The 210,624-nt window shown below is 41.2% G+C and overlaps 3 protein-coding genes across 7 annotated transcripts; 2 read left to right on the top strand and 1 right to left on the bottom strand.

Annotated features, from left to right (window-relative positions):
• The first annotated feature begins 3,829 nt into the window (after positions 1-3,829).
• STON1 (stonin 1) lies at positions 3,830-50,194 on the top strand. Of its 4 annotated transcripts, XM_045979829.1 has the most exons (5): positions 3,849-3,920; positions 17,067-17,491; positions 37,320-39,297; positions 45,535-45,737; positions 47,932-50,194. In XM_045979829.1, the coding sequence occupies exons 3-5, from the start codon at positions 37,368-37,370 to the stop codon at positions 48,004-48,006; spliced, it is 2,208 nt and encodes a 735-aa protein (XP_045835785.1). In that variant the 5' UTR covers positions 3,849-3,920; positions 17,067-17,491; positions 37,320-37,367; the 3' UTR covers positions 48,007-50,194. The 4 variants fall into 4 exon arrangements, with proteins under 4 accessions (XP_045835786.1, XP_045835785.1, XP_045835787.1 ...); XM_045979830.1 differs by lacking the exon at positions 17,067-17,491 and having other exon boundaries at positions 3,830-3,920; XM_045979831.1 differs by lacking the exons at positions 3,849-3,920; positions 17,067-17,491 and adding an exon at positions 24,171-24,219.
• A 17,567-nt stretch (positions 50,195-67,761) lies between these two features.
• GTF2A1L (general transcription factor IIA subunit 1 like) lies at positions 67,762-113,830 on the top strand. Of its 2 annotated transcripts, XM_045979833.1 has the most exons (9): positions 67,762-67,782; positions 70,489-70,590; positions 70,768-70,891; positions 79,024-79,079; positions 81,149-81,233; positions 82,290-82,882; positions 105,219-105,476; positions 106,453-106,542; positions 113,723-113,830. In XM_045979833.1, exons 1-9 carry the CDS (start codon positions 67,762-67,764, stop codon positions 113,828-113,830), a joined length of 1,437 nt encoding a protein of 478 aa, XP_045835789.1. The 2 variants fall into 2 exon arrangements, with proteins under 2 accessions (XP_045835789.1, XP_045835790.1); XM_045979834.1 differs by lacking the exon at positions 70,489-70,590.
• Positions 113,831-122,470: 8,640 nt separating this feature from the next.
• LHCGR (luteinizing hormone/choriogonadotropin receptor) lies at positions 122,471-177,686 on the bottom strand. Its single transcript, XM_045979625.1, has 11 exons — positions 177,535-177,686; positions 157,715-157,786; positions 155,487-155,561; positions 151,800-151,874; positions 149,644-149,718; positions 149,478-149,555; positions 140,153-140,221; positions 135,093-135,167; positions 132,822-133,007; positions 129,473-129,553; positions 122,471-123,611 (listed from the first exon to the last, which is right to left on the bottom strand). The coding sequence occupies exons 1-11, from the start codon at positions 177,684-177,686 to the stop codon at positions 122,471-122,473; spliced, it is 2,079 nt and encodes a 692-aa protein (XP_045835581.1).
• Between the last annotated feature and the right edge of the window lie 32,938 nt (positions 177,687-210,624).

The raw sequence follows: 210,624 nt of genomic DNA, 5'->3' as shown, positions 1-210,624 counted from the left end.
GATCAATGGAAAGCTTGTCGGTAGATGGTTGCCTGTGCCTTAAATTTTTAAGCAGTTTAGCAATTAGCTCCAAATTAGGAAATTAACTGGCAATGAAAGCATTAGAACAGGAAAACCCATTATAGCTCTCCCAGATCTTTGAAAGAAAAGGCTATTGAGCTTCAGAATAACTGTTTTCCTAAGGAGAGAGTTAGAAGAATTGACTCCTGGTGGAAACAGACTGGGGGCTGTTGTCTTGTTTGTGGGCACAGGGGTCTCAAAGGCACCCCCCGACTTTGAACCTTTGTTTTACCAGGAGCTTTAACCTGAACTCAACCCCACTGCTCCCTGAACACTAGTGGAATAGCTGAGTGGTGACATATGGTATGTCCAGGAATAGAAACCAGACAGTTCAGTTAACTAACAAAGAACAAAATGTCACTCAGGGCTTGCTCAGATGCTAAGGAAGATTCACCCTCTCTTCAGCTTTCTTTTATTTCTTCAGAACACCTGTTCTGTTAAACTCGCAACATACCTCATGCAGTCATCATATTGTGTGTGGTCTCCCTGAGCAGCTACAGATTCCGTGAGGCACAAGCCATGCTTTCATCCATACATTCCCACAGTGCCTAGCAGCATGTTTTGTAGCAGGTGGCCCATAAATACTAATTGGATACATTTTAGGAAGCAGGCCGAGGGACTGGCCAACTTTATAGCTCAAGCCGCAGCTAAGAGTGTCCCATCCCCAGAATGAAGGATAGCCAGCTTTGGAGCATTCATTCTGACGTAAGTGATTATTCCCGTGACTATCATTGACTTTGATTGATATTCTCAGTGAAGATGTGTTTATCTCTGGAAATTTCTATTCAAAGAGTATTCAGGTTTCCTCATGGAAAAATTTGTTTAAAAATCTTGTGTTCTTCAAACATCAGGTCACAATGCATGATGTATGTAAAATGGTGATTTCCTCCCCACCCATCATTTCATTTTCACTTCCGTTGAGGCCATCCACAGAGTAATATTTTTTTGAATATAATTTTCCAAAAGCCCTCCATCTCTCTTAAATGAATGTTGTAATATAAAGAGATTTGTAAAGGTTTTTTTTGGAGGGGAATGTTTTTATCAAGCTTTTAGGGCTAAGCTTGTTCTAAATCTGAAATCCTGATTTTTCCCAACCATGTCCCCTGCATGCAATTCTGCAAACTGGTTTGAATTTATATTAATGAATCCTGACTGTTTGAGCTGATTTGAGTTTTATGGAATTTCAAGTTAATCTACTGGGTCATATCTGCAGACACTTTGGGGACCCTTTGTTCAACAGCATGGAAGTTTTCAATGATTTCTGTGAAAAGGCTGCCAGGAAAAGAAAAACTGTTGATAAAAAGGAGAATGAGTTACTCTGAGCATCTACTTGTTACAGAGCAAGGAAAAGACCAGGAAGTGGAGTAAAATGGGCTAACAGCTGGTGATGGAGAACTGTGGTGGCTTAGCTAGTGAGGACAGGATGAGCTGTTTACCACCAGATTTGGATACAAAGGGGTAATGCCAGAAAGGAGTCTTTGGAAACAAGTGGTGGAGTTATAAGAAAGAAATCTGCATGTGTGAAAGCGGCCCCCCTTGGGGCAACCGCTGAGTCACACACTAAGGGAAGGGATAGTCCCTTGTGAAAAGATAAGCAGTTTCAACAAACTATATTTGGTCTTTAGAAAATCATGGGCCTGTAATGCATCGAAGTTTCCAAAGAGATTTCTTTCGCCACGTGGGCAACCTACTAATCAAAGCCATACTACACTTACTCACAGGTGGTTGAATTAAAAAGGTGCACTCAGAACTCTGTTTAAATGCAGTGACGAATGCCATTTGTCAAGTGTATTGTTTCCTGTATGAGTCCTTTCTCAAGCTGTTACCTGGGCATTTCCTGAGATGGGCTGACCTCTGCAGAGGGCCTCTTGGCTCGCTCACGGGACAGGAGGTTCAATGTGGAGATTCAGCCAGAATGCTTAAGGTCAAGGCACCTTTTTCTTTCCTTCCTCTGCTTCCCTCTCCCTTTGTTCTGGCTCTGCACCTCTCTCAGCTCCTTACCAGAAGGATGACTTGGGGTCATTACCTGTCTGGTTCCACAGAAGACTCTGAAAAGCTGCCCATCAGTTGACTTCCTGTTAACTCTTTTGCCCTTCTTCAACCTTTGACCATCACTGAGACAGTGTCTGGAGGAACTAGGGAAAAGAGGAGGACCCAGTCCCTTTTTCTGTTCGTTTTAAGCCTAAACACAACTAGAAAATTTGTCTGAGAATAAAAGTATCCTAAATAGAACCTGGTGGTGTGACTTCAGGCACCCTTGGTGCCTTGTCTGAATGTGGCTTCAGGCTGGTGGTTGAAAAGGACACTGAATATCTTTTGGGTCTGACCAAGGAACTCCACCCAAGGTCAAAAACAAGCCTACATGAACACTTACAAGAGAATCCCATTGCTATGCAAAGGCAAGCAGGTGTCATTGGGGTTCCCTCCTACCACCCAGGTGTGGCACTTGAGGTTCACGTGTTCACCAGGACTTTCTAACTTCTCCCCTCTGGTTCTTTCTTCCCAGATACTTCAGTCACTATGCTTCAGTCGCCATTTTGAGTTCACAGGATTTACTGCTACCCACTCTATTCCAAGCTCTGGGAATAAAAAAGTGAATAGGACACCACCTGAATCAAAATATTCCTTTGCTTTAAAATGTTCACAGGTTTCCTATTTTCTGCTGGTTCCACCTTCCCATCTGAACAGTTCCCACCTCCTCTGAGCTTTCCAGTCTTGCCAGTCTCTTAAACACTAGGCCCAGGGCCTGGCATGGCCTCTTTTCTCTCCATCGAGTCTGTTCAAACCCAGTCCAAGCCTCCCATCCTGGGCTTGGACATCCCTCCAGGATAAAAAGCACAGACAGATCTCCTGTCATTCTTACTGGCTCCCAGTGAGTCCCACTTAATGCAAGAGGCTGAGATGCCAAAGGACTTGCTTTGGAGTTAACTCCTAGCAGGTGATGGAGTAGGGACTAAAAGCCACCCTCCAACCTCTCCTGGGAGGATGGCTCCCCTTCTCTTCTGTACTCTGCAGGCAGCACACAGGAGGCATCTATCAGTAGTTACCTCCTGCCCCATCCACTCAGCCTGGCCCTTCACAGGCCATCCAGTGGCCTCCTCCTAGGTACTGACTCACCCAGGAAGCTGAGGTTCTTTCTGTACCTTTCATCTTACCCTGACCAGGGCTGGTCCCACCTGAAGGGAAAAGAGGAGGCACTCAGTAGAGGCTTCAAAATAAGTCTTTGTCCTAATCACAAGAGAAAAACCAAACAAAATGAAGAATCTCTCAATGAAGCAACGTGGAAAGTATGACCAGAGATTCCCCCCGCCCCCCCCATCATCCCACCATACCACCACCCGGAGATGATGGCAAAGGCCCAGAGGGTACAGGTTGGCTTCGGATCTGCCAAGGGTCCCAGACATCTACTTCAAGGGGGGTGTCCTATACTCATCTACTGTATGTAGCTCAAATAAATTCCTCCCCACCAACTTCTGCGGTAGGGAGCATGCTCTCCCTGTCCTGGAGGCCCAAGACTCAGGGGAAGAAATACGCGCCAGAGGGAAGAGAATGTGGAATCAGACACCAGAAAGGCTTTGGGGGGAATCCAGGGCAGAAAAGAGGGAGTGAGGAGAGAAGAGGGACCGGCTGGGAACGGGACGGGGCAGCGACGGGAGTGTCTGCGGAGTGGCCGCCCCCTCCCCGCTCGGCCACTCCTGCTGGCTCCGGGCCCTCCCCCTCCTCCTCCTCCCCGTTTCTCCGCCACCCCTCCCCCTCCTCCTCCCTCTTCACCACCCCCACCGCCTCCCCCTCCTCCTCCTCCCTCTCCTCCTCCGGTGTGGATGGCGGCGGCCAGAGTCGGAGCCCCAGCGGCGCTGCCCGTGAGTGACCAGCCCCAGGGGACAGTCGGGGAGGCATGGGGATCCCCCTTTCTAGGGTGGGGCCACCCCCACTTGGCTGGGAAAGTTTGCGGGCGGGAAGCTCAGGCGCCCCCCGGTCGCGGGCATCTCCCGGGCTCGCTGGGCGCCCTCAGCTGGCGCCCCATCTCCCTCCCTCCGCCCCTGTCGCCCCCAGAGGTGTTCCCCCGCGGGCCCCGGCCGGGCTTCCCCTCCGCACCGCTGCCCTGCGGCCGCTGGGACCTGGGTCCGGCTCTAAAGAGACAGAAAACTCAAACAGCAAAGAAAAGAACCCAGACACGCTTCCGAGGGCGGCGGCCGGGGGCTCGTACAAACCCGCGCGCGGTCCGGCCTCCCCGACCCGAGTCACCCTCCCTCGGGGGCTCTGGATCCCCCCACCTCGGGACTCTCACCTGCCTCGTTCTTGCCTTGGTTCTCCGCGCTGCTGCCCCTCCCCCGCCCCTTCGCTGAGAGGCTCTGGTCCCTCAGCCTCCGGCCACAGCTGGTGTCTCCATCGCGGCTGTCCCTGTAGCTCTAGTAGGCGATGACCCCGGACGAGGGGCCGCAGCCGCGGGGGCCCCCCACGCTTGCCCCAACATTTCCTGCAGGAATTACGTTCCCTGGGATTTGGTGTTGGGTCCCCGGGACTCACAAACTCGACCTTGTGGGTCCAAGAGGAAATTAAAATATATCCCTCCTTAGGATTTTCCTATTTCTGTCGGTTGGACAGTTTCGGGTTTTTCGTTTGTTTGTTTTTTAGCCTTTCCAACTCTCCTTTCTTCCAAGAATAATGTCACTTTATGTACTTAGCCTTTCTAATTCCGAAAAAAATTAAAACCCAGGAAAAAATTAAAAGAGGAGAGATTTTTAGAAAAGGAATGCTGGCTAAAAATAGTGAGCAGAAGCCGATCTTTGGAAAATAAGGACTTCATTCCACACTTAAGTGTTGTGGGAGATGGGAGTTCAGTTCGGCTTGTTTTCAGACTGCCCCGAACAGCCTGTTGGCCTCCCCCAGGCCAGAAGTTATAATTTGCTGACAGAAGCTGCCGTGTTTGTTGGCGTCCCGGCCTGGCGTGGGCGCTCTGCGCGGCTCTCCCGCTCTCCCGCGCTCCCGCAGGCTCCGCTTCTCTCACCTCCCCCACTCCCACTTTCTCAAAACAGTTGCAAAGTCAAGGCAGTGGAAGAGGCTAAAATGAGCGGGACCACAAAGCAAAAAACAACCTCCCTTATTTCATTCCTGAGGCTGTTGCTTTAGCTTGCTTATGATTGGGTGGAAGAATGTTTAGTTCATTTGTGTGGTTTTAGGTCGGTTCTCATTAGGGTTGAATCAGTGTTTCCATGACAGGCTTCGTTCTCTGGGTGTTTAGGAGCTTGTTAATTCTCAGATGGGTCTGGGCAGATCAAGTCTGGAATCTGGAGGGTTTTTGTTTGGTTCTGTTTTCGGAATAGGAATGGGTTGATATGGCAAGCCTCTGCCCACTCCCTCAGAACTGGAGGGAGATGTGAGGGAGAGCCCAGCTGAGGTTTGTGTCCATATGACTAAGAAGTAAGAGTTTTCCTGAGAAGTGAGATGTGTGAGCAGGATCACAAGGGGTATTGAACTTTTATTGTTTTTAGGGAGAAAGCTCTGCTCAGCAGCTTTAGCCATTCCTGTTTTCTGTATGAGCACTAAATGTGCTTGTAACAAATGTGTTAGATCAGGTGCTGAGCAACCTGTCAAAACTGGGCAAGGTATTAAACTATTTGAAAATAAAGTTTCTTTCCTTTCCTTTTCTTTCTTTCTTTCTTTCTTTCTTTCTTTCTTTCTTTTTCAGATTTTTATTTATTTCCTTGAAAGAGAGAACTCTGGCATGGGTCGCAGGGGAGGGGGGGAGCAGAAGGAGAGTGCAAGCCGACTCCCCACTGAGCATGGAACTCTACTGTGGGGTGGTCCATCCCAGGACCTGAGATCCTGACCTGAACTGAAGTCAGCTGCTTACTGAGTCACCCTGAACCCTGGAAATAAAGTTTTCTTTAAAAAAAAAAAAAAAATTTTTTTTTAATTGGAAATAAAGGAGTTTAGTTTAAAAAGGATGTGGGGCGCCTGGGTGGCTCAGTGGATTAAGCCGCTACCTTCGGCTCAGGTCATGATCTCAGGGTCCTGGGATCAAGCCTGGGATCAAGCCCTGCATCGGGCTCTGCTCCGCAGGGAGCCTGCTTTCTCCTCTCTCTCTCTCTCTGCCTGCCTCTCTGCCTACTTGTGATCTCTCTCTCTGTCAAATAAATAAATAAAATCTTTAAAAAAAAAAAAAAAGATGTAATTCATTTTTCTCCACTGATTCAGTTTGACAGTTCTCCATTAGTATGAATTAGTAAGGTTTTGTGATGGTCTCAAAACGTCATTGATAAGAACTGTTGTTGACTTTCATTCCAGTAGAAAGCCTGTATGCTTTGAACTGGATTGGCCCTGTTGCTTAGAAAAACAATGCACTCAGATAAACATCTTTTGTCTCTTCCTCTTCCTGAGATTTTTTAATAGAGCATTTAATGCTCTAGAAGTCAGCGTTATGCTGTGGGGAAAGAAATTGCCTTTCAGCCTCGTTTAGCTTTCGTGCCGCTTCAGGGAATCTTGTTGAACTGGGTGGTGTGCCCTGTAGCTCAGTAGGCTGATCTGCGTGAGGGCTATGATGCAGGCCAGTAAGGGGAAGGCCTAGGAGCAGGTCATCTGCATGGTAAGAAGAAGCTGCATCCCCAGTTAGCCAATAGGAAACAGCCACTTGTCATCTGGAGAGGTAGATGAGTTGCAAATACATGAAGGGTGAGGTCTGCAGAGTGGAAGGAGGGCAGGGTTTGTTAAGAAGTAAAATAACCCAAACGATGTGGCCTTTCAAAATCATATTGTATGAAGTACTGGATTGCATAGAACATGCTTTGGGTATGGTGTTAAGTTTTGAAAGCAGGTTATGAAATAGAAAGCACTGTAATCTCACTCTTTGCAAATACATCCAGAAAATACTGGAATTAGACACATCCAAGTGGATGATAAGATTAGAGGTGCTTTTGAGTTTTTTTTGTGCTTGCCAGTATTTGTCAGATTTTTTGCAGTAGGAATAGCTAACATTTATTGAGTATAAAGCACTTGCCTATGGTGTTTCATTTTAAAACTCTGTGAGGTAATGCTGTTCTTATTCTCATGAAACAATTATTCTTATGCAACTAAAATTAGAGATGTAACTCGCCAGGGTTGTATAGCCACTACATGCTAGAATCCGATCTTGAATTCAGGTCGGTGCCCAAAGTCTACATATCTCAATCACTACTGTTTACCATCTCCCAGCCATGTACTCTTCATAGGATTTTAATTATAAGGAAAAAAAAAACCATATGGAAAAGGGAAGGCAAAGTATTTGTGCTTTAGTAAAAACTGATATTTTGGTTAATTGTAAAATGTCTCTGTCTTCCCTTTTTTCTGTCCTTCATTATCACTTCTCTTTGGAAGTCCTTGGGAATTGCTCCAGACTTAGCCAGCAGTAGCTCACCTGCCCTTGGGAGCCAACTGTACCCACAAAAGCTATCCCAAATTCACTGGAAGCTTCCCAGGCAGCCTGGAGTTCTAGGAACCCCATGGGATTCAGGGCAGTCCTGGTAGAAGGCAGGATTTTTAAAGTAGACCAGGCAAATTATGTCTTCAGAGCTCTGCCAGTATGGGCTTTCATTGTTCTTGGCATTGTCAGGGGAATGTGATGGGTAGGAAGACCCAGGGGAAGTTCCCAGGCTCCCGTTTGCCTATGTGTTACATGAATTTCAGGGTGGATAGGTCGAGGATTTACTGTGGAACAGGAAAGAAAGAGAACAACTATTACCTCTTGATGCTTATTACCTAAGCTATTTTTTTTTTTAAGATTTCATATATTTATTTGACAGAGAGAGAGAGGTAGCGAGTGCACAAGCAGGGGGAGCAGCACAGGGAGAGGGAGAAGCAGGCTCTCCACTGAGCAGGGAGCCTGACTGAGCCTGGGATCAAGACCTGAGCCAAAGGCAGGTGGGTCATGAGCCCCACAATAAACTACTTTTTGGAAGCTTGGCCATGTGGGTGATCTCATGCATTGGCAAAATGAATTGGTTTAGTGGAGGTGGAAATATTCAGTGTAAATGATTCTAGGGGTAGTCTGGGGAAAAATGCCCACATCCTGTAACAGCATGTACCCTCACAGCAGCCAGGCCCCCAGAGGTCATCTTATCCATCCTCCTGGAAAATACCTAAAGAGCCCCAGAAGCTTGGATCTTCTTCTTATTTTTTTTTTTTTTAAACACATAGTCATTCAAAGAACACACCTTAAGTAGGAGGCTTTATTTCTTCTCTTCTTCAAGGAAGAGATTCTAGAAGGCTGATGCTTCTAAATAATTGTTGGGGAAAAAATGGAAGACTCAAGGACTTCTTTCTCAGGTTATCATACTTGGACCGATGTCCCAGATCTTGGATCCACTTCACTACGTGGGGAAGGTCTTTCTGGTCTCAGGGTCAGGAATGGCTCTTGCGAGCAACTTGGCTGTTTCGTCTTGTGGATGCTGTGAGTCCTCTAATTGACCGTTTCTCATTTCCTTTTGGCCCATAGGAAGCACAGAGCCAACTTAGTGGCCTGTTTTTAGCATGTCTATAGGGTATCATTAGACATCTTGTATTTTCTGCCTGTATTCCTGCAGTCCCACTTTTCTCACCTACTTTATAGGCACCCCTCAGAGATACTGCAGATTTGGTCCTGGACCACTGCAGCAAAGTGAATATTGCAGGGGCTTCTGGATGGCTCAGCTGGTTAAGCATCCGACTTTTGGTTTCAGCTTAAGTCATGGTCCCAGCTCAGGTCCTGGGATTGAGCCCTGCCTTGGGCTCTGCACTCCGAGTGGAGTCTGCTTAAGATTCTCTTCTCCCTCTGTCTCTCCCTCCATGCTCTCTCTTTCTCTCTCAAAATAACTAAATATTATCTTAAAAAAAAAGTGGATATGGCAGTAAAGGGAGTCAGATGAATTTTTTGGCTTCCAGTGCATAAAAATATTATGTTTACACTATACTGTACTTTATTGAGATACAATACCATTACTTCTAAAAAAAATGTACAAACCTTAATTAAGAAAATTCTTTATTGCTAAAAAATGCTAACCATCATTTGAGCTTTCAATGAGTAGTAATCATTAATCGCAGATCTCCATAACACACATAATTATAATGAAAAAGTTTGAGGGGCACCTAGGTGGCTCAGTTGGTTGAGCATCCAGCTTGGTTTTGGGTCAGGTCATGATCTCATGGGTTGTGGGACTGAGTCCCACATCTAGTTCCCTGCTTAGCAGGGAGTCTGCTTGAAAACTCTTTTCCTCTGCTCCTCCCCTCACTCTCTGTCTGTCAAATAAATGAATAAATCTTTAAAAAATAATAATGAAAAAGTTTGAAATATTTTGAGAATTACCAAAATGTGACACAAGGACATGTGAGCAAATGCCATTGCAAAAATGGTGCCGACAGACTTGGTGGTTTTTTTTTTTTTAATATTTTATTCATTTATTTGACAGAGAGAGAGAGATCACAAGTAGGCAGAGAGAGAGGGAGAAACAGGCTCCCCACTGAGCAGAGAGCCCGATGTGGGGCTCGATCCCAGGACCCTGAGACCATGACCTGAGCCGAAGGCAGAGGCTTAAACCACTGAGCCACCCAGGCACCCCTTCGACAGACTTGTTTTATGCAGGGTTGCTGCCAACCTTCAATCTGTAAAAATGCAGTATTTGCAAAGTGCAATAAAATGAGGAACGCTGGTGCATTGTTTTGTTTTATTTATTCAGTGCAGTTTGAAGACTTCTACTTTGGACATCCCACTTCTTCCTTCTGAGTTCATTTTTCTTCATGTGAATTTTGAAGTTCTTTCTTGAAAGGGCTTTGGTAAACTTGAAAGTATTGATATTCCTGAAGATGTCTTTATTTTGCTCTTACAAAGGAGAGTTTGAGTGTAGAATTTTTTTAGACTCTCGATGATTTCCCCTGAGTACTTGGAAGATATTACACCATTGTCTTCTTGCATCTGTTGTTACTCCTACAAGTACCAAATAACCTTGGGCAAGGTACCTAATTTCTCTTAGTCTCCTTGTCTCTTAAATAGATAACAGTATCCACTTCAAGGATAGTTGGGAAGAGATAATGTATGAAAATGTTAGAATAGTACCTGGCATGCAAGGAATCACACAGTAATTGCTAGCGCTGACCATTACTTTTATTTTTTTTTCAAAAATTTCTTGGCTTCCTTGGAAGCCAAGTTCATATAAACATTAATTTGTCTGATTGGACACAAAGACAAAATCATGTTGAGATTTTTTAAATTGAAATTGCATTCACATTATATTCCAAGGAACTGATACCTTTACAATATTAGGTCTTCCCATTTTCTCCTTTTATTCAGTTGGATGGTGACTTGTGATTTTCCCCTATAAATGCCTTGAACAACTTGTGCACTTGTTTCCTGTAGGTCTTGTTGATATATATATTTTTAAAGATTTTATTTATTTATTTGACAGAGATCACAAGTAGGCGGAGAGGCAGGCAGAGAGAGAGGGGGAAGCAGGCTTCCCGCTGAGCAGAGAGCCCAACATAGGACTTGATCCCAGGATCCGGGGATCATGACTGGAGTCGAAGGCAGAGGTTCAACCCACTGAGCCACCCAGGTGCCCAGATTTTGTTGATATTTTAGATGGTATCTTTTTTCTTATTATATTTTCAAATTGGCTATTTGCTGGCTCACAGAAACCTTTCTAATTTGGGGATTCTGGTCTTATATCTAGCATCCTAGCTGACTTCTCTCATTAGTTCTAAGAGTCTATTTCTAGATATTACGGAGTTTTCTTGGTAGACAGTCACAAAATGATACTAATTTGTCTTTTCCTTTTCATTCCTTATGATACCTTATGATCTTCTTCTTGTCTTATTGTATTGGGTAGACCCTCCAGTACAATGTTCAATAGTAACATTGATAGCTGACCAGCCAGCATTCTAATTCATATCCGTGTTGAAAGAAAAACTTTGTGGAGAGGTTTCTGTTCCCTTTGATCATGGAGATGGTGTTCTCCCTCTGTTGGGCATGTGTGTTTACTTGTGTCTCTAACAGTGCAGACAGATTTATACTGAATGATTCTTTCTATGTGGCTGGCAGCATCTCCTGGAATGTTGTTTGATATCATCAGAGCCTATTTATAGGAAATGTTTAAGGGAATCTATATAAGCATATCTTTCCCATACCCTCCCAACAAAACCTATTCATTTAAAGAAGCTAAATCAGGGGCGCCCGGGTGGCTCGGTGGGTTAAAGAAACTAAATCAACAAACATCCTTGGCTTTGCCCCTTGGCCCTCTCATCAGCCCTTTGGGATAATGGAAAAGAAGTAGACTCTGGAGTCAGGCAGATCTGGGTTTGAGTTTATGCTTTGCCACTAACTAGATGTGTGGCTATCTTAGTGTGTTTGGGCTGCTATAACAAAAGTTGATTTCTCGGTTCTGGAGATTAGCAGTCCAAGGTGAGGGGGCCCACGTGGTTCTGGTGAAAACCGTTTTCTGGGTGGCAGACAGCCTTCTTCTCACTATGTGCTCACGTGATAGGAGGGATGAGAGAACCCTCTGCAGCCTCTTCTTCTAAGGGCACTGATACCATTCAAGAGGACTCCATCCTCTTGACCCAGTTACCTCCCAAAGGCCTCATCTTTTGATCCTATCACCTTGGGATCAGGATTTCAATATTTGAATTTTGGGAGGGAACACAAACTTTCAGACCCTAGCAGTGGCCTTAGGCACGTTCCTTAACATCTCTGAGGCTGTTTCCTTCTCTATAGAACAGTGATGACAGGAACCGCCTTAAGTTGTTCTGAAAAATAAGTGAGATAACAGGAAATGATAGGGACCAAGTGGTTGCCATAGGTTGAAGCTCACAGGTGGTGGTCTCCTGTCATCTCCCCTTGGCTGCTCTATTTCTTTCAAATTAGGATTGTCCTTCAGACTAATCAGAAAAGCTTCTGGGGAGAGGCCATCCGTATACCTTCTAATAACTTGTGTTTTCTTGGTAATCAATGTAGATTTCTCTTGGGTAAATTTCCTTAATACCTTGAATCACCATTTTGATTTTGCTTCTGTACCAACAGTTGCCCTCCTAGCCTGTTGATGGACCTTACTGTTATTGACTATCCATGTTGTTCCTTTTGAGCCATGCCCTCCTAACCACAAGTATCTCTCTTTGCTTTATTACTGGTGTTCCCGTCCTTCTGAAGATAAAAACTCTTTATTTCCTTATTGAAGATAACATTTATTTTATTAAAGATTTTTATTTATTTATTTGACAGAGAGATAGATCACAATTAGGCAGAGAGGCAGGCACGGAGAGAGAGAGAGGAAAGCAGGCTCCTTGCTGAGCAGAGAGCCTGATGCAGGGCTCGATCCCAGAACCCTGGGATCATGACCTGAGGTGAAGGCAGAGGCTTTAACCCACTGAGCCACCCAGGTGCCCCGAAGATAATATTTTAAACGCAGAAACCCCAGAGAGAGTATATAAGAAGTGAATAACAAAATGCCTTCTGGGACTAGGTTTTCCCAGGAGGGATCATGAAGTTCCTGAGCAATTTAAGGGTCATTGCGGGTGGGGGAATTGATAAGGAAGAGGCAGCCATAGCGGGCAGAAGAACAGAAATACCCTTCAGAGTTCACAAGACCTAAAATCTGCCTGTTTTACCGCAGCATTTCTCTGGGCCCTGTGGAGTCTGTACTTGGCCCAGAGCTTTTCTGCAAGTGTCTTATCAGGAGTAATAAAGATAGCAATGACTGTTCTTAAGTACAGGAAAAGAGCATCATGAAAACAAAACATAACTGGAATTATGGGGATGTGCTTCCATAGAACTATTTGGAGCACAAAAATAACTTTTCCATTGCAGACCTAAGCCAAGAGTTTCATGGAAGCAACACTGAGCATCTGATTTAAAACAGCCATGGCCCAGAAACTCAGACAGGACTGTCACACTGGCCTCTGTGCATCCCTTGGAGAGTGTTTTTCCTTAGCTCAGGGTAACTTATATTCAGGGCCAATTTGGAGGCACTAGAAGACAGTAATTGATGCTACAAACCTTGCTTTTCTTGGCTTCAGCTTCCCGTTAATACCAACACAGAGAAATGTTTCAGTCTTACATCTTTCCAGCTGAGAACCTCTTGTGCAGCTCCAGGCCTGTTGCTTGTTTGTGGCCTGAAGCAAAGCCTCGTAAATTTCGTGAACATACCCCTGGTGGCTGTGGGTTCCTTCAGTGGAAGGTGCCTGGTCATGGTCATTGTAAGTAGCACAGGGGCTACTTCCCAGGTGCTCCTGATTTTCAGAAAGTTATCTTCAGGAACAACAACAACAACAAAATAGGGGTTCAGGCATTCCTGGGAACTGGGCAATAATGTCAGAATCCTCCAGTTTCCAAGAAGGCTCAGACTTGCCTAGATGAGCGTTTTTCCTCCCATAAGGAAAGAACTTGTTATTTTAGGCTTCCAATCTCATCCTCTTTATCATTCTTTTGACTCTAAACTCCCAGCGGCAGTGGCTCTGTAGCGCACGTGATAGGGTTTACCCGGGTTTAAACAGCCCCAGCTTGTCAGGATCTGCCGGCTTCCCACCCACACATTCCCTTCTCCTGCCAGATGTTCTCCGTAACTGCTCACACGTGCCCATTGGCAGGCACACGTGGGCTTCAGCCAGCCTCAGGCGGGGCGCACTGCCGAACACAGCACCGGTGTGGCCTTCCTGTTGCCCGTCTGGCCAGTGGGGGCGCCTTCCCGGAGTCCCAGGAGAGAGCACTGCAGGGGCTCCCCCAACGGCTCTCTGCCTCCTGGAGAATTTCACCGCCTGAGACAGGTGCCGGCTCCTTTATGGGCTTCCTAGCTGGTCTGTGCTCTTTGCCTTCCATTCTTGTGAAGACCTGTTTGGGTTTTTTTGTTGTGTGTTTTTTTTTCTTTTTTTTTAAAGATTTTATTTATTTGACACACAGAGAGAGAGAGAGCTTGTGCACACGCATGAGCACAGGAAGCTGCAGAGGCAGAGGGAGAAGCAGGCTCCCTCCCCTGACTCCAGCAGGGAGCCTGATGCAGGGCTCAATCTCAGGACCCTGGGATCACACCTGAGCTGAAGTCAGACCCTTAACCGACTGAGCCAGGAGGTGCCCCTGTATTGTTGTTGTTGTTTTTTAGAGCTTTTCTGTTCTGTTTCTTACTTGATGCTTGCTTGGACTTGACTCATCTGTGCTTCTGAGCCCCCACCCCCTGCTGATGTACGTGGGGCCGGCAGCCACCACTTAACTGTTTGAGGCTCCTGCACATCAAGACTGGTCACGGAGCTACAGCTCACATCCCTTTTCCGCCAGGCCACGGTGGAGAATGGTGACGATGTCATTCTGCAAAGCTTTGGGCAACTGGCCCTCGTGCCATGAGAGACGGGCATGAAAGGCAGTTTCTTCTCTCCTCTCATGTTTCGGACTTTAAAATTAAGTGTGTGCAGGCAGGATCCATCACGTTCAACCCTGGTTTCTTTTCTGCATTCTGACTATCACTTCCTGTCTGGTTCCCTGCCTCGGATCTCCCTGCCTTCCAGTCTGTCCTCCATGGTCAGAGCTTTCTTTCTAAAATTCTGATCTAAACACTTTTCCTTTCTCTAAAGTCTTTCACTGAATCCTATTGCCTGTAGGATAAAATCAACCCCCTTGGCATATACAGCAGGCCTGTGGCTTCCTCACCTGTCTGCCTCTCTCACAGCAGCTCCCATGGTAAGTCCTGCCTCCAGCCGGGCCCGGCTACCCGCAGCATCAGGCTCTCTGCTCCCCTGTTTTTGAGCACCCACTCACTCATCTCTCTCCGGTCGCTCTGCCTGATTAATTCATATCAGCCTTCAGGATTCAACTGAGAAGCCCGCTCTTCCTGAAGCCTTTCAAGCTGCCAGGACTGGTGGTTCATTCCCTCGCCACGTGGACATACGCATACCATCACACGCACTTACTACCATCACTCTCCCCTGTCTTAAGTAGGCATCAGGCTGTGGGTCCCCATGGTACCCTGCATTAGCAAGATGTGGGAGTTGTCTGTGCAGGACACAGGTGTGCTGGGGTAAGGGACTGTGGCTGTTTTCACTTGTACCAATGTGGTGCACGGTGTTAGGAATGCTCACTGTGGAGAATGAAAGGATTAATTAATCCAAACACACACTGCGTGTTCACACATCAAGAGGTCGGTCCCTAAGGGAAGCTTAATCCAAATCTCACTGAGAGCATTTGCGAAGCACATAGTAGGTCGTTAGTGAATGTCTGTTGAGTCAAAGAAAGAATGAATGCACATACACGCATTCATTCAATTTACCCCAAAATGTACTGAGAAGAGAGCCACAAGAGAACTTCACTTCCTCTTGACTGTAGTGGAAGGAATGTGGGACTGAACAATCAAAGATTAATTACCTGAGTGAATCCTTTTACCCCTTTGGCCCTCTGTTTCCTCCCCTGTCAACTGAGGTGTTAGAATGTTTGTTTATTTATTTATGTAAAGATTTTATTTATTTATTTGACAGAGAACAACAGCAAGAGAGGGAACACAAGCAGGGGGAGAAGGTGAGGGAAAAGCAGGCTTCCCGCTGAGCAGGGAGCCTGATGCAGGGCTCCATCCCAGGACCCTGGGACCATGACCTGAACTGAAGGCAAATGCTTAATGACTGCGCCACCCAGGCGCCCCTAGAACTAATATTTAATGCCTATGAACATTCTAGATTCAGTCTTCTTTAGAAGGCCTAAAGTCAAATGACCAGCTGCTCTCTGTGAAGTGGCATGAATTTGGGACTTATTTTTTTGTCTCATTGTGGAGAATATTCATGACAAGCCCTTAGCAGTGGGCAGAGGGTCAGAGCCAAGACCCTCCTGGACCAGAGTTTGCCCAGATTGGGTAGGAGGAGGCCAAGACCTAGTTGGAAAGCAACCATAGTTAGGGAGTCATGGCCAGGACAAGATGCTCTGAGCAAGGCAGGGGCAGCAGTCATATCCCATGGTAGTCGGAGGTCAGAGCTGGCCAGAGATCACTAGGAATGAAGCCTTGAAGGGGCTCCAGCATATGCTTTCAGGGGTGTGTTGAAAATGCATTCCCCTCTTAAGCAAGTCTGTGGGAAGAGCCCGGGCAGGTCATTAAGAACAGCTGTCTCCAGTTGTCTGAGGAGGGGTGGGCGAAAGAATCTTTAGACTTAGCCTGTGTCCCTGCAGAGCATAAGATGGAAGCTAGGATGAGGTTAATTTGGGGCTAATAGGAGGGAGAAGAGTTTAATATTGTCCAAATGATAACGAGATGAACTAACTTAGGAAGTGATGTGGTCTCCGTTACTGAAAGAGGTCAGGCGGCAGCTGGATAATTCCCCCGCAGAGATGTTGTGTTAGAGATTCTTTACTTGTGAAGGTTGGACCAGACAACATTCAGAGTATTTTTTGATTCTGAGAGAGCCTTTGCTTCTCATGTCCTCCCTGAATCTTGTTTGGGGACACACTTTCAGATTTCATAGCCCATCCTGCTGTGACGTGGTCTCAGCACACCCCACTGTCCTGGTGACCAGCCTCTGGGAACTCTGCAATCTTTGAATGTCCCCCTCAAAGTGGAGCACTCTGGATTGGTCATCATGGGCCAGGATGTGGCCTGACCAGAGCCTCTGGGGCATTACACAATATTTGAGGGTAGTGGGCGTATGAATTGCTCATCTCTCTCCTCACTCGGAGCTGAGCTGTGGAAGCAAACCACAGTGAGCCTCGGCTTCTGGTAGGTCTCATGCCACTTCAGGTGGTAGACAGACCTCACTTCCTTCTGTCCACTCTTCTCTGCCCGAGTTGACTTCACATATCTCTGTGATGGATCTTCTCATCCGGACACGGACTCTCAGGCTTGGGGATTACTTTCTATACTGGGAATTTCCGTGGCATTCCACCCGGGCCTGCTCAAGTGCCTCCCATTTCACCCCAAATGTCTTCTTGCTCTGTTTTTTGTTCCCCGTCCCCCTTCCTGTTCCTTTCCCATCTCTCCTCTCTCAGCTCTCCATGCCCTCTGAATACTACAACATTTCAACTTGTGCAGTGTTTTTCTTTTCAGATTCTTTGCCTTCTTGGCATCCTGGTGAAAAGGAATGCAGATGGCTTGTCAGTTCCATTGTGCATATGAAGACAAATGCCCAGCGAGGTTAAGTGATGCGCTTAATTTCCTGGCAGGAACCAGAGGGGCAGAAACCTGGTCCCCCCCACCCCCATCCTGGAGCTCCTGCTGCATTTGCTCATGGCATTAGAGTCCCAAAGAGCATCATGCTATGCTCTGTGTGTGTGGCCATTGTACCAAAGGAGTTTACCCGGGGAACAATCCCAGGCCTCTAGAGAGTCATAATCGGAGACCACACCGAAGTCAACAAACAAGAGTAAAAAGAATAAAAGAATTTACAGAGTGCTTCATAGTTTTCAAAGACACTTCTGAGTCCTTCCCCTTATGTGATGCTCCCCAAAGCCCTTTGAGGTGGAAGAGCTCAGGTGAGCCTCCTTGTGCAGGGGAGGGTCTTGGGTGGAGTCCAGGCCTGAGGTAGGGGGAGGAGGTCCTGGGCAGACACTGGCTCCTGGTGCACAAATTTTCCCTGTTGTCTTGCTCCACGAAAACCAGGAAAAGGGAATGAGTTTTTCCCCTCTGGTGTCAAAGGCAGTGGAGACCTAGGCTGCAGGGCTAGGGTTCTGGGCTTGGCGGCCGGCCCAAGAAACAGCTTCAGGCCATAACTGGAGGTGGGAGCTGGGCCATGTGGCTGGGGTAGGGGCAGTGGGGCAGACTCTGACCCTGGCAATCAGGCTGGCTCGGGAAATCCCGCAGACTGGAATATAAGGCCGGTGGGAAGGGAGCCTGTTGTTTGGAAAGAAAGGGGTGAGGCGGGCTGCGGAGAGAGACGGCCTTCTCAGATCTGGTAGCTACATCAGTGGGGATTCTGCCATGAGGACAGGCACTGCTCTCATCAAATATTAGTCTTGTTATAATCTTGGGGATATTTGGCCATTTCTTCAGCCCGTACCAGCAAGCACCTACTGAATGTGAGAATCCCTAACATATTTATAGTTTAGTTCTTTTTACGAGGACTTCCTTTGTATAAGTGTGTATTTTTATATCTGCATATCGATAGCTCTATCATCACATATAAGTTACTCTTGTGAAGCGCATAACCAAACCATGGGAGAACCAAGTATTTCCCTTCATTCATCATTATGAAACTGAGACCCGAAGAGGTTAATTAGTTTGCTTAAAGCCCCACAATTACTTAGAAGCTGAGCCAAGTTTAAAATCCATGTTTCTTGAACTCTTTTATGGGTGCTTATAACTGCTTTCCCCATGGTAAGCAGTGTCTGACCTTCAAGGTGTAAGCTTTGAAGAGAAATAAAGAACAACACCTTTATAATTAATGCTTGGGGTTTTGCTTTATCTTTAAAGGCTGGTAAACCAAATGCAGAGTCGAACCATGATGTGAGCCCATTTGGTTTCAATCCCGGGGGGCATGGGTATGGTTGTTATTCACTCTTTAAGTCAACCAGAAACAAGTCATCTTCCTAGATTTGGGATTAATGTCCATGCTCTGGTGCATCCTGACCTGTGGCCTAGTGGAGCAGGCCAGTAGGAAGAGAGCATTGGGCTTCCTTGGCAGAGTGTCTGTGGGTGAGAGGGGAAGGGTCCTGGTTCAGCCAGCCTGGCTTCTCCTGTAGTGAAGGAAGGTCGCTATCCTAAAGCTTCCAGGGTTCCTATCTGTGACTCAGTTCCCCTCCCAGTCCCCCACAGCCTGTTAGGGTGTAGATCTGAGTCCCTCCAAGCCATCCTGCTCCTACAATGGGCACAGGAGGCTCTACGGCCCTGGGCTCTGGGAACTGAGCTTGAGGAACCGAGCCGGGCGGATCCCTGAGATACCTCTTGCTGTTGGCTCAGTGTGATACCCTACACGCCCTTCCCAAAGGCCTTCCCTCCCTCAGGTGGAAGTCCGGGGCGGCCTGGGTCAGGGTGGGGCTTTGATGGAGATCCTGTACTTCCCTGGAAGCCCGGGCCTGGCTGTGGAATTTTCCCCTGTCAGGTCATCCTGCTGCTGCTACCTCCCCCTTCCCGTTCCAGCCAGGAGCAGCCTTTCTGCATTTTCTGGCCCAGTTCGTGGCCTGCAGGGAGCCCGTCAGAAACTCTGATATGGCCCAGAACCTGGCTTCAGTGTCAGGAACATTTTTCACTTATCCACCAAATGTTTATTGGCCTATCAGCCTGTGCTGGGGCATCGGAGGCGGGTGGAGGGTGGGAGGGGGCGTGCCCAGCCTGCTGTGGTGAGTGCTACTGGGAATTGCAGCCTGGATTCCTGGCTGGTCACCTACTCTGGAGGTTAGTGCCCTGGTACTGCGTGTTTGTTTCCAACTTTCCAGCTCCTGACGTCTGCCTTTCAGAGCCTTGCTCTGCTGGGCCATGGCTGCTTGCCCACTGCCCCACGTATGTATTGCTGTAGAAGCACCATTCCAGATCCATGCATTAATGGATGCATGGATACAGCCTGGGTATACGGTTTTCAGCCTTAAGGAGGAAGGAAATTCTGACATATATTTCAACATGGATGAACCTTGAAGACATTGTGTGAAGTGAAATAAACCAGTCACAAACAGGACAAATATTGTACAATTCCCCTTACATGAGGTCCTTAGAGTAGTCAGATTCACAGAGCAGAAGGTCGAATGGTGGCTGCCAGGGGCTGGGGTGGGGGATGCACAGGTCGTGTTTAATGGGGATGGACTCTCAATCTGGGAAGATAGAATGTTCTGGAGATGGGTGGTCATGATGGTTGCACAACCATGAGGTTGACTGTACTTAATACCACAGAACTGCGCTCTTTAAAGTGGTTAGAAGGGTAGCTTTTAGGGGAATGTACATTTTACCACACAAAAAAGTGTAGAGGCTTAGAGTCGCAATTTCATGGTCTCTCTCCTGGTTCTGTGGGTTGACTGGGCTCAGCTGGGTGGTTCTTGCTTAGAGCTTCTCATGTAGTTGTAGTCAGATGGCGACTGAGGCCAGAGTCACTGAAAACTCAAGCTTCCCTGGCTCCATGGCATTCCAGAAAAGCATTAGATAGGGGATATTGTTGTGGCCATCTTTGGAAAACTTCTATCCTGAAAAATGGTTGCAGGAGTCCTAAAGAGTTTGGATAGGAAGGGGTCTTAAGGGAGGTCCATACTTCTCTGCAGACCTCTTTTGTTGGAGAATTCATTTGGTTAGATTGTTAGAGTTTGAATCTTCATAAATGGTTAGGACTTTTAGAAACCACTTGCCAGCAATGACTTGTTTTAACTTACCAAGACGGAACGAAGCGGAACGGCACAAAACCTCCCAAGCACCAGCCTCCTGGCTTCTAGGCTGGGCAGATGGCTGTAGGGACCTCACCCAGAGGAAGTCTCTTGCTGTGACCAGTAGTAGGAGGGGCTGGTGGGAGATGGTATGGTGAGAGACACCGTAGAGGTATCCAGTGGAGGCCTGCCTGCATCTTGGAGCTGGGTGAGCCCCCTGTGCTGGGCTGGACCTGTCAGCTTGTGGACCTCACTGGGCAGCAAAATAAGAGGCACCTGGGGGCTCTGTGAGGACACCGGGTGGTGGTCATTTTAATGGAGACCCAGAGTCGAGATGAAGGAGACCATTCTGCTACATGCTCAAGCACCTAGGCTGATAGGTAGACACAGTTAAGTTGTTTTGTTTTATTTTGTTTTTAGTTTATTTATTAAGTAATCTCTACACCCAACATAGGGCTTGAACTCAGGACCCTGAGATCCAGAGTCTCATGCTCTTCTCACTGAGCCAGCCAGGTGCCCCATGATCTGTAAGTTTAAATATAATCTCCCGCCCCTCGTTGAGAATGTCAGTGGACAGATCTGTTCATTCCCATCTACTTACATGTTTCTAATTAGACTTTGCTGTAAGTGCAGAATTCTTCGTGCAAGCATCTAGTGGCCTCTGAAATGCAGTAAAGTTCACAAATATTTTGCACGCACTCCCCGCAGACTGAGAGACACAAATATTATTTTTGAGAGTGATGTCTCCATGTGAGACTAAGAGCCCAAGTAAATGTTGACCTTCTGTACTTGTTATATAATTAAGACTCATAAGTGATTTTTAAAATCTTAGAATTGCTCCAGGGCGTCTGTGGCTCTGTCAGTTAAGTCTCTGCCTTTGGCTCAAGTCATGATCCCAGGGTCCTGGGATGAGTCTGCTGTCCAGCGCTCTGCTCAGCGGGGAGCCTGCTTCTCCCTCTGCCCCTCCCCCTTGGTCGTGTTCTCTCTTTCTCAAATAAATAAAATCTTGAGAAAAAAAAAAAGAATTGCTTGGGCTTTTACATATGTATACACATGTACATTCGTGGGATTCCTGGGAGTGTGAGGGTTGAGCAGATGTGCTTTGGTTCCGTTGTAAGTCAGTGGTTCCTGCCTGTGTATTTGCAGTGATGTGGACGTTTCCAGGTGAGCTTGCTGGTCAGCAACAGCCCAGGGCAGGCTGTTGATAAACCAAAATGTGTTTGATCTGAGGCTTGCACACAGTGCGGATCACCACTGACGTCTCCTCTGGCTTATGAGGTCCCTGCTGACATCACCCCTGGCTTATGGTCCATTTTGGGGAGACCTGTGCCTAACTGGGTTTCTGTCTGCTCAGCGGGATGGATGAGGCCCGGCCGGAGGCTGTCCCTTAGCTGGTGTTAACCGGCACATGACCAGAATGCACAGAAACATGGGCCGCAGATTTGGTCCCCTGTGCCTCATCTGCTGCCCGGTGGCTCTGCCCTAGCAGATGTCCCCTCCCCAGGGAGTCTCCCTGCCCCCGAGCCAGGGCTGTCCTCTCCCAAAGCCCTAGGGCTCTTTAGCTCAGAAGGGTGAGCACTTTTGTCTTTCATCTGTTTCCTCTGGTCTTTACTACCCCATTACAAGCAACTTAGGAGCAGGAATCTAGTGATAAAGGCCTCTCTTTAGGCACCTGCCATCCTACAGACCTGACTTTACTTAGTGTCATTAGAGGCTCAGTTTGCTCCAGCTGCCATGACAGGAAACCCCAGCCTCTGGGGCTTAAGCAGCAGTGTTTCTCGCAGGTCTGGAGCCTGGAAATCCAAGAGCAAGGTGTTGGCAGGTTTGGTTGCTTTTGAGGCCCCTCTCCTTGCCTGTGTCCTTACGTGGCCTTTTCTCTGTGTCTGCCTCTCTGGTGTCTGTCTGTGTCCTGACTTCTTGCGAGGACAGTGGTCAGGCTGGCTCAGGGCCTCCCCTGGTGGCCTCATTTCCACAGAATCAACTCTTCAGAGGCCCTCCCTCTAACTACAGTCACATTCTTTAGTATGGGGGATTAGGGCTGAATTTGGGGGAAGGCACATGTCAGGCCAAAGCAAACACTAGAAGTTAACTCGTATTATTCCTTTATTCACACCGAAAGAAACAGAAGCTCAGGGAATTCACCACCTGCCCTCTGTCGCACACTGGTCAGTGGTGGGGCTAGGAGTCACACACCATCTCTCTAACTTCCAGACCCTTCTTTCCCCACCACACAAATCAGGTCTTCCTGGTTTCTGCTGTCTGCCTGGTGTTTCACCCAGGACCCATAGAAGACATAGAAGACTATTTGCTGAGTGAATGCGCAGGGGGCTGGGGCCCACACATTTGGCAGAAGGGCCCCAGAGCCAAGGATCAAGGTCCTGGGTCTCTCCCAGCAGGTGATAGTCCTTGACTTGTCAGACAATTTAAGCCGTGGGTCATGATGGGCGTGTGGGAGGGACTCAAATTCTACAGCATTAAATATCCTTTCTGGGCCATTTAGCTACAGCTTCTTCTGAAAACACTAAAAGTAATTGCATGGTAATTAAGATAAATTACTTGACCAATTTTCCTAGCAGAGTGGTTGTATTGGTCCCTCCTCCCCCTTTAAATATTTCAGTCCGAGAGAGATTCTCTTTAGAGTCCTTTAAACTTCCAGGGCTTTCTGCTTATCTTCAGGAGGGCCCCTGGGCCAGCAGAGAAGAGGGGAAGGAGGAGATTTGCATGTTTAAGATGTGCGATCTGAGGCAGGGCCCCCTCAGCTGACTTTATGCCACAACTTTTTCATGGTTTCCTTTGAGAATGCAGAATCAAAATCTGGGAGCCACCCCCTGCAGTCACCACAGGACCCTACACCCCCCGCCCAGCCCTGGGGGCCCCCTCGGGAGATAATGCCCTTTCTCATCTCCTACTCTTGAGTGCCTTGCTCTTCCCACCTAAGAGCCCACAGGAATATAAATACCAGAAGGCAGCCCTGAAAGCAGGCCTTGTTTGCCTGCCCTCGCCTGCACGAAGGCTGGCTTGTCTGCCTCATTCCCCTGGGCCGCGGCGGGCTGGATATTTTGGAGAGTGGGAAGTGCTAGGGCCCTTTAGCGGAGATAGGGTTCAAAGAGGGGGGGCTGTTACTAGGGCTGCCAGGAACCAGTCCGCCTGGGAGACAATGCTACCCCAGAGCTGCAGAAACCCAGGACCTGGGGGCTGGGGGTCTGGGTGGCCAAGACAGGGACCGCTGAGCCCAGCCTCTGCCTGTGGGCCCCAGCATCTGTGTTCCCTTTGCTTCCATACGGTCTGCCTGGCCTCACCCCCACCCACTGCTGAAATTGCACCCACCCCGCCACTGCTGACCTGGTCACTAAACCCAGAGGCCTCTCATCTCGGCTGTCCCTGCCCTCTGTTGCTCTTCAAGGCCCCAGGAGGACATCTTTCCTGCCTTGGGGGTTTCGGTACCTCCTGGTTTTACCTTGGCCTCTTGGATGTGTCTCACTTTCTCCCCTTTTTTTTACGCCTCCTAGAAAGAGACCAGTCCTCAGCTTTGGACATCTTGTGGCCTCCCCTGTTCTCTCCTGCCTTCGGCTCTCACCTAGCCTAGGAAGACACCCAGCTCTTCATGGGTAGCCCCTGGTTTTCTCTCCAAGTGCTGTCTTGTGTTTCTAGCTCCTTGCTAGATATTTCCACTTGGATGCCTCTCAAACCGGACTGATGTGTGTGGCCCTGCCTTCTTCCTGCTTCTCTGGTGGCCCCTTGTTTCTCAGTGCCAGACTCCCCCCTTTTCCTGTGTTTTCTAGATCATGTCCAAGTCCTGTCAAGAAGACTTCTTTCCTGATTCCTGTCCTGGTATCAGTGTGATGCAGTGGAAAGAGCACGAGATTTGGGGCCCAAACAGGGTTCGATTCTGATAGCACCTTTTTCTGGTGCCACCTCAGGTACATTGCCCAACTTAAGCATCCAGTTCATTGTCTACAAAGTAGACACACACACAGAAGGGTGGGACGCCTTGTGTGGCATACGCCACTCAGTGACCTCAACAAGGAGCAGAGTTTCTCAACCCTGGTGCTACTGATCTTTGGGGCCGGCTCAGTCTTCATTGTGGGGGCTCTGCTGTACATGGAGGGGTGTTTAGCAGCAACCCCCCACTAGGTGCCAGGAGTACCCGCTACTGCCCTGTGTGACAACTAAGCGTGTCTGCAGACACTGCCAAGTGTTCCCCTAGGGAGTAAAGTCATTCCCTGTGGGGAGCCAGCTGGACAGAGCCATGCGGAGTCTTGGGTGTGGGTGACGCGCGTGGTTCCAGGTTTTCACCGTACAGTGCTCAGCCCCACGTAAAGAAGGACCACGTCATTTTTTTTTAAAGATTTTATTTATTTATTTGACAGAAAGATCACAAGTAGGCAGAGAGGCAGGCAGAGAGAGAGGGAGAAGCAGGCTCCCCACGGAGCAGAGAGCCCGATGTGGGGCTCGATCCCAGGACCCTGAGATCATGACCTGAGCTGAAGGCAGAGGCTTAACCCACTGAGCCACCCAGGTGCCCCGGACCACGTCATTTTTGAGCAGTCTTTTCCCTGATGACTTTCGACATCTCCAGGTGCTGTGCCGACTTGCTTAAGCAGTTCGTTTCATTTCACAGCTCAGTTTAACACCTTGGTTTTCTCTTGTCAGAAAAGGGGCGATCCTCCGGGCTAGACAGGAAGCCTGGGGCCCTTGCCAGTGTCCCCTGCAGGCCTAATATGGCCTGCTGTTCGGCTGGGGGCTGCTAGCAACGGTCAGTGCTGAGTCAAGAACCCCTCGCTTGTAAGCACTGTGGTACCATCTTTTTGAGTGCCTATGAAGTAGCATTTTACTTACTAACTTAGCATTAACTTATTTGGACCTTAGGAAGTAGGTGTCATTCATTTTCACTTTATAGATGAGGACTTTGAGGATGTTAAGTAACACACCTTGGGGCCAATAAGCAGAGGAAGCGAGCTAAGAGGCCAGGTGACTTTGTACCTGAGAGGCTATGAGCTAGACCTCTGTGCTCTCCTGCCTTTGTGGGTTGGGCCTTTGCTGTGACTAAATAAAGGACAGGAGCCCATGAAGGAGGAGCGTCTTTTAACTGTGGCTCAAGAGGTCCCTGTCGCACCATCTGCAGGTCATCAGGACCGGGAGCAGCCGTTTAGGCCAGGCAGACGGCTGGTTGAGACCAAGTCCCAGCCCTGTGTCTGGCACCAGGAAGACTCTCATTTAGGTGGTTTCCTTCCTTCATATCTTGGACAAGACTTGGCTATGGAATGTGCTGGGTGCTCACTCTTCCCTAAGAGAACAGCCCAAGAATTCAGCGCCACTCACTAAGGTGGCAGATGAGAGGCTGAGCCCAGCCCTGTAGCCCCACACAGTGTGGGGCTGACCCTCTGTAGTGGGAGAGCAGGGTGGGTGGAGGCATGGTCATGTGCCAGACAGAATGGACACCCAGTTCAAGAAAAGGGTTTGTAAGAGGTCTACCTATGTTAAAGCAAACTGCAGAGACTGAGCATTTTCCTTTCTTCCTGACTAGAGAAAGGAAGGTTAGAATGGGGAGACAAAGGAAAGCAAAGGAGGGAGAGAAAGAGAGAAGATGCACCGAGTACTCGTTATGTGGCAATTGATATATGAGGCAAATATTACCATTTTACAGATGAAGAAACTGAGGCTCAGAGACCTCGGCTTAGCAGGTTTCCATAGTATTTATAACATGGACATGAACATGGTGTGCCGACTCCATAACCATGTTAATGGTGAGAGGCATAACATTTGGAAATGAGCATGGCCCACCCAGGCCCAAATCTTTGGGTTCATTCCTGGGACGAGTCCGTTTGGGTTGGTGTCCGTTTATACAACTCTGTACATTTAGAAAATGGAGCAGATATTAAAAGAAGGTTAACAAAAGAGCTGGGACCCAAATTTGTCCTGGAGAACTGAAGGTTAAATCCACAGGGGAGCCGTGGCGCAGGGCGCTGAGCTGGAACCAGCGCAGATAGCATTTGAAGGCACGGATAGGTTGGGCTGCAGTTCAGTATTTTACAAATGGTATTTCCTGTCGCAGAGCTGAACTAAACAGCACACATGGTTGTGATTAAGTAGGACGGGCTGCGGACCGTCTGGTAACCATGCAGGCGCTCCACGTACCGGGGGCTTCTGTGACCCAAGGCGAGGGTGTACACTGCAAGGGTTTTCACCACACCGAAGGCTTTCTGTTGCCTTCGGATCCTTTCGGTTTCAAAAGTTTGGATGCCCCTTTAAAGGGAAAAATTCTATAGGAAAGATATTTTAAACCCTCGTGTAGCAAGCCTTCACTGATACATTCTGCACGCAGGGCCGTCCCTGACTTTGGCTTTGTTTCCCAGACGTATGTCCCAGGATGGCAAGGAGGGTAACTAGATCGCAGACCTCCAACCAAACAAGAGCCACAGGGAGGCTTTGCAAACACGGCCCCCGTCTGGCTCCAGGGGTGCGGTGGAGGAGTCCAGCCCTGGGAGAGTCAGAGAATTCCTTCTTTGGGGGACAGCCAATGGAACCACACAGATACTGGCACAAAGACATTCTTTCTCTAGATTATGCGGCATTGTTGTGTGGCGCAAAAAAGGCACAGGCATAAAAGGACTAAGTCCAGCCCTTTGCAAACACAGGAGCATTGCTGAGGGTCCAGATGTGATCATGAGTCTCGAGTAGGAGTCAGCCTGACGGTGAGAGTTAGGTGGAACTAACAGCAGGAGGTGACTGCTGGGTGCCTGTGATGCTTTCCTGAGCAGGACACCCCTTCCACGTCCATCCTCCCCCAGCATCTGGCAGCTACGGAGAAGCCAGAGCCGACTCTGGGACCATCTGAGACCATCTGAGAGAGTGTTGTTCTCCACAAGTGGGGATGGTCTTCAGCTGCAGATGAGCAGGAATGCTGATTCGACCGCCAGATGCATCTAATTTGATTTGGATCATCTGCAGGAAAAGGTAGAGCTTCACATCCACGCTCTGACTGGTTTCTGAAGAGAAGCGAAGGAGATCTGCAAAGAACAGCAGGAATAGACCCTGGAGAGTAGAGCGGGCAGGGTGGCATGAGAGCACGATGCGAGGCGTTGCATGAAGTTTGGGGAATTCAGCAGTGTACACCAAGACAGCCCTAGTACTGGAAGAGAGGATGGCACCTGAGGGTGTGTGTTGGGCTACAAGGCTGGAAAACCCTTCATCGTTCAGGGTGATGCAGTCGAGAAGGGACAGGAACTAGGACAGACTGAGTTATGAAAGCCACTCTCAGAACTGACCCAAATTGCTGCAGAGCTGTTGTTCTTGAGCAATCATGGGGAAAACTGTCTCCAAGTTTGTCTTTCCCTCAGCCTGATGTCCCCGCGGCAGATAGGTGTGGCGGGCTTTGTGGAGACCTCGCCTCTTTTCAGGTGAGAACAGCCCCTTTGCAGCTTGGAGAGTTCCTGGCTCCAGGAACCCTCCGTAGTGAAAAGGAGAGTGGTGGGAAGTGTTCGGAAATGAGAATTAGGACACCAACACCACAGGTCGCTGGATCTCATAGGATGGGTGGAATCTCATAGGTGGGTGGAATGGGGCATGGGCTCTGGGATCAGACAGATCTGCCTCTGTTAGGCTGGGTGACTTTAGGCAAGTAGCTTAACTTCTCTGAGCCTTATTTTCCTCTTCTACAAAATGATATTATTACCTAATGGGGTTGTGAGGATGAAATGCACACACAGCCCTTAGCATACCAACAGCACATAGCAAGTATTTGATGTTTGTTGGTGTGGTTAATTGAGCAGAATACCTCCAATTTCTGCCTAACTCTGAAATGCAGTGGTTCTTTGAACTGAGGAGGGCAGTATAGAGATTTCCTTTATGGGAAACTGAAAAGACTATTTAAAATTACTCAATTAAACATGCAATGAACTGCCTGGTGATGTCAGACATTTGTAGACTATGTGGAAAATGCCCTAACGAATGAGAGATAGCCCCTCTCTGAAAAAGCTTCACTCTGACTCTCAAAAAACATATGAATTTTTCCTACAACAACTTGATGATTTTCATTCCCAGTTCTTTTTGGCGAGATAATTATTCCATCTAGTGCTGCCTTTTCATAAGGCTTATTGCAAGCAATTTGCAATATTTCTAATAACATTTAAGGTGTTGCTATTTTTGGAAGATTTACTTTTTTAAACAATTTAGAAAAGTTCGTAATCTCCATGATACTCTTATAAAAGGATGAGCTCTTCAGTGAAAGAAAGAGGGGGAATTCCCTGATTGTGTGTAAATGCAGACTTTCTTGTGTTTGCTATGACCCAAGGCCTGCCTTTGCTCATCCATCGTTTTGAAAAGTGGGGATAATTATTTCAGATCTTCTCTCAGTATCCTGGGGGCTTTTAAACTCTGGGTACATCCAAGACAATGTGCCAGGCCCTGAATGCCTCCTGTCGCATGTGTTGAGGTAAAAGGTTGAAAACCAATGTCGACCTGTATCACCCTTATTCCCAGTGTGAGTAGGCATGTGGGCTTATGCTACTTTGAAAATGGGCAGCTCAAAAAGATGTCTAATAGTTTAAAGAGAAGCAAACACTCCTCTAAAAACCTTCAAAACCTGGAGATTGATTTCTAGCAGCTTCCACCATAAAACATTTTTCTTTTCTTTCTGTGCCTCATTGGGTCTCGGTGTCTTGTTCTGTCTCTGAATTTTGTCTGGCATTGTCTTCCAGGAGTTAGCAGGATAAAGCAAACTGACTGAAAACAGACCTCTGGAAGGATTAGGGCATGTGGGGTGCGATGCAATATACAGCGGAGGAAAGAGCCATAAAATCCAACCAGAGGCACCTCTACTTTGGGGGAAGGCCCCTGGGGATGTCGTGCCAGAGGCCCTGGATTCCCAGCTCTGTGCTAAGTGGAACCTGGACTTTGGACAGGGGGCCTGGGTACTGTGTCTACTCTGGATTGTTGTGAATTTAAATGAGATGTTCCCTGTGACAGGGCTCTGTAAACGGTAGGACTTCGGGACCTCGGGAGGCACAGACGCGTATTGAGAATCCCGCCCCATTTGCATGGCGGAAAAAATCCTGAGGCTAAGTGGGTGATGCTGCTTGGAGACTTTGTGTTTGCATGTCTTGAAGGAGGTGGGGTGAAGTTGCAGATGAGTAAGGCAGGACACGTTCTTGACCTCACTCTGGGCTTTTGTATCCCTCCCTGAGACCCAGGGGGCTCGGACAGACTGAGAGGCTCTGGAAAGGATGTGGCCTTCTTTCCGTGCTGAAGGAGGGGGTGAATTAGGAGGGAAGGGAGGGGAGGGAAAGCCTTAGAAGGAATCGATTCTAGTTGTTGACTTTGGGCTTTGAGACTAGGAGAGAAAGATGAGGTCATATGGGAGAAAGAGGCAGCAGAGGTCAGAGAGAAATGAAATGAGTGTGAAAAGGATTGATAAGGAAGGGCAGCAGGAAGGATATAGGGAAACACACCGGCCCTTGACCTCGGGGAGCCAGACTCCTAGGCTCTCATTCCAGGAGCTGCCTTCTAAACAGGGACAAAGATTTGGGCTCCTCTTGGGCATGATACAGAATCCTGTTTGGTTGTATTAAACTCGCATTGCATGTGCTGAGTGCCTCCAGGCTGAGCCCTGCCGAAGGGGGCAGAGTACACTCTGCATAGATTTTGTATTTAACATAGGGGATTTTTTGCAAGGTGTGCTTTTTAAAGTTCAAGGGTCGCTGAAAAAGTCATGAAATTGATTTATCTGGTTTATGGTAATTACTTTTGTTTTTTCACAAGAAGCAAAAACTCTGAAGAAGCCAGTATCCGTGCTCGAAATTCTGAAGCTACCAGTGAAAAAGAGATGAAGGAAAATGTTTGGTATAGGTCAGAATAGGATTCCATCTAAAGCGGGCTGATTCCTTCTCTTGGTTTCTTTTAAATAAAGCTGGCTAATATGTAAATATTTACATGCATTTCTCACCCCATATGAAGAGTGATTTTGGCTGGATTCCTTCTGAAGAGGGTAGGATAGGACGGGTCAAGAAATCCTGCGGTTGATTTCCTGCCTCAGAGCCTGCGGGCTGTGTCCCCTGGAAACAGGGCTCTGCCTGCTTTGAAGGGAAAGTGCTCTGTGCAGATCCGGCCCAAGGGCAGTGACAGTAAAATGCCCTCCAGAGAGAGCCAGCTGGCCTGGACTGCTGCTCCCTGTGTTTGGTGCCCTCAGGAATGTGCGGATTTAGCAAATGACAGCACTGAGCGTGCCCTGTCCCCAGTGGAGCCCCAGGCTTGCTCTCTCTATAGAGGCTGGCTCTTTTCCAAGCTTGAAGGATAGGACTGGTTGAGCCCTCATTATCCACGAGGGGAAACGAGCAGGCCGGCTGGAGGGAGACAGATAGGCCTTTCTCACGGGCTTTATTCCAGCAGGGTTTGAGTTTTCATATCATGGAGTTTTACTCTGTTAGTTTGAGAGTTTGGTCAAAAATCCCAGTGGTAACATAATTACTGCTTTTGAAAGAAATGTCAGTTGGATGTCAGCCACCACAGAAGTATTTCTGAGTGGGAAATGACCCCTAGATGATTCTGCTCTCATCACGAATGTCCGGAGGGGCTTTGCGCACAGCTAATGGGTGACAGACCAGCACCTGGGTGCCCAATTCCCAGCTCCGTGATGTGGCCCATACAGCTCGTTGCCTCCCCTGTTATTAGAATCATCTCAAGAATTCAGGTTGTAGTGTTACAGGATGAAGTGACCTGTGCTCAGATTCTGGTTCTTTCCAAACTCAGGTCTGTATCTGAGAAAAATGATTATGCAGAAACTTATATAAAAACTTGTTATTCATAATAGCCAAAAATTAGAAATAAACCAGATGTCCATCGCCTGATGAATGATGGATAAACAAAATGTGGGCTCTCTTCACAATGAAATATTATTCAGCCACCCAAGGGAATGAAGTACTGATACATGCTATAGAGTGAATGAATGTCCAGACCAGGCCAGTTAAAACCAGGCCGGGAGTAGTTGTCAGGGGCTTGGGCATGGTGGTGAGGAGAATGAGGATTGATTGCTAGTAGCTTTGGACAATGACTCTAAACCCAAGTAATCTCAGTTATGGGGGCACTTGGGTGGCTCAGTCGGTTAAGCCGCTGCCTTCAGCTCAGGTGATGATCCCAGGGTCCTGGGACTGAGTCCTGCTTTGGGCTCCTTGCTCAGTGGGGAGCCTGTTTCTCTCTCTGCCTCTGCCTGCCACTTTGCCTGCTTGTGCTCTCTCTCTCTCTGACAAATAAATAAATAAAATCTTAATTAAAAAATAGCAACAAATTTTTAACAATTTTTTTACACTCAACAATTTTTTTTTTAACTTGGCCTCACTCAAAGGGTGTTTTTTTTTTCCATTTTATTTATTTTTTCATCGTAACAGTATTCATTGTTTTTGCACACACCCAGTGCTCCATGCAAAACGTGCCCTCCCTATTACCCACCACCTGTTCCCCCAACCTCCCACCCCTGACCCTCAAAACCCTCAGGTTGTTTTTCAGAGTCCATAGTCTCTTATGGTTCGCCTCCCCTTCCAAATTTTTTTTTTTTTAATAAACATATAATGTATTTTTATCCCCAGGGGTACAGGTCTGTGAATCGCCAGGTTTACACACTTCACAGCACTCACGATAGCACATACCCTCCCCAATGTCCATAGCCCCCTCCCCCTCTCCCAATCCCACCTCCCCCCAGCAACTCCCAGTTTGTTTTGTGAGATTAAGAGTCATTTATGGTTTGTCTCCCTCCCAATCCCATCTTGTTTCATTTATTCTTCTCCTATCCCCCTAACCCCCCATGTTGCTTCTCCATGTCCTCACATCAGGGAGATCATATGATAGTTGTCTTTCTCCGATTGACTTATTTCACTAAGCATGATACCCTCTAGTTCCATCCACGTCGTCGCAAATGGCAAGATTTCATTTCTTTTGATGGCTGCATAGTATTCCATTGTGTATATATACCACATCTTCTGTATCCATTCATCTGTTGATGGACATCTAGGTTCTTTCCATAGTTTGGCTATTGTAGACATTGCTGCTATAAACATTCGGGTACACGTGCCCCTTCGGATCACTATGTTTGTATCTTTAGGGTAAATACCCAGTAGTGCAATTGCTGGGTCATAGGGTAGTTCTATTTTCAACATTTTGAGGAACCTCCATGCTGTTTTCCAGAGTGGTTGCACCAGCTTGCATTCCCACCAACAGTGGAGGAGGGTTCCCTTTTCTCCGCATCCTCGCCAGCATCTGTCATTTCCTGACTTGTTAATTTTAGCCATTCTGACTGGTGTGAGGTGATATCTCATTGTGGTTTTGATTTGTATTTCCCTGATGCCGTACACTCAACAAATTTTTAAGTGTACAGTACAGTATTGTCAACTATATGCATACTATTTTGCAACAGCTTTCTAGAACTCTCATCTTGCACAGCTAAAACTCTTTACCCACCATCAGTCACACACTTTTCCCCTCCTCTCCCTCCCACCTCCCCCCACTCCAGCTCCATCATTCTCCTTTCTGCTTCTGTGCATTTGACTACTGCAGATACCTCGTGTAAATGGAATTATATAATGCTTGTTTTGGTGACTGCTTATTATTTCACTTAGCATAATGCTTTTAAGATTCACTTATGTTGTAGCCTGTGCCAGAATGTCCTTCCTTTTTAAACACTGAATAAGATTCCCCATATGCCCGTATATCACATTTTCTTCACCCGTTCATTAGACGATGGACATTTGGATTGTTTCCACTTTTTGTCTACTGCGAATAATGCTGAAAGGAAGACGAGAGTGCAGATATGTCTTTGCGATCCTATTTCAATTTTGGGGGGTCCAATTCCTTAAGTGGGATTGCTAGATCATCTACGTGGTAGTTCTATTTAATTCGAGGAAACTCTATACTGTTTTTCATTTTACATTCCCACTTCATTTTACATGACATTGCACAAAGGTTTTGATTTCTTCATATCCTTGTTGACACTTGTTATTTTGTGTTTTTTGCTTTTCTTTCGTTTTGGGTGGTTTTTTTTTTTGTTTTGTTTTGTTTTTGTTTTTGTTATAACTGTCCTAGGTATAAGGTGATACTGTGGTTTTGATTTGCACTTCCCTGCTGATTAGTGATGTTGAACATCGTTTCATATACCTGTTGTCCGTGTATATATCTTCTTTGGAGAAATGTCTATTCAAATCTGTTGCCCATTTTTAATTTTTTTTTTTTTGGTCTGTTTTTTGCTATTGAGCAGGCATTCCTTATGTATTTTGAATATTAAACCCTTATCAGATATATGGTTTGCAAATATTTTCTCCCATTCGGTGGGTGCCCCATCTCTGTTATTTCCTTTGCTGTGTAGATTTTGAGTCTGATGTAGTCCGATTTGTCTGTTTTTGCTTTTGCTGCTTGTGCTTTGGTATCCTATCCAGGAATTCATTGCCAAGACCAATGTCATTGAGCTTTTTTTTTTGAACATAGGGGAAAACTATGTTTTCTTACAGGAGTTTTTTTCAGGTTTTATGTTTAAGTCTTTAATCCATTTATAGTTGATTTTTGTGTATGGTATAAGGGTCCATTGTCTTTTTTTTTTTTTTTTTTTTTTTGGCATATGGATATCCAGTTTTCCCAACACAGCTTGTTGAAGACACTGTACTTTTCCCATTGTATACTCTTGGCATCCTTGTTGAGGATCATTTGACCGTGTGTGTGGGTTTATTTCTAGGCTTAATACTCTGTTCCTCTGGTCTGTATGTCTGCCTTTATGTCAGTACCATACTGTTTTGAGTATCATAGCTTTGTAATATGTTTTAAAGTCAGAAAGTATGAGGCCTTCACCTTTGCTTATCTTTCTCAAGATTATTTTGACTGTTCAAAGACCTTTGAGATTTCATATGACTTTTTGGAGTGTTTTTTCCATTTCTGCAAAAAATGTCATTGGGACTTTGGTAGGGATTGCATTGAATCTGTAGATTGCTTTAGATAGTACAGACATTTAGACGATATTATTTCTTCCAATCTGTGAATGTGGGATATCTTTTTATTTGTGTCTTTTAAAATTTCTTCCAGCAATTACTTTGCAGTGTAAAAGTCTTTTCCCCTTTTGTTAAATTTATTTCTAAGTATTTTATTCTTTTTGATGGTATTGTACATGAGATTGTTTTCTTAATTTCCTTTTTGGATTGTTAATTGTTTATGTATAGAAATGTAATCGATTTTTGTTGATTTTGTATCCTGCGACTTTGCTGAATTTGTGTATTACTTATAACTGTGTGTGTGTGTGTAATTTTCAGGGTTTTCTATAGATAAGATCATATCATTATATGATATGTGTCTATTAAATAGACAAAATATAATTTCTTCCTTTCTGATTTGATGCCTTTTATTTCTTTTTTTTTGCCTAATTGCTCATGTTAGGACTTGTAGGACTGTGTTGAGTAGAAGTGGTAAGAATGAACATCCTTATCTTGTTTCTGATATTAGAGGATAAGCTTTTAGTTTTTCACCATTGAGGATGATGTTAATTATGGGCTTTTCATAGAGGGCCTTTGTTATTATTTTGAGGTAATTTTCTTCTCCCTAGTTGGTTGGCTGCATTCTTATTATGAAAAGGTGTTGAGTTTTGTCAGGTGCTATATCTGGGCCTATTGAGATGATCATGTGATATTTATCCTTTGTTCTGTGGATGTGGTCTATCATTTTGATTGATTTTCATCTGTTAAACTGTCCTTGCATCCCGGGGATAAATGCCACTTGATAATGGTGTATGATCCTTTTAATTTGCTGTCGAAGTTGATGTACTAGTATTTTATTGAGTATTTTTGCATTTGTATTCATCAGGGATATAGTATTTTTCTTTGCTTGTACTATATTTGGTTTAGGTATCAGAGTAAAGCTGGGCTCATGAAATGAGTTTGGAAGTTTTCCCTCCTCTTTAGTTTTTTGGACGAGCTTGGGAAGGATTGGTGTTAATTTTTCTTTAAGTGTTTGGTGGTATTCTCCAATGAAACCATCTGGGCCTGAGCTTTTATTTTTTGAGAGGTTTTGACTACCAATTCAATTTCCTTACTAATTATAGGTCTGTTCAGATTTCCTACTTCTTTATGATTCAGTTGTGGTAGGTTGTATGTTTCTAGGAATTTGTCCATTTCTTCTAGGTTATCCAACTTGCTGGCACGTAATTGTTCATAGTGGTCCCTTATAGTCACTATTTTATTTCTGTGATACAAGTTCAGTGTCACATCTTGCATTTCTGGTTTTGAGTATTTTCTCTTTTTTTCTCAGTCGAGCTAAAGGGTTGTCCGTTTTGCTGATCTTTTACAACAAACCAACTCTTAGTTTCCCTTTTTTTCTACTTTATATTCTCTTTCATTTATTTCTGCCCTAATGTTTATTCTTATTTTCCTTCTCCTAACTTTGGGCTTAGTTTGTTTTTCTTTTTCTAGTTTGTTGAGCTGTAATGTTAGGTTGTTTATTTGAGGCCTTTCTTCTTTTTTAATGTAGATCTTTACCACTATAAACTCTACTCTGTCTGCTGCTTTTGCTACATCCATCAGTTTGGGTATGTTGTGTTTTCATTTTGCTTACCTCGAAATATTTTCTCATTTCCCTTTTGATTTCTCTTTGGCCTATTGGTTGTTCAAGAGTATGGTGTTCAATTTCTACATTTGTGAATTTTCCAGTTTTTTTCATTCTTTCTCCTGTTGATTTCCAGTTTCATTCGGTTGTGGTCAGAAAAGACACTTGCTATAATTTCCGTCTTCTTAAATTTGTTAAGACTTGTTTTGTGACCTAACGTGTGATCTATCCTGGAGGATATTCTGTGTGTGCTTGTGAAGAACAGGTATTCTGCTGCTGTTGTGTGTTGTGTGTTGTCTGTTTGGCCTATCATGTTGTTCATGTGCTCTGTTTCCTTATTCATCTTCTATCTGGATGTTCTATCCATTATTGAAGGTGGGGTATTGAAACTCTGATATTATTGTGTTGCTATTACTTCCTTTGTTTTTTTTTTTTTTTTTTAAAGATTTTATTTTATTTATTTGACAGAGAGAGAGATCACAAGTAAGCAGAGAGGCAGGCAGAGAGAGAGAGGAGGAAGCAGGCTCCCCACGGAGCAGAGAGCCCGATGCGGGGCTCGATCCCAGGACCCTGAGATCATGACCTGAGCCAAAGGCAGCGGCTTAATCCACTGAGCCACCCAGGCGCCCCTCCTTTGTTTTTTTTAATGTTTGCTTCATGTATTTGATTGCTCTGATGTTGGCTTATTTATATATACTTGTAATTGTTATATCTTCCTGGTGAGCTGACCCTTTTATCATTATATAATGTCCTGCTTTGTCTCTTGTGACAGCTTTTGATGTAAAATCTATTTTGTCTGATACAGTATGGCCACCCCTGCCTGCTCTTGTTTCTGTTTGCATAGAATATCTTTTTATATCCTTTCACTTTCAGCCTAAGTGTGTCCTTAAATTTCAAATGAGTCTCTGGTACACAGCATATGGTTAGATCTTGTTTTTGTTGTTGTTGTTGTTAATCCATTTAATCATCAGAAGTGCTACAATTCTTTTTTTTTTTTTTAGATTTTTTTATTTATTTGACAGACAGATCACAAGTAAGCAGAGAGGCAGGCAGAGAGAGAGAGAGAGAGAGAGAGAGGAGGAAGCAGGCTCCCCGCCAAGCAGAGAGCCTGATGCGGGGCTTGATCCCAGGAAGAAGTGTTACAATTCTTAAGCATTTCTTTGTACTCAGTTAATCTGTGAATATGGTTGCTTTTATTTATTTATTTTTTATTTTGAACTTATGTTTGTGACAACACTTTCTTTTATTTTTATTTTTTCAAGTAAGCTCTATGCCCAACATGGGGCTTGAACTCACGACTCCAAGATCAAGGGTTGCATGCTATACCAGCTGAGCTAACCAGGCACCTCCCTGCCCCCAATTTCTCTTAAATCTAAGTATTTCTCAGAACTAAAGTAACTTGGATTTCCTCCGCATTCTCATTTAATATTCTTCTTGTCTCTTTCTCCTCTAACAGACACAGCATATCTGATTTCATAGACGAGACCACAGTCTGATTCCAAAGATGTGTTCTGCAAACCCAGGCAACTGGGTCACATTTGATGAGGATTCTGCCTTTCAGTCTTCTCAAAAGTCAAAGAATTTGCCTCTGGAGAATCAAAGCATCTGTAGGCCCAATGGACTTAAGCTGAACCTTTCTGGTGCTAAGGAATTTCCCAGCGGACCTTCCTCTGCCAACAGTACCCCCCTCTCCTCTCCTATCATAGACTTTTACTTTAGTCCAGGACCTCCAAGTAATTCTCCTCTTTCTACACCTACCAAGGACTTCCCCGGTTTTCCTGGCATCCCCAAAGGAGGGACTCATATGCTTTATCCTATCCCAGAATCATCCTCAAACAGTCCATTTACAGCACCAGGAGCAGGCTCTTCTGTATTGTCTACTAAACCGACCTGTTTATCCCATGCTTCCTTACCCAGTGACCACTCATGTACACATCCAGCTCCCAAAGTGGGTCTTCCAGATGAAGTTGGCCCTCTCCAGGCTGAAAGCCTAGGGTTCCAAAATGATGCCCCCCAGTTTCAGTATTTTCGGGAGGACTGTGCGTTTTCAAGTCCATTTTGGAAAGATGAAGGCAGTGCTTCCCAGTTTGCCTTGGACCCTTCAGGAAGCAGAAAGATGTACCCATCAAGAGAGAAAGAGATGCCTCTCGATCAAAAAAGCTTAAATCAGGGTTCATTTAACTACATCTGTGAGAAACTTGAACATCTCCAATCAGCTGAGGACCGAGACTCATATGGAAATTTGTCTGTGCAGTGTCTGTATGCTGAAGACACCGCCTCTTCCTTTGTCCCCCACACACTTTTCAGGAGTCAGCCCAAACCTGGATGGTCCTTCATGTTGAGAATTCCTGAGAAGAAGAACATGATGTCTTCCCGTCAGTGGGGACCAATTTTTCTAAAAGTCTTACCTGGGGGAATTTTGCAAATGTATTATGAGGAGGGGTTAGAAAAACCATTTAAGGAGTTACAGCTCGATCCACATTGCCGGCTTTCTGAACCCAAAGTTGAGAACTTCAGTGTAGCAGGAAAAATCCATACTGTGAAGATTGAACACGTGTCTTACACAGAAAAAAGGAAATACCACTCTAAGACAGAAGTAGTTCATGAACCAGACATCGACCAGATGCTGAAGTTAGGGTCCACAGAATACCATGATTTCCTTGACTTCCTGACCACCGTGGAGGAGGAGCTAACAAAGTTGCCACCTGTTTCCAAACCAAAAAAGAACTACGAGGAACAAGAAATTTTTCTGGAAATTGTGGACAACTTTTGGGGGAAAATCACTAAAGAAGAAGGAAAATTGGTTGAAAGTGCTGTCATAACTCAAATCTGTTGCCTCTGCTTTGTGAATGGGAACACAGAATGCTTTTTGACCTTGAATGACCTTGAGCTGCAAAAGCGAAATGAACGCTATTTTGAAAAAGACCCAGAAAAGAAGGGGATTGATATTCTTGACCATCATTTTCATAAGTGTGTGAAAGCACAAGAATTTGAGCAATCAAGAATCATTAAGTTTGCACCGCTGGATGCCTGCCGGTTTGAGCTGATGCGTTTTAAGACTTTGTATAATGGGGAAGATCTTCCCTTTTCCCTCAAGTCCATGGTGGTTGTCCAGGGGGCCTATGTGGAGCTTCAGGCCTTTGTCAACATGGCCTCATTGGCTCAGAGACCATCCTGTGCCAGTGCCTTGAGGTCCTGTGACAATATCATGATACACTTTCCTGTCCCGTCACAGTGGATCAAGGCCCTCTGGACCATGAACCTCCAGAGGCAGAAGTCCCTGAAGGCCAAAATGAATCGCCGGGCATGTCTGGGGAATTTACACGAACCCGAATCTGAACCTGTTATACAGGTCACTGTGGGGTCAGCAAAATATGAGAGTGCCTACCGGGCCATCATATGGAAGATAGACCGGCTTCCTGATAAAAATTCAAGTAAATATTCAACACCCTCAGTTGACTTTCTCGGGAAGTAGCTTCAGTGTTTTCAGCCTCCTCCTTGGGTTGAAACCAGGTTGAGAGAAATGATAACTTCAGTCCCCTGGGGCCATGCTCGGGTTGCCTGCTGGGAGGTGCAACATTTAGTCGGGCAGTGGATTTAGTGTGTTTATTTCTAGCAGATAAGTTTAACTTAAGAAAAAAAATTTTTAATACCATAAAAAAATGCTCTGAGCTCAGATTTTCTTGTGGATGGTGTCACTGAGGGAGGATTCCTTGCTGGACTTTGTGACATTAGCCACCAACCTCAAATGTTAAAACTATTGCTCACAGAGCTTTGATTCCCTAATTAACCTTTAAAGATCTCTCATGCGTGAATATACCTGAACGTTTTTGTATTCTCAGCCAGTACCACGTTATCCTTCGATTTTGCTCCCTGCTCTTTGAAATAAGACTGCCTTTCGTTTTTACCCAAATTGATTCCTTTAGCTGGTTTAATTTGGCCATCATGACTAGCTGTTTCAGAAGTAAGTAGACACAACCCAAGTATTAAAAATTCAGTTCATTTGCAAAATGTTTGCAAAGAAAGCAATGAATCTAGAAGTTCAGAACTTTTTTATTAATTTTTTAGAGAACTTTATTTATTGATTTGACAGAGAAAGAGAGCACACAAGTAAGGGGAGTGGCAGGCAGAGGGAGAGGGAGAAGCAGGATCCCCACTGAGCAGGGAGCCCGATGCAGGGCTTGATCCCAAGACTCTGGGATCATCTCCTGAGCTGAAAGCTGACGCTTAACCAACTGAGCGCTAGAAGTCTAGAACTTTAAAAAGACAGTCCTGGCACCACATTCATTTTAGGATAGTAACTTAGTCGTGGTTGTCTATATTAAAGCAAAAAAGGAAATTTTGAAATTAAGGCTGCTCCCTGTTTTAGTTCATTTATTTCTAGTAGAACACTGCGTTATGGGGGGCAGATTTGGGGATCTGAGTTGATGCAGTCACTCATTCAGTCAAACATTTATTGATCATTTACTGTAACCAAGTACCACATCAGGTGCTGGGGCTAAAGATGAATAAGGTTCCATTCCTCCTCCTACATAGTTCACAGCTGGTCCACAAACAGCACTGTTTGTGTAGGTACAGGCTCTGGGCTTGGTGCATGGGAGACACAGATGCAAACCTGCTCCCCGCCCTCCAGGAGCCTAGCATCCCAGCAGGGGAGGCAGATCTGGCAGCAGGCATGTGAATGTGCTGTGGTAGTGTGCTGTGTTGTAGGCAGGAACAAACACACAGAGCGGGGGTTCCGGAGAAAGGAGGGATAAACCGTGGGGGGCATTCGGAAGTCTTTGGGGATGGTTCAGCTTGGAGTGGAAGAATCGGTAGGATTCTACCAGGGGTAGAAACAGCAGAAATAGGCCTGTAGGTCGGGGGATCCTAGTTAAGTGTTGGGACTGAGGGAGTGGAAGGGAAATAAACCAGCTCATGAAGGACCATGTGAGCCATGCTTTGGGGTATGGAGTCTACCAGGCTTCTGAAGTGTTTTCAGGCACCACTGTGACAGAATTACCCTTGTTTTCGGAAGTTAGGTGTACATTGCGAAGACAGACACAGGGAAGCTTGACGGAGAAGCAAGGCCCGTGGCAGTGGGAGCACTAAGAAGGGAGTGAAGGATGGTGAGGAAACTCAGAGGAGGCGCCCTCCAGACAAGGACAGATTATCTGTGGGCACAGGGGACGGGAGGGATGCAAGGAGGTCAGGGACTCTGGCTTTGCTGACTTGGTGGGCCATAGTGTCATGAGCTGAGATAGCTTGGGATCCTCTCACTATTGATTTTGAAATCTGTTTCCCGGTTTAGGCAGCACATTGGAGTCCTTAGAATTCTTAGACCTTTAAAAACATCCCAATGTTTAGGGCCCATCCTGACCATTCAGACTCTGTGGGGTGAGGCCTGTGTATTGGTGCTTGTAAGAGGCCCTCCCACGCAGCCTGGGTTGAGAACTGCTGGCCTGGGAGCTGTGCTGGGAAACCTGTTATGGTCCCCAAGGCACAGGTCATTCCTCCCCGCTCTGTGTATCCTGTGTCTCCTAGAGCTCTTACTGCCTCCCACCCGTATTTACTAGCAGCTGAGCTCACCAAGAACAATTACAAGAGTGGATATTCCCAGAGAGGCTGGCCTTCAGGAATTCTTCTGGAAGACAGTCATAGGACCAGGCCTGCACAGAACAATGTTTTACGAGCATTGCAGTCACTTATTATACGGTGATACTGCATGGAATAATTCCGTTGGGATCCAAGCTGCTTTGTTTGGAGCAGATCTGTGGGCCAAAATGTCGAGGCAGAAGGCAGAGGGCTGTGTCAGGTGGAATCTGGGGACCAAGGACGGGCTGGGCTAGGGCACCTGGGTTCCTGTGGCCTGTCCTGTGGTTTCCCCATTGTGGGTGGGGAGAGTAATGCAAAGAGGGAGAGGGTGCCTAGCAGTTTCCCCCTGGAGGAGAATGTAGAAAGAGTAAGGTCAGGGCAGAGAGGACATCTTTATCCTAAGACAGTGCTTCTGAAACTTGGGAGCGCACTTGAACCACCTTTGAAAATGTAGACTGATGCAGCAGGTGAGGCCCCCCAAACGGCTTCCCACGCTGCTCAGGTGTTGCCAGTGCTGCCGGCTCACAGACCACGCGTGGCGGAGCCGTTTTTTTGAATGCATCTCTGTTTTTCTGTACAGTTCTTCAATCGATTGGGTGTGTAAAGAACGGATTTTTTTTTTTGTTTTTAAGTCTTGAAGACATTACCCTTTTGTGGGGGGGGTGCCAGGTTGGGTCAGTCAGCTCAGTGTGCAACTCTTGGTTTTGGCTCAGGTCATGATCTCAGGGTCCTGATATTGAGCGCTGAGTGGGGCTCTGCCCTCAGTGCGGAATCTGCTGGAGATTCTCTTTTTCCCTCTCCTTTTACACCCCACCCTCTAAATAAAATAAAATAAAATAAAATAAATAAATAAACAAATATATAAAATCTTTTTAAAAATGACCCTTTTCATTCAAGTTTCTGAAAAACCAGTACCGTTAGAAAAAATATTTTAAAAATAGAAACTGAAAGAGAACATATGAAGTACTCTACTATGCACATCATTTTTTAAAGAAATGTTACGCCTTTCCTCCTGTGGATTTTTTTTTTTTTTTTTGTAACTCACGACCTGACAACAACACCTGAGCTCCAGAGTTGATTGCTTAGCTGGCTGAGCCACCCATGCACCCCGCCTCCTGTGGATTTTTGAGATCAGGATTGACTTTTTGTTTTCCACTTCCATGTGATTGTGAAGGAAGTGGGAAGGGCTGCTGACCCCTTATATGTCTCTTTACCAGCATGCCAATGCTTAATATTCCTTTAACAGCGTGGGCAAGTTTTTTATTTTACAGCAAAGGTTGGCCTTGGTCAGGTAGCTCAGATAGCAAATTCGCACTAAAGTGTGAATGACAGCAGAGAAACAGAGGAAACTTACTCCAGGGCCGGAGTAGGGAGGAGGACAGATGAGAACACTGGTTAGCCACAGGAGGTGCAGACACAGCCTAGAATTAGAAAGGGGAGTAGGAGTTGTGTAGGGCCAATTAATAAATATATCTATCTCTACCTACCCATGTTAACAATTTTTAGATAAAGCTTGCTTTTTTCCATTGCTGTCATCAGTGCATTGGTGCCTCTCCCCCTACTTGTGTCATCCTCCTTCCATTCATTCCCTCCAACTCTCAACAATTCACTTTGAAATGTGAAATATTTTGGTTCAAGAGGGACCAGATGTCAACTCCACCAAAGAATTTGTGACTTGCTTTCCCAGTCCCAAGAAAGTTGTGAGAGTGGCAATTACCAAAGCCCAAGAGCGCCCCCACCTGGAAGCCACTGAGATTAAACAAAGTGATTGACATACCATTGGGCCTTAAACGTGCCAGGGGTTTTGCTCAGGACAGACTCAAGACCTCTTTGCAAGGAGGTCAAAATCTAATGGGGAATACGTGTTTAGACATTGTAGAGCACTTCGAGTTTTAATTTTTTTTTAAGATTTTTATTTATTTATTTGACAAACAGAGGTCACAAGTAGGCAGAGAGGCAGGCAGAGAGAAAGGAGCAAGCAGGCTCCCCGCTGAGCAGAGAGCCCGATGCAGGGCTTGATCCCAGGACCCTGAGATCATGACCAGAGCCAAAGGCAGAGACTTAACCCACTAAGCCACCCAGGCACCCCAGCACTTTGAGTTTTTAAAAGCCAGGAAAAATAGAACAGAAAACTTGAAGGTTTTTACCAATTTTTTAGAAAAGCAGATAGAAAAAGTTTTGTTTCTAATGTTTCTAGAATATTACTACCTCTTTACCTTGAGTAAATTAGGTTGCAAAAGTTCCAAAAGAATTCTTTCCTTTAAAATGGGAATATCAACTTAGAGCATCTCCGATACCATTTTCAGCTCAAAGTGTAGATTTCATAGTTCATTATCAAAATTGTAGTAATTAAATAATAATAGTGGATTTATAATCGAATAGCACTTTGCCCAGTAGTCCTATATAGTCTAGCATACTGCGGTCTAGTGCTCTCTGTGGGCCAGCTGGTTTGTTCAGGCCTCACGACAATCCTGTAAGGTTCATGTTAGCATCACCAATATCATCACTCTCATTTTCAGAGGAGGAAACAGAGGCTCAGAGACATCAAGGAGCTTGCCTAGGATCACACAGCCATTACGGAGCAGAGTTGGGATTGGTCTCTGGGCCATGTGGGTCCTGTGTCTATGTTCTTAGCCACTGTGCGATAAAGGATGTAAGAGTGCCCGAGTTTAGTTTAAATAAATTTACTGCCTCCTTGCTGCAGACAGAAGACTAAGAAAGGGTAATAGATTTTGGAACTCCCCTCCCCCCCACCCATATGTGTGTGTGTGAGAGAGAGAGAGAGAGAGAGAGAATAAAGTTATCACTTGCCTGCAGTGATCTGGGTAGCTTAGAGCACCTCAGAGGCCATGGCCATCCTGCCCTCCCTGTAAGTGGTGGAGGTGTCTAATGAGCATCTGTTGGTTAATTGATTGATGACTTCCCAAGGCCTTTTGCAGCCTTAGAATTCTATTAGTCTCTCTACAAGGAACAGGTTGTAAGGAGTGAAAGGCAATTTATCTTTTAAGAATTAAGTGAAATCCTTTAAACTCTTGCTTTTTGTGCCTCAAGCTGTATTCTGATGGAAATGTTCTTTCTCAAGGTGTGGCAGTGGTAAAGTAATTTAATTTGGCTTTTCAAATAGTTGTCATCTCATACATTTATTTAAATAAAGATAGCTGCATTAGATACGTAGATGCTGTGGACAACACAAGAGAATCAGGGAACTTTGTAGACTTACTACAGTGATTGCATTGGAAACATTTTTTACTCCATTGTAACATATGCACGTGTGCACACACAGGTTCCAAGACCCTACTTAAAATCTTTGGGTATATCCAATATCCCTGGGTCTGGCACTGAGCCCGGTCTAGCATAGCGTAGATGCTTAAAGCATGGCAAATTGAATTAAGTGGAAGCAAATATTAGATTAAAACACTGGAAGCAATACGCCCATCTCTCAGTGTGCATTTGTTCTAGGCAAAGCTTTTGGGGGTGGGGCGGTGAGCAAGAATTACAGCAATAAAAAAATCATCTGTTCTACTGAAGAAAGAGTTCTTGGCCTAGAGTAGTTTCTAAAATGTAATAAAACTTGAATTAATTTCACTTAAAAAATTAGAATTTTTAATAATGTGACCCAGTTTGGGCTGAAGTTTACCTTTGCATTACCTATTAAGAAACAGAGTGGTAAGGAAATTAAAAGGTAAGACTTACTGTAACAGCTTTGTAATTTACTTAAGGGAAAGGTTTTTTTTTTTTTGCCAACCTATCCTGTGTACATTATAGCCAATTAGTGATGCTTAATACAAGTATTAGTCATTTAATTAAAGAAACTTAACATACTCTTAATTAAAAACACTTTAGGAGTTAATGTATATATAGTAAGGAACTTGTACTTATTTTAAAGCGGGTATTTTAAAAATGCAGATAGATTTCCACTAGTTGGTGCAAAAATTCACCAGTTGGTGAATTTTGGTAGTATGTTATCTAAACAGAATTTACACTGCCATAGTGCTACTGGAATTGTATATTAAAGAGAGGGACGAGTGCTTCTTATGTTTAAGAGAAATGTTCAATGGCCGTTGACGTACTTGGATCATTTGATTTTTTTCTTCAAGGTCCTGATCATCCCCATTGCTTGTCATACAAACTAGAACTTGGATCAGACCAAGAAATTCCCTGTGATTGGTATCCATTTGCTACTGTTCAATTTGGAATACTGGACACCTGTGCCTCAAGGACAGAGGTCAGGTCTCTGGGGGTGGAGAGTGATGTCCAGCCACAGAAGCATGTTCGTCAACGAGCTTGCTACAACATTCAGGTACATCCTCGTACTTTGGTTCAAATTGAGGCTTCTGGAGCTATGACCTGATTGGCTTGAGATTTCTGTTTTGCCCTTGTCAATGACTATGTATGTGTATATGTATGTGTGTTTATTTGACCTAGAAAAGAGCCCAGTCGTGGAAACTTGATGGTAACCGGTGAGCCAAATTCCTCTCAGTTCTAGAAATCAGGAACCTGAGTACACGGTGCTACTTAATTCTGCTCTCAAGGAAAAATAGGGCATTGAAAGCAAATTCACATTTCAAAAGCATCTGTGTCATAGAATTATGTTAGACTAGCATTTCTCAAGGTGTGTTCTTTGGAATACATATAATGATCCAAGAAAAAAATAAGTTGGGGAATGCCGTGCATTCAGTTTATTCAGTTTATTCAGTTAATGCTGAATAAAGACTCTGAAAAGTTCTGCAATAAAGAAACTTGTTAGACTTAATTTCTCCCAACTCATTGCTTATAGAATCTTGTCTCTATGGGTGTGTATATGTAGAATACCCATCAGTGTCTTCCAGAATAGTGCTCTGTGGTGCACCCTTTGGGAAATGCTGAGTTACTCTGTTACAACAATTTTAAATGTTCACCATTGGCTCGTCTGCAGTTTTATGCCAGATAAGTTAAGGAGTGACATACACTTGCACCTATTTCTAAACTTGTTTTTCCTTCTCATCTTTGAAGTTAGTAGATACAGAGATAACCTCTGCCACAGATTTCCCACAGTATCTTGAAGTGGTGTGATTATGTATGACATCTCTAACACCAACTGGTGGTTTTATAATACAGTAATATAAGTCAGGGGTTTTTTTTTTCCTTTCTTTATTTTGGACCATCTGTTTATATGCCTATGTGTTTGGGTCTGGTGATTTTTTTTTAAACTATATAAAATTATTTATGGGTGAGTGCCCTTGTATGGAGCCCCTTTGGGATGTAGGACTTACCTCTTCCAGCAGCTGGAAATTGCCCTGCTGAAGAAAACTGCCTTGCCTCAGGTCACACCCTCTTTCTGTGGATACAGGTGTATCAAGACCCTTTTGCCTCAGCTTGGGGTAACTCCACACCCCTCCTAGCTCCAGCTCACCTTGGGGGATTGGCTGAAGCCTTTAGGGTGATTGCATTGCAGCCCAACTTCTTCTATCTGCTTCCTTCCCTTCCCTTCCTTCCCCCACAGGTGCCAATCCTGACATCACTCCCCAGTATGCTTTCTACACACCAGTCTCCATCTCAGAGTCTGCTTCTGGGAGACCCTGACTGGTCACACTAGGTCCATAAGTATGGGTCAAGTCCAATGGAGAATTCATTTATACCTCTTTTCGTATGCATGGGCTGTTCCAGTTTCCTATTGTTTTAGAGGACAGCCCAAAACTACAGAACAAAGTCTCTGCTGCTTTAAGAGCATTTACTAATGCTTGTCACTTGGTGACAGTTTCAAAATGTTACCTTCCATTTCATAAGGATTTATTGAGCAATTTCTAAGTGCCAGGTACCACTCTGGATGCTAGAGACACAAACGTGAGCAAGAGACAAGTCCCTGTCCTCACAACACATACCTTCTAGCAGGGAGACAAAACATTATTTGTAAACAGATGAAGAGTTTCCAAGAGGGACAGATTCTAAGAAGAGAATAAAATAGGGGACTAAGTGAGAGAATGATGGAGAGCGCCCTTATTTCATGTGGTCCGGGAGGGCCTCTGTGATGAGGTAACATTTGAGATGAGATGAAGACGATGAGGGGCAGGTAGATGGTTCTGTCCAGCTGGTTTACTAGCTTGTAAACTAGTTCATATTAATGAGAGGATTTGGGGTGGGTTATAAATCCTAAGTGGGCCAAAGGCTACAGATGTGATACTTGGGGGGTATAATTGATTGCATGTCTGGCCAGAATTCTAAAGGTCTTATCAATATGTGTATTCTGTGTCTATTTTATAAACCCTCTGTCTGACTTTGAAGGGGAGGAGAGTTCCAGTCCTCTTCAAGACTTGACCCTAGAGGAAAGGGTTTGGGAGGCTTTGTTGCCCAAGAAGAGAGCAGGCTGGTTCACTAGGTGCTAGCATGAGACAGTGGGGGCGCCATCTGTGTCCAGAGGAGGAGGTGGCTTCAGTCCCCGCGTCAGGCGTGAAATAGGAGCCAGCAGGGTTGGTATTGTGTTGGTTACTGCGGCCATGTTCTGCTTTTGCATACAGGTTGAAATAGAAAAGAAGAGGATTAAAATCGATGGAGAAGACCCAGACAGAGCTGGTGACTGCGTAACTCAGTAGGAGTAGCAAGAGGAAATGACGACCTACTTTTCAAATATGTCATCACAGAAACCACATGCAGATCTGCTTCTGTGTACTGGGAGTGACTTCAGAGTCGTGGGCCTGGGACAGGTCCAGCGGCCATGTTTCGAGAAGTGACGACCTGAAACAGAACAATATTTTATGCTTTTGATAATGTTTGTGTTCTAGGGGTTTCATCTAAAATGTGTCTATCATTTGTATGATGTTTTTGCTTCCCATTAAAACTCTAAGTTTTAATGTGTTACCAGACAGTCAGCTTGGCGAAAGGGTTTTGGATTTTTAATTACTCAGTGGCTAAGTGTTTTGGACTGTGGGTCACCTGGGGGCCGTATTTATCATCTTCTGGTCCCCATCTCTTCTTGCTCTGTTAGCCCCTCTACTGGAGGGTGAGGCCGTCAAAGGAGACATAGTGGAAATACTCCATCTTTCCTCTTGCTTGTCTCTGGAATGTGGCTGGGTGTGGGGTGATGCCAAAACCACAGGTTAAAGTGGTGATGTGGAAGTATCTGTGATTTTGAGTAATTTATCTTCCTGTGCCCGTACTATGCTGGTGAGTAATCATTGACTGTATTTGGTACCTGTCTTCCCCCCATGGTGTTAGCATTTTCAAAATATATTTGTATTCTGGTGTGTGTTGCAAAGAAACTATTTCTGGGGATATACATATTTTAGTACAAGTCAGTAAGACATATTGCCTTTTGCTTGGAGAGATTCCTTTCAGAATGGAATGGCATTGGACACTAGTTAAAATATTTATGTATATTAGAGATGAATTTTTAAAGTTCATGAATATTGTCTCCCAAAAGTACAGACTCTAAGAATGTATTTTTGATAAAAGTATTTGTAATTAACACAAGCCTCTCTTGAGTAGAATTCTAAATCACATTATGATTATTTTATGCTGGTTCTGCTATTCTGCTATGTATGCTAATTCTACTTATTTTAGAGTATTTCTCTTTAAAAGGTAAAGAAAATGAAAGACACTAGATTATTTTACGTGGATTTTTAAGAGGTGACGTTTCTATTCTTCAAAGTCAGGTAAATGCTTGGGGTTTCTTTTTCTTTTTTTTGCTTCGGGTTTCTAATAAAAAGCCAATGGCATTAGCAGTTATAATTCTGTTTATAATTTTCTTTCAGTATTTACAGTGAAAGGTAAGGCTTAGATTTATGAATTCTGTAGTCTACATATTTTTTAGTCTGGAAAAACAAAGTAATCCTTGGGGTATTACTACACCTTCAATTTGTATTAAATCTTAAATATGATTAGGAGGCATGTTTCTCTATTTACCAGATTTGTTTTGAGTCAAAGCTGATGATATAATAATGTTCTTCCAAACAGCATTTATTTGTTGGTGCACAGACTCGATGTCACATGTTTTATTTAATGTTGTATTTACATTCATTTTAATCTGTTCAGGAACAGATTAAAACAAACACTTACGATGGTCTGTATCAATCAGTGGATTTATTGCTCTTCATTATTATACCTTAAAGACAAAAGATGCAAAGGTTGGCTGTTAAAATGAATTGGTCTTGTTCTTCTTAACTTCACTTGATGCATTGATCATAATGTCACATGTTTGAGACTCACTGTGGATGCGTAGGATCCTGAATATGTGTGTGTGTCATTTAAAAAAAAAAAATCCACCATCTTTCCCCATTAGCTGGTGTGGCACATTCTGGAGTGAATTCAGTCATGCTCAGAACAAATATGGAGGCAGGCTAGACCCAGTGCTGCTCCATCCTAAGGAAGTCAGCTGGGCTAACTACTGCCTTTCCTTTTATATCTGTTCTATGGCATCCTGCCCATAAAGAATTCAGGGTCTGATTCAGATGAACTTAATGAATATTTACACCTCCAAATAATTTCAGCAAAGGGTTCAGTGAATCACCCCTCATGTTCCACAGGTTGCCCAGTATTGATGGGTACCCCACTGCTGGGGTCATTTACCCAGCAGCCATCCAGCCTTCAGGAGCATCTCAAGATTCCGTGTTGAAAATATTAGTAACAAAAGGCTGACTGAAGCCCAAATTGAGTTTCTGCAGCAATGTGAAGGTTGATAGCATGAATAGCGGGGTGCTCCAGCATAATTGTTAATTTGCACATCTATTAGAATCCTTAAATATTCATTACTTAGCATTAAATTAACATTCTGTGAAGGGAGGAGAGGCTTTTTATGAGACTGACGTGCTACCTACTGCGCTAACGAGGCACCTGGAGGAGAGGCTTTTTAATACAATTCTTCTGACCTCAGAAATGGCAGAAGGTCAAATGTGACCATGGTGCTCTAAGTGAAAAATCTGGTAAAATTCATTTAGACTTACAAATCAAGAAGTGAAATTGCCTTCATCAGAAAGTAAATGATAATCTTCAAAACAATCACAAAACCCCTGCTTTTAAGATTGGGAAGGGAGGAAGGATGTGAGTGAAGGAGGAGCTACTCCTTTTTAACATTTTAATTTAAGTACTTTAGATCATTCTTCATGAGTTGGAGTGTTTGGGGATCAGTTGTTTGAACACCAGTGAACACACTGGTGGAGTTCCAAGGAGTTGACTAGTCTGAGACGAGTTGTTCTGCCCTCATTGTTCTGATCTGGTTGCCTTATTAGTCGAAGGATCATATTAACCACGTAAATGAATTCATGGCTTGATGGTTACCTGATCAATTGTACAGGTCTGAATTTAAGTACATTTCCTTTTTCTATGGGAAGAAAAATAGTTGATCCATTAAAAATGTATAAAAATAATTACTTCCCAGCACATAAATAAAAGTTGGAATTTTTGACCTGATTTATACATTAGCCAGTTCTAGGGTTTAGCTTCATTCTGGAGCTCTACTTATGAAACAGCCCTTTTTCTTACAAATTCAGTTAGAAGGCCTTCCTTAATAATAACTCAGCATTATTATGTCTTACTCAAAATATGATTTTTATGTCATAGCAATACAAGTAGAGAACAGATTGAGCCTTAATAATCATGTAACAAAGTATTTTGTAGATTGCATATTGATTTTTTTAAATTAAAGGTGTATTTCAAATGCTTCTTGCTGTGTGGTGGACTTATATCTTTTTTGCAAAGTCTGGGACTATTTTTTTTTTTTTTAATTTTTCTTTTTAAGGCATGAATTCCATTTCAAGGATCTTAAATAATTGAGTCTCTGTCAGGCAAATGTATACTGCTTCATTATGAAGGAGTTCAGTGAACGTGACATCTTGGCACATCCTGGAAAAACAACACCATCGAACTATAATCTGTGATGTTAAAGGATGATTTTTTAAAAGAGGGTCTAGTCGTTACCTCGTAAAGAAATAATATGAGTATGTGTCCAAGATTTTAGTTAACTCATTAGCTAATGAGGGAACTGGTAAGATGTTATAGGTGGTTTTGAGGACAATTCAAAGAGTAGAGACATTTAGAAGCAGTTAAGGATTTTGAAATCAATTTACAAACAGATGCAGAGTGGATCTATCCATAGGGCAATAATCAATAATCAGTTTACTCTACCCCCACACAATTTATTTGCATTTGTATGGACAAAGATCATGTGCATTAATATCCGTTCTCTAAAATTTACAGAGTTAGAAAATAACTCAAAGAAAACGAAAGGTGTTGATAACCTGAATAAATAAGCTAATAGGGTACCTGCTGTCGAAAGTCTTTGCCAGTTTTTCCTGATAACTGTGTGCACTTTGTCCACAGGAGAATCCTAAGGAATTCAAACGTTGGCAACTAGTATTATAGAAATCATGTTTATTTAATGCAATTTTTTTCAGTTTAGAAAGTGATTTTTATGCGATTGTACAGAATATGTTTCAGATAAGGTATGTGATGGGGCGGGTTGTGCGGGGCGGGGGAAGGCCATAGAAGTTGGGAAGATGTATTAGTTAAAACCAACTTAACAACTCCTCTACCTGTCCTTTTTGTAAGAAAGCTGCGTTGTGTTGAAATTCAATTTTTATCTAGCTAGAGAAGTTAAATCTTCAAACTGCACCAGGAAATAAACTTCATGGTGGCCAGATCATTGAGCGCTGTGTTAGCCACTACTGGAATGAACAGGGTTTGGCTCTAGTTCTGCAGGAACAACTAAAGAATCAAATGACGTAAACTGATTATATTTGTAGCCAAATTCCTCAAATTCCCATCAATCAATTCTCAATCGCTTTGTCTCAACTCCACCTAGACTACCTTGCCTGTTGTGTGTGTAGACACACCCTGAATCTTCTAGGTTGTGCTGTGTCTTTCTCAGACCCTCTTAGTACTCTTTCTTACCCAGGCTTCCAAAGCACAGGGGCTGGGTATATTTGATGAAGCCATTAGAAGTGGCCAATATTTAACCATTCTTGATGACAATTTCATGGGGCTCAACCTCATTCCCTGCGTATTTTCCCAGTTTACATGAAAAAAAGATCTTTCTGGTTATAATTGTATTAATACATTCCTGCTTAGAACTGGCATCTAAATATGAATTTGGCTGTATATTATTAATTTTTAAAGCAAGACAGGATTGCTAATCAGAAAGCACATAGTTGAGTTACAAAGAGTACCTTACATAAAAGCCACAGGTAGTATTCTGCCTTTAAAATCATGTCTGTAAGGAGAAGGAAAACGGATTAGACTAGTTAGTTGCTCCATCTTTTGAAAGATTAAAGTTCATTTCTCAGAGACTTTCCTGGGGATGAAAAGCAAATCACCATTAACTTCAGGAGTTGCAGCTTTCCCCTCGTCTTCCCCTCCTTCCTGCTCCAGAACAGCCTGACAAACCTCAGGGGGGAGGACAGCATATTTAAATAATACGGTTGTGTATGTTGACATTTTCCTGAAAAGTCCATGTTACACTACCCAGAATTTTTGTGGATTCCGAGATGAAACTTGCGATATACTTTTGAGACAGAAGAGGGCACTCGCAGGCAAGCTGCTGCTACCCAGTTAGAAAAAAAACAGCATTTGAGTTTGATGGTGCTTGTATTATGATTAATAAAAGATCTTGGGGGCATTTTGTAAAGCATTTCAAAGCATTGTGAGTCCAGTGGAGTATAATTAAAATTAATGCAGTAGACAAACACTTTAAGTATTCTTAATGCCCTGTCTAAAATGCTGTTGAATACAATTTTACACATCCCAGAGATTTAAATATCATGCTTCTCTCTAAACATTTCTAAGTACTAAAAAGACAGGAAAATGGTGCCTTCCTTCTCAACAGATTTCAAACAATTTTTGTTTAATGAGAGTTAATAAACTCTAAATCTGCTTACTTTAATATATTTATAAAATATTACAATTAATATATCCTGTTTGACTTCGAGTTTTTAGTTGCTGTGTATCAACTGGCACGTGGTCTGTAAAAAGCTCTAGCCCAGGAGTGTACTTTTAGTCTGAGGTAAGCAAATATGTGCTTTCGGGAGAATATTCCATACCGTCTTGCCTCAGGGGCAAGCCTTCACCCTGTGTAGTCCTCAGAAACCAGTAATGAGCATTGTCCTTTCAAGATGGGCTCTTTCATTAATCTTTCTGGATGGATGTTGTCAGTGTCTTATAAAGCCTGTTAGAACAATGTATTTCCAAAAATCCTACAGGATGAGTAGGTGTATGAATGTGGCTAAACACTTCAGGCTTCCCCAAAGGTGCCTTCTATATTCTGCGGTACAGAAGGCTTGTTTGGCATTGGCTGCCTTAAGTGGTCACATTGAATCACCTCAAAATGCTGTGTGACCATTGTTCCAACTCACTGTCTTGTTGACTTTAATGTTTATTGTGTGCCTACTGTGTGCTTGCCTTTTTCTAGACACTGGGGTTAAGCAATCGCAAAACAGTGAATTCCTGTTCCTGTAGAGGATATTTAATAGTAGGGGAATTTGGACAATAAACAGATATTGTGCTGTGATCATTGCCGTGCAGGGAGGGGGTTGGGGGAAGCAACAGAGTGGTGAAAAATTGAAACCCATTTTGGTTTTCAGAAGTCCTCTGAGGAGATGACATTCTAGCAGAGACCTAAAAGAAGTGAGGAAGCTAGTCACCAAGATCTCCCAGAGAAGGGTGTGTCCAGCAGAGGGAAATGCTAGGGCAGAGGCACTGAAATCAGAGGAGGGCCGACGGCTGCTGGGTGGCGGTAGCAGATGAACAGAGGGCTGGTTGGGGGAGAGATCAGAGAGGTTGTGGGTGGGTGAGGGAAGCAGATCACACAGGGCTCTGTGGTCTTGGGGAAGGATCTGGATTTTGTTCTGTGGGAGACAGGAGCCACTAGAAGGTTTGTGTCGGTGAGTGACAGGAACTGAATTACACATTAAAGATGATTGCATGGACGTAGAAGGGGGGTAGCAACAGAAGCCATGTGTGGTTGGAAGCCTGTTGAAGTAACTCCGGTGAGAGGTGATGGTGGCTAGGAGTGGTGAAGGGGGATGACATGGCTGGACACGTCTGAAATTAGAGCCAGGAGTGTGTGCTGACCGATTGGATTGGGCTCCCAGTGCGGAGGGGAAAGGGAAACAAAACGGACTCCCAGATTTTTGGCCTGAGCAACTTAAAAAAGGGAGCTGTCTTTTATGGAGAAGGGGAAGAATGTTAAGGGAGAAAGTTTGGGGAGAAAGATCAGAAATAAATGCCGGTTTGGTTGTGTTGACTTTGAGATGCCTATTAGACAGACAGCCAAATGGATACACCAGGCAGGAAAGAGGGTCGGGCCAGAGATGGGATGTTTAGAGACACTAGTATTTAAAGCTGCGAGACTGGGTGAGACCAGTTAGGAATGAGCCATGGAGAGCAGCAGCGGTCTGAGCCGTGGGCTTTCAGACTCCAACATTTAGAGGTCAGGAAAGCAAGGATGATCCAGGAAAGGAGATGGAAGAAGAGGAGCTAGCTAGACTATGTGTAATCAGTTGCCTCAGAGCTGAGGAGTAAGAACAGGCCATTGAATTTAGTAACGTGGAAATCATCGGTGATGTTGACAGACAACTCAAGTAGGAGTGGAGATGGTGAGTAGATGACTTTTTTGAGGAGATTTGCTGTAAATAGGAACAACAGGACAGTAGCTGGTGAGGATGAGATCTTTTCAACACCCCTCCCCCCTTAAGACCAAAGTCTTGGTCTCGTTCTTAGTAGGGTCTATAGTCTCCATCTTTTTCATCATTGTTTTCTTAAATCTATTGATGCTGACTTTGCTAAAATTCCCCTTCTCTTCCTCATTGCCAGTATTTCTCGAGAAAAATTCCTTGTCAGCTCTCGGTCCCGTGTCATCTGAATCTGGCTGTTGTTTTAACTAGGCGTTTTGGATGCACTTGCATTCCTCAGAGTTTCCACTAACTGTGCATGTGGTGTTGAAGGCATTACAGATTTAAAAGTAAATTCAGCCATTGCTTTAATCATCTCTTGTTTTGCTTTAGGACTTTTCTTGGTCAGTTTCCACCAGCCAATGTTATTTCATGTTGGTATGGAGATCTCAACTTCAGATTTTGTTATGGAATTAGAACAATTATGAACGAGTTGCTCGTTTCACAGTCTTGTGAACACCCATCAAATTCCTCCAAGTCCCTGCAGGACGAAAACAACACAACTATTTATTCAGTAGTTTTTATATTTACCCAACAGTTCGTACTTGGGTTCTGTGTTACAGTCTGTGGTAATACAATTCTATGTAAATTGTTGTCCAGTAACTAATACATGAATTTTAATAATACAGAAATATCTGCAGTAGGTACAATCTAGGCAACTGCTAATTTAATGTTTTATTTGCTTAATTCCTTCTTCAATTTTAAAATAATTAATGATTAAGATGGAAGAATAAGCTTCAATTTTAAAGGTCCTATTACTCATTTACAATAAATATTTCATGCGTCAAGTAACCAAACAAAAACTTCCTCAGCAAAAATATCACATCTTGCCGTACTCACTGTTTCACTCCTGTATTTTCACTTATTCATTTTGTAAATTTATTTCTTTATTTTTAAGTAATCTCCACACCCCACATGGGGATCAAACTGACAACGCTGAGATCAAGAGTCACATTCTCTTCTGATGGTGGGCTGGCGGGGGGCGGCGGGGGGGTGCCGTGTCTCACTGTTTTACTCTTTTAAATTTAAAGACACAAATAGCAATTCCGAATGGTCACACAGGATGACAAAAAATGAAGTCACTCAAGTTTTATTTCTTCTTCTTTATGATCATTTTGACTGTGAATTGATGGTTTACTCCCAGGAATCTGTAATACCAAAGGGAATGAAGACAGGAACTGCACACATGGCAAGTTTGAATGACTCTGCACCGTTATGAATTCACAAAATGAACATGGGTATCTGAGTCCATGAGTGTCTTGGGTCCAACTGTGTAACTGGAGGGTTTTCAAATTAACTTCTATGTAGACTACAATGTTACATTAAATGCTAAAAAGCTAATATCAGCTGATTTGATGTTTACATATATATTATTAAAACAACAGTAATTGCAGGAATTGTTTAGAATGCTATACCAATATGGAGTTGGGGGGGGGGATGAGTTGTGGGAGTTGTCTTATTTTAGACACGGCTTAGGATTGCCAGCGTGTGGTGATAAGAGCAAGCAGACCAACTTTTAGTTGTTTTCATTCTTGTTTGTAAATTTTCTACGGACAATGCACATGCCATTATCTGCATCCAGGACTGACTGCCCCCTCTCCCACCTTTGGTCTGCTCCTGGGTGGTGGATGTCTGCATGTTGGCAGTGATCCACAAGAAAAAGGAAAATGGGTGATGCCGAAGACAGAGAGAGAGAGAGAGAGAAATTGCTAAGATCATATCCCTGAGTAGACAGTAGGGATGAGCCTAATCTTAGGTGCTAATGAGGGAGGGGCTGGTTTGCGTAAGGGCAGGTGCAGTTCACCCATTGCAATAGGAAGAAAGTCAGAGTTTATAGGTACAGAGATGCAAGCAGGCCTCTTATTTTTTAGTTTCTTTTCCAGAAATGGAATTGCATTCAGAAGCTTTTCACCCTTCCATGGAGGGTGGGTGTCTGTGACTCCCTTTAAGGGCCCTTTAGGAATGACTTTAATTTCATTTTCTTGAAGAACTGGGTTGGATATTTTAATTTATGTGTTCTTTACTGGTAATAATGTTTGGATAGCAACTATACTGTCCCAAATGGGGAAGTTCATGTGATTTTGGGATTGAAGATTATTAATCCCCCTAATGGAACAGATGTTCTGACTGGGGAACCCGGTTGTGCATACTGTAGAATGTATTCTTTTTCTGCTCCCTGTCTCTGAGAGAGATGCCGGAGGTCTGTGAGTGGCTGCCTGGGGGGGAGGGGGGGGGGTGCAGAGCAGCCATGCTTGGCCTTTTGTGGCACTTTATTTTGATATTTTCACACTGTTCAGAGAGAATTCCACCCGAAGGTCCTCAAGTGCCATGAAAAGGACAAGGAAAGAGCATCTTTGAACAGTGGCATTGTTAAATGCCAAGAGCCTGCCTCTCCAGTGGATAATTTTGAGACCTTCTGAAACACTTTTCAAAGGCTTTGCTAAGTACTCATTGTGGAAAAGGACAAATTCTATATTAAACTCACACTGGGACCAGAAGTAGCCTTGGGTAAAATTGTGAACGAGATGCTGTTTGTCGCCCTCTTTTTACTGCCCTTTTCCTGCCAGTGGATCTCCACCCCGTTCCGGTAAAGTTGCTCAAGTCACTTGGGGTCTTCCTCCTTTCTTCCTCTTTGCCTTCTGTGACTGAGCACCAGGAAAGGATACACATCAGTAACTTCGATCTCGTTCTTCCCGTGGACATGGCCTCTGCTGCAGGCTTTCCTTTCTTTCTTTTTTTGTTTTTTAAAGATTTTATTTATTTATTTGACAGAGAGTGGGGGAGAGAGTGAGAGTGAGCACAAGCAGGGGGAGCAGCAGAGGGAAAGGAAGAATCCGGTCCCCATTGAGCAGGGAGCCCGAAGCAGGGCTCAATCCCAGGACTCCAGGATCACATCCTGAGCCAAAGGCAGATGCTTAACTGACTGAGCCACCCAGGCGACCCAATTCTTCCTTCCCCCAGATTTGTAACTGGTCCTCCGATTTTTGTGGCTGTCCTCCAGTCCAGGCTCCATGCTGTAGTCAGTGGGGAGCACCTGACCCGACACCGACCAGCCAGCCTTAGCCTTGCGTAAACTTGTCTTGTTCTCTGTCGTCTGGCCAAACCAACCTGCTCTCATTTCCTCAAACCTAACCATGTCCTCCCTTGCGGCCCAAGCTTTGGCTTGTAAGGCACCTCTCCCTGGGATACTCTTCCTTTATCCCTTTCTTTATCCCTGACTCATTCCACAGTCTAAGTTGAGGGGTCCTACTCCAGGAAGTCTTCTTGATTCTCCCTGTTGAAATTAGGTGCTCCTCATACGTAATTTTAAGTACTAATCTCATGACATTGTAATTGCTTGCATATTTTTCTTTCCTCTCTCCACATTTGGGATTTTCATTGGGTTGACTCTGCCTACAGTAATTTCCCATTCTCTGGGAAGAAGCCTCAGGAATGGTGGTAAGTTATTTCTTGTATCAATGTTAATGCTATGGTGTTGATCCCTTAGCCAGATTTTATCACCTATATGTCAAATAAAAAATATTGAATGAATGAATGGCAATATCATTACTTCTCCTATGGATAGTTTCATTTTTGGTCCCTATTCTCCCCCACCCCCTCAGTAAGATAGAAATTCTGTTTTATAGCAGTATAATGATAACATCAAATCATAACATTTAATGAATGCTTTCTGCAGAGGAGGTATTATGCTAGGAGCTCAAGGGGCATATAAGGATAATAACACACAGCCTCAGTCCTCAAGAAATTTAAAGTCTATCACACTTAGAAATATATTTTTTCATAATAAACACATATATCTTCAAGGGATTGAAAAAAGTAAAGTGTTTGTTTTAAAATTTGATTTAATCTTATTTTTGAAAGCTGCTGAAAATGAAGAGGAAGCACCTTTAGGCTTTTAGCACCTCTTCTGTGCCAGGGGTCGTGTTTTCTCATTTAGTACCCAACATCCAATAAAGTGGTATTTTGGGTTGTGAAATGAGTGTATCTGTCTTTTGTTAAACATATTTTGGAACCATTTGGTAGCTTCAGAAGTTTTTTGTCTTGCATTTGAAATAACATCAGGCACTTAATTTCCTAGGCCTGCCCCATAAGGATAAAATGCAATTCTAAGTTAAAATGAAGAGTTACTCTTTGGTGGGTACAGAGTTTCAGTTTTGCAGGATGAAACGACTTACAGACATGGATGGTGGTGATAGTTGCACAATGGTTGGGAGGGGCTTAATGCTACTGAGCTGTGTACTTAAGAATGGTTGGGGGGGGTTGTGCCTGGTTGGCTCAGTGTCCCACTCTTGGTTTCAACTGAGGTCATGATCTCAGGGTTGTGTGATAGAGCCCCACGCCTGGGCTCTGTGCTCACTGGGGAGTCTACTGCTTGAGATTCTCTCCTTCTGCACCACCCCAACAGATTCACCCACACTTTCTCCTTCTCTAAAGTAAATAAAATCTTTGAAAAAATGGTTAAGATGGCACATTTTATGGTGTGTTTTACCGTAATTTAAAAAAAAATTAGGTCCACCCTAGAGAAGAGAGCCTCCCTGATCCTTTTATTTATTATTTTTTTTAAAGATTTTTTTATTTATTTGACAGAGATCACAAGTAGGCAGAGAGAGGGGAAGGAAGCAGGCTCCCTGCTGAGCAGAGAGCCCAATGCGGGGCTGGATCCCAGGACCCTGAGATCATGACCTGAGTCGAAGGCAGAGGCTTAACCACTAAGCCACCCAGGCGCCCCCTCCCTGATCCTTTTTAACAGCTTTCTTGATGACTAGGTCTCATAATATTCACCTGTTTTAACTGTACAATTCAAAGATTTTTAGTGCATTCACAGCATTGTGTAACTATTACCCACAATCAATTTTTTTTTTCAAAGATTTTTTATTTACTTATTTGACAGAGAGAGATCACAAGTAGGCAGAGAGGCAGGCAGAGAGAGAGGGAAGCAGGCTTGCCGCCGAGCAGAGAGCCCGATGCGGGACCCGATCCCAGGACCCCGAGATCATGACCTGAGCCAAAGGCAGCGGCTTTAACCACTGAGCCACCCAGGCGCCCCCCCACAATCAATTTTACAACACTTCCAAATCCCCCCAAAACTTCCTTGAGTCCATTTTCAGTCACTTCTTTTTATTCTTTTGAAAATATTTTATTTATTTATTTGAAAGAGAGAGAGAGTGCGCGAGTGCACAAGTGGGGGATGCAGTGAGAGGGAGAGGCCAAGTCCCAGCTGAGCTCAGAGCCCCACTCAGGGCACCATCCCAGGACCATGAGATCAGGACCTGAACTGAAGGCAGACCCTTAAACAATTGAGCCACATAAGTGTCCCTTCGGTCACTTCCTATTTTCATCCCAGTCCCAGGCAACCATTAGTCTAATTTCTGTCTCTATATATTTGCCTTTTCTGAACCCTTCACGTAAATAGATTTAAACAATATAAGTTTTTTGTCTCTGGCCTTTTAAACTTAGTATTGCACTTTGGAGGCTGATCAATATTGTGTATCTGTGTTCATCCAGATTCACATCCTTATCAGTGCTTCAATCCTTTTTATTGTCAAACAGTATTTCATTGTATAGTCATACTACATTTGATTTACTTGCTTCTCATTTGATGGTCATTTGGGTTTTCCCCAGTTTTTTTGCTATTATCAACAGTGTTGCAATGAATGTTCATGTATCAGTGTTTGTATGGACATGTTTTCATTTCTCTTGGGTATGAATGGGATGGCTGGGTCGTATGGTAGATTTATTTTTTTTCCCAGAAACTGCTGAACTGTTTTCCAAAATAGCTGCACCGTTTACATGTGTAGTTCTTGTCAACGCTGGTCTGTGCCTGTCTTTTTTTGTTTCTTCCCTCTGTTCTTTATTTCTCTTTGATTTTCCTGCCTTCTTGTTAGTTAGTTGTGCACTTTTTTTTTTTTTAAGAACTCCATTTTGATTTATCTATAGTATTTTCAAGTGTATTTCTTTGTGTAGCTTTCGTTAGTGGTTGTTCTGGGTATTATATTATACATACATGACTTATCCGTCAATGTTTTTCCAGTTCCCGTGATTTGAAGAAAACTTATCTTCCTCTATCTTTCTCCATTGATAATAGAATTTGAGAACTATATAATGCAATGTTACAATTTTCTCCTCAACTGTGAAACACACTTAGAAAGGCAAGACAAGGAAGTCTATTACATTTAATCATTTTTCTTTCCTTTTCTTTTTTCTCTTCTTTCACTCCTTCCTTATATTGTTCCTTTTGTTCTTTTAAAAGAACAAAAACATTTTTGTTTTTTTAAAAAAAATATGTTATTTATTTATTTGACAGAGAGAGAGACAGCGAGAGAGGCAACACAAGCAGGGGAAGTGGGAGAGGAAGAAACAGGCTCCCTGATGACCTGAGTGGAAGGCAGATGCTTAAGGACTGAGACACCCAGGCACCCTATATTCTTCCTTTTATCATTTCCTTTCTATTTCAAGAACTTCCTTTAGCCAGTCTTTTAGGTTAGTTTTGCTGGTGATAAATAATCTTAGTTTGTTTTTTTTTTTTTTCATTTGAGAATATTTTTATTTTCCCTGAATGGTATTACCACTACCTTTCGGATAGTGAGTTAAATGTTCTTTCAGCCCAATTTCTTCCGGCTTTTATGTTTTCTGACTAGAAAGACACTTATATTTCAATTGTCTATTTTTGTCTTCGTTGCTCAAATTGGGCTGTTGTTCTATTTTCAAGTTCACGGATTCTTTGTTTTTCTCTCCATTCTGCTGCTGAGTCTTGTATTCGTTTCCTAGGACTGCCCTAACAGACTACTATGACCTGAGAAACGTATTTCATTCCTGAAATAATAGGAATGAATTGTCTCAATTTGACATTTTGTTAGAAGTTTGAAATCAGGGTGTTGACATAGCCAAACTCCCTCTGAAACCTGTAGGGGAGAATTTCTTCCTTGCTTTTTCCAGCTTCCCAGTGTTTGCCCACAGTCTTTGGTGTTCCTAGTTTATAGGCACATCCCTCCATTATCTGCCTCTGTTGTCACATGACTGCTTTCTTGCTGTGTGTCCTTGTCCTTCTCTTAAAAGGATCTTAACTAATTCCATCTGCAAGGACTCTATTTCCAAATAAGGTCATGTGCTGAGGTACTGGGGTTTGGACTTCCACATACCTTTTTGAGAGAGACAATTAACCCATAACAAACCCATCCATAGAATTTTTTATTTTGGTTATTCTATTTTTTGGTCATAAAATTTCCATTCGATTCTTCTTTGTATCTTCGATTTCTTGATGGAGACCTTCTATGCTTTCATTTTGTGAAACTCATTTCATTTCAAAGTGGTCATTAAATTGCTTGCCTAATTGCTCATCAAAGCAGTTTTAGGAAGACTGCTTTAAAATCCTTGTCAGAAAATTCCAACACCTTAGTCATCTTTATATTGGTGTCTACTGATTTTTTCTCATTCAAGTTGAGATTTTGTTTTGACAGATGATTTTCAATTGTTTGCTAGGCATTTTGGTTACTATGAAACTGGATCTTCTTTAAATCTGTTTTGGCAGGTCTTCTGTGACACCAGGTCAGTGGGGGAAGGTAAGAGTTCCATCTTGCTATTGCCAGGTAGAGGTGAAGGGCCTTTCTCCACTCAGCCTCTGCTGACACTCCAGGAGGGAGGAGCTCTCATTACTGTTGGGTCAGGTAGAAGTTCAGGTTTCCACTGACATCACCCTGGCTGAGACAGGGAATGGTGCCTTGTCTCTCCCTCTCATCTCACATGGCCTCCATTGGCACTGCATGGGACAGGTCCCGCTCTTGCCAGCAGGGCCTTCTCTGACACAGCCCCAGTTGGTGGTAGGGATGATTCATGATAGCTGGGTGGAGTGCAAGTCCCCACATCCCGTGGGGTCTCCAGTGACATTGTGGGAATGGCTGTACCTTGTTACATGTGGGCAAAAGTGGAAGCCTAAACTCCCTACTTTGCCTTCGCTGACAGGTGTGGGATGGAGCCGCTCGTTTCTATGTGTTTGACTGCAGTGGAGCAGTGTTGTTTAAGAATTTTTTCTTACTGCCCCTTTCCTGGTCCTTTGGCTAGAAAGAGAAGGCTTTTGTGCTTTTTCTGGTATGTGACAGTTGGTGTTTTCGGGTTCCCCACTTCAGCAGCACCCAGTTTGGGATATATGAGGCAAAAAGAAAACCAGGGAATTCACTGCTGTGCCATTCTCTGGGTTATAATGTCCCTAACTGGTCTGGGCTCTTCTCTCTACCATTCAGGGACTTCTTATGTTTGTTTGTTTGTTTGTTTGTTTGATTGTTTGTTTTTAAGCTCGATTTAGCAGGAGGAATAGGAAGAAGTGTGTCTACTCCATGTCTTCCCTGCCTCTCCTGGTATTTGAAACACCTAAGGAAACAATATAGAATATTCAAGATGCTGCCATTTACTTCTTACAAAATGAGACAAATTAGATAAGAAGAAAAGTACAGTTATTGTGGGAACAAAGATAGTTTGTTCTCTCCAAATCGTAGCCTTAAGTTCAGTTTCATTTGTCTTTACTTCTGTCTTCTCTAAGTAGAAATTTATGTTGGAGAATTAACTGGACAATGGACATTTTCCTTGCTAACATTTCATGTTCATGTATGATTGTACACATTGTGATTTAAAGAATGAAAATGGAATCATTTGTTAGCTAGGAAATTACTGAATCCTTATCAGACCCTGATGAGACTGAAGAAAAAGTAGCCATGGGGAAAATTGTGTTTGAAGTCATCCTCCACACTCACCGTGAGTTAATTATGATCACTAATTTTCATATGTACACAATGTATACATCTCTTTAATATTAAAATATTTTGAAATAGGCAACAATGTGATCATAAAAAGTTCCACTGTGTGTTACGGTTACCAGTTGGCCATAGCCTAATGGCACAGTCATTTTAACTGAAATCATGTTGGGGTGGGGTGGGGAATTCATCATGGTGAAGCAATATCTGATGTTCACATAATATAAGGTGATTTGGGACTACAAAATGGAAAATGTTACAAAAGTACAGAATGTAAATAAATCAGAACTACCAACATTGTAACCATTTCAAAGTTACAAGGTGAGTTAGAGATTATCTGCATTTTCATTTCCTGGAAGATGTGAAGGATGAGACAATCAGAGGAATACAGTACTGCTGGGTTTAGTGCAGTGGTTGCAAAATGTTCAGAAACTAATTATGAATATTTGCTGTCTTAAGCCATATGCTCATAGACTAACTTGTGTATTTCATTACAGATTAAATATATTATTTAGAATCTATACAGTTACTGAAGTGCCCTGTATTTGGCTGTAGAATTTAATATGTAAAAGATAATGGTCTTTTTCTAAAATACCTTTTGTAAAAAAATATTCTCATTCAGAGAAAGGACTTCACAGATCTGGTTTTTTCTCACAATAAGCAAAGTGAACTTGTTTCTTTACTCTTGTAGTAATATCACTGAGACCTCCAGGCAAAAATAATGAGAATATACAGAATACAAAGAAATTAATCTAATTATTAGATTTGTTTAAATGTTGCAAAACTGGTGTGTGTTATAGATGAAATATTATATATTATAGTCTGTAAACAAAGCAGGGGAAAATGAAAATCTGTTGCTCTGAATTGTGATGAGCTGCTAGGGAAAACCTTTGTGCTTTGCCGTAGGTGTAATTTCAAAGAACTGAGTGCTCAAAGAAGGACCAAAGCTCTCTTTTTTTTTTTTAATCTTCTATTTATTAACATAAAAAATCGTCACTGAAGATTGGCCTCGCTGAAGCTTGGAGATATAGAAATTTCAATTTTAGCATCAAAAGTGTTTTGTGTGTGTGACACACTTCCCTGATGGGTTTGAAAAATTGACAAAAGAAATACAACCATCACGTAACTATAAGAGTTTGCTTGTTTGATGATAACCTGGGGTCAATGCCACCAAATATCAGTCTATAAAGTTTCCTTTACATACATTTCAAATGCTTTTATGATTGACAAGAGTATTCAAAAAATTTAAATGCTGAGATTACAATGAGGGAAAACTAAACCTTTGGTAGTCACAATCCAATCAGACAATGGGTCCTATATTAGTGATCTCATGCTGTGTAACAAATTTATCCCCAAATTTAACTGCTTAAAATGGCATGTATTTATTATCTCACACAGTCTCTCAGGATTGGGAATCATGAAATGCCTAGAGGGTGGTTCTAGTTCAAGGACTCTTGAAGGAATGCAGCCAAACTGTCAGTTGGGGCTACAGTAAATAATCTGACCACCCAAATGGGGAAGGATTGATTTCCAAGCTTACTCATGTGGTTGTCTACAGGCTTCTGCTCTTTGCTGGCTATGGGCAGGAGTCTCAGTTCCTTGTCACCTATGGCTTCTCCATAGGCTACCTGAGTACCTGAATGTCCTCACAACATGACCACTGTTGTCTCCCAAAGTGAGAAATCTGAAGGAATTTCAAGGAGGGAAGCCACAATCATTTTTTTAAAAAGTGATTTTATTTATTTATTTGACAGAGAGAGAACACAAGCAGGCAGAGAGGCAGGCAGAGAGAGAGGAAGCAGGCTCCCTGCTGAGAGCCTGCTGTGGGGCTCCGATCCCAGGACCTTGAGATCATGACCTGAGCCAAAGGCAGAGGCTTAACCCACTGAGCCACGCAGGTGCCCCGCCACAGTCATCTTTAACCTCATTTCAGAAGTGATACAACACCACCTCTGCTTTATTCTATTGGCCATCCCGACAAACCATAGTACAGTGTGGGAGGGAACAACACAAGGCTGTGAATGCCAGGAGGTAGAATCATTGCGGGCCATCGTGGGTGGTGGCGACCACAGGTCCAAAGCAGACTTATGACTTGGATTCACCTAGAATTCACCTAGAGGTTAAAATATACCTCCTCTAAAAGCCATTGTTTATTATCAGGGAAAAATTACATCTGAGTCTACTAGTGACTATCCAGACAGACCACAAGGGGCAACTGGAAAGCTGCTGACATTTCTCTGCCAAAGTCACACAACCTCTCTGTCACCTGAGTCTGCTAAGTATACTAAGCATTAACAATTCAACTCTTAGCCACACTTTTTATGGGGATTAATGGCCAAATTTAATTTCAAAAATTAGTATGATCTATAGTATAGCCTTGAGAAGGGTTAAAAATAAATAAGGGAGTAATATAAAAATATGCTGTCAGATGATTACCAATCACATGCTTGTAAGAATAAGGTCTTAAAACTTGATGATGAAAAGTTAGAAAACAAGAGACCTTTCAGGTTTCTTCTCAGTTTGAATAATTTAATTGGATTTTATAATATCAGTAGGAATCAGTGACTGCTTTTAGCTTTTCTATTTTAGGTGGTAGATAAGTCACTCTGAATACTTCTGGTAGTAAATTGCCAGGTAGAGATACAATCATTAAAAATTACTATAGAAAATTCTCAGCTTTTTTGTAAAAGAGATTTCAGATACTTTTTAATTTCAGAAAGTCTTCTAAGAGGCTTCATATAAATCAGCTGCTTGAAACTCACAAATCATAAGGTACCTAACCCAGGAAAAGCAAATACAGAGCAGTAGGGCATAAATAGCTCTACTGAATTTATACATATAAATAAGTAGCCAATTTTAAACCTACTATGATTTTTTAAATCATTAAATAACCTAGCCATCTGGTTAAGTCAGGACCTATCTGCAGATTAGAAAGGCTATTTAAAAGACAGCAGTGGCAATAAATGAGTTTTTCTTAAGACTTCACATTATCTATGCTTAGATTTACTCTCAGTCCTAGTCAAGATATGCTCCTAGATGCTCTACCTTTCAGGGGAAGGAGGGAATTATTGCAGGTCAGGAAATGGTGATTGCTACCTGAGGAGGAAAAGGAGACTGGGTAGTGCCTGGTGCTGACTTTAGTTTAGCAGTCGTTCTCCACCTAAGCCGCATAATAGAGTCAAAAGTCTCTGCGGTGAGACTCAGGTGCCAAATATTTACTAAACTCTCCAGGTGATTTCACTGGGCAGCCAAAGCTGAGAATTTTTGTCTTGGGACAGTAGATCTGATTTTAGCGACCATCAGAATCATCCGGAGAGCATGCTGAAATTACGGAATGCTGGGCCCCATCCCTAGAGTTTCTGGTAGGTAGGTCTGGGGTGGGCTCAATAATTTGTGTTTTTAACAGGTTCCCAGATGATGCTGATTTGCTGTCCTATGCTTTGAGAATCAATCTTACAAGAGTTTGGCTTTTGTTCTATTTTTACGAGAGTTCAGTTGTGCGCAGGGGTGTGGGGGGAGGGGTGAAAATTGGTAGAAGGAGAGGACAGAAGCCGCTAGTCTCCCCACTTTCCTGGCCCAATCCCCTTCCAAGCTGAATGGGAACTGGAATCCACCACTGCATCGCATCTCCCCTGTTTTCTCAGTCTTTATTTCACAGACTGAGTAACTAAAGGTGCTTCAGGGGTCATTGAAGGGTCCACAGCTGTTTAGATGGCGGTTAACCAGCCCATTTTAGCGGGCTTCTTCGCTCACGCACACCCTCCCTCCGAGGCAGCCTGCTCAAAGCAGCCCACTAGCCTTTCTCTCCTCCCTGCCCCGCCCCCAGAGTCTCTGCGTAGTTGCGCAGACCACGTGCCCGGCGTTCAAAGCGAGCAGCGAGAGGAGTTCGGTGGGGGCACTGCGTGCCGCGCGCAGGCGCGAGGAGAGAGGCGCTGCAGCCGCTGTCATGGCCTGTGTCAACCCCGTGGTAAGGACGACGGGCCTGGCCTCTAGGCCCATGGTCTGTGAGAAGAGAGGGCTGGTCCAGGGGTCACGGCAGCCCAGGCCTGTACACACGCTTTCCCCTTCAGGCCCTTCACAGCCTTTCAGAAACCGTCACTCTATGTGGCCCCGGCTGTTCGCCTCCGCTGTGGAGGAAGCCGGTGAGGGCCAGTAGCAGCGCAGCCGGAAGTTGGAACCCGCCGGCTGAAGGAACCGCCGCCGCCTCCTCCCCTCCTTTCTCACTGGCACTGAGGCTGTCTGGACGAGGTGGTTAGAGCTGGAGCTCGCGGTAACCCTCCAGTTTCCTGTGTCTTGAGGAAATTCCCTAGTTCAGTTGTACTCTTATTCTAATTCTTACTTCCGGTGTGGCCATTGTTGATTCCGAGCTCTATTATGTACCTCAAGTAAGAAGTGATGTGGTATTTCTTGTGACCCAGGCATATTTTTGGAGTTCTCTCCTACCCCGCGTTTCCCCATCCTGAATGCTTAAGTACGCCATCGGAATTAAACACAACCTTGATCTCCTGCCCTTACAGTGAGAATTGACCGGCTAAATGGCACTTGTGAAACGCTCCATCAATTTTTAAAAAGCTGAATTAAAGAGAAAAACCAGGATTCCCCTTTATTTTCAGTTCACCTGAACAAGCTTGGTATTTGGTGAAAGGCAGTGTGCTTGTCCCGGTCTGTTATTTTATGGGTTCCATGTACATACATGCAGCGTAAAAGGGTCCATTTTCAGAGACCCATTATTTCATCGTGTCTCCATTTTTTGATGCTAACGTATTTTAAGAGACGTAAAATACTCGGGCTTGAATATAAGTTTACCATGTGTACCCTTTTATCTGATGGTGAACTCTGCGGAGGGCGTGTGAGTTTTAAATAGAGAAGAAGTTAAGATGGATTTCCGGACTATACATTGTTCTGATAAAGATATTAGGGAAAGGGGGCGCCTGGGTGGCTCAGTGGATTAAGCCGCTGCCTTCGGCTCAGGTCATGATCTCGGGGTCCTGGGATCGAGCCCCGCATCGGGCTCTCTGCTCCGCAGGGAGCCTGCTTCCTCCTCTCTCTCTGCCTACTTGTGATCTCTCTCTCTCTGTCAAATAAATAAATAAAATCTTTAAAAAAAAAAAAAAAGATATTAGGGAAAGAATATAAAGGCTAACCTTAGTTTCAGAAGAGAAAGTATGTTCAATGCTTATTTTGCTTTTTAAAAATTGTGTTCTAATGGTTTATTTTTGACAGCTGCTCTTATACTCTGAGGGTGGGTTTTTTTTTTTTTTTTTAAGATTTAATTTATTTATCTGAGAGAGGAAGCATGAGAGAGGAGAAGATGGAGGGAGAAGCAGACTCGCCCTGGAGCTGGGGGACGGATGTGGGACTCAAGCCCAGGACTCAGGACTCTGGGATGGTGACCTGAGCTAAAGACAGGCACCCTCTGAGGGTAGATCTTAAGGAAGTTTTTAACCCTAGGACTGTTTTCTTGCGGTAAAAGTGATCAAACTAGCTGGGATGAACACCGAAGTATCACTTTAGTATGCCTTTATCGGGGTAAACTGTTTGAGAAGAAGCAACTAATCTAGGGCACTTAATCTTAATGGATATGCCTGTGAATAACGTGGTACTGGTTGGCCTATTTATAAGTTTACCTGGGATCTTTATAGGGATTAATTTTAAACCTAACTGTTCTTGATGTGAGTGGGAGTATTTAGAGAGTATTTACCGGGTAGTGTGAAAAAGCAGTCCTAGAATGCCACAATTTTTATTGCCAAATCTTATGGAAAGGTATAGTTCATTCATGTTTTGGTTAGGTTCTGTTAGGAATCCATTTTGGTGCACTTGTACTTTCACTTGACAGTGGTTCAGAATATTTTTTTGGACTACAGGTATTTTGGAAGTAGGATAGTCTTTGGTTACTCTATTGTAAGTGCTTGTCTCAGTCTTACGGCTTGCAATTTATTCATATATGTGAAAGTAATGTACTGAACTCTAAAAACTCCTTTGGCCGCTTTGAGAAAATAAGTTGAAGACAGTAGGTTCGTTTCCAGCTGCCTTAAATGAATTTATGTTAAGTGAAATAAATCAGTCAGAGAATTATCATATGATCTCACTCATGTGGAATTTAAGAAACAAAACAGGATATAGCAGAAGAGAGGAAAAAAATAAAACAAGATGAAGTCAGAAAGGTGACAAACCGGAAGAGACTCTTAATCGCAGGAAACAAAATGAGCATTGCTGGAAGGGAGAGGTGGGGGATGGGGTAACTTGATGATGGACATTAAGGAGGGCACGTGATGTAATGAGTGCTGGGTATTAGATAAGACTGATGAATCACTGACTTCTCCCTCTAAAACTAATAATACATTATATGTTAACTAATTGAATTTAAATAAAAAAAAATAAAAGGGAGAAGGTTAAATTCTAACAAAAGCCAAGGGACGTAATTGTAACCTACCATCTTGATGAATTATTAGCTCATATTTGATTGTAGTTCTTTAAGTCAGCCTTGTAGATAGCCTGAGACTATGGGTCAAAGCTAACACAATTTATGGACAGCTAAGATTATACTGGAAGTAGATCACATTTAGTAAATATCTTTATGGTGGTTTTTCTTTAAACCATAAGAAAGAATACACTGCATGTACACTGAATACCTTCTTGATAGTTTAAAATGTTAACAATTGCTTTTTTGTAGCCTAAACTCTACAGATCTATAATTGAAGATGTAATTGAAGGAGTGCGGGATCTATTCGCTGAAGAAGGTATAGAGGAACAAGTTCTAAAAGACTTGAAGCAGGTTTGTAGACAATGCAAGTTACCCTTTTCGTTCTTTCTTCTTAAAAAATTTATAAATTTTAGTTTTAACCCCTCAGTATAGTTGAATGCTTACCCATTCATTGTGCCATCAGCTGACATTAAAAAATTAAAGACCTAAATACCCTTTTTTTTTTTTTTAACATTTTCTTCTCTGCAGCTCTGGGAAACAAAGATTTTGCAGTCTAAAGCAACGGAAGACTTCTTCAGAAATAGTGCCCATTCACCTGTGTTCACCCTTCCGTTGCCAAACAGCTTGCACCAAACATTGCAGTCATCAACAGGTTGGATACAGTTAGTAAATTAGTACTATTTTGGTCTTCAGAACACATTCTCATTGGTGGTGGTTTTATATTAGGGTAATGTTCTTAAGGTGAGGGGGCTTGGGCCTCAAAACCATTACTATTAAATGAACACAATAAACCATCATCTTGTAATTATGGGTAACAAAATTAGGTTATTCAAGCCAGCTTTTGAAAATACTGAAGTCCACAAATATGACCAACTGTTAATTCAGAGGAACAAGTTACATCATTTGTGGGCTATTGGGAATACCCACAGTTACTTCAGAGAATTTGATTGGGTTGTGTCAAGGAGTAACTGAGCCACCATTGCTGGAAAAAGCAGTGGGAAAGATGGGTGGTTGCATGCTTGTGCATTCTTTATCTTTCTCTTGCTTGTTGTATATATTATAAATCTGCTGTTGTACTGGAAGCAAAATAGAGAGTTAACAAGAATATGGAGATTATTCAGGCTACTTCACTGTTTTGGGTATTATATAATCATGGCCAGAAATTAACCCTGTGTACTTTTCTTCATTTCTTGGACTTGAAACCTTTGCTTTTGAGGGAAATAATTTTCCATATTATGTGTATCAATTTAAACTGGAAAAAAGTGGCTAAGATAAATGATACTGTTTTATCTTTCTAGCCTTTATTCCTTTTCTGATTCTTAAAATTTTTATACTATCCTAATGTATGCATGTGTGTTGTCTGTATGTCTGCATGCAACACACACACACACACACACGTTTTATTTTGTTTAGTTGAATTAGATTGATGTCTGCCAGAAGTGAGGGTAGATTTTGGATTGGATTGTCAGTAATAACTAGGTTGTTCATTGCACACTTGGGAAAATTCAAAGGAAAATCACATGGGACAAAGTGAAGAGAAAATAGTAAGGAGGCTAGTATCTTGTTTATTATAAAACAAGAGAATTTAAGTGTGGCAGCAATTATAACTTGAAAATGAAATAAGTTAACAATGAATATTGAATTCCCAGATGTAACTTTTATCTAATGTTATGCTTCTAAAGTATAACTTTACTCTGTTAGCCACAGAAGTTTTAATTACTAAGTTAGCACTTTGAAACATTTTACCTCAGTTTCTATAGTTTTGATTATGCTTTTGTTTTTGAGTTTTTAATTAGGTCATCCCTTTTATTTCTCTATTTAAATAACATTATTTTCCTTATTGAAAGTTTTCCTCCTTTTTTTTTTTTTATTTTATTTTAACCTAGGAGTGACTTGGAGGGTGGCCAGTGTGGAGGAATGAAAGATTAGATTGTTTTTTATCAAAAGCAGTTAACACTTCTCAGGTTCTTTGTCATTCAAAATTGCAATACCTGTATTTGCCGCAAGATGGTAATATTACCAGTGATTTAAATCACAAAATAGTCTTGCAACTAATATGTCTGGCTGGCTTTCATTCCTCACTGTATTGCTATTCTCTTTCTTGGAAGTTAGAGTAATAGAAATAATTACATTTGAACAAGACAGTTTTTATTCTTTTCTACATCATTTATAATGAAAAGGCTTAGGAGAAAGTACACGTCCTTTAAAAATGCATTACAAGCCTTGTTTTTAATCCCTCTTCATTTCTAGGTTCCCTAGAATAAGATTCTTGAAGTAAATAGCCTCATAAAATTGAAGTACTTCTTAATTATGTCTTCTCATTGTAGGCTTTTAAAAGCCTGATTAAAATAATCTAAACTAACTTACTTCTACAACCTTTTTATCTCTTGATAACAAGTTCAAATTAAATCTACAATGGAGTAAGTCATTTGCCTTTGTTCCATCTTTAAAGCTTTTTGCTCTGTCATATTTTCTTTGACTCTGTTATCCATTTGCTTAATAATTTCCTGTATTTTCAGTTGTCAACTCTTTTTTTGGTCTCAGGACCCCTTTACACTCCTAAAAATGGAGGACCTTGAAGAGCTTTCTTTATGTGGGTTGTTAAGTATCAATTTACCATATAAAAGCTTAACACTGAGAAACTTAAGGTTTTATAAATTCCAAAAATTGATGATATGTTAACATAATAACATATATTTGTTAAAAGTAACTTTTCCAGAACAAAAAGTATTTAATGAGAGGAGTGGCGTTGTTTTACTTTTCTGCCAATCTCTTCAAATGTCTGGCTTATAATATAAGGTAGCTGGATTCTCATATCTATTTCTAAATTCAGTCTGTTGTGATACGTAGTTTTGGCTAAAGTATATGAAGAAAATCTAGCCTTCCACAGATGTATAATTGGAAAAAGAGTGTTTTTATAGCAATTTCAGGTAACTTGATACTACACTAAAACTCAACAAGTGTTAGTTTCTGAGAGTTTAGCTACAAAGTGGAATCTGAAACTTCATCAGTGGACTTTGTATAATGTTTAAAGATCACTGGTGTGTCTTGCACTTTGAATGACTCCTTAACCTGTGTGTGATTTTGTAACATAAGTTAGTTACTTGGAAAATACTGTTTGAGTTATGTACTTGACACATTGTTCATTATACAAGATTAAAAAATACTATTAATATCACCACACATTTCTTCAGAAAAATTGGAAAGCTATCAGGCTAACTGTGGTGGATATAAAGTTTATAAAATTAAGAAGATTTTTGGTTGAAAGCTTGACTTTTACCATTGCCAAACAAATACTGTCAGTTTGTTTTCCTTGAAGTGACGGGCATATTTGGTTCATTTTCAAACAAAATGACTGCCAAATATCCATGTCTGAATAACCATAGTTTGTGGCACTTATTCTTTCAAGTAAAAATAATGTTTCTTAAAAAGGTGAGGCTAGATCAGCTCTCAACTTAAATAACAGCACCAGTCCTTTTCCATGTACTTCCTTGTGTATCTGAATGCTGCAGAAATGCTTTGTGTTCTTCCCATTTCATCCACAGAATATTAAAGTATCCTCACCGGTTGAAATTTTATAAAAATAGTTCTTTATGGTTACATTTAGGAACTTCTTTAGTGAAACTGTTTTATTGTTGCTGTTGTTTATCTTTTTTACTGTGAGTGGGTGGTGATGGAGAACAAATAAAGGGGCCACTAGCAGGTTTGGTAATACTGCTTTAATTCATGCTAAGATGCCCTCTTTCTCTCTCTCTTTCCCTTTCCTTCCCTCCCTCCCTCCCCTCCTTTCTTCCTCCCTCTTTTCTCCCTCCCTCCTTCCTTCCTTTTTTTTTTTTTTTTTTTTTGATAGAGAGAAATCACAACTAGGCAGAGAGGCAGGCAGAGAGAGAGGAGGAAGCAGGCTCCCTGCGGAGCAGAGAACCTGATGTGGGGCTCGATCCCAGGACCCTGGGATCATGACCTGAGCCGAAGGCAGAGGCTTTAACCCACTGAGCCACCCAGGCACCCCCTTTTTTTTTTTTTTTTTAAATAAAGTAGGCTCTACACCCACCCAGCATGCAGCCCAATGGAGGGCTTGAACTAATGATGCTGAGATCAGGAGTCAGATGCTAAGGGCCCCTGGGTGGATCAGTTGGTTGAGCCTCCGACTCTTGGCTTTGGCTCAGGTCATGATCTTGGGGTCCTGGGATGGAGCCCTGTGTCGGGCTGTGTGCTCAGTGGCCAGTCTGCTTGAGATTGTCTCTCTCTCTCTTCCCCTTCCCCAGCTCGTGCACATGCAGTTTCTCTCCAAAAATAAAATCTTTAAAAAAAGAAGTTGGAGACTTAACCAAATGAGCCACCGAGGCACCCCAAAGTGCCTTCACTTTTACTCATCATTGCTCTTCACTATAAGTGCAAATGTCAAAAAAGAAAAAAATATATAGTGAGAAATGAAAAAAAAAAAGATTTTTATTGTGTTGGTATTATAAAAAATAGTCTGACCTTGTGAACACCCTGAAAGGGTCTCATGGACCCCTGGGGGTTTGCAAAGTACAATTTAAGAACTGCTATTCTATTCTTGGGGTGATTATATATAGTATGTAATCCACTTTTTAAAAAAGACATAATGTTTTTAGGACTTTATATTCACAACAAATTTAAGAGAAGGTACAGAGACTTCTCCTATACCTCTTGTCCCCAGTCATGCATTGTCTCTTCAGTTATTAACATCCCCCCACCAGAGAGTTACATTTGTTAACAATTGATGAACCTATATTGACCTATCATAAACACCCAAAGTCCATAGACCACGTTATTGCTCTTGGTGTTGCATGTACCAGGTGTTTATGCAAATTTATAATGACATGTATCCATCATTACAGTATCTTAGAGTATTTTTATTGTCCTAGAAATCCTCTGTACTACTCCTATTCATCCTTTCCTACCATACCAACGCAGGGCAACCATTGATATTTTTATTGTCTCCATTGTTTTACCTTTTTCAGAATGTCCTGTAGTTGGAATCAATCATGTAGTATCTAGCCTTTTCAGATTGGCTTATTTTACTTAGTAATATGGTATTAGGATTCCCTCATATCTTTTTGTGGCTTATAACTCATTTCAACACTGAATGATATTCCATTGTCTAGATGTGCCAGTTTATTTAATTGTTCACCTATAAAGCACATCTTGGATGCTGCCAAGTTTTGGCAATTAGGAATAAAGCTGCTGTGTGGAGGTTTATGTGTGGATGTAAGTTTTTAACTTCTTTGGGTAAATACCAAGGAGAGTGATTACTGGGTTGTATGCTTACTTTTGTAAGGAACCACCAAATTTTCTTTCAAAGTGACTGTGCCATTTTACATTCGTGAGTGAGGGTCCCTGTTGTTCCACATCCTTGCCAAAGTTGGGTGTTATCAGTATTGTGGATTTTGGCCATTTTAATGGGGATGTAGTGGTATCTCTACATTTATCTCATTGTTTTAATGAGATAAACATATCTCATTGTTTTGATTTGCATTTTCTTGATGACTTACGATATGGAGCATCTTAAATGCTTTTTTGCCATCTATATCTTCTTTGGCAAAGTGTCTCTTAAGGTCTTTGGCCCATTATTGGGTTGTTATGGTTGAGTTTTAAGAGTTCTTTGGGTATTTTGGATAATAGCCCTTTATCGCGTATGTCTTTAATGACATTTTTTTCCAACCTATGTCTTTTCATATCATCTTGATTTTTTTTTTTTCCCAAAGGAGTTTTAAGTTTTTATAAAACCTGGCTTATCATTTATTTCTTTCATGGGTTGTGCCTTTGGTGTTGAATGTAAAAAGTCATTGCCATACTCCTGGTCATCTAGATTTTCTTCTATTTTCTAGGAATTTTGTAGTTTTGCATTTTACATTTAGTTCTGATCTATTTTTAGTCCTTTTTTTTTTGAAGGGTATAAAGTCTGTGTCTAGTTTCATGTTTTTTGCATTGGATAGCCAGTTCAAACATTTGTTGAAGAGACCATCTTTGTGCCATTGTATTGCCTTGCCTTTTGTGTTAAAGATCAAGTGACTATGATATATGGGTCAGTTTCTTGGCTCTCTGTTCTGTTCCATTGATGTGTTTGTCTATTCTTTCACCAGGTAACACTACCTTGATTACTGCAGCTTTCTAGTAAGTCTTGAAGTGGGGCAGTGTCAGTTCTCCAACTTTTTCTCCATGAATATCACATTGACTCTTCTGGGTCTTTTGCCTATAATTCACTTGTGAGAGAGAAATGAGATTGCATTAATAATAACCTCAGAATAATAGGTCTAAACTAGGACTGTCCTGGGTTAATTGAGACGTGGGACTCACTTTGTCCATGATTGCCCTATTTCTAGAGCAATTCAAATCTGTGCTATTTGGTCTTCATGTCATATAGTCTTTTTGATGAAACTATCATTGTACGAGCAAGAAAGGGAAGAATAGGAATTTTGAGAAGTTTGTGATGGCTTTCATCTTTGAGTGTTCAGACTCCTTCAGGTACAAACTACATGTCCAACTGTTGTTGAATTTAGATCTGGTGAAAATTTCAGCAGTGCTGTTGGTTCTTGATGTGATTTGAGGTAGAATATTCAGTTTGGTTATCAGAGATGTGTATATGCTAATGAGTAGTCAAAAAGAATATTGACCAGTCTTTGCACCTCTTGAGTCATGTGACTTGGATATTAAGATTTGGAATGATTTAAAGCAGGACCAAGAATTGTGAAGTTATTAACTGCCTTACTGTATCAAAGACTTCTTGGTATGTAAGAAAGAAATACTCTTGTAGATGTCACAGTGTAGCATCTTTTCTTAATTTACACTTCTTAAATGACATTTGTGGGATTGAATTCTTTCTATATTGTAAAGCCTATTGTTTGTGAAATTTAATATTTCTAGAATATATACATGAGGACCCAAATTCTAACACTTAGTTTAAGTAAAGACACATATTCAGTTAAAACTTAATTGGGGGGGCACCTGGGTGGCTCAGTGGATTAAGCCACTGCCTTCGGCTCAGGTCATGATCTCAGGGTCCTGGGATCGAGCCCCACGTCAGGCTCTCTGCTCTGCAGGGAGCCTGCTTCCTCCTCTCTCTCTGCCTGCCTCTCTGCCTAGTTGTGATTTCTCTCTGTTAAATAAATAAAATATTAAAAAAAAACAAAACAAAACAAAAAAAAAACAAAACTTAATTGGGTATTGAAACCATCTTGAATATTTTAAAAAGCATGTTTCAGGCATATGTAATGGTATATATAATTTGTGGAAGTATGTAAATGGCGCCTTTAGTATCAAAATTAACTAAGAGCTGCATGAAACTTCACTATAAAACTGTTCAATGCTTTTATTCTGATGAGTATAAAGGAACTCTTATACTCTCTTATAGCTCTGTTTGATTTATATAAGATTAGAGAATTATCCTTTAGGATTTATTGCAAGGTATTTAAAAGAGGGGGAATTGTTGCTATTTTTCCTCAAGAAATTCATTTAATTGCTTTAGACAGTGTGTTAACAGATTTTTCTTTCCTCGCAGGCAATGGCTTCAGCTGTACCAGCTTAAGCTTCGCTCACTTCAGCTAATTAAGACTAATACCCTTGTGTTCCTGCCACACCAATTCTTTCTATTTAGCCTTTCTAAAAGAATGCCTGTTAATAAGCAAAGCCATAGATGAACGGAGGATAAAAATAATTTTCTGCTTCATTAATCATCAATCTCTGTAGCTTCACTTCTGTTATTCTAATGTGGGAAGAATGGTTAGTTAAAAAAAATATTTGCTCTTCTGAGTGACTTGCTGTTTATAATGGAGTCATTCTAGTGTCAGAAGCAAATCTTAGGGACACTTTAATGTGGTCTGTGAAGAAACACCATAGTAAACATTACATTTAATATATATGTGCTCCATAAACATGCTGAAACATTCTGTTTTTTATTAAAAGGTGAAATGATAGTGTAACAGTCATGTTCAGCTAGGTAAAATGAACCTTGAGGTAAAGTTTAAGGTTATGTTGATCTCCCGAGGTCTTTCTACTATAGTTACTATTTGTTTTTTACACTTATTTTTTAATGCTTCCATTTTCAACCATTAGGCAAATATTTTAGTTACATTAAAAACAAAGATAGCATAGAAAATTGGTAGATAATAAATAAAAGATATGTGAGATTGCAACTTTAATGCAGGTTGAGGTGGTCTTCCGCTAGGAATTTGTTCTTTTATTTTTCTTAGTAGTCATACTTGTTTCATGTAAGGACTTGGGGAGACATGTTATTCATTTATTCCTAAAACTATGTAGTTGTGCTGGCTAAAGTATTATAAATAACTTTTCCTGAAATGAATGAATGGGAAATTCTTTTGAGCCTATAAAATTTAAAATGGTTTATGTTGGGTTACATTTTTTTTTTTGCTCAATAATACAGTCTTTTGGAAATGTGCTACTTGAATAAATACTACCTTTTCTCCTCTGTGAGAAGTTGTAATGGAGATTTAGTGCTACATTGACTTAATAAAAATAACCTAGGTATTTTCTTGTGGATTTCTATACTATGGTATACTTGATAACAAATATTTTCTTTTGGTACTTAAAACAGGTTAGTTATAAAGTCTTTTTATCTGAAGTTTTTTGGGAAAAAATATAGTTAAATTCGTTTACCTCACTTGCAATTAGGAAGTTTAGAACTCACCATGGTGAGACATGTTAGTGATGGAAAACATTTTTTTGAAACAAGCTATACTTAGCAGTTTTATTAAACTGGTAAATTATAACAAATGTATAATGTTTATTTTGTTTTCTATATAGCGTCATTAGTTATTCCTGCTGGTAGACCTCTTCCCAGTTTTACTACAGCAGAACTGGTATGTAGCCTATTTAGGATATTTTTTTTTTTTAAAGATTTTATTTATTTATTTGGCAGACAGAGATCACAAGTAGGCAGAGAGGCAGGCAGAGAGAGGGACGCATACTCCTCGCTGAGCAGAGAGCCCAATGTGGGCTTGATCCCAGGACCCTGAGATCATGACCTGAACCGAAGGCAGAGGCTAACCCACTGAGCCACCCAGGCGCCCCTAGGATATATTTTTAAAGATACGCCTCACTTTTAGTGAATGGTAGCAGGAGGCTAGGCATAGGTATAATTCATAATACCCCATTTGAATGAGAAAAGATGTAGTAAGGGATGGGGAGATAGGAATAACTTCTAAAATGAACATGTTGCAAAAACTGAGGAGTTTCAGAATTGACATTTTCTTTATCAACTTTTCCTGTCTTCCAGAGCAGTTGTTAGCATCTGCCAGTAGTATATATAAATACTGTTGTTAGTATCTATAAGGTCAGGAAATTTCTGAAGTTAAAATCTATGGAGTTTTAATACACAGTATAATGTTATATACTAGGTAGATCCTAAATAAATGATGTTGATACTTTCTATTTTTTTTTTTTTTTTTTTTTTTTTTGGCAAGTTGAGCTACATAATAGTTCTTCTTTTTATTTGAGTATTTTGGTCATTTTTAATCTTTGTGTTGTAGAGATTTAGAGGGATAGGTTCCCCCTGCCCCCGCCCCTGAAGATTTGGAGCAGAAAATAAATTACAACTTATATGTAGAAAATTGAGTAGTTTTCAGGTGGGGAAAAAAATAGCACTTTTTCTTTTACCTTCCTCCAGTGGTATATAATCCACTGTTTTTCACCTTTCAGCCCACTTTCTGGGCCAAAAGGGTTGGTAGGCTGTTAATTTCCATTTCTTTATTAAATACAAAATCACACCCCCTACCAGGATTTTTGGGAAGAATGGTGCTATTTTTGATAGGAAACCAATGAAAAATATATCTGCCTTTGAAATTCTTGAGACTACTTTTTCTCCTGGTTAAAGAAATAATCCACTAATAGTAAAAACAAACAAATTTGTAAAATAAAAAGCAAAGGAGTCCTGCAGTAGTGTACCTCAAAGATAACTATTTTAACTGTTTGATGTATATCCATCCAGCATTCTTTCATGAAAGTTACCTTAATTTTCAAGGTAAAAGGCACATCTCTGTGCTGGTTCTGTGTTTTTACTTAGTAATATAGATGGATCCTTTTCACTGCCAGTTAAATATTGACTAACCTTAGTCTATGTATCATTTTCATTAACTGATATTTTATTAATGGACATTTATTTTTAGTTTTTTTCTAATATAATTGATAATACTTGTAGATAAGTTTTTGTGTATTGATATGATAGCAGGTAGTGAGGATAAATTCCTAGAGGTGGAATTTCTGGGTCAAAGATTATGCATGTTTTTAATTCGGTTATATATTGTGAAATTGCTCTCCAAAAAGTTGGTACATACATACTCATACAAGCGGTGGTCTGAGAAAACTGTTTGTTTTTTTTGTTTTTTTTTTCAATCACATCCTTACCAATATTGGATGTTTTTAATCAATCTTATACATTTTTGTAGGTCTGGTCAGCAAAAACTTTTGTCTTATGACTTAGCATTTAAAAAAATGGAAAACCCTGAAGTTTATTGATTCTAAAATAAAAATTGTACACTATTGTATTAACTAATTTAAAGTACCATTAATGAACAACCTATGGACTAGAGGACTCTTATTAACAGCTGTGTTTCTTGTATCTGACAATTTGAGGATCAGGGACTCATGCAAAGCTGTGTAGTGGGGAAGTTTTAGGAATCAGTGTTCATACCGTTTACTAAGACTTTACTGGCTTCATTGTGAATAGCCATAGAACAGAATTCTTTTTATCTTTAAATGATCTAAATCAAATATTGAAAAGCTGTTTTGTTCAAAGAACTTAGCCTCAATGTTAAATGTCCAACCATTGTCCTGTTGTCTGAATCAGACTTTTCTTAATCCCTGTGAGATCAGGAAAAAAGATAAAAGGAAAGCCTTTTTCTAACTTTCTAATTAAATTTCTCATATCTAGGGCACCTCAAACTGTAGTGCAAGTTTCAATTTTCCTGGTTATCCTATTCATGTACCAGCAGGTGTGACACTACAGACTGCATCTGGTAAGGATATAGTCCCCATTAAATTTTGTTTTGTTTTGTTTTTTTGTTTTAACACTGGTACTGACTGCTGGATGTTAATTTTCATGATTTTTAATAAACTGTATATTAGAAGTTACTGAGGTTACAGGAACTTTTAAAAATACGACTTATTTTAAGAACAATAATAAGTGGTGGTTATTCATGTTGTAGAGGCAACCTACCATAAAAGACACTGTATGAGATTTGTCCTGTAACTTATTCCTGTTTCTTTTTCCCAGCATTGTAGAAGTTGCTTTTTATGTTTCTTTAATTCAAATCAATTACCTAAATTCTGACAAATGCAAAGGAACACATCTGTGTCCCTCCTAGCTCTAATCAAGGAAAACTAAAGATGACATTGATCAACCTTTGCCTTCTTTGGTACTGGAGATCGTGTAGTAGAATATCCAAAAAGTTAGGAGAGTAACCAAACTTTGCTTTTTCAGAGTACTATGTCTTGATTTGAAAGAGAATCATATCTATTCTTTAGGTTTTTGCAAAGTTTAAAACATCTAACTCAGTGCTCAAAAGAATAAATTTCTTCTTCCTTTTTAGTGTTATTTTAGGATAAAAGGGAGGAGGGGATTTGATAGCTTTTGATATTAACTCTTTTTGGATAGCATTATCTATAGTAGTTACATGGTATCTTAGAGATCTTAAATATGTGAAATACATTCTCCATATTATGTTTGTTAAAATCCCAGTTTGGGTTGGTAACAGTAATTTATCAAACAATGGGATAGGTCTATGGAGTAAATATCAGTGGTCTGTATCTCAAAGTGTGCCATATAAGCAAGCAATAAAAAAGGCTAGAGTTCAAGTGAAATGGCTTTAATTGTTAAAAGTAGAGTAATACATATTTATTGTAGAAAACACAATCTGAAGAATAAAATAAAAACTCAGAGAAAACTACTAACATACTGATGTATTTTTGGACAGTCTGTTGTGTCTGAGGGTTTCTTTCTCTCTCTCTCTTTTTTTTTTTTAGAGGAAATTAGGTTTCTATCATACTTATGGTACTATGTTCTTCTTTTTGAGGTCACCTTTATAAAGTCAATGTACCAGTTATGGTGACACAGACTTCTGGAAGAACAAGTATTCTACATCCAATTCAGCAAGTATTTCAGCAGCTTGGGCAGCCTTCAATAATCCAGACCAGTGTTCCACGCCTGAACCCATGTTCTTTCCATGTGACTGCTGAAAAATCACAGAGAATAGAAACTGTGCTCCAGCAACCCACAGTTGCTGTTCTTCATTCTGGGATGGTGGATAGGAAACATTTAGAAAATGCCGCCAGTGATACACTTGCACCTCCTGGAAATGAGCGTGAAATCATGTCTGAAGCTTTGTCGAGTCAGCCGGAAAGCCCTCAGTATATCCGTCTTCCAGGTGTTGTGTTTCCTCCACAGGTCTCTCAGACAGATGCACACGGGGAGCCAGTGCTTGGTGTTTCAGGCGGCGTGACTCAAAATCTGAATGGTGTGCCCCTCTCCACTGGCCAACAGGGGGCCCAGCACCAACACATGTCTGATATTCAGCTTCATGTTTTTAAAAATAGAATGTTTGGATGTGATTCTATAAAGCAGCCAAGAAATACAGAGGAGCCCAGCAGCCTACCTGTCTCAGAGAAGGTAGTTCTCTGTTGAAGTGAATGGTGTTAGGGGACAGAGAGTGGCCTGTGATTTGATATCCCGAGGGTTTTTTAAAAGCTGTTAAGGTACTCAGAAGTATGAGTGTTCTGTTTTTTCCTTTAGAAGATTATTTATTACTGCTTTTAATATAGCAATCAGTTCTTATAAATGCCCAGCATTTCAAACTTTTAATTTCAGTTAATAAATTAGAATAGTCTTCAAAGAAAATGGATTTGTTTTAAAGTAATCCATATTACCTCTACCTTACATTGTGAGAATATTCATTTGTGTATAAATTTAAAAGACCCAGAAATCAATCCTAATAATTAAATGAAAATAAATGAATATTTTGAGGTAATTCTTAATATACAAAAGAAGTCCAAAGTTTTTTTTTTTTTTTTTAAGAAGCTCTACCACATTTTCCTGAACTCCATAAGAAAGTTTTCCCTTATCTTGCTACTACTTTATTTCTCCCTGTTTGCTGAAATATGAGTTAATGTCTTTTGGAATTCAAACTACTAAAAAATGGCTTCTAATTAACTTTGCACATTGAGAAAAGGTTCAAATTATTAATTTCCAAGGAATTTATGGTGAAGGCAGACAGATTCATGGAGAATTTTGGATGGTAAAATTAAAAAAGAATCTTGCATTCTTTTTACAAATGTGAAATATGTCTTACGCCAACTCTATTTATAAGGTTTAGTCACATAAGACAATTAAAGGTCTGTGTGTCCAGCTAATGGTTTAGTGGTCCCCTAGAACTGCTGTACAAACCTGTAGCAGTGGATAGTAAAGTGTTACTTTAACATTTTCCTAGATGGAAGGGAAAGTTACAGTATACAGTGAAGGGTAATGAACGAAGAAAATGTTTGTAAAACTGTTGGACCTGTTTTAGAAAGTTTCTGTTGTTTGATGAGGCCTGTTCAGAATCTTGTAGCAAATTGAGGTTTGGTATAGAGTATAAAGATTAAAATGTTTTTTGAGTATTATTTCATTATATTTTCCACATAATATATAAAATTTAAGAAATGTAGGCTAAACTCATAATTAGGAAACATTTGGTTTTGAGGTAAAAAGTGCCTGTGAATTTAAAATAAATGTTTTCATTACTTAAGACTTTTGGAGGCATTTTTATCCCAGACTCTATATGAACTTTGGAGAGTTTTGTTGTGAGGGTTCAAGGACTTACTCTGCTGTTACTTATGAGATGTCACCTTGTACTTTGTTCTGAAATGGGAAAATAGATTAGTTAAGGGAGATTAATCAAGAATTGTTTAGGGGATAGTGGTCAAGAACTTAGGTTGAAGCCACAATAGGTTCAAATTCCAGATTCACTGTTTACAAGCAAGCTATGTAATGTTACTTTCTGAAATTCAGTTATAGTCTGTAAACTGGGCATGAGACCAACCTCATAATTTTTAAAATTATCAGAGATGATTTGTATACAGTTTGTAATAGCTTCTGGGACCACAGTAAGCTTTAGGTTAGTATAGGCATGTGATAAATTGTGTAACTTTTCATATAACTCTTGGGTTAGTTTTAAAATAGATCTATATTTAAAACACAAAAATCTAAATAGCCAAAAGTATTTACTTCATAAGGTATTTTTTTAAATTAATATACAGTAATCTAGTATTACTAGATAGATTAGATAGTAGAGTAATCTGGTAAAGTTGATGCTGATAAAATTTTTCAAGAATTATAAATAGGTTTTCTTTCTTTTTTTTTTAAAGTAGCTTTTTAGTGAATCTTATTGCTTAAAGCAAGTTACAATTAAGTATACATGTTTACTTTTCCTGTGTAGACTACCAGAGATCTAGTTTCTATGTAGGTTTAACATTCTTACTGGTACATAAAATGTATTCCTGACAATTTTAGATGTGCTCCTATTTTAAAATGTGTATTAGTATGTTGGATTATTCTTAAGTGTGGGGATTTTGTTTTATAGTCTTAGGAGACTACAGAGAATTAGAAACTTGGGTTTTCACTGAACTCCAAAAAGTAGGAGTAGAGGAGAGAAAGGGGTATGGTAAAGTATCTTCTGTAACTGTTTTTATTTCTTGACTGCACTCCCTATCATCGTCATTGCCCCACCTCCAAATACTGTCATTTCTGCTGCCTCCTCTTTTAATTCTTTACCTGACTGCAACCTGTTACCTTCTTTCTGAATTCCTTTTATGTCTCTCTCCTATTTCCAAAGGTTCTGTCCTCAGACATTCTCTTTTTACTTGTTTTCTTTGGACAATCTCCTGGATTATTACAGTTTTAACTACCGCCTATTTGATGATGACTGTGTTTCTAACCGTATTATTCCCTTGAGCTTCATTCTCCTGTTTGCCTTCTTGCTACCTGAATGTCACAGCAATTCATTGATCCTCATCAGAGGCATGCATGGTACCACTGTCTAGTTGGTCTCCCATGCTAAGGATTTAACAATTAACTTTTGGCTCTTTCCCCCCTCTTATTCTCCTTATATCATGTGCTTTTAAAAAATTATCTTTAAGATTGCTGTAGAGCGTATACAACATACAGTTTACCATTTTAACCATTTTTAGCTATACAGTTTAGTGGCATTAAGTACATTGATGGTTGCACAACCATCACTACTGTCCATCTTTTTTTAACTTTTTCATTGTCCCAAACCAAATCTCTGTACCATTATATAATAATTTCCCATTACCCCCTCCATTTAGCTCCTACTAACTTGTAATTTCTGTCTCTATGAATTTGATGCCTCATAACTGGAATCATAAAATATTTATCCTTCTGTGACTGGCTTATTTCACTTAGCAGGAGATTTTCAAGGTTCATCCATGTCATAATATGTGTCAGAATTTCATTTCTTTTTAAGACTGCATCATGTCATTTGATAACTTTATAACTTCAGAACTAAATATTTCAGGACTCTCTTCCCTCTTTTCCCTCTCTTCTGCTGTTGTCCTCATTGTCTCTCATTTAAGATAATATAATAGTTTCCTAAATAATTTATTAACCTGTAGTCTGCTTTTTTTACTCCACTCCTCCCAGTCCAAAGAGTTTCTTACTTTTTTTAATTTCATGCCTACTACTTGGGTGGGAACACCAAACTGATTGATTCTCTGTTAACCTTGGTGTATCCATCTTTCTGTTGCTTTTGTTATTCCCTCTGCTTGGTGCCTGAATCTTCTCCTCCCATCCTCCCATCCTCCTCTCTGGCTAATTGCTTCTTATGAAGCAATTAATACTTAATATCACTTAATACTTCCTCCAGAAATTTTATTTCAGTGCCTCTCTACTCTCCCCTCATTTTTGGATTGGCTATATCTCTTCTATGTTATCATTGCACCTTAAGCGTGTGTGTGTCATAATGTAGTTAAAAGATGCATTAAAGGGTCCTGTTCGCCTTGACAGGAATGTTGTATTAATCTTTGTAAACATAGCCCCTAAGAATATATATACATTCATGTATACTGGAATATACCTGTGCTCCAGGTGGGACTTGAACTCCTGACTCTGAGATCAAGAGTCACATGCTTTACCACCTGAGCCAGCCAGGCACCTCTAGAATGTAAGCTTTTTAAAAAAATTTTTTAATTTATTTTTATTTTTTTAGAGAATGTAAGCTTTTAAAGAACAAGATCTAGGGGCACCTGGGTGGCTCAGTGGGTTAAGCCTCTGCCTTCGGCTCAGGTCATGATCTTGGGGTCCTGGGATGGAGCCCTGCATCTGGCTCTCTGCACAGTGGGGAGCCTGCTCCCCCCCCACCCAACCTGCCTCTCTGCCTACTTGTGATCTCTGTCGAATAAATAAAGAAAAATCTTAAAAAAAAAACAAAAAACAACAATATCTATGATTAGTTATTTGACTTAGTAGTTCTTAATCCTGGGACATTAGGGAAGCCTGGGTGGCTCAGTCGATTGGGTGTCTATCTTCCACTCAGGCTGTGATCCCGCAGTCCTGTAATTAACTGAGCCCCTCATTGGACTCTGTGCTCAGCAGGGAGTCTGCTTCTCCTGCTTCCTCTGCCCCTACCCCAACTTGTGCTCTCTTTCTCTTTCTCTCTCTCTCAAATAAAATTTTAACAACAACAACAAATCACTGGGGCATTAAAAAAATGTTCAGGTCTACCCCAAGGGATTTAGATTTAATTAGCCTGGAATGGGTTCTGCTCATTCGTGTTAAAAAACTTTCTGAGGTATTTGTAATAATGTAGTTGTGATTAGGAACTATTGACTTAGATCAATGTATGAATGAAATATGGATGGAGTAAGGGGGTAAGAGAATATATAACTTTAAGAGCTTTAATTTTTCTTTCAAATCCATTCTGATACTCCTCCAAAAATCAGTCATATTAATAGTTGAATTCAGAATTTAGTTAACTGAGCACGTATTTTTTGAGTCACTGTGTCACTCCTAAATATTTCTAAATCAAAGATTTTTAAACTAGATGTGATATTTTTCTTTGTAGGAAAAAAGCCAATTTAACAAAATACTTTTTTGTGTTTGTCAAAATAAGGTATATTTCATGCCAGATAAGAGTGGAGTGGCATGGGATGCAATTGTACGTGGTCAGGTAATATATAATCATTACTGCCACTCATTATGTTATGGTAAATATCTGGATTAAATTTCTGTTAGGAATTAAAGAAGATGTATGATGCTGTTTTGAATATAGGCAATTCAATTTTATAATGTAGTTTGAAAATGTAAAAAGAAAGGGTATTTATTATAGCTTAGGTTTCTCTTATGTTTATTCCCACATATAGGTGTGAAGTTCTGTTAGTCCTTATAGCAATTAGAAAAACACTGTACTTTAATTAAAAGAAAGCTTAAATTGAAAGGATTGGAAACTGGATTTGGCCAACAAAGCTTTATCTTGAAGCCTCCTGTGCATTTGTTTATTGTATGACCCAGACACAGAAGCCATATACAATTGAAGAGACCTTGGTGAAGATGAGAATCTTGGAAATTAAGAGCTGCCTTGTTTGAGAACAGAGAAAGAAAATTGAATCAGTGCCTCTGTCAGATGACGTCATCTGCACTAGAATTGCTGACATTTCTTCACATTCAGTGAGAATTCACAGAAGAATCAGCAGTAACTTTAACATTCAACAGGATAAAAATATGAATGCTTCTTAGGGCAGCTAGCATTTGATTTTAATCATCATTTGTATGTTGGCACCATCAAAAAAGTTGCTGTTGTGAAACTTTTTATTATTTTTTCTTAGCAAAACTTCGTACTGTCCATCCTCATGGAGCTTCTGAGATGGTTGGCAACAAATGGTTTTGCCACTTCAGGAAAGAGAGCATTGCTCTCTGTTTCAGCACATGGCATACATTAATGCTAAGACACAGCCAATAATTCTAAAAGAAGTCTCATCTGCTGCCATGAAACTCAGATACATTAGAGCAAAAGTATTGAATTATTGCCCTTTCCAAGACATTTGTCAAAAAATGTGGGCAAAATGTTCTTCATGCAGAATTTTTCTTGCTTTTCAAAGGATGATGGTTGAAGTTCTTAATTGATCCTTGGGGAGACATTGATTCTTTTTGAGAGAGAACAAAAACCCCCTTGTAAGAATTTGACAAAAGTCCATTGCTGAGGTATGTAGTGGATGTTTGGCCATATGAAAGACTTAAATCTTTGTATTCATGATCCTGTGGTATCAGTTTTGGATTTTGCTGCAAACCTGCTGGCTATTCTGGTCAAATTACCGCCTTTGAAGAGGAGATTGGAGTCAGATAAGCATAAGAACTTTTCAGTGCTTGGTGGAAGTGCTTCTGAAGTTGAGAACTACAAAACTCTTGTAGTTACTGATATTAAATTTGTATTTGTAATTTTATTCCTCTCCCAAAGTAAACAGGACCTTACTGATTTAAGTAAGATAGGATGATGCTATATGAATTTAATCAGAAGAGTCCTGAAATCTTGAATATTCCTTAATAAGCTTAAACTTTTTTTGCAAAGTACCATGAGAGTTCTGATTAATTTTGCAACAAAACATCTTGTGGGTTGAGGTTTTCAGTACTTGTCACTATTAGTTATTTTTTAAAGATTTTATTTATTTATGAGAGAGCATGTGTGTAAGCATAACCAGGGAGAGACGCAGATGGAGGGAGAAGGAGGCTCCCTGCTGAGCAAGTAGCCCAACGCAGAACTGGATTCCAGAGCCCAGGGATCATGACCTGAGCTGAAGACAGGTGCTTAACTGACTGAGCCACCTAGGTGTTCCCACTTGTCACTATTAAAACCAAGAGCAAATTCCAACATGTGATTTAGGCCTAGGACCAACCTAATCATAATTTACTTAAACCAGATTTATTGAGGTGGAATTTATATATGATAAAATTAATACTTTTGTAGGTACACAGCTTTTTTTGTTGTTGTTTTTGGGTACACAGTTTTTATGTGTACAGTGTGAATTTTTACAAACACAGTTATATATAACTAGTACCAAGCTGAGCCACAGAACATTTCTGTTACTCCAAAGGGGTTCCTCATGCCCCTTTGTATTCAATATCCTCCCTCTGCCTCCATTCTCTGTCTGTCACTCACTGATCTGTTTTCTTTTGGTTTAGACTTGCCTTTTCCAGAATGTCAAACAACTGGAACCCTACAAAATGTAACTCTAGCATAATATATTTGTGATTCATGCATGTTGTTGCATATATTGGTATTCTGTTGTACCACAGCTTGTGTATTCATTCACCCTGTGGACATGTGGATTCTTCCCAGTTGTTGGCATTTGTGAATAAAGCTCCTAAAAACATTCACGTATAGTTGTTTGTTGTTTTTTGGTGTGGATGGAGATTTTCTTTTCCTTTGAGTAAATACGTAGGAATGGGCTTTCTAGGCCATATGATACATGTATGCTTATAAGAAACCAACACACATTACCAAAGTGATCATATTTCCACCAGCAATGTATGGTAGAATTTTTCATTTCTCCTAGCAGCGTATAAGATTTGTAGCTACTTGACATCCTTGGTCCTTTAATAGTGTTTTCTGGAGAAGAGAAGGTTGTGGTTTTGACGAAGTGTACTTATTTTTTCCTTTTGATTTCTGTTTATATATCTTAGCTAGCCAAAGTTTGCAAAAATGTCATGCATCTAAAAAAATTACAGGTTTTACATTTGGGGCTGTGATCCATGTTGGGTTAATTTTTGTATATAGTGCAAGGTTAGGTTCCTTGTTACTTGCATGTGAATGTTCATTTGTTTTAACATCACTTATGGAAAAGACTAGCCTATCTCCTTTGAGTTGTCTAAGGTTCATTGAGTGTCTGAAACACTTCATCTTCAATGAAAATCAGTTACCATATGTGTGTTGGTTTATTTCTGGACTTTCATGGTTTCATGAATTCATGTGTCTATCTTTTCAGTCATATCACACTGTCTTAATTGTGGTAGCTTTATTGTGTGTCTGGATATCAGAGTATAAATTTCTCAACTTTGTTCTTTTTCAAAGTTGTTTTGGTTATTCTAATTCTTTTGCTTTTCCATATAAATGTGAGATTGAGTTTGTAGATTAAAAAAAACTGCTAGGACATTGATTTGTGTTGTATCTATAGATCAAGGGGAGAACTGACATCACAATAAGGAGTTTTCCAATTCATAGGTAGGACACATTTTCTATTTAGATCTTTGACTTTTCTCGGTAAATCTTGTAGTTCTCAACATACACAGAATGCATGTGTTATTTTTTATCTAAGTATTTTATGGTTTGGGGTATAATTATAAATAGTTCTAAGAGAACTGTAAAGAGTGTCTTAATTCATATTTTATGCTTCATTTGCATTATTTGTAAAAAATATGTATTTTTAAAATATATTTTCAAAAGTAGGGTTATCAAGAAAAAAAATTTCCGTGGTCCTTTACATACATTTCCACAATAATTTCAAAAGGTTGTGTCAGTTTTCCTGCTACAAGCGCTCTTAATCACTGTATTTTATTACATACTTGATGGTTCATTATCACCATTGGTTTTGTTCTATTTTTTGTATTGTAAAAATTTACCGTTTTAACCATTTTTAACTGCACAGTTAGGTGGCAGTAAGTGCATTCACATTGCTGTGAAACTATCACCTCCATCCATCTTCAGAACATTTAGCTTTCCCAAATTGAAACTCTGTGCCGTTTCAGAGTCTCCAGACTCTCCATCCGTCCTTCACCCCATCCTGGGCATCCACCATTCTGTTTTCTATCTCTATGAATTTGACTGTTTCAGATACCTCATAGAAGTAGAGTCAAATGGTGTTTGTTCTTTTGTATCCCTTGTCACTTAGTATAATGTCTTTAGTGTTTATTCATGTTGAGGCATGTCTCAGAACTACCTTCTTTTTTAAGGTTAAAAACTACTCTGTGTTAGGTACATACTATATTTTATTTATTCAGTAATCTGCCCATGTACATTCGGGTTGCTTATATCCTTTGGCAATTTTGACGAATGCTATTGTAAATTTGGGTGTACAAATATGTCAGGGCTCTGCTTTCAATTATTCGGGGGATATAGAGCCAAATGTGGAATTGCTGGATCATATGGTAATTCTGTTTAAAGTTTTTAGGGAACTACTGTACTATTTTCCATAGTAGCTATACCATTTTATATTCCCACCAGTGCACCAGGTTCTGTTTCTCCATATGCTCACTAGCACTTGTTAGTTCCTGTTGTTTTACTCCTTTGATAATTGCCATTTTAATGGGTGTGAGGTGGTATCTTACTGTGGTTTTGATTTGCATTTCACTAATTACTAGTGACACTGAACATTTTTTAACATACTTACTGGTTATCTTCTTTGGAGAAATGTCTATTCAAGTCCTTTGTATGTTTTTAAATCAAGTTGTTTTTTTGTTATAGGATTTCTTACATATTTTGGATATTAACTCCATATATATATATATATATATATATATATATATATATATGGCTTGCAAACATTTTTTTCCATTTTGTGGGTTGTCTTTTCACTCTGTTGATAATGTCCTTTGATACATAAAGATTTTCAAATTTTGGTGAAGGCCATTTTATCTATCCCTCCTGCCTCTTTTATTTTTTTTTTTGCCTGATCTTTTGGTATCCTCTTTAAGGAATAATTCCAAATCCAACATCATGAAGATTTTCCCCTATGATTTTTTCTAAGAGTTTTATAGTTTTAGTTCTTTGGTTTAAATCTTTGATCCATTTTGAGTTAATTTTTTTTTAAGATTTTATTTATTTATTTGACAGACAGATCACAAGTAGACAAAGAGGCAGGCAGAGAGAGAGGAAGGGAAGCAGGCTCCCTGCTGAGCAGAGAGCCCGATGCGGGGCTCGATCCCAGGACCCTGAGATTATGACCTGAGCTGAAGGCAGAGGCTTTAACCCACTGAGCCACCCAGGTGCCCCTTGAGTTAATTTTTGTATATAGTATAAGGTAAGGGTCCAACTTCTTTCTTTTGCTTGTGGATACCCAGTGTTCCCAGTGCCATTTGTTGAAAGGACTGCCCTTTCCTCATTGAATGGGGAATCACGTAAAAATCTTTTGACCATATAATGTGAGGATTTGTTTCTGGGCTCTTTATGCTTTTCCATTGGTTTGCTGTCTGTCTGTATGCCAACACCACACTGTTTTAACTACTCTCTTTTAAGTTTTAATATCAGGATGTTTTAGACTTCCAACTTAAATCTTGTTTTTCAAGACTGTTTTGGTTATTCAGGGTCCCTTAAGATTTCATATGAATTTTAAGATGGGTATTCTATTTCTACAAAAGAAATAGGGAGGGCACCTGGTTGGCACTTGGTTTAAGCGTCTGCCTTCAGCTCAGGTCATGGTCCTGGGACTGAGTCCCACATTGTCTTCCTTGCTCATGGGGAAGCCTGCTTCTTCCTCTGCCTCTGCCTCTGCTACTGCCCCTGCTTGTGCTCTGTCTCCTCTTTCTCTCTCTCTCTCTCTCAAATAAATAAATCTTAAAAAAGAAAGAAATCAGGATTTGGGTTTTGATAGGGATTGTAGTGAATATACCTAGATGGCTTTGGGTGGCATTAGCAATATTGACCCTTTAAAATTCATGTACACTCATTTATTTCTTGCTTCTTTAACTTCTTTCAGGAAAGTTTTACAGTTTTCAGTGAGCAAGTCTTTGGACTCCTTGGTTATGTTTACTTCTAAGTATTTTATTCTACTTGATGATATGTTAAATGGAGTTGTTTTCTGCATTTTTTTTCAGGCTGTTATTTATTCATGTATAGAAATGCAACTGATGGTTGGTATGTTAATTCTTGCCTTTTGCAATTTTGCTGAATTCATTCATTGGTTCTAATATTTTTATGTGTGTGGAATCTTCTGGGTTTTGTATAGGTATGAGATAGTATTATATGCAAATAGATAATATTACTTCTTCCTTTCCAATTTGGTTGCCATTTATTTATTTATCTAGCTTAGTTGCCCTGGTTAGGACTTACAGTACATTGTTGAATAGGAGTGACAAGAGTGGTCACTTTGCCTTGTTCATGATTTAAAGGAAAAGCATTTGAGTTTTTCAACACTGAGTATGCTGTTAGCTGAGGGCTTCTCATAGATGGCCTTTATTATAGTGAAGCAGTTTCCTTCTAGTCCTAGTTAGAGTATTTTTTAAAAATCATGAAATGGCATTGAATTTTGTCAAATGCTTCTCTGCATCAATTCAGGTGATTGTGTGTACCCCCCTTCATTGTGTTAATATGTTGTATTACATTGATTGAATTTTCATATGTTGAATCATCCCAGCTTCCCAGGAATAAATCCCACTTGGTCATGATGTGTGATCTTTTTAGTGTGCTGTTGAATTTTGTTTGTGTTAGTATTTTATTTAGGATATTTGAGGATTGGTGTTAATTCTTCTTTAAATGTTTGTTAGAATTCTCCAGTGGGGCCATCTGGTTCTGGGCATTCCTTTGTTGAGAGATTTTTGATGACTAATTCTATCTTCTTACAGATCTATTCAGATTTTCTTATTCATGATTCATTTTTGGTAAGTTGTGTGTTTTTAGAAATTTGTTTCATTTAGGTCATCCAATTTGTTGATATACAGTTCATAGTATTCTCTCAATTATTTTTATGTAAAAATCGGTAGTAAAGTTTCATTTCAATTTTAGTTATTTGAGTCTTAATTTTTTCTTAATCAGCATAGCCAAAAGCTTATCAATTTTGCAATTTTTTTTGAAGAATGAACTCTTCATTTTGTTGATTTTCTCTATTTTTTTTTCTTCCTATTCTTTATCTCTGCTCTAATTGTTATTATTTCCTTCCTTATACTAGCTTTGGGCTTTGTTCTTATTTTCTGGTTCCTTACAGTGTAAATTTAATTTATTAATTTGAGATCTTTTCTAATGTGAAAATTTATAGCTATAAATCTCATTCTTAGCACTGGTTTTGCTGCATCCCATAAGTTTTGTTATGTTATATTTTCATTTTTATTTGTCTTAAAATACTACCTTTTCATAAAAGATTTTTTGTTTTTGTTTTAAAGTTTTTATTTAAATTCCAGTTAACATAAAATATAATACTAATTTCAGATGTAGAATTTAAGTAATTTGGATCTATTTTTGTGTGTGGTGTGGGAAATGGTCCAGTTTCATTCTTCTGCATGTGGTTGTCCAATTTTCCCAACACCATTTGTTGAAAAGACTGTCTTTTTTCCATTGGATATTCTTTCCTGCTTTGTCAAAGATTAGTTGACCATAGAGCTGAGGGTCTATTTCTGGGCTCTCTTTTCTGTTCCATTGATCTATGTGTCTGTTTTTGTGCCAGTACCATACTGTCTTGATGATGACAGCTTTGTAATAGAGCTTAAAGTCCAGAATTGTGATGCCACCAACTTTGGCTTTCTTTTTCAGCACTCTTCTGGCTACTCGGGGTCTTTTCTGGTTCCATATACATTTTAGGATTATTTGTTCCATTTCTTTGAAAAAAATTGATGGTATTTTGATAGGGATTGCATTAAATGTGTAGATTGCTTTAGGTAGCATAGACATTTTCACAATATTTGTTCTTCTAATCCATGAGCATGGAACATTTTTCCATTTCTTTGTGTCTTCCTCAATTCCTCTTCCTCAATTTCTTTAATGAGTACTTTATAGTTTTCTGAGTACAGATTCTTTGCCTCTTTGGTTAGGTTTATTCCTAGGTATCTTATAGTTTTGGGTGCAATTGTAAATGGGATTGACTCCTTAATTTCTCTTTCTTCTGTCTTACTCTTGGTGTATAGAAATGCAACTGATTTCTGTGCATTGATTTTATATCTTTTACTGAATTCCTGTATGAGTTCTAGCCATTTTGGAGAGGAGTCTTTTGGGTTTTCCACATAAGGTATCATATCATATCTGCAAAGAGTAAGAGTTTGACTTCTTCTTTGCCAATTCGGAAACCCTTTTTTCTTTTTGTTGTCTGATTGCTGAAGCTAGGACTTCTAGTACTTTGTTGAATAGCATTGGTGATAGTGGACATCCCTGCTGTGTTCTTGACCTTAGGGGAAAATCTCTCAGTTTTGCCCCATTGAGAATGATATTCACTGTGGGTTTTTCATAGATGGCTTTGATGATCTTGAGATATGTACCCTCTATGCCTACACTTTGAAGAGTTTTGGTCAAGAAAGGATGCTGTACTTTCCTTTCTTGACCAAAACTCTTCAAAGTGTAGGCATAGAGGGTACATATCTCAAGATCATCAAAGCCATCTATGAAAAACCCACAGTGAATATCATTCTCAATGGGGCAAAACTGATTTTTCAATCATTTTTCAAAATCTATTGAGAGTATCCTATGGTTCTTGTTCTTTCTTTTATTAATGTATCACATTGATTGATTTGCACATGTTGAACCAAACTTGCAGTCCAGGAATAAATCCCACTTGGTCGTGGTGAATAATCCTTTTAATGTACTGTTGGATCCTATTAATAGCTAGTATTCTGGTGAGAATTTTTGCATCTGTGTTCATCAAGGATATTGGTCTGTAATTCTCCTTTTTGATGAGGTCTTTGTCTGATTTTGGGACCAAAGTAATGCTGGCTTCATGAAATGAGTTTGGAAGTTTTCCTTCCATTTCTATTTTTTGGAACAGTTTCAGGAGAAAGGTATTAATTCTTCTTTAAATGTTTAGTTGAATTCTCCTGGGAAACCATCTGATCCTGGGCTCTTGTTTGTTGGGAGATTTTTGATGACTGCTTCAATCTCCTTACTGGTTATAGGTCTGTTAAGGTTTTCTATTTCTTCCTGGTTCAGTTTTGGTAGTTTATGTCTCTAGGAATGCATCCATTTCTTCCAGATTGTCAAATTTGCTAGTGTATAGTTGCTCATAATATGTTCTTATAATTCTGTTTCTTTGGTGTTGGTTGTGATCTCTCCTATTTCATTTGTGATTTTATTAATTTTGATCCTTTCTCTTTTCTTTTTGATAAGTCTGGCCAGGAGTTTATCAATCTTATTAATTCTTTCAAAGAACCAGCTCCTAGTTTTGTGGATGTGTTCTACTGTTCTTATGCTTTCTGTTTCATTGATTTCTGCTCTGATCTTTATTATTTCTCTGCAGGATTTAGGCTTTCTTTGCTGTTCTTTCTCCAGCTCCTTTAGGTGTAGGGTTTGCATACTCCTTTAGGTTTGGTTGTGTACTTGAGACCTGTCTTGTTTCTTGAGAAAGGCTTGTATTGCTATATACTTTTCTCTCAGGACCACCTTTGCTGTGTCCCAAAGATTTTGAACTGTTGTGCTTTCATTTTCATTTGTTTCCATGAATATTTTTTAGTTCTTCTTTAATTTCCTGGCTGACCCATTCATTCTTTAATAGGATGCTCTTTAGCCTCCATGTATTTGAGTTTTTTCCAACTTTCCTCTTGTTATTGAGTTCTAACTTCAGAGCATTGTGGTCTAAAAATATGCATGGAATGATCCCAATCTTTTGGTACCAGTTGAGATCTGATTGGTGACCCAGGATGTGATGTATTCTGGAGAATGTTCCATGCACACTAGAGAAGAATGTGTATTCTGTTGCTTTGGGATGGAATGTTCTAAATATATCTGTGATGTCCATCGGGTCCAGTGTGTCATTTAAAGCCTTTATTTCCTTATTGATCTTTTGCTTAGATGATCTGTCCATTTCAATGAGGGAGGTGTTAAAGTCCTATGCTTTTATTGTATTATTGTTGATGTGTTTCTCTCATTGTGTTATTAATTGGTTTATATAATTGGCTGCTCCCATGTTAGGGGATTAAATTAAATAACTAATAAATTAGATATTTAAAATTGTTAGATTTTGTTGGACAAACCTTTAAAGTATGATAGAAGGTCCTTCCTCATATCTTATTATAGTCTTTGGCTAAAAATCTAATTTATCTGATACAAGAATTGCCACTCCAGCTTTCTTTTGATGTCCATTAACATGGTAAATTGTTTTCCACACCTTCATTTTAAATTCTGAGTTGTCTTTGGGTCTAAAATGAGTCTCTTGCAGACAGCATTTTTATGGGTCTTATTTTTTTGTTTTTTGTTTTTTGTTTTTTTTTTTTAAATCCAGTCTGATACCGTGTGTCTTCTGATTGGGGCATTTTAGCCCATTTACATTCAGGGTAACTATTGAAAGGTATGAATTTGCTGCCATTTTATTGCCTGTAAGGTGACTGTTACTGTATATTGTCTCTGTTCCTTTCAGGTCTGTTACTTTGAGGCTCTCTCTTTGCTTAGAGGACCCCTTTCAATATTTCCTGTAGGGCTGGTTTAGTGTTTGCAAATTCTTTTAATTTTTGTTTGTCCTGGAAGCTTTTTATCTCTCCTTCTATTTTCAATGACAGCCTAGCTGGATATAGTATTCTTGGATGCATATTTTTCTCATTTGGTGCTGTGAATATATCATGCCAGTCCTTTATGGCCTGCCAGGTCTCTGTGGATAGAAATATATGTTACAGACCTCTTGTACGTTATAAACCTCTTGCTCCAAGCTGCTTTCAGGATTTTCTCTTTGTAAAGAGAGACTTGTAAGCTTTACTATTAGATGACAGGGTGTGGACCTATTTTTATTGATTTTGAGGGGGGTTCTCTGTGCCTCCTGGATTTTGATGCTTGTTCCCTTTGCCAAATAGGGAAATTCTCTGCAATAATTTGCTCCAATATATCTTCTGCCCCCTCTCTCTTTCTTCTTCTTCTGGGATCCCAATTATTCTAATATTGTTTCATCTTATGGCATCACTTATCTCTTGAATTCTCTCCTCGTGGTCCAGTAGTTGTCTCTCTTTTTCTCAGCTTCTTTATTCTCCATCATTTGGTCTTCTATATCACTAATTCTCTCTTCTGCCTCATTTATCCTAGCAGTAAGAGCCTCCATTTTTTACTGCATCTCATTAAGAGCTTTTTAAAATTTAACCTGGTTGGATTTTAGTTCTTTTAGTTCTCCAGAAAGGGATTTTATTTCTCCAGAAAGAGATTCTCTAGTATCTTTCATGCTTTTTTTGAGCCCAGCTAGATCCTTGATAATTGTCATTCTGAACTCTAGTTCTGACATATTACTGACATTCTGACATATTGATTAGGCTCATAGCCATTGGTACTGTCTCTTGTTCTTTTTTGGTGGTGAGTTTTTCCACCCTATCATTTTATCCAGATAAGAATAGATGAACAAGAGAACAAAATGCTAAAAGGGTAGCAACAAACCCAGAAAAATATACACTAACCAAATCATAAGAGACCCAAAAGTGGGGGGAGAAGAAAGGAAAAAAGAAAAAAAGATATATATATTAGATTGGTGAATAGAACAGAGCCACACACTTGATTTTGGGTGTATTTTGGTCTGTTAGAAGAAACTAACTCTCAAAATTTTAAAGAAAGAAAAACTTACATTTATACAAAAATAAGGGTAAATATGATGAAGGGATGGAATATGACTGTAAAGATGAAAATTTAATAAGATTCTAAAAAAGGAATTAAGAAGTTGGTTGAAAAAGGGAAAAAAAAGGGGGGAAGGAATGTGATCAGGCTGGAGACTAGAACAATCTAGCCATGTGCTAGATTTAGGGTATATTTTAATCTATTAGAAGAAACTCTATCCCAAAATTTTAAAGAAAGAAAAACCTATATGTATACAAAAAACAAGTTAAATACAATGAGGGGATAAAATATGACTATAAACAATGAAAATTTTAAAAGATTTTTAAAAAGGCATTGATAAATAGTTAAAAAAATTAAAAGGAAAGAGGAAAAATAAATAAGAAGTAAATAAAATTTATAATTAACTTGGGAAGACTAAAGGATCATGGGAAAAAAGCCATGAATTCTATGTGTTGCTTTCCCCTACCTCTGGAATTCTGCAGTTCTCATTGATTCCTGAACTTGGTCTTGGCTGGATGTTCTTGCTGATCTTCTGAGGGAGGGGTCTATTGCAGTGATTCTCAAATGTCTTTGCCCAAGGTGGAATTGCACTGCCCTTGCCAGGGGTCAGGCTAAGTAATCTGCTCGGGTTTGCTCTCGGGACCTTTTGTTCCCTGAATGCTTTACATACAGCTTTGGAGGATGGGAATGAAAATGGAAGCCTCCCAGTTTCAGGCCCGGAGTTGCTGAGAGGTTGGGCCCCACTCCTCAGTGCACCCTCAGAGAAAAGCAGTCAATCATTCCCATCTCTGTGGTCCCTGCTGCACTCCCACTCCGTTCTCACCCAGCCTGTGACCGAGCGTTTCTATCTCCAGGGCATGGACCCGTTTGGAGTCTCCAAACCCAGCAGATTCCTTCTGTGCACTCCACCACTCCTCCCAGAGGAGGAAGGTGAGTCTACCTGGATCTGTTGCTTGTTGGGTCCCTGCTCAAAGAGCCGTGGTCTGACTGTCCCTCGGATCATGGTTTTAGGTAACCCTGAGCTGAGAGCTACTCTGAGGCTCTGTCTCTGTAGCCGGCCTCCCCATCCTGATACCTGGGAGCTCTGCACACTCAGACACTCCTGGTCTTTTTGTGACCCTGTGGGTCTTGAGACCACACTGTCCCCACAGGGATCCACACTCCGCTTAGTCTCTGGAGTGATGTCCCTCAGTGGAGCAGACCTCTGAAAATTCTAATTTTGTGCTCTGCTGCTCTACCACTTGCCAGGAGCTGGCCCCTACTCCCGTGGTCTCTCTTCCCATATATTGCTTCGGATTCACTTCTGGGCACATCCTGCCTTCCAGAAAGCGGTTGATTTTCTGTTCCTAGAATTGCTGCTCTTCTTCTCTTTGATCTCCTGTTGAGTTTGTAGGTGTTCAGAATGGTTTGATAACAATCTGGCTGAACTCCTGGGACCTGATGATATCTAGCTCTCATACTCCTTTGCCATCTTGCTCCTCCCTCCTCTGTTGCATTTCTATACACTAATAATGAAGCAGCAGAAAGAGAAATCAAGGAATCAATTCTATTTACAATTGCACCAAAAATGGTAAGATACCGAGGAATAGACCTAAACAAAGAAGTTCTGAAAACTATAAAAACACTTCTAAAAGAAATTGAAGATGACACAAAGAAATGGAAACACATTCCAAGTAATGAATTGGAAGAACAAATATTGTTAAAATGTATATACTACCCAAAGCAATCTGCACATTTAATATAATCCCTATCAAAAGGCCAACTGCATTTTTCACAGAGCTAGAACAAACCATCCTAAAATTTGCATAGAACCTCCAAAGATCCCAAATAGCTAAAACAGTCTTGGAAAAGAAAAGGAAAACTGGGAGCATCACAATTCCTGACTTCAAGTTATATTAGGAAGCTGTAGTGATCAAGACAGTATGGTGCTGGCACAAAAACAGACATATAGATCAATGGAAAAGAATAGAAAACCTAGAAATAAACCCACAACTATATGATCAAGATTAATTTTTTATTTCTTTTTTATTTCTTCTTTGACCCATTGATTTTTTGAGTCTGTAATTTAATTTCCATATCTTGTGAGTTTTCCTTCTATTATTTCAGTCTTTTTAAATATTAAGATTTGTTTTGTGGTCTAAAATGTGGTCTTTCCTAGAGAATGTTCTGTGTGTATATGAGAATGAGAATAATGTGTATCCTGCTATTGTTGGGTGGCATGTTTTATATGTCTTTTAGGTCCAATTGGCCTGTAATATTCAAGTTCTTTATTTCCTTATTGCTATTTTGTCTGGTTTTATTCATTATTGGAAGTGGGGTATTGAAGTTTCATACTAGTATCATAAAGGTATCTATTTCTCAAATTCTGTCACTGTTACATGTATTTAGGAACTATAATGTTTGGTGCTGATAGGTTTATAATTGTCAAATCTTCTTGGTGAATTGATTCTTTTTTGATTGTATGATGTTTTTCTTTGTTTCTTCTAATAGTGTTTGACTTAAAGTCTATTTTGTCTGATAGTAGCATATCCCAATTCTTTTGGTTGGTATTTCCATGAAGTATCTTTTTCCATGCTTCTGCTTTCAACCTATGTGTGTCCTTAGCTCTAACGTGAGTTTCTTGTAGACAACATATAGTTAGATCCTGTTTTTTATCCATTCTGCCAATTTGTGTCTTTTGATGAGGATCTTAATCCATTTACATTTAAAGTAATTACTGATAGAATAGGACTTCTGCCATTTTGTTACTTGTTTCCTCTGTGTCTTTTAGCTTTTTTGTGCCACGTTTCTTCCCTTACTGCCTTCCTTTGTGTTTAGTTGATTTTCTTGTAGTGACACATTTCGATTCCCTTTTCATTTCCATTTGTGTGTATTCTACAGATATTTTCTTCTTGGTTACCATGGGGATTACTTGTGGTATCTTAAAGTTATTATGGTCTTGAAGTGATACCAACTCAACTTCAGTCTCATAAAAATTCTGCTCCTCTTCAGCTCTGCCTTCTCTTACTTTGTTAATGATATCCCAAATTACATCTTTATATATTGTGTTCCCTTAATATAGATCTATGATAATAAATGCTTTTGTGCTTTTGTCTTTTAAATCTTGTTTAGGAATAAGTAGAATTACAAACAAAATTATAATACTGGTTTTTGTATTTTTTGTATTTTTGCATTTCCTTATGTATTTTTACCAGAAAACTTTTTATTTTTGTATGTTTTGAGTTATTGTCTGGTTTCCTTTCATTTTAATTTAAAGGGTTCCCTTTAGGGAGCCTTGTGGGGCAGGTCCAGTGGTAATAAACTCCTTCAGCTTTTATCTTAGAATCCTTTAATTTTTCATGCATTTTTACAGGACAGTTTTGCCAGATATAGAATTCCCAATTGACATTCTTTTCTTTCAGAACTTTAAATATGTATCATCCCACAGCCTTCTGGTCTTCAAAGTTTCTGCTGAGAAATCTGCGTGTTACCTTATTGAGGATCTCTTGTATGTGATGAGTTTCTTTTCTGTTGCTGCTTTAATTAGTGCTGTTTTTATTTTTATTTTTTAAGATTTTAAAATTTTTTATTATTATTTGTTTTGCTGCAGTGACCATTTATTGAGTGCTTCTGTAAAGTAGGCACTGTGCTAGATATTCACATAGACACAGAACACTCAAAACTGTATGAACTAGGTCTGATTTAAATAGATCACCAACCCAGCCTCTCCTCTACATGTGTACTTTTGGGATAGTCTCGTGCTTATTCTTAAGGAGCATTCTTGCAACGTGTGCCTGGAGTCACAGGGAAGTGAAGGATATTACCTTGTTGGTTTCATGTTGTTAGCTCTAAGACACCTCTTCTCATATATAACCTGGAAATCACACCCCTAACTTAAGCTAGTCTGTCTTTACAGATTTTGTGGGGAAAGAGTCAACTAATTTCCACACTCACCTGATCCTGTTTTCTTTATCACACTTCCTTGCATTTCCTAGTTTCAACTAGGACTGAAAGCAAGGCACCACAATCACATGAGCATAGCTTCTCAGAGTGCTTCACTCTCCACAGAGGAGGCAGCCCTCATCTCTCCAAGGAGGTCAAGAGCTCATTAGACTTCTTCCCACTTAGTAGATGTGCAGACTCTTAAAAACTGGGCAATTTTTTTGTTATGTTGAGCACTGAGTATTATGAGTAAGTGATGAGCACTGGGTATTATGAGTAAGTGATGAATCACTAAATTCTACTCCTGAAACAAATAGCACACTAAATGCTGAGTAGAATTTAAATAAAAACTTTAAAAACCCACAAAACTTAAATCCAATGGGGCAACTTTTGGAAACTTCTCTAAAATTTGAAGTAAATATTTAAATTAATTAGTGCTGTTTAAAATTTCAATTTCTAATCATTTATTGCTACTACAAAATTATTTTTTATTTTTTAATTTATTATTTATTTTTATTTATTTATTTATTTGACAGAGATCACAAGTAGGCAGAGAGTCAGGCAGAGAGAGAGAGAGGGAAGCAGTCTCCCTGCTGAGCAGAGAGCCCGATGCGGGGCTTGATCCCAGAACCCTGGGATCATGACCTGAGCCGAAGGCAGAGGCTTTAACCCACCAAGCCACCCAGGCGCCCCCAAAATTAATTTTTTAAACTGACTTATTTCAGTCTGAATGTTGGTGTTCCTCTTCCCCTCAATTTATTGTTGAAATCCTAACCCCCCAAAGATGGTGGTGGTTAGGAGGTTGGGTGTTTTGGCATGATTAGGTCACAGTGGAGCCCTTACAAGTGGGACAGATTGCCTTACAAAAGAGACCCTATACAGACCTCTCTAGCCTCTCTGCCATGTGAAGACACAGTGAGAAGACACTGCCTGTGAACTAGAAAGTGGGTTTTCACCAGATACTCAATCTATTTGTGCCTTGATCTTGAACTTCCCAGCCTCTAAAACTGTGAGAAATTAATTTCCATTGTTTGTAAGCTACCTAGCCTATGGTATGTTGTTATAGAAGCTCAAGTGGCTGAAGACAATTTCCTTATCCTTTTAGTATCTTCAGAATCTATGGCAAAACCACTTCTTTAATCCCTGATAGTGTTTGTTTTTTCTTTCTCTTTCTCTTTCCTTGTCAGTCTGCCTAAAAGCTTATCAATTTTGTTGATCTTTTTAAAGAATGAACTTTTGGTCTAACTTTCTCAATATTTTTCTATTCTCAATTTTATTTATTTCTCTTTTTATTGTTTTCTTTCTTGCCAGGAGCTTAATTCAGTTTTTTTACTTTCTTATGGTAGAATTTTAGGCCATTGATTTGAAACTTGATTCTTTTTTTTTTTTTAATATTTTATTTATTTGACAGAGAGAAATCACAACTAGGCAGAGAGGCAGGCAGAGAGAGAGGAGGAAGCAGGCTCCCTGCGGAGCAGAGAGCATGATGCGGGGCTCAATCCCAGGACCCTGAGATCATGACCTGAGCCGAAGGCAGAGGCTTTAACCCACTGAGCCACCCAGGCGCCCCGAAACTTGATTCTTTTTTAATATAATCATGTAATGCTGTAAATTTCCCTCTAGGCACTGCTTTAGCTACATTTCATAAGTTTTGAAGTGGTATGTTTTTGTTTATATTCGATTAAAATTATGTTCTGCTTTCCCTCATGACTTTACTCTTTGATCCATGGGTATTTAGAAATGTGTTAATTTTTAAATATTAGAAGATTTTCCAGATCTTTCTGTTACTGATTTCAGTAACAGTTAATTCCTTTGCACTTAGAGAACATTGTGTGTGTTAAATTTGTCAGGATTTATTTTAGCAGAGTATGGTCCATTTTGGTGAACATTATGTATGCTCTTTAAAAAAGTGTGCCTTTTGTTATTTTGGGATGGAGTATTCTATAAATGTCAATTAGGCTAAATTGTTTGATCGTGTTTTTCATGTTTTTTATATCCTTACTAAATTTCAGTCTATTTTTCTATTGTTCACTGCAAATGGAATGTTGAATCTCCAACTATAATTATAGATTTGTCTGTTTCTCTTTTCATTTCTGTCAGTTTTGATTTCTTTTTGTTCTTTTGTGCTTGGCTTATTTCAGCTAGTATAATCCTTTATGTTTTTTATTTATCCATTGAGCATGATATCACTTTACTTTCTACTTCATTGAATTATTGTTTAAATAAAATGAAAGAGTTAAAACCTAACAAGTACTGTATAAATTTAAGGTGGTATATGTAAAAGCCAGCAGTTACTACCTGGAACTAGTAAACTCATTTGTTGTCTATGTATGAATGGGCGTGGGTTTACTTTATTTATGATTTAAACCTTACCCTCATGTTGCATAGAAATGCTGAAATTATTCTAAAGTAAAAAATTAGGGAACATACATAGGAAAGAAAATAAAATTAATATTTTAATTAAATGTTAAATATTTAATTTAAATATTAAATCTTAATATTTAAGATTATTGTGAAATGTTTAACTAGTTTTATGTTTTGTGTGATAAAATATTTTATACACCTTTTTGACTTGAAAAACTTTACTGCATTTCTTTCTCTTTCTAGGATTCTAATTCTCAGATGGACTTAAGCATTCAGGTAACTGATGATATTCATGAAATAATTCAAATAGATGGAACTGGTGATACATCTTCCAATGACGAAATAGGAAGTACAAGAGAAGTAGATGAAAATGAATTTCTAAGGATTATTGATGCAGGAGACCTGAAGGTACTTGAAGAAGAAGCTGACAGTATATCAAATGAAGCTTCAACTGCCAACAGTAGTGATAATGAAGATCCTCAAACAGACATTGTAGAAGAGGTGAGGATCACTTTTGAGCTGAAACTTTTTTTAAATTAAATTTACAGCATTTGTACTTTAGTATACTTTAAATACACTTTATTCTTTAATATATTTTAATCAAGAGGAATCACAATTAAGATTAATCCTGTCTTTAGTCTTTTATAAATGAGACTATTTGTACCCTAGTATTTAAACTTTTTATCTTAAACTGTAATTCAAACTAGTATTAAGTATTTGGGAATTGGCTACTATATTTGTTGGTGTTACCTGGAGATAGTGGGAGGTTTAGAGGACAGGAGTGGAGATACAGAAGGCAGCCAGGTTAGAAGCATATAGTATCTGCTCTGATTCCAATAAATGCAGTAAATTTTTGTGGAATATGGTAAGTAGTACTAACTATTATTTATGGTGGCCTTAGGGATATGCCAGATACCGCACTAAGTCTTACCTGCTTTATGTTATTTAATATTCCCACAGCCCTATGGGTCTTATTACTGCCCTCATTTAACAGATGAGAAAACTGAGATATGAAGAGTTTTAGTACATTGACGAAGGTCACTCTTATAGTTACCAAGTGTCCAAGCTGGGGTTCAAACTCAGGCTATTTGAATTTTTAAGTACAGTACTATTCTCTTTCCAAGTAACTTCCTCCCTCCCTTCCTTCCTCCTTCCGTTCGTTCGTTCTTTCTTTCTCTCTCCCCCTCCCTTTCTCCCTTCCTTCCTAAGATTTTATTTATTTCTTAGAGAGAGAGCATGGACACAGGAGAGAGCACAAGCAGGGAAGAGAGGGAGAAGCGGGTTCCCTGTGAGCAGAAAGCCTGATGTGGGGCCTGATCCCAGGACCCTGAGATCATGACCTGAGCCAAAGGCAGATGCTTAACTGACTGAGCCACCCAGGCACTCCACCAAGTGCCTTTATTTCTATATGTATCTCTGTCTTTAAAAAATTCAGAGCATCATGAAATTCCTTACTGTGACCATCTTTCATCTTTAGGACCCTTTAAATTCTGGAGATGACGTTAGTGAGCAGGATGTGCCAGACCTGTTTGACACGGATAATGTAATCGTCTGCCAGTATGATAAGGTGCTGTATTCACCTTTTGAACTGTGGGTTTATTAATTGCATTTATGGTAGAAAGGTATGTAAAATGATGGACAATATGATGGTGAATTACAATCCATAGTTAATCCTGAAACACTAGTTAATTATATATATTTTGTGTCTTAACATTGTGCTGTGTGGTCTCAGGGATCCAAAAAAAGGTGATAGTTCTTATCTTAAGGAGTTGACTATCTTATTGAAACAAGATGTTTCTATATGTAATGAAAGAATGGCATCCAATAAGATGGTAGGTAAATCAGAAGCTAAAATCTGTGACAGGCAAATCAAATGCTAAAGTACGTGGCATATAAATCAAATGCCAAAATACATGGTATATAAATCAAATAGTAAGATGAGTGGTGCAGGCAGTAAGTCCAAAAAGTAGCTAGGAAATATAAGAAATCATCTGTAGTTGGAGTTCTCCACAAATCCTTCATGGGTGATGTGGAGCTTTGAAATAGGTCTTAAATGATTTGTAAGATATAGATAAGTGTGGAGAGTAGACATTCTGAGTAGAACAGCTTAATACAAGTAGGACAGTGAAATGAATGCATGTAGAATATACAAGGGGGCATTGAAGAGACAGCTCTGCCTTACATGTTCTTTTGGATTTATCAGGAAATGTGGGGTTGGGGACAGAGTTGGCAGCAGATTGGAAAATCCAGAAGTCTGGTAGGAGAAATTCAAACTTGATTTGATGGACGTTGGCGTTTTGAAAATGTTACTGAGAAAATTATAATTGGGCTTAAAACTGGCTGTATTTGCTGATTAGGCAGAGGTAAATGGTTAGAACAGGGATAGTGCAGACATGAAGTAACCAGAGCCTGGACTAGGGGTGGCAATGTAGAACATGAAAGAATCAGAGGTGAAGAATCAATGGGACTTGATTATTTGGACATTAGAGAATGATCAACAAAGAGAGTTGAGGGGCACTTAGGTGTCCAACTCTTGATCTCAGCTCAGGTCAAGAGTTTAAGATCTCAGGGTCATGAGTTCAAGCCCTGCATTGGGTTGAGCCCACTTAAACAACCAAATAGTTGACGGTGTGTCAGTTTTCAAATCTAGAGATTAAGTTAAAAGCAATTCAATTTTGGCAACTAAAAGAGAATACTGCTTTTTCTTCTTTTTAAATACTATATCTGTGATGTTGTGGTAGAAGAGTCAGCTTTTGTCTTTAATTCCTGCACGTTTACTTCTATATTTTTAGCAGCTTTGAGGTATAATTCACATACAATACAACTCATGTTTAAAGTATACAATTCAGTGGTTTTGTATATTCATAAATATGAATATACAAATGCAGCCATTAACATAGTCCATTTTAGAACATTTAATCACCTCAAAAAGAAACACATTTCCCTCTAGTTTTCACTCCCATATCTCCCCATTTCCTCCCATCCCAGGCCTGAGAAACCACTAATTTACTTTTTGTCTCTTTAGATTTTTCTGTTCTGGAGTTCCATATGTAAGGGATCATATAATAAGTGGGTTTGTGTGTGTGCATGTGTGTGCCTGCCTGCTTTTACTTTACAGTGTTTCAAGATGCATCCGTGTCATAGCATATAACGGTTCTTCATTCTTTTTTTGGCTAAATACTAGTCCATTGAATACCACATTTATTTATCCAATCATCTGTTGATGGACATTTGGGTTGTTGCAAGATTTTGGCAATTGCAAAGAATGATGCTTTAAACATTTATTTACAGGTTTTTGTGTGAACATATATTTTCATTTCGCTTGGTGTATACCAAGGAGTGAAATTCCAGGGTTATATGGCAATAGTTTGAGGAACTACCAGACTGTTTACCAAAGTAGTTCTACCATTTTCCATTTCTACCGGGAGTGTATGAGGATTTAGATTGCTCCAAGTTCTCACTAACACTTGTTATCCGATTTTTTGATTCTAGCCATTCCAGTTGGTATGGAGTGGTATCCCATTGTGATTTTGGTTTGCATTTCCCTGATGACTAATGCATATTTACATCTTTGTCTTTTTTTCAGTAACAATTCCAATATACTTGAGAGAAACAGAGGATGGTGTTTTGAATTGCTATAAAAAGAAATCTGTTTCTCTAAAAATAAGATTGTTTTCTCTCCTATAACATTTTATATAGATAGAAAATGGCAATTTAGATGCTGGTAAACATAAGCATAAGAAGGAATAGGTAATAGAAAAGAGACCATTCTTAGTTTGAAACTTATTTTAGTTTCATATAAACAGTATATTGCCTTCTATGAAGAAGACACTGTAAGGCACTAAATGATGTATGTATCCCATAGAGTCACAGAGGATATTCTAGACCATTATGGATATAGTATCCTTTGTTGTATTGCATTGTGGGAAATAGATTATAATTAATTACATAGTGCTTTGTATTTTTCAAAGTGTGTTTTCATACATTGTCTTTGCCTCTTACAGGGGGTAGAAGGAGTGATATTAGGTGTATAGTGTTGACAAATCTAGTTGTCTGAGAGTCCTCTCTAATTGATGAATATTTTAAAAACAATACTAAACATTTTAAACCAAGGCAGTGGGGAGCCACTGAATTGTTTTTAAAAGGGACTGATGAACTTAGAAATAGCTAGCAAAGAAAATGTATCTATAAGGTCAAAGTGGGATGCAAGAGACCACTGCCAGCAGTAGATTTTTATGAGGGAATAATTTCCCAGTTCTGGGCATCAGTTGGCTCATTTCAGATCTTGCTTAATATAATGAATCTCAAGTTTTCGAGTTTTCAGTAGTATTTTAAGAGTTTTACTAGTCAGTGTGTTTTGAAGGCCAGTATCATCAGTTTGCCTGGGAGAGCGTTACAAATGCAGACTTTTGGGTCTTACCCCAGAGTGCGGAATCTGAATGTGCATTTTAACAAGACCCTGGGATGATTTTCATGCTTATTAAACTTTGAGTAGTGTTGTTTTTGTTTTTCTTTTGTTGTTGTTTTTTTTTTTTAGTATATTTAATCTGTTTTTGATTACCGTATGGAATTAACCTTTGAAATTTAAAGTTAACAATTGGGGAAAAACTAAAAATATTGAGATGTGCCATGAAAAAAGGTTAAATGAAGTCATTGGTCACCATGCTGACTGCAGAATTAAAGGATATAATCATGTTATAGAATGTCTTAGAGAATGTCTAAAATTCATATAAAGGTTATGCATAGGGAATAATAATAATAATAAACTAATAAATAAAAAAACACATAAAATAAATATATAAATAAAATAACAAGTATAATAAATATAAATAAACATAAACGTAATAATAAATAAAAATAAAATAATGATATAGGGAAGATTGATGGTGAAATGCAACCTTTTACTGTAGATGGGAGTGTTTTTTTTTACCATAACTGGACACTATAGTGGAGTGTAAAGCTATTTGAATATGTTGCAACTTCATGTAACAAGTTAGCAAACTTTAGCTTATTTATAGTTGGCTTTGTCTGGTAGATGATGGTACAATGAGTAATAGGTAGATATGTAACAGTATCTTTCCCTTTATAAATATATGCTTTGTTTTATAAATAAATACTGCATACATGTCTGATAAAAAGTCAAAACACTATAAAACGTACACCATGAAAAGTCTGATTCTTGCTCCTTCACCGTTTGTGCTTCCTACTAGTAGCTCCCTGTCTCTTCTTTGAGTGTAAAAATGTAACCAGTTATAAGAGTTTCTTAATGTATTTACAGGGCCTTTTTACTCAAGTAGAAACCTAAAAGGTAGCATAGTCAACACTGTATTCTGCATCTCGTCTTTTAAGACAATATATCTTGGAGATCTTTGTCCTAATATTTTTTATAGCTGTGTAATTTTCCATTGCAGAATTATTTCTGATGAATCTTTGAGTTATTTTTCAGTCATTTGCTATTGAATGACCACATCCGTAAGATATTTCATAAGTGTGCAATATATCTATTTAAAAAAAAAAATACCCAGTAGGACCGCTGGTTGGCTCAGTCAGTAGAGCCTGCCTCTCTTAATCTCAGTGTTACTGTAAATTCAAACCCCATGTTGGGTATGGAGATTACTTAAAAATAAAATCTTTAAGAAAAAAAAATCCTCAGAAGTGAGATTACTGGGTACTGCTCTCCTAGACTATATTCCAGTATATACTCCCATTACAATATTTGAGAGAGCTGCTTTTCTTACAATCTTGCCAATGGAATGCAATAAAATATTCGAATCTCTGCTATTATAAAAAGTGGAAAATGATGTCTTGGTGAAATTTTTTAACTTTTCACGTGTTTAAGGACTATTTCTATTTTTATGTGAACTCCTTATTCATATTATTTGTCTTTTTTTTTAATTGGGTTATTATTGTGTTTACTGATTTCTAAGAGCTCTATATTGTTTAGGTGGAGATTAGCCTTTATATACAGAAATAGTTTTCCTCAGTTGTTTGCTCCCAGTGCTTTTTCTTTCTTTCATGCAGATGTTGTATTTGTCAACCTTAATTTTTATGGCTTCTGATTTTGAGTCATGAATAGAAAGCTCTTTCTTAAGATTTTAAAGGGGATTTGCTCATGTGTTCTTATAGTATTTCTCTGGCTTCTTTCATTTTTCTTTTCCAGGTGGTTACCGCATTTTCCTAACATCACTTATTGAAAATCTATTTTGTCCATACTAATAAGAGAATGATTCTTTTATCACTACTACATTTCCCTCTATATTGGTCTGTTTGATTTTCTTTTTTGTCCCATTGGTTTGTCCATTGACCTATACTACATTGATATAATTAAGATTTTTAATATCTGGTAAAGTTAGTACTTCTTCATGAAGCCAAGTGAGGAAGATATCTCAAAGAGGAGAGAGTGTTGAAGGGTGCCAGTAGATCAAGTATTTAAAAATTTACTGCTAGCTATTTTATCTTTTGTTGCCATGGTTAAAGGGCTTTTTCATTGTATCTTCTAACCAGTGCTTATTATATACATGAAGAGTATGAATTTGTGCTTATTAATTTTGTATCAATACTGAATTATTTTTGGTAATATTTTTTAAAGATTTGTTTATTTGAGAGAGAACACGAGTGCTCACAAGTGAGTGTGGGAAGGGGCAGAGGGAATCTCAAGCAGACTCCACGCTGAGTGTGGAGTTGCAGGTGGACTAGAACCCACAACTCGTGAGATCACAACCTGAGCCAAAATCAAGAGCTGGACTTTCAACTGACTGAGCCTCCCAGGTGTCCCTTTATTTAGTAATTTTTTACTTGATTCTCTTAGAGTTTTCCAATGTGCAGTCATTGCAGCTGTAAATATTTATCCTTTCCGACTTCTATACCCCCACTTCTTTCTTCTTGTTTACTTGCATTATCCAGTGCAAGTTGTACTTTCCTCTTCTCTAATTGTATTAGTTAGGATCTCTAGAATAAAAACTTGAATAAGACTTGTTTATGTCTTGATTTTAGTGGGAATACTTTTAGGGTTCCCCACTAACCACTAAGACAGCTTTTAGGCTGAGGTAGGGGTTAGGGGTGTGTGTGTGTGTGTGATGCAGTCTTTGATTCTTATTGAGTTAAACAAAAGTCTTAAATTCTGTATTTAATGCTTTCTCAACATCATTGGAGATTATTATATGGTTTAGCTCCATAGGTCTAGTAATACAGTTCTTATATTAATAAATTCCCAATACTAAACCATTATATAAATAGTGTACTATTTATGCACTATTTCTAGAATAAAGTTAGTAGGATGATTTGCTGTTGTTACTGTTGTTCTCCTCCTAGTTATGGTCAGATTTTTTTTTTAAAGATTTTATTTATTTATTTGACAGAAAGACTGAGAGAGCACAAGCAGGCAGAGAGGCAGAGGGAGAGAGAGAAGCAGGCTCCCCACTGAGCAAGGAGCCCTATGTGGGGCTCGATCCCAGTACCCTGGGATCATGACCCAAGCCAAAGGCAGTTGCCTAACCAACTGAGCCACCCAGGGGCCCCAGTGGTCAGATTTTATCATCTATGCTGAGTTTAGGATCTGAATATTCTCAAGGACTTTTTTTTTTTTTTTTTAATATGTATGTATGTATGTATTTTTCTCAGGGACTTTTAAAGATATGTCCAAGTGTAAATTTAGGAGTCAAATTTAGAAGAAATTTTCCATTATTAGGTCTTCTTTCCCCCTATACAAATAGGGGTTTATCATTTGTATTTTCTTATGCTTCACAAAATGTATATGAATATTGGTCACAGGTTTTGACTGTTTGCAATAAACATCTGGGTTTAATTTTTACCCTTGATTTTAGATCATACATATCTAAGGTTTTTAAATAGTCACTTGTGGTTTACCCAGAGGTAATAATGATTTTATGATTTCTTACCTCTTAGAGTAGTAGGATTTTCTAGTTTTTATTTTGTCTGTATTTAGACTGACTTATTAAGTCCAAGGAACTGCGGGTAGAATCTAGTAGATTATAAACTGTATCTTCTGACCTTGCTCAGTACTTTACTGTAACTTTCTCATTCAAAATGAAATTCCACTTTTTTTCATGCCTGATAATATTAACTATATCCTCTCTGTTTGTTCTATTGTAGACATACTGAACCCTTTGCTGTTCTTGAACATTCTAGGTATCCTCCCTCCTCAGGACTTCGGTGCTTCTGTCCCTTTGCCTGGAATGTTCTCTCTGGTTAATATCTTCCTGGCTTTATCCTTTACCTTCTTTAAGTCTTTGCTCAAATGTTATCTCAAAAGTCAGGCTCACACTGACTTTCTTATTTAAAATTATAACCCACCTCTGTATTTGTGATCTTCCTTTTCCTGCTCTAGTTTTCATAGCACTAATATTCCTTATAATAAGGTTATATTGATTAGGTTTCTATTCCCTCCATCCTTACTAAAATGTAAACTATTCAAAGTCAGGAATTTTTCCAGGTTTTAAAAAGTAAAAAAAAAAAAAAAAATATATATATATATATATATATGTATATATATATATATATGAAATATGACATATATATATTTAAACTGATATATCTACAGTGCTTAAAACAATACCTGACATACAGGAACTCAAATATTTGATGAATGAATGAATAAACTGTGTTGAGGTCTTATTTTTAAAGAACTCCCATTTAGGGTCAGAATAATCCTGTGTGATATGCAAAGAATTATAAATGATCCTTTAACTTATAAAATTAATTAATTTAGACTATTTTTCTCCTTCCAGATTCATCGAAGCAAGAACAAATGGAAATTCTATTTGAAAGATGGTGTTATGTGTTTTGGAGGGAGAGATTATGTATTTGCAAAAGCCATTGGTGATGCAGAGTGGTAAAACTTAAGAGCTCGATACACCATAAACATCAGTAGGACTATATCACGTATTGTGAAACCTATTTTTATTTTATATATAGTTCAGTACAGAGCTGCTCAAATTTTTTAGTTCACTGTGTGGAGTTTAATAAAACTATAATTCAGAGGCAGATACAAATACACAATTTTATATTTCTTTCATTTGTTGTCTTAATGGGGTTTCTTTAAAAAAAAACCCTCTATCTATAGCATTATGAAGCATAAATGAATTAGATGTAATGCAGCATGAAGAAATGTCACCTTTCTTTCATCTTGAAGTAAATTTAAATCAGACTCCAATTCCCTTTCATGATAAAGTTGGTATCAGTTATTAGATTGGGGCTGGTGTCCTCCCATCTCTCCCCAAACCATGTTACAACAGACCCTAGAGAGTTTTGTAATTAGAAGGATATTCAAGAAAGCTTCTCTAGGTCTTCAGTCTACACTGATAACTAATGATATGCTGACTGTGCAAGCCCAAGTGGTCCCTTGGAAGCAGATGTCTGTTGAAACTGTACTATACTTGGACATGGAAATCTGTGCTGAGCCCAGAATCCCTGGAGCTAAGAATCAGCCCCTTTAGGCTTAGCACGGGACTGGGCCATTCTTCTTCATATTCTGCTATCTTCCTGAGAATTGTAAGGAAGTGGTTATGTTTCCATTCTGTTTCTTGAAACTTCAGACTTCTGTCTTCTTTGTCATGGTGGGTTTTTCCTCTATCTGTAGTTTTTTTCTGTCTTTCTTAATAGTGGAAAATCCCTTTGCAGACTCCTTTCCCCTGAAAGACACCATCTCTTTTCATTTGCCTTCACAGGGAATTCCCTCACTGAATTTAGGTTTTCTGAAGCAAAAGTTAAGAAGAGATGTTCTTTTCAGGAACCTTCTGTCTTGGCCAGGCATTCTCATTTTTTGTCACAGGAAGATCCAGATAACTTTCTTAAAATCACGGAGAGAAAACAAAGTGCAAAACACAAGTAGCTCTCATTTTCCTGCAGCAATAAAAACTAATGAATAGGGGCACCTGGGTGGCTCAGTCGTTAAGCAATTGCCTTCAGCTCAGATCCTAATCCCAGGGTCCTTGGATGGAGCCCCACATTGGGCTCCCGGCTCGGTGGGAAGCCTGCTTCTCCCTCTCCCACTTCCCTGCTTGTGTGCCCTCTCTCGCTGTGTCTCTCTCTGTCAGATAAATAAATAAAATCTTTAAAAAAAATTAAAAAATAAAAACTAATGAATATCCCAATGAGCTGTTCTGTAATACTCTTTCCCTTAGTAGATTCAAATTCATGAAGGGAACATTTTCCCCAACATTCTGGTTCTCTTAACGGGTAAAGTATACATGGTCTCTAAGATCCTACTTTCAGCCCTGAATGGTGTTTTCTAGGATGTAACTCTCATAGAAAATCCAGTGCTGATATGAGTGGTTTACGGTCTCAGAAAACTCCCCAAGGATTAGATACGTCGGTTTGACTGGTCACAGGGCAAATTCCTCATTTCTTTTTTTTTTTTTTTTTAATTTAATAGTTTCTTTTTATACAATTAAAAAAATTTTTTTAAGTAGGCTCCATACCCAATGTGGGGCTTGAACTCATGACCCTGAGATCAAGAGTTACATGCTCTACCGACTGAGCCAGCCGGGTTCCCCAAATTCCTCATTTCTTTTTCAGAGGCAACCCCATTTGGAGAATTTTATTTATTCCAGTACTTGTCCTGTCCTACCCAAGGGACTCAGCTACTGGTAAATCTTTTCAAAATCTGGATTAATCTTTTCTGAGTCTTGGACAACATTTGTGGGGTACTGTCTTTGGCCTAAAGTAGGCAGCTGAAAGAGGATTCAGTTAGTACTAGTGAATGTGCTGCTCTCCAAACCAGATTCTCCAGCTATGCCTGCTTTATCCTCAGAGTAATTATTCTTTTCCTTATGACCCCTGCTGTCCCAGATCCTTGTCTGGTTTTTAAGAACTTCCAAATTTCTCTTTAATGAATGTTGTCTTTAATGAATGTTGTCCTTCATGAAAAGTCCATCTTTTCTACCTGGAAGGCAGAAAGACGGCACTTACTTGTTTCGTTTGTTCCTAAAATGTACCCCATCCAGGTTGAAGATTCTAGTGTTGTTCTTGCTTTTTTCCTCCCAGTGTTGTCCAATCATTCTTCATTTGTCCTAAGCAAATTAAGGGCTGAATTTATTGAGAATGTGCATTCACTTGGGAGTTGGGGTTTAATGTATTGATTCAAATATTTGGGAGATGCAATAACAGTTGTTTCTAAAATTCATTTACTCTTTTCCACTGTGGATTTAAAATCTCACTTTGCTTCAGTGATTTTTTAAATGGCATCTCACAAATACTACTATGTTGGTCCTCTTTATTTATGTGGTCCTCCTTATTTTTTATTATCAGAGAAAAAAGTCACACTTGTCCCATTTGTGTCTCTGCATGCCTTCATGCCCCTGATCTTTTAAAACTGCAAAAAATCAATTTAAAAACTAAGCTTACCACAAAAGAAAACAAAGCCAACAATAATCTTGGCATGCTGATGTAAATGATAGTTTTGGCAATGGCTGCAAAGAGAATTAAGAGATTCCCCAAATTATTTTGGACCTGATGCCCTTTTATTAGTTTCAGATAATGCCAGAAAAAAATTCTACTTCCTGAAAAGTTGTCAAAACCAGCAGGTTTGAAAATTTTTTGGCCACAATTTACACTAAGAAATTAACAACCAGTATATGTTTACATGTGCATAGACACACCATAACACAAGTTATATAAAAGTTTTAAAAAATCATGCTTAACTCTAGCACAGATGGCTCCTATATTTCCTATTTGATTCTGTTCTGTTGCATTAAAAATTGATGGTCTTGACCCACTAAATTAATTTCACTACCTACTGATGGGTCATGACTCATAGTCGAAGTATTTTTAATCTTGTGCTAAAGAGCGTGAGACAAATCTTACTAGTGTATTTTAAAAAGAAAAAATTACTTTATAAACCCTATAAGTGGTGTTTGAGACTTGGCTTTGATATGGTATTACTTTCACTTTCAGAAACCCTTCATCATGTCCAAGCTGAGCATTTCTTATTGTATATTATAACAAAATCCTATAAGGTAGGTTGTAAATACAGTACGTTGGCAAATGTCACCCTGTGCCCTTTTATAGTTGGAGAAAGTGTCTCTATTATAGAGGTTACAATTTGCTGTGTTAAATGAAATTTGTGAAAGTCTCATGTATCCTTATTCCTATTTCAAACTTTTTCTCATGCTCGCATCCTACAGTGCTTTATTACATACTTTCCACCTCTCCCTGAAACGGAAAGATCTTGTTGAATTTGCACCGTTTCTTAGGGATTGACCAACTGATCTTGCCTGGCATACCTTCTTTACCTATTTTATTCAATGTGCTATGATATGTGTTACTAATCATCCGTACAGCTCAGACTCCACAGGGCAATGAGGTTCCAAGTCTGGCTGAGGCACTCAGTTTCAGTAATATTAGTTATGTGTGAAAATGAAAATCTTTAGAATGAATACAACAGTTAATTGGGGTGGTAAGCAGGGGAATTTAATGGGGATTTTCTTTTAACTCCTATTATTAGGTTAATATTATGCCGTTTTCATGTAAATATACTGTAATATGCCACATGGGATCTTTGTGATTTATAACTAGAAAGCTAAATTATAAATAGGAAGGCTATGGTAATAACGCTTAGGAAGGAATTCAATATTAATAAAAAATATTGCACATTTTAAAGGAAAGATTATTTTCAATTAGGAACACACTTATTGAAATCTTTGTGACATAAAGATTCTTAATTTACATGTGGACTTAATACATTTTTGAGGAAACTAAAACCAGGCCCTTTAAAGCAAATGTTAGGAATGGAGGACAAAATACCTTTAAAAATATTTTATAAATTTAGATGAGTGATTCTTAACTGATTAACTCTTCTTCGTCATTTTGCAAACTGCCAGTGATAATATTGCACATGGTAAAACAAAAACAAAAACAAACCCACAAGATAGAAATAAAATTTCCTGAGCATTTGATGTTTTTGTCATTTATGTTTGAAGGATTACACAGATAAAGAATGCACGAGACCCTCTCATGAGGAAAATACTTCTTCATAAGGATTTGTCTTATATTTTTGTTAATAAAGTGAATTAGCTGAAAAATTATTAATCACCTACCGTGTATAAGACTCAAGGATAGATACAGTGGGAGAAACAAGTAAAAGAAATGAGTTTATCACGAAATAAATTTATAAAATAGGTGAAATAAGAGGTATATGTGTATGGACAATACCCAGTATGTAGCGTAAAAGACAGATGAATGATAGGGATGCCAAGTGCAGAGAAATTGTTGTGGGCCACATATTTATTACTTATGCCTCACTTTATTTCAGGTAAAGGAAGTGTCTTAAATTCAGTGGCTTAGAGAGGAGGTGGATTAGGAGAGCTTAGTAACAAAATTAGTAACAAAGTTAAACCCGTGGCTGGGGTCTTGCGGGATGCAAGGGGAGGACAGGTAAGGAAGAAGGTATTCTGGACAGTAACAGTGGCACAGGCACCAGAATCCAGATGCATGGGGCATGACTAGGGAAAGGCAAGTGGAAGAGTTTGCTTCTTGGAGAACAGCAGCAGGAGACCAAGCGAGCAGATTTGAAGATGGATTCTGGAGCTCTTTGAATGTTAGTCTAGGAGCTAAAGCTTAAATTTATAGGTACAGATGAGCTGCTTAGGATTTTGGCAGAGATGTAATAGGATATAATAGGATTTTAGGAAGATCAGTCAGTAGTGGGTATGAGAGTGTAGCTATGGCAAAGGTTGGATAGGAATAAAAATGAGGGGGATATGATAAGACGTCTGTGATAAGGGGGAATGGCCTGAAGTGTGGGTGTGGCAGCAGGAATGCAAAATAAAGACTTTATATAGAAGACATTCAAAGACACTCAACAACTGGTAGGTCTTTGTGAATGAGAAAGGATAGTAGGATGAGGGAGATAGTAAACTATACCTCTGTTGAAACTTAAAAAAATCAGTATTTGTGGAAAAGGCCGCAATATTTACTTTGAGAGGATGTATACAAGTACTTTGGCTCAAACAATATTTAAGACATAATTTAAATAGAGTTTTTCTGTAAAGATATACTTTACTTTTTTTTGTTTGACTTTTTGCTTTTTTGCTTACTTAGTTGTTTTGGTTCTGGGAATTTATGAATCATTCAAAAAGCTTATTGTGTATGTGTATAGCAACACGACTAATTAGTATTCTCTCACATCACTGAGACAACTTCTAGAACAGAACAGCTTACTAAAGAGGATTGTATCTGAGTAAAGAGAAATAACTAGTTCTACAGTAGAAAAGTCAGAAATGTGAAAAACATACAGAGAAGAGATAGTTTATAAAGCTTACAGTCTTTTATTTTTTATTTATTTTTTCTTTTTTTAAAGACTTTATTTATTTGACAGAGATCACAAGTAGGCAGAGAGGCAGGCAGAAAGAGAGGAAGGGAAGTAGGCTCCCCGCTGAGTGGAGAGCCCAATGGGGGGCTTGATCCCAGGACCCTGAGATTATGACCTGAGCTGAAGTTAGAGGCTTTAACCCACTGAGCCACCCAGGCGCCCCAAAGCTTACAGTCTTTTAAAGGCTATTTTGAATCACTTTGCACAGTGCCATAAATGTTGAAGGCAGATTAAATACAGAGTTTAGTTGTGACTATACATTTATTTAATAAAATGTCAAAGGAGAGCTAAAAACTGGAAACAGCCCAGACATCCATCAGTAGGAGAATGGAAAAGAGTGTTAAGAGTTCTACAACTCAGCAATGAAATGGAATGAGCTACAACAATGAGTCAAGCAACAGCCTGGATGAATAGCAAAAACATTGTGTTGAATCAGAGAAGCCTTACGCAAGAGTATATACTGTATGATTCCATTTATATGAAGCTCTAGAACAGGCAAAACTAATCTATGGGGGAAAAATCAGAACCATTGTTATCTTTGGCAAGTGGGAGTGAGGGGTTAACTAAGAAGGGGCACGAGGGAATTTTCTGAGAGTGATAGTGTTCTGAGTGATAGAAGTTTGGGGTCCCATGGATGTATGCATTTCTCAAAACTTATTAAAATAGTGTGTTTAGTATTTGTCCATTTTACTTGTCCATATAAGTCTTACCTCAAATGTAAGATACGGAGGCTTGGTTAGTGAAAAGCATGCTAGAAGTATTTACGGCTGATGAATACTGATGTCTGCAACTTGCTTTTTTAATTACTAATTTTTTTTGCTTTCAAAATTTTTAATTTTAATAGATTTTGTCAAAGTAGTTTGAGGTTCACAGCAAGATTAAGTGGAAGGTACAGAGATTTCCCACATGCTTGCTCCCCCTGCCACACCAGACACAGCCTCCTCCATTATCAATATCCCCTACCAGGGTGGCACATACACTATGACTGATGAACCTACATTGACCCATCAAGAGTCTGTAGTTTATGTAAGAGCTCACTCTTGGTGTACATTCTTTGGATTTGGATAACTATATGTATCTACCATTGTAGTATCACCCAGAGTATTTTAATATTTTTAAAGAATTTTAAATTTGTAATTGAAGTATAGTTGACCCTATAACACTACATTAGTTTCAAGCATAAAACAGTGATTGACAATTATGTATATTGCAAAATGCTTACCACAATGAGTTTAGTTACCATCTGTCACCATACAAAGTTATTATAATATTATTGACTAAATTCTCTATGTTGTACTTTCATCCCTGTGACATACTTATTTTATAACTGGAAATTTGTACCTTTTAATCCTCTTTACTTGTTTTGTTTGTCCTCCCATTCTTCTCCCCTCTGGCAACAACCAATTTGTACTTTATATTTATGAGGAAGTTTCTTTTGTTTGTTTGTTTGTTTTTTTTTATTTATTTGACAGAGAGAAATCACAAGTAGGCAGAGAGGCAGGCAGAGAGAGAGGAGGAAGCAGGCTCCCTGCCGAGCAGAGAGCCCGATGCGGGGCTCGATCCCAGGACCCTGGGATCATGACTCGGGCCGAAGGCAGAGGCTTTAACCCACTGAGCCACCCCGGCGCCCCTCTTTTGTTTGTTTTGGTGTTTAGGTTCATGTAAGTGAAATCATGTAGTATTTCTTTCTTTGTCTGACTTATTTCACTTATACCCTCTAGGTCCATCCATTCATGAATGGCAAGATTTCACTTTTCTTTTATGGATGAGTAGTGTTTCTGTGTGTGTGTGTGTGTGTGTGTGTGTGTGTGTGTGTGTGTGTATTTTCCAAATCTTTATCCATTCCTCTGTCTATGGACCCTTGGGTTGCTTCCCATATCTTGGCTCTTGTAAGTAATGCTGCAATAATCATACGGATCATACTGGATAAATAGCCAGAAATGGAATTATTGGGTTGTATAATACTTCTATTTTGATTTTTTTGAGGAAACTCCATACTGTTTTCCATAGTGGCTGCGCTAATTTCCATTCCCATCAATACCTTTTCTATACATCCTTACCAAGACTTGTTTTTTTTTTGTCTTTTCGAGTCCTGCCATTCTCCCAGGCATAAGGTGGTATCCCATTGTGGTTTTCATTTGCATTTTCCTGATGATGAGTGATGTTGAACATCTTTTCATGTGTCTGTTGGTCATTTGTAGGTTTTCTTTGAAAAAAATGTCTATTCTGAGAGTGGATCGAAGGACTCCATCTCTAGAGAAGGAACAACCCCATCTTTGCACATTTTTAAGTCAGATTATTTGATTTTTTTGGTGTTGAGTTGTATGAGTTCTTTATGTATATTTGGATATTAATGCCTTGTCAGATATGTCATTTGCGTATATCTTCTCCTGTTTACCAGGTTGGTTGCCTTTTGTTTTATTGATAGTTCTGTTGATAGTTTTGTTTTGTTGATAGTTTCCTTAGCTGTGCAAAATCTTTTTATTTTGGTACAGTCCCAATAGTTTACTTTTGCTTTTGCCTTCCTTGCCTGAGGAGACTATCTAGAAAGAAAAATGTTGCAAAGGCTGATGTCAAATAAATTACAGCCTGTATTTTCTTCTAGAGGTTTTATGGGAGAACTACATTTTAATTTTAATTTAAATTTTTCCTTAGCTGCATATGGCTAGTGGCTACCAGATTGGACAGTGCATTCCTGGAGGGTGTTTTCAAACTATCTGAGGAAAAGGACCAGTTATTTTAAATTTCAAATCTGTTATGGACTAATATTTTTATAAAATGCAACAAAAATCACTACAAAGATGAAATGAAAAAAATACCAAAAGATATGTAAAATACCACCTCAGTTAAAAAATTTTAGATTCCAAAGACATTAAGTTACTCTGTCAAAATTGCTAGAAATGTTTCTGAACACTCTCAACATCTGTATTTTATGTCATCATGTACCAATGACAAATAATTTTTACACTGGCAATCATGGACAACACTTTGAGTTAGGTAGATATCTCCTTTTTCCCCAGTGTGCCTAAGAATAAATAATTTCCTGAAACCAACTCTTTGTTAAAATTACTAGTACAGAAAAAAAAATTACTAGTACAGATCATTTTTTACATTTTTAAGCACTACTCGATAATGTGGTTACTGATAAAACAGTTAACACTCTTTATTAGCAAGTCTTGTCTGGGACAGTCGTATATTGACACTGCAATGGAGACAACTTCAGGGTGGACTTAGAAGGCTTATTTGATCCAGTGAAGCCATTTTTGCAGTTGGAGGTGTAAGCCACAAAATCCTCCCTTCTATATAATTCAGCCCGACGTTTACAGCAGCCAAATTTGCTCAGCAACAGAAAGAAATCCCTTTGGAATGCCTTTGTGAAAATCGCATACAGAAATGGATTGGCACAAGAATTGACAGGATAAAAAAGAACCAGTAAAACTTTAGAGTTGGTTACTGTGATAAGGGGCACTTTGAAGGCAGCTGAGATGGCAAAAAAAGAGATTGGTGCCATGCAGGTGAAATCAGTGAAGATGAGGACTGCCATTTTCTTGGCAATCTTTGTATCTTTGTTGGTAGTCATCAGCTCTGGGTTTTGAACTGCAAAATAAATTTTAATGTAGCAAGCACAGATGATGGTGAAGGCCACCACATTGAGTATCAGAATGGTTAATATGTAGACTTGTGAGAGAGTGGTTTCCACATCCATGGGGAGGCAAATGCTGACCTTCATGTAATTGCTGACACCCACAAGGGGCAATGTGGCAGTTAGAGTAGAAAAGAGCCATCCTCCAAGCATGATTGGTATGGCATGTCTTAAACGTAGCTTTTGGTCCAGCTGAAGAGCGTAGGTGATGGTGTGCCATCTTTCTAGTGTGATAACTGTGAGGGTGTAGACAGAAAGCTCACTTGAAAATACAGTGAAAAAGCCAGCTGCACTACACCCACTCCCGGTCTGCCAGTCTATGGCATGGTTATAATACTGGCCTTTGGTTTGGGAATCAACTGAGGCAATGAGCAGCAGATAGAACCCCATGCAAAAATCTGCAAAAGATAGATTGCACATGAGAAAACGGGGCACTGTCAGTTTATAGCGACTAGTCAGGAGAACAAAGAGAACAGTCACATTTCCCATGATGGCCAGGATATTAATCAGCCAAATCAGGACCCTAAGGAAGTCATAGCCCATAATATCTTCACAGGGATTAAAAGCATCTGGTTCAGGAGCACATCGGAGTGTCTTGGGTGAGCAGAAACCATAGTCATAATCCCAGTCACTCAGTTCACTCTCAGCAAAGATGGCAGAATAACTGTAAGAAGAATATTTTGTCTCAATGTAAACTCAAGAGATATTCTATGATAATGTATATTAAAGAAATGGAAGAATCCTCCTTAGCGTTTTTTAAATCCTACGAAACAAAAGGAAACAAAGCCACAACAGCCTCATTCTTAGGTTTATTTGTATCTGACAACTCTAAATTGATATAGGACTTCCTTAAGGGAATGAAAAGCAATTTATACATATATATGTCATAGATGCGAAGAGTTAAAGAAGCTGTTCACAGAGGATGATTTAGAGACACAGTAAATGCTTGCTATGTCTAAAAGAATCCTTTCTTGGCATTTTCTTAGGTATTTCCTTTACTTGCCAACCAAACTGATACCAAGCCGAGTGTCTGTGGTAGAACACAAATGGGATTGGAAGGCTCTCCCTGCTGAAGGTGGTCAGCCGCAGGTAGACTAGCTTGCACAGTGGTCTCTAAACAAAAAGCCCCATTGAGAAGTGGAAAGAAGGAATGGACTACCAGAAACCTAGCAGAAAATAAATATAGACATGGACAATAGGGAGAAATGCCTCTCTTGGGGAAATAGGGACAATAGATACTCCTTAGGGATATGAGTCAAATTCAGAAAGTGGATTGAAGAGGAACTCCATCTCTAGTGAAGGAACAGCCCCACTTCTGCCTCTCCCTTCCTCCCAAACCTACTGCTACTAATTGAGTTCAGGTTTTCATCCTCTCTTTCAGGACAGTTACATTAGATTCCCCCCAATATCCTTCCCCAGTTCTAGCCCCCTCCCCATCCATCTGTACCTTCCTTCTGGAATGGTCTTTTAATAAAAATCTTTTCAAACTTTTACTAGGTTCTCATTGGCTATGGGATAAAATCCAGACTCCTTGTGATGACCTCCAAGTCCTAAATGATCTGGGTTCTGCCTCCTCCTCCAGAAGCAGTAGCGCTGCACAATTGAGAACATGGGCTCGGGAGCCAGACTGACTGGGTTCCAGTCTTTACAAGCTGTGTAAATCTGGGTGGGAGAGTTACCATCTCGGTGCCTCAAGCTCTTCATTTGCCAAATAGATCTACGAATCCTACTTCCCTCATTAGGGCTGTGCTAAAGATTAACTCCATTAACACCTATAGAATGTTTAGAATAATGCCTGATACATATTAAGTGCTCAGTGACTGTTAGGGATTCTTAAAATTATCTCTTGTAGATCCCTTGTGCATCTTTCCTTTCAGTTACATGAAATGACTTGGGGCTCTCAGAATCTACTCTTTCATTCCTCTGTCTTTGTATGTGTGGTTTCTCCTTCCCTTCATCTCCTCATCTTTCTGGTGAATTGGTCCTCATCCTTAAAGGTAACCTCCCCTATGAAGCCTTTCTTGATTCTACACCTCCAGGGAGTTTATCACCCCTTCTCCCTGCCATGGCTGCACTTAAGGACTATTGTAATCATCAAACTGCACTGCTGTTGTGTGGTGATTTAATAATCGTGAAGCTATTCTTTAATAGCTTTGAAGGCAGGGGTTACTGTTATGCCCAAATAATGGGTCCATGATTAAAGGAGCGAGACTGATATAAGGCGAAAGTCAAGCAAAGCTTTATTTCCCGCCAAGCATCAAGAATCTAACCGAACGTTCGGGGGCCGCACCCGTTACAAGAGAGGGCGACCCTTCTCTGTTTCACAGACTAGCTTTTAAGGGCAAAGGCCATGCGGTCGGGCCTGGCCACGCAGAGGTGACCAATGAAATTGTAACACACACAGGAAACTCCAGTGATGCTAGGTGACCAATTGAATTACAATTTACCCTAGTAGACATTAGAACCAGCCTATTACACCTTGATTAGGATTGGCGCCAAAAGCTCCCAGAGGGCGCTTTTCCCTACTCCTTGGTAACCAGGGAGACAGTATGCAAACCCCCACTGGTCGGATGTCTCAACCTTGTCTGACCCACCCTGGTATCTGGGCTTTGTTACCTGGAGCTGATTTCCGGAACTTGTATCCAAGTAAATCCCCTGGGGGAAGGGGAGCAGGGACAGTTTCTAAATAGGTCCTTACAGTTACTAGGTCTTACTTATTTCTGAACTCTTGGTGCTTAACACAGTTTTGGCTCAGAATATCCATTCAGTCAGTGCTTGCGGAATGAGTAAACCAGGGTGATCCTGGCTCTGAAAGGAAGTGAAAGGGTACAAGGACAACGCGTGTGTACAGGAGATGCATGTAGGCTCAACAAACTTTCTCTTTGCTCAGTCTGCTTACATAATCTTGGGAGCTGGAGAAATGGCCATAGTTTTGCTGTTCGAGCCATCACTAATATGTATTTTACCTTAGGGTTCCTCACCCATTCAAAGAGTATTTTTCTCTGCTCTTAAAACTTAGCTTCTCAGGTCGCCTGGTGGCTCCCGGGTGGCTCAGTGGGTTAAAGCCTCTGCCTTCGGCCTGAGTCATGATCCCAGGGTCCTGGGATCGAGCCCCGCATCGGGCTCTCTGCTCAGCGGGGAGCCTGCTTCCTCCTCTCTCTCTGCCTGCCTCTCTGCCTAGTTGTGATTTCTCTCTGTCAAATTAATAAAATATTAAAAAAGAAAGAAAGAAAGAAAGAAAACAGCTTCTCATGTTCCAAAAAAGGAAGTGTGAACCTAATTCGGTGCGTAGATGAAAGGATATATTTGAACAATTACTGAAGGGAAATAACACAGATTAAAAAAGGAATTAAAAAAAATTTTAAAAAGTAATTAAAAGAATTAAAAAAATGATCTGGGATTCCAAAATGGTGCTAGACATTCTTAGAAACGATTTTGGAACTTGTGAAGGGTTGCTGCTCTGCGTGGAAGGTTGCACAGGAACCTCCCCTGTTTTATTACTAAATACAGGTACATTTGTTTGTCCTCATCTCATGCCCATTAATAGAATTACCTGTTGTTTTTTTTTTAATCTTTGAAGGGATGTGGTGTTATAAAGAACAATGAAAGAAAATAGGTTATTTCTTTGCATTAAAAGCTTCTTAAAGACCATCTCACTAAACCCCTCATTTTACTGGTGAGGAATTCAAGATTAAAGGAGGTAGGTGATTAGCCTAAGGTCCCCCAGCACTAGACTTTAGTGGCAGTGCTAGGTCTTTCCTCTACGTCACTGGCTCTCAGTCAGTGCTTGTCAAAGTGGAGTCCTTGGACTATTTCCATCAGAATCACCAGGGTGTTTGTTAAAATACAGGTTCCTGGCTTTACTTGAAACCCTGAATCAAATTCCGAGGGACAGAGCCCAGGAGTCTGTGTTTTAAATAAGCTTCCTGGATGATTCCTACAAAATAATAGCCCTTATTAAGCCAGATGGAAACTTTCCAACTATTGCTACCTTAATTTCCTTTGCTCCTTTCCCCTTCTCAAAACTACTTCAGGGCGCCTGGGTGGCTCAGTGGGTTAAGCCTCTGTCTTGGGCTCAGGTCATGATCTCAGGATCCTGGGATTGAGCCCCGCATGGGGTTCTCTGCTCAGTGGGGAGCCTGCTTCCCCATCTCTGCCTGCCTCTCTGCCTGCTTGTGATCTCTGTCAAATAAATAAAATCTTTAAAAAAAAAGACAAAAACAAAGCTACTTCAAGGGCACTTGGGTGGTTCAGTTAGTTAAGCATCTGCCTTTGGTTCAGGTCATGATCCCAGAATCCTGGGATCGAGCCCTGCAGGTGGCCCCCTGATCTGCAGGGAGTCTGCTTCTCCTTTTCCTTCTGCCTTTACCCTGTGCTCATGCTCTCTCTCTCCCTCTCTCAAATAAATAAATATAATCTTAAAAGAAACTATTTCAGGGGCACCTGGGTGGCTCAGTGGGTTAAAGCCTCTGCCTTCAGCTCAGGTCATGATCCCAGCGTCCTGGGATAGAGCCCCATGTCAGGCTCTCTGCTCCCCTCTCCTCTCTCTGCCTGCCTCTCTGCCTACTTGTGATCTCTGTATGTCAAATAAATAAAAAATCTTAAAAAAAAAAAAGAAACTATTTCAGCTGCTACTAATAAAACAGTGTCAGAAACACTAATTCAAAGCTTCTAAAAATTCTGCCATGACTTCTGAATAAATTTGTGTCAATAAGAGGTCAAACATGTACCCTCTCTCACTTCTCTGGTCCTTTGCCCTTTCTTTTTTTTGCCCTACTGAGCATATGTCTAGCAGTTTTTCTCCTTCATGATTTGTCTTTAGACCTGCTGCTACTTACATTTGTGTCTTGGGATGGCTCCTGAGGGCAGCAGCATGCTATTGACAAAACCCAGCAGGGAGCTGTCTTTAGTACAAAAGGATATGAATGGACTATAGGCCTACAACACTGAGTCAGAGGAAGGAGAGGCCGCTTCAACCACAATGAACAAAGACAGGTGGAAATATAGGGACTGTAGGAGAATGATGGGGCCAGTTGTAACAGCAAGGACACTGATATCATGGTGAGAGTAGGTGAGCTGTACAATTTCTAAACTCCAGGGATTTAGGAATAGCAAGGTAGTGGGAAGAGGGGACGGGGATTTCACAGGGAGCACATTCTTTTTAGCTAGATTATGTACTAATTTCACGTAGTTTTGGGGATGCTGGAAATTAGGGGATTTGTTTTAAACCAGTGTTAGCATAGCAAACTCAAGATTGTAGCCTTATTTGGGAAGGCTTGTGGCAGGGCTGATGAGGATTATTGACAGTGGGCTAAAGTCTCCCGTTCCCACAAACTACCCCTTGATGCTTTCGTTGGCAATAGCCAAAAGTGTTTCCTGTTGATGAGGCAAAAAGCCATAGGTTACAAAAGAGTTACAGGGAAGGTGACTGACAGAATATCAAGAGGAGTAGGAATGATGAGGAAAAGGAACACTGGAATGTACTTGGGTCAGCCTAAATGAAAGAGAAAAGAAGGATACAGAGTATGGTATTTCTAATGTACCCCAGATGCTGTCAGATTCTTTAACAACTCTCTTCACTCTCATGGTTCTGAAAGCCAAATGATATTCCTGCTACCCCTTACAGATGAGGAAAAATGTCTCAAAAAAGGTAAATATTGTCCAGGGATACCCAGTGTTACAGGAACATCACTGCCAAGGATTCATGTCCAACTCTGAGAAGCCCCAATACCCAGGGTCCTTCCATCATACCACCCTGCTGCCTCTATGTAACTTGTAGATTGATGGGGAAAAAAAACAAGAGAAAAGAAAAAAAAGACGAGAGAATGGAGAATGGCAAGGTGTCTTAGAAGGGCATCTGGTTTTGTAGCCTGAAGGACACATGGGAGAATAATAAGATTTATAAATCATAGTAAATGTGGCATAGGGACACTGGGATTATCTTTTGAGACATGCTCTTTTGTATTTGAACGTATGTGAAATGTCAAGGCAGCCAGGAAAAATGTTAAAAAAATCAGTCCGTAGAATAGAAGTGGAGTTCCCATGCAGTGTATGTTAGTGATAGCATTGAGGTTGAATAATTTTAAGCTCCAGAGCATAGAGGTCAAGGTGGCCCAAGTCTTTTTGAAGGGAAGTGGCTACTTCTAGAAGCTGTATCTGCAATCAGTTAATCTTTTTGACCACTGACTAGTGAAAATTCCTACAAATGAAGCTGTCATTTAAACAAGCCCTTAGTGACCTCAGGATAACTGCAAATAAAATTTTAATTTCTGAGGAGCATTAAACTGTAGAATGAACATGTGTATACATTTTTTAAAGAGTTTTTTTTTTTAAACCAGTTAAAAGGGATGTCTGATCAACTGGATGCCATTTGCAAAGGAAAAATTCCCATATTAAATCTACTAAAAAATGCTTTGCAAAATCTCCCCAGTGAAGACTTATCAGAAGAAAACCATTGGCACTGAAAATAAGATGCACGTAGAACGAGACATGGCTTCCTGAGTTTCTTTGCATGCAAATACTTACAGTGTTTCATTATTTGGTCTCCTTGCTGTGCTTTCACATTGTTTGGAAAAGTTTTCAAAAATGGAAAATGAAAAATTCTGCCTGAAAGAAAAGAGGTTTAAAAAAAAAAAAACAGTTGAGCTTTTGGTCTTTAAACTAAACATGATCATGTCTATTTATGCTTTGTTCATCCAAATTCTTTACCTATTATATTTCATGTTCTGCACCATTGTCCTAACTGAAACATTTCCTGGGGAGAGAGTAAAGGCTTCAGAATTGTCATTAGAGTGCTTCCAGCTTAGATAAAATGCTCCTGAATGCTAAATGTTTTGTGTGGGCTTTAGAGATGAAAAAGCTTAAATCGGTCATGTTGAATCATGGGTTTTTCACTGCTTATTAAAAACTATCTTTGTGGTATATTAGGGTTTGCTCCTTACCAGTCTCCTCACCACATTGCTCTTGATGAACAAATAACCATTCAGGATTCATGGCTTCGAATCCTAACTGGGAAATCTGTTTTGTAAGGATTTGAAGATACGGGATTTGACATTATGATGTGAATTTTCTGCCTTTTTTCCTTATGGAGAAATATGTGTGGGTGTTCCCTACTCTTCCATTGTTCCAAGAAGTTTAGCCTAACGGAAAGGTGAGAAGTATCAAGATATTAAAAGAGACCTGTACTTATATTCCTAAGATGAGACCAAAGGGAGGCACAAAAGAAAACTGGATGAAGAAATAGAGGGAAAGAGAAAAGGTGGTGAGAAACTCAACCTTTCCCAAGGAGGAAGGAGATACAAGGCAATTAAGACTAGAAATTTCCATATATTCGCCTCCAGTATTAACAAGACAATTCCTTGTACAAATAACTTTGTATATAAATTCCTTATACAAATAACTCTGTATATAAACTTTGTATATAAAGGTGGATAATATAGCGGAACTATTTGACCTACTGGACCCACTTTCAAAAATTAATCATCTTGTTATTTTGGGTCAGGCTTATTAAGTCCTCAAATTTGGATCAAAGTATGTGTGCATGCGTGTGTGTGTGTGTGTGTGTGTGTGTGTGTACGTGTGTGTATTTAATGCTGGCTCCATGTCTGATACTTAGAGATACTATGCGTGAACCACCCTATAGTGAACAGGAAATGTGGTTGTTCTTTGCCTTCAGCTCATAGCCTTGGGTTCCATCTACTCTTTTTTGCAATTTTAATCATAGATACCAAGGAAGTCTTTGGGGCCATCTGCCTAGGCAGCGGTGTGTGTTACCCAGGCCCAGCACCTGCAGGGCAGAGGAGTGGCTCAGAGTTTGCTTCAATATTCCCCTGGCCCAGCTTCAGGCTCTCTGGCCTCCCTAGCATCCAAGGTTTCAAGCTTTATGGAGACAGGGGGAGTCAGTTAAAGCTTGTAACTTCAAGCAAGACACCCTCTATGTGACTATATTCCCATCTCACTTTGATACTGGCCTACACCTGCATAAGCCTGTCTTCCTTTTTTTACCCAGAGGCAGTCTTTTTCATTTACTGGAATAAAAAGCCCCTGAACTACTATTTTTACATGCCAGTAATTTCAGAAGGGATGTGACCTCTTTGCCTAAAAAGTTAAGGTGTCCATAATCAGCTTTATCATAAACCAGTGTCTGTATTGTTCTTCAATTTGGTCACCAGCTTTGCTCACCTCTAAGCCATCCTCCAGAGGTGCCAGAGTGTTATTTTACAAAAGCAAATCTGAGTAATTTTGCTTTGAGTTCTTCGGTGGTTCCCTATCCTCTGAACAACTTGTCCTGGCACCCAGAGCCCATCACAGCCCACCTCTCCCTGTTTCCTCTGTGTACCCATAAGGCTTCTTGCTCCAATTTTTCCAAAGGACTTCCATCCTCTGTCTCTTGCCTTTGTGCTTTCACATGAGCTACTTTGTCTTTTTGGCATGGTTTTACCCACACTTGCCTAGCCAACTCTGACTCCTTCTCTAAAGCTCAGCAGAAGGCACTCCTTCAGGAAGCCTTCCATAAGTCCTGTTGCTGTTTAGAAACTCTTCTTCAGGGCTCCCAAGGCATTCTATTCTGTCCTTAGCTCTACCATTACCTTTGCTCTATCATACTTAAACATTGGTCTCTTGTGTGCTGCCCCCTCATAGCTGTTTGTGATTCTTGGAGGGTGGGATGAGCTCTTAGTTATCTTTGTATCTTCAGATTTTTGCACAGTTGGGAAATGTTAAGTGTTCAGTTAACATTCTTTGAAGCTCAGCTAATGGTGCATGGCTCTCTGAGTGCTTTGTCTTCGTGGTTACCTCAAAACTTCAGATAGCGCTTCCTGCACCTCTGCAAGGCACAAAGTAGATGTACGATAATACTTGTTGGTTGACTCATTCTAAGTAGGCTGATTCCAAACAAAGACAGCAGCATCTTAGCATCACTCTTTGAGCAACTCATCTAATTAATTGAGAATATCTTCTTGGCTGGCATAATAACCCTTCAGGGCAAATGTTTTCCCAGCTGTGCGTTGTATCCCATTAGTGCATCATGAAAACAATAGAGTGTGTCAAGACTAGTATTGAAAACACAACACACGTGAAATAAAATAGAGTAAAATGGACAAGAAAAATAATGTGTGTATCCCATGATACAAATGTAAAAATGTATTGTTACCTAGGTGACGTGTACTGGTTTGCGATGTAAAAAAGGTAATGATGTGTATCTCAAAAAGAAGTCTGGAAAATAATCTTTAAGGGAAGAATGAAATCCTGCACATGCTGTCCTTACTTTCTGGATTGTAGTGTATCAGTGGAATCAGTAAGATGCCCCCACTGGACACAAACCAGCCAGGAGCTCATGTCCTTTTTGTTCTGACACTAAGCTACTCCTTAGGGAGCTAGGATTCTGCTCTGAAATGAAAGAGGATCTTCTCGCTGGGAGAGAAATAGCTTTTTAAAAAAAAGTCTTCTGTAGAGTTTGTGTCCATTTTTTTTTTTTTATTAAAGATTAAGATGTTAGGTAAAATTTACTCTCTTGAGCCTACTTCCTTCTTTAAAAATGATGCTCTCCGTTAAGGATTAGCGCTAATCTTTAAGATGCTAGTTTTTTTACTCCATTTTGCAACTTCAATTACAGCCTAATTTAAGGTTATAACTCAGTTAGCCTAGAATAGGCTACAAAGGTCTTATAGCTGCAGGGTGAATCAACTGTTTGGAATTAGTGTTTGGGAGGAAATGGGATGGCTCATTTTCTTCTTGTCTCTCTGAAAGTGACCCCATGGCTCTGGAGCTGATCTAGAGCAGGCAGTGAAGAGGCAGGAAGCTGTTGACCAGTTGACTGTTTTGAAATCTGCTTCTGCCACATCTTGGCAGGCTCTACCTTTTGTTTTTTACTTACTCTTTTGTTGGCAAGTTTCTAAAAGCACAGCAGTGGCTCGGGTAAGTCAGTGTAGCATCCAGGAGGTTGGCAAATTTTTCCCTTGATGGCAGTTTTTTTAGAGAATAGGATGACGTGGCAATGAGTGTCTGGATGGACTCCAGCCCATAGCTAGGCAAAGCTTGCAGTTTGGTGGAAGAAATATCCCTGAAAAATAGAATGTAGTAAGCCTTTTTGTTTATATATTTTATACATGTGATTCATGGGATGAAACCTCCTCTCAACAGTGTTGTTCTAGGTTCTGAGGAATCTTTTCTCCATCTCATCTTTCCCCTAATTCTCCATTCAGTTACTCTCATTAAGATCTAAATTAAAAAAAAAAACAACAAAAAAACACACAAAAAACCCATGCTGTGTTTTTTTCCCTCATATGCACCCTGTTATTCCTTTCAAGGTTGAGTGTAACTCCTTATAGGTATAAGGAGTTCATTAGCATTCTCTCCCCGCTCCCCACATCCCTTTCTCCCTCTCTCCATCCCTCTCCCTTTCTCCACTTAGCAGACATGAAATAACTATTGCCTTATGAGACAGCAGGCACATGCAGTGACATCAGCTTTTGTGGTCTCTCCCAGGGGGAGATATTCAGGGGTTCAGGTATCTCTGTCTTTGACTGATCAAGCCCCGAAGAGTAGGTTTGCCCTAAGCATGGGCTGGTTATACTATTAAAAGCTGCTATATGCCTTAGCCGTCATCGACCTGGGAGGTAGACAGCACATTTTCTAAAGGCAAACTGGATTCATCAGTCCAACGCAAGCAAGCACTGGGCCAAGCAAACAGAACTGTATGGAAAGCTTCAGTTTTGTAAACAAGGTCTCAAACTCGTTGGTTTTCCTAATCTTGAGGCAATGTCCAAGAAAAATCCAAGTTCAATGTAAGGAGGAAGACAAGTCAGTGGAAAATTTAATAAAATACTGCCCATCTCCTGGGTGGTTGCTGCTGATGCCTCATGAAACTTTTCCAGCAGTGTAATCCCCTTCAGCAAATTGGAATAGGAGACATACAGGCAAGGACCCATGGCATAGGGGAGCAGAAGCTGAGACGCAACAGAGAAAACAGTGGGCAGGAGCCATGAGGTAGTAGACGCAAAAGTCATGAGGTTGAATGGAGAGTAGAGAGTGAGTCAGGATTGAGAGCAGCAGAAGTTAGGAAGTTGAGAAGGTGAGGAGTTTTAATGGTAGACATTAGGAAGTAAACAGAGTCAGGGGTTATGGTTGCAGAAACCGAGAAGTGGAGTCAGGATGGATACTGGGAGGAGCTGGGGAGTAGATGAAGTCAAGGGTTGACAGTGGTGGGGGCTAGGACTAGACTAGACAGTTCTGGGTTGACTGTAGTGGGGGTAGAAACTAGATTGAATTGCGGGTTGACAGGAACGGGGGCTGGGAAATAAGAGACAGGAAGGGATGACAGCTCTGGGGGCTGGCAACTAGACACAGTCAGCGGGGGTTGATAGTAGTGGTGGCTGGGAACTAGAGATAGTTGGGGGGTTGGTTGATAAGATTGGGGGCTGGGAACTAGACACAGCCAGAAGTTAATCGTGGTGGGGTTGGAAGTAGAGTGGTTCTGCAGCTCGCACCCTCGGAGCCTAACATAGCAGCTCAGCTCTGTCCAGACAAATGCCAGGGGCAAGTCAGATCTTTGGCCTTTGCATGTCCAGAGTGGATGCCAGGTGGGCAGCCACCCACCCATCTGCCAGCGTGTGAGGCAGCCCGACACAGTTGGTGTTATAGGTTGAATTGTCTTTCTCAAATTAAAATGTGGAAGTCCTCAGCCCTCAGTACCTCAGAATGTGACCTTATTTGGACACGAGGTTTTCACAGAGGTAATCATGATAAAATGAGGCCATTAGGATGGATCCAGATCCAGTAGAGCTGGTGTCCTTATAAAAAGAGGGTAGTTCAGAGACAGGCAGATCCGCACAGAGAGAGCCATGCAAAGGCGAGAGTTACGCTGTCACAACTGGAAGGCACACCCAGGAGCCAGGAGAGAGGCCTGGAACAGAGCCTGCCTTCACAGCCCTCAGGAGGAATGAGACTGCTGCCACCTTAGCTTCAGACTTCTGGCTCTAGAATGGAGACAGTTTGTGTCATGTAAGCCCTCCCTGTTTGCCTTATTGGTTCATGGCAGCCCTTTCACAGACGGAGGCTGAATCTCCACAAACCAGCCTGGGGACGGGGTGGCTGGACACCCTCAGTAGTCCTTGGTGGGGAGGGAAGGCAGCCCTGCTGTACTCACAAGATGCTAGGTCCTGTGGCCCCCCGGAAGGCTCCATTGTGCATCTTCTCTAGGTGTGCATTTTCCTTGAGCTCCCTGTGAGGAAGAAATTGTCCTTAGTGGAGTGTGCACTTACACATGTCACTGGTCACAGCTGCACGGACACACGGTTGGAGCAGCCTGCCTGAGTGGTGCTCAGTGCTGAAGGGGAAAGGGGGACCATAAGGAAAGTGGAAAAAGACATGCCGGTGCAGGGCAAATTGTCCTGTTGCTGGAGTGTGTGTCCTGCCCCACCTTTCCCCTGCAGTGTCCCCCTCGCTCCTCCTTAGAATGTGTTGTCCTGCAGCTTAAAGCGTTCACCCCCTTCTGGCCTGGAATTAGGAAAGTTGGCAGCCACAAAGGTGCGCAAGAATGAGAACACTGCTCCAGGGTTCAAGGCTGAAGGGCGGAGATGCGGCCTACTGTGTGTCCTGTGCTCAGCCGCCCTGATCTCGCACGTCTCAGAGTTGGCTAAGAGTCAGATACTGAAGTCTGTAAATGCTTTACTTGAAAAGAAGAAGTAGGGTCCATTCAACAATACCCCTTTCATCCTGTGAACTGTATTCTTTTTCTCTCAGATATGCATTCTCTGTGGGTAGGAAAGGGGAGGAGGGACAACCTGTGTAGAAAATTGCCCCACACCTTGAGCACCCCACAGGGGGCCTTGTGCTGGGTATATGATTGCCATTGTGTATGCATGCTGTGGAAGCAAAAGGGTAGAGGGCCACTGCCATTCATTCAGGCTATGACACAACCAAACGCTGCTCCGCAGGAACTCCCTGCAGCTTCCCTTCCCTCGAGCTCCAAGCAGCTCAGGGTAAACTGCTCAGGAACAGCTAGCTCAGCCTGGCTCTGCCCAGCAGCCTCCTGTCTGGGCCTGGACGCTAGTGTCTCCAAGCCCAGGCCCCTCTCTGGGTGGATCACCAAGCTGGGAGAGGAGTCCCTGGGCTCAGGCTTACCAGCCTTCTTTTAAGCTCTTTCCTTCTACAAGAGAAGAGTGGTGCCTCAAAGAGCATTCTGGAACATGCCTCCATTGTTGGTGTGGTGATTTCAAGCACAGGGACATGATTCTTTGGCATCACTGTTACAGTGTTACATAGCAAAACAGATAGACCGACACCCGCTATCCCCTCCCCTGTAGATGCTTAGGCATCCTGGCTCGCCTCATAGCTCTACAGCTTCTTCATTGTCTTTCCGCATGTCTCCACGTCACGCCTGCCATTTCAAAATGGCAAAAACCCCTGCATCTCGCTCCCTGGGTGGCTGTTTTCCACATGCTTCTACTAAGCGTTTGCCTTGGAAACCCTCAGCCTTCCATCAGAAGGCACTCTTCAGTCTCATACAGTTCTATCCCCTGGGTGTATTTCCACTTTCAAAGAGATGAGGTTGTCAGAGTCAATTGCTGTTTAAAATCTAAATCAAAAGAAAATTTCCTTTCTGAACCTCCATGGCTCTTCTTGCTGATTTGGTTTGTTTTAATTATGTTCTGTTATGGTCATAAATCATTGATACGGGGCTCTGGGAGCAAATAATCCTCATGTCAGCCAGGTCACATTAATTGTTCAAGTTTCATGACAGAGCATTTCACATGTTTTATTAAAACTCGGATTTTTCTGTGTACTGATAACTCTGCATTATGTAACTCAGTTAAAAATAAATCCATCTACCACATTTTCCTGAGGGTCACTTTCATGCTCCCAAGTGACACAAGCCCCCAGGTATGAGAAGCACAGGCAGGATAACCTCTTGAAGCACAGTGGGAGAACCCCCAAACTCCACCCAAAATGTTCATAAGTGGGGTGCTCTGGGAATGGTAGGGACTGACTCTTAGAACCCTAGAGGTGTCTGAGGGCAAACCTCTGGTGCTGCTTCTCTCCACCCTGTCTTGCCTTAGTAAATAGGAAGTTCGAGAACTTTGCAGGGCGTTGGTATCATCATTCTGAACAACTTTGGATAGGCCCGTTTATGAGGAAGGTATCAGAAACTGGGTTGAATGTATAGTGTGAAACTTTTGCTTGGTGGTTTTAAAACCTACCTCCCCTTCCCCGCCTCGATCCTTCAATGGGCCTCCTTGCCTGTAGAAAAGAATTCAGACTTCTCCATTGCCCCTGAGTTCTGCATGATTTGCTTCTGCTCCGCTCCATCTCCGGGTTTGTCTCATACCTGTTTCCCTTGCTGATGACCCTCCAGCCGCCCTGGCCTCCTGTCAGTTCCTGGAGCTTACAACTTCTTTTCTTTGCACATCCTGCTTCCTCTTCCCGTGACATACTCCCCCTCACTATTGCCATGGTGGACTCTTTGTAATCCTCTAGGCTCAGCCCAACTTTCATGTCCATGGCGAGGCTATCGCTGGGCACCTAACCTAAAGTCAAGCAACCCCTGTACGCTCGCAGATCTCAGTAATGGGTTATTTCCTTCTTAGGATATATCCTTATCTGCAATGACTTCATTTATTTACTTGTCTTTTTGTCTCTGTCTTCTGCTAGAAGAGAAAATTCACGAGGGCAGGGACTCTTTCCGCTCTGCCATCTCAGACCCAGCTCCTAACGTGGTGCCTAATATATTGGCGATTCTTAATAAATGTTTATTGAATGAATAAATGAATGAAATTGATTTGTATTCTTGGCAAACTGATTTGTGTTCTTGGTGCCCTCTTTCCTGTAACAATGAGGTGTGGAAGATACAGAATCTTGACTAGTTAGACTTTTTGAAGTTCACACCCACTTTGGCATCATTGAAGCAGCTGGGACACTGCTGACCCAGGCCCTCTGCCCCAAAGTCCTGTTGTCCCTCACCTCCCAAAGATGTCTTCTGCCAGTGTCCCTCCCACTCTGTTTGCTTTTGCTCTGGCTCTCCTCCTCTCTTTTTTTCCCCCAATTTTATATTCAGTTCTCTTAGTTCCCCCCTCATCCAGGTGACTTCAGCCACAAAGGCCTTCAGTCACCCCATCTATTCAGAGAGCCGGTGTCTGTCTCTAGCCCTACACCCCTCACCCCCAACTTCTGTCCTTTCTGCTAACGGATGAACCTTCTTTAAGTGCCCCTCACACTTCGCATCCCAGAACTTTCAACAGCTTCTCCTTTTCTACAGAAGAGAGTCCAAATTCTTTACTGTGGCACCTGAGACCCTTCCTGCTTTGTCCCTAAATCACACCTAGAACTTTCTAAAAGGTACTGTGTGCTGTTCTGTAAACACATGCTTCTTCCTCCGGGCCATTCTCTTTATTGTCCTCTGCTTGGAATGCATTTTCCTTCTCTCTTTGCCGGTCCGACTTAGGCCCAGCTCAAAGTTTATATCTCTCATGAGGCTTCTCTAATTATGTTCTCTTCTGCCTTTGAAATCCCAGGGGGCTTTACTTCTCTCAGGGGAGGCGTCATGCTTTGCCTTCTGTTTTAGTTACTACTTAGAGTACAGTTTATATACCATTTGGCAATGCTTCTTTCTAGGCTGTAAGCTCCCGTGGGGCAAACACCAGGGCTTATTCATCTTCATTTCCACCCCAGATCTAGCATGTTCCTTCAAACACAGCTGATGCTTGGCAAACCCTTGTTGAGCGTATGAGGCATCTGCAAGTGCTGTGCCAGGAGAGGATATGATTTGATTTTTGGCAGAAACAGATTCAATTGGCTAGAGTGAATTCTTTGTTAAATTCAAGTCAACAAGAAAATAAAGGAAAATCTACTCCACGATAGGAAGGTACCATTTCTCATGCATGTGGTATGTGCCAGACTCAGATCATAAAAATATAATCTTATTTATCATTCATTCGTTCATTTGTAGTTAATGAAATGTTCAAGGTAATAAGTAATAAATAAGCACATACCCTGTGTGTGGCTCAGTGTTAAGTACTGAGGATTCAAAACCAATCTTTTCATTTTGGGGGGATTATCCTGATAACAAGCCCATTAGTGGCTCTGTGGCTTGGACAGGTTAAATAACTTGCTCAAGGTCAAGCTGACAAATGTTGGCATTGGAGTTTGAAGTCCAATCAGTGACTCCCAGATCTGTTCTCTTTGCCACGGAGCTCTGTAGCATGGTATTGATGTAATAGAGTCTTTGGTTAATATGTATAGTTAAATAGTATATTGTACAGGCTTATGCTAGTCCCTCGAGACTGGCAGCATCAGCATCTCCTGGGAGCTTGTTATAATTACAAATTCTCAAGCCCTACCATAGACTCACTGAAGCAAAGTCTCTGGGGCTGGGGCCTGGGAATCTGTGTTTTAATAGTCTCCATGGTATTCTGTGTGTTAAAGTCTGAGAAACCTTGGTATAGGCTGTCATTTATACAATTTACTATAAAAGTCTTCTCATTTGTTTTACTTAATTTTGGCTTCAGTTGAGCTTTTCAGACACTCTTAGTTTTTATTATACTCAACTGTAGGGTGATTGTCATCTCACTCTATTCTGTTATGGTTCCAACAGCCCCAGCCCAGCAGGTTTAATGAACGAGCCATTCTTTTAGAAAAGGAGTCATAGAAGGAGAGTTGCGGAACAATGAAGGAAGCAGTTGGTAGGGATGCTCTCCTTGAGTTAAAGGCTATGAACACTGGGGACTGGGGTAGGACATGGTGAAAGCACAACCCCCCCCCCCCCCCGTGAAAAATGCACTCTATAACCCCCCAGCAATAGGGGGATGGGACTGCGAGTGGGCTTGTTGTGGCTGATTAATCTGGTAACTGGGGTTACATGAGTGTGGCTGGGGGAAGAATTTCTTCACTGAAATTGTGCTGCTTCTAACAGACCATCAACCTGAGTGAGGGGGCTAGAGAGTGAGGCTGAGAGATGAGACTAAACTAGGGTGTTGAATATTTTAACAAACTGTCAACTTTAATGTCTCCAGGCTGCATCTATCTTTGAAATCAGGGTGCTTTGGGGTTTCTAGCCAGCCAGTTGCCTAGTAACATGAGTGAAACACTGAGGACTAGCCACTTGAAAGTTTATTTTTGTCCTGAGTTAGTTGCTGAAGATTGAATGTGATCTGGTAGCTAGAGTAATATTTCATTTTTATTCATGAGCTGGGGAAATAAGCACATACTTACAGGGAAATCAGCGTTGTCCCGTTGAAGGCATGACTTTGTATTTCTTCAAACCCATTTCCATATAGTTTGCTGAAGTGAGAGGAGAGAGGATTTAGCAGTGAAAGAAGCACATTTTGGAATCACATAGTCTTCCTTCTGTAACACTTATTACTAAGATAATTACTGGCATTCTAAGGAGCTGGTGAGATGGAGCTTGTCCCCCCGCCCCCGCTTTCTGCTCTCCTTTGGCTTCACTTCCGCCAGTGGCATCATCACCAGTTTGTTTATTTAGTGTTAATTAAGTGCCAGATACTTGATCAGTCATTCTACGTGTATTTTGTGACATAAACCTCGTCATTTCCATTATACTGATCAGAAATCTGAGTCTCAGTGTTGTTGTGTAGTTTGCTCAAGGTTAAAGAACGTAGGGGTAGAAGCGGTTAGTGACCAGAGCCATCTGACTGACACTCAGGTCTTGCCTCTGCTTCTCCAGACCTGTGGGCATTTGGACTTTCTGGGCAGCTTTAAAGTTGGGGGGCAGAGGAAGGCCCCAGGCCTGAGTTAGCTCTTCTTTTCCTTGGATGAGTATGTGTTTTTGCTGATGCCATATTTGGCTCCATAACCAAGAAGATTTCCAAAGCCTGTAAATGGTTCTTTAAGACCAATTAGAGGATAGTTAAATCAGTTTAGTTGGGTGCAGTTACCATTTAGCAAAATGAAATATAACAGAATAGGACAAAGTGAAAAATATTGGAGTGTATTGCCTATAATTAGGGCAGTACTATTTATGGAATTTTGTTCCACCATTTTTCTATGTTATGTACATAAATATATATATATACACACATACATACACACACATGCACACACACACCTGCCTAGAATAAGACATGTCCTGCTCCTTGAGACAGACGTTGGGAAATGTTGGAGCCAGGAATGAGCTTGGAGAGGATCAAGAGGCACACCTTCATTTTACAAAGAAGGGAAGAGGCTCAGAAAGGAAAGTGACTTGTCTACAGCCCACCATAGGCAGAAGTGGGACCAGAACACTTTGTCTTGGGCTACTTCCAGCATATCAGTTTCACCGGTTGTTTTCACTTTTCTTCCACATTCCCTTCCCCCCCGCATGGATTTGTGTTTCCTCTGTGGCTTTATCAGCATCTGACCTATCATACTCATCTGTCACCTGCCTTCCCTGCAGAATGTAAGCTTCAGGAGAACAAGGATTTCAAACTGTTCCGTTTCTTACAGAATCCTCTACGTCCAAGTGCCTGGTGCTTGGGAGGATTACAGTAAATATATGTTAAGTGAATTGGATGAACAAATAGGTATATGTAAGATGAATTTCTTACTGTAAATCACAGTCAACCAAGCAAGTTTGAAAGTCACAGTCTTAGAAGTACTTGTGTAAGTTCTTCAAGAACCAGGATGTAATATTCAAGTGAGAAAGGGCTATGGTACAACATAAAATTAAGCTCCACCATCTGGCAAGACCCTAGCTTCCCTTTACAGAATTGCTGTTAGTGGCATGGCCACGGAGGAATGGGCTGGTGGCTGTGACTTAAGAAACAGTTTAGACACCTTCCCCAGCTGTTCCTGTTCCCTGTGGCTGTTGTCTAGAATCGTTCTCTAGCCTTTGTTAAATAAAATAAGCATGGAAGTGCGTCTTGTGGTGTATGTATGTGTGTGTGTGTGTGTGTGTAGTGTGTGTAGTGTGGGGGGGGGGCAGGTCAGCACACCTGAGACAAACCAGCATATAAATAAGTCTAAGGAGGACTCAGGGTTGAAGCATGATATTTGAACACTGGCATTCAGAAAGTGAAGATTATAAAATAATTTATAAAGACTCATTAATTTGAGTTCAGAGCAACCTTGTTTTGTAAAACCCCGGGGTCTCTCATGATGCTTGCTACCTGGCAGGAGCCCAGCCTTGCCCTTCCATGTGAGGAACAGGCTTCTCTGGCTTCTCCTGCTCTTCTGTGCTTTCTTCTGGAATTTTGAATTTATAACTTCACCTGTGAGCTCTTAATTATATTCTGTAATGGATTCTTGGGTGCCATTTTTCAGTAGTTTTCTAGGATTTGAGGGTAGAGTTACTTGGGTTATCTCCCCTGTCTTGTGTAGTTATGCACAACCTTCTTGCCTCCTTAGCAGCACAAAGAAAGAATTCTTTTTTAAATTTTACACTTAGACTATGATTCTTTGGCAGTCCCTTATCATTTGGGTGTTTGAATTCCTTTATAACAATCTCTTGTAGATGAAGAAATTGTATTGGACTTTTCTCTGAACTTCTTTGAAAGTGGATTTCTTAGAGTCTTGGCCAGTGTTTGTTAAAACATTACCCTTCATCCACTGACTCAGAATCAACAGGAGCTGCTTGCTGGAAATGCAGACTCAGACCCCCTGAGCATGTGCCCTGCAAAGCCATGGCATCAGAATGTGGTAGTGGTCAGGGATATGTACTTTGAGAACAAGCCCTCTCAGTGAACGTGGGCGTGCTGCTGTGGGGCCCTTTGCCCTCGGGTACGGCATAGGATGATATAGCTCTCATCGCTTCCATATGCAGAGCAGATGGTCTGCTGCACAGAACGGAGTCCAGAGTCTGGTTCCCTTACTGCTTTCCCTGCCTTGTAAGTGATGGAGCTACGTGTATAGTGAATTAAGATAGAGCAGCTCCTACTCTGTTTTGAGCAAAGCAAAGCTGCCAGCAGTTGTCTGGATGCCCATGCCCCATCATCCTTACATGCTATCCTGATCCTAGTTTTGATCCTAGTTTCCCCCCCCAAGTGGGGCTTACAATGCCATTGCTCTAAGTGCAGCTTTGTGGTTAAACTTGCAAATCTTCAACCAGCCGCTCACTACTTATTCACTGAATTACTTCAGGCTGTTACTTAACCTCTTTGTGTCTTAATTTCCTAATCTGAAAATAGGGATGATAATAATAGTACTGACCTCAGAAGGCTGTTGGGTGATTAAAATGCTAAACATATGTTAAGCGCTTAGAAATAAGTCCTGGAACACTGTAAATGCTTAATGTGTTGCCATTATTAGTAATAGTAGTAGTAGCTCCGTCTCTCTGACCAGAATAGAGGGAAAGGGTTTCCCTTGCCATGCTCTGGACAGGATTTCCATGAAATGCAGCAGTCCTTTTAACTGAACTGTGGTCCGCTGGGGTAGGGGACCTTCCTGTTCTTGGTGGAGCAGGTCATTTCAGTGGCCTGGGCTGCCTCACATGTACTCACTCTCCAGAGGCCCTCAAACATCTTTGGTCTGTGCTAGCATCATGGAACATGCTTGTACTGGGACATTTTTCAGGTTTTTGTTCTTGGTTTTTTGTGTGTGTGTTTTTTTTTTTTTGTTTTGTTTTGTTTTTTGTTTTTCAAATAGTCTGGGTCCTGCTTGTCCCTCACTGTTTGCTTTTCAGCTGCTTCTCTCCAGCTTTTTCTTACCAGTTGTACACAATAGAATGTGTTGCTTTATTTTGATTAAAACAAGTGGCTTCCTTACTCTGAAGAACTTACAAATGTGAGTGGGAGGCCTCCTGCTGTCATGTCAGTCCATGCTTTCAATTGCCCCTTAAAACATCTGGAGAGTGACTTAATAACTTTTTTTCTCCAAAACATCATGGTGTCAGAATTAAATAGGATGGCTTCCTTTGCCTTGAGGACACTGTCACAAGCACAGAAAGGATTTTTCCCCCTCTCCTGTATTACAATAGCTGCACCTTATTTTAAAGCATTGTCTATGTTCTCTATTCAAATGTCAGTAATTGTGATTCAAAAACAGAAAATGTCACCTTTTTATTCAAAATAAAGTTCAGGCTTTAGAACTTAATCACAGATGATACTCTCACTCTGAAGGCCACCTTGAAACAAACTCCAAATATTCCTGGGGCTCTAAAAGCATTTCTGGGGTTATATTAACAGTATTAGATGGTCTGCTGTGGTTCCCTTTTGGATCTTGTAAACACCTAATTTTTGGACAAGATTTTAAAGACGAATCTAGTTTTTGGACAAAATTTTAAAGACGAAAGCTTAATTTGTGTCTGCAGATCTGCAGGGTCTCAAAAAAAATGGCCTCAGGGTTTCTATTTTAGAGAATATACCCTATTGTGATATATCTATAAGCAAATATTTATCAAATGACTATACTGATACCTACCTAAAGAGCAGGGATCCTAAATTCATCACTTTTTTCTCCCTGTGGTATTTTGCAGGATATTTTAATATCCTGTGTATGAAGTGTCTGAAGACCCCTCTTGAGTGCATGCCCTGGCCATGGTTGTATGGGTAACTCGGGACCAGTCACTGTCACCAGACTGATCTCTATATGCTGCCATGACCTTAGTTTTGAATGTTCATCAGAATTCCTCTATTTCTGTGCGGTCACAGTCTCAATGGCACGGGAATCCTCTCTCTGATGTGGGCATACCTCCTGCCTTTCAGCAGCCCTGAGTTGTTATGTTTCTCTCAGCCAAGTTCATGTCATCTTCTATGACTTCACCATAGGTAATAACAAAAAGATGACAGGCATCCAAAAGAATGATGACAGCAATGGATTATAATACATTGAATAAAATTTTCGAAAAATCTACTTCTATAGTGATATTTAGAAAAGAGATTGAGAGAGAAGGAGAGGATTCTTTTTTTTTTTTTTTTAACAGAAGAGTGCTGGTGGTAATATGTGTAGAAAAATGATGAAATTTAAAACTTCCGCTTTGTAACTCCCTGCATAAAAACCAAATGGAACCATTAGATGAAATGCTGGCCAATGGGCTAATTGTACCAACTAACCGTGTCCCACTTTGGTTTATTATTAATGACAAAGGGAAAAATATGCCCTTACAATGAAGATGTCTGGCAGTCATACTTCAGCCAAACGGCTAAGGAGCACGGCATGCTGTGCCTTCTGGTTTCATGCACTGGGAGGGACACAACATGCCCTTTGCAATGTACTTGCAGTAATGTTGTCCTGAATCGAATCCTGACAATATAGTCAGATGAATTCAAACAACTGACCTGGGCTTCTTCAAGGAATTGCTGTCATAGAGAACAAAGGAAAGTGGGGGAGAAGATCTTAGTGGGTGGGGTAGGAGGTGAGGTTGGGAGGACTAAGGGACATAATAGCGAAAGTGCAATGCATAAAATTTTTTTTTTTTTAAAGATTTTATTTATTTATTTGACGGAGAGAGAGATCACAAGCAGGCAGAGAGGCAGGCAGAGAGAGAGGAGGAAGCAGGCTCCCTGTGGAGCAGAGAGCCTGATGCGGGGCTCGATCCCAGGACCCTGAGATCATGACCTGAGCCGAAGGCAGCGGCTTAATCCACTGAGCCACCCAGGCGCCCCGCAATGCATAAAATTTTGATTGGATTCTGAGTTGAACAAAATTCTATAAAAAATATTTTCATTGGAATGCAGACTGTAGTTTGGACAATGTCATTAAAGTCATGTTTTTGGGGGGGTGTAATGGTGTAGTTATGTAGAGTGTCTCTGTTTTGGGGAGATACATACTGAAGTATTTGAGGTATGAAGTGTCGTAATATCTGTAAACTTCTTTTGGATGATTGGCCAAAAGGAAATGTATTGTATATATTTACATATATAGAGATGGGGTGGGTGTTGCAAACTGCTAATAGCCGATAAATCTAGGTAAGATGTATAGGGCTGTTACTGGAAAGAAAAATGGAAAGCAATTCCACTTGTCCACTGAAAATTTTAGAATAAAACATATTTAAAAAGAGATAACAAGACACGATGTTTTCAGGATGGTCTAATAACAACTGGCTTGCTGAATACGAGCTTTTAATCATGGTGGTGCTGTGTAGTTGACACAATGTGATTGAATTTGCACGAGGAGGTATTAATAATCCCATTGGATACACAGAGACAGAGCCATGTCTGGATGGTGTAACTTGACTGAGGGTCATTAGACACAGCTCCAGGACTAGAACCCAGGCTTTCTGATTCAACGCCCAGCAGTCTCTTTGGTGTGGCTTATCACAGGGCAGCCAGGAATCTTGCTGTCCTTTGCCAGGCATTCTTTCTCTGAGAATTAGTTGCCACGACCTTTACTTTTCTTTGTGGAGTTCAGACGTGAATCAAAGTTGTCTCTTTTTTGAGACTGGTATGACAAGTCATCTAGAATATTTTAAAGGTGGTATAGCCAAATCTTGCTCACTCAGGGGGTACATTTCCAGGTGGCCTCTTGAGGAGATTTAATGAAAAGCCAAAGTGGCTATAAAGGAACACAAGAGTATAATGCATAGTTTTAGCATTAACCCCACTGAGCTTCTCCAGCATCAAGTGAAGTATTTTGTTTTCATTAAATGAGCTCACAGTTGGTAAAGATTTGGGGTGGGGGGAGGGCAGGAAAGGTTCCACAAATAGCAAAATCTCAAATACTACTAATAATGAAGAGAGAAGGCCTGCTTTTATTATTTTCTAATTAGGGAGTTGAACTTTATAGCTGAGAAAATAAGGCTTTCCTCTTTAAGTGTAATACCCTTTTTCCAACACAGTGCTCCACAGGATCCTTCACTTACAGAAGGGCCCATTCAGCTGAGAACAAGTGCCAAGCAAATGACTAATCACTCCCCTTCCAGATGAAGGGCTGAGAGTGAGGAGGGGGACGGAAGTACAATGCCCCCTGGGCCCACTAGGAGAGATGAATCTACATTCCTCATTAACTTCAAAGGTGGGGCAATTAAGCCCTGCTGGTAGGCACTATTCTTCTTGAAATCATAACTAACATAAGTTAATGGCCCCATAATAAAAATACTGTGCAGCTCTCATGTGCATATGCTAAAATGTGATGTGTGAAAGGAATCTTTGGTTGTTCCTTGAGTTTGGTGAAGTGGTCCAATCTTGGGAGCTTACAGAACTCTGTAGGTCATCCCAACATTTGTTTTCTTATTCATTGTTCTCCACGTCTTCTGTCCTTTCATTCATACCATTTCTACTTCATTCTTATGGCTGTATATTTACCTGGGATGAGTACTGTTTGGGTCCTGATTATTTTTAGATTCAGGTCAAAATCAAAGAAGTCTTGGATATTTGTGATCTTTGAATAAAGGCTACTCTATTGGGTGGTTTCTTCTTAATAATTTTGTCAGAGTTACTTCTAAGCTTTTAATCCTTTACCCAGCGTTCAAGACTCAGCAATTCAATGTCCCCTACACCCCTGCCATTTTTATTTAAACCTATTTTCTGTTTCTTAAGCTGGGTGTGTACTCACCCATAAATAAGACATATCCCATTGTCCTCTTTCCCACAGCCATGCTTTTGCTCATGATGTCCCTTCACTTAGACTACTGGCTCCCCTTCTCTTGGTAGGTGGTACCACATAACAGTTAAGACTGTGATTCTGGAGCTGATGGAGTCTAAAATCTTGACCCTGGGCAAATTATTTAATCTTGTGGTGCCTTGGTTGCCGCCTCTAAAAATGGAGCTGATAGTCCCTACCTCATAGGGTTGCTGTGATATGTAAACAAGTTTTTAAAAGTACTTAAAAACAGTGCAGGTATTTACTAAGTGCTGTATAAATATTACTGCTATTATCACATTTGCCCATACCAATGTTACTGATAGTACAAGGTCTAAGTCAAGTCTCAGCTCTACCATGCAGCCTCCTCTGACTCTCCAGCCCAAGAGGACTTCTCCAACACTTCTCATTTCTGCATAACACAAACTCTAACAGTGAATATCTACTGGTTTGTATTATTCTTTCATTGTTTCATGTTTGCCCCCATAACTTCTCCATTTCCTCATAATTGAGATTCTGAGCTCCTTAAAGACATGGATCATATGTCTTTTGTGTTCTCACTAGAGCCAGAGGAAGACCCCAATCCTAAGGTATGTGGTACCTCTCCATGCAGTCTTTGCTCTGTCTCTGACAGGGGATGTGATAAATGAGTAGTTCTAGATACATGCAACAAAAGTTGGAAATACTTTATAAAATAGAGCTGGAAGAGCTTTAGTGTGTGAGGGAAGTAGAGGGGCAGAAAGACAGCAGAGAAGATTTTCTAGGATCTCCTGTCTCTTTCCTTGTGTTTAAGAGCTGCAAGTAAAGAATTTATCTTGACAAAGAAATTTTTATTTTGGTTGTTGTTCTGTATTCCCTTGATTGCAATACTTTGAGCTGGGCAATAGCTTTGTAACATGACAATTAAATGTGTGAAATAATACCTACACAAAGTAAAAAGTACTTGAATAGTACAATGCAATGTACATTGATACCAATGTTTAAAATCCATGATGTAAAAGAAAGTCCTCTGAGATGGTCTCTTCTCTTGCTTTACAACTACCTCCTCATTTGGGGTCATCCAATGCATGCTCTCTATTTCTTTAAGGGCAAGCTCATTTATTGACTCATTATAACCCTGCCTTGGCTGTAACCAAAGCAAAAGAGTGAGAGGGAGATGGATGTGAGGAAGAGAATTGTGTATGGGTCACTGGATTTTGGATATAAGTGAGACATGGTGCCCAGAACACTCCTTCCGAATGGTGGGGCAAAGGCAGGTTCCCCATGTGCAGACAGCAAGGACCCCAGAGGGAAGGAAGTCAGGCAGAAGAACAGTGAAGAGAATGGTTCGGGTTATCTTAGTACACTGCCCAGTGAACTTCATGTGCATATGAATCACTTGGGAACTTGCAGATTTCAAGTCAGTAGATCTGAGTCCTGAGAGTCTGCATATCTAACCAACTCTTAGAAGATGCAGTAGATGCTGGTCTATGGACCACACATTGAACAGCAAGGCCTTAGGAAAGAGCATAAAAGGGGTAGGATCTGTGAACCTGGTAACCTGATGAGGGACTGTCAAATAAAAAGTCACTATTTTCAGGTATTAGGGGATGTACGGAATGGGTATAGACGGTGTTCTTCAGAAGCAAAGTAAAAAGTCAGAAAGAGAGAATAAAGGAGTGAATGCAGGCTCTATCGATCAACTGTTCTACGTACTTAGAGAGTATCTTTCCAAACTTTTCATTTGAAACTTGAAATTTCTATGCTCTTTGAACCAGGGCAGCCATTTCCCTTCTGGCTGTCTCTTCCCAGCTTCAAAGCATTCCACTGATGCAGTGAACAATTTCCTTAGTTGGAAATTTGGTCACTGTCAATCCGCAGGGTCTGTCTGATTAATTTTGAACAGAATGCTTCGGTTGGTGGTTGTGTGAACACATGACCGAGCTGCAATCCTGCTCAACTGCTCTCACCGTTAGCATTTTTGGTCATAAAGAACGTTACCAGTGAATGAAGAACATGGTAAAAGATGAGAAAGAGCTCACCTCAAGCTAGAAGCGAGAATAGCAGGAGCCTGAATGGCAGAACGTGAATCTGGGAGTTTACTCACAGTGTTATGGATTCGTTACTCATCCCTTGAAAAGCATTTCCTGGTATGGTGGTTATGTGTAAGTTATCACAAATTTCCCTGGAGGAATAAAATGAGAAATATTTACTTTCCAAATTTTAGTTGCAAATGGGAAACTGTTACGCATAGCAATCAGCCTGGTACTTACAGAATGAAATTAAATTCAGAGGAGAAGATCTTCGTAACATCTGGAAGCTTTCGGATGCCTGTGTTACAGATGCTCCTGTGATTTGGGGCAGGGTGGGGATGTGGGCAGAGAGTGAGTAAAAGTGTAAAAGTGATTGTTTTTAAGGCATAAAGATAAATGCAGTAGAAAGGCACTTCGAAAAGACTATCTTCACATTAAAAAAATATTGAGTTTGGCTTTATTGGTAGCACTTTCAGCTGTTGAAGATTGGCAGAATTTTAAAGCCCCTAACACTATGGGAGAAGTTGCTCTAAAGATGCCTGTTCAAAGATCTAGGGGCTGGGACTAAACTCTCAGGTCTTCGTCCTTTATATTTATGTTTCCAACCTGTCTTTTCCTATTGTATCAATCGCATTTTTCTGTTGTATTCTATCCCATTCTTTTTTGGTAATTTGCTCTCGATAGTTCTAGAAAGCATCCCTCTACTTTGGAATAGGTTTTAACTCAAACCCTTTAGGAGGATTAACCTCCATATGAGAAATCCATATCCATCATTATGAAAAATCTTTCTTTTTTTAGCTGCCTTGTGGTTCAGGAAGTTCTTCCTTATAACTTACTGAAATCACTATCTACATGCTTTTGGTTATTGGAGCTACTCAGGGCTCTTCTTCTCCCCACCTGTTATTTAAGCTTCAAAGAAGAGAGAAGCTTCAGTGATAGGTTAAACTGAAAGTTATTTTATACACAAGAATGAGACTCCTTTAGTCCAGGCATCTGGATTTCCTCTAGCCGAGTTTTAAATTCACCTACGCAGGACTGCAGAAACTGATACAAACTTCCTCTCAATCCGGTGACGATGGAAGGAAGCCAGGTTTGTCCTTTGGCTCTTTCTGAGGCTCCTTCTTACCTGTAACCCCAGATGGTGCTGAATCCTTGCCCTCTCTGTGGCTGGTGATGGCATTGTAACTTAGACAGCAATGTGTACTGGGGTTAGGGGACTATCACTTGTTTGGGGGGGCGAAAATGCTATTTCATGGAGACAGTGATTCTTGGATAACAAGGGACTGCAGTGGTCAAATTTGGTTCTTGCATTATGTTTTTCTTTTTCTTTCTTTCTTTCTTTTTTCCTTATGTTTTTCTAAAGTGGTTGACACTGTAGATGCTTATGTGTCCTGCATAGCCTCGGAGGCCTGGAAAAGCAGAATACCTGGGCTAGGAGCTGTTCAGGGTTAGAGCTGCCGAAGGGGCTAGGCTTGGGTCAGCAGCAGCTCCTGTAGGAGGCCCCAGGGCAAGGCTGTCCAGGTGACATGAACACCAGACCCAGAGAGATATCCTCTGGTCCCTCTCCTTTTTTTTTTTTTTTTTAGGTGGTGGGAGTTGTGGACTTCCACTCCCTGGAGATTTTATGAAATTTAACTTATCAGGAAGAAGAGAGGATGTCTGTGTTAGAGGGTCTTAATTTTTTCTGCGTGAATAAGTGACTGCTCGACCTATGAGAAGATCCATAGTGATCAGTTTATAGATTGTGTCAAGTTTCAGGAATTTTGGTTTTGTTGGCGAGGCAATGAATCTGCTGGGTTACCGTGGGTACTCAACTTAGAATTCTAACCATAGACCTAATAAGATTTAATAGGAAATAGAAAATAGTGATTTAGTTTATACGGCACAGTGCCTACCTCAAGGTAGTACTTACAAAGTTTTCACTTAATGCATAAAGGAACAAATGAGATGAAGGCATCAGTAATTTTTTTTTTTTAAACAGTAATTCTTAACCAGGCATGGGTGTCCAATCAGAATTGCCTCTTCTATTTTTGCCTGTGCTCTGTCTGCATCACCACCTCACCTTAGACATTCCGATTTACTCTTTTTCAAGTGTCGTGACCCTGCTTCCCCATTCCCACTGTCAGTTTTGAAAATCATTGCAAAGGGGGTGATATTCTTTTCGTGTGCTTTTTGGAGAGTCAAAATGTTGGGAGCCAGTTACATAGATTCTGAAGGCACCCAGCCTGGTAGCTGACAAGAAATGCTGATTAAATTTTAACCAGAAGGCTGAAGACAGACGTGCAAATAATGCTAAGTATATAGTTAAAAAAGTCTTCCCAGCATTTTAACTGTTTTTGATTTTCATCAGATACCCAATTTCCCTCCCCAGTTGCTCAAAAAGGAAAAATTCTCACAGGTATTTTAACCGGGGGAGATTTCTAAATGCTCCAGCCTCAATGTACACCAGGTTTTTCGTGTTCTGGATCAGTCTGTAAACAGAGAAGGAGCAGTTTAGGAAATATGTATTGTTTGGAATGTACAAGACCATAGTTATCAGAAGATGCTGGTTGGAAATGGCATCAATAAAAATCAAGTGACTTCTGTATGCCTCAGAGGAGCTCCTGAGAGCCTGGGGAATGAAACTGCATGGTGGGAGCCACTTGGCTCTTGCCAGGAAACTCTGCTCTCAACCTCTTTCTGAGGCAGGTGTAAACATCATAGCTGGGAGTCTGTCTCCCCCCCGCCCCCCCCAATTCGGTGAGGTAGCACCAACTTCCAGGATTCCTGACCAAGTGGATCCTGCCCCACCATGGAGCCTGCACGCTGGGGGTGATGGGAGAGTCCACTCCCAGGTCAGATGAGCAGACTGGCTACTCTCCCTTATAGGCAAACTGGTCTTCTTCAGACTGGGCTGGCAGCCCCACTGACCAATGATCCAGACAGGCACTCAGTCTTTGGATCAGACCTGGGGCTTGGGTTTGGGGGAATTTTATGCCCATTGTTATAGATAGTTTGTTGTGTGATGATGCATAGTTTCCTAACTTCCCTGAGCTGGTGTGACCTTCTATAAAATTGGAATAATAATATGCTATCTTCCTCCCTCATAGGTTGGTATGTAGTGAGTAATAGAATAGCTAGAGATAATGTAGGGAGGGCTTTGTAAAGTATAAAAGTATAGCCATGATTCCACAGTGGTGTGATGGCCCTTCTCCCTACTTCTCCAGTGACTTTGACCCTTTGAGAAGTAGCCACAATTGTCTATCTACTCTGGATTCAAGGTCAGTAAATGCCTTTGACTCTCTTACCCATGCCACAACCACCTGAAAAAATTATGATTACTCTTGTTCTGTAGAGGAAATATAGTGTGTTGGTTATTTGGAGGGGTTCTGGAGTCAATTTGGTTTTAGTAATTGTATGACCTCGGATGCACCATTTAAAGCTCTGTTTCTTCATAGGGTAGTTTTTGAGACGTAAATGTGTGTTTCTGGTTCACAGTAAGGCTTTAACTAGTGTTAACAATTATTAGTATAGTTGATGAAACAAGGATGTTGAATGATTTATCTCTAGTCACACAGCTAAGAAGTAGCACAACTTGGAAGTGAATTCAATTTTTCAGACTTTGAGTTTTGTGTTCATCCCATCCCTCCCTTACTATAGTTACCCACCACTGATGCCTATTTCCACCTTTTATTTCCTTTCGATTCTTTGGTGAGTGATGTTTTACTGTAATGATTTTTACAACAACTTAGTCAAGCCATTGTGGATCATATAAAGTATTATATAGGTAGAGTGGAGGAACTTTTAAAGAGCTTTTGGGGTCTGACCTTAAACTACTCATCCATACATTCCCTCACTCGACAAACATTTATTAAGCACCTACATGGGGCTACAGCTGTGAAGAAACAGAGCCTGTATGGACCTAACATCCTAGTCTCAGGGCCTTCCCTTGGAGTCCATAAACTTTCCCTTAGAGCATTTTATTTTTCTTTCTGTTGCATCATGGGTAATTTATTTATCTTAAGCTATTCTGGTGGTTCTCAGTATAAGCTGTGCTTTATTATGATGGGCAGATTTCTAGGTCTAGGATACTACTGTCATTTATAATGGTGATGACCTGGGGAACCCTCCTACACTGTTGGTGGGAATGCAGGCTGGTGCAACCACTCTGGAAAACAGCATGGAGGTTCCTCAAAATGTTGAAAATAGAACTACCCTATGACCCAGCAATTGCACTACTGGGTATTTACCCTAAAGATACAAACATAGTGATCCAAAGGGGCACATGCACCCGAATGTTTATAGCAGCAATGTCTACAATAGCCAAACTATGGAAAGAACCTAGATGTCCATCAACAGATGAATGGATAAAGAAGAGGTGGTATATATACACAATGGAATACTATGCAGCCATCAAAAGAAATGAAATCTTGCCATTTGCGATGACATGGATGGAACTAGAGGGTATCATACTTAGTGAATTAAGTCAATCGGAGAAAGACAACTATCATATGATCTCCCTGATATGAGGACGTGGAGATGCAACATGAGGGGATAGGGGGATAGGAGAAGAATAAATGAAACAAGATGGGATTGGGAGGGAGACAAACCATAAGTGACTCTTAATCTCACAAAACAAACTGGGGGTTGCTGGGGGGAGGTGGGGTTGGGAGAGGGGGAGGGGGGTTATGGACATTGGGGAGGGTATGTGCTATCGTGAGTGCTGTGAAGTGTGTAAACCTGGCGATTCACAGACCTGTACCCCTGGGGATAAAAATATATTATATGTTTATTAAAAAAAATAAAAAATATAATGGTGATGACCACTTCTACCCTTCACTTCCCTACCCCCTTCCCACAAATTCTACTTCATAGCCAAGTCCAGACTATAAATATGCATTTGAATATCCATTATTTTGGATTTTCCCATAATCAGTTGATGAGGTATTCTCACCTCCTTTAGTATACTATCATCTCCTGGGGAAGATTTGCTTTTTATCTCCTCTGTATTCCAGCAGAGGACATGGTTGCACCCTTGGATGGCATGTAGCGGGTACTCATATTCTTATCAATCAGTTATTCTCTTTAGATAATTGCTAATTGGACCATTCATAGGGAGGCCTTGTGGTGTGATGGGAAATGCATGAGCTCAGTAGAAAGACAGGCCAGGGTGGAATCTCAGCCCTGCCATTGTGCCACACTGGTAAAGTTACTGACCTCTCTGAGCCTCCATTCCTTCCCTTGAACTACAGGGATAATGACCCCACTTTGCAGGGGAACTGTGAGGATTAACACAACCTCAAGGAAATAAATGCCAGACATAAGTGTGTGGAAAATGTTTGTTGCTAATATCCTTCCCCTTCTCTTAACTTTCAAAAGTCCTATGCAGGTGATATTTTTTAGAAGTTCAGGTTTGAGCCAAATAAGGCAGCAGTAAGAAGCCTGGTTTGGGAGTCACATGACCCAATTCCTGGCCCCAACTCTAACACCGACTTGCTGTGTGACATCAGGCAAGTCAGTTACCCTCTTTGGGTCATCAGTTCATCACCTGAAAACTGATTTGAGCCATTCACTCATCTTTTTTGTATATTGGAGGAAAATAATAATTTGGAAAGAACTGTTTTTAAGTATCAATTCTAAAACATCGCAATAACAAACAGCACACACATGTCCAACACAGGGTTTTACATGGATTTCTAAGAATCATTTACTAAATAAATAAAGATGCCCAAACAGTGCTCAATGAACTAAATTCATGATCTCTAAGCTCCCTTTCAAATTTCCCCGCTATCCCAGGTACTTCATACCCTCCCTTCCATAAGGTAAGAGCTAGTCGGCAGGACTCCACAATGTCAATTTTAATTTCCAACTTTGTGTTGTGATGTTTCAGAGTTTATACAGCTCCCAGGGAGAAGCAGTTGTCACCATGGCAACCTTCAGGCCACTGCAGTGAGAGAAATTAGTGCCTGCCCAGACCTAGTCGTTGCTGTGGTCTTTTTCTCTTGGATTCCTAGCGGTGGATGCTTGGATACAAATACTGAGTGGGCTCCAGCCAGCAAGGGTAATAGTGTACAGCAATAAACTATCTGTTAACTGATGCTTACATTTCAGACAAATTGAAGAGGTTGTCAAAGGCATTAGCTTCTATCTTTTCCAGAGAATCACTTTGAGAGATTTCACTAGGGGAGAGAAAAAAAAAAAAAAAAAAAAAAAAAAAGAAAGAAAGAAAGAAATGACCATGCATGCATCATAATAACCTGTGTATGTGACCCAACAACTGGGGCTCCAGTGTGTCCTATTAAAAAAGAACAGGGATGCCTCCCATTGTCCTCATGTCATAAAGTGCTACCATCTCCCTTAGGAGCATTGATGGGCATCTATAAACCAGGTGCAGTTGAAATGCAGGTTTCAGTAGCCCCTCTTTATGTGACAGGGTTTTTTTCTTGTTTATGTATGACTCAGAGCTCCAGATTGTTAGAAGTGGACAGGTCTTTTGAGAAAATCTCATCAGATTCCCTTCTATGACAGCTTTGGAAATTAAAACTCTCCAGAGGAGAGGCAAAAAATGCTTATGGGAAGGTTCAGGACAAGGATCAGGATGTCTGAATTCCCAGTTCCGTCACTCTAGTGAGGTTTTAATTTGGGTTGCAATTCATTGTTTCATAACTCTTTTTCTTTTTCCCCAAATCCTGCCCTGAGGCAATTGCAAGGTGGTCAATTTCAGCATGTAGTATCATTTTTGGGTTGTAACATCTGTTTCTTTGACTTTTTTCCTTTTACCAAATGGAAGATAAGGAGTATGTCCTGTCCGCTTCAGAAACTGTGCTGACTTCATATTGCCTGGTGAATAGAGTATGAATGAATGGATGGATGGATTAATGAATGGAATCTTTTTTTTAAAGAGATTTTATGTACTTATTTATTTTAGAGAGTGAGAATGAATGGCAGGTGGGGCAGAGGGAGAGGCAGAGAATCCCAAGCAGACTCCGTGCTGAGCATAGAGCCCTATGTGAGGCTCGATCTCACAACCCTGAGATCTCAACCTGAGCCAAAACCAGGAGTGGGGTGCCCAACCAATGGAGTCACCCAGGCATCCCTGAATGGATTTTTTTAAGACACAAATGTAAAGGAACTAGCCTTGCCATATGCCATCCCAGGCATGCAGGGAATGTCAATGTTACCCTAAAATCCCAGCATAAGCTACCATTTGCTGCCAGCTGAGAAAAAAGTCTCAACTTCACAACTTGTACATTTGAGTCTTTCTAAGGTTAACATTCACTGAAGCCTTCAGACTCGAGAGCTTTAGTCCACAGAAAGGCTGAGCCTAAGGCAGTTAATGTCTTTTACGAACAACACAGTAATGGATTGTTCCTGGACGGATTCATTTTATTTGTACCTAATGGTTTGTTTCCTTAGCTGTGGCTGCTTTTCTCATGAGGAGGTCTAATGCATTAAAAGTTATCAAAACTCAACATTTAAACTTGAGAGCAGAAGAGTAAGGGTTAGGTTCAAGGAAACTGACATTCTGTAATTCTTGGGGAATTATTTTTAATATCCTCATTGCTTGCTAATACCCTAAAGAGCAGTCAGAGATTACCGAAGGAGCTAGGATTGATGCAGCATCTTTAGTGACGTAAACTGGGATTGTTAAGATCAGAAATGCTCTGTAGGAACTAAATGGCCTTTGAGGTCCTTTCACGTGGGCTGACATTAAGGAGGATGCGGAAAAACCAGACTCCTGAGAAAGTTCTCTCTCATGTATGGTGTCTTGTGCCCTAGAGGCTGAGACCCAGGGAGAAAGGATTGAAGTTACATCTGACAGAAATGTGAGATCATGCTGTATTATCAGGTTGCTTTACACTTTTGATGAAGGCCTTTTATCAATACAGCTATAAATACTGTGTTTTTGTCATATACTTATTATATTTTAGATATAAAGATTATCTTTTGATGCACAATAAACTTCCAACACATTTTATTCTGTGTGGGTGTTATCTAAAAATGTGACACAAGGGAATAACTGCTGTAGCAGAAGGAGAATTTTTATGATTAGAATCTATTTTCTTCTCTACTTGAGAAGTTTATCATCACTTATCAAAATGCATTCAGTTCATTGAAGCAAGGTTAATTATCTGGAATTTAATGACTCTTGAAAATCATACTGTTCTTCAAAGGTCCCTAGATATTATTTGTATTATAAAGATAACAATACTGGGGTTTCTTTAACACAGTTCCTCTCCTAGAAAAATTATCCCCTTTTAACTATGTTTTCTCTTACAAAAATTTATTATTCCAATTATGAATGTCTTTTGATATGCAGTATCTTACTTACATTTTTATGACCTCATTAAGTCCTCTGAAAGCTTGAGATGGGATTAGTTTGATAGGGAGATAGTTGAGTGATCTAGAAAAGAAGAAAGGAAAGCCAAGAGTTTAATATTTAAGACTGGGTACATTTTTTTTCCCAATATCTAAGAAAATTTATTGATGAACAGACAATACAGACTTCGTCATAATATTGATTTTTTAAAAATTTATTTTCAGTGTAACAGTATTCATTGTTTTTGCACCACACCCAGTGCTCCATGCAATACGCGCCCTCCCTATTACCCACCACCTGGTTCCCCAACCTCCCACCCCCTGCCCCTTCAAAACCCTCAGGTTGTTTTTCAGAGTCCATAGTCTCTCATGGTTCATCTCCCCTTCAAAAATTTTCTCAACTCCCTTCTCCTCTCCATCTCCCCATGTCCTCTATGTTCTTTGTTATGCTCCACAAATAAGTGAAACCATATGATACTTGACTTTCTCTGCTTGACTTATTTCACTCAGCATAATCTCTTCCAGTCCTGTCCATGTTGCTACAAAAGTTGGTTATTCATCCTTTCTGATGGAGGTATAATACTCCATTGTGTATATGGACCACATCTTCCTTATCCATTCGTCCGTTGAAGGGCATCTTGGTTCTTTCCACAGTTTGGCGACCGTGGCCATTGCTGCTATAAACATTGGGGTACAGATGGCCCTTCTTTTCACTACATCTGTATCTTTGGGGTAAATGCCCAGCAGTGCAATTGCAGGGTCATAGGGAAGCTCTATTTTTAATTTCTTGAGGAATCTCCACACTGTTCTCCAAAGTGGCTGCACCAACGTGTATTCCCACCAACAGTGTAACAGGATTCCCCTTTCTCCACATCCTCTCCAACACACGTTGTTTCTTGTCTTGCTAATTTTGGCCATTCTAACTGGTGTAAGGTGATATCTCAATGTGGTTTTAATTTGAATCTTCCTGATGGCTAGTGATGATGAGCATTTTTTCATGTGTCTGATAGCCATTTGTATATCTTCATTGGAGAAGTGTCTGTTCATATCTTCTGCCCATTTTTTGATATGATTATCTGTTTTGTGTGTGTGGAGTTTGAGGAGTTCTTTATAGATCCTGGATATCAATCTTTTGTCTGTACTGTCATTTGCAAATATCTTCTCCCATTCTGTGGGTTGCCTTTTTGTTTTGTTGACTGTTTCCTTTGTTGTGCAGAAGCTTTTGATCTTGATGAAGTCCCAAAAGTTCATTTTCGCTTTTGTTTCCTTTGCCTTTGGAGACATATCTTGAAAGAAGTTGCTGTGGCTGATATCGAAGAGGTTACTGCCTATGTTCTCCTCTAGGATACTGATGGATTCCTGTCTCACGTTGAGGTCTTTTATCCATTTTGAGTTTATCTTTGTGTACGGTGTAAGAGAATGGTCGAGTTTCATTCTTCTACATATAGCTGTCCAGTTTTCCCAGCACCATTTATTGAAGAGACTGTCTTTTTTCCATTGTATATTTTTTCCTGTTTTGTCGAAGATTATTTCACCATAGAGTTGAGGGTCCATATCTGGGCCCTCTACTCTGTTCCACTGGTCTATGTGTCTGTTTTTATGCCAGTACCATGCTGTCTTGGTGATCACAGCTTTGTAGTAAAGCTTGAAATCAGGTAATGTGATGCCGCCAGTTTTGTTTTTGTTTTTCAACATTTCCTTAGCATTTCGGGGTCTCTTCTTATTCCATACAAATTTTAGGATTATTTGCTCCAGCTCTTTGAAAAATACCAGTGGAATTTTGATCGGAATGGCATTAAAAGTATAGATTGCTCTAGGCAGTATAGACATTTTAACAATGTTTATTCTACCAATCCAAGAGCATGGAATGGTCTTCCATCTTTTTGTGTCTTCTTCAATTTCTCTCATGAGTGTTCTGTAGTTCCTCGAGTACAGATCCTTTACCTCTTTGGTTTGGTTTATTCCCAAGACTGGGAACCTTTTAAGTTCATGAATAAAACGTGTGTGTGTGTGTGTGTGTGTGTGTGTGTGTAACTACATGTAATTCCAGAGTTCCAACAACTGGATTCAGGTGTATAGAATTCCAACTTATATCAGTAAAGAGATGTGCCACTACTCACTTTTGGTCTTTATCAAAGAGTATCTTATTTTGTAAGTAAGATCCTAAACTTTGGGCTCAGACACACCTGGATTCAAATCTCCACTCTCCCATTACATGGCCAGTTGATCCTGAGGATGTTATGTAAGCCCTCTATTTTGGTTTCTTCATCTATTAAATTGGAATAATAATTCCTCCTTCACAGGGTGGTTATGATGATTAATCAAGATAAGCTATGTAAATAACAGGGCTTGGGCACCAAGTAAAGAGCTGATAAATCCTTTGAGGGTGGCCCCATAGACCTGGTTGGGAAGATGGAAAATAAACTGTCTTGAGAAAAGTAGAGAAGTGACTGGTGAAAATACAATTGGAGGGGCGCCTGGGTGGCTCAGTGGATTAAGCCGCTGCCTTCGGCTCAGGTCATGATCTCAGGGTCCTGGGATCGAGCCCCGCATCGGGCTCTCTGCTCTGCAGGGAGACTGCTTCCTCCTCTCTCTCTGCCTGCCTCTCTGCCTACTTGTGATCTCTCTCTCTGTCAAATAAATAAATAAAATCTTTAAAAAAAAAAAAAGAAAAGAAAATACAATTGGAAACCAGGCAGGCAGGAGAAGGGAAGATTCTAGGAACTAGAAACATGTTCCTGTTTTGATCTATACCATCTTCCCCAGACAGCCCCTTTCAGTGTCCTCCCCTCCAGACCTTGGGACTTCTATGATAGCTCAATCACATAGGCATCTCATGCCATTTTGGGGGAACATCTATCTATAGGGGATTCTGTTCAGTCACTCACATGTATTCAGAGGAACAATCAGAGTGTTCTTGAATTGAGACAAAAGTTACTCAAAAAGTTGAGACAAAAGCAACACATAAAAATTGAGAAAAGAGCAATTCCTCAGTGATAGCGAAAGCAGGACAGGATGATGTATGCCTGCTGGGGTTAAGACATCTCAGACAAAAGCATCTGCAAAGAGGGGTGAATGGTCAGCCAGCATCAAGCATCTACAGTGGTTCAGGGTTTTGGACCAAGCACTGGCAGAGGTGGGGGGAGTGAACAAGGACATTCCAGGTGGGAAGTGAGTATCAAGAATAAGAGATGCTGTCAAGCGGACTGTCATTGTTGCCGGAAAAAACACCTTCTGCATCAGGAGTGTATTTGAATCAGGGAGATGTCTTACAGTCTCGGAAGGGACTTGCTACTGGTATAAGGTACTATGTGAGTTGGGCACGCCTGCCTATAACTTTATTTTATCCACTCAACAATGGTGTGAGGTGGGTATTTCCCTTTGATAGCAGAGGAAGTAGATCCCAAAGAGATTCAGCAGCCTGAACAAAGTAACATGACCAAGCAGACTGAGCCCAGATGTTCTTTCTATGGTGTGATATTGGGCCAAAGTATGTGACTCTTAACCCAGTCTTTTTCTCTCCCCACCCCAAACTTAACTGAGGAATAACGACAAATATAATTGTATATACTTAAAGTGTACAGTATGGTGACTTGATATACACATACATTGTGGAATCATTACCAAGATTAAGAAAATTAACACATCTGTCACCTCACATAGTTAACTGTTTTTGGGAGGGGGTGAGAACATTTAAAATCTACTTTCATTAGATCCTCAGAACATAGTCTTATAACTCAAAGTTTGTGCCCTTTGATCTATAGCTCCTCATTTTCCCCTCCCTGGAGCCCCTGGCAACCATAATTCTCTTCTGTTTGTAGAAAACTGGCTGTTGTTGTTTTTAGATTCCACATATAAGTGATAACATACAGTATTTGTCTTTCTCTGTCTGGCTTAGTTCACTTGGCATAAAGCCTTCCAGATGTATCTACGCTATCACAAATGGCTTCTTTTTTATGGCTGAAAAACATCCCTGTGTGTGGGTGTGTGTGTGCGCGCGTGTGTGTGTGTATTCATCACATTTAAAAAATGTATTCATTAATTTTATGAATAATAACTCATTAATTCATGAAGGACCCTTTGGTTGTTTCTATATATCTTGGCTGTTACTACTGGAATGAACATGGGATGCAGATATCTCTTAAGAGATGGCGATTTCATTTCCTTCAGGTCTATACAGGTAACCCACTCTCTGTCAGTGAGCAAGGTGGAGGGACAGGCATTGTAATCTTGTTTCTCTTGAGAAGAGAAATGCTGCATTCTCTCAATTTCTCCTACAGAGCATCTTACCCATAGTTCCTCTCTAGGGACTAATGCAGAGAAATTTCATTTCAGAGATGCTTTTACTCAACAGTTTCTTAGAGACCATACAACCTAGAGGAAGTAATCCAAACTTGATCCTTTGACTTTATTCCTGAAGACAGTCCCACCAAACACATTGTTCAATACCCAAACTTATTTAACAGGGCATGCAAGAAGTACAGGGTCAGCGGGGGGGAGAAATCTTCTTACAATGGCATGTTTGCTTCCTATATTTCTTCTGGAATCATGTCCGCTTGGCTTACTGATTAAAAACACAGTTTTATTGCTCTCTGCACTGCCAAGTCAATAAATTTCCAGAAGAGAAAGCTGTATTCTACTGTACCCCATGCCACATCAATAAAACTGACAGCCAAATTCTGATTCCAGAATCTTTATTGCTGGGGATAATGCAGTACAGAACATATTTTGGAGAGTGTTTACATAAAAGCTTAAAACGAACCCTTCAGAGCTGTTTATTCATGCAAATGGAACCCAGACGCTGGAGCCTCTCAGCAAGCAGCCTCCTCCTCAGAAAGGGAGCACAGTGTGGCTCCCAGGAGAGCAGTTTGGCTCAGGTTTGACCAGGGAGGTTGCCAGAGCTTTTGATTGATGGAGGGATGAGGGATGAGGAGCAAAGGTTGGACAGAAGTGAGAGAAGCTGTAGATCACGCACTGGCTGTCCCCAGTGACTTCAGGACAGCCCTAGTGCACGATGAAATTTTGTAGTTGATGTTGATGCTGCAGATCAGGAAAGGCAGCCATAATGAGAATAAAAATAAAGTTCCTACCATAAAGGAGGCACTGAGCAACCAGCAGGTAACTTTGTGGATGTGGTTGGGGTGAGGATGAGTCCTGGGAGCCATAGAATGGGGAGACAGGTGGGTGAGGCAGGTGTACTGAGCTTTTGCCACTACATACATTCTCGTGAAGTGAGGGGCAGAATGTGGTTCTATGACTCCAAAGCTGTTTTTCCCACTGACTTACATTTTTATTTTAGAGATGTCATGTCTTCCTTCTTGATTCATCTTCAGTTGGCAGCAGTTTCTGAGCAGACGTGCCAATAACCATTTGAATGTACTGCCTTTGAAGGTGCTCCTTCTCTGATGGGTGCTTTTGTGAGGCCAGAAACTTTTTGCAATGTGAACTGTCTCCATAATAGCCCTGTGATTCTCCTCCAGTATGCATCCCAGAGAAATTCTGACAGTGATACTTAAGGGAACCGGTTTCAGGATGTCCTTCATGGCACTGTGGCAGCAGGGGGTAGAATGCAAACTGAGCGTCCATTATTGAGCGGGACAATGGTAGTGTGGGCAGCACGTACCTAACTCATAGGTCAGCAGCTAGAAGCAAGAGTCTAAAGGCACACAGAACAGCCTGTGTGGATCTTAGAATCATGGTACTGAGAGCAACAAGTAAGAAATTGATGACATAAAATCCTACTTGCCAAATTAAAAAGTATACACATACAAAATATTAGCTATTTTAAGAGAAAACACCTCAGCAGATACTAGGGTCGTTGCCTATGGCAGGTTGAAAGGAGTGAGAGAGGGGATGAAATGAATAACTGAAAGCAGAGTGACTTTGAACGGACCAGCGATGACATTGCTTGCATGAAGAAGTGTGATCGACTTAACCCTCTGTATCTGAGAGACAAAAAAAGAAAAAGAATGAAAGTTCTGTTTTGATGTATTGAGTCCTCCCCTGCTTTCCTTCCCTCTCCTCTTCCTTCTTTTCCTCTTTTCTGGTTTTGAAATTAGGCCTATGTGTAGTCCAAGAGTTTTGTGAACTTCAGGAACTTCTGTGGAAAAGCCTAGTCAATATCATTTGCTGTAGAGCAGCAGCCAAGGAGAACTGGGGACAAGAGATCAAGGGCAAGGACAGTTCAGCAGCTCCACTGTCCAGGATCAAGAAAGGAAATGAAAGCTATGCGTAAAGCAAAGACAAATAAAAGAGGGGCAGATCCTTTTCTGTCTCAGACAAGGAATGTGACAGTCCTAAACCAGGCAGCTCAGATGGTAGTAGAGAGCCAGGCTACTGGGCAAACATAAGGTTGAACTTGGAGGGTGGAGAGTTCCATCTGCCTCCTAAATAGTCCATGAGATGGTTCAGGAAGTTCATGGTGGGGGGCGCCCCAGCTACTTATTTTTATTACATTTCACAGCCTTTTCCCTTTCCTTTCCTTCTTCCTATGTGACACTTCGATTTGTAAACAGATGGGTGATACAACATGGGTAACACTTGGATTAGAGCCAAATTCCACTGTGCCCAAGGGCCTGTGCTACAGATGCTGAAACAAATACTTCGATCGGACGACGGAGTCTGCCTTAATGTCATCGAATTCCATTTATTCATAAATCTTGTCTGGAAGTCCCCAGCCTTTCCAGTTATGGGCTAAAGTTGAGGTAGATTGAAACTAAGCACTCACTCTAGTTCTGGCATCCTGTGATTGGTCATGACTCTGGTGGAGTCCTATGTCTTGCTGCATTGTTTACACTAAACTTAAAAATATTCGAAAGGCAGGAGTACACCTGCAATGTCTTGAATTATACTTGCTTCCCTTGACACCAGGTTGGTGCTTGTTTTTGCCTTGAGTCCTTATCCTGTAGCCTGCCTGGTCTCCCCAGGGTCCACCTAGGAGTGGAGACCCTCTCACTCTTCTCCTCAGTCACCATATCCTGATCCCTATGTCTCTGCTTCTTAATAAACATTACTGACCTGGAAGATTTCCTACCTGCTATCTGGTTAGGTTCATCACTGTAGCTCTCATTGCTGGGTTCTGACTTTCAATCTGGGCTCCTGACATAGACAGAGACTCTTTGTGGGGCAACCCGGTACAGCTGGGTTAGTTCCTAGAGAGGATGCTGTGGTTGGCTGCCAAAATCACCCTTCAGGATTGAGGCACTCATTCCCCCAGAGGCTGGGAAGGGGGACAGAGGAAGCTCCTAAATAGTTGTTCCCCTGGAATTACCCTCAGCCTAAAATTGCTGCCTCATCCAAGATCACCTCTTCTCTCCGGGCAGCATGCATCCGATGATCCGATGATCCGATGGTCAGTGCAGGGTGAGGTCCTGACCCCTTTGCCTCAAGGCCGGACTAGTCAGAAGGGCCATCCCACCTTCAGAGCTCCTTCCCATGCACTCTTTGACCTGGACACCTTTCCAGCCAACCCCAATTGCCAAGCCACCAGTGCATTTTGTGTCAGAACTCAGCACCAGGGGACAATTTACAGATAAGCAAATAGCATTTACATAAACTCAATCACCCTGAAAAGGATGCCATATTATCAGGTCCTCCTTAATTCTTCCTAATGTCTCCTGAATATTCATGAGGTAGGGCTTGAACCCTTCTTACTTTTTTCTTCAGGGTTTAATAACACAGATGACCTTGGAAGGAACCAGTTTGTCCAGCTCACTGGCTTGTTAAGGAACCCTCAAATAATGTTAGCTGATGAATTTCAGAGTCAGGAGGACTGTGTCCCCCCCTCAGTGAAATCCAGGATTTAGAAATCCTTGCTTATAAAACCCTATCAGGTGGGATCCATTTGTATTATCAAAGGGCTCTTTGTCCTACAAAAGAATTCCAAGGACAGTTTCTTTAAATAGCAAACTCCCTAGGTGAATGGAAAATACAGTTCCAATGGATGCACTTTCTCCTTTTAAAGGCAGATTTCACATGAAGTCAATGACAACTGTAGGTTCCCCTCCTCCCCTTGGTCTTTAAAAGCTTGGATTGCATCAGAGTTTCCAAGGCAGGACCACCTTCTGAAGCCTGGGGGCTAAGCAGGGCCAGAGGAAGGTGAGAGCCTGGGAAAAAGTCTTGCACCAAATGGAGTCCCCAAAGACTGGGTGGAGTCCTAGGTATCCTGTCAGAGCCTTTACCTGTCCTTCTGCCCAAGCATAGCAGAAATGAAATATTTTTAGTCACTTCCTTCTAATTATTTAGAAAAGCCATCTATACTATCGATTTACGAAAGCGACAAACATCCATCCATCTTTCGCAGACAATTAGTTTATTGCTAGAGCTATAGACCTTGAATTTTAAAATGCTACCAAATCAGAAGGAGGAATAAAGAAATCGGAGATGCTCAAAGCTTTTTGCCTAATGAACTCATTGAAATAGGAGGCGGAAGCATTAATGTTTTTGTATTTATTACATAAGACCTTGATCTAAATTCAACAGAGACTTAAGAATGTCTGTGTTCTTTTCAAAGCTGCTCAGTAATTATAATAAACTTGCTTTCATCTTGGAATGAAATAAAAGTGGCTTCCCCCTTTCTAAATGATTTTAAATCATTGAATTTTCAAATGTATCGATCTACTTGGTAACTTCATTACTGGGTATGTCTTCATTTATTGGCCTCTTGTCTTCAACATTTACCTACAGGGAGCTGAGATGTCAATATTACCTGAAATATGAAGTCAGTATAGATGGACACGCAATTTGTTCACTTTTACATCCGGAAATTTGGAATGCTCCTTAAAAATACATCGGGGTGGTTTTGACTGACCACTCCTTTAAACACTTACTGTATTAGGCTCAAGGAATCAGAAGAGAGGGCTGCTGGCCAGTGCTTTGGTCCAACCCCTCACTTTGTAGACGAAGAATCTTCAGCTAGGAAAACCAAAATGATTTCCCTGAAACCAGGTGGCAATTCTGTGGCAGATCTGGACTAGGACATAGGTCACTTTGTTCGTGGTCCAGGGCTGTGTCTTTCACTAATCAAAGCACACCAATGCTGTTCCTCTAGGGGTTTTGTTGACAGACTCTGCTAATCAATCCTCTGGTTCTCCAGTGAAAACCTAGCCTTCCGACAGAACCATCAGCTTCTGGAGGGCATGTGCTCACAGTCTTCAACTTCAAAGATGCTGCTTAAATTCCTCTTCCTCCATGAGCCTACCAGAGAGGGTTGTCGTTCTTTCTCCTACCCTCCTCAGCAAGAATGACTACTCAGTTTTTTCCCCCCTCTCTGTACTATTATTTGAGAATTTACCAGGTACCCCATATGAATGTTTCCTCTGTTCCACCACTGAACACCCATTCTCTGCTGGACCCTGCCTTCACAAGGGTTTCTTGCTTCCAGCTCCTTTATTCCTTTCCCTCTGCCAAATTTCTTGGGCATTCGTTTCTCCACTCTGACTAGTCCCTGACCTGGTTTCCCCTCACCCCACACTGGTTTTCCCCTAACAGGTCTAGATTAATCTTCCTGGTAACTCCCACCCTGTTACTATCATACTCAGTTATCTTCTCTTGGCCTGCCTACTATCTACACATGTCTCAGCCCTGTACTCAGGCCCTTCAAATAAAGGTTTAAACTTCATTTGCCGGTCCTGTCATCCACTATTTCTCTCACATAACCCACACACTCAGCTTGCACTGTCCAGTCAGGCAGCTACCAGTCACACGTGTCCATTGAGCCCTTGAAACACAGCAGGTCTGAATTGAGATGCACTGAAAATGTACCATATACACTAGCTGTTGAAGATTCAGCAAGAAAAAGAATATAAAGTATCTCATGAATAGCTTTTGTACTGATTATATGTTAAAATGATAATATTCTATACACGGAGATTAAACGAACTATTTCACTGAAATTGATTTCACTTTTTAAAAGCTCTTTAAACTTGGCTATTAGAAAATGAAGATCACACCTGTGACTGACGTTATATTTTTGTCCACGTGCCACCGTGGACAAATCACCCTATTGTGGTTCCTGAACTTGCCTCTCCCTTTTCTGCCTTCATTCACACTGTCTGCACCATCTGGCACATCTACCCTTCTCTGCTGGTCAATCTCTACCCTTAGTTAAAGGTCTCTCTCAGGGGCTCTGTACTTTCCAGAATATGCCATCATTACCAATGGCATGTGCTTTCTCTCTGGAAGCAGCCTTGTGGGGCAGTGAAGACTATGGACTCTGGAGCCAGACTGCTTGTATTCAAATCACAGCTTCACTCATAAGATAATGATGATACTAACTACCCCAGCGATTTTTGAGATTAAATAAGGGACCATTTATATAGTACTAATATAGCATCTAGCACAAGATAAGAGCACAGTGAGTGCTTCTAATCCACAGCTGCTTACTGCAAAGGATTCAAGCTAACACAGTGGCTTCTAGCGACAAGTCTTAACTTTCTTGTCAAGGGTAGGGGATTAGTGGGGGTGAAGGCTGGTGGGTTCAGTACATTGGAATGGACTCTTCTATTTGTCATGGGTCACTCTTTAATTTATAAAACATCTGTGACTTTTCCCTGACTCAACTCTGCTGATTATAGATAGGACAGCTGAGAGGGAGGGTAAATATTCCCACTTGGTATCTTTCTTTTGGGATCAGGTATCTCTTACAGGTGTCACCTGACAGCCCTTTTAAAAAATGATAAAGAACAATTTTCCATTAAATGTTACAACCCTAGAGAACCACTCTGCAGAGCTCTGATTTGCTCACTGGTTTTAAAAAGTTCAGTCAGTTGGAACCCTCCCATGGCGAAGTGTAATTTGGGTGACTCCTCCAAGACAGACTTTCTGGAGCACCCAAGAAGCTGTGAGGAGCTTATGAATTATAGTGTGAACCAAAATTTTCAAGATTCCCTGGATAATAGATTTTCCAAGTCATTTGTGCAACAACTAAATTAAAGATATAAAGCCTCCGAGGAGAATGGTAAACACATCTAAGCCCTTACCTCAAAACCCATTTAAAGTTTTCTACAGACACAAAGCCAAATAACCCAATCTTTACCCCTTAAACTGAATTCTTCTAGCAATAATATAACATGACAAGAATAACTCTGGTAAATAAAATTACATGTTGAATTCTCCCCAGGGAATGTCTGCATCATCTGTAATCATTTCTCAAAAGTATTTTTTAGAAGCCGAGAATATTATGTTGTCAGGACAGTGACAGTGAAGGTATGCTTCAGGAAACACTTTCATTACAGGCTCCTGTTCCAAACACTTACAAACTTTTCTTTTTTTTAAATAAGCCTGTAAAAACTGGTTGCAACTGATATACCACATACTTTTAATTAATTTGAGGATAGATTTAAAGTGCCTGAAATGAGGTTCAGGCAGTTAAGCGTCTGCCTTCGGGTCAGGTCATGATCCCAGGGTCCTGGGATGGAGTCCTGCATCCGACTCCCTGCTCAGTAGGGAGTTTGCTTTTCCCTCTGCCCTCACCCTGCTCATGCTCTCTCTCTCTCTCTCCTTCTCAAATAAATAAATAAAATCTTAAAAAAAAAAAAAATGAAGCTCCTGAAATTACTGGCATGAGTGCCTTCACTCTTCACCAGCTCCTCAGCTCTGGTGGATCCCAATTTGTGTGGTTATCTTGCTCAAAAATGCCCTTTCTGTAGAAGCGCCTCATTGCTGGTTGCGTCTGGGTGGAGCATCTCGTTGACGGTTGCTCCTTTGCTCTTGCCCAGGCAGATTCTCTCTCTTGGGAATTTCAAACTTGCGCTAGGACTGTGGAGCTGACTCATTGTAAAGGTGGAATCTAGAGGAACGGGAACTGACCTCTTGCTGCTAAAACGCCAAATGCTCATGGGATCTTGCATATCCTTCCGCCTTCCTCCTTATTCTTCTGTCCGATTAACCTCTGATGATTCAATTGGTCACAGCTGATTTCCGGTGCTTACAAATAAGAAAAGCCGTAAGCGGAGCTCTGCCTCCATTTCCTGGGGGAAGTAAGCCTCAGTTCCATTGAGGACCCATAGCAGGGGGTGGGGGGTGTGTACTGGTGGTCAGTGAGAGAGCAGAGGGCTCTGAACAGTGATTCGCCCGTGGCTTCTCTAAGGCCGTGTCAGAGAGCAGGACCAGGCTTCTGGGATAGCCGCACTGGTCTGGCTGTCTCCGTAGAGAAAGAGACTCCGAGAACTACAGCTCAAGCCATGCCTCCACTGAAGTTTCTTCCTTACTCGGACTAGAAGCGATGACCCCCTATTCTGAACTCCTACCAGACTTGGTTTATAAGCTTCCTCACCTGCATTTCTCTGCAGTCATCTGAGAACTAGACCTCTCTCTCCTATGGCTGAAGACTAGAAGCTCTTGGAGGGCAGGGGCAGTGTCTATGGATTCTGCATGTTGTCTTATAGACTTCAGTATATAATTCCCAGACGGTCAACAGGTCTTCTGGGTGTCAGCCAGAGCCTTGGGATGGGGAATGGAGAAAAGAAGGGACCCAGAATAGGTCAGATGCTCTAGCCAGATACACAGGACTAATCCGGTTGTACAGTAGAAAACAGCCTCTAATCAGGTGTTAGGAGGCATGTTTCAAAGGCAGCTCAGCCTGGGCTGAGAAGACTAGCATATCAGACTCCAGGCAATAATGAGCTCTGCTATTTTGAGATTCTAACTTATTCACCTTCCAGGTTGAGAAGACCTCGGGGGTCATTTTCTCTAATTAACACCTCCCAGGAGCAAAACTATTCCACCAGGCTTGCCCCTTGGAGGATATGTATTGTCTGTTCAACCCCATTCACCAGCTGTGGGTTTGTAGTCTTCTCTGTACGATCAGATCGTTACAATCACACGTTGTAGTTAGGTGGAACCTTTACTTCCCGGTACTTTTGGCTCTGCTAGCTCATTCATCTTCACCACAGTCAGCCCCGCTCAGGGGCAGGAACCATCTCGCCCCTTTTATAGACAGCACAGAGGTTTTTTGTTTTTTTTTTTAAAGATTTTATTTATTTATTTGACAGGCAGAGATCACAAGTAGGCAGAGAGGCAGGCAGAGAGAGAGAGGAGGAAGCAGGCTCCCTGCGGAGCAGAGAGCCGGATGCGGGGCTTGATCCCAGGACCTTGAGATCATGACCTGAGCCGAAGGCAGTGGCTTAATCCACTGAGCCACCCAGGCGCCCCCAGCACAGAGGTTTTATCGCTAGCCCGAACACGGTGCAAATTAAGGGAAGGAGACCTCGTGCTAGAACTCCGGTCTGCCTGGTCTTTATCCTGTTGATCAGTTTAGATAATCGGAAGGTTGCTGTGGACCCTACCTTGTCATACCAGATCAGTCCTGCCCCTGTGGGCTCAGATCCTGTCTGCTGCTGCTCCTGAAGTAGAATTAGGAACCCAGGAGCCGCCTCATTTCATCAGAGTCAAGGACAGATGTCATAGCAGCACAGTGGGGGGACCCCCTTCATTCTAAAAGCTGAGTTTTACTTATAAAGTGGACTTTTCTGGGTTTGGCTCAGGTGGCATTAAGGAGCTGTTTGTTCAGGACCACTCAGAGCGCAGCTGTAAGTTGTTTGCTGACTGGGAGGGGGTGTCCTCTCCCTGTGAGGCAGAAGCTGGAGGGAAATGAAGCCCATGGAGAGAAGCTGTTAGAAGCTGCCCACCAACTCAGAAAGCCCACCTGCCTGTGGGTGGGATTATTTTAATTCTCCTCTTTAAAAAAATAGCTGGTGAGAAATTTGCTAAAATCTGCATTAAATAAGATTTTTCCACATGCCAAGGGGAGCTGCCAGAATAGAATACATATGCTTCCATGGAGCCAGCCCCCTTGGGTCTGGAAATGAGCAGCAGGGTCTCTCTACCACCACTATTCACCTGACTTTAAAGTTCCATGGGTAGGATTATAGTTACCCACGGCCAAGACACCATCTGGTGCAGCCACTCTGGCAGATTACATTTTGGGAAAGCTTTTGTGTCTCATTTCAAGACATGAAAAGAAGCCAAACTGAGAGGCTTGGGAAGAAGATAGAGGGGGTGAAGGAGCAGAACTGGAGCCCTGAATTAATCCGACTTACTGCTTTTGAAATACAAAAGAATAGGGCAGGAGAAAACACAAGGAATTATTGCTCTCCAAGGAGGATGCTGGGGTCTGATGCCAAAGGAATTGGTGTAGGAACCATTTTTGGTTCTACACTTGCACTGAGATTTTGGGAACTCTGTTGCTTGCTTTTTTAGTGTCCTGCTAGGGGTCATCATTTACTGTCCCCAGAAGGATGATTTTTAAACTAATAAAATTTGGTCCTTGCAAAGTTTCCCCCAAGGAGTCTGTTCATAGGCACAGCCAGGTTTAAGAATTGCCTTGAAGGTGTCATTGGGAGACTTGAGTCAGAACTGAGGTTCAAGATAACCTCTACTTTGGGCCTTTGCTTTTGTTGGGTGTGTGGGAGTGGTGGTGTTGGGAGCTGAGACACGAGCTTTATGAATTGAGTTGGTTTTTGTTTTGTTTTGTTTGTTTGCTTGTTTGTTTTTAGTCAGCTGCGATGAAGCTGAGGGCATGGCCAAGCAGTTGTACTTGCAAGAACTTGGTAGGCTTCTCCATGTTTTGTAAACTTTTACCTTGTACCCTTGACTAGGAACCCATTGGTCTCAGTCTGGGCTCCTAGGGGATTGCTTTGGTTGGTTTTAATGGATCCTGGGTTGAAGACGGATTTTTCTCTAATAAGTGAGTTAAAATAAATAACAAAAATCAAAGCAATTTGGATGGGATATACTCATATGGGTAAGCTTCTAGTTTTGCTTCTTGAAGCGGATACATTTACTATGCCCATTCAAAGGATAGACTGGGGGGTCTGCAAAATCTGGAAACTAGGCGTTGATAAAACACAAAGAACTCCCTCCACTACCCATATCACCTCCTCACCTCCCCATCCTCCTCTATGATGGAGATTTTTAAAAGGACACTGAGATGCAGTACATGCTAACTAATATACATTTTTGTGTGTGTGCGCGCATTGGTTCATTGTTCCTATTCAACTGTCTACTCAGTTTGATAATCATAGCAGTTGAAGAAACACACGAATGTGTGCTGAATGTGAATCATAATACCCATAAAATTCTGGGATTCTTAAGTTGACTAGGATCTCTTCAAGTGGTTGTGGTTCTCACTTTAGCACAGTGATTCAAAACCAGAGGTAGGGGTGAGTCTTGCCTCCCATGGGGCATTTGGGCAAATGTCTAGAGCCATTTTGGTTTGTCATAATTTGGGAGGACAGCGTTACTGGCACCTAGTGGATGGAGGCCAGGGAAGCTGCTAAACATCCTATAGTGGACAAAACAGCCCTCCCTCACAAATGATTGTTTGGCTCCAAATGTCAGTTGTGCTGGAGTTGGGAAACCTTGACCTCCCAAAAGAGGCTTATTTTGAATAAAAGCTTACATTATGGCAGGGTAAGTGCAAAGATATAGGTAAGTACAGAGTATCAAAGGATGCTTGTATGGGAGGGAGGAGACATTGGGGAAAGCTTCAAGGGGATGTGACTCCAAGTCATGATTTTTACTTAATGTCTTTGTAATCAGTTGTTCAAGAATGACTGACTGGGATTTTTTTTTTCTTTTTTGCACAATGCTCTGGATAATGTAAGCGAGTATTTCTGATGATTTTGTATTTTCCTTTAAAAAGATTCCCCAAAGGGCCTAGGAGAAGCTTAAAAAGCTTGAATCCATTCAACTTTATTCTTTGCTTCTCAGCAAGGAATCTGAATCTAGTCTAACCTGTGGTTCTTCCACTGGGACTCTTCTTCCTTTCTCTCCTTCAAGGTTCAGCCCCACAATCCTTCATCTGTGAAGCCTTTCTTTGGAGATTTCAGTCCATAGTAATTGCTTTGTTCTCTGAATTCCTAGACCCTTGTTACCTCTCTCTCTGACCACATAACTCTCTTGCATGTGTTTCTATCTAGATTGTGGGCTCCTCAAGGACTGGGACTGTGCCCTCCACCTGTACATCCCTCTACAGCATTGAACACTGTTCTGGACCCTGATTTTCACTGAAGCTATGAGAAGGAGAAACATTCAGGAAAGATGTTGGGAGACTAACATCTTCTTGTAATATTAGATTGATAGATAGAGCACATTTTATCCTTCCAAAGTCTTTGGATTATTTCTTATAATAAAGTTTAAGTTTTAATGTCTGTTCAGCAGGCACGACATGCAAAAAATAAATTGCCATTATTATTATTAGCATTTTCTAACTAACAGATTTTTCAGAAGCTGTTTCCATATCAAGAAGATCAACCTTTCTGTTGTCATAGAGACAAAGATCTTAATATAACCATGAGCAAGGTGAAAAAAATTTTTTCCCTTTCCTTCCAGATGTCTGAGACTAAAAAGGAAAAGGAAATGTTTTAAATCATTTTTTCCTTTTATTTCCCTCCCCCCAATTAGAATGAATGAACATGTGGGAGACTATTCTTTGTATCACATTTTTTATTTTAAATATTTAAGTTTTTAATAAAACCTGGAAGAGGTAAAAAGATATGAATGATTGAATAGTGCCATTTTCAAAATTTGCAAACAGTGGGTTTGTCAATGACAATTATAATCCATGTTCCTTTATTTTCCCCTTTTTAAGCCAAATAGTGGACTTTTAGGTGGAAGTCTTACAAGGCAGACTTCCAAGGCCTGGAAGATTAAAATACAAATTAGCATCTACTGAGGGGCCAGTGATGAATTCTAAAATGCTGTGCGGTAATACCTGGCTCCTCCAACCACCAGAAAGAAGAGTGCTCCCCTTCTTTCTGCAGAGTCCGACCCTGTGCATTACTTCATGTAAGACCTCTCTCTTCTTCTAGGTGCCTTATTCACGATTTCGCCTTTCTTCTCATGCGCTCCTGATAATTTGTTATACATAGGATTTTTTCCTGTCTTGTAATTACTGTCTCCCATTTCATTCACTCATTGCCAAGGAAAGAGGACTTCAGTATGAAGCTATTCACTTTTCCTGTCTTCTGCCTCAATGTGAAGTTACACATTTATCCATCCCCCAGGACTCAGGAGCATCCCCCTCTCTAAGATGAACCCTTCCCCTGTGATCTGAGACTGACACTCCCACCCTCACAGAGATCTTACTCCGTCAAACATGTTATCTCCCAGCCCTGCTATCTTCGGTCTGTCCTCCATGTCTTCCTTCTCTTACTGCTCTTTGAAGACAAAAATGAACAAAATCTTTTCTCAGTCCTGCATATTTTCCATAGTGCATATATATATATGCGTGTGTGTGTGTGTGTGAATTTAGGAAAATGTAACTTTCTTACAAAGACAAGCAAATATAAAAACACAGTTAAAAGTCTTTAGTACTCAATAGCAAAAGGGGACCTTGGTCAGGTTAGTCCATCTCTTTGGACCTCATTTTCTTGAAGTCTGTATGATAAGTGTTGGCGGAGTGAGAAAGGCTGTTAGTGGCACAATCATTCATAAGAGCAAGATGGGAGGTTTGTCAGGGAAGGACAAGGACTGGGACTTAGAAGGCAGTTTCCATAAATTTGTGGATTGATTGAAACCAGTTCTACCAGCATGGTCCTCACCTTCGGGGAATTGAGCTGACAGATAATTAATGGAAACTAATGAATATAAACCCCGCAATCTTTAAACTGTATCTCTCAACTGCAAACATTTTCTGAAGGCCACTAACTTTATTTTTATTTCTTTATGCATTTATTTATTTATTTAAGAGAGCACTCTTGGGGGGGAGGGAGCAGAGGGACAGAGAGAATCTTTTTTTTTTTTTTAAGATTTTAGTATATGTGCTGCTGAAGTGAGCACTTTTAAAAATATTTTATTTATGTATTTGTCAGAGACAGAGAGAGCGAGAGAAAGAGGAAGAGGGAAAGAGGGAGAGAGCACAAGCAAGGGGAGGAGCAGAGTTCCCGCTGAACAGGGAGCCCGATGTGGGACTCAGTCCCAGGACCCTGGGATCATGACCTGAGCTGAAGGCAGACACTTAACTGACTGAGCCACAGAGGTGTCAAGAGAGAGAGAGAATCTTTTTTTTTTTTTTAAGATTTTATTTGTTTATTTGACAGACAGGTCACAAGTAGGCAGAGAGGCAGGCAGAGAGAGAGAGAGGAGGAAGCAGGCTCCCCGCTCAGCAGAGAGCCTGATGCGAGGCTCGATCCCAGGACTCTGGGATCATGACCTGAGCCGAAGGCAGAGGCTTTAACCCACTGAGCCACCCAGGCGCCCCGAGAGAGAGAATCTTAAGCTGGCTTCACACCCAGTGCTGGAGCCGATGTGGGGCTGGCTTTCTCCACCCTGAGATCATACCTTGAGCTGATATTAAGAGTGGGATGCTTAACTGACTGAGTCAGCCAGGCACCCCATGAAGGCCACTAACTTCTTCAGGGGAGAGGCTCAGCTCCTCAGGAGAGAAGGGGGATTCCCTTCATGGAGTGGACTCTTGACAGACTGCTGGGGCCCAAAGAAATGGTGGGGGGTTGCCTCTTTCCTCCCCAAGAATGGAAATTCATCACGGCCAATTGTTGGAATATAATACCAGTCTCCACCAACCTAGTGTCTTTTGGATACTTTTATAGTTCTTGTCTTTCTTCTTTTCTTCTAACAACTTTATTGAGATATAATTCATACGCCATAATATTCACCCATTTAATGTGTACCGTGCAATGGTTTTTAGTGTGTCTGTGGAGCTGTGCAGGCATCACACAATAGAATGTTAAGTAATTTTTGTTACCCCTAGAAGCCACGGCCATTAGCAGCCCCTGGGCCTTCACCCTACCTGGCAGCTACTGATCTGCTTTCTGTGTGGACACTTCATGTAAACAGAATCATATGATGTGTGGTACATTTGTCTTTTCTTTTTTTGTTAAAGATTTTATTTATTCACTAGAGAGAGGGAGAGAGAGAGAACAAGCTGGGGGGAAGGGCAGAGGGAGAGGGAGAAGCAGACCCCATCCCCCCAACAGGGAGCCCAATGCAAGGCTAGATCCCAGGGCCCTGAGATCATGACCTGAGCCTAAGGCAGATGCTCAACTGACTGAGCCCCCCAGGAGCCCCTTTGTGTGGTACCTTTTTCTAAATCAAAGAAGAGAGACCAGGTGACACGATACACTAGCACTAAAGGCCCCTGGGCTCTTCAACCCATCGCTGCAGGGAACAGCTTCCTCCACCTGCTTGCTCATGTATGCAACCTTTAATCACCTTTGTAAAGGGGAGGCCTGGGTTGTGTGTGGGAGGTGTGACACAAGGCACAGCTTGATCAGACAACCAGACAGAGATGCAAGTGCATCTGGGAAGGGGCAGAGCAGTGGCTTGTAAACTTACTAAGGCCCACATTGGCACTGGTTGGGAAACCAACCATCCCGGGTTGAGTGACTAGGTCACCCCTTGCCATAGGGCGCGCCACCAGATGCCTAGAGGAGCTCAGGGTGCTGGAGGTCACGGTAACCTTCACCAAGCTGGCTGGCGCAAGGGTCAAAGACATAGACAACTGCTGATTGAGAAGCATCACAACCGGTCCCCTTCCAGCCGCCGCGGGGAGCGGGCCTTCCCCTCCCCCCACCCCCGTGGCTTCTGGGCAATTCCACGCCCCTTGCCGCAGCCGCAACTGGGTAAATCGGGAAATTGCGGGTCTGGGGCCACCAGAGGCTGCAGGGTGAGCAGCGACAGGGCCCCCACCCAAGGCGTGGCACTGGTTGGCAAAGACAGTCCCCAAACTTTGCCTTCTCACCACTTTAAAAGGTGGAATTTGATAGGGCGAAGCCTTTTTCTCCAAGCTTCCAGGTAAACGGGGCCAAAGAGTAGGGAGACGAGGTGGCCCGGAGCGAGCGAGGGTGCCGGGGCGGGGCGCCGCATACTCACAGTCCGGTGAGGCCGGCCCGCGGGCCGGGGCAGCGCAGGGCGCCGTCGGGCGGGCAGCTGCAGGGCTCCGGGCAGTGCGCCCGGGGAAGCGCCAGCCGCAGCAGCAACAGCAGCGCCAGCAGCGGCCGCAGCGCCGGCAACCGCCGCCCCATGGCAGGCGAGCCTGAGCGCGGGCTCTGCGGGCGGGCCGGGTGCCCTGGCCAGCCCGGGAGGGCCGCCCGCGCCCCTCTCCCCGCCCCTCGCTCTGCCCACCCCCTCTCCCGCCCCAGCGCGGCCTCGGCTGCTGAGACTGTTCTGCCTCGACCTGGGGGAGCGGCCAGCGACCCCACCACCTCCTCCCTTCTGCAGCTATCCCTGGCCGGCACTGTCCTCTAGTTACAGGAAGGAGAGGGGGTTCCTGGTGAATGCTTTGGACAAGGAGTAGGGAGTTCTGAATTCTCACCCAGGCTCTGCGGTAACTGAGTGTGAAGTTGAGTGAGATTTGTCCCTTCCAGGAACTTCTCTTATTTCGTCTGTGAGAGGAGCAGAGGGATACTCTGCCCCGCTCAGATGCTTTTCCTCTCCTTGGTTCTCGGCCCCAAATTCTTTTTCCTTCTGTCCCACCAACTCCCTCCCCACAAGTAATCTCTGTCCTCTCAACTTCCCAAGTAATTTCTCTGTATTTTTCTTGGTAGTGACCACTTTTTCCTTATAGTACACCTATTTGAATCCGTTCTCTTTCTGCACTGTATACTGTAAGGTCTTAGAGAGCAAAGTCCAGTTCAGATTTATTTTTCTATTCCTGGCTTCCTGTTAAGTCTCTCTCTGTCTCTTTAAAGATCTTATTTATTTATTTGAGAGAGAGAGAGAGAGCTAGAGCACGCGAGCACAGGGGGGTGGGACAGAGGGAGAGAAGAAACATTTACTTATCTATTGGGGAAAGAGCACAAATGGGGTGGGTGGCGGGCAGAAGAGGGAGAAGCGGACTTCCCGCTGAGGAAGGAGCCGCGCATGGGGCTGGATCCCAGGACCCCAGGTCATGACCTGAGTGGAAGGTAGATGCTTAACTGACTGAGCCACCCAGGCGCCCCACATGTGAACTCTCTAAAAAAGATTTGTTGAATGAATGAAAGGGCTATGATGATGTACAGCCACTGCCCCAAGGAGAGGCCCATTACAGGCTAGACCCTGTGACAGGCACCGTCCCTCCAGTCATGTCTAAACGTCACAACAAATTTGCTGGGTGTTTGTAGCAACACCAGAAATGATGTCCAGAGAGGTTATGTGACTCCCCCCAAGTCACACAGTTCTTAAGTGGTGGAAACCTGTTGAACTCACATCTATCACCCACTTTATCTCACCAGTGCAAAAAATTATTGTATGATCTGAGTATGAAGGATTTAGAAAGAAGGCAATTTTATACATAACTATGGGAATGCATAATTCCTCTATTCAATTTCATCATTAAAACACATTTCCTTCCCCCTTTACAATGACTCTGTTTGGACAATGGAAATCCTGGAAGTCTTGCTGGAAGAGGTGGACTTCAAGAGCCTGGAAGTTGTCTAAGACTCTACAGACAGAAAGTGAAAGAACAGATTTCTTTCTTTCTTATTTGAAATGACCTCTCAAGGTCAGACTGGCTCAGTCACCAGTATGTAGTCACTTGTGAGTTTTTGCCCAAGGAAGGTAGATTTTTTAAAATTATAATTAAAAAAAAAAAATTGGCTTTCCCCACATTGTGATAGATAGCATGAAAAACAAAGCTTATGTCTTTAATACTTTCTTTCTTTTTTGGATCCCTCTCTCCAACTGCTTATTGGATCTCCTCAACCTTTCATACCTCTGTATATGCTCTTCATTGATCTGGAATGATTTTTTCTTCCTTTCCCATATCCTATTAGTTAAACTCCTGGTTTTCCTTGAAGACTCAGCTCAATGTCATTTTCACTATAACACTGTCTCTGACATAACCTAGCTGAGTTTGTGCCCATGACACCTGATTCTATAGTCTGTAATGTAACACACTGTAATTATGGCTTTAGTTTTCCTTCCTCGTCTATTGCTCTTAATATTTGTTTGAACATGTCATAGCTTCTAGCTCCTAGTAGGTGCCCCGTCTGTATCTATTGAACAGAAAGAGTAAGTGAAACCCAAGTGCAGACCCATAGCATATGTTTAGTAAATCATCTGAGAAGAGCTTAACAGCCTTGCTTGATTTATTCTCCACCACACTGGATCAGTCTGGATGGGTATCAAGTAATTACTCCTGACTACTTTGGGGTCACGTATTCTCTCCTCTTTTAATTTGTCAGGTTTTGGTTGGGAAGTTGGAGTAGCACTGGGGTTTTCAAATCTTTCTACCATGTAGCTTGAATTGTAGGAGAGAAGAAACGAATAACTCACGCGGCTGAGTAGTATTTATTACAAATCTTAACATTTCATGTGACTTTTTCTTTTTCCTTCATAGCCTATCTATTATGTAAAAAGAGTGGTTGCTCTCACTCGAAGAACCTTTTGATTCTGTGTTTGGGTATCCTTGGGGCTACTTATACTCCAGTAGGAGAAGGGCTGGGCCACCAGAGCATCTGGATTTTTTTTTTTTTTTTTCTGTTCTATCATCAACAGCGTGACTTGCTCTTTGTTTTTTCTCATCTAAGAGGAGGGGTTCGAGTTCACAATCCCTAAGGCTCTTCTAGCTCTAAAATGCAACGTCTTTGTGGACAGTGTTAGTGGTGTACATTGTATATTTTGACTTCTTATTGCTTGTCTTGGATTGAAAGTAAAATCCTATTTATGAAGAGGGTAAGTTGTTCATTCAGGAGAAAACTCATAACCATAATGAGTTTTCATAAAATTTTTCTATCTGTGATTAATTTCAGTTGGATTTTAATTATCATGTCAGTTCTTGCAATGTACGTGTTTTAACAAGATTACATTGAATTGTTTGTTATAATCACAAAAGTTTATTATAATGTAATTTATCCTACTCATTAATATGTGACCTATTTAGAGGAGATATATTTGAGTCCGAAGGAATTCTGTGTACTATGACTGTGGCTATAGTTACTTTGGTTATAGAACTTCAAAAGAAGCAATCCCATGGGGATTGCTATTATATTTTACTGACAAACTAAAGTTCATGGAATTCACAAGAAGTTTATCCTGCCTTAGAGATACAGAAATATCTGACACCAGAACTCAGAAATCCTAATAAAACTCTCCCAAATTTTAGAGCAGGCTTCTTGTATTTTAGGATGCAAAGTACCATTTGGGAAATTCTAAAGACAAAGACTTCTGGGACACCGTCCGCAGAAAGATTCTGATTCAGTTGGTATGGGCTGGGGCCCAGGAGCCTGCATTTTTTAAGTGGTAGTGGGGCAGAGGGAGAGGAAGGGAGAGAGAGAAACTTAAGCAAATTTCACATTCATTGTGGAACTCAACTGCAGGCTCAGTTTCACAACCCTGAGATCATGACCTGAGGCAAAATCCAAATTCAGTTGCTTAATTGACTGAGCCACAGAGGTGCCACCAGGAGTCTGAATTTTATCTTATTTTATTTTTTAAAGATTTATTTATTTGAGAGAGAGAGGGAGCACCAGTGGGGGTGGTGGTGGTGGAGGGGCAGAGGGAGAGAGAGAGACTCTCAGGCAGACTCCCCACTGAGCAGGGACCTAGAGGCTCGACTCAATCCTATGACCCATGAAATCATGACCTCAGCTGTAATCAGGAGTCAGACACTTAACTGAGTGAGCCACTCAGGTGCCCCTAAAGAGTCTGCATTTTAACAGGCTCCCCATGTAATTCTGATTCATGAGGTATCCAGAGCATAACTGGTGAAACACTAAAATGGAAATTTTAGAATTAAAATTACCTCTGGAAGACAAGGCTCAAGAATCCTTACTAAGGAGGTGCCTGGGTGGCTCAGTGGGTTAAGCCTCTGCCTTCCGCCCAGGTCATGATCTGATCAGGGTCCTGGGATCAAGCCCGGCATCTGGCTCTCTGCTCAGCAGGTAGCCTCCTTCCCGCCACCGCCTACTTGTGATCTCTCTCTGTCAAATAAATAAATAAAATCTTAAAAAAAAAAAAAAGAATCCTTACTAAGGACTCTGAATGAAGCCCAAGAATTTTGATGCACTTTAAAGAAACCTGGTGTATGTAAGCACAGGCATACAAGTAGTAGTGTGTGTGTGTGTGTGTGTGTGTGTGTGTGTGTGTAAAATTGCTCAACTGGTTGTAATGCTGAGGCATTTTTTAAAAATAGCAATCAGTTTATTTTAATTTGTCAATTTAAATTTATTTATTTTAATTTGTCAGAAGGGGGAGTGAACAATTTCAGAAGATTATGAATCTTCTTTTTCTTTTTTTTTTTTTTAGAGGGGAATCCCATTTTTCTTTATGATTGTTTAAATCAGAACTCAATAGCACTTGATGTCACTCTAAGGCATTGGACTTGGAGGAAGTCAGCAAAATAACAATTAAAAAAAAACTTCAAGTAGAATAGGCAAGCTTTTCTGATTCTTAAACATATGTCCTGCTAGTACTGTAACAGATATCTGTTCCTCTTGAAAGCAGTAGTTTTACATTTCCCTCAGAATAAAAGGTGGATGTAGGGCAGAGGGGAAAAAATATGTAAGGAAAGAAAAATATAGTTACCCCTCTGAGCTTCTCACCTTGCCACCTGGAACAAAATAAAACAAAACAAAAAAGGTGACCCCTGCAAGTTACACTCAGAAATTTTGTGCAACCCCTCTTGTAGCTTGCTTAGAAATTTTGTCCTCCGTTTCACTATCTACATGGTGTGAAATCAGAGATGTGATCCGCTGTGCCCCTCCCTAGCGCTGCTGTGGGATTTCTGTGGCCTTAGGAGGAACTAGCTAGAAGCTGCAGGCTCAGAGGGGCACCTGGGCCCTGGCCCTGGGAGTAGGTCTGGGAGTGGAGGGTGAGACCTTCCTGGGGCCTGAGACTCCTTATCTAAAGCTGACACACAGAGCTAGAGAAGGGGCTTGGCCTTTCTGGTCATGATGTTGCCGGAAGATGTGAATGAATTGGGGGTTTCCATTCTTGTCTCCTGAAAAAAGCCCATCTGCTCTGACAGTGACTAAAGCTACAGAGAGAAAAACAGATGTGGAGACTGATGGGGGCAAACAGCCTGAGTCCAGCACCTTCCTTGGACTTCCCAAGTACCGAGCCAAAACATTTCCTCTTTTGCCCAATTTAGCTTCTTGGAGTTGAGTTTCTCTCACTTGCCACCAAAATTTCTAACCTCTACTATCTTTACTGTCTGCGACCTTTCTTTGACCCACGATTCCCCCCACCCTCTCTCAGACAGGAAAGCAATAGGGCTTTTATGTTCTTACCACCGTTACAGGACTCATTGCAAACACGGTGAATTTTTCTCCTTTGCATCGGCAGTATTTATCACCGTGCTTCTGGGACTAAACTGTTGGGGGCCGGGAGTGAACAAATGAATGAATGATGAATGAGTGAACAAAGAAGTAGTGACATAGAGCCACATTCTTCTTCTTTTTAGAGAAATTGCACTTTGCTAACTAATTCACCAAGCATTTTCCTTCCATTTTAGAGAAGGCCTCCTAGTAAACTTGTGACCTTGGTGTAGAAACCAAATTTCAAGCTAAAATATTAGGTAGAGCCAAAGGAAGGAAAGAGAGAAGACTTTTTGAAGTGATGAAATAAATCAACAAGGAAACAGGATTTGATTTTTTAAAAAATGGACGTAGAATCTATTGAAGTGTAGAAAACAGGATATGGGTCACCTGCCATGCTAATTGGCAGTATTTAGGGAAAAGGTGTCAAAGCTGAAGAAATTTGGGGGAAATTGGGTTAAAAAAGATAAACAAAATTTAGTACTAGATGATTTCTCAGAACTTTTTTTTTAAATAACATTTTTTTTTAAGATTTTATTTATTTGACAGAGAAATACAAAGTGAGAGAGGGAACACAAGCAGGGGGAGTAGGAGAGGGAGAAGCAGGCTTCCCTCTGAGCAGGGAGCCTGATGCGGAGCTCAATCCCAGGATCCTGGGATCATGACCTGAGCCAAAGGCAGACATTTAACAATTGAGCCACCCAGGCGCCCCTTTTTCTCAGAACTTTTAACATGCAGGGCACCTGGGTGGCTCCGTGGGTTAAACCCTCTGCCTTTGGCTCAGGTCATGATCTCAGGATCCTGGGATAGAGTCCCTCATCAGGCTTTCTGCTCAGTGGGGGGCCTGCTTCCTCCCCACCCCCTGCCTGCCTCTCTGCCTACTTGTGGTCTCTCTCTGTCAAATAAATAAATAAAATCTTTAAAAAAAAAAAAAAGAACTTTTAACATGCACTTTGAATCTCTAGGAGGGCTCTAGATGTATGCAGAGGATAGACATTTCTTCAGGACACGCTTTGAGAATACTGATTTGGGAATACACCTTGAGAAAAGTGATTTATTCACAAATTTTCAGGTGCCTGAATTTTTTCAGGCACTAGACTGGAACTTTTTTCAACTGGACTGGAAGTCAGAACTAACGTTTTGATGGATCTAACGTGTGGATTTGGTGGTGAGTGGAGGCAGCAGTCCTCTTCTCTTTCCTTTCTGCATTCATCCTGCCCCGAGGTTGTGGGGGTTGGTGTGGGAGCTCTCTGGCCCACTGAGACTTGGTAGGGCTCCATTAGAGATGCATGTCTGTCAGGCTGCAGCTGCTAATATCTGTCTGATAATATCTGTCACATTGAATTATGCTTTCTGGACATCATGTGGCATGCAGACAGAGAGAGGTCAATCTTTACCCTAGGGCCTGCAAGACCTGTATCAAAAAGAGAATCTCCTTCAAAGACTAGTTTGGAAGGAGCTGTCAGTACTGAACTGTGCTCGTGGGGTTGACAGACTGGAGGAATGGATTTTAGCAAAAGGGGATCAGTGGGCACTGAGAGTGCCTGGGCAAGGTGGAGAGCTCTGGAAGATGATACGTGGGGTTTGAGGGACATCTGGCTGGAGGGATCTGGGAAGCAGCTTAACCATGCTGGTGCAGAGGGAGGGGAAATGAAATTGGGGGAATCACATTTATCATTGGTTGTCAAACTTTTTTTTTTTTTTCTTTTTAAGATTTATTTCAGGCAGTGGTGGAGGGGCAGAAGGGGAGGGAGAGGGAATCTTAAGGTGACTCCATGCTGAGCGCAGAGCCTGATACCAGACTTGAACTCACGACCCTGAGAACACAACCCGAGCAGAAACCAACAGTCAGCCGCTTAACTGACTGAGCCACCCAGGTGCCCCAGGGGTTGTCAAACTCTTAGAATCACTTTTGAAAATTGGCTAAGAAGCTGATTCGGGGTGAGGGGTGGCATACAGCTTTGAGAGATTCTGCTTCCGTACATTTGGTGTCATCACAGGAAATGTTCATTTTAGAAGTGTCTCAAGTGATTTCGTTTTGAGAAGGGACCCAAATCTACCCTTGGAGAAACACTGCTCCAGAAGAAATCCAGGGAGAGAATGTTGGAAGAGAAAGGGGACAGCCTCATGTATCTACGGCAGGGAGGAGGAGGAAGGATCAGGGAGCCAACAGATAGGTTCCAGGACAGACGGGCAGAAGGCAGAGTGGAGGGAATAGATCAGACCTGCCAGCAACAAGACAAAGGATAGGTCAACACAAAGGAAACATATATTCTTCTTTGAAATTAAAGGTAGGAAATTTAAAGAAAACCCTACATAGGACTTGACTTCTAGTAAATTAACCAAGAGAAAAGTCACTTAAAGGAAACAACAAATGGTAGAGAAATAATTGTAAAACAAATACACTTACACATTTAAAATGATTTAAGCCTTTTGGGAAGCAATGTGGTGATTCCTATCTAGACCCAAGCATAGGTACATATATAGCCCTCAATCCAGGGATTCTGGAACTCAGAAGTTGTCCAAAGAAGATACTTGAACAGAATAAAAATACCGTGAGAATGAAGATATTTAGCATAGGAATATTTCTATGAAGACCCTGAATATTCTGCAAAATTACAGTGATTTAAAGAAATTATGATTCGCTCAATCAATGAAATATGCTGCAACTTATAATAATTTGACTAATTTACAGGCATAGGAAAGTTGGATGGACCAAATAAAAAAGTGAGACTATAAAATAATATTTACACTGTAAGTCCAATAATGTAAACATGTTCTTGTGAGGAGAGAAAAATGGACGCATTTTCTGTCTGAGCCCCGCACCTCTAAATTGGGGCCATGCTCTGCATGCCTGCTGGTGTCTAAAGCAAGCCTTGGATACCAGTTGGTGTTCTGAGCAGTTACATGGTCCTCAGGTGGCCAGGGTATCTTGTGGACATCCTAAACCTCTCCTTGCTGGTTTGGTTTCCAAGTCTTCCTTCCAACCCTTGCCTCTTTATAGAGCTTAGGATGCCGTCTGTGACCCTCTGCCCTTGATATCAGCCTCCAGTCTCTCTCACAGCTGGCTTTCCCCTTCCCCTCAGACTCTGCTCCAACTGGCTTTCCCACTTTCAGCCAATCTCAGGGAGTAACATCCACCTCCACAGTCGTTAAAATGTGTTTAAGATTTTACTTAACAATTTTTTTTTTTTGCTTCAGAAACTGCTAAAACTATCCAAATGTAAAGTTATACCTAACATTGAAAAATATATTTTCATATTCCTCCCTCATCTAAAACCCTGGCATTTGCTTTGTTTCTAAATAATAGACTTTTATAGCTATCTGTTTTAATTCTCTATTGCTGTATAATAAATTACCACAAACCGAGCAGCCTAAAACAGCACCCACAGTTTCTGTGGGTCAGGAGTTTGGCATGGCTTGGCTGGTGGACGGTGGACAGGGTCGGGGGGAGGAACTGGTGGCCTAATTTCTCTGGACATAGACTTTCCACGAAGAGAGCTGTTTTTAGCTCCACATTGAACCCCCACCCCCACCCCCACCCCTCAACTTTGGTGGTAAGTTGTGTCTCCGAGTCCTAAGTCTTTCTAGATCTGCTAGTGGAATTGGCTTAATGCTTATCAGCATTCCTTTCTGCTTGGCTTTTGGGTCACCCTGCTTGTAAGCTACTGCTCCTCCATCTGCTTGTTATCTTCCAAGTATTTGTTGAAATCTTTCTCCTGCAGTCTTCCAAGAAGCAGATTCCAAGCTGATACCACATGCTCAAGGATTTTATTTGTGAATCCCCTGTGTGAGAGAAAGCAGGGAGGGAGCCATGAGAGGCTGAGAGAGCATCACTCAGAGATGACAATGAGAGAAAGAAGGAAAGAAGGCTGGTGGAAGCAATCTAGAGCACAGTGCAGTCTGAGGCCAGTCAGCAAGCCTGGCACGAACCCTTGAGGCAAAGGGGACTGTGTAGGAGGCCCAGGTCTCCTGGGAATGCCATGCTGAGTCATTAGTTGACAGTAGCCGGGGGGAAGCACGGCCTGGACTCAAAGTCAGCTGTGGATCCTAGGTCAGTTTCAGAGCTGGGCAGCGGGGCCCTTGGTCAACTATACTCCTGTGGACGGAGGCCTGCGCATTTTCATCGCTGCTGCAAACTATTTCTTCTCTCATTCCTTTTATCTTTTGGATGATTCCTATTTTGGGGGCAGAACAGAGAGAGTGTATTTAAAAAAAAAAAAAAATCCTTACTACATTTTAGTGGCATCCAGGGAAGGAAAGGAAAAAAGGTGGGTGTCGTTCTGTGTTAATTTTTTTCAATCATTTAAAATAATTCTCTCCAAAATCTGCATAACATATTTATACTTTTAAAGAAAGTTTAAAGAAGAAAGAAAAGGTGACCTGAAGAGCCATATGCAGAAAGCTGGAGAAAGATAGGGTCTGAAGAGGCTGTGGGACTTGCTAACTAGAGGGTTGGTGAACTCAATGGCTGGTCGCACAGTTTTGGGGGGGTGACAGCCAGCGTGGAAGAGACTGAGGATGAGGAGGAGAAGAACAGTCTGTCAAGAAGTCAGGTGGCAAAAAGAAGAAGAGGAAGAGAAAGTTACTCTAGCAGTAGGCTGGGTAAATGGAAGGGAGATCCTAACAGGTTCTTAGTAGACATAAAAAAGAGCGGGAATGGAGGGAGAGATAGAGGACACAAATAAGAAAGGACATTATGAACACGGTCTAAGAGGAAGCAGGGGAGGGGATGGGATCAAGAATGCATGTGCAGGGCTAATTCCAACAGAAGGAGGGATACCTCTCCTGCAGAGATAAGAACAATGGCAGAATGGAGGTGCGCACATAAAGAGAGGTTTCAGTGATGTATCAGTTAGGATTGCTTTTAGCTGATTTTTGCTGTGGCTCAAATAAATAGGGATTTAAGGAATAGGCAGCCCAGAGCCAATAAGACAGCAATAAGATGCTGCCAAGTACTCAAAATTTTTCCATCTTTCTGTTCTGTCTTGCTTCATGAATGAATGAATGCATAATGAATGAATGGGCAAAATATTGGGAGATAACTGTAACATTCTCATTAGGACTTTTCCCTCTCAATGAAAAACAGTGTGAATGACCAAACCACGGCATTTTGTTTAATTGATCTGGTATGTTAATGAACTGAATATTACATGACTTTTTAAAAATATGTAAATGGGGCAGGAATGCAAAAAAACCCACCTAGATTCTGTAATGTTAACTAAAATGAAACCTTAAAATAATATGGGTACATTCTTTGCAATTATGAGAAGTTATATCTGTACAATAGTAAAGCAAGGAGAGACCATTGTGTCTTGACACTAGGTTTTATGGTGAAAAGGGCTGGGATTTTTCTTTCCTGATGATTCTGCTTATATTTTACCATAAAGTTGTTGACATGTAATTAAAACATGAAAAAGCCCATATAGGACATTCCTTGAGCACCTCTAGAAGGAGGGCACTCCAAAAACAAAAGCACGCTCATCAAAATATTATCATATCATAAACACACATGAGGATGGTCATTAAATTCTGATAACTAGGTTCCAGTTGGGATGTTGGTGTGATGAATGTGTGAACAAATCTGCTTGCAGTGGTCAGCCTGCACTGAGGACCAACATGGGCTGTTTGGGGACTGCAGGAGGGGTGAAATATGTGGTTATTGCCCATGTGGTTCATGAACACTTCTTCCCCAAATCTCTATCTCCTGCACAGTTATGCGGTTCTTCTGGGGATCGATGCTTTCTTCTGTTCAAGGAGAGGCATTGTGACTGTCACACTGCATGTAAATGATTATGTTTTTCTAAAGGAAAGGTTTCAATATCTGTGAAGGGAAAAGAAAACAGAAGCGGGGGGGGGGGGGGGTCGCTGGATGCACTGAAATCTAAATGGCTTCCTTCCTAAATGGGCTGAAGATGAATCTAAAAATCTCACTTCAAATGACCTTCCATCCACTTCCATTCACTTCCAAATTCTCTCCTCTCCTCTGCTGGTGCAGACCCACAGCACTGGAGGGGCTGGGCCCCGCCCTCCGATTTATCTTCCTGCTGCTGTCAGGCCTGCGAAGCAAGTTCCTCCTATTGTTCAGCACCAGAAGAGGACGTTCTTCAACATCCTCCTGTCATACAGTCTATCTGACAAGACTCACCCCAGAAGTGCTTCCGCAAGCGAAACTTTTTAAACCAAATTACTCACCTGCCTTATTACAACCTGCTCCTTGTTGGATGGGCATCAGGGATTCAGAAGCCTGCATCATAGCCCTTCAGAATTGTTATCTGGCAGCTGTGAGGAGATGACGGATTATCTAACCATCCTTCCCTAACACCGTGATCAGCCACCTAGGAGCTCAGAGGCTGATGGACAGATGCTCCTTCTAGGTCTGGAAAAGAGGAGAGCAACATTCGCCCCTCTCCTCCTTGCTTGTGCCCAGTAAAGACCCATGAGATAATACGCATAAAAATACTCGGGGCCATATAAACAAGCTCAAGGTATTATCTACATCCTTCTCACTTTTCCCTTGAGTCTTTGCTATTGTTGGAGCCTTCTTTGCGTCTCCAGCACTGAGTCTGGCCATTTCTGGCTTTCTGGGTGGGAGCCCCACAGCCCTCCAGCCCTGTCTGCTCCTGCCGGCTAACTTGCTGCAGCGCTGATGGCTCGGTCTGCGTGGCATCCCTGGGGTTGGTCTCTGCCCTCTGGTCTCTTTGCAACCTGCCAAATCCTTAGAGGCATGTGTTTCTCAGCTGGGGGTGTTTCTTCCCCTTCCTCCCTTCCCAGCAGAGGATGACATTTGGCAATGCCTGGAATCATTTTTGGTTCTCATAATAGTGGGTAGAGGCCAAGGATGCTGCCAAATATCCGGCGATATACGATAGCTTCCCCAACAAAGAACTGTCGGGCCCAAAATGTCAGTAGTGCTGAGGTTGAGAAATTCTGTTATGGATTAAAGCTCACATAATCTTTTTTTAAAGAGACTTATCAAGGTCTCATGGATATACAATACCATACAGCTATCTAAAGTATACAGTTTGATGTGTTTGACATCACCACATTTGAAATCATCACTGCAATCAAGAAAATGAACATATCCAGCACCACCAAAAGCTTCCCCATCCCTTTGTAATTGAGACGTCTGCTTTCCACCCATCCCACCCTCTCATCCCCAGTCAATCACAGATTTGCTATCACTATAGATTAGTTGGCATGTTCTAGAACCTTAAATAAATGGAATCATACCGCATATACTCTGTTTTTGTCTGGTTTCTTTCGGTTGGCATTGTAATTCTGAGATTTATCCACGTCATTGCTGAATGAGTTATTCTTGAAAAGAAAAGCTAAGCTTGTGGTTGAGAACAAAAGAGTATGACCTGTAGGCCCTGGGTCATGACCACTCACCCAGCTGTTCCACAGCTTTTTGTTTCTGTTTTGCCTTCATGGTCACTTTTTTTTTTTAGTTTTATTTTTGAAGAAATTCCCTTTTTATTTTGAGAATCTCTATGGTCATAGGGTATCTTTCTGTGTACTTATCTGTCAGTCAGGCAATTGTAGTCATGTTTTTTGATACTCAGTTTTTTTTTTTTTTAAGATTTTGTTAATTTATTAGAGACCACAAGTAGGGAGAGCAGCAGACAGAGGGAGAGGGAGAAGCAGGCTTGCCACTGAGCAGGGAGCCCGACGCAGGACTCGATCTCAGGACCCTGGGATCATGACCTGAGCCGAAGGCAGTTGCCCAACCAACTGAGCCATCCAGGCGCCCTTCGAGATCACTTCTTATGATGGTCCTCAGTACCTGGCTGGGGAGCTGCCTTCGTGGTCTCCTAATACAAGACTTCTAGTTTCTAGGCTCTGTTTCCTTTAATTCCCAGAACTCCATTCTTTCTTTTTCCTCCAGATAATCTCAGAGAGCTGATGTGTAGGATCCTAGTTTAAGAAATACCACCCCGACATAGCATTTTTGTTTTTAAAATTTTTCATTTCAGTTCTTATGCACACGCAGTCCACATGCAGAGAAATAAATCTTGAGACACAGTCTCTAAGTGCCAAAGCTTACCTGGTTTTGCCCATTCTGGTGCTCAGAATCTTCCCTGGAATGATATCCAGTCAAGGTATAAATATTTAGTAATAAGAGGATGTATTCTTTAACTAGGGACTTTGTGAAGACCATAGAGAAATTTGTTGACAATAGCTTCAGTCACATATAATTGAGAATTATATGTAATTTCCTACATAATTTTACACAGCCATGTCATATGTTTTTGGAGTGGTATTCTTGAATAAATCTTAAGTTGCTCCTTTCAAGATAACTGATAAAATATTTATTCTTAAGAAAACCATCCTCTTTTTGGTCTATTCTGTAGTTTTCTTTTCCAACTGTTTCCAAATAGCCTGATCTTATAGGATGTGACCTATTCTTTCCACTTCTCACACAGTCTTCTCTAGGGTGATAATTTTCTCATATTAATATTCGTACTATTTTTCTTCAGCCAGCTCTTGGTTTTCATATCTGCAGTTACTCCAAGTTTATTTTAAGTATCAGATGTCATTATTAAGGTGAGGATGTTTTGCTCTCCTCCACACAGGATACCCTGCTCCTGGTGACTTGTTACCTGCAACGGCTCTCTTCTGTGTTGGTCACTGGTTATCTTGCCAGCTTCGTATTTCCTTCATTTGGCAGCAACTCTCTGCTTTTCTTTTAGGGGGAACTCTCTGTCCCCTCTTTAATGTGTTTGGTTAATCTATTGATCTGATACTTTTTGGTCCTCGAGTCCCTTTTCCAAGAGGTGGTAAGCACATGACTGGGGTTGGGCCCCTCAGACTCTCACGTGACCATTTAGTCTTCAGTGGCGGCTGGAGCTGAGTCATTCTTCTTTCATCTGTGAAATACTGACTGAAATTCTTGGAACTGTTCTTTTCCTGTCCTTCTTAAGGTCTGCTCGTTCAGATCTTTCTTCAGTTCTAGGACATCATCCAATGTTCTGTTGTCCCAACAGACTATTATTTTGTCTATATTTTTTCAAGTCAGTTTCAGTTACTTACAACCAAAGAGCCTAATCATATACAAAGTCTCTCTGCTTTTCTTTCCATACACCATCTTTCCTGTTCTTTGCTCCATTGCCCCAAAGTGGAAAAGACTGCCTCCTCCATTTAGGAAGCAAGTTGCCTTCCTAACTGTGGACCAGGAAAGAGATTGCTCTGAGTGGCCTTGGTGACCCCACTGAAGAGACTGAGGAATGCCTGTAAGGGCAATGAGAGCCATGGGAGAGTGATTTCCTGGGACTCCAGCAAGACCTCAGGACTGTGGGGAGGCAGTGAGAAAGCCCAGTGAGAACGTGGGCTCAGTAATGGGAGAGCTCCTTGCCCAAAGCCATGGCAAGATTTCAGGGGAGGGCGAATGAGGAACCTAGAGAGCCTGACTTTAGGTCCCCTTGCTGTCAATGGCAAAAATTCCTTTTCTTCAGGCTGGTCATGGAAGCAGAGAGATACCAGACTTCACAGGTTCACTGTGGGCTGAAACTATGGGGATATCAGCTATCAACATCGATGGGCAGGAGGACAGAGACGCTTATCCAGATTTTCTGAGCACCATGGAAGTAAGTCTTCTGGACTCTGGAGAGACCCTGAAGAGGAAGGAGAGCCCAGTACTGCCCGAGATTGAAATTCTTGCAAGGAATTGGAATTCTAGGAGGAAGAGAAGTCAGAATGTAAATTGATTTAATAAAAATGAAGATGTAGATTTTTTTGGTATGCTTTAGTTTGTGGACTTGAGATTCATAATGCCTATAAGCCCTTAAAAAATTCTCATCCATAAATTAATGAATGGCAATTGTATCCCAAATATTAGCAAGACTGTGGGTAAAGCAAAGACATGTGGGGCTTTGCCTGAGTCTTCCAAGAGCATACAGCCTAGTTGGAGAGAGAAGACTCAAATAGCTTGGAGGAAGTAAATACCCTCCGAGAGATAATCTTCAGCATCGGACAACGTTGTAAGAGCTGCCATATGTGCTTAATTGGCAAATGAGTGGTCTGGTCAATGAGCAGTATGAATTCCGTGGCTATAACCTTAAAGGAAAGTGGGAGGAAAAAAAAATTTAATGCTTTTTTTCCAGTAAAGGTGAGTTTGCATGGTTGCCTGTTCTGAGAGAAGGAGCAGTTTGTTTCTGCATCTCACCACTTCCTAGGGAGCCCGGGGTCCTGCTTTGTCAGGGTCTCACGGGTCCCTCTTTCAGGCATGGGGGTCAGGCCGACTTCAGAAGTTTGGAGAAATCAAACAGGTTGATAATGCGCTTAAGGATGTTTTCTGCTTGTCCTTTCCCCTGTCTTCTCAAACACACACCCCTTGTCCAGGGCAGTGTCAAGGAGCTTATATTCCTTTTAAGCAATAAGACCCAGCAGGCGGGGGATTGCTAGTGGATTAGGGGAACTCAGAGTGGCTTTGTGTGTCAGGGACACCAGCCTATTCTTCCATGCCAGTATATAGAACAAGTTGTTTGAAAACCTTGCTTAAAAAAAAAAAAAATCTCAAGTTATGGCCAGCTTGGAGCTCTGGGCTCTGATGTAGGCAAGGTGGAGAGATCAGATGAAGTTCTTTAGAGACCTAGGCTGTGAGGCTGGGTGGATGACAAAGGGATTTGAGAGTCATCTTAGTGCAGTATTTGTTCCAGGATATTCTTGGATTAGACATAACTCTGTTTTGGCACTTGGTTTTACTGTCTATAAAATGACCACAAGAACATAGATAGAACATTAATCAAAACCAATCAAAATATCCTACATTAAGATATTAAGGAGTGGTCATTCATTTTACAACAAAGATCGTCCCTTTTATAAGAGGCACAGTAAAATCCATTTACAGGGCATTTGCTCTTCTTTACAAAGTGGAACTTGGTTTGCAAAATGTGTTTGCATTTTCAGCCTTTAAGGGAAACCTCAGTTGCAAAAAGGGAGTTCTGCATGTCTTATTCTATTCCTTCTTTACCCCTCCATGCATCTCCTCCTCTCCCTGTGAAAGTTGTAAAGACAATGTTTCCATGATTTAGACGTTTAAGATCTGAGCTGAAAAATCCAAATTGATGGTGGATTCAACAGCAGAGATGAACCGGGATTCTTCCTCCAGGGGCTTCTCGACTGGCAGGGGAAAGGTCTGAGTTCTGGTCCAGGCTTTGCCTCCAAATAACTGGGTTCCTTTGGGGCGATCTTAGAATTGTGGAGCCTTTGTGTTGGGACAGAGTTAGAGGTCATCTCGTACAACCTTCTTCTGACTAAGACATTTCATCTACAATATTCTGACTGATGAATATCTAGTCTCCTTATTTTCAGGGCCTCAGTGGGTCCATCTGGACGATAAGGGAAATTGATCCTCAGTTTGAATCAGAGACCAGGGTGGGAAGCGGAGGGCTGAGAAAGTAGAGGCCAAGACTCTGAAGACTAAATGGAATGACATCACAATCTATCAAAGGCCAAGTCATCTAACTAAGAACGCTTAGGGAATTAAAGTCTGTACATTCATTTGTTTTTCACAGGTGTACCCTCCCCTTGTCACTAGCGAGGAAAAGTTCTGAGACCTTGCAACCCTTAAAGTTTGCCCTGGAACTTCCTGCAGTTCTACCTCGACATTTTTAAAGGAAGGTAAGCGGGATGTCAAGTAAGCTTTCTTCATATTTAAGCTGAATATTATTTTAAGGTTGAGCAGCCTCGGCTGGCCTGTTCTCCCTTGCTTCAGGTCCCGCAGCCCCCATCTTTTTACAACATGCAAACCTCAAGGGCAGGCAGTTGGGTCTGGCTGAAATCAGCTGAATGTTTACAGGGTTTATCCAAGGAAGAACCCTTGGGTCATTGTCATGGCAATTTTGATAACCCTGACAGGGTGCAGATGTGGCTGTCCAGGGCAATCTGAGAGAGCCTCCCACTCTCTGGCCTCGGCCACTGCTTGGGGCAAGTGGGGCTTACTAACCCTTTCTTTGCCCTCTCTGTGAAAAAAAAAAAAAAAAAAAGAAGTAGTTCTCAAAATTTAGTTATTAAAAACCCTGGACCAAAAAAGAAAAAAAATTTATCAAATAACTTCATCTGGAGTGAGAAAAACAAAAAACCAAAAACCTCTGTAAAGCCTGGATGAGTCCCTGGTAAAACTAGATAAATAGACCAGTGTCTGTTTAACTACATGGCTTCCTTATTGTGTGTTCCCATGTCTCTTCACCCTTGCCAACCAACCCCCTCCTTCCCTGCAGCACTCAGGCCTGGATATCGGCTCTGCAAGGCCAGGGATCTTTTCCAGTGCATCTCCTAATGTCTCCAATGCTTAGCATTTGGCCTAGGCACTTAACAGAAATTCAGTCATGTTTGCTGGAGGAATGAAGAGCTGGACACACGATGGCAGAGAGATGTGCTGGGAGAGTCCTGGTGGGCAGAAATTGGATGAAGGCAGAAGTAAGTGGTACCAAGAGGCAGGGGTTTCTGGTGCACATGCCGGGACAAGATATAGAGAGGAGTGAGGCTGCTGGGCATGTGAGGATGCCACACCTTCAGTGGCAAGGCCATAGCCAAGGCTTTCGAGCGTGGAATCAATACCATGAAGATTGATGCCAAGATAAGTAAAACTTACTGTCAAAATATGTGGAGATCTAGATAGAGTTGGAAAGAGCTTATGGGCAGAGACCAGCAAGGAGGGTGAACTATCTCCTTGAAAAAGTACAGATTGAAACAGGCAGTGTAAGGAGAGCCTGAGACCTGTTATTACATTTCCATTCAGCTGCCAAGCAGCACAGCCAGGCGAGAGATTCAAATGTCCAAAATGTCCAACTGGTACATGACTATTCATAGCCGAACTACTCTTACTACCTAAAAAGTGGAAATACCTCAAATTTTGATGAGTGGTTGAGTAGATATGCAGAATGTGGTATATCCGTATAATGGAATATCATGTAGCAATATAGAGTAACAAAGTACCAAACCTGCTAGGACATGAGCCCCAGAAACACTGTGCAAAGTGAGAGAAACCAGGCATGGAAGGACCTATGTTGAATCATTCCATTTATATAAAGTGGTCAAAATAGGCACACCCATAAAGGCACAAAGTAGGTTAGTGGTGGACTTCTTTTTGCATATTTTACCTAGGTCCTAGTGTTCAATCTGGTGGAGAAACCTAAACTTTAGCATGTCATTAATCATTTTGCCTCAGTTTCTATTCTCACCTTTGTATTTTTTTTAAATTAAAGACTTTTAAACAACCATCATCACAATCTAATTTTAGAACATTTCAACAACTACCAGAAGAAACTCCATACATGTTGACAGTCACTCTTTTTTTTTTTTTTGACAGTCACTCTTTATTCTTGCTCCCTCCCGCCGCTGTCCTGACCTGTGTCCAGACACTAATTTAATTTCTGCTTCTGTGGATTTGCGTATCCGGACCTTGCATGTGAGTGGAAACATACAATATGTGGTTTCATTGTGTTTGGCTTCTCTCATTTAGCAAAGGGTTTTCAAAGTTCCTCCAATGTCATGTCACAGCACTTTGTTCTTTTTTAAAAGATTTTTATTTGAGCGAGAGAGAGAGAGAGTGAGTACTGGTGGGAGGAGCAGAGGGAGTGGGAGAAAGAATTCCAAGCAAGACTCCACACTGAATGCTAAGCCCAGTGCCAGGCTCGGTCTCACGACCCTGAGATCACAATGGGAGCTGAAACCAAGAGTTGGACACTTAACTGACTGAGTCACTGAGACACCACCACTTTATTCTTTTTCTTTTTCTATTGCCAAATCATATTGCGTTATATGTATATATGACATTTTGTTTATCTGTTTATCATTTGACATTTGGGTTGTTTCCACTTTTTGACTATTATGAATAACACTGTTATAAACAATTGTGTGCATGTTTTTGTGTGGACATAAGTTTTTACTTCTTTTGGGCATATACCTAGGAGGGGACTTACTGGGTTACACGGTAATTCTCTGCTTAACCTTTTGAGGACTCGCCAAATTATTTTCCAGCCGGGATGTAGTATTTCACAGTCCTGCCAATAGTGTGTAAGAGTTCCAGTTTCTCCATATCCTCACCAACACTTCTTATTGTTCCCTCTTTTGGATTATAGCTATTCCAGTATATATGATGTGGCATCTCATTATGGTTTTGATTTGTACTTCATTAATGATTGAGGATGCTGAGTGTCTTTTTATGTGCTTATTGGCTATTTCCATGTCTTCTCTGGGGAGGCGTCTATTCAAATTATTTACTCAATTTAAAGTTGAGTTGTCTTTTTACCAATATTGTAAGTCTTCTAGATACAAGTGTCTTGTCAGATATATTTCTTGCAAATATTTTCTCTCATTCTCAGGGTTGTCATTTCACTTTCTTGATGGTATCATTTGATGAGCACGAGGTTTTCATTTTGATGAAGTCTAATCCGCATTTGCTGTTGTCACTTATGTTTTTAGTGTAAAGCCTAATAAATCATTACATAACCCATGGTTATGATTTATTCCTATATTCTCTACGGGGAGTTTTGAAATTTCAAGTCCTACATTTAGGTGTAGGATCCATTTTGAGTTAATTTTTGTGGATGGTATGAAGTAGGAGTCCAGCTTGAATATCCAGTTGTCCTGGCACTATTTCTTATAAGGCTATGCTTTCTCCTTTGAATGGTCTTGACATGCTTACCTAAAATCATTTGGCCAGGGACACCTGGGTGGCTCAGTGGGTGAAGCCTCTGCCTTCAGCTCAGGTCATGATCCCAGGGTCCTGGGTTTGAGCCCTTGCATTGGGATCCCTGCTCAACGGGGAGCCTGCTTCTCTCTTTCCCTCTGCCTACCTCTTCCCCTGCTTGTGTGTTCTCTATCTCTCTCTGCCAAATAAATAAATGAATAAAATATTTAAAATAAATAAATAAAATCATTTGACTAGGGGTAACTTGGTAAAGCATGTGACTCTGGTGAGTTTCAGCCCTATGTTGGGCATGGAGATTACTTAAAAATAAAATCTTAAAAAAAATCATTTTCCATAAAGATGACAGTTTATTTCTGGATTCTCACTTCTGTTCCATTGTCTATATGTCTACCCTTTTTCCAGTACCACTGTCTTGATTGCTTTGTAATACATTTTATCATGAAAAAGTGTTGGATTTTGTCAGATGCTTTTTCTGTATCTATTGAGATGATCATGTGGCTTTTATATTTTATTCTATTAATATGGATCTTAAATCAACTTTGTAAACCCCTTTATTTTTAACTAAGACCATAAACATGTTGGAAAAGCCTGGCTGCTGTTTTCTTTTGCTTTTTGAGGTTTTGCTTTTGAATTAGGCTCAGACTAAAGGTGACTGTATTTAAATATTTTGTGAAGCCTTGTCCTGGGATTCACTCCCAGGAGAAACTGGGATCTGACAGCTGTGTATCCTTTGATGGTGTTATGGACTGAATATTTGTGTCCCCTGCTCCCTATTCATGTTGAAATCCTAACCCCCCAGTGTGATAGTATTAGGGGTCTTTGGGAGGTGACTGGATCATGAAGGCGGAGCCCTCATGATCATGAATGAATAAGGAATTAGTGCCCTTATAAAGTAGACCACAGAGACCTCTCTCACCATTTTTTTTTGTCATGTGTGGACATCAGGAGAGGATGGTTTATGAGCCCGGAAATGGGCCCTCACCTGAAACTGAATCTACAGTGCCTTGATCTTGACATTCCCAGCTTCTAGAACTGTGAGAAATAAATGTTTGTTGTTTAACTGCTTCATCTATGGTATTTTTGTGACAGTAGTACAAAGTGACTGATACAGGGGGCAGTAAGATGAATGACTGTCTTGTCCAGGGGATCAGAAGTGGAGCTAGTGGGGCTAGATCTGGTGCAGTCAAAGATATTGGAACAGGGAAATCATAAATGGCCTGATGCTCGTGAGTGGGGTCCATGGGTAGGTGCACAGAGCTGTGTCTTGTGCAGGAGCCAGAGTGGAAGGGAGAAGAGGCGGGCTGGGGTGGGGAACACTTGATGGGTAAGGAAAGGTAGAAACTGAAACTGTGTTATTTCAGAGCTTATATACCACTCACCTTGGACTGATAACCCCTGGTAAGCTTTCAGCATATTGTGATAGAAATCTCTCATCTAGAGAGATACTAGACTTCTCTCAATACCCTGCTCCCAGCCATTAGGGCTTTTTAAACCCATGAATATTTCCTAATGCTATCTTTTGGGACTGGGTGAGTTTGTGGCTCAGTCAAGGACTGAACAGGTGGAGCCTACTTCTTCTACGGCTCAGGTTATTGATGGTCAGAATCTTGCGGGGCCCCAGAGTTTGTCCTTCCCACTTGGTGCCCAACTGACGATGGATAGATTCAGAATGGCAACCAGTTTCTCAAATTAATTTAGTCCAAGACACCTCCTGGCCTGGGGAATTTCCTTTCTGAATGGCTTACAGCTAGGGATCTTGTGACATAATGTGAGTGTTTTACAGCAAGTGGAGGCATCCAGTGATGAAGAGCATCATCTCTGCAGTCAGAGAGACAAGAGCTCTGCCATTTGCTACTTACTTCACCTCTCTAAGTCCCAATTTCCTTATCTGCCAAATGGAAATACTTTGAGTACCTACCTCTTAGATTTTATCTGAGATGTATGTGGAGTTTGTAAACATTGTTGGTTCATGAACGTTCAACAGCAGCTGTTGCCATAATTAACAATGATTATGATGGTACAAATGTTCCAGGCCTTCACTCCCCCTGATGATTATCTGACATAGCATTCAGTGCATTTTGGAGAGCATGGTTAAGTGGCTTTTGACCCTGGAGATAAAAGTGGAAGACCAAGAAAAGAATGGAAAAATTTATTGACAAGTTTGTATGGATGTGCATGGAAAAATGAGCCCCTGCAGTTGCATTTGATTTAGTTTCTCCAGCAGAAAAAAATGTTAATGCATATGATTAAATGGCTGTGCTTAATACTGCAATTTAAGAGGGAAAAGAAGTCATTAGCAAGTTGATTCTTATTATTAATACTCAAGGTAATCAGCCTCAATTGCAGGGACTGATTAAAAGTAAATGTCCAAATGAAAACACTGGGTTTAAATTAATGAAAATTGAAATCCCAAATATTTAAGATAGTAATCTGTGGTTCCACAATAAGTTCATAGCACCTAAATTATTGGCCATATTTGAATAGGAACATGTGTATATTTTGTCTTTATCTCTCTAAATAGGAATGGGGGATCTGCCCAGGCATCTGCCTTCAGCTCAGGTCATGATTCCAGGGTCCTGGGATCGAGTCCTGCATTGCCCTCCTTGCTCAGCGGGGAGCCTGCTTCTCCCCCGACCCCTCCTTGTGCCCCTGTACCCCTCCCCGCTTGTGCTCTCTCTCTCTCTCTCAATATCTCTCTCTCAAATAAATAAATAAAATATTTTTTTTTATTTTTTAAAAGATTTTATTTATTTATTTGACAGACAGAGATCACAAGTAGGCAGAGAGGCAGGCAGAGAGAGAGAGAGAGAGAGAGAGAGAGACTGGAGGAAGCAGGCTCCCTGTTGAGCAGAAAGCCCGATGCGGGGCTCGATCCCAGGATTCTGGGATCATGACCTGAGCCGAAGGCAGAGGCTTTAACCCACTGAGCCACCCAGGCGCCCCGGTAAATAAAATATTTTTAAAAATTCTGACAAGTCTTGATAGAAATGGCTCAGTGAAGACTCGTTTGAATCAGCTCACCATCAGTCATGACTTACTGGCCTGCACTTTCATGTGCGACTAAACACTCCATACTAACTCACACATTAGATGGCAGTCCTGGCAGAACAGGAAGGCTCTTGACAGAAGAAGGTTGCCTAATGTGGAGCCATGCTGCCCTTTTGTCACCAGCTAAGATATCAAACTGTTTAGTGTTGGTATACCTCGTTTTCAGAAATATATGTTTTGCAGAAAATGAAATATATGCAAGTAAAATTCTATTTGAAGTGATGTAAGGTAGCTTCCCTCTTAAGTTATCTGGTAGATTTTTTAGAAAGAGCTGCCAAGTGCCCTTTATTTCTTATACCTTCAACTGTTCCCTTTGTACTGCCTCTTTTTTTTCTGCCTTGGAAGGTGCTCAGGTGACTCCAGTATTCCTTCCTCAGCCCCTGGCCATCACCAAGCAAATCGCTATTTCTATTCATTCATTTTTTCTTAGATTCCATATGCAAGTGAGATCATGTATTATTTGTCTTTGTCTGTATGGCTTACTTCACTTACCATAATGCCTTCAAGCTCCATCCATGCTGTTGCAAATGATAGGATTTCCTCATTTTTAATGGCTGAGTAGTATTTCATTGCATACATATACACCACAATTTCTTTATCCTTTTATTCTTTGAAGGACACTTAGGTTGTTTCCATGTCTTGGCTATTATAGATAATGCTGGTATGAAGATAGGAATGTTGGTATCTTTTTGAATTAGCGTTCCTGTTTCTCTTTTAAAAAGTAGCCATTTTGGGGCACCTGGGTGGCTCAGTGGGTTAAAGCCTTTGCCTTTGCCTTGGGTCATGATCCCAGGGTCCTGGGATAGAGCCCTGCATTGGGCTCCCTGCTCAGCGGGGAGCCTGCTTCCCCTGCTCTCTCTTTGCCTGCCTCTCTGCCTACTTGTGATCTCTGTCTGTCAAATAAATAAATAAAATCTTAAAAAAAAAGTAACCATTTTAACAGGTGTGATGTGATAACTCATTGTAGTTTTAATTTGCATTTCCTAAATAATTAGTGATGTTGAGCATCTTGTTACATACCTGTTAGCCAATTGTACTTTGGAAAAATGTCTATTCAGTTCCTTGCCCACATTTTTAAAAGATTTTTATTTATTTATTTGAGAGAGAGAGAGCAAACAGAAGCAGAAGGGAGTGGCAGAGGGAGGGGGAGAAGCAGACTCCCTGCTGAGCAGGGAGCCCAACTTGGGACTTGATCCCAGGACCCTGGGATCATGACCTGAGTCAAAGGCAAATGCTTAACTGACTGAGCTACCTAGGTGCCTTCCTTGCCCATTTTTAAGGCAGATTATTATCATTTGCTATGAGTTGTATGAGTTCTTATATATTATGAAGATTAATACCTTTTCAGATACTGATTTGCAGTTTTTTTTTCTCCCATTCAGCAGTTTGCCTTTTCATTTTGTTGATTGCTTCTTTGGCTGTACAGAAGTTTTCAATTTGATGTAGTCCCACTTATTTATATTTGCCTTTGCTGTTTGTGCTTTTGTGTCAGATCCAAAAAATCATTCTGAGAATGATATCAAGGAGGTTTTTTTCTTATTTTTTTTTCCCCAGGAGTTTTATTTTACAGCCTCAGTTTTTATATTTAAGTCTCTAATTTACTTGGAGTTATTTTGGTGGGTGGTATAAGATTGGGCTGCAGCCCATCATCCTTTTCAGTGTTTCCTTGTTACCCTTTACTCAGCCTTTCTACCTTTACTCAGCCTTTCTCGGTCTCACTCAGATGTGAAATAGGCATTATTTCGATGATCTTCTGGGTAATTGTGAGGAGTAAATGTATTAATCCTACATAAATATATGTGTAACAAGTCTATCACAGCACTAAGCATATAGTACATACTCCATAATTGTTATTTCTTTTCCATTTTTTTTCCCTTTAAAACTTTGCTTTCACAATGAGGAATTATATACTATAATAAGAATGTTTGAAGAGTTATTATTCTTTGTGGTATTTGCATTTTACTCTAGGTGTTTAGCTCAATCAATCATACCTTCATTCCATATCAATGGATTTTTTTTTTTTTTTTGGTGACCCCTGTATTCCAGAAACTGTGTTAACTTAAGCAGTTAAAATTTAAGCAACAAAATTTTAGAGGCCCAGTGTTCTTGAAATTTTACCTAGTGGGTTTGAATCTGAACACACAGACCTGATAAGATACTTGAATTATCTAAGTAGTATTAGTGAGATCTCTTTCTTGTCTGAAAATTTCACTCTTGATGGAATGCATAAAAATGGTCACCAGAGTTGAGAACTCTCTCATCTCTGAAGGCAAGGGCAGAAAGAAACAGACTCAGGAAAGGCAGGTCACCAAATACTGTAGTCTTCCAGAATGTTGCTGTTTTGTCTTAGTAGTCTTGTGTTTTGGTAGCAGACCGATCTGGTAGAGGTGTGTTCGGCATCATTCTCTAAGGATCCCGAACTTGATGATAAATGATTCAGAATATCTTCTGATGAGAAGCACTTCGAGGGTCAAAGATTTCCTTGGGACTACTTAGCCATAACAGAGATAGGAACAGATGCAGAACTAGGAGAACTCAGGAGATAAGATTTTGAAGGACTGGGTTTGTAGGAAGGGTATGGATGATTGTAGTGGGGACACAATCCTGGATTTTGTAGCACTTTTTAACCCAAAGTGCTAAAGAGCCTCTCAGCCTGTTTGTGAAGAGAAGAACTAGCTGTCTACTTTACAGGTGAGGAACTGAGAAGCACAGATTCAAGGCCTTTCTTACCTGGCTCCAGCTTACCTGTTCTTCGTTATCTTCAATATCTAGCATCACCCTTCTTATCATTCCCCAGTTATACTAGGTTCCCTTCCCAACTCTGGTGTACAAGAGGGAGGTAGACTCATCCCAATTTATAGATGAGAAATCTGCAGCTCAAGAAGCTCAAATGACTTGCTCAAGCTCACCTGCTTAGTCATAGCAAGGCTGGGACAAACTGAGGCTTCCAGGCTGCCAGTCCATTTCCTGACCACCCTACCCTTCAAAGCTTAGGGAGACGGAGGTCTTGGGAAGCCCCCTCAGTGTGTGCTGAATCTCTCCACCCAGGCCAGCAGATGGAGCAGGTGGAAGAAGAGAGGAAGCACCACCCATCCATCAGGCGCCATTAACTCTTTACCCAAAGATTCTCCTTCTAGTGACTGAACCACTTTCCAGAGTCAGCGTTTAGTGATGGTGGTAAAAAACACAAACAATTTAGCCCACGGCACTCTGAACTGTAAACTCTGTAAATAGGATCAGGGGGGAGATTTAAGTGGAAGGGACAACTGCTCTAAAGACTTAGCAGGAATTCATTAGGCTCAGCAGATAAAGCAGATAAAAGATCCCAAATGGCACACAGGAAGTGAAAGGAAAATCCTAAACCATTAAGATGCAATGAGGTCCTGCCACAGCTCATTCATCAGATCCTCCTCAGGGGCTCTGGCTCAAGTATTCAAAGGGACAGAGAAGGAAGGCTCCTCTGCCCACCATTTCCCCTGAGCGCAGGGTCTCATTGGCAGGTGTGGATGTGTCAGAAATGTGATGTCATCTGCCCTCCTTTTACCATTTCTCCTCTGATCATTCCTTCCTGTTTCCATGTACTATTACTTGCTTCCCTGCTCTTTTACCCTTTGTTCCTTCCCTCTCTCCTCTCTGCTTTCCCCCTTCCTTCCCTTTAAAAAACTCTGATCTTTTTCTTTCTCCACCCACCTCCGCCTTTACCAGCTCTCTCCCACCTTCTCCTTCCCTTCATATTTCCTGTTCTCCTCAGACTCTGCAAGGACTTGCCTTCCTGTTCTTTCTCATCCTCGTTTCCCAGGTTGCTTGCTCACAGGGACCGTGGGGGTCACAGATTCTGGGCCGCGGCTGTGTGCAGATTGGGGCAAGGGGCCGGGGCACCCAGGACTGACTCTGCCTTCCTTTTTTTTTTTTTTTTTTTTTTTTTTTTTAACTTTCAGTGCTTTTGTTTGACTGAGAGGAGTGAAGGGATAGAGTATAACATGACAGTTAATTTGGTCCTAAATTGTTTGCTTTTTATCATTAAATTGTATGTCCTCAGATTTCTATGTTAAAACCAAACATAAGTAGGCTGAGAAATATCTCGCTGTTTCTTTGGAAATTTAAAGGGACACAAGTGAAAAGAATAGTAACTGTTACAACCTGTGAGGTGCCTGTTTCTTACCTCATGCTGTTTAGCACAGACTTTTCTGAAGAGAATGCCAGTATGGTTTTCCATTCTATTCTCTGACCTTCCTTCAGAAGAGATGTAACAGATTCTCAAGAATTGAGGAATGTTTTATTGCAATTTTTATACAGCTTTTGAAGTAATTGCTTGTGGAAATGAAAAACTAAAGAACTTTGGAACAATGCTGTGTCACTTTCAATAAATCAAAAAAGAGAGAGAGTGGATGTTGTTAAGTGACAGGGAAAACTGCTTAGAGGACAAACTGTGTGTATGTGATGTGTGTGTTTGTGTGTGTGTGTGGTGTGGCTGGTGTATGTGGGTGTGTAGTTAATGCGTATGTGTGTGATATCTGTGTGGTGTGTGTATGTGGCGTGTGTGTGTGTGTGTATGTGTGTATTATTTCTGAAACATTTTGAAGATCCATTCCAGTCTCACGAATTTTCTAAAATTGCTGGCAAGATTGTGGTATGATGATATTTGTACTCCCTTTTCGTAGTAAGGCTCTGGATGCACCCTTCAACATTCAGCCACAGTAAAAAGCAATTTTCCATACACCAGGGGGCTGCAGTTTGAGCACTGTAATGATTAGTGATTTCATCCAGTTGTGGTTGACCCCCTGCTCATTTTTATATATTAAATGTTAAAAAGGAAAGGGAGAGAGCTTGAGAGTGCTGGTTGATTAAAATTCCAAAAGGAACTTCCATGGAGATAAAATATATTGAGAAAAGCCAGGGTACTGGGAAATTCAGGGTGAAAAAGAGAGAAATAGAGAAAGAAAAAGAAAATAATCATAACAGAACGGTCCCCCAAAGTCTTTCTGATTGTGAAAGATGTTTATATACTTCGTAGGCTGTTTTGTGTCAGTTTCCATTTGATGAGTTTTCACATCCTCCCCAGCGCCATATCCCTTTTCTCTTCTTCTCCCTCTCTTTCTCCCCGTTTCTCTTTCTCTTTCCCTCCTCTTCCGCCAGAAAGGAGCCATAAAATGCCTTCCAAAGAGGCAGGCTCTATCCTGGTGACTGGTTGCCATGGAAACACACAGATTTCCAAGACCTTGAGTCCTATCAGAATGATCCAGGGTCAGACCCGGCTCAGGTCAGAGGCCACGGCTGCCCCTGAGATTTCTGGGTTTGGAGAGCCAGGAGATATAAGGTCGTTTGAGGTGTAGGTCAGTGTCCACAGAGAAACACTAGAAACACGGCATAGAAATAGTTATTCTGTTTCACACTATCCACAATTACATTTGCTATTAGTAATACAGATGAATGTGCCGTGAGTGTAAGGGGTTGAAAAATAAGAATAATTACAGCATTTTTCTGCTGTTTTCTTACTATTCTTTATTTATGAAATGATATGGTTCATGTCTTTGAGGAAGGGTCCCAGTTTGAGGAAATTTTTGCCTACTATCTTGTTTTATACCTGATGCAAAGAATTGTTCTTTCAGTAGAATAAAAAAGTTCAAAAAAATAAATTTTATAGATGCCAAAGTTGCCTTTGTTTCTTCAAGTCAACAGCAAATCACATTTTTAAAATTTTTTTAAAGATTTTATTTATTTATTTGATAGAGAGAGATCACAAGTAGACAGAGAGGCAGGCAGAGAGAAAGAGAGAGGGAAGCAGGCTCGCCGCTGAGCAGAGAGCCCGATGCGAGACTCGATCCCAGGACCCTGAGATCATGAACTGAGCTGAAGGCAGCGGCTTAACCCACTGAGCCACCCAGGCACCCCAACAGCAACTCACATTTTACATAGCACATCAACATTTATTGAAATTATTTTATTTGGGCTCAGTATTTCAACCTAGGTAACAGGATGTCACCTCTGTCCCAGACCAGGTTTCCACAAAGTTCAGTTTTCCTCTCTTGAATCTAAACATGGGGATGGGTGCTTTCTCTTCACTCCCCTGTACTATATGGAGGGTCACACCTGTCTTGGAGGTTATATACCATTGTGGATGGGGGCAGAGGTAGTGGACTGAAGAGATGAGGGGGGAACAAAATTCACTAATGCCTGAACTTTTTGTTTGGGAAAAATGATCTTTTTTGATTTTTCTCAGAGATCCTCCTCTTTCTATTGTCTTGTTCTACCTCCTCGACCCCAAAACCAGGTATCCTGCTGTTCATTCACCATAGACTCCAGAAGCCCAGAGCCCAAATCCTTCAAAGTTGGTCTTTTTTTTTCCTGATGGTGAGAAAGTTTGCTCTTCGAACCATCCTGGAAATTGAGGAAGTATTTATATTCCACCCTTTCGAAAAACAGCAACAAAAAAGTGCAGTCAAGATTGCAGTTAAAACATAGTACCAATATTTTGACCATGGAGTCTGTATAAGAATACTCTTCCCTCTAACTTGATTGCTAAGCACATTGATTGCATACGTGATGAGTGATTAGCAAATGCTCCTGTCAGCTGACACGTTTTATTCTGTAGGCATTTTTGAGACATGTATGATTTTGTAAGGCCCTCAGGGATGAAGGGAGTCATCCATTCGGGTCTGTGACATCAGCAAGGGCTTAGCCAAGCTGTCTTTAACATACCCAGTGCAGGCAAGGGTTGATTGCCTGGCTCATAGATAGATCTCCTTCTTTAGTAGACACATTTCTCTACCCATTATCTTCCCCTTATCAAACCTTATCAAGCCTTATCAAGCCTTATCAAACCACGAATCTACACTGGGTCTTTTCACTCAGCTCATAAGTATGCTCAAGTCCTCTCTAGTCTTAAAAAAAGGACAGGAAAGAGAGAAAGCAAACAAGAAGCCAAACATTTTTTTTTCATTTTATTTATTTTTTCAGTGTAACAGTATTCATTCTTTTTGCACAACACCCAGTGCTCCATGCAAAACGTGCCCTCCCCATTACCCACCACCTGTTCCCCCAACCTCCCACCCCTGACCCTTCAAAACCCTCAGGTTGCCCCAACCTCCCACCCCTGACCCTTCAAAACCCTCAGGTTGTTTTTCAGAGTCCATAGTCTCTTATGGTTTGCCTCCCCTCCCCAATGTCCATAGCCCGCTCCCCCTCTCCCAATCCCACCTCCCCCCAGCAACCCCCAGTTTGTTTTGTGAGATTAAGAGTCATTTATGGTTTGTCTCCCTCCCAATCCCATCTTGTTTCATTTACTCTTCTCCTATCCCCCTACCCCCCCATGTTGCTTCTCCATGTCCTCATATCAGGGAGATCATATGATAGTTGTCTTTCTCCGATTGACTTATTTCACTAAGCATGATACGCTCTAGTTCCATCCACGTCGTCGCAAATGGCAAGATTTCATTTCTTTTGATGGCTGCATAGTATTCCATTGTGTATATATACCACATCTTCTTGATCCATTCATCTGTTGATGGACATCTAGGTTCTTTCCATAGTCTGGCTATTGTAGACATTGCTGCTATAAACATTCGGGTACACGTGCCCCTTCGGATCACTATGTTTGTATCTTTAGGGTAAATACCCAGTAGTGCAATTGCTGGGTCATAGGGTAGTTCTATTTTCAACATTTTGAGGAACCTCCATGCTGTTTTCCAGAGTGGTTGCACCAGCTTGCATTCCCACCAACAGTGGAGGAGGGTTCCCCTTTCTCCACATCCTCGCCAGCATCTGTCATTTCCTGACTTGTTAATTTTAGCCATTCTGACTGGTGTGAGGTGATATCTCATTGTGGTTTTGATTTGTATTTCCCTGATGCCGAGTGACGTGGAGCACTTTTTCATGTGTCTGTTGGCCATCTGGATGTCTTCTTTGCAGAAATGTCTGTTCATGTCCTCTGCCCATTTCTTGATTGGATTGTTTGTTCTTTGGGTGTTGAGTTTGCTAAGTTCCTTATAGATTTTGGATACTAGCCCTTTATCTGATATGTCGTTTGCAAATATCTTCTCCCATTCTGTCAGTTGTCTTTTGGTTTTGTTAACTGTTTCCTTTGCTGTGCAAAAGCTTTTGATCTTGATGAAATCCCAATAGTTCATTTTTGCCCTTGCTTCCCTTGCCTTTGCCGTTGTTCCTAGGAAGATGTTGCTGCGGCTGAGGTCGAAGAGGTTGCTGCCTGCATTCTCCTCAAGGATTTTGATGGATTCCTTTCTCACATTGAGGTCCTTCATCCATTTGGAGTCCATTTTCGTGTGTGGTGTAAGGAAGTGGTCCAATTTCATTTTTCTGCATGTGGCTGTCCAATTTTCCCAGCACCATTTATTGAAGAGGCTGTCTTTTTTCCATTGGACATTCTTTCCTGCTTTGTCGAAGATTAGTTGACCATAGAGTTGAGGGTCGATTTCTGGGCTCTCTATTCTGTTCCACTGGTCTATGTGTCTGTTTTTGTGCCAGTACCATGCTGTCTTGATGATGACAGCTTTGTAATAGAGCTTGAAGTCCGGAATTGTGATGCCACCAACTTTGGCTTTGTTCTTCAATATTCCTTTGGCTATTCGAGGTCTTTTCTGGTTCCATATAAATTTTAGGATTATTTGTTCCATTTCTTTGAAAAAAAATGGATGGTATTTTGATAGGGATTGCATTAAATGTGTAGATTGCTTTAGGTAGCATGGACATTTTCACAATATTTATTCTTCCAATCCAGGAGCATGGAACATTTTTCCATTTTTTTGTGTCTTCCTCAATTTCTTTCATGAGTACTTTATAATTTTCTGTGTATAGATTCTTAGTCTCTTTGGTTAGGTTTATTCCTAGGTATCTTATAGTTTTGGGTGCAATTGTAAATGGGATTGACTCCTTAATTTCTCTTTCTTCAGTCTTGTTGTTGGTGTACAGAAATGCAACTGATTTCTGTGCATTGATTTTATATCCTGACACTTTACTGAATTCCTGTACAAGTTCTAGCAGTTTTGGAGTGGAGTCTTTTGGGTTTTCCACATATAGTATCATATCATCTGCGAAGAGTGATAATTTGACTTCTTCTTTACCAATTTGGATGCCTTTAATTTCTTTTTGTTGTCTGATTGCTGAGGCTAGGACTTCAAGTACTATGTTGAATAGCAGTGGTGATAATGGACATCCCTGCCGTGTTCCTGACCTTAACGGAAAAGCTTTCAGTTTTTCTCCATTGAGAATGATATTTGCGGTGGGTTTTTCATAGATGGCTTTGATAATATTGAGGTATGTGCCCTCTATCCCCACACTTTGAAGAGTTTTGATCAGGAAGGGATGCTGTACTTTGTCAAATGCTTTTTCAGCATCTATGGAGAGTATCATATGGTTCTTGTTCTTTCTTTTATTAATGTGTTCTATCACATTGATTGATTTGCGGATGTTGAACCAACCCTGCAGCCCTGGAATAAATCCCACTTGATCGTGGTGAATAATCCTTTTAATGTACTGTTGAATCCTATTGGCTAGTATTTTGGCGAGAATTTTTGCATCTGTGTTCATCAAGGATATTGGTCTGTAGTTCTCTTTTTTGGTGGGATCCTTGTCTGGTTTTGGGATCAAGGTGATGCTGGCCTCATAAAATGAGTTTGGAAGTTTTCCTTCCGTTTCTATTTTTTGGAACAGTTTCAAGAGAATAGGAATGAGTTCTTCTTTAAATGTTTGGTAGAATTCCCCTGGGAAGCCGTCTGGCCCTGGGCTTTTGTTTGTTTGGAGATGTTGGATGACTGTTTCAATCTCCTTACTGGTTATGGGCCTGTTCAGGTTTTCTATTTCTTCCTGGTTCAGTTGTGGTAGTTTATATGTCTCTAGGAATGCATCCATTTCTTCCAGATTGTCCAATTTGTTGGCGTAGAGTTGCTCATAGTATGTTCTTATAATTGTCTGTATTTCTTTGGTGTTAGTTGTGATCTCTCCTCTTTCATTCATGATTTTATTGATTTGGGTCCTTTCTCTTTTCTTTTTGATGAGTCTGGCCAG

Source organism: Meles meles, chromosome 15 (genome assembly GCF_922984935.1).
Source record: "Meles meles chromosome 15, mMelMel3.1 paternal haplotype, whole genome shotgun sequence".
Classification (NCBI taxonomy): domain Eukaryota; kingdom Metazoa; phylum Chordata; class Mammalia; order Carnivora; family Mustelidae; genus Meles; species Meles meles.
Note: the sequence above shows the minus strand (reverse complement) of the source record. Positions and strands in the feature narration are given on the sequence as shown.

Bases quoted from the DNA above. Each gene is read 5' to 3' on its own strand.
- STON1 (XM_045979830.1), top strand. From the start codon at position 37,368: ATGTGTTCTGCAAACCCAGGCAACTGGGTCACATTTGATGAGGATTCT. The intron at 39,298-45,534 runs GTAAATATTCAA...TTTTTCTTCAAG, and splicing joins GCTTCCTGATAAAAATTCAA to GTCCTGATCATCCCCATTGC. The intron at 45,738-47,931 runs GTACATCCTCGT...TTTTGCATACAG, and splicing joins GAGCTTGCTACAACATTCAG to GTTGAAATAGAAAAGAAGAG.
- GTF2A1L (XM_045979833.1), top strand. From the start codon at position 67,762: ATGGCCTGTGTCAACCCCGTG. The intron at 79,080-81,148 runs GTATGTAGCCTA...TCTCATATCTAG, and splicing joins GTTTTACTACAGCAGAACTG to GGCACCTCAAACTGTAGTGC. The intron at 106,543-113,722 runs GTGCTGTATTCA...TTCTCCTTCCAG, and splicing joins TCGTCTGCCAGTATGATAAG to ATTCATCGAAGCAAGAACAA.
- LHCGR (XM_045979625.1), bottom strand. From the start codon at position 177,686: ATGGGGCGGCGGTTGCCGGCGCTGCGGCCGCTGCTGGCGCTGCTGTTG. The intron at 135,168-140,152 runs GTAAGTATGTGC...TCTTCCTCACAG, and splicing joins GGGACAACGCTGATTTCCCT to GGAGCTCAAGGAAAATGCAC. The intron at 133,008-135,092 runs GTGAGTACAGCA...TCTATTTTTCAG, and splicing joins GCCACAGGACCTAGCATCTT to GGATATTTCTTCCACCAAAC.